At 51.5% G+C, this 240687-nt stretch overlaps 9 protein-coding genes, 1 long non-coding RNA gene and 2 other non-coding genes across 27 annotated transcripts; 7 read left to right on the plus strand and 5 right to left on the minus strand.

Moving 5' to 3' along the window:
- Window positions 1-7815: 7815 nt before the first annotated feature.
- On the minus strand, window positions 7816-48968 carry LOC122393051 (rootletin-like). The gene is made up of 41 exons (XM_043388634.1): window positions 48911-48968; window positions 46732-46842; window positions 43467-43589; window positions 42542-42664; window positions 36899-37071; window positions 34863-35028; window positions 32716-32976; window positions 31568-31693; window positions 31215-31289; window positions 30593-30780; window positions 29595-29715; window positions 23483-23719; window positions 23098-23234; window positions 22687-22847; window positions 22244-22374; window positions 21755-21922; window positions 21293-21487; window positions 20833-20916; window positions 19755-19902; window positions 19005-19132; window positions 18535-18727; window positions 18049-18232; window positions 17168-17343; window positions 16719-16904; window positions 16365-16609; window positions 15873-16088; window positions 15449-15659; window positions 14768-14863; window positions 14324-14466; window positions 13972-14148; window positions 13630-13737; window positions 13291-13470; window positions 12813-13025; window positions 11959-12156; window positions 11587-11688; window positions 11293-11391; window positions 10786-10989; window positions 10423-10533; window positions 10063-10204; window positions 9681-9837; window positions 7816-9116 (listed from the first exon to the last, which is right to left on the minus strand). The coding sequence occupies exons 1-41, from the start codon at window positions 48941-48943 to the stop codon at window positions 9026-9028; spliced, it is 6321 nt and encodes a 2106-aa protein (XP_043244569.1). The 5' UTR covers window positions 48944-48968; the 3' UTR covers window positions 7816-9025.
- On the minus strand, window positions 20088-20228 carry LOC122393060. The gene has a single exon (XR_006258617.1). It is a non-coding gene; the product is annotated as a U4 spliceosomal RNA (small nuclear RNA).
- LOC122393059 lies at window positions 29168-29308 on the plus strand. The gene has a single exon (XR_006258616.1). It is a non-coding gene; the product is annotated as a U4 spliceosomal RNA (small nuclear RNA).
- A 2122-nt stretch (window positions 48969-51090) lies between the features above and the next one.
- LOC122393050 lies at window positions 51091-79259 on the minus strand. The gene is made up of 3 exons (XR_006258615.1): window positions 79186-79259; window positions 70894-71045; window positions 51091-51286 (listed from the first exon to the last, which is right to left on the minus strand). It is a non-coding gene; the product is annotated as an uncharacterized LOC122393050 (long non-coding RNA).
- A 330-nt stretch (window positions 79260-79589) lies between these two features.
- LOC122393049 (mRNA (2'-O-methyladenosine-N(6)-)-methyltransferase-like) lies at window positions 79590-89252 on the minus strand. 2 transcript variants are annotated; one of them, XM_043388632.1, is made up of 13 exons: window positions 89185-89252; window positions 88333-88666; window positions 87539-87660; window positions 86616-86770; window positions 85993-86224; window positions 85626-85725; window positions 84466-84628; window positions 83915-84090; window positions 83378-83518; window positions 82905-83047; window positions 82218-82487; window positions 81674-81784; window positions 79590-81332 (listed from the first exon to the last, which is right to left on the minus strand). In XM_043388632.1, exons 2-13 carry the CDS (start codon window positions 88651-88653, stop codon window positions 80966-80968), a joined length of 2301 nt encoding a protein of 766 aa, XP_043244567.1. In that variant the 5' UTR covers window positions 88654-88666; window positions 89185-89252; the 3' UTR covers window positions 79590-80965. The 2 variants fall into 2 exon arrangements, with proteins under 2 accessions (XP_043244567.1, XP_043244568.1); XM_043388633.1 differs by lacking the exon at window positions 81674-81784 and having other exon boundaries at window positions 89185-89244.
- Window positions 89253-89667: 415 nt separating this feature from the next.
- On the plus strand, window positions 89668-97623 carry LOC122393053 (trifunctional enzyme subunit beta, mitochondrial-like). Of its 2 annotated transcripts, none has more exons than XM_043388637.1 (11): window positions 89668-89737; window positions 91111-91191; window positions 91764-91902; window positions 92247-92434; window positions 92713-92900; window positions 93167-93341; window positions 93655-93913; window positions 94287-94374; window positions 94608-94758; window positions 95103-95191; window positions 96098-97623. In XM_043388637.1, the coding sequence occupies exons 2-11, from the start codon at window positions 91140-91142 to the stop codon at window positions 96140-96142; spliced, it is 1374 nt and encodes a 457-aa protein (XP_043244572.1). In that variant the 5' UTR covers window positions 89668-89737; window positions 91111-91139; the 3' UTR covers window positions 96143-97623. The 2 variants fall into 2 exon arrangements, with proteins under 2 accessions (XP_043244572.1, XP_043244573.1); XM_043388638.1 differs by lacking the exon at window positions 89668-89737 and adding an exon at window positions 89827-89845.
- Window positions 97624-98495: 872 nt separating this feature from the next.
- LOC122393044 (nuclear receptor-binding protein-like) lies at window positions 98496-148575 on the plus strand. The gene is made up of 12 exons (XM_043388625.1): window positions 98496-98867; window positions 127182-127265; window positions 131268-131414; window positions 139915-140045; window positions 140399-140493; window positions 140671-140772; window positions 143345-143445; window positions 143914-144103; window positions 145001-145151; window positions 145537-145729; window positions 147036-147155; window positions 147527-148575. The coding sequence occupies exons 1-12, from the start codon at window positions 98745-98747 to the stop codon at window positions 147614-147616; spliced, it is 1527 nt and encodes a 508-aa protein (XP_043244560.1). The 5' UTR covers window positions 98496-98744; the 3' UTR covers window positions 147617-148575.
- A 1023-nt stretch (window positions 148576-149598) lies between these two features.
- Window positions 149599-151882, plus strand: LOC122393054 (NADH dehydrogenase [ubiquinone] 1 beta subcomplex subunit 3-like). 2 transcript variants are annotated; one of them, XM_043388639.1, is made up of 3 exons: window positions 149599-149727; window positions 150535-150665; window positions 151330-151882. In XM_043388639.1, the coding sequence occupies exons 2-3, from the start codon at window positions 150541-150543 to the stop codon at window positions 151496-151498; spliced, it is 294 nt and encodes a 97-aa protein (XP_043244574.1). In that variant the 5' UTR covers window positions 149599-149727; window positions 150535-150540; the 3' UTR covers window positions 151499-151882. The 2 variants fall into 2 exon arrangements, with proteins under 2 accessions (XP_043244574.1, XP_043244575.1); XM_043388640.1 differs by having other exon boundaries at window positions 149682-149727; window positions 150538-150665.
- Window positions 151883-153101: 1219 nt separating this feature from the next.
- Window positions 153102-155480, plus strand: LOC122393052. The gene is made up of 2 exons (XM_043388636.1): window positions 153102-154149; window positions 154462-155480. The coding sequence occupies exons 1-2, from the start codon at window positions 153102-153104 to the stop codon at window positions 155478-155480; spliced, it is 2067 nt and encodes a 688-aa protein (XP_043244571.1).
- A 28515-nt stretch (window positions 155481-183995) lies between these two features.
- On the plus strand, window positions 183996-212150 carry LOC122393055 (calpain-C-like). Its single transcript, XM_043388641.1, has 15 exons — window positions 183996-184248; window positions 187050-187191; window positions 189165-189234; window positions 194824-194938; window positions 202601-202741; window positions 203889-204069; window positions 205017-205097; window positions 206450-206619; window positions 207374-207546; window positions 208676-208881; window positions 209277-209441; window positions 210015-210141; window positions 210489-210669; window positions 211261-211462; window positions 211924-212150. The coding sequence occupies exons 2-15, from the start codon at window positions 187051-187053 to the stop codon at window positions 211948-211950; spliced, it is 1980 nt and encodes a 659-aa protein (XP_043244576.1). The 5' UTR covers window positions 183996-184248; window position 187050; the 3' UTR covers window positions 211951-212150.
- Window positions 212151-212332: 182 nt separating this feature from the next.
- On the minus strand, window positions 212333-218516 carry LOC122393056 (inositol hexakisphosphate kinase 1-like). Of its 8 annotated transcripts, none has more exons than XM_043388642.1 (8): window positions 218415-218495; window positions 218097-218229; window positions 217518-217576; window positions 216994-217152; window positions 216683-216792; window positions 214815-215047; window positions 213967-214142; window positions 212333-213638 (listed from the first exon to the last, which is right to left on the minus strand). In XM_043388642.1, the coding sequence occupies exons 3-8, from the start codon at window positions 217548-217550 to the stop codon at window positions 213216-213218; spliced, it is 1134 nt and encodes a 377-aa protein (XP_043244577.1). In that variant the 5' UTR covers window positions 217551-217576; window positions 218097-218229; window positions 218415-218495; the 3' UTR covers window positions 212333-213215. The 8 variants fall into 8 exon arrangements, with proteins under 8 accessions (XP_043244577.1, XP_043244580.1, XP_043244579.1 ...); XM_043388645.1 differs by having other exon boundaries at window positions 218447-218463; XM_043388644.1 differs by lacking the exon at window positions 218097-218229 and having other exon boundaries at window positions 218244-218516.
- A 92-nt stretch (window positions 218517-218608) lies between these two features.
- LOC122393058 (diphosphoinositol polyphosphate phosphohydrolase 1-like) lies at window positions 218609-240408 on the plus strand. Of its 6 annotated transcripts, none has more exons than XM_043388653.1 (6): window positions 218655-218698; window positions 219071-219236; window positions 220257-220418; window positions 223601-223685; window positions 236786-236867; window positions 239021-240408. In XM_043388653.1, exons 2-6 carry the CDS (start codon window positions 219141-219143, stop codon window positions 239052-239054), a joined length of 459 nt encoding a protein of 152 aa, XP_043244588.1. In that variant the 5' UTR covers window positions 218655-218698; window positions 219071-219140; the 3' UTR covers window positions 239055-240408. The 6 variants fall into 6 exon arrangements, with proteins under 6 accessions (XP_043244587.1, XP_043244586.1, XP_043244589.1 ...); XM_043388656.1 differs by having other exon boundaries at window positions 218664-218698; window positions 220257-220412; XM_043388652.1 differs by having other exon boundaries at window positions 218609-219236.
- The last annotated feature ends 279 nt before the right edge of the window (window positions 240409-240687 follow it).

A 240687-nucleotide genomic window follows, 5' to 3' on the forward strand; every position in this document is an offset into this window, starting at 1 on the left:
AACCACCCGAGCTATGCGTTATATTTTTGCGCGCAGTGTTCAACATTGCACATCGGAGATATCTGAGCGCTCAGCTTCTGATAGTGGCGTCGAACAACCAGCAGTCGGGGGAACACACTGATCGTGGCGATCGAAAAACGTCTCGGGTAGGTATTACAACCGGTACGAAGCCAGGTGGCGACGGTGAGAATGGCGACTATGTGGAAGAAGAATGATGGGAGTAGGTGGGAAAACCGAAAATGTGCCCGCATCCGTATATTGTATGTGTAGGTGAGCAGAGGTTATGAGTGTGAGCAAAGGTTATGAGTTCTGACGGTGTGAGTCGGGCTGAAGCTCGCACATTCGCATGGTGGGGAGACCAGCGTTTGTGACTGGAGTGCAGACGACTTCCGGGAACGAAGAATGAGACTGGTGACATTAGATGAGGGATAGCTGGCCGCGGTGTGACGCGGGGTAGGGGATGCGGTGCAAACTGGGGACGGGGGTAACCACGACGTCCGGCGGAAACCACCACGCACAGACACGTCGCCGCCTCCCTCCGCGTCCCCACCTGACGTTCTCAGCACTCGGGCCGATATAATACGGCGGACATACCGGGGGCGCCGGGCCGGGGGTCGCGGCACCTCTCATTGTGCGAACGGAGCCATTGAGCCGTGACCGGACCCGACCGGAGCTAATCCCCCGGGTCGTCGGGCGGTCTCGGGGGACCGGGACCGGTGACCAGGACCAGGGACCAGGACCGGCGGCGGAGGGACCGGCGCGGCGGGCGGACAGACTGCCGCGCGCCGGCCGTCACGGGCCAGTGATCTGAGCGTGGGCACGCAATCAGAGCGGCGCTCAGTGGGGACACATACCTGCCTGCGGAGGGCGACCGGTGTCACTGGGGATCTCACAGGTACCGGGGACAGCAGGTGGTCCCTGGGAGGGGAACGGCAGGACGGTCCCCGCCGGATGAGGGTACAGACACTTTGTCGCCCCGACCGGAGATTTTCTCAGGTCTCAGGAATGTTATACGGTACCAATGGTCATCAAGGGAGGGGTCGTGCTGTCAAGTATCGTAGGGGAAATTGGTAAGCGATCCGGCCGGGGTGTGTGTGGGTTTCGATGTGGATCATTTATATTGGAGGGAAACTCATTACCTGGACTTTTTCGACTTCATAGTGAATGCTACGTTCCATTTATTAGCTTTGCGAAGTGATAGGTAAGCGCTTTAAACCAACCCCAATTGAATGGGTACACGAGTGGATGGGATAGGATATTAATTCACATTTCACAGCCACACCACTTAGTGAGCGGTTCGAACTCTTGAACCTCTTAACTGTGCCCTGGGCCCATTAGGTAGGTGTACGAATGGACAATTAACATTCCGTAACTTTATTCACGGCGTTAGCTAATAGGTAGCCGTGACGTTAACATTACGATATTTGCAATGCAGACATCTTCACTGCTATGCAGCTCCTATAACAAATACCTAAACAAACGCTTCATTACAATCCCAGTCACATCAAGCGGGCTTGACCACAGACTATGAAGCATAAGTTATCCTCTCAGATGCTGGTAGCCTAAGGAGTACCTGGGATCGTGGGAGTCAGGCCGGGGCTGACCTTCAATAGGTCGCAGAACATAGTGTTGACTGTCCACCAGCGCCCACAATGATTGATGACCATTCATAGTGACATGTCTATGACATGGTGTTCATGTCACGCTCATCATTGATCCGTCACTACGTAGCCCGTCCCACAGTGTCTGTCCGTCCCACAGAATGACGTGGAACGGTGTGCAGTGTTCGCAGGACGTAAGCGGGATCTCTACAGCGTTCATTAGGGGAAGTTGGGGCAATGCCGGAGTTGGGGCAAAGCCGAAATTCGAGATATTTCGAAAACCGTAAGACATGGATGCCACCTGTCAGTGATGCTCTGAAGCTTAAGTGACTACAATTATCGCATGTTTGTTACGAGTCGTCATTCGGAATACTTCGGCTGTGAGGGCGCCAAGAGCGTTTTCAAGGTACGCGTTCCTTGTACTACATGCGCCTTTGAAGCTGCATTTCTTACTCATTATGCTACCGTTTGTCTGGCCAATTCGGTCAAGTAGTCTTCAGCATGTCTTTGCATAAGTGTGCTGCCTATTTGAAATTTATATGGCACGTTGAAAAGTTATGGGCCTGCAAATGAAAGTATGGCTGGCTGGGGTAGTGCCGAAAACGTGCAATTACGCACGTTAAAGCACGCTACGTGGACTTTACTGCTGTAGAATAGCAACGCGAATTTTTAGTCACACAAATTACACTTTCAGCCGACACAACGGCCTGTTACCTATAAGGAATTATTTACCTGGCATTTTCTTATTATATCACACAATTATAACTTCCAGTGTGCACCAAGCGTCCTCAAGCTCTTAAAACGCGTGTCAGCTTTGATAAATTCTGGATAAAGTTTGAGATAAAGTGGCAAAACATCAATGTCGGCATTCCCCGTAGATCATTTCTCCCATTTTCGGCTTTCCCCGCAGTCCGGGGCAACGCCGAAAAAGTCACTTCTTTGATATTTTTAGTTTGTGCGCTTAACGGTATGCGAATTCATCAAATGCGCCTGGTATGTTTGAGAGGCAAAAGACTGGCCTCTCGAATGACGCCAACAAGAATAGCTTATGTTGTCTACCTTGCGTGCTACGGGCGTCAGAAAAAAAGTATTCGGCGTTCCCCCAACTTCCCCTACTAACTCCATGACAGCTCTGCCCCCTCTCTCCCTCCCCCTCTTTCTCTCTCTCTCTCTCTCTCTCTCTCTCTCTCTCTCTCTCTCTCTCTCTCTCTCTCTCTCTCTCTCTCTCTCTCTCTCTCTCTCTCTCTCTCTCTCTCTCTCTCTCCCTCCCCCCTCTCGGGCGAACTCTCTCACCTCGCTGGCTGTCAACCAACCAGTTCATCCAGTCCCTTTCTGCACCATTGCAATGCAGTGCAAGTTATTTGGGCACGAACTTAGCTACGAACACCCGGAACCGGCACGGACCCAGGGTGTTACGACCAATGTATCACGTCATAATAGTGCCGTGACGTAACAATGACGTCATAAGCAACGTGATGATCAAGGGACATCGCTCAATGGCCAACACTCAGTAAATTGAGCGGTGCTTCCGGCAGCGCGTCGTCCCATGACCGCCACCCCGTCTCCCCTCCCCACCGATCCCAGGCTGGCTCGTCGCCTTAGTCCCAGACGGCACCATTTAAATGTGTGTATGTCATGTGCCGAGCCGGCTGAGTGCACATAATCCTAACGACGGCACGGCGGGTGCCATTTACGCTCGTGCCAGCGGGGAGGAGAGGGAAGGGGTGGGAGGAGAGGGTGCAGTTATAGACACGGGCTAATGACGGAGGCTCTTCACCGCGGAGAGAAGTACAGGTTTGAGACCAGGCTCGGCGGGGATGTTCGCTTATACAGGGGACGGTGTGAAATTGACATAACTGCCTAAATGCGCAGATGCCAGATGGATCACGGCGTGGTGTTTGGCTAGGGCTGTGTGTCTGTGGGTCCGTAAGCCCCACACATTAGACTCAGCTGTCGTTAGTGGCTATCGATTATGTTCAGAGTGCACCAGCTCTTTTACCGTATTTATCCGCGGTACCTAAATAGCGTGACGACCATTAATGATTATCATTTGTTTATTCCCTTCCCGGTTCCCACGTACCCGACCTTTCACTGCGTGGGACCTCTTTATCACAGTTCACACAGACCTGGCCATTCACCTACCACCATGCATCTTCCTCTGCTCTGACTCCCCTTTCATCATGCTTCTCCCTCCTTCGTATCTCCCCTCCTCCACCCCTCCTCCTCCGCTGGTGGACCTCCTGGCGGCCGGGTGGGCGGGCGGCGGCGCCGAATGGCCGTCAGTCGCCGATTACGGCCCCGCTGATGTCTTCATCGGGTGTCGGCCAGCGCCGGCGGCGGCGGCATCAACCGGCGAGCTGACGACCGGTGCCGCCATCAGCGGCAATAACCGTGACCGGGCGGCGCAGCGGCAACCGGCGCGGCTGCAGCCGACCCACCGGACTCTCTCTCTCTCTCTCTCTCTCTCTCTCTCTCTCTCTCTCTCTCTCTCTCTCTCTCTCTCTCTCTCTCTCTCTCTCTCTCTCTCTCTCTCTCTCTCTCTCTTTCTCTCTCTCTCTCTCTCTCTCTCTTCTCTCTCTCTCTCTCTCTCTCTCTCTCTCTCTCTCTCTCTCTCTCTCTCTCTCTCTCTCTCTCTCTCTCTCTCTCTCCCTCTCTCTCTCTCTCTCTTTCACTCACTCACTCACTCACTCACTCATTCTCCCTTTCTTTACCTACTCTCTCTCTCTCCTTCCCCCCTCTCTCTCCCTCTCTCTCTCTCTCTCTCTCTCTCTCTCTTTCTCTCTCTCTCTCTCTCTCTCTCTCTCTCTCTCTTTCTCTCTCTCTCTCTCTCTCTCTCTCTCCCTCTCTCTCTCTCTCTCTCTCTCTCTCTCTCTCTTTCACTCACTCACTCACTCACTCACTCATTCTCCCTTTCTTTACCTACTCTCTCTCTCTCCTTCCCCCCTCTCTCTCTCCCTCTCTCTCTCCTTTTTCTGCGTGGCCATCATCAAAATTCCTTGCGAAGCGGGTGCCTATTGTGCGTGTAGTTTTTACGCGAGGAATGCGGCGAACCGAACGATGACGCTATGTAGGTATGCGTCCTCATCTTGGAATGCCGACGGATGTTTCACAGTTGACGACGGAACGGAACCCGTTCCGACAGATTTGTGACGCGTTCAGTTCGTGTAACGGTTACATCAGTCCAGTTTTAGTCAGCCGGGGATGCTCAGCGACGGTACTTAGGTGGTTGCATAAGGGATGGTGGCCACTAATTAATCGGCCACTGCACATAAACCCGGGATTTCCATAGTATGTGCTGTACTGAGTGGCGAGTGCCACCGAGGCTAGGGTAGGTAAATGACCGCAACACGTAATGGGCACGGCCATTCCCGCAGTTTTTTTCAGTATCGTATTGAAAGATTCGCTAGTCGCTGAAGCTAACCACACAGGCTGGCAACCGCTGGTAGTCCGTTGACATATCAACCACATGTAAATGAGGCCCGGAGCCAACCGCGGTGGTGCTAGTCCCGATCACAACTTGCATACCTCAGCTCGGGAATATGTAGTATTTGGTGTTTTCCGCCGGCGGCCCGTGTCGCACGGAGGATCCTGCCGCGCTGACACGCTGGTCGGCGGGGGGGGGGGGGGGAGGGAGGGGGGCAGTGCCGGTCACTGGCTGAAGCCACTAGTGGCTGGCGTTGTAGCACAGATAGTGAATGTATGTGAGTGTTCAACTATGGTGCTCCGTCCGCATTGGCTTGTTTGGTGGGTCCAACACTGAGTTCGTAACACACAACTTATCAGCTCCCTGTGCTGGAGATTACTCGAGTCTGTTCGGCCACCTTTTTATTAACCCTCGCCCATGTAGGGGGGGGGGGGTTGGTGCAACCCCCCCTGAGGTTTTTCGGAAATAGTGCAAAAACGGCGGCGCGCAGCGCCGCCAAATTTTGGGTACCTTATGGGGCAAACCTTGCGCATCTTTTGATGAAAAAAATTTGACCGGGTCATGTCAGGTCACAGAGTTATGACGTCACAAAGGGAACAGCCTCCGGCCGGATTTTCACAAACTGAGTGCCAACGCCCGAGGTTTCCTGCCGGTGGTACGGACATCGGTTGACGGATCGTGATGAAACTTCCCATGCATGTTGGGGCAAGTATTGGCTATCATATGGTATAAGAAACTTGACCGGGTCAGGTCAGGTCACGGAGCTATGACGTCACAAGAGGAACAGCGTCCGGTACTATTTTTGAAAAGCGCCCGAACCACTATTTTGCTAATTCTTGTCACCTCAATGGGAATATGCAGCAATATTAGCTTCTATAGGGAGCAAATGGACATCCCAAATCCAAAAATACAATCAGATTTCAAAAATTTAAATTTTGATTTTTCGAATTTCTGCCGCCGACTGTGACCTTGCCGACTTCCGGCGCTCCCAACGCGCCATTTTTAGAGCTAGGGAAACGAAATACATACCAAACGATAGAGAATTGATCAAGGAACACGATAGTGAAGGTTTCAAGTCGATATCTCCCACCGTTTTGCCACAATCGCCGCGGAAAATTTGAAAAAGTCTATTTTTCCGAAAATTTGACCTTTGACCGGTCAAAAGTAGGTCAAATTTTGACCTAGGACCAAAAAATATACCACCAATCGCGAGATCTCGGCGAGAGCAATCCGTTGGTCTTTTCCGCTAAGCTCTACGACGCTCCGTTTTCAAACGCCAAGGGGGGGGGTCGCACCAACCCCCCCCCCCCCTGCATGGGCGAAGGTGGCAGATCGCCGTTTACGGGCGAGGGTTAATTTGTTTTTGTATGTGTAGTAAATGTGATTACTGTATGCCTGGCCTATTCAAATACATTAGCCAGAGGGGTGTGGTAATAACTGGTGTAAGCAAATTGACCACGGTCAAAAATGCATTACCAGAATGCACTAAAGCCAACATTTTGGGATGGTCTCGTTCCTAAGTCGGCTAAGAGCTTCGGTCCAGAAAATAAATTTATCATTGGCATACAGTAAAATACATACCAAACTCGGCCGGTGATAAATTTTCAAGACCTCAGTCCTTACTGATTTTTGAACTCGGCCTTCGGCCTCGTTCAAAAATCCAGTAAGGACCTCGGTCTTGAAAATTTATTTACACCGGCCTCGTTCAGTATTATATAACACTTGATTGGGTTAAAGTGTCAGGTAAATACTCTCTCATCAACTCCCGGACCAAAGTTCGTCAATTGTCCCCGTCACGAGGGTTTGTCGTGGTGCGACGCCCGTAAGTGCGTCCATTTTCGCACGTCACTATGGATGACATTAGCAGAGCTGGGCAAGTGCGTTCCTTTAGTGCGTTCCTGCGTTCTTCCGTACGTACGCACCGCCCTTTTTAGGAACGCAAGAACGCAGGAACGCAAAGTTTTTCAAAGGAACGCAAGTAAGAGGAACGCACCACCCGAAATTTTGAAGCGTTCCTGCGTTCTTGCGGAACCACCCGAAAAATTATATTGCTGCCAATGACCTCTGTGTCAAATCTTTGAATCTCGAGTACGTGTGTTTGCCGGTAGAGGCGCCACTTGTCAGTCGAATCGAGGAAGGCTTGCTTAGATTTAGTGGTGATGTTTACTATGCGATTCGGTTTCAGGCATTAAAGATTTTTAGTGGTGATGTTTACTATTCGATTCAGTTTCAGGCATTAAATGTGTAGAGTAAATATGATAACTTTTACTAAGATACATCTTTTAACTAAACTATTGTTTTTAAGCAGGTCGTATTTTTGTTGAAAACCCTACGGATGATATTGGTAAAACGTATTTCAGATATTCGATTCGGAAAAGAGATGTCGAGCTGCTTTTCGGCCCCACGTCGCCATTCTGGGTATTCTGTGATCGATTCGCCCCGTGTTTGGTTGGGCCCGCGCCGCGTGGTTCGGCGGTATTTTTGAGGGAGGAACGCAGGAACGCAGGAACGCTAACGCACCGAACGAAAAAAAATGAGGAACGGCCGGAGGAACGCAGGAACGCTAACGCACTACCGAAAATCGAGGAACGCGCCCAGCTCTGGACATTAGTAGTGATTATCAGCGACCATTGTAAATTCGGGTAATATCTCATCATATAAGTATAATCGTGACAGCGCTTTTTTGCAGGGTTCATGGTTAGGGCCTCCAGTCTTCTGCCATCTAGCGGCTGATATCAAAACGCAAGTTCTGGTTTCCATCACCAGATGTCAGGACAGTACACTACGGCAGGTAGAAAGGGGCTGTATTTCCCATTCGGCCTCGGGACGCGAAACCAAACACGCCACACGCCAAGGCGAACACATACAGACTGCTGAGAACACATGACTGGCGCGGAGGTCAAATGATGCAACGCGGAGATGCTGACATGCACAGTAACCGAACAATGACTCCTGTTCCCCGTAACCGCAAACATAACGGGAAAAGGTGGGCTTTACAGCTGACCCGTGCATGAAACAAAAGGCCATGGCAGTGCTGTGTTGTACAACGGTAAAACCTATTAAAACTACACATTGGTATCATTTTGAGGTCAATTCTCATGTTTCTTTGAACCCATGGCGTTCAGGTTTCACTCGAAGTAGCCGACTGACTAGTTCGGCGGACGGGAGTTGAACCGTTGGGTGTCCACTGTGATGCCACTATACTTCTGGACGGGTCGGTGGTCGGCTCTGGCGTGAGACTCTGTCGCAGCAGAGTCCCCGCAGTGCCGCACGACTCGGTACATCGATACAGAGCGCTTCGCGAAGCTAGGATGCGGGCTAGGTCTCCGTATGGCCATAGATACGGAGCGTGAGGCGGCAGCGGCGGGATGATGAGATTACAGGATATTGTCGCAGCCAGCAGTGAAGCGCTTGACTCGAGGGGTCGCGCACAATGAGATGAGGCAGTATGAGAAAATAAGCGGAAATGAACAATGTGTGGAATGAGTTGCATGGAACAAGAGTGACGCGAAACCAGCAAACGACATCGGAAGAAAAAAATCACAAGCGCCATTGTGCACTGTGCCGAAATTGCTGGAACGTACAAAACATCGCATGCAATGGTAAAACTCGGTAAACGACCGGCGTAAAGGCTAAAAGCTCGTCCATATGACATCAAAACCTCGCAGGCAGTTACACACTAAAGTAAGACTCCACGCTAAAAAAAAACATCGTCCCCAAAGCTGATAAAACCCCACCTATGAAAATTCCCGTGAATCCGAGAGGCACACTTGGGACGGGGGGACTGACAGTCCGCACGGCACGACCACATCTTGTGGCAACTGACCGCCCAACACATGAGAGCAGTCACGTTCGTTACAAACACTACGTCCTATAAGCTACGTCGCATTAGAAGAACTACGTATTGCACTCGACTGGCAGTGGCCGGCTGAAATTGGTCGCTTTGGTTGCAGGAGCGGTGGCGGCAGGAACTTTAGCTTCAAGGCGCGGTCGCCAGATGTCAGTGGAAGCCGAGGTTACGACGAGCTGGGGGTGTCTGCGTCGCGGCGCGCCGGCCAGGTGAGGGGGCGGGCACCCGCAGACGTGGGGACCTGGAAGAGGGGGCAGGTCGTTGTGAAAGACCGCGCCAGCAGCTGAATTGTAGCCGCAGCAGCAATCCAGACAGCAGCTGTTCAGACCATTAGATGAGGTTATAAATTCGTAGGACATGTCGAAGGCAAACATCTCAGTACATAATCCACATGTCATCCTCAGTCCTCGCTGCTCTCAGACCAGTGGCGGATCCAGGGGGGGGGGCTGCGGGGGCTGGCAGCCCCCACCCAAGGAAAACTGGCGCCACTGCGCCGAAGGCGCAGTGGCGCCAATTTTCAATTCGCAACTCATCGGAGTGCCGCATACTAGGACTAGGATGCAAAAATCAGTCGAATAACGTCGTTTCAGTACGCTCCGCACCGATATTTCCAATCGTGTGGTGTCACTGTGTACATACTGATCCTGGGCGCCTCTTGTCAGGGCCACTGGGCGCCAATATTTCAGCGCCAATACGATGCGACTATGGCGCCCATCCGGGGCGTGGCGCCCAATTATGACCTGCAGCCCCTCCCCAGTGAAAATCCTGGATCCGCCACTGTCTCAGACAACTCATCTCAACTCACCTCGGGCTGACGGTGCGTGACCTGCCGGGCGCGGTGACCACCAGTCTCGGGGACCGGCCCAGTCGGGACGGGGTCAGCAGGACGCTGGAGCCGCGCAGTCGGTCCACGGCAGAGTCCAGCCGGCGGGACTCAGAGTCCAGCGCCGCGCCGTCCAGACCTGGTGGGGAGGGGGGGGGGGGTCAGTTGTGGTGATGGTCAGACGGTACAGGTCGGAATGTCTCATGTGGTCGGAAAGGGGTTTACGTGCGGTAGGGGTTTCGATTCGCTGGACAGTCTTAAACTGAATACATTAGGCAGTGGATAGGCGCGCCACTGTCTGTCTCCACCCAGCAGCTCCCCTCCCCCTGGCTATCTCGGTCGGGTGTCTCCCACCCAAGCCCACCTTCGTTGGCGCTGACGTTCCTGAGGCTCTCGTCGAGCGAGGAGCGGATCTCCCGGATCTCCTCTCCAGCCCGCGTGCTGCGCAGGATATACTGCTGCCGGGTGCGGATCTCCTGCGACAGCTGCTCCTTCAGGGTACGGATCTGACAGAGCGAGGGTCAGAGTCACAGTGGGCGGCATGGTAGCTACCGATCGGGTTAGAAAGGAAAAATGTTACGTGGTAAGAACGCATGAGGTTTGCGTAATAACATGAATTGGAGACAAGCCGGAGACCGGATAACCAGACTGCGCAATCAGAAAAGTACCACAATCGCGGGACAATGTCTGTCGCAACACAGGCATACAGTGGAGTTCGGCCCACCTGCTGCTCCAGGCCGACTATCCGCTGTTTGTAGTTGCGCTCCTTGGCCTGCATCGTCTTCTCCAGCTGGACGTAGCGGGCCCTCAGCTGATCCAACTCCAACTGGGACTCCTAGTGTGGGAGTGGGGTCAGTCATTCGAATTCTAAAGCCAGATTCACGGTCATGCTCATCAGCAATGACGGTTTAATTAATTACAATTAACTTCAATTTCTTTCATACACTCGCTCTTCATTTCACACAACTTGAACTGTGCCAAATGGCCTTTGTCGCCAAGGCGCCCTAAACCCCATACCATAATCAAGTTGAAGTAAAATCTCCCAGGCATCCCCGATTCCCCATCCACCCACCCCCACCCGACTGACCCTGCCGAGCTGTCCGTGCGCCGCTTGGGTGCCGCGCTGGGCCAGCTGCAGCTGCAGCTGGTGCAGCTGCTGCTCGAGCGAGCTGCACTGGCGCTGCAGCTGCTGGTTCTCCTGTTCGACCACCGACAGGGAGCGGTCCAGCGCCGTCCGCTCCAGGGTCGTCTTGGTGGCCGTCTCGTCCGCGCGGAGACGCTCCCGCTCCACCTGTGGGGAGGGGGGGGGGGGAGGTGGGAGCTGATTGTTACTGGGGAGCGCTGGTAGACACTACGCCCTGTTTGGGACAGTCACTAAACACTGAGCAGTCGGTGGGCAATCATGGATAATCTTGCCACGGTATAAGTGTGCTAAGGAATGAGATAGAAATTCAAGACCCGTTTCACGTCCAGTGGATTGTTTGGTGATAGCCAATGAGATGTTTGGGCAAGCTGACGTCTGCGGTGGACTTGGTCAGGTCACTGTCCAGCAATCAGTAACGACGTGGACACGTCCTTGCCATCAGTGCGTTACCTTGTCGAGCGTTTTCATGAGGGCGGCTCGATCCTTCTCCAGCTGGATTTGGGAACGCTCCAGGTCCTTCTTTTCAACCTCAATCTGAGACAGTTTGCGCTGAAACACAGAGTCAGGGTGGTATTATAACCAAGACTGAGTCGGTCCTACGTGGGCACGTCTCAGTGAGAACACGTCCATTCGACATCTTATTAGCGCTGATTTGTAAACTGGCCTCCATGATCAGATACGAGAGGCGGAACCAGAGGATTGTCGGTCTCGCATTCCTCGTAAACGTCACGCGCCATTTCTTACCTGGAGTACGGCGAGTTTGTCGGTGAGCTCGGTTTTGTCAGTCTCCAGGCGCCTGATCCGCTCCAGAAGCTCCTGCTCCCGACCCGACCGCTGCTCCAGACCCTGGTCGAGCCGAGGACGCGACAAATCAGTCATCCAGAGCGGCAAAGAACCACGGACATTGACAGTTCGGTGTGGTGTGAGAAAATCGGAACCGTAGAGACAGGTTGAAGCATCTAATGCCAATGCTTAGAGCACAGGCAGTCGCATCGCTCACACAGTTCACAACCCGATCACCTCCGACCAGCAATATGTGCTGGCATCTTTCATCCTGCTACGCTCCTCTCTAATCCGCCTTACCCCTTCTTCCTTCCCCCTTCTCTCCCTCCTCACCTGCTGGCTGGTCTTGACCTGCAGCTCGAGCTGGGAGCGCGAGAGCCTCTCCTGCGCCAGCTCCCTCTGCGTGACGCCGTTCCGCTCCACCAGCTGCTCGTTGTGCCGCTTCAGCTCTGTGACGGTCTGCTGGACGGTCGAGAGACGCTCCTCGGCCGCCGCCCGCTCCTGCTCGGCCAGCTGCTGCTGCCGCTGGGTCTGTGGACGGACGGGTGAACACACTCATAGTTGATGGGAAGGTAACTGGAGACAGGATAGACCCATTAGGGACAGGAAACGAAAGGGAATTGGATGTCGGCCTTTTTTCTTTTCTTTTTGGGTTAGGCCCTTTCGGTCCAATGAGACCATTTCAGAGCCGGGAGGATGATAGGATATAGGGGGAGACATTGGTCTGGGCAGGCACCCCAGTGAGTCACCGGGGCTGAGCCCGTCCAGAGGACAGGCCACCCAGTCCCAAGGTACTCACTGCACCCGGCTACGGGGTGCGCTCCCTCGAGAGCAGCGGTGCCGCTCCAAGGGAGCAGCCCGCATGGGATAAAGTTGCCTGTCCAGCCCGGAGGGGGTTGCGGCGTGGAGGAGAAGGATTTCTGTATCCTGAGGATAGAAGCACGGAACGGTGCGGTCTCTTGGTGTCGCAAGATATTCCAACAAGGTCAATGACCAATCCATAGTCAGCGCGACATAACAGCCTGCAAGTTAATGCTATTTTTGGTATAAACAACATCGAACGTCTCCGTTCCGTCACTACCACAATAAGGATTAGCAAGTTATCCAGCTTGGTCCACACTATACTTTTCTCGCCATTCAATCCAGTGTTTTCCTCACCTGCTATAGCTGGTCCCTGTGTCCCTCACCTGCTGCAGCTGATCCTGCAGGTGGGCTGTCTGCGCGCCGGCCTCGGCCAGCTGAGTGGACAGCTGCGCCACACGGTCCTCGCTCTCCGCGTGGCCCGTGTCGGCGGCGGCCGCCCTCCGCTGCAGCCGGTCCACCGTCAGACGCAGGTGGGCGCAGCGCTCCTCGCACGAGGTGACAGACTTCTGCGCCTCCTCCAGGCGAGACTGCAGGCTCTGGAGGAATAGCAGGAGGGTCAACCGGTGTCTATCAGAGGTCTAACTGGTAACCTGTAGCCTCGTACAACTACATAAATAAATGCTAAGCGGTACTGGAGGAGCGGTGCCTAAAGAAATGAATGTATTGAGCTTGGATAGATATTTACCCTGCTGGTAAGTGGTAACCCGATGTTACTCTTCAGAAAACCTTCTCCAGCTCACCCAATCACTCGCCATCCTCATCGCCCCTCCCAAACCCCACACACTCCTCCCTCCCCCTCACCTCGATCTCGGCGTCTCTGTCATGCACCAGCTGTCTGGCCCTCATCAGGTCTCCCTCCAGTCCGCGACGGGCCGTTTCCAGCTGTGCAGCGCGCGCCTCCTGTTGCTCCAGGGAGTGGCGCAGCTGGCGGCGCTCCTCGTCCGTCGACGACTCCTGACGACGCAGAGTGCCCAGCTTCTCCTGGAACCGCGGCGGGGGGGGGGGGGGGTCGGTTGGACGAGCCGTGAGGTGACATATATACAGAGGTATCAGAGTATAATCATTGTGGATGGGGGGTGGAACATTGTGAGAGGTTGAGAGGTTCGTGGCCATCACGCCCGATGTCTTAGTTGTTCGTACCTCTAGCACCTCCTTTTCCATCTGGAGTTTGGTGTTGGTCGTCTCCAGCCGGCCGAGACGCTCCTGCAGCGTGCGCGTCTCGCGCTCCCGCTTCTTGTTCGCCTCCTCCTGGAGCAGAAAATGTGGAACAAATCATGGCGTGATACGACTTTGCAGCTATTGAAGTACTACCAAATTTCGGCGCCTCATCAAATTAATAGTGAGCCAATGACCCAGACCGCAGCGCTGCTGGACCTGCCTCCAGACCAAGTCCAGACCGATAACCTTCACTATGTTTCCCCTGCCCCGGCTGCTGTCTGATCTCGCCCCAACAGTTGAAATACGCCCTGACTGCTCCCTGACCTGCGCCCCCGCCTGGCTCCTGGTATCCGCCAGCTGCGCGTCCAGGAAGCGTTTCTCGGTCTGCAGGCCGGCCAGCTGCTGCTGACACGTCTCCAGCTTCTGCCGGGTCTCACGGTGGGTGGCTCTCAGCTCCTCCAGTTCCGACTCCACAGACTGAGCCTGGGACTGCGCCTCGTCCTGATGACACGGTGTGGCGGTTCGTGAGAGGCGAGTGGATAGAGCGCGGAAGGGATAAAATGAAAATTGTATGGAGGGTAGATGGGTAAAAACTCAGAGAGTATGTAGGGAAAAATTGAGAACAGCTGAGGTTAGCGAGTGAGAAAATGACACGGTGCGGTGCAGAGTAACTTACCCGCTGTCTCTCGATCCTGTTGACCTGCTGCATCAGGTCCTTGAGGCCCTGTCGGACAAACTCCGGGTCCACATCGACAGCGTTCGGCGGCCCGCCGGCTACCGATTCCAAGCCGGCGCTGCGCTCCGAGTCGAGCACGTCACCTGGAGCGTGACACACCGGTCAGAGCAGGTCATCGAGGATGGGAGAGGTTAATGACCGCACAATTTAGGGCCAAGAGGGTGAATATTTAATGGTTGGACAGTCCGGGTAATCCAGGGTGCCTTTTGTTACTATGGGAGCGGCTAACATTATGAGACAATTAGAACAAAGTACGTATACGAAACTTAGCGAATTATGTCAGTTGAGCTGCGTATTTATTATTGATCGTTTTCGGTAACAAACTCGCTGTCTCTCACGGGTACCTTGTCATGTAGGTAAGTTAAGTTCAGCGTCACGACTTACCCCGAGCTCGAGCTGTGGCCTGTCGGTTCGCCCGCTCTTCCATGCCAACAATGAGCGACTCCAGCTCCTCAAGGGTGCCGAATGAACCGGTGCTTTCTACGTCGTAACGAAATCAAAATGAAAGTAGATGAATACGAATTCTTAGTACAGGCGATCATCCAATGCGGTATAAATGACACTAAGCGAATGCCTGTTCATTGGGCATCGTATATAAATCAAGAGACTATCGAACGACTAAGAACAACCACAAGACGCATACCAGGACAAAAGCCATGCAACAACAAACAGCAGCTCCACTGCTAAATAACTGAAAAAAAAATCCGTCTCCTAATGTTAGCGATGACTTACGGGATAATTTCATGCTAGACTCAAAACCTCCGTCTAATGTTGCGCGATGTTTCGCAAAAAAAAATCTTCCTGACACAGACACATGCGCGGCCCCGATAACGCAAGTCCTCCCATCCTTTTGACCAGAGTCTGACCGAGGCCACCCGTTTCCACTCATCCGGGCCAGCCCTCTGACCTCTGACCCAGGTCAACCCCTCACACCGATCTCCTACCCAGCTGGTCACTTGGTTCACTGACCTCTGATTCATACTATCCCCTCTCCACTCATATCCGAACTACCGCACCCTCTCCACTGACCAGACCTTTAATTCAGGCCCCACCCCATCCACTGACCTCTGGCCGATGTGAGGCCCGTCCTCCTGCCGGCCGGACTGGGCGGTCGCCACTGGCCTCCCCCACCGCCGTCCAGCCGGATCCCAGCCACCCGGCGCAGAGAGGAGTACATCGAGGTCAGTTTGTGTTCCATATCGCTCCGTACCGACTCCAGACGGGAGACCTGACCCTCCAGAGCCTCCACTCGGCCCTCGGAGGAGAGCAGCTTCAGCTGGGGACGGAGAGAGGCAGTGTCAAATGGGGACAAACAACATTTGTTAGCTGGAGAGCAGGACGTGGAAAACGGTTATCGAGCATCAGATAAGGGTATATGGAAATGGTGATGAAGGGCAGCATCAACTTCTCCACTCATCTCCCCTCGATCATGTACCAACCGACTCCTGTCCCCGCCTGCAGCCTCTCCTTTTCGTTCACCGCGCCCTACCTTGAGGTCGGCGGCCTCCTGGCTCGCTGCGCTCAGCCGGATCTCCAGGTTCTTTTTGTCGTCCTCCAGCCGGTGGGTGGCGGCGCGCGTCTCCTCCAGGGCGCCGCTGAGGTCGCGCTCCCGCCACCGCCAGCGGTCCTGGTGCTCCGTCAGCCGCCGCTCGCAGTCCGCCAGCTCCCGCTGCAGGCCGTCCCGCGCCGACTCCGTCTCACGCAGCTGCGGGAAAGATAAAGAGGTAGAGAGATGGTTAAAGCAGGGCGCACTACGGTCGAGCTTGAGAGGATGGGTGCTTAATCCTTCATTATTTTTCGTGTACGTTGGCTTGAAGACGTTTCATAGAAATTCCGTTTGATGAAAATAATCATGCGTAAACCGGCGTTGATGTCATAGTTGTGTTCTATATCACATCGCTTTTTTCCTTTCTCCTTGCAATCGCGTCAGACTCAACTGAATCTTATATTGATCGTAATCCAGCCCGCCAAATCCCCTCACCTGATTTTTGGCGGTGTTGAGCTCGGTCTTCTGCGCCTCGCTGACGTCCTGCTGTCGCGCCAGCCGCTGCTGCAGCTCGGCCAGCTCCGTCTGACGGTCCTGCAGCTGCAGCTCCAGCTGCTTGCCCTGGCGGCGCAGCTCCTGCAGCTCCCGGCCCGCCTCCTGCCGCGTCCGCTCCAGGTCCCGCACCTGGATCCGCAGCTCCTGAGACTCCTGCGCGGACGACTCCTTGGCGGCGTCCAGGACTGGAGGCGGATAGCGTGTTGTCACATACCTAGTCAAATGGCTCATATTTAACAGAAAGGATACTCAGTTCAAGTCTCTCATTAAGCATCAGGCGATGTTTCCACTCACTGGCGATTTTCTGTCCGGCCTCGTCGAGTGACCGTTTCAGCTCTCCCTTGTCGGCCTCGAGGCGTTTGATTTTGTCGCGCAGGTCGGCGTTGCTGCTCTGTAGGGTGGTCACCTCATGTTCGGCCTCCTGGAGCGCGCGCTTCGTGTCCGAGAGCGACCGGGAGCACTCGTCATGGCGCGACTCGGCTGCGGGAGACGGCGGAGGAATGTGAAAGAGATTTCACTGAAAAAAAAAAAAATGATCCGAGCATCAGCTGGACATGGAAGGAAAACGTGTGAATTTCTATAGCTGTTGTTTCTAACTGTTAGAACCTGCACTGCTTGATGCTTTTATCAAAAACACTTTCCTCTGCTCGAGCAGCTTTTCTTAATCTAGACTGCATCAACAACAACGATCTTCAACCCCAGTCCCTTTCGCTCATACTCAGACTTCTCTCTGTGGCTCATACCATCCTTGAGTTTCCGGTTGAGTTCGCTGAGCTCCTTCTCGAGCCGGTCGCGGTGCTCCTCGGTGACCTTGAGTTTGACCTTGAGCTGACCGAGGGTCGAGTCGGTGACGTCGCGGAGCCGCTGGGCGTCCAGCACCTGGTTCGACAGCGACGTCACCTCCTTCTCGTGCGCGATCCTGGCGAGGAAGAAACGAAAATGGACATAACTGTCATAGACAGCGTAGATCAAACGGTTGCGATGCAAATTGACTTTGAAGTAACGATTCAGACAGTCGATTGGTATGCCTGGATTGTTTATAGTCTTTTCTTTATGCGGGATATTGTTTCACAGAGGGAGCTGGAATCAGGTTCCCGGGGTAACTGGAGGCTTTTATGCGTCACAGCATGTGTTCGAAAGTATTGAACGTAAAATACCGAATGCGACAATAAGATAAGATGGAATGAGAGACAGGGAGAAAAGCATTCAGTTCCAAAACAAGCATCTCGGGCGTAAACTCCGTTCCGTCGTTTTCATCCTCAGGATACTGAAATCCTTCTCTTCCACGCCGCAACCCCCACTCCGGGCTGGACAGGCACCTATATCTCGTGCGGGCTGCTCCCTTGGAGTCGCACCGTTGCTCCCAATGGAGCGCACCCCGTAGCCGGTTGCAGAGTGTTGGGGGGGGGGGGGGGGCTAGTCGGCCTGTCCATTCGGACGGGCTCAGCCCCGGTGACTTTCTAGAGCGTCTGCCCTGACCAATGTCTCCCCTAATTCCTATCAGCCTTACGGCTCTGAAATGGTCTTGTCAGACCGAAAGGGCCTAACCCCCCCCAAAAAAAAAAACAAATATCGGCCGTTAGTGTCGCCATTCATCGGTCCTCTCCGGGTATGAAGCACTCACTCCTTGTCCTCGATCTGCGAGCGCAGTCGGGCCACCTCCGAGTGCAGCGCACCCAGGTTGGAGCGGGACATCTCCCCGTGCGAGGAGGCCTCGCTCTTCAGCCGGTCCAGCTCGGTCCGACACTGGTCCAGCTCGCGCTGGGACTGCTGCAGACGGTCCAGCACCGCCTGCTGCTCCTGCTGGGCTGAGGAGAGGGCAGGGAAATAGATCATACCGACTGCCATTTATAAATTGAGCGAGGGAACTGTAATTGTATTTGTCAGTAACTCAGTGCACAATATTCATCTTGGCACTACAAACACACATGACCATTACCTGAGCAGACGTGCTCTCCTGGGCTCTTGCTGCCGCTTGCGGAATTCTTCCATCACCCAATCGTTACCTAACACTCGTTCCATCTCCGCTCATCGCCTATTGCCTCATGTATCGCCCGTCCAATCTCCGCCCGCTATCTATGTATCGCCCGTCCGATTCTCCGCTGGTTACCTAGTGTGAGCGCCTGCTGTTTGGCCTCCTCGGCGGCCAGCAGCTGCTGCTCTCCGGACCGGGTCTGCTTCTCCAGCTCCCGGTGCAGCGTCTGCAGCTGCTGCTCCTTCTGCGCCAGCAGGCCGTCCTGCTCCAGCGTCCAGCTCTGTACCGACTTCTGCAGACGCGTCTCCAGCTGGCGCACCGCCTCGTCCTGACGACAGTGACGCGGCGAATGACAGTTGTGGGAGGGGTGTGAGTAATGTGTATGACTATATGATATGGCTTCGGTATCATCAGCTATAAATACCAAGCTACTACCACATATTCACTCCTAGAGAGCATGCCACAGAAAGTTGGTATACCTTACCGACACTTCTGAGACAGGCCTGCCGTCCAAATCGTTTGCTATCCCCAAGCACTATCCAGATCGAAGTGTGTCCCTTCCTCCCGCTGTATCCGTAACTGCCGTTCAGTAACCAGGCCCGCACCTTTTCCCTGGCCAGCCGGGCCACCTCCTCGTCATGACCCTGCCGCAGGTCGGAGAGCACGCGCGCCTGCTCCGTCTTTGTCTCCTCCAGGCGCCGCTTGAAGTCGGCCACCGACTCACGCAGCCGCTCTGGAAACAAAGTGAGGAGTGTTACGAAAAACAAATCAGGCATATGAGTCCACAGCTGATCAAGACTTACCTGCGCATCCGGAGCGATGCCGTTGCGGCTCTGCAGAAGGCCAGCGAGACCTAATTGGCCGGCCTCTCCGAGGACACCAACCTGTGCGCTGTCCACGCCAAGCGTGTTACCGTCACGCCAAAAACTCAGATGGCGTATCGCTGATCAGATGGCGCCATCAGTACCGCCACTCAGATGGCGTAGGTATCGCTAATCACAGGAGGCCTAACCCAGAAGGACAGCACGGCCGAAATCGCCCCTGGCGGCAGGCCAGAAACACAAAGAAGAAGAAGAACTGGACATGGCGACAAGTCATGCTGCAGGATAGCATCGTGGAGCACTGGGCAGTAAATAAATTACGCACCGAGGGAACCTAGTCGGTGCTAGTATTCTTTTATTTATTTGTTGCACTGGTTGTTGTCTACTGGTCCGGTTACTATCTCGATAAAAAGGCATTGAAAATGGCGTCTTGTCATGTCTCGCCCATGAATGCAGGACGACCCGACCCCCGGCGTTTCAGACTCGTGTCCCTGTACTCCACTTCCCCAGGCTCGCCGGGCATAGCCATCTCACCTCCCTCCTGGTCCATGTCCTTGCGCGTCAGGTTCAGCTTGTTCTGCAGCTCCTCCCTCCGCACGGTCAACTGCCGGTTGTCCTTCTGCAGCTGCCGTTTGGCCGTCTCGGCTGCCTCCAGCGCCGTCCGACTCTCAAACAGCTGCATCTGGGGACGGCGGTCGAAACAAGCGAGCGGAGAGTTAAAATGCATTATACAATTATTAGCGTTAGGTAAGTGTTGGAACTAAGTAGAAATATCGGAAAATTATTCAAGGCTTTGGAAACAGTAGAGCCAACTGAATATTGTAAACCATATCCTGCGTCACACACGTACAGATCAAAGGTTAAAAGGCCCCGTAATGCCGTCCAAACATTGCCTTAGCCGTCGGTATTTCACGTCGTCCAGGCGGGGTATTGGGTAAAGTTTTCAACTAGCAATAACAGCACCTCGGATAAACCTCATTGGTTACTGTATCGCCACTGCGCAAAGATAACCAGATAACCAAAAATGGCCTGACTAGTATGTTGGAACTGGTGAAAACCATGTTAGTTTCATCGCAATATTCACTCTCTCACCCCATAAGTAAAATCCACACAACTACATTTTGTTTTGACTACATAACTTGACACATAACCCCCACTATAACGTTATCGGCATGGGGAGACTTCAACGCTACTGCACGGTAACTCGTAATAAGCTTTGCAATCTGACACCAATGTGATGCACGCCACCTAGCAGATGCAGAATGAACTAGAAATGTGCACCAATGAAAGCCATGACGTCACCATTACCATTGGTCGTAAACCTAGCGTGATGGTTGGAGAACAAGGCCGACCGTAACGGTAACTACCACCACTGAAGGCGGTGATCCTAATTGTTGCGAAAGTGTAGGTGGAAGATTTAGGCGCCAACACAGAACAATGGGAACATGCAACCTCAAGCAAGACACAGAACACACTGGGGACGACGAACGAGAGTTATAGAGTATAGACCAAGTATAGACCAGCAAATTTCTAGAGGCGATGAGGAACACATATTTGGCATGAGGGTGGGAACACTCTGCTGACCTCAGTGTGCTGTTTCTCGTCTGCTTACCTCAGCGTGTTGTTTCTCTGCTCGGAGGGCGGCCAGCACCTCGCGGAGACTGGCGTGCTCCTTCTGTAGCGCTGTGTGTCGCGCCTGGAACGGGAGCGGTCGGACTAGTGAATTGGTCACACTTCACAGTCACCGACTAATTGATCTAATGGTCACGGTAACGGTAACGGTAGCTCGCACCAATTTGATCATTAACCATAACCAATAACAATGGGTCTGTTTCAGTGGTTGCTCCAACCTCCTCTAAGCTCCTCTAACCTCCTCTCGTTTCAATAAATAATCCCAGTTGCACTTACCAGGTAAGGTAAGAGCAACTGGAATTATTTATTGAAATGAGAGGTTAGAGGAGCTTAGAGGAGGTTGGAGCAACCACTGAAACAGACCCAATGTAACCATCAACAAGCGTGATTCTTTTCCAGTATGTACTCTACACTCACCCTCTCCCTCCTCCCTGACTGACCTGCAGGTCTCCGGACGCTTTGGCCAGCGTCTCCCTCTCCGAGGCCGTCCGGTTCATCTCCGCCTTGGCGCGCTCGTAGTCCAGTCGCGTGCGGGACAGCTCCTCCTGGAGGGCGGCCCGCTGCCGCTCAGAGGTGGCCAGTCGCGACTCGAGCTCGGCCTGGTCAGCGACCAGTTCAGATACCTGGTCCTCCAGCTGAGGGATGGAGAAGGGGATAACAGTGTCAGAACTCAGAAACCTGAGGAAGGTGAAACGAACAAGATAGAGCTGAGAGTGTAAGTAGACTGGGTGGTATTTCAGACTATAGTAAATCGGAGACGAGCGCCGAGGGACTATTTGGTGGCTCTTCCGTCTCTCTCCCCATTCTCTGTCGCGGTCCCGTCCCTTCACCTCCCCTTCTATCTCTATGGATCGGAGTGTCTGCCGTCTCCCTCTGGGTTGTCTGTCCCGCCCTTTTCTCACCTTCTCCCTCTCCCTCTCGGTCTCAGTGAGCGTCTCCTGCAGCCCGAGCCTCTCGGTGGCCGACAGCTGACCCTCCTGCTCGAGCCGCAGCAGCTCGTCTTTGAGGGCGGTCAGTTCAGCCTCCAGCTCCGCCCGCTCCGACTGCAACACCGCCCGCTCGGCCGCCAGCTGAGGGTGGCAGAGGAGGGTGGATGATCACTATCAGACAATTAGAGTCGAAATTAAGAGAGGAATGATTGAAATGCATCACGGCGGAAGTTCTAAGCCATGACAAGTGTGTTAATGAGTTGATGGGTCGTTATCTTTCGCCATAGAATGCAATGGTGTAATTGTACGCATCGTATACCGAACTTCTGCCAGATGTCATTTTACATAATTGAACACTGACGGCAGGGCTCCAGACACTGGGTTGAAGACTAAACGGACCATATCAGCGCGCTCGGTCCCACAGCGAGCACTGCAGCTTTTTCGCCGGCCTCTCTCACTAACCTGTTGAACCATTTGGTTCAGGTCCATCTTGTCCACGCCGAGGCCCTCGTTGAGGTTCTGTATTTTCAGCAGGGCGTCCCGCAGCGCTGCCTCGTCAGTCTTCAGCCGGGCCACCTGAGTCTCCAGCTCGCCTGGGTGGCGGTGAAATGTCGCAGTGAGTCACAGCTCGGATAGCTAGCACTACCATGTGCCACGAGGAGGGGCGATTAAGACGATGGCTGGGGTTCAAGGTTGTAACAAACATGATCTGATAGTGAAATCAAACATTATCTTCAGTATCTGCAATAATTGTTCCATTTACGCAGGAATAAAAACAGACTTCCCTATTACATCCAAAGCCGCTTTGCATCCAAAATAAAAAGGGTGGATAGGCTGAGTCCTTTGCCACTGTTTACCAGTTCCTTCACTTATTCTGTCATTTCAGCCCACTCGTCGCCTCTCACCTTTCTCCAGCTCCGTCTTCCTGCGCGCGTCGTCCAGCTCTGCGTTACTCTGTGCCAGCACCTCCAGCTCGAGCCGAGCCGAGTGGAGCTCCTCCTTCAGGGAGACGACCGACTGGCGCAGCTGGCCAGCGCGGGTGTCCCGATCAGACAGCTGGCCCTGGCTGTCCGCGCACAGGGCAGGTTAGAGGTCAGATCAAAGGGTCAGAGGGTCAAGCTGCAAGCATCAATTAGCAGAGGCGTTTCGCGTCGGATGTCATGGACGCATAATGATCCTACTGTTGACGCATCTCGTGAACACTGAACACCAAGTCACACGCTCATACAAATCCCAACGAAGAGTCGTCTGACGGGGAATCATAAGGTCACGTGCCACAGGTCGCCACCAGCCGATCTAAACACGCCGAGTCTCACCATTCGTCCAGCTGGGCCTTGAGCCGCTCCATCTCGGCGCTGAGGTGGAGCTTATCGCCCTCCAGCGCGTCCTTCTGCTTCTGCAGCTCGGTGAAGCTGGCCTGCAGCGTGTCCGCCTCCCCGTTCAGAGCCTCCACCTGCCGGGACATAACCGGCGTCAGCTTCGGCACGACGAGTGAGATTCGACGCGGCTGATTATGGTGAGCGCTTCTAAGGTGTGTGTTCACTGTTTATACAGGAGGTACAGTTACCGCTGGTCCCTTAACTGTGTGTTTAGGGCTGCTGTCCTTGCCCGGCCCATCTCTCCCTCAACTGTGCGTTGCCTACGATCCTAACCCACACCCCTAACCAGTGCGTTTTGTCCTGCCCTGTCTGTACCAATCACCTGAGCGTTCAGCGCAGTCCTGGCCCGCTCCAGCTGCTCCCTCTCGGCAGTAGCCGTTTCCAGCTGCAGCCGGCGCCGCTCCAGCTCGCGGCGCGCCGCCTCCCGCTGCTGCTCCGTCTCCTGCAGCTGGTCGCGCGCCTCCTGCAGCTGCCGCTCCAGCTGCTGCAGCTGCTCGTCGGACGACTCGCAGCGCCGCCGCAGCTGCGACAGCTGCTCGCCGCTGGCCGTTAGCTTCACCTGCGGCGACGGGAGCGGTTACAGACGGACTCAGACGCATGGGTGTAGTTTTCCAAAAATCATTGGGGGTGCTCAATAGCCTTCAGAAAGGCATGCCATAGTTTTAGTAGTTTTTTTAGCTGTTCTTTTTTACTGTAGCCATCAGGCATCATGCAAGAAATGATGTTAAATCGGTTCGAGAGCTTGTTTTAATAGCGCCACTGTAAAACAATTTTGGCTCACCCAATGCATTAACCCGCGCGGGGCTGGGGTCTCCAGCCGAACGCGCGGGGCTGGGGGGATAAATTTTACCCCCCTGTTATCTCCCGAACTAATGGTCCGATTTGGAAAATTCAAACGCCAATCGAAAGATCTCATCACGAATAACTAAAAACATGTACTTAATTTAAAGTTGGAGGTCAAGGTCAAGGTCAGGTCAAGGGTACAAATTGCAAGTTTCTACAGTATCGGCCCTGCACCGTAGTTGCCGAAGAATGGAGTCATGGACTGAGACTGATTGCCCAAAACGTGTTTGGGCCTGACCTTGGCCATAAGTTTGGCGGGCCAGATTTTGTACTGGAGCATTTTTTTTTTAATTCAGGCCTCCCTCCAACGGGCACTTGTATCCCATTTACAGGAGGGTTCCTCCTCGGACCTCCTGGCCCTTGTTCCCCCACCCCCCAGGCTACGGCTGAAGTGGGAGCCTACCCCACACCTGGTGACACAGCCGGGGACGACGCCCGCGGAACGGGCGGAACCGGGAATCGAACCCGAACCCGGCACCGCCCGCACCGCGGGTCGACGCCTTAACCGACTGCGCCACCAGGGCCGCTTTTGAGCCAACTTTGAGAAATACATAACGTACAACGGTGGTAAAATCGTTGCTATAGGTATAACACAGTTTACCCGCTCCGGGTGTGAGGGAGGGGTGTGGGGCAATGAGTGCACTGACGTGGCGCCCTCGGAGGGCCGGTATGGGATTAAAGCTCAGCTACACTAAGGGCTTGTTTGGTGCCTTCAGTTATCGGTGGCACCCTCAGAATCACCGGCGTAGGGCCCTCAGAGCCGCCGGTAAGGGAGGCACCGGTGTGGGGCCGCCATGCAGGTGCCGGTGTGGGCGATCAGAGGTGCTAGTGTGATTCTCTCAGAGGCTCCGATGAGGGTCCTTACAGGCGTTGCTCCGGGCCCTCATAGACGCTGGTGTAGAGCCGTTACAGACGGGTGTGGGGCCTTTAGAGCTGCTGACGCGAACTCTCTACAAGCCGGTAGGGGGTCTCAGTGACCGGCAAGGGGTCCTTAGGGCTTAGGCCGGCAGAAGAAGTCTTGCGGGGTCCTAAGAGACCGGCATGGTACTGTCAGACGCCGGTGGGGCCCTCAGGGTCACCGTTGTGGGGCCCTCAAAAGTCACCAGTGGATGGCCTTTAGATGCGCAGGTGTTGGGTGGGTCCTCAGAGCCGCGGATATAGGGCTTTAATAGGCACTGGTGTAGGCACTCAGAGTTGGGGGTGTGAAACCCTTAGAGACACCGGTGTGGGCCCTCATAGGCACCGACGAGGGCCCCCACAGTTGCCGTTATGGGGCCCTCAGAAAATAAGTGTGGGACCATCACAGGTGGGAAATGCTCCTAGAACTGTCCCCTCATAGGCCGGTAACACCTCTCAGAGGCTAGTAAAGGCTGCAGCAGACTCTTTCCGCGTTCAGGAAATCGCATGCAAGAGCCTATTCAAATAGTTACATTGTAATTCCTCTCGCATCAATCGCTCGCGGGAGGTGCGTGCGATTGATGCCAGCGTGCTTCCATGTATTTGAATAGGCTCTCGCATGCGATTTCCTGACTGCGGAAAGAGTCTGTTTCAGGCTTAACGGGCCTTTGGAGACCACCGAGGTGTCCTTAAAAGCCGCAAGAGGCCCTCAGAAGTCGGCGTGGGGCCCTTATGGAGACCTTAGTGTGGCTATTTAGGACCCATGAGGTGCTCTAACGAGCCCCACGGGGCCCTTCTGAGTAGAAATATGGCCATCGTTAACCCTCAGCGGTCAAATGGCGCCGCAGGGCCTCTCGGACCCGAGGGTCCCTTTGAACCCGATGGGGGGGAGGGGGTACGTGTCCCCTTAGACCCCTAGCTATGCCACTGTTTCATATGCATCATGTCAGGTATTTTAGGCTCGCCCCCCCCCCCCAACTTGAAAATCGTTCCCGGGCCCCTGATAATATCAGATGTAACACAAATATCATGCATCTTAATTTGTGGTGATTTATTCAATGTATATTCTCTTAGTCACTGAATTGAGTAAGCATAGTATTTGCATGATTCACTGGGCTCATTACAGTACTAGGAGGTGGACATTCTGATTATTGAGGGCCTTGAGTCAGCTGGGAATGTTTTGAGAAGGCTGGGGGTGCTTTAAGAAGGCAGGGGGTGCTGAGCTCAGGATTGGGGGTGCTTGAGCACCCACAAAGAGATATAAAGTTACGCTTATGCTCAGACGGGACCATGGCGGGCTTCGTGTAACCCAGAACAACGCAAGGCGCCACAGGTCAATGAATGAATATGAAGCTCAGCAATGCGCTCCTGGCCTGGCAAGGCATGGATGGAATGGGCAAGCGCTGGGGATAAAATGAATGATACTGATCATTTATTGCTGTTTTCAAGCTCAAGGCAGCCCTCAGGATAACCAGACCCATTACGCCTCGCGGATACTCCGCCACTGCCGCCGGTCCTCTCATAGCGACTACATCTGTCGTATGCTTGTTTGTTTTGTTGGGTTAGGCCCTTTCGGTCCAGTAAGACCATTTCAGAGCCGGGAGGATGATAGGATATAGGGGGAGACATTGGTCTGGGCAGGCACCCTAGTGAGTCGCCGGGGCTGAGCCCGTCCAGAGGACAGGCCACCCAGCCCCAAGGCACTCACTGCACCCGGCTACGGGGTGCGCTCTAGAGATTGCAATCCCGGGATCGGGATCCCGGGATCCCGGCGGGATTTTAATCCCGATCCCGATCCCGAAATTCCGCCAATCCCGGGATCCCGAAAATATCAGTTTTTCACCATAAAAAATGCAGCCGCTGCACGAGTCTTGTTTACACTGTTACTATGGTGCTGAGTGACATAAAGCAGAGAAACTATTTAGCTGGCACCCCGTATCGGCCGTCCACAATTGACCGTGTTGGTAGCTCCCGGGTATCATCCACAGCGGATAAGCCGCTTAAATGTGTACGACAAACGGTCCCCAACGCCAAAAAATTGCAGCATCAGTGCAGCAACATCTCAATCAGGATCCCGGATCGTTCAGCGATTCTGACTTGTCCGTCCGTGGCCGGGACAAAAGAGGTCATCAAGACAGTATTTGAGCTCGTGTCGCAGAAAGATGTCACAGATGTCACGCAAGTGACGGCAGAGCTCACTGATTCAAACGTTGAAGACGGTAGAGTGGAGCTCTCCCAGTCAGTGACTCTGCCCTCAAAGCGACTTTGGAGCAAAGTCTGAGAGACATTAGGGATGAAAGCGGAACCGGAAGGAGGTGAAGTGACCAAGCGACGTCTTGAAAACATTGTGAAATAGGGAGCTGCAAAATTTGGCGTACGCTGGTCGCGAGTTTTAAAATAGACAGACCTACCAGCAATGGCTTTAAACTGTCGCGCTTACTACGAGTAGCGTAGACGAAGAGTGAGTGAGGCGTGGATGTGCTGGAATCCGTCTTAACCCTCGCCCGTAAACGGCGATCTGCCACCTTCGCCCATGCAGGGGGGGGGGGGGGGTTGGTGCGACCCCCCCCTGGCGTTTGAAAACGGAGCGTCGTAGAGCTTAGCGGAAAAGACCAACGGATTGCTCTCGCCGAGATCTCGCGATTGGTGGTATATTTTTTGGTCCTAGGTCAACATTTGACCTACTTTTGACCGGTCAAAGGTCAAATTTTCGGAAAAATAGACTTTTTCAAATTTTCCGCGGCGATTGCGGCAAAACGGTGGGAGATATCGACTTGAAACCTTCACTATCGTGTTCCTTGATCAATTCTCTATCGTTTGGTATGTATTTCGTTTCCCTAGCTCTAAAAATGGCGCGTTGGGAGCGCCGGAAGTCGGCAAGGTCACAGTCGGCGGCAGAAATTCGAAAAATCAAAATTTAAATTTTTGAAATCTGATTGTATTTTTGGATTTGGGATGTCCATTTGCTCCCTATAGAAGCTAATATTGCTGCATATTCCCATTGAGGTGACAAGAATTAGCAAGATAGTGGTTCGGGCGCTTTTCAAAAATAGTACCGGACGCTGTTCCTCTTGTGACGTCATAGCTCCGTGACCTGACCTGACCCGGTCAAGTTTCTTATACCATATGATAGCCAATACTTGCCCCAACATGCATGGGAAGTTTCATCACGATCCATCAACCGATGTCCGTACCACCGGCAGGAAACCTCGGGCGTTGGCACTCAGTTTGTGAAAATCCGGCCGGAGGCTGTTCCCTTTGTGACGTCATAACTCCGTGACCTGACATGACCCGGTCAAATTTTTTTCATCAAAAGATGCGCAAGGCTTGCCCCATAAGGTACCCAAAATTTGGCGGCGCCGTTTCTGCACTATTTCCGAAAAACCTCAGGGGGGGGGGGGTTGCACCAACCCCCCCCCCCCCCTACATGGGCGAGGGTTAATGACGAGATAGTAAACGCACAGGTCGGCGCACAGTTTTATTCAGGCCAATTGGCCTAATGCTAATCAAATCGAAACGTTTCTTTCGCAAATTCAATCGTGTTTATTGCAAATGACATGGTGTAAGGATGGCTTTTGGTTGCCTCTTTGTTTATTGTAAGCTAAAAGACGCAAAATATGTCTGTAGGAAATTATTCTTACGGCATTTAGTGACAAGACCGGGATTCCGGGATCCCGGGATCCCGAAATAAAAGCTTTCGGGATCCCGGGATTGGCAAAACGTTCCGGGATTGCAATCTCTAGTGCGCTCCCTCGGGAGCAGCGGTGCCGCTCCAAGGGAGCAGCCCGCATGAGATAAAGGTGCCTGTCCAGCCCGGAGGGGGGTGGCGGTGTGGAGGAGAAGGATTTCAGTATCCTGAGGATAGAAGCATGGAACGGTGATGTGAGTCGTATGCCCACAACCAGTGTGCTTGGCGTGCGGCACTAGGGAGAGTTTTGTGTTGTGGACTACGGAGTTTGGGCCAGGGCCAGGAGTGACGTCATGTCCGCCATTTGGGCGCAGTTGCAGTTCGCCCTGCATCCGCTAGGTGGCGCGCGTCGCATTGGTGTCAGATTGCAAAGCATATTACGAGTTACCGTGCGGTAGCGTTGAAGTCACCCCATACCGATAACGTTATAGTGGGGGTTATGTGTCAAGTTATGTAGTCAAAACAAAACGCAGTTGTGTGGATTCTACGCATGGGGTGAGAGAGTGAATGTTGCGATGAAACTAACATGGTTTTCACCAGTACCAACATACTAGTCAGGCCATTTTTGGTTATTTGGCTATCTTTGCGCAGTGGCGATACAGTAACCAATGAGGTTTATCCGAGGTGCTGTTATTGCTAGTTGAAAACTTTACCCAATACCCCGCCTGGACGACGTGAAATACCGTCGGCCAAGGCAATGTTTGGACGGCCTCACGGGGCCTATTTAGATTCAATTGAGTGGTGGAAGAAACTGAAGTGAAGCTCCGATGGTAGTATCCTAGAACATGACACTTTGTATTTGAATCGCTGGGAGTTCATCTAACAGATAGATATTGCGGGTTCCCACGGAGCTTTTCACAGATTTCCCACTCCCCCAACATGCCGTTTTTATCCTAGCACACTATTTATATTCTTCCAACTTCCAGATACGCCCTACACACGTGCAGCACACCAGACGTCGACTCCTTGGCGACACTCACTCAATCCCCCTCCATTCTCCACCCACCTGCAGTTCGTGGGTCTGCAACTGCCGCTTGTTGAGCACCGCCTGGACGGCAGCCACTGCACTGTCGGCCATCGTAACGGCAGGAGCCGGCGAGCCGGGCCGCGGCGGTCGGCCGGGAGTCCTGGGGACAGACAGTGAGAGGCCGTGAACAAACGCGTGTCGTTGGCCTTTGGGGATAGGAGGCGTGGTATTGAGACGGCGGGTTAAGCCGGGGTGGCAAGCGATGAGTTTTCACCAGATACCGCGGGTTTGTCGTGTTCGCTGAGAATATCGGTGAGACAGAAGTTTTGCAAAATAACGTCCTCTAGTCAAACAGTCGTCCTCATCATCATTAAGCAGAACGAAATTATAATCCATCCCACATGTAAATAACATCGTTCTATGAGTTACTCGAGCACCAGCCTCTGATGCTTCAAGATGGAATAAGCCCGGCGTCCGCAGTTGTGCAATTAATACGCATTACAGCCATGGAGTAACCGTGTCGAGGTCGGTCATTGGTCCCATCGTAAACACAGCGCGGGTTCAATGCCATGTGCGTGTCGCAATGGCCGGCCAGCCAATGTGTTATGTCAACAGACCATCGCACAAACACAAGTGATCGGCGCACACGGGTCAGACCGGGGAAGGTTTGTCTGGACAAATCCCGAGATCGCTCGTCCGAGATCGTTAGGCCACAGGGCGAGAAATGGGACCGGTGCAGTGATGGTGGGTCGATTCACTTCAATGTGTTTGGCTAGTGAGCTAAAATACATTAACAGGTGGAAACATTTCGTAAAACAGGTGATGTTTGATCATGTTTTTAAGTTTGATTGAAGAGCTTCGTCTGTGCAGTAGTTCGTTGGACGTTTCCCTTGCCCATATATCCTCTTTAACCTCTATATCTCTTCCTCCCCTCCCTCCCTCACCTGACCACGGCGGACGCCTGCACGGTGGCCGGCAGGGCGGCGTCCCTCTCTGCCTCCTCCTCCATCCCTCTCTCCCTCCCCTCTCTTCCTCACCTGACCACGGCGGACGCCTGCACTGTGACCGGCAGGGCGGCGTCCCTCTCTGCCTCCTCTGCGGGCCGCTCGGCGTCCTCCACCACTAGCTGGGCCACCTGACGGACGGCGGCGGAGAGCAGCTCGTGCTCCTCGACCAGCTGCTGACGGGAGGTGAGACGGCGAGCCTGCTCGGCGGCGTCCAGCTCCTGACGGTGAGGGATACGCAGAGGGTCAGGCACAGCAGAAAACCCTGTAAACCCCCAAACCCGTGACCGCATAGTCACAGGTCACATAAATCTCAGAAACACACAGCATAAGCACAGCAGCAGTGAATTCCTGCTGGTCAGATCACGTCGTATGGTGATGCCGTTTCGAATGCATCCAGGGACAATTGAACTGTTCCGTTATCATTCAGTCGACATATCTGCTAGGTTGTGAGGCAAATAAGTGAATGCAGATCGATGGGATGTTGTCGTTTGATAGCGGTCTCTCCCGACACAGACCAGCCTGGGCAGGCGAACAGCGGCCAAAACGACATCAAACACGCATGTTAACAGTGTCGGTGCCCTCTGATGAAGAAACAAGCCGCTTGTTATTTATGTAAAGAACCAGTTATACAGACATACAGAAAAAAACGTACCAGTGAGTTGATGGTCTTCTTTAGAGAAACGATCTCCTGTTCCTTTTCGGTGCTGTTTTCGCGGAAGGCCTCAACCTGTCGGCAGTGATTAACAAATTAAACCGCCTTTCGAAATTAATACCATCACAACAGCATTCGTGTGGAGCGCAGATGCATCAGGATTAGGTATGTATTTCCTGTTTATTACCAACTCATATATGGAAACGTCAAGAGCCGTACCTAACTGATGTTAAGAAATTTTGAATGCTTTATGAACCCAACGTTGGTAAAGGTCCCCGAATGAGCTGGACTACATGCACCTCATGACGACGGTGGCGAATCCGGCAGTGACCGAATTTCCTTCGACACCTTACCTGCATAGTCAGATCACTGATCTTGTTCTCGAGTTCTCGTTTCTTGTTCCTAAAGTCGGTCTGCTGTTTCTGCATCTCCTCCAGCCTCTCCAGCACGTTCACACTGGTCACAGAGACGGCCGCCGTCTGGGGAGTGGGCAAGTGGGTACATAGTTTAATCCGTGAGAGAAGAAGCCAATAGAGGCGAGGTCGGACCGGGGACCGAAGGGCCAGGAAGCTAGTGGCTGGCACACGGCCCCAAGGGTCAGACATGCTCACTGCGGCTCTAATTGCCCCCCTAAAAGCCCCTCAAATCAGTGACATTGTACATCTACACTCGTACCAGGAAATACACACTAGCAAGGAAGAACTGCAAAAGACGTTACCGGGATTGCTTCTGCTCAGTGCACCGCAGCTTGACAGGAGTATGCCTCCAGTCACTGACATATGTAAACGGTAGGTTCTGGGCAGTGAAACTCGTTAGTGCGTGATTGACAGACGGAACCTAGGCGATTCGACAAGCACTGAGTGCACAAGTACGATGATATGTAAAACAGCTTTTAATATAACTTCAATCCATCCGCAGGCACATGTACTTTTTCAGGCTGAAAAGGTGCAGCCCTAAACGGCAAGCTAGAATAGTCAGCTACACGATAGTCCCTAACACAATCACTGCCAACACCTTAGAGTTAGCCATTGTTAAAACCGCGTCTAACACACTGTAAACACGTTAATGGTTGTCACCTGATAGCGCACTTGAACAGAAAGGCATCACGGAATTGTCACGAGGTCGAGGACATTATCAAGGCTGACCAGAGATATTCGCAATAGCACTGAAGTGGCAAAAACGTTAAACGAACAGTGAAAAGGCGACATCACACAGTCTGATATCAAAGATTCAATATTACTTGCGTACATCGCGCAATATTTGCTCGTAGCAAGTGAGGAGAGATATGCTCTGTATGCCCAAGGAGAAAAAGAGGATACCGTTTCTGGTTGGTGAAAGCACTCTGTGCTATTTTAAGTAATTGTTATTACAGTGCGATGAGTTCTTAAAACATCGAGGTGACAGGGCATGTGAAGAATAACAGAAACTTTCCGGTATAACTGTCATTAGCCTGAAACTGATACGTCTCCAAACACATGCCAAGTTTTAAAGGGAAACTAACCTCTACAGCCGGAGTACCCACCGCTGCCGGCTCTCCGCCAGCCGCTGCCGTCGCTACCGCTACCGTAGGCAGGGCGGGCGGGGTGACCATGGCACAGGCGTCAGCAGCTCGGCGCGCGGTGCGGGTGACCTCGGCGCCGACCCGACCCAGGTCCCGCTCGGTACTGAGTCGGAGGTCGCCGAACTGCCGGCGCAGAGCCACCACCTCCTTCCAGAGCCGCAGCAGCCGGCCGTGCTCGGCGGTGTAGTACTCGGTGAACGTCTGAGGAGGAGAGAAAACGGCGAGATGAGGGGATGGAGAGAGGCGAGATGAGGGGAGGGAGAGGGGCGAGATGAGGGGATGGAGAGAGGCGAGATGAGGGGATGGCGAGAGGCGAGATGAGGGGATGACGAGAGACGGAGAGAGTGGTGTTACGGGAACAGCGGCTAGCAAGAAGAGTATGGAGCTCCGGCGGACTTGAATATTGAAACAATATAGTCTTGAATATGTTACAGAAATTACAGGATTTGCGCAATCTTATTTAATTGGATTGGTCGCTAAACAATGTCGGGACATCTGGCTTTCGTCGCATCAATAGTGAAAATTCGAACAGATGAAAACTGAGGGTTTACAAAAGAATAAGCAAAAATAAGCTCTGCAGGTCAACCAGTAGCCTAAAGGCCTGGCTACACTATGCGTTTTCTTCGTGCGTTTTTTGCGTGTTTGCGTGTTTTGCGTGATATCGTTCTAGAAAAAGGAACGATATTACGTTTTTGTGATGTTTTTCACCTTAAATTTTAGTTACATAAGAGTTATATTAGCTTTTGTATATAACCAAAGTAAAAATTATATTGTTTATAACTTTTTTCCTAGAACGATATTACGCAAAACACGCAAACCTGCAAAAACGCACGCAGAAAACGCATAGTGTAGCCAGGCCTTAACAGAACGACGTTCCTGCACCAGACTCTATCCACCGATTTCAATTATGTAAATACAGATATTACACCAGTTGGGAGCATAACCTGCAAAACTAAGCCGAGGCAAGGGACAAAAGAGGTGGCTAAGCCAGCAGAATCGCCGAACACACGACATCATACGAGGAATGAAAATAAAAATGTGTTACAAGTCACAGAAACCCTTCTCCAGGATGCCCTATTGATCTCTGACGCCCGGAAAACAGCCAAAGTTGACACATTTGCGGTGAAAATAGTGTCCATCGTCTCAGGTGGTCTTATCTTTATGTCAGTAACTCAGTCTCGAGAAGTCATCGTTGACACCAAATCACACACTTGAGTGTTTACAATGCCCCGGTGGCTGCGGCAAAAACCTGAGAGGAAACACCCACCACACGCCCCTACCCCCCGGCGCTATCCGAGCTCAGCGGCACACCCACCACGAAACAAAAACGGGCGAAATAACACGTGAAATTAGGACCATAGCCAGCGAAAATAGCTTGAACGGTTCCAATAATGATTTTAGTCCTTTCTTTAGTAGCCAGTTTATCACTCTCCAACAGAACCACCAGTTTTTCCGTTTCGCAAATTGTTCATCCTCTAATATCCTCTCCACCTTCTAACCAGTTTCCTTTTGCCCTTTGGTCCGTCTTCTCCATCATATCCTCCCCTCTGAACTGTTCCTCCTGCCTCCAGCCGGCCTCTTTGGTCTACCTCCCCTCCTCCCTCTCTCCCTCCTCTCTCCTTCTCTGACCTGTTCCTCCTGCCTCCAGCCGGCCTCCTTGGTCTCCAATCCCTCCCTCCCTCCTCTCTCTCTCCCTGACCTGCTCCTCCTGCCTCCAGCCGGCCTCCTTGGTCTCCCTCCCCTCCTCCCTCTCTCCTTCCTCTCTCCTTCTCTGACCTGCTCCTCCTGCCTCCAGCCGGCCTCCTTGGTCTCCAGCTCCCCTCCTCCCTCTCTCCTTCTCTGACCTGTTCCTCCTGTCTCCATCCCCCTCTCTCCCTCCCTTTCCCTCCTCTACTCCTCTGACCTGCTCCTCCTGCCTCCAGCCGACCTCGGTCTCCCTCCCCTCCTCCCTCCTCTCCCCCTCTGACCTGCTCCTCCTGCCTCCAGCCGACCTCCTTGGTCTCCCCTCCCCCCCCCTCTGACCTGCTCCTCCTGCCCCCAGTCGGCCCCATTGGTCTCCCCCTCTCTCCCTCCCCTCCTTCTCTGACCTGCTCCTCCTGCCTCCAGCCGGCCTCCTTGGTCTCCAGCTCCTCCCGGAGCCGCTGCCAGTCGGCCGTCAGCTGCTGGATCTCCGAGGTGAGCGCCTCGTTCCCCTCCTGGGCCGCGTCCAGCTGCTCTCGGAGCAGCGAGTTCACCTCCGACAGAGTAACGCACCTGTGACACAGGGTAGGGGTAAGGCGTCCAGCTGCTCCCGGAGCAGCGAGTTCACCTCCGACAGAGTAACGCACCTGTGAGACAGGGTAGGGAAGGGTCATAGAGGGGAGGAGAGGGGTAAGGTGTCCAGCTGCTCCCGGAGCAGCGAGTTCACCTCCGACAGAGTAACGCACCTGTGAGACAGGGTAGGGAAGGGTCATAGAGGGGAGGAGAGGGGTAAGGTGTCCAGCTGCTCCCGGAGCAGCGAGTTCACCTCCGACAGAGTAACGCACCTGTGAGACAGGGTAGGGAAGGGTCATAGAGGGGAGGAGAGGGGTAAGGCGTCCAGCTGCTCCCGGAGCAGCGAGTTCACCTCCGACAGAGTAACGCACCTGTGAGACAGGGTAGGGAAGGGTCATAGAGGGGAGGAGAGGGGTAAGGTGTCCAGCTGCTCCCGGAGCAGCGAGTTCACCTCCGACAGAGTAACGCACCTGTGAGACAGGGTAGGGAAGGGTCATAGAGGGGAGGAGAGGGGTAAGGTGTCCAGCTGCTCCCGGAGCAGCGAGTTCACCTCCGACAGAGTAACGCACCTGTGAGACAGGGTAGGGAAGGGTCATAGAGGGGAGGAGAGGGGTAAGGTGTCCAGCTGCTCCCGGAGCAGCGAGTTCACCTCCGACAGAGTAACGCACCTGTGAGAAAGGGTAGGGAAGGGTCATAGAGGGGAGGAGAGGGGTAAGGTGTCCAGCTGCTCCCGGAGCAGCGATTTGACCTCCGACAGCGTCACACACCTATGACGTAGGGAGTGGTCATAGGAATATATATTCCCGACCGGGGCTGGGAAAATGCGTTTTATTCACCGAGGTTTTTGTGCGGAGGACCGAGTGCCGGTAGGCACGAGGTCCGTAGCCAAAAACCGAGGTGAATAAAACTGCATTTTCACAGCCCAAGGTTGGGAAGAGATTTACCACTTGCCGTACCGGTGCAACAGTTAATATCATGTTCATTTGGTATTATATATTAAATTCTTAATTTGGTGTTAATATTCTATTAATAATATGTTCATATTTATAGTCACCGTGATTATTTTTTGTGTTTTTCATTATTGGGCGTCGTTGAGTATGAAAGATAAAATTCCCTTCTCCCCCTTATTTAGAGTTTGAAAAAGCTGAGGATGAAGATGGTGAAGCGCCAGAAGTTAGAATAAACTATAAAGATATGGAGTCCAGCAGGAATGAGGAAACCGTGAGGAAAACTGAAAATTGGGTGAAACCCTGAATCAAACGCGTCTTAGATCCCAGCTGGAACAATAGCAAATGTTTCATTGTGCTTCGCGCATTTAAAGTGACCTTTTTTGCGTGCATTATGTTGTAATAATGAGTACTCTGACCATGTTCTGCAGCAATAAATGCATTGGCATTGGAACGATACCAGTAGGTACCCTTGTTTAGTTGAATTACGTTGACAGCAAAAGTAAGTGAAAACGCCGTCACTTAATTTTGCTCACTTCTGTTGTTGCTGTTAGTGAGCACACAATCCGTAAATATCTTCTTTGGAATCGGTTCTTCCACTCAGAATATTCAGTAAAACTTTGTCTGGGAAAATCAAAAAGCCCTAGGGCCGAATCGTTTCCCAAATACCTTCAACATTAGCCGAGGCGGGCCGAAGCCATTTCCCAAATGCACGTGCTAATGTTAAAGGGATATCTCGGCATGTGGTAAAAGCTATAAAAAATCGAGACTGCAATATGTCGGGCAGCCGGTCAATACATCAAATATTGACGCATCATTAGCATATATCCTCGCCATACAAGCACTGCTTAGCGGAGCGCCTGTGCACACAGCCATCCACTAATTCATTTGGACTTAATTTCTTAGAAGTCACGCGAGCTGACCTGTTCTCCGCCTCCTCCAGTCGGATGAGCGCCGTCTCCATGTCGGTCGGCTCCCCCTCCTGTCCTGACCGCTCTGTCCGCTCCCGCTGCTCTGTCCTCTCCCCCGGTGACGTGGTCCGGTCCCCTGCCGAGCGGGACTCGAGCTCCAGACACCGCTGTCGGTACTGCTGCACCTGCGGATCGGGTCAGGGGTCAGGTCAGATGAGTCCAGCTCCAGACACCGCAGTCTGTACTGTTGCACCTGAGGGTCAGGTCCGATCAGAGTGCCAGCCATCGCTATCGGTACTGCTACACCTGCCGTCAGGTTAGGTCGTGTTAGGTCAGGCTAGAGGTCACGTGAGCTCCGGTCAGATACAGAAAACCCCGTTGAAACACCACTGCCACTATCATTGCACCAGTACCGTCAAGCAGCGCAATATCTGCTGCGTGACGGAGACAATATCACAATGTCTCCGTTCACTGTTCAGCATACCCATTGTTGCTTCTAGTTCTGTAGGATCGTCGTAACTTAAAACAGGACAACACCTCATGCTGGATATTTAGAGCACTTAAAAATAAACACACCGCTATGCGGAAGGTTGTTAGCAGTAACACTAAACTCGTCTGGTTGCAGCAAAGTAATGTAGTTACGTTGATTGCGTGACGATGATGAGGTTAAACGATCTCAAAACGGCGCCACTTCTCACTGTTATGGTCAACATGGTAGGCAGTTGCTGACTAAACAGGAGTAATTGAGGCGACGTATCACCGTAAAATGCGACACAAATCTCTCATATATGACTCATGCTCTTGAAACGGCACTTGGTAAAATGGAGTGTGTTAGTATTTTAGAGTGGCGGTTTAGGTGGATGGTGAATTTTGAAAGGAATGTTGACCAGATAGAAACACTGGCGATATTTGTCTGATCAAATCGAGCACAGCAGGAGAAAAAAAAACTATTAATCCAATAAAATGGAGTAAAAGGGCACAAGGTTCAGTTTTTTCCTCGGTTAAATGCTGATGGTAAACCATGTGTGGTCGAATTCCATGGAATAAGTCGAGCTCAGCTGGGTATCAATCATGAGGGCAGCACGGGCCGACCGTGTCATCGACAGGCGTCGAGAGGGGCGGAGCACGATCCCGCACGTGGCGACCACGTCCCGGTGGCGTGCTCGGGGACGTGCCCGGGCCGTGATCGGCACGGGCCGGTGGCTGAGTGAGATGGTGACGGACGGGAGATGGACCAAGGGAGTCCGGCTGATGGGGCCGAGCGTCACCTTTGACGTCTGCTAAATCGAAAAAATCGTAACACACGTTAAATGAGAAATTACGCCAACAATCCCAAAAAGGCGAATCATCCGCGCGAGTAAATTAACAAAAACCAAATTACATCGGTTACCATTACCTACTGATTTTGAAAATATTAAGAGCAAATGAAAATCACTAGCCAGATGAAATGAAAATCACTTTGGATTTAAAATTAAGGGATGAATTTATTGGTAATCATTCCCAGCCCGGACCACTACACTCAGCCTGGGACGGTGTTCGGCAATGCCACTCAGTTTCCCGGTAGGCAGTCAGACGTCCCATGTAGCCAAAGCCCGCGGTCCAAAGGACAGGCAGTGACGGCCAGCCATTGACGTCAAGGAAGGCCTTGCAGTGGGGAATGCGGGAAGACAACATATTCTGCAATGCCCGAACAAAGTCCGCTATTAAAAATGTCGGCAGCTGTGGTCAGGAGCTGACTTTTGACTGAGCTTCTTACACAATGTTTCGCTGCAACGGGATTCATAAAAACGTCGCATGCAACCATCTTAGAGAAAACTTTACAATATTTGAGGAAAAACCGTATTCGGCTTTTAAGAGAACGCTCAAAACTTCAAAAATTTCAACACTTCAAAAAAACTCCCGACGACCCCTGGTGCTAGTCAAGATATCAACATCGAAACCAATGACATTGTGAACCTAATTAAAATAAAAAAACATAAATTCGTCTAAATTCCGTTACCCCACGAAGAGGAACGTACCATCTAAATAAAAAACTGAATTCTTCTCTAACGCCCAGTCATCCACCGCAAAAAAAAAAACAACACCAGCAAAACAGCAGACGGTCTGAGTGAGCCATCAACATTCAACAGTAACAGCTAGCACCCCACCGCTGTTACTACCACACCGTGTCAGCCGTATTTGCATGCTTCCTGGAAGCGCCCTGCCGGGCAGCGGTAGCGCCGGGATGCGGCTGATGACATTCTGTGCACACCACCCGGAGTCCGACGTCATCAACGACGAGCAAACACAGAGCGGGGTTAGCACGTGGTGACAGGTCACGAGGTCAGCACGTGGTGACTTCGTGGTAGGGAGAGAGACGGACTGGGTAGCGGCAGCGGTATGAATGATTGGCTCGATGGTGACGATCGCTGGTGCAGGTGTGGTAGAGACATAACGGTGGAGGAAAGGAAAGGGTGGGAAAAAGAGTGAGAGAAAGATGGAGGGAGAAAGAAAGAGAGATGGGAGAGGGGGAAGAGAAGAAGGATGAGAGCAAGAGATATTGACAGAACATTTTCATGGCGCATTTAAGTGTAATTATTTCTGGCCTGTCACAAAAGACGCCACTTGATCGCAATAGAAAAATGACCTTTGGCAGACACTATCTCCACCGGGGGCGGGTACATCGGCCAGGAGTCTCCACTCTGGAAAGTTTCGTCAGCGCGATCTGCGTGTCTGAGCGGTGTTACGTCAGACGGCGCACGCGCTCCGACGCACGCACACACGGTCCCCCGGGGCCAGAGGGCGGCCGGAGACGGGACGCAGAGGGCTGGGATGAGTCACACCGCGCTCATGGCGCCGGGTCAGAGGTCAAAGGTCAAACGATCTCCATTGCGGTCGTCAGGCGGAATTGGGGCAGTGCGTGCCGATTGGGTAATCCGGGCAGATATGTTGATGGAGGAACCCAGAAATAATAACGAATGAAGACAGTTTAGTAGGAATTTGAATTTTGAAATCAGTTAGCACATATAAAAAAAGAAGGAAAATACATAGTCGCATGCACTTTTGGTATAGGGATACAAAACTGACGAATAGCCAAAATATAAAAAGATGCAGTCACGTCTTTTTTAGCCTGTTGATTTAATCATTCCGTATCACTACCAGACGTTTCATCAGCGATGAACCATGCTCTTGAACGTTTACTCAACATCTTACTCATGCTTCGCCTTTATCACCGCCACATCACCGTAAACATATTGTTAGTACGGACCACTGAACTCGAATATATACTGGAAGGAGCATTGGTGACTTGTTTTTGTCTATCGATTTCCGCCATGTTGTGTATACCAGAAATATAAATTGCATGTACGGTAGCAGAGGTGCAGTTTAGTGAGAGGTACACTACTCAAAAGTGCTGCTGCTTCATGCTTGCAGTTTGATTGCAGTGATCAACTTTTCAAGACTTTGGTATACACAACATGGCGGAAATCGTTAGACATTCTGGCCCATATACGGCCAAGGCGAGTGCCTCCCCCTGGTACGGACACAGTGACATCCGTACGCAATGAAATCATCGCCCTACCACGCGTGTTCTGTTGTGTCATCATGCCCTGCGTCGTCACCGTCCCGTGAATGAGATTATATCTCACGGTAAAAAACGACCCATCAACCATGAACAAAGTCTACGCACTACCCTCGGGGGCACGGCTTCCGCACAACGCCCACGAGAAGGAAATGAGTCAGATACCTGGCGAGAGACACAGCGGGCTACGTACCCCGCGGAGCTATCAGTAAGACTCAGACTCAGCCCCAGAAATGGGTCACGGACATGTTATCTGAGAATGGAATAGTCGGTGACATCTGAGTCAGGCAGACGTGCGCGGGGAGGTAATACGAGGAATATCGGTGAGCTGCGAGGCTTCTGTTGTTCATAGCCGAAGTGATCGCAGAAATAATACTGGTACTGGGATTGGTGGTCGCTAGACGTTCATATTCAGTCCTCCTTTGGAAATTTGGACTCAATGGTACGCTGAGCGACAGCCGAGTAAACTAAAAATTGAAACGAATCGACCCAAAATTCGTCCATAGGTCAGTCCACAGAGTGCTACCGGGTCACAGTCTGCGGTCTTCAGTCTGTGGTGAGTTCATTGGGTCCAGCACCCTTTGCGCAGTTTCTCGGTACTCTCTCCTTTCACAGGCCGCCAGGCAAGGGTCGGAGCGGCTTCACAGAAGGACCCTGAATTGGAAACACGCGGAACTGCGTCCCACAAAAACCCAAGGTTATCTGCTGCGCTTGGACTCGGATAAGGGATCAGAACAAGCAGGCCATAGTCGAGCTACTGGTGACAGCTGAAACTGGACCTAATTCTGGTGTGTTCTGCGCGCATTTTCAATTATATTTCTATTAATTCCATAACTAGGTTTGGGTATAATAAAACCCCATAAAACACGGAACTTCAAGAGCTGTAGCTGTCGTCTTGCTAACTGTTGACATAAACCAATAGAGCGCAAGACCTCACATCTAAGATAGAGACACAGCCTCCCTGGATTCCCATACGAATGAGCTAGCCACGAAAGAGCTAGTGTTGTTTGAACTACCTCATTTACTCATTCATTACTCACGCCGTACCCCTTCGGGATTTTATAAGCAAAGTTCCGTTCAGATCAGATCGGTCACTAAAAAGGTCGTAATATTGAAAAAGACAGAAACATACGACTCATATTTTTTTCTCAAGCGTTCATCGAAATGTCGTATCCAACTCCGCGAAGAAACTCCTGCCTGTCTATGATGTCTTCTGTGAGACGGCGAATGAGGACCTTAATTCGTTTATTTATATCGGCATAATTTTTCTCTTGTTTTTTTAACTTAGTTTCCTGCTTTGAATTTGCAAAGTTCGGCAGCTTGCAGCGCTTCTTCTTTCTGAATCACGGCCAGAAAACACCAAAGTGACGGGAGTGGCAAGTCCACCATTCCTTGGATTGCCCTGTGCTACCCTTCAATTTTGTTGTTGGTCCTCGACATTCCCTCGTCGGTGCGAAACCTGACATTCCACATGTCTTTTCCGAAATTTTTGTGCTCTCCTCTACCCCCTCCGTCCCTGCCTGCCAATGTAGGTATCTTCCAAGTAATTGTAATAGGTATCTTCAAAGTTCTTTGCACCACTAGCTCTCCTTTGGACTAGCTCTTGTAAGTTACTAGCTATTTTAACATTAGCTTTTACATCACCAGCTCTTTTGTAGCACTAGCTCAAACGTACTAGCTCAAATGATACTAGCTGTTTTGTCGCTAGCTATTCGGACACGAGGCCGCCTCCCTGGTATACCAAAATGATACCCCTTCTGTCGAACTGAGGACAGTCACACCGAGCCCCACTGTCGACATCAGATCCCACGCAGTGCGTATTCTTAGAGAGGGGAGTCTGGAGGCCATGACCTTTGTGTGCTGTCTGAGAATCGTCATCATTCTCTCGTCCAAGAACAGAACAATGTGAGATCGCTGTAGTGCAAGGTTGGGGAGCAACGTACGGACAGACAGAGACACCATACCACGAATCGGCATGCAGTTTGTGGTTATTTCCAGAACTTTCCGCACTGACTAGTGGCGACGCTGCCCTTGCCCACTGGCCCGGATGAGGGGCCACGCTGACCACTGAGCCCCTGTAAGAGGTCACCACTGACCTTGGCCTGCAGTTTGGTGACCATCTGCGCCTGCTGCCGCTGTGCCTCCTGGTAAGCGGCCAGTCGGCGACGGAAGGTGTAGCTCTCGTCCTGACGCCAGCCGCCGGACCGTAGACCGCCGCCCTAAGAGACATAGAGGGGTCAGGACTTGGTTCACCGACCAGCAATCACACACACGGTGGTGAGGGTGAATCAGGGGAGTGCTATACAACACCCACTCACCAGAAGAGCTGGACATTACCCAGCACGACACCCAGACAGCGAGACAATTAATTCAGGCCACTTCCGTTCATGTTTCTTGCACACTCGTTGAGTGTTTGCAAGTAAGATATAATTATAGCAAATCAAAGGCATGAGCTATTTTAGCGTGGCATGAAGAATGTGTTGTAACTATGTAGAAGCAAAATGGTACACCTACACGCGTTTCGTTGAAAGGTTTTATTTCGGTTATACGGATGTGGGCAATCTATGAACATCAGACAGTTCTTAGGTTTAGCGCTGGGCTCCTCTATTGACCCACTTCTTCACACGGTACACCGGGCGGTGACGATTACAAACAGCAGTCCCCGACACGCAGGGCCGCTTAGCGCTATAATTACAGTTTGCCAGACAGTCCAGACGGCGTAATGTACCGCGGCGTGGGGCCGGCGGACTAATATAAACGTAATCGCGGCCAACTATACCAGTGAATACCACCCAGCCGTCAGCGAGGCGTTAACACCGCCAAATTAGAACTAACTGACTGCACACATCTAAAATGGAGGCAACTATTCAGATAGTAGCAGCATGTAACGTCATTTACAAATAAGGCCCCAGAGAGTATCAGAGGTGTCTTGCTAGATTAGAGACCACACACGGGTCACCAAGGTGATACTGGGTTACTGTGGTCCTCCACTGGGCCACGGGGGTCACTAAGGTCACTCACCGTGTCAGGCAGCAGCGGCCGGCCGGGGTCACCACCCGGCGACCCCGGGTCACGAGCAGGGGCCAGCGGGTCAAACTCTGCCGACGGCTCGTCAGTGGCGGCCGGCGGCATCAGCTGATCCAGCTGCCGGTCAGGGCAGGTCAGGTCATTTCCATTGTTCCAACCAGTCAGATCAAGTGATCTTGGCAATCAGCGCGAGATGTTTTCATGTTGTTTACAGGCAATGTTAATACATAGTACGAAACAGTGACCGTTATAATTCCCCCGTTATGCATTCCCTGCATCATTTTTGCAGTATGCATCATGTCATAATAGCTGTGTTTTCCACTGGCTGCACAGAAGCAGATATGCGGACTAGTTACTTTGATGTGAAAATATGTATATGCGTAAGTGTCGCCACTTACTTATCACCACTCCAACTGCATAAACCAAACAAAAACAGAGTCGCCCATTCCAAGGATTCCAAGGACGAGCCACTACGCACCGTAGTTGCAAGTGGCGTAAATAGTCGGCGCGTAACATCAGGCGGCACTTTCAGCTCATCATTTCAAGGTCAGCCACTGACAGATTGCATCAATAGCCATCAAAAATTATCCGCAAACGATCCATCATATCGTTACACACAGCGATGGACCCGGACGAACTGAATATGCGGAGGGGCTCTAAACGGGTACCTCGGGCAAGAAATCAAGGCCAGAGGCCGGATTTAGCCTGATCGTCTGTCAGTTTTGCACAAGGTTCAGTGCTAATTGGCAAGGGAGTGATATTTATGAATATTTGTCGACCCCTGTCAGTTAGCAATACTGCACGCATAAAGTATAGATCCGGGGACGTCAGGCGGTACAATATGACGGGTTATGAGTTGGAGCCATGGTAAACGATGCTGTTGTGTGGAGCAGACGTAGTCCGTGCTGACGCCTGTTTCTAGGTCCACGGGACTAGGGAATGGGCCTCTGGTCCACTGCTGTCTGGTCAGTGACCAGACAGGATAAAGGCCTTTGTATCAATCAGCCTGGGTTTGTATCTATCAGGTTCTAGCGAACTAGGAGCAACACCAATGTATCAGGACAAGTTATTTTCAAATGTAGCTGGCACTACACCTGTCCCGTCTCAAGACGCTGAGTGCCGGCACACTGTGGTCCACGGAGGGGCCGCTATCGGTTCTTCACCAGTCTCAGGAAGTCGGCTTTATACTCCCCCACCTGTCCAGTAATGGCCAGTAATGTCACTAGCTGTTTTGAGGCACTAGCTGTTTTGTACTAGTTCAAAAGTCACTAGCTCAAATATCACTAGCTATTCTGACGTGCACCCGTCCGACCGCAGCCCGAGGCGGTAACGGCGGAAGTGACGGCGACACTTCAGAGGCTGACGGTGTGGGTGCTGCGTGTTCTAGGGAGTGTGTGAATGCGCACAGCGACAGGACAGGCAGTGGTGAGGGAGGAGTCCTCACAGGTGTCTGGTATAGAATAAGCCGGAGAAGGACATGGTTAATGCACCTTTATCAGGTACCGCTTTATGAATGACATAGTGTAACGAGAATTTATTGAGGTTCAAGGGCGTCCGTTTTCAAAAGAGCAAGAGATAAAACACTTAAAGACACCAAACCTGCCGGATATAAAACTAAGGAGGCCGTCTACAGCGCATTCATTCGTTTGAGCGCGTCAGTGTGTGCGTGTTTCCCAATGTGGACGCTCGCGGTGGTGGGGTGTGACACAAACAGTCCGTCCGCGGTTCCCAGGTGACCACGGACCCGCCACAGTGTCCCCAGGGATCGTTCAACGTCGCCGCAACGCTAACCAGCCAGCACGCCATAGACACAGCGACACAAAACATAACCCAGTCGGCCTACCGACGCATACTTGGAAGTTTGATTGATCCATCAGCTATTTCGGTGATTAACCCTCGCCCCGTTGGGGGGGGGCCATTTTGGCCCCCCCCCTGTGGTTTTTCCTAAATAGCAAGAAAACGGCGGCGCGCAGCGCCGCCAAATTTTCAGTACCTTCCCGGGCATCAATTTGACACCTTCACACCAAATTTCAAGTCTTAGGTCACCTTAGGTCAGGAGTTATTGAGGTCAAACTGAGGTCATGTTCGAGCAAAAATGAGCAAAAAACATGCAATCTTGAAACGCTCACCAAATCTACAGTTATCAAGCAATTTCAAAGTTCTTTATATGGTCTAGTAGACAAAAAGCGGCGCTACAAAACTGCTATCTCGGATTTTCAAAATTTTTGGTTTTTGACAAAAAAAAATTCAAAAAATTGATTTTTTTAGAAAAACTTTGAAAAAATCCAAAATGTTTCCGAATTTCGAAAAAAACCGGAATATATGTGATAGTCCCACCGCGCTTCTATATACATACCAAATTTCAGATCGATATCTCGTTTTTTGGCCAAGTTATAGCGAAAAAACTGTTCAAAAATGATGACGTCAAATTTTTGAACTCAATTTTTAGCAATTCTAGACCACGTACGGCAAAACAAAGACCACTATTGAACTCCCCGTGACGAGCTGCATCGATTCGATACCCACTTTATGCAAAAATATTAACTTTGAAATTTGACCTAATTTGACCTGACCTTGACCTGACCTTGACCTGACCTTGACCAAAACGTGATCTAAGCTGGCCCCAAAGGCTGCCTGACCCATATAATCACATTTGTCATGTAAAATGGACCATAAAACATGTATCACACGACACTTTCATATTGTGACCCCCCCGTGACCTGACCTCTGTGACCTGACCTGGTATCAGTGACCTCAAATAGCAAAATATGTGTTTGAAGAACATTTCCCCATCGATGATTTTCAATGAAATGCATTTTACTCGATTTTACAACGCATTTCTTGAAGTGCCTGTAAACGGTGAAAATTGGACCTTTGACCTGACCTGTGACGTCATCGGTTTGACCTAGGTCAACAAAATTGGGTCACAAGGTAGTTCCCCGTTGGGGCTATCCAACGCCGTTTACCGCTTGTCGCTATGTTGCGTGGTTCTCGAGATCTTAGGGGGGGCCAAAATGGCCCCCCCCCCCAACCGGGCGCGTTGCTCGGCAGAGCCCAACGGGGCGCGGGTTAATGAGTGTCACAACTCACGAGGATCCAGTTTGAAGAAGGCATTTTTCTTTGTCAAAATAGGTATACCTACAGAAATACTGGTACGTCGTGGGAAAATACTGATAGGAAAAAAATAATTACCCAAATAATAAAAACATGTTGAAATATTTCCACACATTACACGCTTTTATCGTCATCGACTACTGACCCGTTCGCTGAGTGCGTTGTATTTGATGCCCAGGTCATCTCTATCCGCCCGAGAGGCCGACAGCATGTCCTGCACAGAGGCTAGGTCACGCTGGAGCGCCGCGTTGGTCCGCTGGGAACAGAAGTCAAGGTCAGGTGGTGGTCCTGATAACACGGGTCAAAGTGAGATGATATGCCGCTGAGAATAGGGGTTCGGGTCGGATGGTGTGGTGATAGTAACAGAGCACAACAGATATCATCATGTGGGATGCAGTCTTTACTCAAAATAGACAGCTTGACAAGGTCTAAACCCGGCAACTAACGATGATGAGATGACCTATAGTTATCGTGAATTTAAGTCAAACATGTGTTTTTATTGTATTACATCAGATGCCGATAAAATGTATCTTACAGTTGTATCTATCTGTTATGTGTAAAAACTTAGTGAAAATAAATCGCTATCGGAGAGAGAATTTTCAGGGCACCAAACATCGGTCCCAAACCGGTACCAGCCGGCTAAAACCGGTAGCGCGCCGATACATTTTCCCCAAATACACATTGTCAGCAGAGCCGCGGCCGACTCGACTTTGGTTTCTGATAGTAAAAAGGCGGCCACAGCCGCGGCGGTTGCGGCAGCGTTCGGATAATTTCCATCGCAAACACGGTGCGGTGTGCAGAGTGCCGGCTGACGACAGAGGGGCCAACTTGGGGGCGGCAGGGGCCACCCAGGGGTGGAGGGGGCTGCACTGAGGGATGGAGAAACCACACTAGGGAGGGGGAGGGCGATATGGGACGGTGGAGAGTCGGTGGAGGACTATAGTGGGTCGGATAACAGGGAGTCAGTTGATCTGTGAGAGACAGAGGTCTATCGGGGGAATGACCCGTTCCTCCTGATCCGTTCGTCGAATCAGGAGGACGTTGGACCTGATAAAGGAGAGTACCTAGAGATTGCTATTGATGACTGGATAATGGATATTGAGATATGTCAACGACAAATGCATAGAAAAAAAAAATGGAATAAAACAGGTTGTATTTATCGGCCTGGATTTTTACCAGAAGTCACATGAGGGCTGCTGTCAACATCAGAGGTGTCCTCTAACCCGTACATGTTTATGTTCAGACAACAGCGCAGCGGCATTGGCAGGGTGGTGGTCGAAAACAACAGCAACATACTGTGGAATGTGGTGATAATACGAAGCTTTCATTTGCTCAGCTGCTCTCGAAAAAAAAAACATGGAAACCGTGGTACTTTTCAGACATATGCTTTATGGAAGTTTATGCCATAATTGAGAAAATGTTTTCCTTGGCGCTACGACTAGGCCTAGGGGATAAACCAGCCTTTACAGCAATGCGTACCGGTTCAGAAGCTCTCACCAGTGGCAGAAATTGATAGCGTCAGCGGTTAATTACGGAGCGAGCGAAGCGAGCGGAGTCTCATACTGAATTAAGGGAAAATCCTGAGTATGAGCGCCTGAGTATGAGCGTGGGGACGCTCTTCAAAAGCTAATATCTTAGGAACAGGACATCCGATTGACAAGCGGTCTTCTTTACTGAATGTCACTTGGACGTAAAAGTTCTGTGGTGTGATGGCCACCATGCGTTCTTGCCAACCACCGCACGTGGCGCGTGGTAAAGTTGGACATTTTTTAAGAACCCCCAAAATTGCAATAACGGCTCAATAACGGCACAACGGTTGGGCCGATTGAATTGAAACTTGGTACACAGTTAGGACTCCATCAGATAATTCATCTGCATGTGTTAAGGTTGGGGTGCTACAGCACGTGCGCACGTGCAGGGGGCGCTCCCAGATCTCGAGAACGGCTGGGCCGATTGCGCTCAAATTTGGTACACGGTTGGGGACCAGTTAGTAGGGTGCCGTGCAAAAGTCAGTTTGGACCCGCTTGCACGTGCGCACGTGCAGTGTGCCGCGTCCAGATCTCAAGAACGGCTAGGCCGATAGCGCTGAAATTTGGCACATCGCTAAAGACCGGTTAGTAGGGTGCAGTGCCCAAGTTAGTTGGAGGTACCCCCTCGCAATTTCGCACGTGCAAGGCCCATCCTCTCGCTCGCTCCGTTGGTCGCCCAGAAGGCGTTTTACTGGTTAATATGTCATATCACTTCAAAGGTCACAGGGAAAACTACCTTTGCATGAGGATCCTCGTCAAGGCTCGGCAATTTCACCAGACACACCCAGTCCTCACCTCCAGCCGGGCCACTCGGTCCGCCTCATCCATGTCTTCCTCGACGGGCGTCTCCCGGCGGCGGACTCCGTCCCGCGCCGCCCCCGCCCCCGCCGGCGGAGACTGGCCGCCCCCGCCCCCGCCCTGAGACAGGACAGCCTCGGCGCGGGCCAGCGGCGCCGGGCGGGCGGGCCGCGACTCGAGGGTGATTCGACCGGCGGCACCGCGCTCTGTGGGATCTGGGAGAGGTGAGGGGGGAGGTAGGTCAGCTGGAGGCACCGGAAAGAATGGGTGAAAAGACGAAAAAAGAGAATGAATAAGATAACTTTGGATGTAAAAAAATCTCACATCTTCTTAAACCAATAATTTTGACATGAAAATTAAATGCATTAGGCAAAATCCGGAAGGAATACAATAACGTTCTAAAGGTGACAATAAACGAAACAAGCATCCTAAGTCGAGCTGTAGGCACAGCTGTCATGAATCTCATCGATAAGTCAAGCACACTCCGAAATTACATCACGGGGTCGGCGGTATCGGAAAGAGCTACCTACACATTTGTTCCCAATTACACACAGGTTACGGTCATGAGGGTCAAGATGTGTTCATCCCAATGAAATGCGCAGTAGCTCTAAGAAAATTATCAATTATCTATTCCGACAGAACCCACCACCACCAGCGCAAGAGATGTCAGTGGATGTGTCGAGTGCACTGTTCATCCCATCCTTGCATCACTTTTCAACGTTTTTGGCAAACCGGCCGCTGACGAAGCTCTTTCAACAGCTGAGCGTGAAACACTTTACCGAGATGCGTGATCACTGACTGGACTGGCCACGTGATCGATACAAGGTCCAGAGAGCGTGGCAAAGGCTCAAGTGAACGGCGTAGTGGTTTTCTGTTCTTTTTTAGAAGTTGCGCTTGCGACGCATTAGAAAATTTATTGTTATTTGAACAACATATGCATTCATATGCATTATGGAGACAGCATTCGGAAAATGTGAGAAAATGTTATCCTTTAAATTAAAAGGATATCAGATCATGTTGTCGGTGAATGCTTATTTTTCGTTTTCTAGAAACACAGCACAATTACCTAACATAGCAATGCATAACTTCATTTTGCATTTTTACTCGTGCCTACCAACTAATGGCTGTAGCATTTCATTTCGGGAAGTTTGGCCAGTTTTCTCACAAAAAAAACACTATCAACTCAGTAATGCTAAAAGGCCCGTGCGTGTAGAACTCCTTCCAACTCCAAAACCGGAACGAACTAGCTTAGCGAAAGCTCTCCATCAAACGCATGACATTTATATTGCTCTGAATGGGTCCAGCAAGTACACTTGCGAATTAGGCCGCATGATGACGTCAGCCAGGTTGATAATGGTTATCATCATTTTGCAGAACGTGCGTAACGCGATACGGTGGTACACCTAGCTCAACAATCGATGCTGTGTTATCTCGGCGACTTGTTTCTCCAAAAGACTGAAGATACTGCGTCGATTCAGCTACGCAGCAGCAATAAATCGAAAACATCTCGTGACACGTGTCAATAAGGAACAGCCAGCCCCCGCCGAATTCTGCTGTCCTGTTGCTACAGATTCCGTTCAAACATCGAAGGTTAGCGTTAGCAACAACCAGACTCGCGTCGAAACAGCCACCCAGCAACTGACCCAATTCACCCCCCCCCCTCCCCGAACACTTTTGACCATCGATGTGTGATAAACACAACACCCTGTCGGCACTGTGACTCATGTGACCTGGCAGTCAGTAGCAGCCCGGAAACCACGAGCGACCTCCCAAAGTCACATTGACGGTGACATTGGAGAGTCTCCCAGCGATGTTTTCCATGTGGCGGCTCTCAGGCGCGGGGCCGAACCGGGTTGGTACGATATAATGTTTGCCAGCCACTGGGAGTTGCAGGAATGCGATTGATAAACAAAAACATCTGGAGAGGCTCTCGAAAGAAGCAAACAAGTTCAGAAGTCAAGATGATCGAAATAGAAACAAAATATCAATGTAAAACGGGCAGAGCAAAAGTATGTCATTTTGAACCGACCACTTTATGTACAAAAAGGTCGCTCGATTGTGATCCAGTGATAGCCTTGGTGATCTAGCATTGACCTCAGTGACCCATTGATGACCTCAGTGACCCAGTGATGACCTCAGTGGCTCAGCATTGACCTCGTTGACCCAGCACTGACCTCTGAAGGTGACCCGTCGGGACTCGTCCTGTTCTCCCAGTCTCCGGTAAGCAGAGTCCTCCTCCGCCGACCTTCCCGCCTTGGTTGGGTAACTGGGGTCGGCTCCCACCCGTACCGTGTGCTCCCTCTGCACAGGACAGCCGTCCGCGGCGGGGGGCGTGGCGTCTTCAGAGGCCTGCTCATGCAGCGGCCGCTTCACCTGCGGGCAGAGAGGCAGCTGTTATGGGAAACTGATCTCACAGAAAATATCTCATAAAAATAACCCGAGTGGAAATATTCGGCGATATTAAACTTCTCGGCCAGAGAACAGACACCCCAGGAATTTCAGACTATTCTGTCAGTTTTAGCCAGTCAGGGCGCCACCGAACACGTATTTCGTCACAGCATTGTGCGTGCGCCGTCCAGTGTCTACTTCGCGCGCTCTCGGGAAAGTCATCAAAAGGCAAACAGTCGATCACAACCAGCCCGCGTGTACGACTGCGTGATAGGGTGCCTCGGTGACTCATTTCCACACAGTGTGGAAAAATGGGAAAGTGAGTGTCCAAGTCCAGGGACCGGTCAGACAGACGGCCGGCGGTTACATCAGTCAGAGGTCACAGGTCGATCAGAGGTCGGCCGGGCGGCGCACAGGTCAGGGGGCAGCCGGGAAACTGACCCAGTCAGCAGTCGCAGATCAGATTCTGACAATTCGCTCGCCATACCGACCAGTCGCCAAGCGAGCGAAGATTGCCGTCGTCAGATCTAGCAACTGGATATAACTGGATATTTCCTGAGACTGATCAAAATTTTACATCGTCTAGCATGAGATTGATCGGCAATCAATGCGACTCACATCCGTGTTCTCTATCCTCAGGACGAACCTTAGCCAGGCGAAGTCAGTGAGGGGACCGGCCGTGCGCGGCTATGTGCGCACGTTAAACTTTGGACTCTAAAATTCTGCCATAGAACCGGAATTGCGCGATCGGAGGGTAGAGGGCAGGGTCAGCGCAACACGCTTCGCTTAGCGGGGGCTCTGTTCTTGTAAATCCTTCCAATCAAAAAGTTCGGACTAAATAAAAAAAAAAACTATCCTCATACTCGAGCATATTGCAATGTCCGGGATGATGGTCGCCTCATCAGACAACTGGTGAATGGTCCGCTACTTGGAGCATCGACCAACCCATCCGGGGTTACCGTTTGAGACTGGGCAGCCTGTCCTACCGGAGCACTTCCGTCACAATATGTGCCGGTTCAGCCACTGCGGCGAGGACGCCGGTGGTCGACAGTCCAATGTCTCACTAATTGTTTCATCCCACGGCCATGAAGTGGTCGTAATAAACGGAAATGGCATAACCTCCTCCCAAGGAAAACAAGATGCAACCAATAACAATAAAAGAGCTGTCAAAATGAAGTGGAAATTCATAATGTAGCGTAGCTCCTCGAACCTTCATCGGGTGGAAAAGGTGGGGAACATAAAGGCAAGCTAGGTTGCTTGATCACGTCAACAAAACCGTATGGTGGGAGGTCGAAGCTAACATGCAATAATAAGCCTCGTCTGTCTGATGTATGTAAGACTTAACGTAGGTATACCACGAGGGCGAGGGCAATAATAAACAACTAATATTAAAAGTTTCGGACGGCGATTGAAATCATCGAATCAAAATAGAAAACAGCTCGGCTGTGTCGTTTTCTCCGAGCTACTCCAAACAGAGACGACCCATCACGTCCTACATGACCACAGCATAGCAGCACAGTCGGCAGCCGGCAGTCTCCACGGCAACCGGCGTCCTCCGGAACGGAGGATCAGTGGTCCTTCGATAGCCAGCTGATCGACTGGCTGATGAAAACCAGCGTCCAATAAACACCAGAACCGGCAGCGACCGCCAGGACCGCCCCTGCCCCCGCCCCGGGCGACTGCCCCAGCGGTCACCGCGCCGCTCCTCGGGAGACTTCTCATGGCAGTGCGCAGTACGATGCATCTAAAGAACGACTGTCGGGACCCGAAAATGTCGGCTGGGAGAAGGCTACTGCATGCAACTTGAATGTTTTACGGTGTCCGTTTTTTTTTTCGTAAAGCGCAGGATGGATTGATATTACTGAAATTCATGCCTGATATCTGGCATCAATCTTCGTAGGATATGACTCACACCAATTGTGGTTGAAATAAGAGCGTCTAGCGTAGGTACGGTCAATATATTGACAAACTGTCTTACCAGAGATGCAAAAAAAAAGCTGACAATGTAGGCCTCAAAGCAGCACCTCAATGCTGAATACCGCCCTTATTTTTCTAATATAAGTAAATTTTCCCCAAATATCGGCCATCGGCGGCAGAACTTTGCCCTGGGGTAGACTCCTCCTTCTTGGATCAGTCAGTGTTCAGCTGATGTAAATAGGAGAGCACCGACCTTTGGACCTATGTTCAAACTGCGCAAGGCTTCGGACAGTCTGTACTGCATTACACGTCCATGACCCATCGTCCACTGTGCTACAAGCATAATTTTAGCACCACGTCCATGCAACCATTAACTTTTGCTCAACATTTTTAGCAACTCTTGCGTTGGAATTTCATACACCCGGAATTCTGGAGAAGTTATGACGTCGCAGTTCGGGGTAAACGGGTCACGTGAACTCAGCTCGACGGGGCGACTTTTGGACTCGGCGCGGTGGTCGGTCACTCGATAGGAGAGTGACGGTCACTCAGTAGGGGAGTGACGGTCACTCAATAGGGGAATGACGCGTCAATTTTGATAACGGACGGTCGGCCACTCGATTTAAAAGGCGCATGACGAGAGGAGAATGACGTACGAATACGACCGATCACTTCTGGATGACACGATCACACTGTTAGGGGATCGCTAACCAGTCGCGATGGAGGGATCAGGGGCGATTGGAACGGAGCATCAAGGATGTAGTCACATAAGACAGAATGGTCAAAGAATGACACCGCTCACGTAGGCATGAGGAGTACCCGCGACAGCGTGGCCGCAAATGACCAGTTGTATGCATCAGGTGGAAAATGTCAGTAGTCCATAATGCATAACAGAAAGTCCAGAAGATGACACACTTCAGGGTCGTATCTCTAGGAAGGTGACACATTCGGAGATGTAACAGATCGTTCAAAATTCACCAGAGCGGGGTACAGAAAACGAGAGCAGATGGAGCAGCTTCCCGGTAGCGGAACGGTTCCAAGTCTGACAGAAAACAGGACAAACTATTTCAGCCACCCAGTTACTAGCAAGCTTTGCGTCAACCGAAGGGATTTGAGCAGGAATTATGAGCCAAATCAACACTGATAAAACACTTAGAAACAGTAGCAGCTCACATATGTGTGTTCACATCAGCTTTGTAATACACTAATACAGACATGTGTTATCCACATTAAAACTGATTGTTTCAAAAGACTTTCATGTGATGTAAACACACATTTTGTCTACTGATGCCCCATAGAGGGTGATGTAACACGCTGTTTTGCGGTCATATTACCCTTTCTCTTTCCGGATGAGGTGTAAAATGTTACACCCATGCAAAGTTAAAGTTCCCTAAAGCCAGCGCCCAGTAGAGCATGCAAATGCAGGTCATAGAAAATGTTGCACTTTGCAGCTTGCGATTCAAAAAACAGGATTTCATTTAGACCATGGGTGACATTAAGTATAACAACATTACGCATAATCAAAAATGCGTAATCAGTCTGTGACAAGAGTGCTGAGACGAGCGTCTGGTCACCTGTCCTAGTTTTCAATCCAATAAATTGGTCTGATTAGGTCGCGACCAGCTGTTTGTCCCATTTCGTGCAAGTCGCCAGGGCACGTCCAGCCGTTGACCAGTTCAGCGCACCACCCCCGAGACCGCACTGGGACCACAACACCGGGCGTGCCTCCCTCTCCCTCCCGTCACTACCGAATCGATCGCTGGTGTCCACGTGCCGGTTCCACCCTCACCGCCGCCTAGCAACGGACGTCATGGATGCCTGAACAGATAAACACACGGCAACGCGGAGTGTGGCAACGGGGCCGGCGACATCAGCTGCACGTGGATAGGGTGCTGCAGAGGAGGTAGACCCATGGGTGATATCACCACCAGCAACACTGACAACATGTCGGGACAGAGTCGAAGCTGTACCTGGAGTTACTTTATTGGGGTTATTAATCAACGGATCGTACTGTTGATGAGTAAGGGTAGCGCTATCTAGAAAACGGTGTGCAATTACAAAAGATCCTGCCATACCGTATTGATTTCGACTTAGCACTAAACGCTTGATTAATTGCTAATTTGCTGACTGTGTTGGTATAGATGCAACCCTCCTATGTGAGCATTAACGAAAGTGCACTGCCTAGTATTTTGATCGGACAATGAGAAACAGGAAACTGGCATTTTTAACATGATAATAAAGCACATCACAGCCTCACTAAGCATTAGGAGTGGGGCACCACGGAGGCAGTTGATGAGACAAGTTTGATGCACCTGTATGTGGGATTATATAAAATGAAAGCAAGTGACTGCTAAGTACCTATACCCCGTTGAGCCCCTAGCTCGTGACCGAACCAAACGAAAAATAATGTTACACGTCGAAGTTTCGCTCACAAGTTGACAAATCACAGAGCAACTGAGAGGCCCAGACGGGAACGGCACCCCGATAAAAAGGCAAAGAAACGCCCCCGGCAATCGGTGTGGCCTCTTGTTTGTCAAAAATCTGTGGATGCATCTGCTGAGACAGAGGTCTGCGCAAAAACCGGCGAGTGGCGGTCGTGAGGCCCTCGGTTAGGGTGTCCGATAGGATATCGACAGCACAGCACTCCCACAGGGTCCTCTTGGCTGGCTGTGTTGACGGGTCACAAGTGAGATCTCAAGTATGGTGGGTGTGTCGCTTGAACAAATATTGCTTTGAAGGGTTGCTCAATGTCCAATGTTGTGGATGGTTTTATGTTGATAGCCGATCGTCAACAACTGATGCATTAGCAGATGGGTAAGTGATGCAGTTGCAGACAAAATGGATATACGTATTTTCTTTAACTGAGGCAGACCAAACATCACCGCCCGTTTCGTAGGTGAAAGGCTTCAAAGATAGCACATTATCGAAGAAAAAAGGCCGTCCAGTTAAAGTAAAAATGCTTTTAAGCAGTGAATCCCTAAGCCAACGTCTTCACCAGCAGTCCAATAAACGATTTATGTAAGCATGGGCCATGGAGCACACACTTTATATAACGTAGCGTCTAAGCTCCATTCAAAAGCCGTCTCCAAACGAAGGGTCACATGTTGTAAAACGGGTCCACGTCAAAACAGCTAGTGACTATTGAGCTAGTGACTTTTGAGCTAGTACAAAAGAGCTAGTGCTTCAAAACAGCTAGTGACAACACAGCTAGCGCCAAAATAGCTAGTAATGCAAAAAAGCTAGTGCATTAAATCAGCTAGTGTCTAAACAGCTAGCGTCACTATAGCTAGTAGAGCAAAATAGCTAGTGCTTCATTATAGCTAGTCATAAGCGTAGGAACCATGGGTGCAGTGGGTGCACTTGCACCCACAATAATTCTCCAGTGGGTGCAGACAATGTATTCTGCACCCACAATAATCTGGAACAAAAACCCCTTTTCTCATCAACACTACTTCCCATGCAGCACAACAAATTCAGGATATTTTGCCCACTTTCCACCTTTAGAAGCGTTTGCTACTGTGATGGTCTTCAAAACTTACATTTGCGCTCAAGTAAAAAAGGAAGCAACGGAACACATGTGATTGAACACATACCGATGACCCACTGTCAAAAGTTTTAGCCCGATACCTATCTTCGAAAATGGCTAAGTTAGCCGCATTTAGGTACTTTTTGCGGTAGTCAACATTGACATTATCAACGCTTCTAAATACACTTATCATCGGTAGGTACCTTTTCGACATGGTACACCCTCAAAGCTCACAAGGAGCCTCCGCTCGGGTGCCGCTCCCTACCCCCTCCCCCCCCCCGGCTTCACCGGCCATGGCTGGATTTCTGTACCCATGCACCCACAATGTTCCAGCCGTTCCTACGCCCATGTAGCTATAGAAATCGCTAGCGTCGACTAATAGCTAATAAGCAAAATAGCTTATTCGTAGAGCAGCTATTATAGATTCTTTCCCGACGAAGAGTCCCCACGGGTAGAAGGAGCAGAAGAGCACCGTAGTTTGACAAAATTATTTGGAATGCTAGGAGGGCAGAGGACGGGATCCCTAGGACAAGCAACAAATTAGAAGCGGGGCACCGGGGAATTAAAGAGATGGCATATCGCGGGAAATACATATTTACAGTCATAGATATCTTGCATTTTTGAAGCGAAGTGAATGGGAAGGGAACAGAGGTCCAACGAAATTGCTATTTTGACGACAGCTATTTCGTCACTAGCTGTCTTGAGGCACTAGCTCTTTATGCTTCACTAGCTACTTTGACGCTAGCTGTTTTGTCACTAGCTGTTTCTAAGCACTAGCTATTTTGCTTCACTAGCTATTTTGACGCTAGCTGTTTTGTCACTAGCTGTTTTGAGGCACTAGCTGTTTTGTACTAGTTCAAAAGTCACTAGCTCAAATATCACTAGCTATTCTGACGTGCACCCTTGTAAAACGTGACCGGATCGATGGATGAATGTAGGATGTGGTCACCGGCATGCCGTTACGTCATTTGAACCACGGGTCAACGTTCACTTGAACTTGGAGAACCTCTCTGATATCGGCGGTAATTTCAGGTGTGCCCACGAACTGGTCATGAGTAGGAACGGACTTTGCCCTCACCGATAGGAAGGTCGTACGTAGATCAAGTTTAGTTTGTTTGTTTGTTTCTGTCGCCACTCAGAGGGCTGTTCCGCTTCCCGGTGATTTAATCTACCGGATAGGACGTTACTATGGCTTCAACAAGTACTTGGAAGGTCCAACTCACACATTAGACGAAGTTATTCTGCCTCTGGTCTTTGGCTTGCCCCCTCTAAATGGTCCTATAATCCATAAAACAAACTTATCTCCAGTGTACCCTCTAGCAGCCCCACCTGTTTACTCACCCTCCCTCCGCGGTCAGTCACCCCGTCTCACCTGCAGCCCGATCCCCTCCTGCTCTGCCTGCTCCTCCTCTCGCTCTACCCGCTCGCTGCAGTCGGAGGACCGCGGTTGGTACGGCGGTGGTCGGTCCCGCTGCGGCGGCGGTACCGGCGGCGTACCGCCCAGCGGGTCGTGCTCGTGGTACGGTGGGGCCGGCCGGTACCTCAGCGCCGGTACCGGTACCCCTGGCGAAGGTACCGGTACCCCCGGCGGAGGCACAGGCGCCGCTGATATCCCCGGTACCGCTCCGGCCGCCTGCCAGACGCGCTGGCAGTGCCGCTGAGCCGCCCGCAGCTGGTCGGCGCCCACGGATAGACCGTCGTCGTTTTCGTCGTTGTCGTCGTCCGTCACCGCGTCGACGGTGTCGTCGGAGCTGGGGGAACTGTCGGCGCGGCCGTACATCCCTCCTCCTCCTCCCCCGCCGCCAACGACGGTTGTAGTTGCGAGGCGAGGAGTTCTCGGCAGGCTCGGCCGGCGGACCGGCGTCAGGTTTGTCTGAAGTTGAACCGCCGGACTTGTAGCGGGTTTCCGCTGGGAGACAGGCGAAGACACATCGCCGGTACGTTCCAGACAGACTGGATCGTCCGGGAGCATCAGACCCAGCACACTGCCGCGACTCCTCGGCTCGTTACCGCGAATTGCAGCCGCCGTGTCATGGTATCCACTCGTGATATCACGGTATCCGATCATGGTGTCACGGTATTCAGTCGTGGTGTCGCCTCCGACGGCTGGGAGACGGCCGAGGTTCGCTTCGTCCTGAGAACGCCCTCCGACGATTGCGCCGCCGTTATGCCTCTCGGCAGCTACAGACGGAGCACCTACAGGCTGGATCCATTCTTCCTCCATCTCTCTAGCCTCATGCGTCTCCACTTCGTGCCGGGTTTCATTTGTCGCTTCTCTCACATCCTCTTCCTCCACTCGTTCTCCGTGCCGCTCCGTGCCAGTCTGTACTGCCAGGTGGTGCAGTTCCTCCGTACTCCGGCCACTAGAGCGGTAGCCCTGGTCGGGCGACACGGGCGGATCGCGCTCCGCCTCCACCCTCTCTGCTCCCGCCGCCGACACACTCAGCACACTGCCCAGAAAGTCATCCAGAGAGGCGGCCGGAGGACCGGCACGGGCCGACGCTGGGCCCTCGGCGGCCGCGGAGCGATCGGAGCTGGACCCGCGCTTCCACCGCCAGCTCCAGCCGAGTCGGGTGCCAGACCCGGATCGGCGGCCTGACCGGAGCGTCTCCGTCGAGCCGGACCTCCTCCATGTCTCCTCTCGGTGAGACAGGTCCTCTGCCGAGCCGGCGGCGCCGCGCGCCAGACCTCCCCGTCGGTCCGAGCTCTCAGCGCCGGTCGGTGCGCGCGGACCCGGCGAGGAGGGTGCCTCGTAGAGCGTCTCACAGCTCTCCGCACGGCGCGGCGGGGTATCCCGAGTCTGCCGACGCCGGCGGAGGCTAAACCGATCACTGCGCCGCCGCGAGTCGTGTTTGATGTAGGAGAGACGCGGCTCCGGAGATGCCGCCCGCTGGATGTCCGTGAACGGGGCCGGAGCCTCGGCCCCGGCACTCTCCGAACGGTCCCTGTCCTTCCAGAATCGAGCGAATTTCTTCATGGCTGTGTGACTTCAGAAAATTCCGGTGATTCACATGCCTCTGATCAGCCCAGGCAGCTTTGCATGTCGTGATTTTTAATCCGTCTCAAACATTGGATTAACCCGAGCAACAGCGGTGTTGAATGAGGATCAGATGCTTGTTCCGACACTAATCCACCATTCCACGCTGCTCTGGTCAACAGGTGAATGGGTCACGAATTTTTTCACTCGCCGAAACCAAGCAAGTCAGTCGACCATTGAGCGACTGGCCGCCTCGGGCAGTCGAGCAAATGGGGGTCGACACGCCAGCTGGTCACTTTGGAGCTCCCCAGCGGCCCACTCCACCCAGCTCTATTGACCCTCAACCCACCATCGACCCCGGTCGTTGGTCGTTAACGTAGCTGTGAAACAGTCCACACAACGTTAACGCGGCGGAAACGACTCGCCAGGTTCGCTACGGCCAGAGGTGATGAAGTTATCCTGCAGCAGCGTTCAGTTCAGAGCTTCACGCCATGCGATGTTCCGTGTTTTATAATCACCAACCATCCGCTTTTCCACCGCTATTCACCAGCGTACACCACAATTCACTTATGCACCGTTCAACGTCATCACCAAAGAGTAATCGGAAGCCAGTCACCCAAATAAAATCCCTCTGGGCTCCAGCACTACTAGAATTCACCACTGTCCCTCAGTAACTGCCCCACAACACCAAACACCGTACAATCCTTCACTGGAGCACCTGTACCGTCCACCTCGCCGAGCCAGCACCGCGGCACCAACTGCACCCGGCTCCCCGGGGCCGCCCGACTGTCCCCGCAGACCGGCCGTCGGTGCCGACGAGGGGAGGGTGCCGCGTCGCAAGGGAGCGTACCAGTCACTGGCAGTGTCCCCTCGCGGCCGTCCGGCTGTATCGATACGGCAGGTGGGGAGAGACCGACTCGGCCGCGGTGCGGTAATTATTCGCTCAGACCGATCGGCGAGGTGGAATTCCAATGAGCGGAGACATGCGACAGGATCGGTCCCATACCGGAAGTCATCGAAGATGTATGAGTAAAATCGGAGGGGCGTGATTGAATAAGATTGACATCGACCGGGAAGGAAAACGACATAACGCGGCAAAGACGGGATCGGGAACAAATTTTCAGTTACCAAACATGATATTCATATCTGTCAAATATGCATAAAATCCGACTGACGATATATTATGTCGTCCAACATGGTATGTTTAAACACACCAAGAACGATAGGGAACATGGATAATACATAAGTACGTAGCAAGCTCCTTCAGTGGACTTTGGCGGGCAGAGTGAACAAAATACGTGCACGCCATGCCCACTGTTTATATCTGGTGCCCAGATCACTGACGCCAGTTCTGCAGCAGTGCAACATGGCATCGCTCTCCACGCTGAACTTTGAATCACGTGCGGCGGTGAACTGGACTTTGAACCGTTCTCCATCAGGGGAGCGACCTGTCACGGCCGATTGCAATCTCAAGACGGAGCCCGGCTTCGGCAGAAATTTGCAGATAGGTCGCGGTACGGAACCGCCCGTTTCAAAGAGCAGAGCGCAATGTGCAATGCGCATGTTCTGAAGGAGCGTTCGTAAGACGAACGCCTTAAACTGTCCATTATTGATCCGTTTCACCGTGTTCAATGTTCATTGTTCAATTCAAATCTACTACCACCTACTACTATTTCTTATGTAACGCAAGTCACGTTTTACGGTCTTTACGTCCATGTGAGAGTCCAAGAGGGTCGGTTCCTTCCGCTCCTCATTTTCCGCCCTCCCGCTAACATCTGCCCCTCCCCGCGTGGCTACCACCCGGCGCGTGCTTCACGAGCAGTGTGCGTACAATACCGACCTTTGGCCATTCCGCCAGTCCCCCCCCCTCCCCCCTATAGTCTGGCTCAGTCCGGTCCACACTCCACGGGCAGGGGTGCTGTGAGCTGTCCCCTCCCCTCCCCTCTCCACGACAGGACAGATTGCAGCAGTCGTGGAAGACAAGCGCCAGAGCCACGTCAGTTGACCCAGTAGTGAATGGCAACGGATAGAAGCATCGTTATGAGAATGCTACGCTGAGCACGTATTATAAATGCAGGGAGCAGCGCTCATGGATGCCGGGTTTTATAACAATTGCCACGACGAATAAGATAGTTGAAAAGAACTAATGTGGGGGATGCATTGCCGATGGATGCACATTGCACAAGTCGGCCCCGAGATAACCGACGTTAAATTATCAAATATAGTACATTTATCTACGCCTCAAGTTACCACCTCTCGGATCCGATAGCGTGGACGATGGAGCCGGGTCAAAACGGTCAAACTGGCGCTCACAGACGACCCTAGAGAGCGGAGACGTCTTTTTGCCACTCAGGAGACGTCTTTTTGTCACTCGTACTCGCATCTCCGACATTTCGTGAGAGCACTGCGTACCACATGGGTACATAGTGCGACACCTGTACCTGCTTCTCAGACCATGAAATTAGGCAATGATGTTCGGATAAATACCTATATGTATATATATAGGTCTCCAGGACTAAAATAAATGGAAATCAATCAAGAAAGCCCAACTTCAACACAAGTATCCAGATTCATCCATTGACATTGCAGATATTGATTCCCCCAGAACTCTGCACACTAGCCTTCTCAGTAACACTCTTCAACTCCTGCCGGGGAGGGAGAGGAGCGGTAATGTTCAGCGATTTGACCGCCTGGGAGGTCTCGGCTGAGAGCAGCATTACGTCACCCACCGCACCACTCACAGCCACAGCGACAATCTGTCACCGGGTGGTCAGCGCTGACCGCCGCCGTCTCAGCGCTGACCAGCTGACCTCTCAGCGCTGCTGGGGGTAGCGGGGCGGCGGCAGGGTGTTCCCAGTCCCGGTCACGTGCCGCTCGCACATGGCCCTCCCGAAAAACGTGGCCGACCGGGTGACGGTCAGAGGCCGTCCGTCATGACTCGAGAGACCACAAATATACCAACTCGCCGGCTGGACGGCGGTTATCGGCCGCGGTGGCACTGTCAGAGTCCCGGTGGCATGAGGTCATGATTCAGGGTCAGATGCCGGAGCGGGTATGGACACGGGTAAGAAACGGATATGGGCAACGTCTGGAGACGGAGGGGATGGAAAAAAAACGAAACATCCGATGGGACGAAAGTACCGACGGATGTTTCGGATGTACGACCGAGATAACATTTGGTTCTAATGCAGCGCAAGGTGTTTTCCGTAAAGACGATATAATCACCAGAATAAGTCGTTTTCTGTGCAGCCGTGACGATATATCATGTGTTGCTCAGTCGCTAGTGTGGTATCTGTACGAGCTGCAATACCGACCGTTATCAAACCATCATGAGATGCTATCCCGGTCACCGACTTGGTTAGGTCAGAGTTCCCGACGATAGTAGATTCCATATACGTCATCAGGCTCGATACCGCCGCTGTGACACTTCTCTCACAGAACACCCAAGCTGGTGATGATGATATGTATTTGGTCGCCTCCACTACAAGGTTACATGGCGAGCATACAACGCACTATGCACCAGCAGCCGTTCCGTGCTGCGTTTTATGAGCTAGTGACGAGTCACTACAGAGAGACACCGCCCACCCCACGCACGTCGTAGTAAAGCAGAATATATTAAAACATGGTAACAAGTCGAGTATCATAGAGCACATGGGGCCGCAGTCAACAATGTGCTGGCCAGTGGCCGCGAATCGCATTTTCGTGGAAATTAGCTCGCGCTCACTTGGCACAAGCAGAGTTTTGTTGGATGATCTGTCATCTTTCGCTCACAAACAGTCAGACACACGGTGAGATCTTTGGTAAATCGCCATCCACAGCGCAAGGTCGTCCTCACTTCATAGAATAAATGTGGCACACAACAGCGACATGGAAACACAAACACCCTCAGCGAGAACCTCACACACATGGCGAGTTAGAAAATAGCTCAAACATAACACAGCACCTGAACATAAGCTCAACTAAGCACCCGACACACCTATTATTGATATGACTTGCATCTTCAACCCCTTGCACAGCTCATGAGTTATGGAATTATGCCCCTCTGGGTGAAAAAAGAGAATGAGAGAAGCTCTTGAGCCCATCGAATGGCACGACGTGAAAGCGCGTTACTTTCAGCGCTATCGACAGAAGTATTCGGCGTCGCCCCAAACTGAAGACAAGGTCTGTTCAGAGCTGCGTTCGACCGTCACCCCGCAGCTCTCAGAGGCGTTGCTCCTCCTCGAGGCCAGCGAACCACTCCCCGGCGTCGCGGAACTGGCCCGACAGGAAGTCGAACTGGTCGACGGTGCGTCCGCCGCAGAGCAGGCCCCGCACCAGCCGCCACGGCAGCAGGACGTGGTTCCACAGCAGGAACGGCAGCGGGTCGCACAGCGAGAACACCGCCTCCCGGCCGCGCAGCAGCAGCTTGACGCTGCGCGCCAGCTCGGCGAGTAGCTGGCGCGGCTGCGGCAGCAGCTCGGCCAGCCGCATCAGCTGCGCGTAGCCGCTGTAGACGCAGAGCGGCCGGCGCGGCTCGGAGAAGACGTCCACAGCCGGCGGCTGCACGCCGTCCGCCAGCAGCGCCGACAGCACGCCCATCCGACCGTCCACGAACAACATGGACAGGTCGGCGCACGGCTTACAGAACACGGGCAGGTAGGTGGTGCGCCGGCCCTCCGGCACCGTCTTCAGGAAGCGGAAGGTGAACGCGCCGGACACCTCGCGCGGCAGCCGGCGGAAGAACTGCACCGCCCACTGCTCCATCTCCCGACTGCGCACCATGTGGAGGGTGCGTCCCTCGCGGCACGCCACGGAGGCCAGCACGCGGTTCTTGCGCACCACCACCGTCAGGAGGTACTGGTAGCCGGCGGTGAACTTAGCCACCACCCACGTGCTACCGGAGGCATCGCCAATGACGCCGTCGTACTTTTGCTGCGCCTCGGAGAGACTGCGCGGCATCGGCAGCCATTTGGACTCGTGCAGCCCGTTGGGTGCTGCCGTCTTCGCCATGAAGCGGCAGCCGTTGATGACGATCACGCCGCGCCGGTAGAGACCGGCCACGCGCGCCATGTCACGAACCTTGTAATACATCACCGTCTCCATGTTCATGCTCTCCACCAGCTCGTAGAACCGGTCCAGGCGCACAAAGTCGGCCACGTGCGGCAGCGGCACGCACAGACAGCTGACGCCAATCCGCGAGAGCTGGCTGGCCGCCGCCGACTCGGCCTCCACCTCCTTGGGCGCCGGCATCGGCAGGAAAAAGTCCACCCGGTAGTCGATGGCGATGCGGTGCAGTTCGCGCGCGTAGTGCTGCGGCGCTGTGCGCGGGCACGGCACCTGGATCACCCGGTCCACACAGGTGGAGTAGAACGCCAGCGTGGCCAGGCAGCTGCGCGGGCTCACCACCACCACCCGGAAGCCCTCCTTGCGGAGTGCGCGCGCCACGTGCAGTCCCTGCGGCCGGTGGCCGCCGCTGACCAGCACCGTACGCGTCATGTGGTACGGACCGGCCAGCGCGCTCCGTGAGCTCAGCCACAGCTCGTGCAGCCATTTGAGAGGCAGCGCGATGGACAGACAGGAGAGGCAGCCGACCAGCGCCGGCCACCAGGTGCAGGCGACCAGGCCGAGCAGTAGCGCGGTGCGGCCCAGCCGGCCGGCCGTCCGCCACAGCCACTCCCTGTGAGCGTCCTCCATCACCGGCAGATTGATGGCGCCGACGGGCTCAGCGATCGGGCATCGTACCCGCGCCCGCTCGGCAGACCCCGGCACACACGTGATGAGACCGGCACGACCCACTCGGAACACTCAGCCCGGCCTCCTCAGCTGACGGCGACGGCGGCGGACTGCCGAACGTCGCTGCCCGTCGGCGGTGTACCCGCGGACCAGCCAGCTGGCTGCCGGCGACCGCAGCGCCACCCCAACGGCGGCGGAGAAACAGCGAATTACTGAGGAGAGATCGAAGGAATGCATCCGGATCGCGAGATAGGAGGGTACGGGGAAAAACATGACCTAGTTGAACACGCTACTGAGAAAGCGACGAATGGAAGGCTGAGAAACATATTTGTCTCGAACAAACACCAGGGCAATGTCAACAGTCAAGTCAACAGTAAGTAGCGCAAACGCTCGCATTTGTTTTCAGCCAGCTCTATTTAATCAGACAGACCTCAGTCGTTTGCTTCAGGTGTTGTTTGAAAACATCAGCGTTCAAAACACAAGAAATCGGACCAAGTGAAACAGCTTGTCGAGTAAATACATCAATTTTCTTGATTGGCTATTGTGCACGATAAAACGAAAAGAATCGCGAGTAAAACACAGTAGAAGGATGAATAATAGCCTGTTGCTCATTTCTATCAGAAATAGAAATACCTGAAAACACAGTAGGTTTAACTTTGACGACGATTGACCCTCTCAAGTCAGCCCAATATTCTTCGGTAACGATTTCTAGTGGGCTACTGAACATTGCCCGCCGCTCCTCGGGGCTCGTTGCCACTTGGGAGCCAAGTTCATTATGACGGTTAATTTTCAGGGGCATGATTTTATTCGGACAGAAATGCTTGACATTCGCGATACACATCTTTCAACAGGCGCGGATACAAGGGGGGGGCCATGGGGGCCATGGCCCCCCCCTTGGCCGATTTTTTTCAAAAATAAAATAAAAAGTTAAAAAGTTAAAAAGCTGAAAAGGGGGCCTCCTGAAAATAAAGTGGCCGAAATCCGATGAGTTTTTTTTTTAACCTACCCACTTAGTTATTTCTTAGAAGACTAGCTGAGAAGACTTCTTTGTTAGAAGATTGGTAAAGCTTTTCATAACTTGGAGGTCTCTTATACTCACAGAGATGACCACTTTTACAGGGCCTCCTAACCTGCACAGAGGGCCTCCAAGCCTGCACAGATGTTGAGATGTTGCCTGAACAGCTAGATAAGCTCAATAGACGCAGTTTTTTTTGGGGGGGGCCCAACAAGTGGGAAGATGGGGCCTCCAACAGGTGGGATTATGGGGGGGGCCTCCTGGTTTCTAATGGCCCCTCCCTTGGATATTTTCTGGATCCGCCCCTGTCTTTCAACATAAGCAAAATTCAAGAAGTCCCGAAACTCAGCATGACAAATGCTCAGTAATCCCATCGCTAACAGCGGTAACCCATCGCAAAAACGGCTGCGTGATCTACGGCCTGGCACCTAACCCTTTGCCCCTGCCCTCCCCTCACCCTCCCCGCCGCGTCCTTCCATCTGACGGCCGCTGGACCAGCGGTGACATCAGAACGGGCACCGTCCACCGATCACCAATCACCGATCACCAGCGGGCGCGTCACGCCGCCGCCAGCAGCGAGCCGCGTGCAGCGCGCGTGCTCTAAACGGCCAAAGTCGCGCCGGCCGCCGTCACAGCCACCGGCCGTACCGGGGGTCTGTGTTTGGAACGATCGACTGCTGGGCTCAAAGGTCGAACGGCCGCCAACGTGCCGGCGAAGGCAGTGGGCAGCGGTGCAGCTTTGATGTGACGCGGGGACGAATCTGCTCGCGAGAGGACGGTGTATGATGGAAGCCTCGGGGCGGTTTCGGATCGTTTTTCAATAGGTGGATGTCAATCAACAGAAATCAGCAGCCGATAAGAAATTTTCAAATATAAATGGACCTTCAGTGGACTTTGGAAGACAATTTTAAAATAAATTAGTCGCTGCGTGTCCGAAGGGATCCCATTTGTTTCATACCCAGAAATAAGTGCTGGCATTTTATAAATCGTTATGCAAGGGATGTTTCAAAGTTAATCTTTCTCCAGAAGTAACTTGATTAAGTCTGCTCTCAAAAGGGGACGGAGCGCTAGAATAGGTATCATGTTCAGTTAAATCAGGGGTCGGCAAATGGTGGGGCATGCCCCCTTTGGGGGTAATGGCGCCCTTCGGCGGGGGGTAATGAGGGCCTCTGAGAAAGCCTCATCTTTTTTTAGAATTAATGGCTCCCTTGATGGGACAAACATCGCAACTGTTGTGCCCCAGGATTCAAAGATTAGTCGAGGTCAAACGCACAAAGCATGAACTGATTAGCTGGCGCATGCCAATTTTCATGTAGCTGCTCACCATTCCGTACAGTCGTGGAAAGTAACTGTCATGTACTAGCCGGCGCTCGTCTATTGGCGTCTTCACAGTCACTAACGCAAGGGAGAGGAGTCGTCCATTGCACCCTGACCTGAGCATCTCGGTCTCTGAGCTGGAGCTTTGCAGAAAAAATGAGCGTGTTGCCCGTGAAGATAAGCAGCCGCTGCTACCCAATTTAAAGGTCGTTGGTCATTGGGTGACCTTCCATAGGTCAATAACAACTGCCGAGTTAATTGTTATCGGGTCCTGCTGTAATTTCTTGAAGTGAGATTTTGTGGCCTGCCATGATCTCAAGAAAGATATCACAAATCAACGGTTATTCGGGTTAAGGTCATGCCATTTTCAGGACAGATAAAAATGATCGGCTCGATGGTACAGTTTTTTTCGTGATCCGACCCTTTTAACGTGGTCTATTCTCGAAAAATACCCGCTACCCCTATACGTATGGGGGTTAACCCGCGCCCCGCTGGGGCTCCTGGATTTCCACGCCCTGCTGGAGATGGAGGTTGAACACCCCCTATTAACCCGCGCACCGACGGGGGTCTGCGCCAACTTCGCACCGACGGGGGGGCGGATGACCGCCCCCCCCCCCCCCCTGAGATCTCGAGAACGAAGCAAGATAGCGACAAGCGGTAAACGGCATCGGATACGCACGGACAAGGTCTACAATTTTTACAAAGGTTATTTTCAGGTCAGGTCAAAGATGGCGTCACAGGGGTCGAAAAAGTCAAAATGGCGGCGCTAGATATGGAGAGTTTTTTTCTCGAATAAATTTCGAATTAGTCAAGATAGGAACAAACTAAGGGCGTCATCGTGATCCTCTTGTTAATCCGCATCGAATGATATATATGTTGACCTCGAAAGGTCAAGGTCAAAGGTTGACCTCAGGTCACGTGACATCGAGGTCATTATGTATATCATTCGATGCGTCTTGACCAGGTGAACACAATGAGACCATCCGCGCGGGCCCGCGGCTGTATCTTGTTCCTGTACGAGGTTATTGGCAAAAAAACCTTTGGTGACCTTTGATGACGTCACATGACCTTACAGCTGCCCAACAGCAAAACAGACCTCAAGGTAGTGAAGGTTGATCGTATATGAAGTCATGTATGGTATATGGGGCCATTCCGATCCGTTTTAGTGGTAAAAACAGGGAGTTGATTTTCCCCATTGACTTATAATGGGGAGGTCGCAAAGTTGACCTGACCTTAGGTCACCGACATCAAAATTCCGAGATATACAAATTGTAGCTACTAATGACCTAATAACATCCTGCGACTTTCAAAGGCCTCCGACATCTACTGTAGCTCTGGCACGGTGACAAAGTTGCAAAAAAGTGACTTGAGGTTGGGTCATTCAAAGTGACCTGGTGACCTGACCTTAAATGTTAGGAGGTTCAAACTTGCACACCATGTGTAAAACTGATGAGAAAATAGTCGTACCAAATTTCGTGGCGCCACGCGCCGCGGTTTTCCCGCTATCCGCGAAAAACCTCCCCCGCCCCCCCCCCCCCCCCCCCCCGTCAGTGCGCGTGTTAACTTGGCTCCTGGGTCACTAGCGAAACGCCGTAGTCGGCGATCGAAAGAGCGTAAGAAATGATGAAGAAAAACTATGGTCACCTTTTAGGTCAAATCAAAGGTCAGGTCAACCGAGGTCATCGAACGTAAAATTTCGCCAATTTCCAGGTCAACCTTTGACAATTTTCGACAAACTGGCCTATAGCTTAGGAAAGGATAGAGCTACAGCGCTGCGGAAAAACGCATTCGATAGCTCTCTTAACGTTCTTTCTGATGCCTGCCCTCAGATTCAACCGAAGATGGTTTAGCCTGCAGGAGACAAAAACTGTCAAAGTGTACGTTGCTTGCTGATAGTTTTTCTTAAATAACTTTTCACTCAAAACTTGCAAGAGCTCACTTTTATCAGCATCGTGATCCTCCCGTCGAGAAGCATCGAAGGTTTTGTTGCACATCAGTCGATCCGTATCGTCGAGCTGAACACATCTAAGGCATTTTCATCGCTCTGGGATGCCTTTATCAAAAGTTATAAGCGAATAGCTGTTAGATACCATTCATGACATGAAATCCGTCTTTACTGAGGTGAGGTCACTTGACGTGATCTGGTGACCTGACCTTGAGTGACTCTGGTCTGAAATATTCACAACATGTGCAGAAACGATGCATGACAAAATGTTCCAAAATGGTAGCGCTCCGTGCCAACGTTTTTGAGATATTTGCGAGAAACCGCAGGGGAGGGGGCCTGCGGTTTCTCGCAGATATGGTACCCAAAGAGTCACGGAAAAGTATGGAATTTCAGTAACCTTGGTTGTATCACCAATGGGGTCTGGTAGGTGGGGGTAATGGCCCTGCCTGGCGCCAAAAAAGGGGGCACGACCCCGGAGGACCTGCCGACCACTGAGTTAAATGAAAAACAATATCAAATCCTTAACCAAAAGCGTAAACAAGAGTGCTGAGTGGGATATGTGGAAGTCGCATATCATCCCTATAGGTTGTCTCGATCGATTCAAATCAATCGACTCGAATGTGTTGTTCGTGGATGAGTCGGTAAGGCCGTCCCTCGAATCCTGCCGGCTGCGGCACGAACTAAAGCTTTTGTAGATGACTGTCGAGGACGCCACAAGCGGGACATCGGGAACCGATGAGCATCATCGATGCAAACAAATTTGTAGGCGATGTGAGGCCCAAAAGGTATTGGGTTCCAAGAACCACTAGATGTTCCTTTTGATTTAACAATTTATACTTTGCAAGCGGCAGCCCTTTCCTCACCGCCGGGCATCGCGCCGGGCGCCGCACGGCACCGGGCGCTGCCTTACCGCAGACCATGTGTTGCGGTACAGCATAACTTCAGGCGCTACAACTAGTGTCATCTAGCGGCCAGAAGGAAAGCTCAGCCCCGGACGCGTTACGACTTACGAACCAGCCAGGCGTCATCAATGAAAAATACCACGGCCCATGGGGGCCATCATATGAAATTATTTGCACAGACGCTTGCACAGAATCATACATGACAATGCTTTGAACATTGGAGGATCGTTTCTAGCAACAAACCGGTGCATCACAGCACACACACTTATCGGTAAGGTACTCACCGAATGCGGATCTTTCCAGTCTGCAACAAAGGAGCGCCTTTTTGAATGGTTTGAAGAGAAGCAGAAAGTATATCAGCGTTAAAACCCTCAAGTAATACGTCTTACACCTTTATTTTATGTCTTCCGACCGTCCGTCTTGCGATTCTTAAAGCCTGCAACAGAAATCATTGGATAGGAAATTGAATCAAATTATGCATGCACTGTCGGAAATACTAAGCCACTAAAACCAAAACATAAATAAGTTTTCACTTCGAAAGACTACGCTGTTTCCAATAAGCCACGTTTCCTATACAACATACATTATGCAATGCAGACAATCTCCACCCACATGGTACCCGGCCCAAGACAATACTGCGACATATGTAGTGCTATCAAATTAATGGCTCTGGTTCTCACGCCAGAGGACAATAACTTGTCCCACTCATCCCTCAGCGTCCCTTTGGAAGAACAAAAGGACGTTTGCCGACCATTCATTTACTTAAATCGGTTTCCACTTAACGGTTTATATAATGGGCCATGGCACAATGGCGTAATTTTGGCCCTCGTGTCCACGCTATGACATATGGTGTTTTTGAAGGTCTACCGTCTAGGCAAATTGCCAGCTGCGTGGCATGGAACGATAAAAGACCCCTAGGCCCTATCCAAATCAATTAACCTCATATAAACCACATTGAGGTTTATAATCATACAAACTTCAAATCAACAATCAAGCCTCATATAAGCTCACACCTTTTGGCTCTTTCATAGAAGCAACCAACTCAACAGTATAATGTTCAACAGAACATTATACACTGCGTGAGATAATGTTCATAGCTCACAAGGCAGGACCGGCTTGGTGTTTTACGGCTGACAAAAAAAAATGTATTTTCACCTATTTCACGGCTGAGCAAAATGTATTTCCACCGGCCTGCATAAACGCATGCCCCGACTCTTACATATTAGCGCATCTAAGCACGATAGCAATAAAGCATGACTCGCAGACCGGGGAACATCCCCATGCTGCCGGTCCTGGTAAAATAAGCGTCTCGCGAAGCGTTCCGCCACTAGACGATCTCGGACATGACATCGAACGGTTTTGGTGTAGCTTTGAGATGGAAATAGCAGTTCTACGGGCGCTCAAATTACAAGTGTCAACTTCATCGTTTACATTCTGGAATCAGACATCACAGAAGGGCGTCTAATTTGTGAAACCATAATTCAGCGTGACAGGAAATTAGCGCTCAATCGGCACGGCAGCGGCCGATTTCCCCGCAAAGCACCGCTTGGCCGACAGCTTGGCGAGTTAGTTTGTCGCTCGTCAGTTCCCCCACTGCAAACTGGTGCGGAACGCGGGGAGGGGTGATGGCACTAGCTGAACAGGCTGGGTACGCTTCTAATCAGTCATGGAAAATGGAGCAAACATTTCCTACAAACTAACGCATCTTCGCACAGGGATTGTAAATTTTCGTCCCGTATCCTGTAGTAACGGAAGCTTTCCAAAAGCTAAAGACACATTCCCACCAGCCACTTTACCTTCCCATTAACCACTTGAGTGTTTTCCACTTATCGTCCGTTCCATCCCTCCCGAACCGCAGCGGCGTCGGAGAACGTCAAAAATCGTTACCGACCCTGTGAGCCGTCCGTCGGCAGCAGCGGCGACGATCGAAACACGGCTCCATCGCCCGTGCCGTCTTACGTGGCGTGGTCGTCAGACAACTCACCAGACTTCCCCCGGAGTCGAGTTCAATAGCTGGGGTCTTTAAAACACCACACCGAGTCGACGGCGGCGACACCCCTTCACAGACCACCCGCGGCCGACAGCTTCCATCAACTGCCGTTCCGGGCAGCGGTGGCGGCGGCACACGCCGCGCGATTGATCAGCCCCGCAGCTCGTCGGTACCGGCATCACGAAACCCCGTCCGCCCGGGCAGAATATTATTACTGGTTCACTTACCGAGCGGCGTATACACTTACCGGTAGATGTGGCGCAGAGCCGCTCGGAAAGGAGCCTGCTGATAAATGGTAATGACTAATGATATAACAATAATCACATCGATACTGAAAGGAATATTTTAGAAATGACATCACCACAATCAATTGACCGAAATTGGAAAATTATAAGTATTTAGGTCTTCAATACGGACAGCTAGTTAACCCTCGCCAGCCGAGGGGGGGCGGGTGCTGCCACCCCCCCCCCTTTGCAGCTGAAACTTGGCATACCTGACTTTTGATTCAAGCTGGATCTTAAGACACCAACCGCATTTCGGGTCAGGTCAGGTCACTGACCTATGACGTCATAAGTGCACCTCTGCACGGTCTTCAGATGTCGCAACTTCGCAACGCCCTCACTGCCAGAGGAGCTTTCACAGGGAGATGAAATCTGCAGGACCTCGTATCCATTAGGAGTCTCACAACTTGTATCTCGGATTTTTCCTAGGTCATATGAAGTCAGGCCATTTTCGTGACCTCACCATCATAAGTCAACGGGGAAAAATGAAAACTGCTATTCTGGCGCCGGGAACGATCTCCAACTATCTCAAGCACACAGAATGGTGATTTCATGCACTCCTTGCAAGGTTCCATGCGTCACTTTTGCAATGTTGACCTTGCGTGACGTCATTTATGACGTCATTAGGGTCATATTAGTTTTTCGTCAATAACTCCCAATCACATTGCGCTAGCGAGTCGGGAAAGCCACCAATGGACTCAAGAGACCTGCCGAATCGAATGATATGCAACACGCCCTCCTTCGACCAATTTCGTGACGTGGGGGCGTTGACCTGACCGTGACCCGAGGTCAACACCCAAGTTGACCTCGCCCAAACAAAAAGTATATCACCCGACGCGCCTGAGCGAGGCAAACACGATACTGCCAAAATCGCGGCTCTGCGGCCGTTTTTGGCGAAGTTATTCACCAAAAACGGAACCGTACCTTGGGGCACTTGACCTGACCTCACAGGTCATCGATTGACCTAGGACCTTAAAATCGGGTATCAATTTCTGCGTCTCGTAACGGTGCACGCGCTCGTTTTTCCCGCGACGCGCTAGCAGGGGCGAAACGGCGAGGGGGTCGTAACCCCCCCCCCCTCGGCCGGCGCGTACATATGTAGAAAACCAATAGGTCCGGCGAAGGTTAATTTGTGGCTCGGGGGCTATGCCTCATATTAACCCTAGCCAGACTTACCAGCTTCCTAGGTACACCGAGGGCGTTGGAGACCTCTAGCCGTTTCACCCCCATTGAGATAGAACTTTGCGGAAAAACAAACGTGTGCGCCGTTCCGAGGCGGAGCAACTGGTGCCCAGTTTTAAGGTCTCAGGTGTCCCACCTTTGCCAACTGGTGACAACCGGTGGTCTCTGAGGTCAGGTCACATGCCCAAAAGTGAGGATTCGGTTTTTGCTGAATAAAGTTGTCAAATATGGCTACAGAGCCATCATTTTGGCACCATCATGTCTGTCGAGCTCAGGCGTATGATGTATGATGGGTATGATGTATGTTCAAATGATGTACTTCTACTTTTTGTGGGGGGAAGTCAACTAAGGGTGTTAATCTCCTCAGGTTTAGGCCAGGTCAAAGCTGTTCAGGTCACAAAATTGGTCAACAAAGGTCATGTTGCAAAGTACTCAATGCAGGATGTTTCTTGGAGTCTAATTCTGGCTTTCTCAGCTCTCTAGCTCCATTTCATCGCGAGTTATCGATGTGAAGCTGATGACCTTAGTGATCTCATGCATGACGTCATGCAAGGTCAACAATGCAAAAGTTAACCTTGCCAGGTGTGTATGAAACACAATTTCATGTGCTTTGTCGTGTTGGCGCTGTGGGTAGCGCGTGGCTGGACGGACGGTCCGTGACAATCTATTGATCTGTGGCTGATCTATTAGAGTGTCCGTCCGAGAGCCGTACGACGGCTGACAGAGCCTGGGGGTCGCGAACTGGTGTGGTAACCGTTACGCCCACCTGGGACGCCCGAGTCGGTACGGCACTTGCGGTGTCGTAACCGGATCGGCGGGAACCAGCAGAACGCTGTTGGACCGGCGGTGAAAGTCGGAACCGAGCACTCGCCCACCAGTGGGGCGTCTGGTCGAGCAGGTCTACCCGCTAAGGCAGCCTGAGCACGAACCAGCGGCCGGGTCCGATCAATGACCGTGGTCCGACCAGGGTGTCAGCGCAATGGCCAGTCAGAGGCGTCTTTAAGGGCGCAGAAGCCCACCTCGGTCGACTGTGGCCGGTGCAACCTAGTCAGGTCGTTTGTGTGAATCTCCGTGTTCTTCCTTCGCCTCAGAGTAGCCGCTCTTCTCCAAATGCCCGAGCCGTTTTCTATGTGTATTTGTCTTGTAGCGAACAGCAGAGTCGAGAAACGAATTGACAATGTCGCCGAAAGCCGCGGTCACATGCTGGCCTTGCCTAGTACTACCAATATGCCCGCAGGCGCGGCGAGAGACAAGCTTAACGTATGAGTCACCGTCCGGCTGTCGGGAGAGCCCCTACCGCGACCTTTGCTCACAGTCATGACGTCACGACAATGGGCTCCTAAACGTACGGGCAGCGGCCGCCTCAGGGGTGCCGCCGTGACCTTTGCACACACGTTCTATAGCGTATGGCACAGCGGTTACTAGGAAGGTTGAGGCCAGCGGCAGGCCGGTTTACAAATAACAAACATGACGCGCAATTGACAACAGGTAACAGATTGATTAATAAAGCGGTGACAATACAAATGAAAATGACAACATGAAATGACAAATCGCATAGGTGACAAATCGCATAGATGACAAATCGCATAGATGATCCCTACAGTACCCCCTCGCCAGACATGTCGCGGACAAAAGTGACATGGCGATATCTTACCGGAGGTCGTATGACGCGGCCGGAGCGGGTCGTCCGTAGTATCGGCTGAGGCTGCAATGGTGCAGCGTCAGCCCGAGCGACGGCTGCAGGGCGATTTGGTGCGAACTCGCCGGGAAGCCGCAATGTGGTGTTGCCGGTATTGCTGCTGTTGCCTCTGCTGCTGCTGCTGCTGCTGTTGCTGCTGCTGTTGCTGCTGCTGCTGCTGCTGCTGCTGTTGTTGCCGCTGTTGCTGCTGCTGGACGGTCGAATGGTGCCTTGCTGGAGCATCTTGTTGAACTCGTGCGATTTGAAGGCGCTCCAGCGGGAGGCGTCGTGGCCGCTGGTACACCGGTGGACCCTTGGTGACGATGTGGTGCGTCACGTTGTGCTTCACCGGTGTCGGTCCAGGTTTTGGTGAGGTCACATCCGGGTACCGGGCGAGGACAGCTGCGAAGCGAGCAGCAGCCTGCTCCCGGACGAGACGCACTCCGATGGAGCACAGCCTTGACCGCTCGGCGCTGGCGCAGACGGTGCCGTCCCGCAGGAGACGCTGGTTGGCAACGTCCACGACGAGGTGATGTGCGGCCAGGAAGTCGGTGCCCAAGATGGGTGTGGTGACGTCAGTGACGAAGAATCGATGTTTCAGGCGGTGCTGCTGACTCAAGGTGACGTCCAGCAGGCAGGTGCCGTGCACCGCGATCGGTGAGCCGCTTGCCGCGACGAGCTGCTGGCCGACAGGAGCAGGGGTCAGCGTAGACCCGTTGGGCAGGCAGCGGCGAGGCAGCACGCTGACCTGCGCCCCCGTGTCGACTAGAAATTGCCGGTCCGTCTCCGTGTCCCTCACGAAGAGGAGTGGCGCGGCAGGAGGGGCGCCCGTGCTTTGCGCCATCAGCACGGGGCGCCTCAGTTTTCCGAGGCGATCCAGGAGCACGGCAACTTGCATCGGCGCGCTTGGGCGCCGAATCGCTGGTGGTACCAACACAGCGTGTCGTCGTGCGGCGGCGTTGAAGGACGAGCCGGTGACGGGCGGCGTGACTGGCGAGACGCTTGGCGCGGCCGGGAACGGCTGCGGTCGCGTCGCACGGCGTCCTCGAGTCGTCGGTTACTGGCCTCCAGGCGTTCCATCTTAGCGACCAGGGAGGCGATGACGGTGTCCAGCGCAGGGGCTGCAGCTGGCGCTGGGGCTGTCACTGCAGCAGCGATGGGCGGTGCCGGCTGTGTGTACGGCTGTGCCGCGATCGCTGATAGCCGTGGGTCCGGTCCGCTAGCTTCCAGGTACCGGTCGGCCGCTTCTGCCAGTGCGTCAAGCGTGCTGTCGGCTGGCAGGAGGGCGAGGGCAGCACGGACGGGCTGCGGTAGCCGTTGTTGAAAAAGGGTACGGAAGAGCTCCGTATCAACCGGGGCGTCCCCGGCTGCGGCTAGCTCGTTGCGCATTGAGCGCAACAGCGCCGTCGGCTTCTGATCGCCGAGCTGCTGGCGGCCGAGCAGGGCTTGTAGTCGGTCGGCGCGTGACTGTGCCAGGCGGGCTTGGAGCGCCGCACACAGCACGTCAAAAGACCGGGATGACCGAATGACGTCCTTGACCTGGACGGCGATGTTGGCGGGGAGGTTTGCAACGAGGAGCTTAAACCTCAGCTCGTCGGAGTCGACCCCGCTGACGTCGAAAGCGCACTGCACCTGCAGTAGCCACAGGTCGGGCTCTTCCGGAGAGTATGGTGGTAGCCGGAAGCTAGCCATGGGCCGATGAGTTGACTCGGAGGCTGAAGCTGGAACGCTGGCTGGGTCTTGAGCTGCGGCGCCGGACTGTGCGCTGTCCGCAGGCATGACGAGAGGCTAAGGTCGAACAACGGAGATCACGTCGGGGTCACCAATTGTCGTGTTGGCGCTGTGGGTAGCGCGTGGCTGGACGGACGGTCCGTGACAATCTATTGATCTGTGGCTGATCTATTAGAGTGTCCGTCCGAGAGCCGTACGACGGCTGACAGAGCCTGGGGGTCGCGAACTGGTGTGGTAACCGTTACGCCCACCTGGGACGCCCGAGTCGGTACGGCACTTGCGGTGTCGTAACCGGATCGGCGGGAACCAGCAGAACGCTGTTGGACCGGCGGTGAAAGTCGGAACCGAGCACTCGCCCACCAGTGGGGCGTCTGGTCGAGCAGGTCTACCCGCTAAGGCAGCCTGAGCACGAACCAGCGGCCGGGTCCGATCAATGACCGTGGTCCGACCAGGGTGTCAGCGCAATGGCCAGTCAGAGGCGTCTTTAAGGGCGCAGAAGCCCACCTCGGTCGACTGTGGCCGGTGCAACCTAGTCAGGTCGTTTGTGTGAATCTCCGTGTTCTTCCTTCGCCTCAGAGTAGCCGCTCTTCTCCAAATGCCCGAGCCGTTTTCTATGTGTATTTGTCTTGTAGCGAACAGCAGAGTCGAGAAACGAATTGACAATGTCGCCGAAAGCCGCGGTCACATGCTGGCCTTGCCTAGTACTACCAATATGCCCGCAGGCGCGGCGAGAGACAAGCTTAACGTATGAGTCACCGTCCGGCTGTCGGGAGAGCCCCTACCGCGACCTTTGCTCACAGTCATGACGTCACGACAATGGGCTCCTAAACGTACGGGCAGCGGCCGCCTCAGGGGTGCCGCCGTGACCTTTGCACACACGTTCTATAGCGTATGGCACAGCGGTTACTAGGAAGGTTGAGGCCAGCGGCAGGCCGGTTTACAAATAACAAACATGACGCGCAATTGACAACAGGTAACAGATTGATTAATAAAGCGGTGACAATACAAATGAAAATGACAACATGAAATGACAAATCGCATAGGTGACAAATCGCATAGATGACAAATCGCATAGATGATCCCTACAGCTTGACGAGGTCTACGATCATTGTCAGCGCCAAACTAGCGTATCCGTACTGCCCAAGCACATGAGTCCTCCGTGCAGCCTAGTGGATAAGGTCAAAGGTGTCCATCTTGTAACTCAGAGGCATCATGTTTGCGGAGGGGGGGGGCTCCACACAGTATAACTTAGACCCGTGTTTCTATCTTCATTCTTCCACCAATGTGGCAACTGGCGAGACTCGAGAGGGCCACGGAAAACCCCTGGTTTTAACCACAGTGTATATAAATAGTTTTAACTTTTGCTAGTGGACCAGGTGTAGGTAAGGTTGAGTGGTGGATCTGTGACTGTGTGATTGATCTTCGCGAAAAGCGCCACTTGGCATGGCACCCGATTCAGTCACCCATTTACTATGCTGTCTTACAATATTTAAAAATAATGGGTCATGATGTCCTAAATATTTAGAAGTGTGCTATTGTTCATATTCATTTTCGAATCAACCCAGCAGGCCACTAGGCCATCTATACCTAGAGGCGATCATCCACACATTGCAGGCCGAGAAACCCAAACATGATCACATTCTTTTGCCGCTTTGACAGCCAGATGCATTCGAACAAGGAGATGTTTGATCCTAAATAAAATGCTATTGCTTACCTTGAGGTGATAATCAAAATATTTCCGCAAATTTAATTTCAAACCCCGCATTCCCAAACCTCCCAAACCAATCGCCCGCCCGCGCAAACTGAAACGATATTTTGAAACGAGTGCGCCAGTTTCAGGGACAAAGTTCCAAGCCTATTTTGCAGCTAACTTATGTCGAGGGCAGCGCAGACCACAGATCCACCACCTCTTCGCATTATCCCACTTTGAGAAAGTGCTTCAATTTTTGATAAGCAAAAGCGAAATTCGCATTGGCGTAGCTGTTTGATTGCACACAAAGATATCAAGTTCAAAGCAGTTGCCAGTCGGATCTGTTTTCTTCAAAACTTGGAATACTGCGCATAAAAAATATTGACATGGGCCCAAATATCCAAAATTTTCCAAAAAGAAAAAGCAAATCACCTTATCACGCCATGAGACCCAGGTTATATTTCTTCTGTCATGCGCCGAAACAGTGTAACAGTGAACAGGAGGTGGCGGTGACCTGACGGTGGTGTTGCGCGGCCGCCGGTCAGAGTCCCACGCCGCGGTACGACTCTGGTGGATAGGGGAAACGGCACGTCAATTGCATCGGCGTGCGCGCCAGCTGCACAGACTGAGAGGAGAAGCCTTCTGTAGCCTTCGGGGCACCACAGAGCCACGCAATGCCAAACAAAACCGGGCGCTCGGAGCCACCCTGCGATAGTGATATGTTAAAACTATTCTAACGCGCACTAAAATAACTTCAAATGAAATGAATGTCACAAAAATATGCGAAACAAAGCACAGGCAGTCACTCGGCGTCGCAATGGAAAACAACGGTAATGCTGAACACGGTCGAAATAATGCATATTCCGACGACTCTCCAATCCAATGACAAATCCAACATCACGACGGGCGCTTCGCGGTGTGCCAACCAAGCAGACCGTATCAAAACAAACTCGCGCGCTCGCGAGCGGGCCCGAAGTACCATCCCTGACGCGAGACCCAGCTCCTACGCCCCTACCTCCCTAGTCTCACTATTTCCCACGCAGCCAACACATACCGCTCTTTCCGCTTCCGCTGCGAGCAGACGTATAAAACACAACAGGCTTCAGTGTAAAAATATAAAACAGGGCGAGAGGCGTGCTGGCGCGAGCAGCGATTGACGGCACGTACCGCGGCAGACTCGGAGCGCCGAGTGACCGGCGTCGACCGCACCCCACACGGTTCACTGTCGGGTTAACTGGACTGACAGAGGCCCTCACGGTCACGGGTGGGCCTCTGATCGCCGGGACTGGATCTCCGCTGCAGAAAACAGCCGACACCTTTCGGAAGCTCGGGTCCGGTCTCGGCCACAAAACACCGCCCCGTCCGCCGACAGGTTCACTTGGGACGCGCTACGCACCGCTCACCGCATCGGTATGTTTTAGTGGTTGACTGCGAGCTACTATGAGACATGTATGGACCTACAGCTGACCCCACAACCACACGGTGAAACAGCGAACAGGCTAGTGTCAGGTAAGGCCATGTTCGCGCAACCCAAGCGCGACAGACAGCGCCCGGTTCGAATCACTCATAGACGGTATATCTCGGACACACAGGCAATACGTCATCCACACTCGTAACCCTTCATCTTGCTAATACGTCACTAATTCGACACACTGCATGTGAAAATATACCCTCTTCCGCGAACACCGCACCCCCCAGCCCAAAACAGCGAGACCAAACCACTCCACTAAAACGCAGACGATAAAAGCCGCGGCCTGGCACGTGTGCTTTGTACATACGAGCTCCCTTTCCACCGATGCTGGTCCTAGGCGGACACCACGTCTGGCCTGGGCTGGCCGGTGGAGGGAGGCGCGGCAGACACCGCCGGCGGCACGGACGGCGTCTGGCCCGGCGCCGGGGGGCCGGGCGGGCTGACCGCGGCCGCCGGGGCCGGGCCCGGCGCGCCGGCCGCCGGCGCCGCCGCCGGGGGCGCGTGTTCCCCGGCGCTGCCGCTCTCCCTGCGGCCGGGGGAGAGCAGGTCCTGCCGGTCTCGCTGGCGCTCCTTGTTGGGTCGGAACGCGTCGGCGAGTGCGTCCACTCGCTCCTTGGTGGGCGCCCAGCGCGCGTGGCCGGCGTCGTTCTGCAGCCAGACCACCACCGTGCCGTTGCCCGAGCGCATGGTCGAGTCCGCTCTGAGGGAGGGGACGGGGCGAAGTCAGCAAACTGCAGACTCGGGTGGTAGGCTATAAATGGGCATTTTTATAGGACGTTCACAGATTAAGCACCTTCAGCATAAGGCGATACACTGGGACTGGGTCGGGTTGACAGACAGTAGTAACTAGCGTCTTGAGTGTAGCCTCAGTCATCCACTAGAGACCCCCACAGTCATCCCACCCTCACAGCAGCCATATCGCGGTGCGAGTCGTTACCTCTCGGGTGAGTCGGCCGGAGAGGGTCGGAGCGGGTCTAGATGCCCCTCTCCCCCCCCCCCCCTATTCACACACACACTGCAGTCATACCCTCCATTTGTTACCTCTCGGGTGAGTCGGCAGGAGAGGGTCGGAGCGGGTCTAGAGGATCGCTCGGCCGCAGGTAGGAGGGTGCCGCCAGCACGACAGCGGCCGGCACGTACAGACCGCACCCGCTGGTGGCACGGACCGGAGGACCAGAGGGTGATTAGGATGGGGAGGATCGGCTGGTTAGTGCGATAGGTGGGCTAGAGGTTCGTATGGAATTGTCAACGGCCAGCGGTTGGTAAGGAATTGGGTAGACAGTAGACACAGTGAGGGGTTAGAAGGGGACGTGGACAGAATTAGGAGGAAAAAAATTGACAGAAACTGGGCAAGCTGAGTCATACGATAACAAGATAATTAAGTATGCTATCAAAATGACTGAATGGTAGGTCGAGTGTATACTGCACATTCCACTCCAATCAATTACAAGGAGGCAGGCTCCATATAGGAAAAGTTCACCAGCGTGGATCCATGAGCACTCTCGCCCCATTCCGGTACGTTTGTTGAGACCCCACGGCCACGACAGTCTCCTTCGCCCGCCGCTCGGCTCCGAGCCAGTCTCACCTGCTGACCACGTGCTGGAAGCCGTGCCGGTAGTGGTGCTCGAAGGCGGGCAGCGCGATCTGGCGCCGGTTCCACCTGCTGCCCTCCAGCTGACTGAGCGCCGCCGGCGCCGGGTCGCGCCACTCCGGGAAGAACACGACAAACGAGAGCGGCTCGGCAGTCTGCGAGAGCAGCCGCTCAAAGTGGGTGACGCACGCCTCCATCAGCTCCTCGCAGAACGGCGGGTTCGCCTCGAACGAGCCGTGCGTCGGCTTGAAGTCGAGCACCATCCTGAGGCAGAGAGGGGAAGAGTGTAAGGGGGAGAGGGAGTTAGGGGAGGGGAGATGAGAATGGGACAGTGAGAGAAGACGACAAAGCTAACAGAGCTCAGACAACTGATGGATGGAACAGATAGCCTGCCATAAGGTGACTTGCCCTAAGCCGAAATTGGTCCACATAATCAAATCATAGCCCATCCGGTACTCATCATAAAATAATTCGTTATACAATTCTGAATAAATTAAAATCGTCAGCGAGCGTCTGGGGATTGGCCTCGTAACCTTGTTTCGCCAGTCAACGAAATCCTACGAAGTACGAACTAAGCTAAACCGATACCCGCCCTAACGACGCATGACCGAACTTATCCCGTCACGACAGACAGAGATCCTTGGCACGAGCCAATATGACTCGACCCGACCCGTCACTCACCCCCGTGACCCGAAGTAGCCGTCTGTGTCGGGGAACGCGGAGCAGTACTGTCTGAAGTAGCAGTTGAGCGGCGAGGCGAACAGCTCGAACGTCACCCCGAAGTTTTTGTGTAGACACTCGAGGACGGTGAGAGGCAGCGCCGCCTGGTGGGAGAACGGACAAACAGCGGTCAGCGTCGGTCACAGCCATGCAGCTATCAAGCAGCACGCGGGTCACGGACGGCATCTAAAAATAGGAAAGTTCGGCGGCAGTTGAAGATCTACCGCCACATCCACCAGTGCGACATGAGAGAGACTGTGACTTGCAGGCCAAGTGACGTGGGTGGCGGACAGATATAGGTAACTGACATGACCAAATCACCTGTCTGGGCAAAAGATCAGACTGACCTGGGTGACGTCTTGCATTAAGACACTGACCTGGGACCTCGCTTGTGTGCCGGGCTGGCCCGTAAATATAAGAAAGACTAGACTGACCTGCGTGGCCTGTGTGGCCGAAGTCTCCCCGCCGCCGGTCGCCGCCCAGAACGTGTTGTAGCGCTTCAGCATGCACCAGACGCGCGTCAGGAACGAGTCCAGCTTGCGGTCCTCGATGCAGCTGTACCGGTACAGCTGCTCCTGTGGACCGAACAGAACGTCAGCGACTGGCGAGACCGCGGAGGGAATGGTAATCGTGGGATGAGCGCTGCGGTATGCTTCGTGAAAAAAATGTCGAGTTTTATCGACGTTTATATAGTGAATCCACAAGGCAATAGGCATGGTAATTCAAGTCATTGGGAATGGTTTGACGGCGGGGAATCCCATGTCAAACATTTAGTGCCAAATGTCACGGGTTAATTAATACGGAGCAAAAGTCTTGCATTATATCGCGAATGACTGCAATTGATTGCCCTAATACTCTCAACTGAAGTAAATTTGAGTTTCCAACAGCAAACACTATCAGCTATCATATTATTGCCTCCTAAAAAAAAAAACATGACAGCCATACGCCACAGCTATTCCCCGCGTCCTCACCAGTTTCTGCAGGTAGAGCGTGTTGATTTTGAGCGCCTCTCCCTTGTAGCGCAGCATCATGGTCTCCTTGTCCTGCAGGTACTCGATCTGAGGCAGCCGCGGTGAGGGCAGCGCGTACTGGATCGGGAAACACCACACCTTGCGCGGGTTCTCCACCGTCAGAGACGTGTGAATCTCTGCCGGGAGGAGGACAAAAGGTGGGAGTGATCAGTGCTGGTACACACGGACCCGGATGGGGCAGATGTTTCGGGTCAAAATAATCTTATCATTATTGGACACGCAGTCAACGGACAGAAAACGTGCCTCGTTGGACCCATTTTTGTAAAGTGCATTCATTCATTCATTAATTCATTCATTCATTCACTGATCGATTCGCTCATCCATTCATTCATTCTCATCAATTCACTCATTCATTCATTTATTCATTAGCATTTACTCAGTGTAAGTAAGTATAAACATTACGATAAACGATGAATGCCTTTGCATGAAGCCAGCTGCTGCTGCAGCTGACCCATACCCCGCGCTACCCGCTCCACCTGCACCTCACCTACCTGTGATGTTGTGCTCTTTGAGTAGCTCCCAGTGTTTCTCGTGTATCTTTTTGGCGTAGTCGGCCGACAGGTTGTACACCTTCAAACAGATGGCCTCCACTGACTGTTTGGCCGCCTCCGTGATCTGCGGCTGGCACTGCCGCTTCAGGTGCTGCAGCCGCTCCTGTTGGAAACAGGGGGGGGGGGGGGGGTGGCGGTTAGCTGTCGGGGGGCTCTGTGATCTGCGGCTGGCACTGCCGCTTCAGGTGCTGCAGCCGCTCCTGTTGGACACAGGGGGAGGGGGGGGGGGGGGGGCTCCGTGATCTGCGGCTGGCACTGCCGCTTCAGGTGCTGCAGCCGCTCCTGTCGGGCACGGGGAGGGGGGTTAGCTGTGCGTGTCGGGAGGGGGGGGGGCTCTGTGATCTGCGGCTGGCACTGCCGCTTCAGGTGCTGCAGACGCTTCTGTCGGACACACACGGGGGGGGGGGGGGGTGGTCAGTTCAAGTTGAGCACGCAAACGGATCTCGGAATCATGGCTTGAGTTCGAGTCCATCACTTGTTCCTTGGAAAGAAGCGTTCGTTCAATTCGTTTTCATATTCAACTGAATTTTAATGATGATTTAAAGGGACCCTCCCACCTTCAAAAAAGTTAATGAATTGGCATAAAAGTGACATCCCTTGGTTCGGAAAGATCAAAAATGAATATCTATCCAATTTCACCGAAAAAAAAAATATTCACTGGTTTTTAAGATATTAGCCGTTTACTTTTGTTTACTTTCTGGGATCTCCGCTGTTCCTAGCGACTTATTTGGAAGCAATAATTTGGCAGCCTCGAAGTGCGGCAGACGTTGCGCGCAAAGCAGTGTATACCACCACGTGTTAACAATGGTTTTAGTCTAAGATTTAAAAATCGTTAGATCTCCACTGACATCACAAATTCTAAGGGGGCATTCCAATGCATATTTAGCTCCTTAGAATCCGAAAACTACAAGTTTGAAATTCCATATCTCCGAATTAAAGCATTTTTCGATGTTGTGAGTGCCCAAACCAGTATTTGCAGGCCATGGCCACCAATTTGGCTATCTCAACTCAAAACTTATGTTAAGGTGGGATGGTCACTTTAACAGTGACAGTCCCATAGCAATGTCGGCCGTTTGCGACCTGTACTATTCCATTCTTACCTGAAAGTCGTCGAACGAGGCTCCGACTGTGCGCCGCAGCCACTGGAACGTGTCCTCCACGTTCCACTTGACGATCTTACGGCTCTCCGGGCTGGCCGTCCTGATGGGCAGATGAAGGGGCGGTCAGAGTTGCTGAAACTTGAGGCACAGCAAGAGCAGAAAGGAACAACGAACGGGTCAAACGCAGCTGGGATTGGGAAAGAAACGGCTATACGGGAGCTGCTTGGGATATGCGGTACTACATGGAGCTATGGTATTGGAATGCGATGAACGGAGTCCAAGGCACTCCAGTCGAAGGCACTCAGCTGACCCAATAACCAACCAGCCATCCCTTTCATGCTCAACGCCAGTCATGTTCCCTACTCACCTCGACTCAATCATCTTTTTGGCTGCCTCGCAGTAGCGCGAGAGCTGCTTGCGCGCCTCGCCGGTAAACTTGGGCTTCACCAGCTTCATGGGCAGGTCGTTCATGATCTCTCGGTACATGGACATGGAGATTTCGGGGTAGCAGAGCGAGGGCAGCAGCCGGTCGGTGCCCGAGTCGATCACCTTGCGCTCCATCAGCCAGCGGCTGAACGAGCCCACCGGGGCGTCCACACCTGCCACACGGTACCGGGGGAGACGGTGTCAGGGTGCATAATCCTCTCCCATTCAAAACACATTCCGAGAAAAATTATTTTAAATGCTCAGTCGGCTAGATCAGTCGATAAAAGTAGTTTCAGCTACCTACTCATTACGCGTCGACAATATTGCGGGACAAGTTGCAGAGCCGGGGCTTACCGCAAAGTGGGGCAGAGCACCGTCCTATTTACGGAATGCGCCCGAATTGTACAAAACGTCTGCTTGGGCACCCGCAAATCGACGGAACTAGCACACGCTCTTTCTAACCGTACTGTAGCTATAACCGCGGTAGTGAAAACTGTCCGACAAGCCAGTATGATATAAATGGACTGGTGACATGGTATTCCAGCATCAATACGCATTACGCACCCTCTCTGGAGTGGCAGAGCTCCTGGTAGGTCTGCCGCAGCTTGTTGGTCAGCTGGGCGCGCATGATCTCGATGTCCGGGTGTGGGTGTGGAGTGGTGATGGGCGGACGCTCGAAGATGACTGCGTTGGTCGGAATCTCCAGGTCCCATGGACCACTGCCGGGACAGGTCACAGGTTAGAGATCACAGGTCACAAGTCACGTCAAAGGTTACACGTCACAGGTCAAGGGTCGTAGGTCATGGGTTACAGGTCATGGGTTACAGGCCACATGTCAAACGTCACATCCTGAACTGCCAAGAAGACCGGAGAGTGGCAACGAGCACACGTGCTCCAGTTATACTCGGACAGAATCGATGATCGTAAAGACCTTTCAAACTCCGTCTTTATGGTCGGATGCTTATATAATATCGGCCAAACATGCACTTGTTTCGTAACAGCTCTCGTAAATATGCGGCAGCCGAACGACACGGCAGCACCATTAGGCCGAAACTGACGACATCAGGCATGGAACGGTAGCCGTCGGCATTTCAAGCGGAATCGTGGCCCTGCCATTTACGGCTGGTGGAAATTGAGTCGGGAAGCACGTCCTATTACGCTATGTTAGAGATGAATGCAAATGTCATCGCATACACAATACAATTACAAACGATCTGCTTCGTAATAAATACGTTATGGAAGCACGATCCGAAACAATAGGCATCTACGATAGTGCATCTCAGTACCTAGGAGACGTAAAAATAAACTACCAGTAGCAATAAAATCAACCATGCTCAAGGTGTCGCAGCATATTTATATGTGACTTCCATAAATGCATTTGATCTTGTCGATGATTATATAAAGCCACAGCCCCGGCACATTGCAGCTACGGCTCTCGGGAAACGGTAGAGCTTTCCCGCCCATCTCCCGCACAGCCCCCGACTCACTGGACGATGGGGATGCGTTTGGTGACCGGTCCGCCGAACTCCTCCGAGGCGCGCCGCTTCAGGCCCTGACCCGGATGACCCGGCTGACCCATGATGCCCAGTGGGTCGGACACCGGGTCAAACTGCCGAGGGGAGAAGGTCAGATAAGACAAATGACAAACGGTCAGCTCAGCACGCAGCATGGCAATAAATAATTAGTAGATACGAGTAACATGTCAAATGTCAATCGATAGTTTAATCGAGATACTAAACAAGTCACAAATGATATCGCATCCACTCCCTATGCTTCGATTTTTTCACGCTGTCAGACTTGACAGGAAAGCCCTTCCCAAACACAAACAGCGCTTAGCATATTGTGGTAAGCGTAATATAGCCATAAATTTATGAATAACCATGCAGCTTGAACTGGCATCTTTTTTGAATGCATGAGTGCGAATTTCCGTTTCTGCCAATCGCACATATTTGGCGACTCATTTTCCGCACTACGAATACGAATATGATGCTGTCGACTCGAGTCTCGAGTCCCCGATGCTGTCGACTCGGCCATCTTGCAGAGTCCGAATATCTGCATCCAATGCATATGGTAAAACCACTCATAAGGTTTACCAATACATCGAGCGTCCTGCGTCGCTGCAGATAATTCAAAGCCATACCCATCGGGACTTGCATATCGAGCACACGTCACGACTCAAATCAAAGTTTTACCGGGGACGGTCACATGTTTGTCCCATTATTGCCATCTATAAGCTAGTTCTACTCCCCAGTCCCCACTCATGCTCAGTGTGGGTCCTCACCTGTTGCCGTCCACCATGCAGCGGCGGCAGGTCCCACAGTGACTGGTTGGTGAGGTGGTTCCAGAAGTAGTGTCTGTTCTCCCTGCGGGACCACAGCCGCCGCCAGCCCTGCGCCACCAGTTCCGGGGGCAGCTCCTGGGTGTCGCCCGGGATGGGCGGGGGAGCAGCTAGAACTGGGGTGCTCGGGCCGGCCACGGCCATCGGAGGTCCGCTGGGTGTGGAGAGTGGAGGCAGAGATGGAGCGGCACTTGTTCCAGGCTGTGACGGCACTGCACCTGCTTGGCCAGCCTCCCAGGTGGCTGGTGGCCTGCCTGAGTTCATGGTGGCTGAACTGCTGAAGAATGGATAAAAACAGTTTATTGACGAAGAAATAGATAATCATGTGGTAGAAAATAAGAAAGGTATTTACCATTGTTTAAAACTGAAGCAATAAATTAAGTATCCACTTCAAAAAGTAAACATAAGAGAAGTTACTTTTGAAAACAATGAAGGAATTAACTCTCAAAGTAATGCTAATACCATCAAACTTTTAACAAAAAATGCCTCAGCAATCAAAGCAAAATGAATGACAGAACCATATGGTAAGACCAAGGAAATATGTTGATCATAAAATTAGGACATTGAACATATAGAAAATGAATGATAATGGATATAAAACACGTTTTGAAACACATATTTAAATAATTACGCCATGCTTCCGGTGGGCGGGCCACAGAACGAATCTAAACTACACATAGGTTGGCAAACAGGACACAAAACGGGCCAAAACTAGCATAAAACTACATTAAATTAACTGTTTCGTAAAAATAACCATAAAAATTCCAGTTCTGATGGTAAGATTCCCGAGCACACCTTATTTAGCACGCGAAGCGCACGGACGCAGCCCACACGGAACGGACGCCATTTCCCTCTGACGCCGATGATCGTTATTTTGGTCACGTGACCAATACAATGTACGGTAGATGTGTTTCTCCGTCTTCTTGTAATTATTTCATGCATTTATGTGTCTTATTTTGGTGATGTTAGCTACTTTTCATTTGAAATATAACAAAATTAGGAGCTTAGATTACCATATTTTAGCATACACTCAAGGAACTTTGCAAACGATTTTCAAGGAGTTAAAAGTTAAAGTCATTTGAAAGTTCCTGTACTTATAACTCCATCGAAATATTTGATATACTTGTTCAAAATGTCATTGGCGTAAATATTTTCAAAAAAAAAGCCTCTTCTCGTTCAGAATATGTCATAGAAATTCTTTATAAATCACATATTCGTCAAAATGCACACAATTTATAAATAGTAGCTGCATCCTTCTATGAAAAACTGTCTTTGATGCGCCGTTTTGGGTGTTGTAATTTTTCCACTTTTTCTCTTTGAGGTCAAAGGCCGATCGCGGTGCATCTTCGTAAGAAAATATTGATTTTTTATTAGTTTTGGGTGTCCATAGCCTTTTGTTTGAATGAAATTTGTGTTAAATAACATCATCACGTTTTATTTGTCCCGAATCACTTGTGTACGATGCTATCACTCCGCTGTAGTCACCCTAACGGAATGCGATGCTGATGCACTGTTCTTTCCATTTCCCCAAGGCCGTTTCCTGTTTCTCCTGTTTCTCTGTTTCCTTGCTTAGTGCTTACCGACAACATATAAGGCTTTTTGTTCTGACTTTTGAGCTGCAAGCTTAAATTAAGTATTCAATGCAGGAAAGCTGATAAATATGTCTTCACTGGTCCTCCGTGTGGCAGCGGATGTGCATGGTGTTGGTGTCTGTCTTGTAAGTTGTAACCCTGTGTCAGTATCAGTGACTTTGTGACTGGGTCTCAGTTTATAGCTCCACTTTGTTAAGCCCATGTTTCTTGTCAGCTACCTATCTAACACCTGGAGAAAACGGATCCCGCTAGACCATGTGGGACTTGTCACTGTCGATATATAATAGACTTGTTGAAAAATTTCACCAGTGAATTGGGTGCAGGCAAGGTCAGGTGGTGGGTGCCTTCTGTTATTTACAGCAAGCACCAGTTAGTGTGACACCAGGGCTCAAAGCCATTCCTTCATCCACAGAGACACTAATTTTCTAAAGGAAAGAGAACAAAGTTATGATATTAATGCAATATTGGATTCAGTTTGCCTTCCCAGTCACAGGAAATTTGAAACACATACCATCCTGAGCTGTCACCTGTTGATAAGATATTGTGATGCCTAAGGGATTGTCTTGATGTCCTGATTGTGATGCTTTTTTAGGAGTAAGCTCATGGTGTCATTTCATAGCCCTGCCACTCCTCTGCAAGCTATCAATTTCAATTCAAATTATCAACAAATTGAAATAAACTAAGGATTGCTATAATTGCCTATGGCACTGGCCTATTCCCATTCCCTCTCCCTTACTCTCCAGACCCTCATGCGGATTCTGACTGTTCTAGTCATTTAGCAGTAGCAGACATCAAAGCAGCAGGATTTTATGATCAGCATTCTATTCAGAGGTGGATTCCTAGTGAATGGCACCCTACTGGTCTCAGTAATAACTTTGGCTCTTACCATACCAAAGGCTCCTGCCCCTCAGCACTCAGCAGCCTTTGACACCCATGTGGGCCATTGTTCAGTTAACTTCTTCATCAGGGCACCTTTTCCCACAGCATATGGTAATAATGAACCAAATTTATCAAATTTTCTTACTATTTATTGAATGAAAAGCAATGCTAGTGTTGGTACCTTAATGGGATTGGTAAATGGTATCTTAAAGGGATCATGACAACATGACATCCAAATCTTCTGTTTCAGCTTTATTTACTTGGCCCCTGTAGCAAGTCATGGCTGCCCTTCAGATCAAGCCAGCCCAGCTGAAAAAGCTGTTCACTTATGGTAAGTGGGCTGTGATTTCATTTTATGATATCTGCCTCGAAATATAATCCATTTTGTGTGACCAATTACCAGCTAATGCATCTATTCAAATGTTTTTACTTCATGCATTACATATATTCACAGATATTTGCTCACTCATTCTACTGGTACTCATTCATCACCCGGAAGACCATATAAAGTTATTGTTTGTATATCTAAAAGTCTATTTTGAAATGATAGGCAAACGCCTAAATCAATGCGGACACGTTGTCAGGCAGCGTCGGCCACGTCATACACCGTTGTGGCCTCACAACGGTGGAGTCGCGTCGAAGACTCGTACTCATCAGGCCGCGTCGGCCACGTCGTATATACACCGGGCCGTCGCGCACCGGCGAAGTCCCGTCCAAGACTGTCGCGCCCCCATCCCATCTTAGTGGTTTCTGGTTTCATATGCAATGCTTAGTGACTATTCACATAACAAAATATGGTAAATATCAGGCATGCTCCTATAGTAGCATGGCTACACTGGCCAGTCAGCTCCCTTACACACACTGTCACATGTCACATGCATTCCCACCATCTGTGTTGTCCAGGCGGCGTCCGCACGATGGCTGCTGCCGCGCAGGGCAAGAAGAACATTGTGCTGGTGGAGGGTGTCCGCACGCCTTTCCTCATGTCTGGCACCGATTACAACAAGATGATGCCCCACGATCTGGCCCGCGAGTCGCTGCTGTGAGTCGTACGGGAGGGGAGGGAATGGTCGGCGCCGGTGAGGGGATCGGGAGATAGATACCCACTGCCGTGGCTTTTCGTGGAGTTGGTTCGTCTTTGGTTAGAATCGCTAATGTACAATTTGATATTGATTAGGTTGTATTGGTATTGGATGGGGTGCGAATTCATTTAAGGGCTCCTTTTTAATGCCCTGCAGCATATTTACTCAGAAAGTTGTTGATTCTATCAGAATACGAGCAACATATGGCTGGGGAATACAAGTGGTTCTCAAATTCTCGTCCGGAAACATAGTCGTCTGCATCAAAATCCAAGTCACCCTGACTTCACTCACCGCCTGCCGTCAGTGGCCTGGTGCGTAAGGTGGGCTGCGAGCCGTCCGACATCGACTACGTCACCATCGGCACCGTCATCCAGGAGGTGAAGACGAGCAACATCGCGCGCGAGGCGATGCTGGGCGCCGGTTTCTCCGACCGCACCCCGGCGCACACTGTCACCATGGCCTGCATCAGCTCCAACGCCGCCATCGCTACCTGTGAGTGATAGAGTGGGAGAGGGAAGGGGAGGGGGAGGGAGGTTTGGTGGTACTGCTTGTAAAATATGTCCCTGAGGGATTAGTGGAGCTGGTGGTGCCGTTCTATTTTACCCTCAGCTTTTTCCGTATTTTGTTTTTATTTTTCAACACCACATTCAATAGTTTGGCGCTCGTGAGCTCGCAGTTCGCATTTCTTCCGCCCGTGACAGACTAACGATGTATCGTCTCCTCTGCACCCCTCCTGTGAGCATTAACTAACCCCCTACCCGCTCCGGCAGCGGTGGGTCTGATCCAGGCCGGCGTGTACGACACGTGCGTGGCTGGCGGCGTCGAGTTCATGTCCGACATCCCCATCCGCCACTCGCGCCAAATGCGCGCCCTGATGCTGCGCGCCAACCGCGCCAAGACCATGGGCCAGCGGCTGGGACTTCTGGCCTCCATCCGGCCCTCGTTCTTCACACCGGAGGTGAGAGTGGGACGGGGGTAGAGACTGAGTGGGGTGTGTTCAGGCGTGGTACAAGCCTGGTGTGCAGATTGATAATGTGACGTTTGTTATGCGACGTGACTGCATGTGCGAGATTGTGATGTCATTCCTTTTCTTGAGCAGAGACCGGGATAAGCCTTGAATCGAGTGCCGGGTATCGCCGAGTTCTCGACTGGTGAAGTGATGGGCCACTAACCTCTGTATGACCTCTAGGTGACTCCGTTTTGACCTATCTGTGACCTCCCCAGCTGCCCGGTATCGCCGAGTTCTCCACCGGCGAGGTGATGGGCCACTCGGCCGACCGTCTGGCGGCGGCGTTCTGCGTCAGTAAGGCCGAACAGGACGAGTTCGCCACGCGCTCCCACCGCTGCGCCATGGACGCGCGCGACAAGGGCTACCTCTGCGACGTGGTACCCGTGAAAGGTGAGAAACGGGTTGGCAGGAAGAGAAGGGAGCTGGTTAATCTGAAGTCAAAGCAGTTGGTGCCAGATGTTCCTCGAGGCTTGAAGTGTCCTTCCCTCTCAAGCGATGCCAACGTGCCAATATATGCTGCTGGTCAATTGATTTAGACGAAAGTTTGCTCTTAAACCGAAAAATATCAGTGACAAAGAGAGGTGTTTTATGATGACTGAACTCGACCTGTCAATAATATCCCACTGTCAAACTGAGTTGACAGTGATGCGTAGTTACGGCCTTTCGGATGACACGTTACACTTTCTTGCCGTTCCAAATCCAGTGCCTGGTAAGGAGGTGCTGGTGGAACAGGACAACGGCATCCGTATCACCCCGCCGGAGAAGATGGCGGCCATGAAGCCGGCCTTCATCAAGCCGCACGGCTCCGTCACCGCCGCCAACTCGTCCTTCCTCACCGACGGCGCGTCAGCGTGCCTCATCACCACCGAAGAGAAGGCCAAACAGATGGGCTGGAAGCCCAAGGCGTACCTCAGGGAGATGACGTTCGTATCGCAGGACCCCAAGGACCAGCTGCTGCTCGGGTGAGAGGAGTGGGAGTGGGAGGGAAAGGGGGAGGGTAGGGAAAATGTGTGGTGCTTTGGCTCTGTTGAGTTACGATGGTTTACATTGTAGGAGCTCGCACCATGTGTTATGCATGTTAGCTTTTGTTGTATGATTTTGGTAATGTTATTTATTTTGAAATACTAAGAGAAAAATGTTTTGGCTTCAGTACATTTGACATTTTCGTTTGTAATATCGGCAGTACCATTCGCTGTTGTTCTGTGGCCTGCGTTCCTTGTCGTGTTTCGTTTACACAAGATATCTCTGAGCCTAGTTTCCCTATGGTCTGTGCCCGTCTCCCACCGGTCGTGCCGTCTGTGTCTATCGCTAACCCGTTCGCCTGTGCCCCGACAGACCGACGTACGCCACGCCGCGCGTCCTGGAGAAGGCCGGCCTGAAGCCGAAGGACATTGACGTCTGGGAGTTCCACGAGGCGTTCGCCGTGAGTACTGCGTCTTTGCGGTGCTATTATGAAACACAATTCCATTTTGTTCATAACCGACGAAGTTCGTTCCGTAATAATGCTAGTAAACTCAAAGGCTGATCAGTTGCGATGTTTGTTTATTAAAACTCTACAAGTGTTTTGTTTTACCATTTTAAGTGTTTGGAAGAGAGCGTTAGTCGTCTATGGTCCATATTCCGTTGACCTTTGTACCCGTTTCCCTCCGGTTACAGGGTCAGATCCTGGCCAACTTCAAGGCCATGGACTCTGACTACTTTGCCAAGTCCCAGATGGGCCGCTCGGCCAAGGTGGGCGCTCCACCGATGGAGAAGTTCAACAACTGGGGCGGCTCGCTCAGCATCGGACACCCCTTCGGTGCTACCGGTACGTGTGGCCAGTGTCCTAATACAGCTCATGACGGTGAAATGTCCTCTGTGACTGCGACGGCCCTAAGCCCACATCCTCCATTTGACAAGTCGTCCAAGGTGTTATGCTCCAAATAGTTATATCGAAATATTCGGTTTATTCCTGTGATAATTAAGCGAGGATTTTATCAGACCGTTGTTTGGGATTTTGACTAGCACAGGATACATTAAAGTTCGATGCACAAAATATCCAATGCATATACAAGGACAGTGTAGATTATAACAAAGTTCTATGAATGTGGCTGTGCGCAAACTTCCCGTATATGTGTGATGGTAACAGTCGACGTCCTCTGCCGGTCGCAGGTGTTCGTCTGGCGATGCACGCGGCGCACCGTCTGATCCAGGAGGACGGCAAGCTGGCTCTGATCGCCGCCTGTGCCGCCGGAGGACAGGTGAGGACGCTGCGGGAGGAATGTGGGAGCTCGGACTACGGGTGTAGGTACTTTGAGAGGGAGATGTGGATGTACGGAGAGAATACTGCGTATGAGGAATGTAAAGCATGGGCTAGGAGGGGCTACTGTGAGAGGATGGGACGGGACAGAAGGAATGGGTTAGTGGGAGGATACTTTGCTCTTCTCTGGGAGGACGGGAGAAATATAATAGAAAGGAGGATATCATGGCTAGAGGTATTGGCCACCTAGCTCAACCACACAAGGACAGATGTCCAGAGATCAACTGGATAATGAAGTGGGAATTGAGTTTGATCGGGACTTACCCTAGCAACCTTGTTTATCAACTTCCTTATGTGACTGGCAGTTTTTTGGATGGTGGAGCGGATACGGATTTCCTGTCAGTTGTGTTCGTTACCGAGTTTCCTCGTGCGTCATTCTTTGATCTGGCACTGCAGTCTGCACTTGTAGATCCTGTTAATTCATTATTTTCATGTTGTTTGTGATGACAGGAAGAAGGTCCAGGATATATCGGGCGGAATAATCGGGGTCGTGTTGCTGAAGTGTAGTTGGAAGCCGATAGACTGATCCCTCGATCAGAATAATAGCCGAAGGTTCTTCGATGTGTTTGTTATTGGAAGTGTGGCTGCCGAAGCTCTGCCAAGTGGAATTGCGGTTTTTGTTTCTTACCATCATTTTCAGCGTGATTAACGTTTCTGGCATTGCCGTCTCATCAATATCGCAGCGTGCAGAAAAACACCGTCTATTTTTAGCCGGAAGCACGTGACGGTTCCTGTCGATTACCGTCGGCCCGGCAGTGCTGCCGCCTGCCGGCCCTGTCACCGGCCTGGCTGGGAGCCACACCCCACTGACCCCCCCCCCCTCCCCTCTCCCCCGCCTACGTCACAGGGAGTCGGCATGATTGTGGAGCGCTACCCGGGAGCCAAGCTGTGAGCCGACCACGTGACTGGACACCCACAGACGCCGCCAGTTGCCGGAGATACTCCGGCGCCTTAACCCGCGAGTTGCTGGGGGGGGGGGCGTTAAACGCCCCCACTTTTTTCGCCGGGCCATAGCATAAAAACGGCGCGCCGCAGGCGCGCCAAATTTTGGGTACCTGTAGGGAATTGGTTGAAGTTTATTGTGACAAAGTTTCAAAAAATTCGGTCGGGAAATTTTTGAGATATCGAGGTTTTAGTGACGTCATGATTTCTGAGTTTTCGACCAAAAACGGCATATGTTCAAAAAATCATATAAAATCACAGAATAGACATACAGACATGCTGTAAACGCCATTAGACTGCCAATACCATGTTCAATCAAATGGATATCTTCGATTATTGATTATTGTTCCGCATTTTCCATAATCTTGAACTGAATCTTGGCAATTTTTCGTGACTACTTCACGACCATGATACATGAATTTCTTAAATTGAACTTTTTGAGCCAAACACGTACACATATGATAAAATAAATGTCACCATCGTGTTCTACGCCCCAAATTACCTATAAAACATGTGTCACAGGCTGCGAATATCAGTTTTGATTTTCGGGGATATGTGCCTACCCGGTTGACCTGACCTTGACCCTGACCTATGCTTGACTGACCCCTACATGGAGCTGACACTCTTGTAGGCCTTATAAGATGGATTGTGCACCGTTTTGACAGAGTTTATGGCGAGAGGCGCCCATTGCGAAGTCCTGAAGTCCATGCTACTGAAAGCCCGATTTCAGGTGTTTGACCTGACCTTGACCCGACCTGTGACCTCAAAATTCAACTTTAAAGTACTCATCTGAAGCGTCTCGTCGCGTTCTTTCGTTTGCCGCCTCGTGCGTTTCGCTGCGCCTATTGGTTCTCGAGTTATCGGCTGGGGGCGTTTAACGCCCCCCCCCAGCAAACGGTGGGTGGCGAAATACCCCAGCAACTGCCGGGTTAACAATGCAAGTGGCCTCCCGTGGGGCGAGCGGGAGGCTGCCACGGTTACGGGCCGGGTCAGCCAGAGGGGCGACCGGCGCCAGACCCCGCGCCGTGGTGAAATGCGCGTATTTTATCGGTATGGGCACATACGCAGTGCTGACGATTTTGTATGAAAGGGGAGTGTGAAGAGTGGTGCAGTTATCGGAGTACGAACTGGAAACTTATCTAGCGCCTGTTTTGAGCACCGCGAGATGTGATGGTGGTTCGTTATCAGAAATATGGCTGATCTGGGAGATAAACATGTTGGAATGAATGGATTATAGGTGGCCGTTGTCGAAATCGATATCGGCCGTGAAACGAACATCGCTCGCCTATCGGCTGTATTTGGACTGTGGCGCCACCTGGATAGTGGTGGGCCGGTGTTGACAATATCAACACCGATAAACACGCGCTATCCTGTCCCAGACAAGTGTGATCCATGTAGCCTGCTGATTCCAATAAACGGAACTTATTGTGAGGTGTTGTGGTATTGGTAGTGCGGGCTGCGGATTGGCTGGAAGTGGCGTTATAAAGGCCTGGCTACACAATGCGTTTTCTGCGTGCGTTTTTGCAGGTTTGCGTGTTTTGCGTAATATCGTTCTAGGAAAAAAGTTATAAGCAATATGATATTTACTTTGGTTATATACAAAAGCTAATATAACTCTTATGTAACTAAAATTTAAGGTGAAAAACATCACAAAAACGTAATATCGTTCGTTTTTCTAAAACGATATCACGCAAAACACGTAAACACGCAAAAAACGCACGAAGAAAACGCATAGTGTAGCCAGGCCTTAAGACTGCTCTGGTGGGATGAACTGCCACCTAGACTCGCGTCATAGCCGCGAGATAATCAGATGATAAAACGAGATTGAGATACGTAGGTTCAAAACGACGTGGGTTGGATGTGCTGATTTGATCCAACTGCAAGCGTGCAATGTGCATTGCTCGATGCCATCGAGCAGCTATCAACTGATGTTGCCGTTGGACTTCGATCGGCTTCATTCCTATAATATTCTGAAATAAAATTGTATAATCATAAAGGCTAGCGGTAGCAACATACTTCAACGATCGGGATGTGCTCGCTCATCGCTGCCCCCTCATCGTTCGTACTGCAGCGAAAGCCCCGGCAGTTTTAGTAACCTTATCTTACAGACCTGACAACAGATGTCGCTAGTCTGACCTGCTTGCAGGAAATAGTGCTGAGAAATATTTCTATCTGATATTTTCATTATTCAACTCAATGAAATTTGCAGAAAAATCACTCCTTGTTATCTAATATTACTTTTCGTTTAATATTTTTACACACATTTTCCATCGGAAAACTGCTCTTGTCTTATCGATACATTTGTTTTATGTCGCCCATCTCTTGTCTGGGAATATCGACCAATCAGGAATGCGACCTTGCGTGGAGTGGTTATTCGGCAGAGGCGGCGCATTGGCGACGGTTACGTTTCGATGTCTGTCGCATTTCTGAGTTCGTGAGGGTGGTGTGAGGTCGTGCGTTCTTGCGCTATGGGAGCGAAAGTTGGCCAGTGAGACCCTCTGCTTTTCTGGTCTCAATTCCAGCCTTTGAGTCCCATTCCTCGCCGACCCACCATGGCAGTCACTGCCGAAAAAGAGGCCACCACGGCTCGAGAGAAGCTGAACGAAGATTCGGATGACGAGGACGAGTTCCTGGAATACAGCCCTTGCGGTACCATCACCAAACTTCGTCAACAAGTAAGTCACATCTTTTTCCATACTATTTCAACTCGGCGCCATGGTACCTTGCTCCTTTCATGGTGCTGTTTGCCTGCCCAATTCCATGATGCACCCTACTCCAAGACAAAAACAAAATTCTAATTCTGGCTGCATTCAATATATGTCAATATATTTTTGCATTTGTGCTTTTATCTTGTTTGTTTGTCACTGTTATTTCAACAAATCAAAGTACTGCCAAGCATTTCAACTGTGGGCATTGGTGATGAGTGCTGAGTCAGAAAGCTTCATATCTTCTGTCCGATATCTGGAAGAAATGTTGCTGAGTGAGAGTATAGTCTATGCCCTTGTATTCAGTTGTATTTAAATGTTGTTTTGTTCATGAGTTGTTCAATTTCAAAAGTTGTCATGCAGCTTGATATCTTTATCTACCAACATGCATTATGATTCTGCTCATCTCGCTGCTCATCGTGAACCATGGGACCAAAGACCTCCAGTTCAAGTGGACTGACTATTGACAATGACATTTATGTGATGTTTTAGTAGTTTTTTTATAATTTCTTTTACTATAGACCTAACCCTTGCAAAGCATCATTTTGTGTGTTTTATGTTAAATGGTTGGTGGAAAAAATGGTTATTTCAAGCATATGTTTCTTTTTCAACAGCCAAAACAAGCTGAATATCATCAATCTTGGAATCTGACACTGATAGAAAGGGGATAGGCTATGAAATTTTGATTGAAAATGGACACTTAGCTGCTTTTTTCTATGCATCCTCATGGTTTTCCATTGTTTGGTCAAGACTCCAGTCCAGTCCAGACAAGTCCAGAGTCATAGGCAGTGTTGACACTGCCTATGAGTTTCTGTCATTTTTTTCATCCATCCTGTCCTGAGCCGGCCGTTGCAGACGGCCGGCTGCTGACGTCACGCCCATGGCTGCCGGAAGCGGCGTGCCGGCCCGCTGTCGGCCGCGGAGCAAGGTCGCCTCTGCGCTGCTGACCGGCGCGTGACCGGCCGCGGGCAGAGGCGGTCCTCGGCGCGCGGATTCCGCCGCGGGCCGGCCAGTTCCGCGCGGACCCGGCACTGCCGGCTGCACGTAGCGGCCTTGGTTCATGCGGAATCTGAGCCGGGGGCAATGCCGGCGGATCATGCAGAATGCAGTCGATGAACAGGGCGGCCTCGGCCGGTGTGGGGGTTTCGGACATGGTAACCACTAACTAGCGCACCGATAGATGATATCGGAGTTTGAACGGCAACGGCACCTGCCAGAGGAGGGACTGTGTTCCCCGCTGTGGCTGGTCGGCCGAGCGTCAGCGATATGCCGTCACCAGTGGCAGTACCGGCGACTTTCGGAGACGTTTACGGAGTAATTGAGGCCAGACATGGCCGGCGCGCTGTGAGTGCCTCAGCAGAAAGGTGGTAAAACCGTTGGCCTGTGTCCGTCCGCTCATGCGGTCGGCTCTGCTCTGGCTGCCTGTGAATATTTGTGATTTGCGCAGCCCAGCGTGCCATGCTGTCTCCAGGGGTTATCTGAGCCGGCGAGGGACCGTGTGGGCCTGCTGGCTAAACGACTCTGCCATACCGTCCGGTGCTGCTGACCCGTGTTGTTGACCTGAGAGAAAGCTGAGCCTATCTGTGAACCCCGGCGGTTGTGACCGCGTCAGCAGGGTAGTGTTTGGTTAGCTCCCTGAGTCACCAAGACCCGCCCCGTGGCCGTCCACTCAGCTGACTGCCCGTCACGGCCGTCACAGACCGTCCGTCACGGCCGTCACGGTCCGTCTGAGTCGTGACGGCCGGCTGTGGTCCGTGACCTCGGCTCGTGCGGATTGACCAGACGTCTGGCGGCTGCCTTTGAAGCCCGGTCTGGTCTGACCAACATGGCTGTGGTCGGTTCGTATTAGTGGTGTCAATCGGAACTTGAATCTTCGGAATTCCGATTTTGTCCAATGTCCAATGCGGAATTCGGTTGGACAATGACAGCCGGCCTTGGACAACTTTGGACAATCGCTTGCTACACCTCAACATGTTTATAAAATAATCGTGTTTAACATTGATTGGCTATTAGAAAGCTCAGCTTTCGATATGATTACCACTTTTGAGCTGGTAACGATAGATTAAAACCAAATTAAATAACGGTGTTGAGTGTAAACTATTGTGTAGATATCGGACATCTTTGGACAAATGGCTGGCTTGGAATTTTTTGGACGGACAGTCGACGTAAGTATTTGACATTGGACGGACATTGGACATATGTTTTCTGAAATTGACATCACTAGTTCGTATGGCGCAGGCGAGTACTGGGAAGTGATTGAGCTTGTTATGTGGAGAACTGGAGTAGATGCACCGCTCAAGTGCAGGCAAGCTTCCTGGCTGGAAACTTATGGTGTTCTTTTGTTGATGAGGTTTCGGCGATTTCGGCGCATGAATTATGTCCCGAGGAAAGGATTAGCTCAGTAGTTTGGTCGAGTTGTGCTCGTCACTTGTCTCCGCGCAGTATGGCGTAGGCTGGAGCGGTGCTACTACTTAGTTGGTGGATCCTGATGGTGAGTGAAGGTAACTCATCTAACTGAGCTCGGGCTTACACCATCGAACTGACACGGGCGCCACCAAGTCCGGACTGATAGTCTATATATACGGATGAACTGAAACCCCGGTGCTGCTAAGCTCCGGCTGCTGTCCGGCCAAGACGGACGGTCCAGGGGAGCCGGTGGAAAGGGTGGAATGGAATGTCCGGCCGGAGCTCCCTTGGGCTGTCCACCTGCTGCTGCTGAGGTTTTCTGAGTGTCCCTGGCGTCGCCATATTGGGTATAACACTGACATAAATCGGAATGGCGCCACACAAAACATATTGAACAATCGTCGCTTTTCCTATTCGGAACGCGGAGTTGTTAAAAGCCATCGAGAACTTCTCTTGAACTACATAACACCGCCGGCCCGAGGTCGTCCTTTTTACACAGGGGATGTGAAAAGTTATCGCATTTACCTACTGGACAGGTTTTTGTGGCGGCGTTCCCAAACGGAGTTAATTGATGTAGCTCTACTGCTGAGATTGGAAAGGCGACGATCGTCTCTTGGCACAATTTGTGGTGGGATCGACCGGTGGACGCTGCCACACAATGAGCCTAACGACGGGCCGGAGGGGCCCGGCAGAGTGACCGGTGTGCCAATCAGTGCTCAGGGACGGTCGGGTGTCACCGCTTCCCCCTGGCGACCGACCGGGGTCGATAGCAACCGTAGGAAACCATGTATTTATAGCTTTGCGGACATAGCATTGATCCACTTTGCAAGCTTATTCTTGCCCATTGTGCAGAATATGAAATACATGATATAAATAATTAATATGCATACAACCTTGAAACGAAACATTCAAACGGGACTAATGCGATACAAACAGAGCTATGAGTTTCATGAAAATATAGCAAAATGCGCTGTCTTGTGCATCATGGTTTGTTGAGCAGGCTGCTGCATTAGTGATGGCCGAGCTGGCCTTCTGCACTGATAAGAACTGCACGGTATGGGTACGGTACAGCCCTGTCCGCAAACGCCAACGACTCATAACACAAGCGCACAACTGCCGTCAGCTCACATTATGTCAGATTTAATGGGAAACGTCGACCCAGCAACAGTCAGGATTCAGGCGCCGAGATCCCTGGGCTGTAGAACGGCGTCTGGGGTGGCCACAGACCGGTTCCAGTGACCTTTCCATAGCGTGCCTGTCGACCACAGGTCGTCCTTCTGTCTGTCTTCCGCCGCCGATCGGGCACCTAGCGGGCCTCTGTTCCCGTCGGAGGGTCTGTCTGGGGGCGGTCCGTCCTCTGGTTGGCCGGTGTCGCCGACCGGTTGTCGTGTGGTGGGCGAGGTCGGCCGTTTTTTTTTTTGTCCGGTCGCAGAGGCCCGTCTGTCGCGGGATGGTCGAACGCGACTGGTATTGGACAGGGGTCAGGGGTCACATATCACCGATCGGTGAGACAGGACCGGCGAGAGAGAGGTTTAGGCTCAGTCTCTGCTCTCTCTCGGGCTGTCCTGCCTCCGCCGTCCTCTCTGCGCTCTCTCCCTGTCTCCTCTCTCAGCTTTCTGTTTGTTCTGTTCCTTGTTGCTGTCTTATTTCGTTCAGTCCGATCTATCCGGTTTGGTTTGGCTTGGTTTCGTCCGCTCGAAACAGACGTGTGTCAACCTGTATACGCAGTTTGGCAGTCGTGTCGTGTTGTAGGTATGTTCGCCAGTCTCTGGACGAAATGTCGCCTCTCGTGCCTGACGGCCTCATAACTGCCACCTCTACTCCCTAGCTGTCAGAGCCGCTGAAATCCACACTCGCCAGTGAGACTATCGTGTCCAATGTCAACCGTCCTATCCTGCTATGCTCTTTAGTGCCCCGCCCAGCGCGCAGCCTTGCTCTTACGTCGCCTGCCTCGCCACGTTCCAACTTTGGGCGCAAAATGACCGTTTAAGTCGATGCGCCCTAAAGCCCCAATAAACAAACTCCCGATCTAACTTGTCCCGTCCCAATCTGTCTTGTCCCGTCCCGTCCCGTCCTTTCCTCCTTCTCGTCGACTCGCCGGCCCGCCGTCTGGCCATTGCGCGGACACCGGTGCCTGGTTAGGCTCAGTCGCCGGTAAGGGGCCTGTCGGGTGGACGGCCGCCAGCCCGTGTCCTGTGTGATGTCACACGTCCAATGACGTCACTGTCCCGTATGATGTCACTGAACTGTGACGTCATTGGACGCCTGACGTCACATGACCCTCCATCGGTTGGCGGGGCTCTACTCGATGGCGAGATCGACACCTTTTCTGGCCAGCCGCGTCGACATCTCCTTCTTGGGTGCTCTGAGGCCTTATCTGGGTGAATTTTGCTAGAAGCATGATATGCCGCGTGCCAGTTGTAGGAATGTTTGTGAATATTTAATTAGAAATTTCGTAGCCAGTTTTTTTTTTTTACTTTGTGTTATTGCATGGCTCATTCGTTTTACATGCTAGCAAGTTGTGAATGCTTTTATCAGATCAGATCCGCTGGTGGTCAAATGAGTTGTGTTTATGGAGATCATGACTTAAAAAAGGAGCTGAATAAATGGTAGAAATAGATTTTTTAGTATGACGTTGCCATGCAGACAGCAGCCCGCCCCGTCAGTACCGCCCCCCCCCCCCTTTAGCCGGTGTGCCCGTCACGCCCCGGACCAGACGTTATTGTCCCGCCACTTCCGCCCGCGACTTCCGGCCATTGACCTTTGACGGGGCGGCGTGTTCCCGACTTGCCGATCGCCGCCGATCACTCGCCTCGGAACTCGAAATGAAACAAAACAATGTTCAACTCGTTCCTGAGGGTCTGTAGTTTGGTCGGCTTTTGCGCAGTTTGTTCACTGTGGTCACCTCAACATTCTGTTTCCCAAAAATCCTGACACTTAGTATGTTTTGTGATTTTATTTTCTACCTAACCCATGCTCTTTTTCGTTTCCCGTCTGTGGAACTGCTCTCCTAACTCTCCTGGCCTTTCCCTTCTCCTGGCCCTTCTCTCCCCCAATCTTTCCCTCCCCAGTCCATTGATTGCCTTTCTCTCCCCACTTTCTCCCTCGCCTTTCCCTCAGCTGCTCCCCTGTTCCGCAGCCCTCTCCCTGGGCAGTTGGTACTCCCTCCCTCTAACGGTGAGAAGCCGGCCGGCTCCCGTTCCGTCTTCTGTCGGCGACGTGGATGGAGCAGACGCAGACTCGGTCCGCCGCGGCCGGCGCTGGCACGCACACCAGGAAGTGCGCGCTGCGGTTTGACGCACGCCTGCTCGCCGCTCTCCACACTCTCTCCAGTCTCCTCACTCGCCCTCTCTCCCCACCTGAGTCACCTGCTCCGTGGGGGACAGGAATGGTTCGCCGGTGTGCCCCTGGCTCCCTTTGGCGCCGGTGCCGATTAGGAACGGCCAGTGCCTTGTGCCGTGCCTGCCGCTACCGCGGCTGACGTGGCTACTGTCTAGTGTGGCTGTCGTATAGTACTTCGCCGAGACGGCTGGCAGCCGTTGACAGGGGTTGGCAGCGTTTATTTTTGGCAGCTGAGGTATAATGATGGCATATGTAATAGTACGGGCCATTGGATCCATGCAGCCATGGCCTGAATGACCGGGAATTATTCCTGGAGGTGACCCTGTGTTGTCGCGTCCAGCCGGCGCGCTGTGGTGGGGACGGGTGCGCCGTTGGCCGCCGGCGAGCGAACAGCGACAGATGGCCCTGGCTGCCGTCTCCAGCCCACGTGACCTGACCTTGACCTGAACGGCCGCCGGCCGGACACGGGATGACAATTTGGCCGCGGTGCCAGCCGCCGTTCGGTCGCGCCGACACCGCCCCGGCAAAGGCGGCGAGGAATGGTCGCGGCTGGGAGCGACCCGTCGAGCCGTGCACTCTGAGACCGCCGCGCCGCACCCGGCGCCGGCGATGCTACGGCATGTCCGGTACTTGTTCGTTTTTTGTGTGGCCGGGTCTGATAGAGTGTGGTCGCCCCTGAACGGTGGATGAGACATGTTCCACGGTGGTATGCAGCTTACGTCTGGTGTGCTGTATGAATGCTAACAGAGTGAACGTTGGTGGTCGGTCACATTACGTGCCGCGTCGCCGCCGTGCCGGTGGTGATATCGTGGAGCTGCTCAGATATTTATGGGCTGTCACTGCTCTGTGCGTGCCTGTCTGTCAAAATTGCAGCGCTGTCTGACCGAATCTGCCTTAACGCGGGTGCTGTTAGCTATCCAGCTTTCTAAACTTAAGTCTCCATGTCTTCGAGCTGTATTCTTTGTTGCTAACGCTGGTGAGCTGGCCCCTTGGCTTCTAGGCCGCCTTCCAGTTCGGTTACTCACAAAAGCGTTCGTCCTCCACGGTACCGGCTACTCAACATCAGGACGGGTGCTTTGGCGGCCATTATGGCGATGCAGATGACTCTAACAGATGGGTCATCCCAGGACGGCTGGCGCTAGTCAGTTACCGCTGATATAATCCGACACTAACCCCACACATTGAACGGCCGAGCCCGTTATCACCGCTCACAATGAACGGCTGAACGGGCTATCACCGACCGAGATAGGGCGCAGTGGGCCGGCCGCGCCGCCAGCCACGACGCTCAGCAGTTCGTTTTATTCATTGGGACAGCGGCCGCGGCCGCTCCCACTTGGCGTCCGGCCAGATGACGGGACGTAGCGACTCTGACGTCCGGGTGTCAGGGGTGTGCGCGCCTCAGATCAGCCCTGACGGCTGCCGGCGCACGGAACATGGTCCCCGCGGCCGCGCGAACAGAGCAGCGGTGTTCGAGGGTTGCAGAATGGAAATAGACAGACCGACGATCTGTGAGACTGTTTCACGATGTTGATCGTCGGTGTCTAATTTGTCTATGCTAGCCTATCGCCGTCTGTCCGCTTGTCCAACCGGTCGTCTGTTCGATTTTTCGTCTATCGCTCCACTATTCTATTATACCCGCATGCCAATCCATTCGCCCGTCTGTATGCTCCGTATGATCTAGCCTGTAGCCCTGTGGCCATCCGTCACAGACCGTGTGTGGGAGGCGTTGCGTTGGTGTCACATACCACCACAGGTGCGCTGTTAGTGCCGTCCGCAGCGTCGGTATCGTGTGCACTGCCGTGCCGGGCCCGCGGTGTGCGCTATTGATCGTCCGCCCCTGCCTGACCGCTACCGGTGCACACGCGTCACTGGGGCTCTGTCGATAGGGTTGACCACCCCCGTCGACCGGCGCCGTTCGTATCGCTGGGGAGGGGGAGGAAGCGCTGTAGTAAGCACCCGAAACCGCCCCCGGGGGACCCGGGACTGCGCAGTTGTGGCTCGGTAACCCCGCGTTGTGGTGGTGTAGTCATGGTTACGTCGAACAGACCGTCATCCGTGATGCGCAATGCGCTTTGAATCACATGTGTGACGCTCTCACTCCCGACCTAGAACAAAGGCCGGAATTGCACTCACTCACGGCCACGACTCGCCCCAAAGTGCGCGACTCGCCAGGGACTGACCTTGGCTGTAGGGTTATGGAATCTCGCATCGACGCCGCTTTTGTGTGCGGAAAATGCAGTCATAAAAACCAACTCACGCTCACAAGTCATAAAAAATTGTGCGCCTCGTAGTGACGGAGCTTGGCCTTGGGAGTGAGTGTATGGAATTTCGCGCCGCGCGCTGTTTGTATGTGTGGGTGTGTTGGGTGAGTTTGAGTTCCGTGAGACTGCTGACTCATCATCACAGTTCGTCACTCCCGGGCGGCTGGAGCATCACAACGTGTCATATAAAATACACACACCGCGCCGCCTGGCGTGACCGGTCAGTCAGCCCGCCGTGTGTTAGGCGATTGGATGGACTGGTTCCTGGGCGCGGCTCGAATCGATCCCACGAGTCCACTGACTCACCCACCGGGCAGACTAACCCGCCGCTAACTCACGCACCAAGCGGCGTGACTGAAACCATATGACCTCGGTGACAGTGCGACCCTGAGTATATCAGATCACGTGACCGGCTGAGGGGCGTCCAATCCGGCTCATCAGTGCGATGAGGCGCACATGGCGCCGGCACGTGACCGGAATAGCCCCGGGCGCTGATAAGGGAAATGATGACACATAATCTGGCCTGGTCACGGATCACGGTAGTTGAGCTGACGGGGCGTGGTGCGTCGGCGAGGAACAGACTCGGGCTGGTAAGGTTCGGGCTGTGGGGGCGTGGCACGTCTCAGGAGACGGGGGCTCAGACTGAGGGGCGTGGTACTCGCGGCATGTCAGAGGGGCAGGACGGTGACTGGTGTGGTGGAGGTGCTCTCTCGTCGGCCGGCTCCCAAACACACAGCAGCCCGCTACAAACAATCGCCGTTCCGGCGGCACCGGCCCCCACGCCGCCGCTGTGTGCTGAGCCGAGTCCCCCGCCGTGGTTACGGACTGCCCCGACCTTATAGAGTCCTGACCGGACCGCTGCGGCGCCGGTGGGCCCCCGGATGGTCCTGGCTGTATATCGTGGCGGTTACGTAAGAGATTCCGCGACGACGGCCCGTCCTTATGTCAGCCAAGTCAGGCGGATGGCTGTCATTTTTCACGGACCTCCTGGACGCGGGTCAGAGGTCTTTTAAAAACTTCGAAATTATTCCGCATAGCAAAGAATTCGCTCGCCCGCCAGAATGGGCTCATCGCGAGTCATTTTAAACGGTTGAGGATGCTCTCGGTATTAGGCCTGACCCGGGCTGGGCCAATAATGGAGTCCGTTTTTTTTGTGATGGAAGAGTGGTGGTCTCTAATGCGGAGTTCAGTGCACTGTGGCGAGGCGCGGCGCGGCGGCGGCAAACTACTGCGCAGTAGACGCCGTAACTTGGGGAAAGGGTCGAGCCGTGGCTGAGTTGGACTCCGGGGCTCGGTCTGGTTAGGACATATGCTGGAGCTGAAACTGGGTCTGAAAGTGGAACTGGGACTGGTGCTGGAGCTGGAGCTGGATCTGGCGGTAAAACGGTTCGATATTTTGTTCCTTTGAACTGCAGAGAGTTTCGCGGACGTTCGTGCTGAGGCCTGGGGCGGCTCTGTTTAGATATGCTGCATGCTGTGCATCATAAGCAGGACGTGCCTTCCCCGCTGCCGGCGCAGGAAATGCCAGTCTTATGTTATTATGGCTCCGCGCGCCCATGGCCCTGACTTTGGCAGCGCGGCTCTAACTTTTGGTAATGAGTAGCGTTCCTAGAATCGGCAGGAAGCGCCCCCACCCCTCACCCCACCTACCCCGTCCTTCGATTCCGGCCACTCCGCCTTGCTGATCTGAAAAGCTATTTCAGGATCGGGGTTTTTCGGTGTCAATCATCTTATCCATTAGTTACTGAATTCACCGACCCTGGTGCCAGCTAGATTACTTTATCCCGTTCAATTTATTTGATTTATCGGTTTTGTTCCTGGTTTCGGCGAAAAGCCTAGAATTACGGACCGTGTCGCGTGGCTTTATTTCGTCGAACCCTTCCGCCGGCGTGGCCTCGTCTGGCCACGTGTCGTGAACATGTGCCTGGCGGCGCTGCGCCAGTGTTGGGCACACCCGCGCCGGTAATCGCCGCCGGCGCTGCAGCACGCCGCCGTGGCCGGCGCGGCTGCCGTCCGTCGGTAGAGCCGTCCTTGGCAGGACCTCGGTGCTCGCCGACGGGCACGTGCAATGCGCCGTGCTGGCCAGGTGGAGAGCAGCTACTCAGTCGCGTTTGCCGGCTGACTCTCCCATGTTGCTCTATGTGGAAGGCTGATGCCGGATGAGACGGCGAGAGACCATCCGTGGCCTGACCAGCGTGTTGGAATCCAGCCGTTTAGTCGAGACTCGCCAGTACCTACCACGATCTTCGAGGCGGTTCATCGGGTCGGCTCTGTCCGCAAACCATCACGATACCCTTTTTCAGTGCCGTCTGGTGGTGGCAGACACCCTACGACTCCACAGCATGTATGCAGTGGAAAATCACTGCGCCCATCGTCCGCCCATTGTCCGCCAGGTGCAGACTCGTGATTTATTGAGCGACGTGCCCCCGGCAGCAGACGCCATGCATGCTATGCTGATGAGATGTGTTTAACTCAAACGACTTAAACGGCCGGGGGAGTGGCTCGTTAAACTGTTTCGGCTGCGTGCCTGACGTCTGGCTGCTCAGTCTTCGATGGCTGGGAGTGGCCAGTGCTGCCGAGCTGGGTCGGCATGTCCATTGTTCGGTTTGATTTCCGGCTCATGTTTTGCTCTCGGCGCCCCCGATCGCGATTCCTCGGAGTCTGATTACATCGGGGAGGTGTTGTGTTTGCAATGCGGAAATATCGGTCTGGCTCCGGTGCACCTGGCTACAGTTCGATCAGAGGGAAGACTTTGCAGGTGGCTGGTCCGGTGGTACACTCGGGGGCAGATTGATGTTCCACAACTCTTTATCCACCGGGTTCCTATGGCTCAGCATTGGCAGCAGCCGCCTGGTACCGGTAGACTGTGCCGCTTCACTTACTTGTCAAGCGGCACAGCCTACCCACACCGTATGACACCGGTCTGGGTCGGTGGCTGGAAGGCGATGTGGGCCGCCTGTGACGTCAGCGCAGCGGTGAGGGCCGAGCCCGGAGGCATGGCTCGGGTCGGTGCGGCGCGGCGGCTGGCTAGGGCTGGGGAGTGAGGTGGGGTGGGAGCACGGACCATATCGCGCGGCTGAGCGAGTGTAGTTAACTTTCGCGTCTCAGGGCGCCAATTTTTCTACCTAACAATTGTGCTAAAGCAGTTGTTAAAATGTCCTATCCCCAAGACAGCGCCTATCATCACACTTGCCATGCACATTACGACACACTTAAACGTGGCATTGGGACAGCCGATAGAATTTATATCACACGTGCATCGAGTTGCGGAGCTACATTGTTTATAACAGATAAGTATTAAGGCCTTGATTGAGCTCATTGGTGTCTATTATTTCGCACAGCAATCGTCCAGAGACGTGGGAACTGGTGTTTTTGGATGGCGCGGCGTCCCAACTTTAAGCAACTCTTACTGTTCCTCTAATGTGTGGTCGCAGCCACCAATAGCAAACCGTTCCATCTAGGAACAAATAAGTCGCGCACCTGGGACGGTTCGAACCGGGTTTCTCCAACCGGTCACCCCACGACGCTAGCGTGTATCCACAGAGCTGTCGAAACCAGCGACCACCCGCCGCGGTCAAACGCGATTAAATGTCACAATACTGTCATTGGCGGTCAGCGGGTGAATGTCATTTTGTTTTGTGCGGACTAGGACCATTCTCGGTAGCTCAGTGGATGAACGCTCGTGTCGTGAGTTGGCCGGTGGGAGAAGCCCGGTTCGAACCCCCCTGAGTGGCCGAGTTTTTGGCTCCTAGTTGGAACGGTTTGCTATTGGAGGCTGCGACCATATATTAGAGCAACAGTAATAATCGCTTTAAATTAGAGCGTTGGCTGCGGCACTACTCATAACCCCCAGTTCCCACGTCTCTGGACGATTGCCGTGCGAAACAATAGACACCAATCTGCTCAATCAAGGCCTTAATACTAATATGTTATACAAAATATAGCTCCGCACCTCGATGCACGAGTGACATAAGTTAACTATATCGGCTGTCCCATTGCCACGCTTAAGTGTGTCGTAATGTGCATGGCAAGTATGATGATAGGCGCTGTCTTGGGGATAGGACATTTTAACAACTGCTTTAGCACAATTGTTAGGTAGAATAATTGGCGCCTTGAGACGCGAAAGTTAACTACACTCGCTCAGCCGCGCGATGTCCGTGCTCCCATCCCACCTCACTCCCCAGCCCTCGCCAGCCGCCGCGCCGCGCCGACCCGAGCCATGCCTCCGGGCTCGGCCCTCACCGCTGCGCTGACGTCACAGGCGGCCCACATCGCCTTCCAGCCACCGACCCAGACCGGTGTCATACGGTGTGGGTAGGCTGTGCCGCTTGACAAGTAAGTGAAGCGGCACAGTCTACCGGTATCAGGCGGCTGCTGCCAATGCTGAGCCATAGGAACCCGGTGGATAAAGAGTTGTGGAACATCAATCTGCCCCCGAGTGTACGTACTTCATTGTCCGTCCACTCTGCCGTCCGTCCCTTCTCGTCTCAGCGCGGCGGTGTTCCTCGAACAGCCGTTTGGGCCGTGTGTCTGCCGTTAACCCGCGATCCACCCCTATAAACCCTGCTGCAGCGGCTGCGGCGGCGGCGCCGGGGCCGGAGGCGGTGCCGGGTGCGTGAGGCCGCGGCGGCACGGGGTCACCGTCCGAACTGCCCCCAGGCAAGGCCAGCCACCGGCGCACCTCCTGCTCCTCCGTCCGGCGCGGCCTTGTCTGGTCTGTCTCGCCGGCTCCCTCCCTCCTCGCCGCTGCTGACTGCCGGGCGGCCGACCGGCAGGACCGGTCTACGGGCTCTGCGCGGCGGGGCGCGGTCCGATGGGAGAGGATGAGTCACCCCGCCGGTGACTCAGACCAGTCGGAGCTCCACTCCCGGCCGCGTCGGATAGTCGCCGACGAGTCAGTGGCGCCGTCCACAGCTGCGGGTGCTATGAGCTGTGAGCTGCGGGCGGCAGGTGCGGCTGCGGTGGAGGTACCGGCTGCGGTCGGCGGCTGGCCCGTCACCGCCGGCTGCCTGAGGGCCGGCCCGGCGCGTCATCCGGCGCAGTTTCACAGAGTGGCGCCAGTCTGCCGCCGCTGCCTCGGGCTTGGGCGTTATCACCCGACGGTCATAGCTGCTGGCCGTGCAGAATAGTGGTTAGATGCCTGCGAACTATCCACAGTGACTTGCACTGTCAGAATGCACGCCACAGTCGTAACCGTTTGAATTTCGGAGCGATCGACAGGTCAGCCAGTCTGAGCAAGTTTCCCGACATCGCGGCACTTGTGACGCACTCGCAGTCTTTTCACCGCGCTCTCAAGGGTCTGATAACAGTTGAATGAGCTCTCGTCGACATTCCTTCGAGCTGGCTGGCGGCATTGCTTCGCTATTCGCTATCTGACCTCCCACGTGCGGCGGTTGGCGGGAGGCCGGCCTCTCGGTCGGTCTATCCTCTCGACTGCTGGGCCGGCCGGCCACGGGTCACTCGCGCGGTCCCTGTCACCAAGGGTCGCCGCTCAGTCCCTGTCGGCGCTGTGATAGCTATAGAGTAGCGACTCCTTTGATCTGATCTGTGGCGACGTGTGGCGTGTCGCGACTGGCGGGCGCCGCGTTAGTGCGGGCGACTCGGGTCTCACAAATCGCCGCCAGTGATGTCCAGTGTCCACTGTCTGGCTGCATGGTAGCCTCTGCTGTCTCCAGGCGGGTTAGGTGATCTGATCCGAGTGACGATGTCGGACTGCACGAGTGCCCCGCCGCCGCTGTCGTCACAGACTAGTCTGATAGACGTCCGATCTGGGCCACGGCGCCGAGTGGGACCGGTTCCGGCGACCTCAAGTGGGCCGCTGCTCCGACCGGCTGAGTCAGTGACTCAGAGGTCGGCCCGGTTCGCGGGGCTGCCGAGGGAATGTTGCAGGAATGGGACGGGAATTGGACTGGATTGGGTTAGAAATGGTCAGATTGTGAATGGGTGTAACGGCATGCATAGTACCGATGGCAATGGCAGATGAGTGGATTGCTATATTTGGCAGGGTTCGGAGGGGCGACGGACGGTGCAATTTACTGGAGCAATTTGAGAGAGATTGAGAGAAAAGTCGCGCTGAGCTGATTGCGGATGTAAAGAACTGGGTGATTTTGGGAGAGAAAGCGATTTCCTCGGGCCGCAAATTACAATAAACGTCACGAATGTTTCTGCTGAGTTCGACTACTGCTTACGTCCGTAAATCGACCAAATCGAGCTCACATTGGAGCCTGGATTCAACTTTAAACCGGTGCTGTGGCGGGAAGATCCCGGTACCCCGTCGGCCTGTAACACCGGTTCAGTCCTGTCCTTGGCACAGTTGTCACTAAACGGTGCAGCGGCGGCTGTCATCGGACTATTACGTCTTCCCCGCGTCTTGCAGCTTTGTGTGACAGGCTAATCAGATGTATCACAATCGTGGCACAGTGAATGGCTGACGCGGCTGGTCGGCCGATTTCCTCCGCTGTAGTCGGCACATTTTCTGTCGCCGGGGTATCTGAGGCGATATCTGAAGTCAGATATCTAGGTCTGCCGTTTTCGGTAACGGCGCTCGTAGAATGGATGTCCTTGGAGCTGACCGATAGGACCTGAAGTGGCTGATGGCTTCGTGAGAGCTGGGTAATCCTCAAATTGTCCCGGGGGCGGGTCTGAACACGTGATGCATTTTATGACGGATGTTCATTCATTCTAGCACTCAAATACTCCCTTGATATCGTCTATCAGTGGATGTCGTTGTGATAATGATCGCAGGGGGACCGTTGCAATCAGGAATCCATTCAACGTAGCCACACCTTCGTCCTATCACCCCCTTATACTCGTACCTCCAATTTCTGGCGTGTAGGGTGTGTGTCGTTCTGGGACGACCTTGTCGTGACCCTGTCTTTGTTTTTACCCGAGCGTGGCATTTCGGCTGGTCGATCCGGTCTAGCCGCTGCCAGTCATCGACGCAGGCCGATATGGTCGATTGGGTACCAGTCAGCACCTACCGACGAACGGACCGACCAACAATGTCAGCGAGCGGCCCAGCGAAGGGCTTAACGACCTGGCTGGCGTTTGGCTTGTGAGCGCGCTTTGCGTGCTGTTTCGACCGGTTGACCTTTGAATTGATGACTTCTGACCATGCCTTTAATTCGTCACTGTTTTTGCACCTCCCTCCTCTGTATTATTGACCTTTTCCATTGATTGATCAATTAAGTTACGTAACTGCCTTCTCTCTAACCCGCCCGTGTTCCATTTTCATTTTACCGAAGTGCTGTATTTCACCCATTTCCCTCTTTTCCTGTGACTCGGCTATTTTTCTTACTCTTTGTTTCACGGCTATTTTTCATACTTTCTCACTTTTTGAAGTTTTTCTTGTCTGTTTTCGTGACTGCTGGCCACCGTCATGTCTCGTGACTCATGCTGTTTCTATTCGGCCGTTTTTCCTCACTTCGTGATTCTCTGTCGCCGCCATGCTTTGTCGTCTACTTCGCCGTTGTCGGGTTCCCTGTTTGGTCGAATGTTGTCGAATGATCGTCGATGTCGAATGTCTAATGTCGAATGAATGAAGGCAGTCCGCCCTTCCGACCGCCCGTCTGTCCCTCCGGCGGTCCGTTCCTTAGTCCGTCACTCCGTCCGTTGGTCCGTCTATTGGCCGACCCGTTGGCCTGTCAGTCGGTTGGGTCTGTTCGTCCGCTGGTTGGTCTGTCGTTCGGTCGTTCCGGGCTCGGTCAATGTGGCTCCTCGACCGGTTTCCGTCGGTTCTTCTGTCCGTTGGTCTATCCGTTGGTCCGTCCGTCGGTCCGTTGGTCGTTCGGTCGGTCCGGGCTCGGTCGATGTGGCTGTTTGGTCGGTTGGTCCGTCCGCTGGTTGGTCTGTCGGCCAGTCTGTCGTTCGGTCGTTCCGGGCTCGGTCAATGTGGCTGCTCGGCCGGTTTCCGTCGGTTCTTCTGTCCGTTGGTCCATCCGTTGGTCGGCCCGTCGGTCCGTTGGTCGTTCGTTTGGTCGGTCCGGGCTCGGTCGATGTGGCTGCTCGGCAGGTGTCGGTCGGTTGGTCTGTCCTTTGGTCTGTTTGCTGGTCCGTCCGCTCGTCGTTCCGCCGGTCCGCTGGTCCGTCGGTCCGTCTGTTGGTCCCTCGGTCGGCCCGGGTTCGGTCGATGTGGCTGCTCGGCCGGTGTCGGCCGGTGCACGGCCCGTCATTGACCGCGAGAGGTGGTGACGTCGGCAGCCGGCGTTTGTTGGTGATTAGCGGACCGACGCTGCTCGAGGGGCCGGCTCGGTGGAGGGCTGGAGCCGGTGCCAGCGCTAGGGCCGAGGCCAGCTCGAAGCCGTCGGGGTCGGCTCAAGTGCCTAGCCCAAGTGATGTTGACCGGAGGATGAAAGCCGGTGGCGCCGTGTGGCTGACTGCGTCACATGTTAGCTGAGTTAACCGCTCGTTCTGGTGGTAGAAATCGACTGATGTCACGTCAGTCTCCTGGCGAGTAGCCGATAGATGTAAAGCGTCTAGTCAGCCGTTTGATTCGGACATTGTGCTCAGTGTCGATCTGTCTGAGCACGGGCGCAGATACCGGCTTATGAAACCCTATAGGCTCCGTTCGGAGCTCTGCTCGTCTGACGAAACCCCTCCGTGCCTCCGTGCCTCCGCCTTGTCTAGGTCGGCAGTGACAGACGGCCTGGCTGTCTGCCTCTGTCTCGCCCTGCACGCGCTCGCTGTGCGCCGCTTTCTCCCGTCTGCCGATCGGGGCCAGCGGCCGGTGCGTGCACGCAGCACGCGCCGCGGCCTTGGCTCGCAGACAGGGTGCCGATCGGCGGCGGTGGAGGACGGGGAAACGACTCCGTGTGCTGCATACAAACGGGTGCAGTCTTGGGAGAGGAGAACTTGAGACGAGGGGAGGGCGACAAAGGATTGGTGGACGCGTCCGTTCGATTTTCAACTGCTCGAGAGAGAGTCGTACAAGCTGCGTGCCTGTCGGCAGGTCGTTTTGTCCGTTTGATCCGTTGATGATTTGCTATGTGTGAACTGTCGCTGTTTTGGCAAAACATCCAACACATTTTTCCAGTTGTGCATGGTTTCTAGTAAATCCAGCGAAAACACATGTCACGCTGATAGTGTGCTGTTTTCCGACAAAAGATCCTATGCTAGAAACTGGCTAGTGGTCGCTTTCTACTTTAGGAATGCTCCTGAACCTTCTGACGCCCGTTGGGGTAATTCAGAGTGCATTGACCGCTTTCCTTTCCCCCTGGCCTTGCTCACTTCCCATTTCCACTCTGCACGCGTGTCCCTTTCACCCCTAAATTGCGGCCTCACGAGCCCACTCCCCCCATCATGAGCCCCTGCAAACCGTTCCCCCTGCAAAGGGCTGCTTGCTTTCCGTACTACGTATTGCACACGAGCACGAACCGCAACCGTCGCTGCAGTGCCCGTTGAGTCATTTTTCGCCCGCAGTCTGATCCACTGCGCTCATTTCGGTCACTGCATACGACTATGACTTTTCCGATGTCGATTATTTCACAGCGAAAATGCTGTTCAATATAGAAAGCGTTTGGCTCTAGCATCGTTCAGCCATGAAACAGCTTTTCCCTTTTCAAACACCTCACGACGGAGGTCCCCTCGACAGGGCTTCACTTCCGAGAAAGCTCGGCGCGGCCGGCTGGTGTCTGTCTGGCCCGGTAGCCGGAGGGCGCGTGCGCCGCCGCTGCGGCCGGGGGCGATAGCCGGCCATTGACTGTGCGTCACGCGCCGTGCGCCGCTGCGTGTGCGTGCGGCGCACCCACGTGACCAGCGGCGGTTGGCAGCAGCCGCCGCCGCCGCCGCCCGGGGCCGAGAGAGGGAGGACGACGGTGACGGCGCCCCTGAGGCCGCCCGCCCGACCCGCTCGATAGTTTCAGGGCGGGGTTCGAAGACGGCACCGGCGACACTGTGGGGGAAGGTGGAGGGGTGACGGAGGTGTCGTGGACGTCGTTAGGTCGATGGTGGTCCAATGTGGGGCCAGCGTCCAATCGCTTCCTGGTTCTGTGTCACTCATGAGGCACTGCGTCGTAGTTTGTTTGGTTGTCTGGCCGGCGGGCCTCTCGACACACAGGTGTTCGGTACGCTGCATGTCCCCGTTACAGGCAGATGTTTGTCAGACTATCGCCGTCTCACACTTGTCGGTCGTCGCCCCGGCCCGTCTGTCTGGCCGGCGGTGGTAGACGCTTCCGTATTGGGGACGGCAGACGCCCCTGCCAGCCGGCTAGTTCGCGGTAATGGGCCAGACTATCCTGCGGTGCAGCGGTGACAGCCAGGATCGTGGGCCGCATACCGTCGGACCGATAATCTCGGTCCGTGGTCCCCGTCCTGCCACTGCCCATGGTCCGTCTGGTGCCTACTCTCGCGGACCAGCCGACCTCCCGCCGTGCTGTCCGCTGACCGCCGCCGCTTCCGTCCGCCCTTCGCCGAACCCTCTATCGCCCCCCCCCCCCTCTTCCTGACCCGACCGCAGCCGGCGCCATCCCTTGAGCAGGGAGCGAGGATCAAGACCCGGGGGGTCGGGGCCACTGAATGGGATTAGCCGGCCAGTTCCGGCAGCGACCGCCCGCTGGGAGCGCGGCGGCTGACGGCGGCCGGCCGGGCGGTGGGCTCCTCCCGGCCCCCGCCCCTGCCCTCACCCGCCCCCCGGCAGTGCGTCCGTCTGATGCAATGATCGGCACAGAAACCAGCTGCCCGGGTACCACGTGCGACGGCTGGAGCTGCTCTGCCGGCTACCAGGCGGCTGCAGCTGCTGCCAGGCGGCTGTGGGGTGGCCGGGCGAATAGTACGGACAAGCACGCACGGTGGCTTCTGTGGAACCATTATCTGGCTACTCTATAATGCATAGGCTGGCCAGGATGTGGAGAATCTTGCGACGGTGGATCTGGAAATTCAGGGGGCTGCAATACGGAAGCATGAGATTAGATACCAGAAGTGAAGTCGGTTTGGCTGGTGTGAAACCGGCAGCTGGTTTCCGGGTGCACTGTGTTGGGGTGTTTCACGGGTCGATTTCAGAAACTGTCTGATCCGGGAAATCTGCCTGGTTCGCAGGACAACCGGTTTGAAAACCTCTTACGCCAGTTTGTTACGACTGCCGGTGTCAATTTCGCCGTTTTCACGTCGTCCTCTGATTTGAGTTTTACGATGATGGTGACGGTCATGGCGCCTGGTTTCCAGACCTTTTCCCTCCCCTCTGAAACCAGCGAAGTGCGGGGACGAGCTTGGTCCCGGGCCATGGGAATACTATTCTAGTCCTTACGCCAGTCCGTGGGCACTGAACAGCCGCAGTGTACGCAGTGTAGATCCACAGCGGCTGATGCATGAACTGAGCCCGTCGGTTCAGCCACGCTCAGCTGGGCTCAGCCAGGCCTGCTCGTCTCTGATACGTCTCTCAGCGCGGCCCATGGTGCGACACAGATCTGTCAGAGGTAGACCGGAGAGAGCTTCCTCAGAGCGTCATGACGCCCCTCGACGCGCCCGTGGCGCCCCTCGGACGCCCACGGTAACGGATCTCCGCTCGGGCGCCCGCGCACAGATCGCTTACACAACTGAACATGCGATCTGTCTTGTAATGAGCTTTGCTGTCGCATCTGCGATGGAGAAACATTATGCACAATGCGCAGTGACAGTTACTTTGGACCGGCGACACCGTCCTATTTGGGTTCTCTACGTTGCCGGGTTCATGTATCGTGGGCTGTAGGCATATCTGTGTCTATTGGCGCCCCCAAAACCAAATTAGGTATGTGCGTCCCTGGTGCCCACAGAACTCAGCCATTGTGCGTTGGGTGGACTGCAGTTGTGAAGGGTGGCGGCTGATGTAACCCCTGTCCTGAGGCGCGGGATTATCGGAGGGTGCGTGAGTGGGGACAGGGGTCGGCGCCGCCGCGGGCACGGTACGCCGTTATGGCGCAGACCGTGCCGTGTTTGTCTCGGCGGCTGCGCCATGTTTGTCTGGGCTGCGCCTCGTCTGGTGACAGCGGCAGCTGGACGGCCACCTGACGTAACTGTTTGTGAGCCCGGTCTCCGGCGCACTGCGTATCTTCCAACCAACGCGACGTGTTTTAGCGAGAGAGGAGAGAATAACTCAGGGAGAGAGGGACAGTCGCCCAGGGTGGTCCAGCCACCCCTGGCGCCCGTGTTGTCTCAAGCAACTTCAGAGCGGCTGTTTGCGATGTTTTAGAAAACACAGTAGCTAAACTCGCCCCGCCAGAGTCGGGAAATGATTAATGGTCTATGTCTGGCTGTGGTTCGGGTTATAAATGCACGTCACTGGTAGAGCGTCATGAGGTCTGAACTCTTGACCGTTTGATAGCTTCGTAGGTCACTTGTATCGGCTGTGTATGAACCCCGAACCCGTGTTCCGTTCAGTGGAATGCAGAGAGGACGGCCCACGGCCACCAGTCGGCGTAATTTCTGCGATCGGCTGTTATGACGCCGCCGCCGCCGCCGCCGCTGTCTGGTTACTATGGTAACGGTAATCAGCCGTGTCGGACTGTGGACGCCGAAGCCGGCTGCCGGGAGCCGGTCTGTCGGACTGTGGGCTCCCGGAGACCGCCAGGGCCCGGACGTCGGGGCTCCTCGAGTGAGACCCTCCGCCTGCCCTCCATGGTAGCCATGGTCTGTCCCTTCCGTGTGTAGGTGGCACCACCGACGGAACCGAGGGCTGCAGAAAGCCATGTGCTGGCAGAGTAGGAATTGGGCAAGATTCTTACAAAAAGTGTTGTATGCCATTGAGGGTTATTAATGGTGGGATATTGTTGCTTCGTTTTCTTTGGCCCTTTCACACGTAGCAACTTTTCCGGTCGCCGGCGACGGCAACTGTCGCCGGCGATCGCCAGCGACCGGGGTCAGTCGCCGGCGATCGCCAGCGACCGGGGTCAGTCGCCGGCAACTCCGCAGTTGTCGATATCAGCTGACCAGTCGCCGGGGTGTGACGTAGCAGTCGTGTCAGCCAATCATTGAAGAGTTGTCGGCGTTGCCGAGAAAGTTCAATTTTTCCAACATTTTGAAGTCGCCGGCGACTGTTCTAGCCAGCCGCCGCTCAACTGTCACGTGACCCGCTTGACCTTGAGTTGGCACCAGATATTGCGCTGCTGATACATGCAGCGGCGCAGCTTATTTTACTGCATTATTCAAGGTACTAAATATTTGGACATGTTTTGCAGGATGATAACTACCGTCTAGGTAATATTGGAATAATATTTATTAGATCTATTATTGAAACAATACATAATATCAATGAAAATACAATCAAACTGCGATTCTTCTACATTGGAATTCAATGCACTCAAGCATAAAACTGAAAAGTGATGTGTACTTGCAGTTCCTCCATTTTTCCTAACGCATCAGCCAAGACTACGAGTGCTGCAGATTTTGCTCACCTGTCTTGTTTATTATTATTATATATTCCACTCCGAAATATATCCTATCAAATTCGCCACTTTCTCCTGCACAAGTCAACGCCTAGTTTGGCTGCCGGAACTTGCCTGAACACGGAATATTCACATTAGAGTATCTTAACACCCCACTCTAGGAGCGCTAGGGCAAACAGCACGATATAGGTATGTTCCAGACAGAGGCGAATAATTTTACTTCGTGATTCACGTATTTTCTGAGACACATTCATTAGGAATATGATGACAAGTGTAAATAATACATACCGTAACCTTATTAACCCTCGCACGACCAGGCCATTTCTCATAACACGAACGACCAGGGGGGGGGGTTGTTACGACCCCCCCCCCTGGCGTTTCGAAACGGAAGGTCGTAGAGCTTAGCGGAAAAAACCAACGGATTGCCCTCAACGAGATCTCGCGATTGGTGGTATAGTTTTTGGTCCTAGGTCAACATTTGACCTACTTTTGACCGGTCAAAGGTCAAATTTTCCGAAAAAATCAAACTTTTTCAACTTCCCGTGGCGATTGCGGCAAAACGGTGGGAGATATCGACTTGAAACCTTCACTATCGTGTTCCTTGATCAATTCTCTATCGTTTGGTATGTACTTCGTTTCCCTAGCTCTAAAAATGGCGCGTTGGGAGCGCCGGAAGTCGGCAAGGTCACAGTCGGCGGCAGAAATTCGAAAAATCAAAATTTAAATTTTTGAAATCTGATTGTATTTTTGGATTTGGGAGGTCCATTTGCTCCCTATAGAAGCTAATATTGCTGCATATTCCCATTGAGGTGACAAGAATTAGCAAAATAGTGGTTCGGGCGCTTTTCAAAAATAGTACCGGACGCTGTTCCTCTTGTGACGTCATAGCTCCGTGACCTGACCTGACCCGGTCAAATTTCTTATACCATATGATAGCCAATACTTGCCCCAACATGCATGGGAAGTTTCATCACGATCCATCAACCGATGTCCGTACCACCGGCAGGAAACCTCGGGCGTTGGCACTCAGTTTGTGAAAATCCGGCCGGAGGCTGTACCTCTTATGACGTCATAACTCCGTGACCTGACATGACCCGATCAATTTTTTTTTTTCGGCAAAAGATGCGCAAAGGTTGCCCCAGAAGGTATTGAAAATTTCAGCCCGCTACGACAAGCCGTTTAGCGTGCACTTCGAAAAAACCTCAGGGGGGGTGATACAACCCCCCCCCCTAGGCGTTCTAGGGTTAACCCTTGCACTTGTGGGGAGGGGGAGGGGTCGGATAAAACCCCATGGTTTTCCGCAAATTACTCGCGCAAAAAGCGGCCGATCGCGACGAAACTTTCGTTGCCCTCGAAATCATCAATTTTACATCTAACCTAAAACTTTCATGACACTGACCCAACTGACCTTTGACCTGTGGCATATTTCTCGAGACCATGTTTGACCGGAATCGTGATTCGGCGTATGCCAGTTCACATTATCCGCGGTTACCAGTCTTTTTGTGGTTTTAAACGCTCAAATATGTGAAATGATGTTGGTGCCATGCATTATGGTGGGTGACAAGGTCACGTGAAGGTCAAGTCAAGGTCATTGACCTTTTTTATAAATTTAGTCCGAATGGTTGAATGGGTGGATTTGAGGAGTCAGAGCCCGCACTAAGCATAGCTTGTTGTGCTGACCCTGACCCCACCACCCGATCGCGCAATTCCAGTTGTATGGCAGAATTTTGTCCGAACGTTTAACGTGCCCTCACGACTGGACACGGTCCCCTCCGCTCACTCACGCTACCTGGCTTCTGTGCGGCCCCTGCCACAGACACGCACGCCATTACACGTAGGAGCTAAATGTGGCCGCCCGCACCGGGGCTTGAACCGGGCTCTCACCACCGGCTTAGCGTCGAATTCCGGCGCTTTTATCCACTCGGCCACGGAGAGGACCTTTGATGACCTTGGTTCACTTTTTCGGGTTTTACTTGTTTCTATGGTACTTTTTGGTGCTGATTTCGAATTTAGCAACCATTTAAATATTTACGAAGTAGTTCTGGTGCCTTCGTACCATGTTACGAAGCTATCAGTAGTAGGTGACACCTACTATGAATGGCCTGCAGGACGCCTAATGGTTGATCTAACCTGACCTGACCCGACCTGGCCTAAATGCATAAAGACATCGTCTGTGATCAAAATTAGCATGAAATTCGTGATCGGCACCCCAAAATACCCCGTAACACCCTAACTATGCGAAGTTTCAAGAGGTCTCGATTTCCCAACTTTAGTTGGGTCATTAAACTGACTTGGAAAGTGAACTAATGGCCTTGAACTTTGAAATTGGATATATTCGGCCTCATTTCGTCATAGGCAGCACGCTTGATTTTTCCGCGAAGCTCTAGCTTGATCAGGGGCCAAACGGCTGAGCCGGGGAACCCCCTATACTATGTTGACTATGCACATTTACAGGTAAAATTCTCACCAGAACACACCAGCCAACATCTGTGCACAATCTGGCTACAATATTACCTATGGTTTGCCCTCTACGAATAAAGACGTGCTAGATCGGAAAAATCCCCACTGTGCACTGGGCCGAAAATATGAGGAGAGTTTCTTCGAATGTCTTTGAATTCTCGTAGCATCTTCCGCTTTCGTTTCTGACACCCAGATGTGTAAGCTCTTTTGCTCGAACGACCACTCATGGTTTCGAAATTATACAATTCAAGGAAATCAACAGAAATTATAGGTTAAAAGGCACTCGCAGCACTCTGAACCCGCGCCAAGTCGGCCGAGTTGACTTACGTGGGCAACAGGGATCAACTCAGTTCTGCTTCCCTCTTTCCATAGCAAGAATAATATTTATGTGTTAACATATAATTTGGTTTTCTCAGTCATATATACTTACGTTATATTTGGCTTAATAAATATTTATTAAATGATATAACTAGGTTATATTATTCGAAGATGATTTTAATCATTGTCATTCAATACATGATCGTTTTGTTAATTTTTAAACCAATGTTGAAAATTACTCTTGTTTTTAAAGTCGACATTTTTTTTAAATACATTGTTTTAGAGTAGTGACACTATATGTTATCCTTTTCGGCACAGGGAATTATCTTGATACCGTCGACCAGGGGTGTAGGAACGTCACGAAAAGTGGGGAGGGGGCAGCCCCCGGCCAGGGAAGCTTTGATGTCACTTTGTGAGAAAACCAATACGTGGGCCGCAGCAGGGTCCTCGTGTGCCGCAGAAGGGCCCATAGGCCGCAGCAACCCCCCCCCCCTACAGCAGGGCCCCGGTGAGCCGTAGCAGGGGGCCCCTTGAGTTGCAGTTTTGTCTCGCGGGCCACAACAGGGTCCTTGCGGGTCGCAGTAGGGCCTCACGCGGTCTGCAGCAGGTTCCCCGCCAGCCACAGTAGGGCCCCGCGGTCTGCAAGACTAGGGGCCCCACGGGCCGCAGAAGGGCCCTGGCGAACCATGGGCCCAAACGTGGCGAGGCAGGGCCTCACGTGCCGAAGCAGGGCACCCTCAAGCTACAGAAGGGCCCCAAGGTCTGTAGAAGGGCCCCCGCGATCCGCAGCAGGGGCCCCCGTGGCCGCAGCAGGGGCTCCCGCGGCCGCAGCAGGGCCCCCGCGGGCTGCAGGGGCCCCGCGAGCCCCAGCAGGGCCCCCCGAGCCGCAGTAGGGCCCGCATTCTACAGCATGGGCCCCCCGAGCCGTAGCAGGGCCCCCCGAGAGCCGCAGCAGGGCCCTCTCAAGCTACAGAAGGGCCCCGCGAGCCGCAACAGGGCCCCGCGAGCCGCAGCGGGGGCCCCCCGTGGCCGCAGCAGGGGCCCCCGTGGCCGCAGCAGGGCCCCGAGAGCCCCAACAGGGGCCCCCGCAGCCGCAGCAGGGGCTCCCGCGGCCGCAGCAGGGCCCCGCGGTGTCTAGCAGGGCCCCAGAGGCGCAGCATGGGCCCCGCATTCTGTAGCAGGGGCCCCCCGAGCCGCAGCAGGGCCCCCGCGAGCCGCAGCGGGCCCCTCGTGGCCGCAGCAGGGGCCCCCGTGGCCGCAGCAGGGCCCCCGAGAGCCCAACAGGGGCCCCCACGGCCGCAGCAGGGCCCCGCGGGCTGCAGCAGGGCCCCCGCGGGCCGCAGCAGGCCCCCGCGGTGTTTAGCAGGGCCCCAGAGGCGCAGCAGGGCCCCCGAATTCTATAGCAGGGGCCCCCGTGGCCGCAGCAGGGACCCCCGTGGCCGCACCAGGGGCCCCGTAGTCGCAGCAGGGCACCCGCGGGTCGCAGCAGGGCCCCCGCGAGCCGCAGAAGGGGCCCCCGCGGGCCGCAGCAGGCCCCCCGCGGTGTCTAGCAGGGCCCCAGAGGCGCAGCAGGGCCCCCGCATTCTGTAGCAGGGGGGGGGGCTCGAGCCGCAGCAGGGCCCCGCGAGGCGCAGCGGGGCCCCCGTGGCAGCAGCAGGGCCCCCGAGAGCCCCAACGGGGGCCCCCGCGAGCCGCAGCAGAGGCCCCCGTGGCCGCAGCTGGGCCCCCGAGAGCCCCAACAGGGGCCCCCACGGCCACAGCAGGGGCTCCCGCGGTCGCAGCAGCAGGGCCCCCGCGAGCCACAGCAGGGCACCGCCTAGTCGAAAAAGTGGTCCGACTAGTCGGAAAAGTCGGACCGGTGTCGACGTCCCTGAGGCAAATTAAAATAGCTGACTGATGGGTAGGCACTTTGTCCTCAAGGGCACTGATACTGAATGTAAACAATGTTCTTGTGACACAACAAGCAAGTTTTCATTACCTTATGAAACTAGTGTCAATTTCAATGTCATTAAAATATTCAATTTTGATGAAAAATACATATTTATCACAAATAAATATCATGGGTGATCATGGGCAAGTGCGCCACAAATGACATAAACCCTCCAATATTGTCGAATCAAGCTTAAATTCAAGTCACAACAGCTTCACGACAGGCAAACTACAAGATAATAATCCCTTTGCTACTGTGCAACAAATTTAAGGTAGCCACACCAACCAAAAATGCATCACAAATCACCTAAACCACTCACCAAGGACAAAACTGTCATGGCGGCGTCCGCTGCTCGAGAAGAGTCGCCGGCGACTGGCCTGTGACGCGGATCTGACGTCACCAGTTGCTGGCGATTGCCCGGCCGTGGCCCGGCGATCGCCAGCGACTTGCTTACGTCATACCTACGTCACACACGATCGTTGGCTGGCGGTCGCTGGCGGTCGCCGGCGACTGCTGCTGTCGCCGGCGACTGAAAAGTTGCTACGTGTGAAAGGGCCATTAGATGACTGGCGCAGCCACGGTGCACCCGTTAGTTTGACAGTGTTTTCTCTCCATGTGTGCGATGCAAATGCTGATTGAACACAATGCGGTGCCGTTAGTTCTTGCCATTACACTTTCTGATTTGTTTCCATCAAATGCAGAGACCAGTCGCCACTCGCCTAATATGTACAGTGTCTTCTGCATGTATACATTGTGAACCGACGCTCGGTCGGCGGAATTTGCATGCTGGCTGTTTTACCGGGACGAGCCGATGTCCGTTCTCCGGCTCGGACCGCCGCTCGTGAATCATGCACGGGCCGATCGCAGGGGCCGGTTTGGCAGCGCCCGGCAGCCCGGCGCCACGTCGGCGGTGGCGAGACGAGGTCCACGCCTGTCGCCACCGATCTGAGGGTGATTTTCGCTTTTGTCGCCACCGCCGTGCAGGGGAGAGGCGGCCGTAGTCTGGCGAGGGTCCACGTGCCGGGCCGGGTCGCTGGTCGCTGCCCGCCGAGCACCGTTCTGAACTCAGTTGGCGGTGACGCCACGGCTTCCGTGGTCAGCTATTTGTCTACCGGTCGGGACGGACAGGGCTTGGGGAGATGTAGATGGACCCGGCCGGACAGCACCTGAGTCGGTGAGCCTGTCCGTTATGGTCACTGTGGCGCCGATGGTGCCGACTTTGGGCAGCGGACCGAACACCGTTATGGCACCGGCCCGAGCTAGGCAGTACCGGTGTTGCCGATCCGAGTCGAGAGATCTCGTCTGTTAGGGTATTTGTTATACCTCAGCGGAGGCGATTATACGGTCGCGCGGACCGCTGCCGCTGCGTCCCGCTGAATTACAAACAGCGACTGGGGAAATGTCGGGTGACGGTGCGGTGCACGTTTTCCCCAGACATGCACGACGACCGTGAGTCAGAGAGCGGTAACATGACTCGTGATCTCGGGATGTTTCCTAGGTGAGGTAAGGTTGGGCGCCGCTGCTGCCACCTAGTACAGACCCTGCCAACTACCCAGAGCTGTCTGTTCCCGCCCCGTCTGGCTGCCTGTGTTTGTAAGGGGCGGGCAGGTCCGTCGCCGATCTGATGCAACGAACGCCGTGGCCTTGTGGACCGCTGGCCGGCCCCAGACGGCCGAGTTGCAATGCAAACTGTCCTCGTTCTGAGCCGGCGGGCTGATCGTCGCCCCGTCTGCTCATGTCTGTCGGTCTGTCTGAGTATCTCGACTCAAGATTGAGCTGATCCAGAAGCTGACCAAACAACGAATTGTCGGTCATGTCGCCTTAGCTTAGCTCTGAGCCTGGAGGAGGCGATACGCTGCTGATATTGCTGCGCTTACATGACCGGCCGTCACCTTGAACCGATTGGCCCTCTTCTTTGGCCTGTGGGCGTGACAGACGGCAAATAACGGCCGTACGACAGCGGCGCCCGTGTGTGTACCGTGCCTGACGCCGGCGTGAGTTTTTGTCACTGTTTACACCCACAGATCTCAGATACTGCTGAGAAGCTGTAGAGTATGCGACACATGTCTAGTTTTCTCCGTAATGTATCGGCGTCTGTGTTTGTAGCTGCTGAGATCTGTTTTATGTGAATCTCTCAACTCGCCCGTCTCTGTAGGATGCCTTCTTCCTGTGATCGCGGAACGATACTGACGGCATGCTCTTCTTCTTTCCCTAGGTGAAGCAGCAGGCTGTGCCGGGAATCGACAACTCGTTCCTCGCCATGGACACCGAGAACGGCGTCGAGGTGGTGTGGAATGAGGTCAGTGCGCGCCGGGTCAGGTCAGGTCACGCGGTGGCATCCAGCTATTGATCTGCTCAAGTCTCTGGGAAGCTCCAGGGAGCAGTTTTTCTATTAGCGCTGTCTGAGTCATTGTGGAAAGGAGTAGGTAATTTTCTGAATTAAACTCAGGATTTGGTAGTTCCCGGCTGGCTGATCTCGATGCCTGCCGTCGACGGAAAGGTCCGGCTTTAGATATGAAAGCGCATTAATCAAATTGAAGCAACGTCTTTATCGAAATGAAGCGGGACGCCCTGGATTAGTGGGAAAATACCCCTTGGCGGAATCATGATTTCATCAACTGTAATAAATGAGTAGCTTGGGAACGTGCAGTCCCGATAAACATCACGGCTGTGTTATCGGAGACAGACTGTTATGCACACCATCCGTTGTGAGTCGTCTGACGCCGCGGCTGGTGTGAACGATGTCCTTCGACGGCAGAGGTGAATAGGGGACGGGGTGCGTGACTATGCACGTTGGTGTGAGCGCTGCTGCAGCGGCTGACGCAGGATGAAGGACACGGCGCAGTACACGAGCTGTGGCGGTGGTGGAGAGCCGAACTGGCCTCGACGAGATGGGGCTGAGGGCTGCACGGTCGGGGAGGGGGAAGCACGCGATACGAGGATGATGAAATGGGAAAGAGTGCGTTGCTGATGTAGTTCAGGATCAGCGTTTTATTGCGCGTATTGAGGTCGTGATACACCTTGTGTCGCTCGCTGACAACTATAAAGATATTTGTAATGCAAAATAGAATGAGATTTAAATGGGCAATAAAATGGGTACCCGTACCCGCGCTTATGAAGATTTATGCAATGTTTTTAATGTCAAGTCTGAAAGCCGAGAACGAAAGTTGTTCCTTTGAAGCGCGAAGCCGCTATCTATGATATCCATCACGTTGATGGCTATCTCATCCATCAGCATCACGTCATGGTCGCTACTCCGCGGTGGTTTCGCGCTCGACTGCAGTGATACATCGCTGACCGCTTGCCGCTCATCTGACGGAGACCGGCCAACGTCACCCCGTAAATCCCTGGGCGACCGCATGGCGCCGCGCCGCCGTCACCCCGCCATCGAGACTCACATCTCTGGCATTTCCCACTGGGTTTGTGGTTCTGCACAGTCGCGAGCTGGCATGGCGCTCGTCATACCCCGCTGGAGAGATGTTTGGCCTCGTGTTTGGTCCAGAGGTCGTCTGAGAGATTGTGGCTGTGTCCGACAACACGAGATTTGAGTCGGGTGGCGCCAGGCTGTCCGGCAAACCAACAACCCTACCAGGCGGCCAAACGCGCGAGCGCAGAAAGATGGGATCTGCGAGGGCCGCCCGACCGGCGCCGCCGTTAATTTGCCGCAGAATGGCGCCCGCTGAGAACTAAGACGTGCTGACAATCGATTGGAAGCTGTGTAAAGCCCCACGTTCGCAGACGGGACCGGCTGGCAACGGTCTTGATTCGGCGAACGGCTTTGCTGTGGCCAGATTAAGGTCGGAGCGCCTGGTCGGCCCCTGGGAACACGGCTGAGGTCAAGAAACCCTTCCCAGAGTGCCTGTGGCAGTGGTGGCTCGGTACGGGGATCTGGATGATCCGGGTCTGCCGCGGCTCGGTGGAAGTCAGCTTTTTAGGATGATAGTCCAGCTAGTTAGGTCTAACTAAGCCGGTAAGAAGGATGTTCGGACTTTGGCCATCATCCTATTAGGTGAGGATGTTTGAGTGAAGTGCCAATGGTTTTAGGTTATTTTTTTTATAGGTGGTTATCATAAACTATATAGACCTGCTGAATAGTTCGTTCATGTTGAGCATATTTGTAGGATTCATCATTACATTTGTCGGCCTGATTACGGCGTTAGCTGTGCCGGCTGTGTTTTATCAATGCCACAAGAATGAATGTCCCATAATGTCAAATCAATGTCACTTTTGACTGCAGCGACCTGCTAAATTCATCCTGAGGCCTCTTGCACCAAAATCCTCTTGCACCAATGCTTGGATTATTTTGCATCGTATACCCAGTCCAAGTCTCAAATGTAACAATTAATGTGCAAAATTTAGCAAGCACAGGTAGGATTATGTATTGGGCTATTGCAAACAAATTTACCAGCGTTAGATTAGCTTATTCTGAAACCGGTTTTTCGATTTTACCGAGCTAGGTAGTTTGGTGCAAGAGGCCTCTGGTCCGCTCCGAGTTTGGACCGTAGGCCAGTGAACGCTATGGCGCTGGCGTGCCTCCCAACCTGACCGTTGAGCTTGGCCGCCGTGGCGACGCCAGTTTTCACATTGAAAAACGATGGTCCGTTGCGTAAGCCGTCCGGCCGAAAATTCCGCGGTGCCACGCGACATGGCCCGCTGGCGACCTCTGCGACAGCACAGCCCAAAGGAGTGACAGGAGTGGCGACCCGCCTAGGCGACAGGGGCTCGACAGGGGCGCGACACTCAGTGACCCGCTCAGGCGATCGACAGAGGGTCAGGTGCGGCCGCGTCCCGTCCTGCGGCGCACCGGTCCCGGATCTGTCACGTTAGCCTCGAGCCGCGCTCCGAGAAACGGACCATTGTTCCCTGAGCGGTCCGTTAGCGGCGCCGTACTGTACCGGGGCGCGGCGCAGTACAGTTTTGGTGCATCTGGCCCAAAAATACAGTACGACACAGTGTTACAATACGGCACAGTATCACAGCACTGCACGCTATCACAGTGCGTCCGGCCACGCCATGCCGTCAATGAACTCTTCGTGGAGCTGGGGCGGTCTGAGGTGTTTGAGGGCCGTCATGTTCGTTGAGGCTGGGATGGATGTCAGGATTTGGTAGCTGAAAGCCATGTGGGAGGACAGTTGGATAATGGGGTGCATCCGGAATCGGCGTGAGTTACCGGGGGGCTGGCTGACTGGAGTTGATTGACAAGCTGTACGATGAGCTAACATTGGATCCAAGTGAACCAAATGCGTCTCGGATCTGTTGGTTTCCGAGCCGGAGGCTGGGGACTTGGGAGTCGTATCGCCGCGTTTCCTGTCGGCTCGGGCCGTTATTGGGAGCAGCTCTGGGCGATATTGCCGGTTCTGATATCGTTTCGATGGCCTTTTACGTCCCCCGGCCATCGGGCGCATCCATATTTCATGTCCTTGGGGCTGAGCCATCTCCTTTATTGGCGGCGGTGGTGAACACGGCGCGCGGAGCTCGGGGGGGGGGGGCACTCCTGTCTGATCGGCGGGGGGGGGGGGGCGCCGCGGCGCCCGTCAGGTCTGTGACGTCACCAAAGACTGATACGGTGCAGAGTTCCGAGAACCGTGCCGTGTCGGCCGACCGCCTCGTGCATCGCGCAAGTCACCGCCTGCCACTCCTACATCCCGCGATGTCTGGGGCACCGTAATGGGGTAACACGCCGACAACGGTCAAGCAAAATTCAAAAGGATGAGTGGAACTTTGCCTGTGTAAGTGTGGACTGACCTAGTGGAGTCTCCTGATCATTTCCCCGAGGAATTTAAATTAACCTAATGGCCTCATCCCTTAGGAACAGCTCCCAGGATCTGCCGGCCTCGAGCTGCGCCGTTCTGGAGAAGACGGGCACCCCCTAGGAGTGGCCACTGATCTCATTATGCCGAGTTGTTGCGCCGGCTCACCGGCCTTCTCAGAACGTCTGTGGATACGTGCGATGAATGATAACGCGATCCTGTGAAGGTCGTTATGCTGGCCTTTTGGGCTGCGGAGTGTAGTGCAAATGGGATGTGAAGGGCATGGGAAAAGGTTGTGTGGCATCTCATATTGCGCTCATTTGTATTCTGTTTGCCGATGCAGGGAACTATTAGTTTAGGGGCTGTTGAACAACAGGCTTACTGTTTTATCACTACCATACATATTCTCTACTTGCTTCTGGGGTTTCTGGTGCACCAGTAGCACGTAGCGAATACCACGTCTTGTTTTCTTGGTGCAGTCGCTACTCCTGCCGTTTCATCCAGTTTCATCTGTAGACGTTGGATATTAACACATCTCTCTATGTCAACAGGTTCGGTTCTCGGAGAACAAGAACCGCAAGAAGTACATGGCGCGCATCTCGGCCATCTTCGACAGCCTTCAGTCCATCGACCACCCCAACATCGTCGGCTTCCACAAGTACTGGTTCGACCAGCCAGACAAGAGCGACAAGCCTCGGGTAAGTCAGGGACGAGTTCGGGGATGTGGACGTGAATAGAGATGCAACAAGAGCAACAAGCCTCCTGTAAGTGTTATGGACACTGGGAGGCTGATGGATTAGAGAGAGGTTTGATAACTAGCGACATGCTTTTAAAGAGTGAGGAACGAGCTCTGGGACGAGGAGAAGGGAGGTGCCTGACCCATTCGACGTCGTGCAGGGAGAGTTGGTTCTCCCCGGGATAGGGTGGCTGAGATTCCATGGAAGATACGCCCGGTTAGCTACGTGACGGTTGATGATGTGATCCTCCGCGAAAGGCTGCGGCATGGTTCGATTTCTGGGTAGGCGGCCCGACTGGACGGTGGAGCCGGCTCGTCGATATGCGGCGGGCTTGCGTGATGCAAGATCGTGCGCCTGCATTTTGTGGAAGTGGTAAGCATATGGGCGTTTAGTGGCGGGCGGATGGCCTTCCTGCGGTCAGATGTGGCGCCGGCCAGTCGTCTGCCCGAGGCTGGCCAATCTACCCGCGACGGCCGCGGTGGTTCAGAGGCTTTGTAACGCCGGGCTGGTTCGAGCTTTGACGTCGCCTTCACTTTGCGACGCACGTGTCTCGGGGCGTGCTGCTAGGCTCACGCGCTCTGGAGCGTTACGCCATTGCTAAGTGGTGGAGGCGGCGGCGAAAGCACAGCAATGGTTCCGCAGCCCGTGGCATTCATGGGTCTGTTTGCAGACGACACGGGCCGACGATCTCCTGCGCGACTGCCACAAATGTAGGGTTTTCGTGAATGTGACCTCGCGGTACCGTGTCGGACACTGTGTAGTCAGGGAACGTCGCTGAACTTTTCACCAAGCACGCTGGTTATGTTGTTTTCCCAAGCGAAGCGCAGCAAACTTGTGGCAAGAAATGGGACGAGCGGCAGCCCTTGGACTTTCTTCATAATGTGGCGTGTGTTTGCCGCACGCTGCTGTTACCTGTCTGACGGTATCTACGCCACCCCACGAAGCCTCCATCGTCCTCCCCTGGCGACAGTGGGGCCCATCCCAGGAAATGGTCCCACACACTGCTACCGAGAACGTGTCACGTGCTAGCGCGTGACCCGGCATCCGGAGAGGTTCGCGGAGTCTGCGAACACACCCCTGTATGGGACCTCGGGAACCTGGCCGCTGAAGTTGCTGTATTCATCTTCGGGACTTGATAATACCCTGGGGCGGTTGCTGTTTGAGATAGTGCGCTGGGCTATCTCTGGCTCCTGGCGGTGCCCCCGGCTGGTGCCCGGGTTAGATTAAACCGTCCGCCGGGGCGCGGGGAGCGGCATCCTGTTATTGATCGGCAGGGTCGGGTGGACGGGTTCTGTCCGGTTCGACCGCGATCACCGATCACCACGGTGCGTTCTGCGTGTGACAGAGCCGGGCCGCTGCGTTGGAGGGATGTTTGCCGACGCGGCGGGCTCATGTGTTCCCCGGCGGCCCTGTTGGTACGGTCGGTGACCTGGATTGGACGGCCGTATCTCTGGGGCGCACCGCCGGCCGCCGACAGCGGAGTCGGCACGCGAGGCCCGTTTGTCTCCGCCTCCGCTGAGCGAAGGGACAGCTCTGCGACAGGCTCTGGTTAGGGAGGTTCGTTAAACCGGTCCAGGCTGGGTGGACCGGTTCAACGAACCTCCAGGCTGGGTGGCACCGGTCCAGGCTGGGTGGTGGCACAAGTCGCACAAACTCCTTTCACTCTCATGCCGAGGAGGACGTCTGCCTGTGACGAGGAAACCGGGACCTAAAAGTGCATTCAGGTGTGATATTACATAACATTATAAATGAGCGGCTAAAAGTTGGCGGGCTAATGTAGGTTTATGTAACTAACAGCGTAGTTGCTGTTCAGATATGCCGGTTTCTCGTTCGGTGTATCTCGGACGACAAGTTCGCACTACCACTGGTCTGCATATGGTCCCGTATCGGTGCCAGTCCCGCTCCCTGCAAGCCGAGCCGTCTGTATACTCTCAATGCACTGCGACATATGGTCTGGGCGTTTCTGTTTATTGTGTGTCTGTCTGCCGGTGGAGTGCAGGGTATATTGGTGGAGTGGACAGAGGTGTTATAAGATGGCTTCTGATCGGTGACCTCTCGCCGCCCCCGGCCCCGCCCTAGCCTCTCTGCCGCCTATCCTCTGCCGACCCCTCCTCCGACCCCGTCCCGCCGGCTGTCTAGACTGACGATCACGCCCGCTGGCGCCCACGGCTGGCCTGCAGACCGTGTGGTCGATTGGCTGCGATGGTGTTTGTCGATGCTCGGGGCACTGAGTAAATGAGCACACCGCGTCTAGTTACACAGACCGGGTGACGTGTGATGAGCTGCCTCATGGGACGGGACGGGTACTTGATCGGCACTTCAACTTTGATCCTGTCCGATGGGGCTTGATTCGGGAGCGTCCACGGTGATTACCACTGATAACGTAAACCACTGTCTGTCAACTAGTTAGACTGCACCCCAGTCATCTACTGACCTATTATAGATAGGATCGACCGGTGACCCCTGCACATAAAGACGGCTTTGAATGTCTACCTACCTCACGCGAGTCAGCGCGTTGCTACCGAACATTCCCTGACAGATAGCGGCTGGCAGAGAGGTGGCACGGTGACCTTTCACGAACCGCGTCCGTGTCTCGGCTAACCTCTGACCCCTTGTGCCCGCCGGCGTTTGACCTGTGACGTCACCTCAGAGGGGTGACTGGGTGACGTCTGTTCCACCTACAGCGATACCGAAGTTAGCTCTCAGTGCTGTGCAGTGTGCATATCACCCTAACTAGTGACGTCATCATTTGTAGGACGAAACGCTTGAAACGGGAGTGATTTGTTGATTAGCAGTGGCTGTTTCGAACATATCGTGGCTCATGTCTTGTTTAGTCAACCTGAACTGAATTGGTTGAATCAGCAGCTTTCTCGAGAAGATGTCTACAAACGACACGCTAAATGTGATTACAGTATTCGTGTTAAGTGTCACCAATGTTGTTATAGCCACTGCTACTGCGATGGCACAATTCCAGGGGCAACATTGTGAAAATGAGATGTGGGCCGCTTCGAATTGTCGCGCCGAGCTGGTGTATAAACAGGGCTATAAATAGTTCTCCCCAAATTGCGCCGTGCATTATGCTAACCGTATAATGGGCCTTACCCACTTGAGATGTTCGTCCCAAGTGCCGAACAACTTGCGACAGATCTCTTGACGTCACAAAATGCAAATACGAACGTGACGTCACATTTTACCGGGTCAGATTTGCGTTGGAGTGGGTACATGTAACGTCAAAAAAGTTTCAAAAAGAATGGATATAACGTCACTGAGTGCGTTGTTGACGCGATAGAACGGAGTCGTATCCTGCAACGTCAGCGAGATGTCAGTTTTCCCGCCACAGGTGTTTTCGCAGCCGGAGACGACCGGTCTGTGACGTCAACGGGATGCCACGCCCTGTCTCGCAGTCGCGTGACGTGACGCTGTTGTGTGACGTGGTATGATGTGGTTTGACGTTCGGCGCTGACAGTGACACCGACAGGGAGGGACCGGCCGGGTTATGGGAGATTTGATGGGTGGTGGATGGGGTGTCCGGGAGCGTTTGACCCGGAACAGTGGCACGACACGACGGCACTCTGAAATGAACGATGGTCGTTCTTGTGGCCTGGATGTGGGACTATTCCGCGCCGCGATCCGACAGTCGGACTCGGCTAGCGGCCCATTGGGGTCAGCCAGCTCGGGCCCAATGCCTTCCTCAATTCGTGAATGTCAGTCGCAGCGAGCGGGGATAGTCCAGCGCCGTGGTCTGGGTTTTATTCCGGAGATTTAACCTTCGTCCTAGGCCGCTGGTAATTTATCAGCGAGAGAGAGCGTTCAATGGTGCACGGCCAGTCTGTGATTGCTGCGGGGAAAGAAATGACTGGACCCGATTCCGAAGGCAGTCTTTCTGGTGCGACCAAACCCAATCCAGGGGCGTGGAAGTGACCCTGAAGTGGGCGCCTGAGCATGTCGAGAAATTCTATATTTATTGTCTTTTGTTTTGGGTGTCTGTGACAGGCATTACACGGAAACTATAACGTCAGGCTGTTTTTTCGTTGGTACGATCATCTGTAAGAGTCGGGTAATCTCCACATAATATGTCCGTTCCTGTTCCATTCACTGCGTTCAGACCATTCATTTCACTGTTCATTCGAGTGTTGCCAGTGCGTATTTCATTCATTCGTTCATTCATTGATATCTGCGCCATGTTCTATCGTGTCAGCGCCGGCAGTATGTGGATTTTAAGTGACAGCGCCTGAGCCGCCAATATCTGTTCCTTCGCTTCCAATATCTGTTCCTCCGTAGTCTCCCCTCCCCAGCTGGCCGGCTATAAATCCTTCCTGGTATCACTACGTCGCGCGGTGACCTGGCAGGCGCTGTCCCCGGATATTGTTCGACTGAAACGGCCGCTCGGATATTTCGGGTCGGTCTCCCGCAGACGACAGACCCCTCGCCGTCCGTCGGATGACCCGTCTGACCCTAGCGCGGGGGTCGGTCGGCCCGGCGGCTACTGGCCTGGTTGGACCTCTCGCTCGAACAGCGTCGCCCCGGGCGGAAGAAAGCCTCGACTGGTCGTGTGTGACCCACCCCCTCAGTCTCTCTCTCCAGTGCCCCCTGTTGCCGCTGCTGCTCTTTGGGTGACCGGGCCCTGCGGTCAGCGGGGTCAGTGAATTAGGAGCGGTCGCCAGTTGGTCTGATGAGGTCCCCAGAAGGCGATTTAGTTGTCCGTCGGGCTGAATTTGTGCCGGTGGTGACCGGTCGTCGGACGGAGGACGGTTCAATTCACGGCCTCGGTGGACTGGGTGTGGCTCGTACGGCATTGATCTAGGCATGGCTGTTAGGTTGGAACTGTTTGTTGTTGTTTTACAGAGTATGACGAACGTCTAACCGAAGACTCTGCTTCTGAAAGTTAGCACTTTGAAGCTCGCCTGATGAGGTTTTTACGGCTTTGCTGACGTCACTAAGCTGTTGTTTATTTCCGATGCATCGATCACTCGCTCTCAAACTTTTACAAGCTTCCTCGTCATTATTCTTCCACACCACGCGACTATCCACAAACCTCCAATTCCATCCTCAGAGGGAGTCTGAAAGCCTCCTGACCTGGCCCCATCGAGCTCTCTGCAAATCATCCCCGTCTGCCCCGCGTGACCCTGGGGGCCGCCCTGTTCTCTACGACCTGTCTGGGCCCCATTGGTGACTGATGGCGCCACAGAGCCTTGATGAGACTGCTAAGTGACGAACACGGTCTAAGGCGTGTCGGGTCGTTACTGAGGCCCTCACAGAGGGACCTCTCTCCACGCTAGGGACAGGGAGGGACGGACTCGGTCACCCCTTGTTGGTAGCTCATCAGCCTTTGCAATGTATCACTGCGCGCCGGCATGGTTTATATGTATCAACATTCTCAGTCGAAAAGGGTCGTGTGACGTACTTAATGCGACCATTTGATGACGATTGAACCGTAATCGATAACAGATAATCCGCCGGCTCGGTCCCAATGTCGGAATTAGTAGAACGCGTGCCTGTCGCGTCTGAGGAGATGGAGCGTCCACATCGTGTCATCTCTGTATGTGTACGATAGACTGAGGATTTGATGAGGCTCGCCGGCCACCAGAGGCGTTTTTCGTGGACCGTCTAATATCTGTGCGTCGCGCCTCGTTCGTGCTCCATCGACCGGGCCGATATGGGCCGGCGCGCAGTTGACACGACCTCTGACCTATCCCCCGGGGCAAACAGTATACAGAGCGGCACGCGGTGCGGTCGTGCGACGCAGGTGCCCGATGAGGCCGTGCTAGTTCATCGAACTCGGCATGAGAACGCCGAGCGTCTGGTTGGGTCTATTATAGCCTTACGTCGGCTCCATGATAAGGCTGAGGTCGGCGGAGCGATTCCGGGTGTGATGTGACATCGGGCGATTTGTGTGTCCAGCGGCGGTGGGCGCGTCTGTTGGTGTTGGCCCGACCCGGCCCGGCCGGCCAGTGACACGTGCCGCCCCAACACGCCGCGCCGCAGGTAGCGATTGATGGCCAGACGGGTGCCCTGTGACACACCGAGGCGCAGGTCGGTCCGGCCAGCGACCAGTGGAAGGGAGTGCCGCCCGTCCAGCCGCGCCCTTAACTGCTCTGCAGGAGAAGGAGGGGAGGATGGACCGCCGGACTGGCCACCTAAGCGGTTCCGCATTGCAGAGCCGACGGCGCGCCGCCCACCCAGTTCGCTGACAGTGGGAAAGGGCGGGGGAGTATGTTGAACGGAGGAGCTGAACGCAAAGGGAAGAGAATGGGGTGGCGCTTAATGACTGAAATGTTATTGTATAGATAACAGTAGAACAGTTCTACTTAGATAGATAACAGTTCTACTGTTATCTATGATTATTATAAATGTTATTGTTATGTGGTATGTTGTTGCTGTTATCCGTGTGGTCGGCCATTTCTCAGGGATGTGGCTCGTCTGTTATTTGTTTTTAATAATTTTTCTGGAATGCTTCTTATTTTAAAATTTAATTCAGCAACGTGTTTGGCTTACGGTAGAATTACATCATGCAGCTTCATGGATGAGTTTATACCAAACTGTCTGGTCGCTATCTGTGTCTCTTTTGCCCGCACTGTCAGACATTGTCTTCTACTGGCCCGCGGGTTTTCGATAGGGGGGGACGGGGACCGAAAATCGAAAATCCCAAAAGTAGATACTGATCGTGTATGCAAAAAAAAAAAAAAAACGCGGCACGTAACGCCGCGAAACTTGGCAAGGCCCAAAACACATCGAATGGTGCATCCCGTTTCCAAACTTATCCTAGGACACCTAATATCGATCACCTTTTCAAGCATCCTTGCCTCTAAATCAAAATTTGCAGTCTTGCCAACTCAAAGCTGGTTTCCTTCAAGCTGCGAATTGCTTAGGTATGAGTAGCAGTGCCAGCTATTCTTACGTTTCGTACTTTCAAATTTTCGATCTTATGTCTGGTCAGCTTCAGGGCTTCACCATCATATAGTCATGGAGGAAAAGTTGGAATGTCTTCTGCTCTGACAAGTGCGCCAAAACTGCAATATAATTTCAGAATCATGACATCACCACCTGATCCATATGCAACGGGCAGGGTGCAGCTAATGGCTAGCCGTCAGTGGTCATGTCATCGGTGGTCACTCAAAAGGCCATGCTAGGTCATGGAAGGTCACCAGCCGTTATTTGATCACACTTTCTGATGGATTTTACTTGCCAAGAGCTTCGCGGGAAAAACGAGCGCATGCACCGTTGAAAAAATTGAGTGAAAGGGTCTCAGGTCCGGCGACCTCTGCGGTGAAATGCCCCAGGGTAGGATTCCGGTCCTTGTTGATTAACTTCGTCAAAAATGGCAGTAGAGCTGTGATGTCGGCACCATTGTGTTCGTCATGATCGAGCTGGCACGACCTGCATCGTTCTCATATTCACCCTCCAATCGTAACAACTACAGCAGGGATTGGCAAATGGCGGGGCACCCCCTTTGGGAGGTAATGGTCTCTGGAAACCTCATCCCACATCTCTTTAGCATTAGTGGCTCTCCTTATGGAACAGGTTTCTTGACTGGTCTGTTTCACCCCAGAATTCAAAGACTAGTCAAGGTAAAACCGAGCGCACCACAGTGAGCACAATTTGATAAGCTGGTGTACCTATCTCAATTTTCATGTAGAACCTTTCACGTATCACGGACCTTAAACCCTTTCGTGCACTCATGCAAAAGCAACTGCCATGTTTCAACAGCTGGTAATGGCATTTTCACAGCCGCTGACGTAAGAAGGGGAGGGATGGGGGCTCGATTAGACCCCCAGCCGTTCGGCCGCCGACCGAACTTAGTTTTGCAGAAAAAAAAAAACGAGTGCTATCGAACCCCTTGACGAGAGGGAGCCGATGCTATATCCAATTATAAGGTCTTGGGCTACTGCGTGCTTTTTTGGTCCTGCCTGTGATCTATCCGAACACTTCTCCCCACAAGTGCTGGGGTTAAATGGCATATATTTCAAATGGTTCCTGTGGTAGAACTGCCATGCTTGAATTTGACTAATTAGGAATGGAAAATTTTCATATAGTAACGGAAATCTATGGAATTTCAGTGAACTTGGTTTTATCGGCAATGGGGTCTGGCAGTGGGGTGGGGAGGTAATAAGTAATAACCCTGCCTGGCGCCCCAAAAAGGGGGCACGATCCCCGAGGCCCTGCCGATCACCTTATAACTACAGGCATCACAGCTCCACACCTTTTGCAGATGGCCAGGACCCCCTGCGATGCATCCCAACAGCAATCTTTATTCAGAACCTGCCTTGATTAACCAACGATGCATTAAATGCCCCGGATAGCTCTATAATGCATTATTATCAACTATTGAACGGGCCTCGCCGATAGGGGGGTACTGTACCCCCCTAACTTTCGATAGCGGGGGACCTGTCCCCCCCGTCCCCCCCGGTGGCGCCGCCCATGCTACTGGGCCTTTAGCTAACCGTCCTCTCCCCGTTTTCAGGTCAACTTCATCACCGAGTACATGTCGTCCGGCTCGATGAAACACTTCCTGAAGCGGACGCGCGTCTCCAAGAAGAAGATGGCGATCGACTCTTGGCGTCGCTGGTGTCGCCAGGTGTTGTGGGCGCTCAGGTAAGAAGGACGCCGCGAGGCAGGCGCCCGGCGTGGCCGGGGCGCCCCTAGGGGCGTCGGGGGGGGGGGGTGTTCGCCGCGTGCGCCCTCTGATCTCCTGTTCAGGCAGGTGGGGTGTTCGTGTCCCAACCGCCGCTCGGGAAGCCGAGAGAAGACGAGCAAGAGCTGAGGATGTGGCCGGCCAAGCGGCGGGAGAAGCGCTGACCGCTCGCCGGCACCGCGAACAGGACGAAGGTCGGGCGAAGACGAGCCGAAGAGACGGAGCTGCTCGCTGCGCGGCGCGCCGCCGCGGCCCGGCCGAGCCGGCGTCGCGGGTCGCGCGCCCCTGTGACACCACCTGGCCTCTGTTTCAGTTACTTCCATTCGAGCTCGCCGCCCATCATTCACGGCAACCTTACCTGTGATTCAATGTTCATTCAACACAACGGCCTGCTGAAGATCGCTTCAGGTACAGTGCCCGTTCGGGGGTGCGCGGGCGCCGGCGCACGCGCGCGGCCGGCCACCGGCGCCGCGCCCGTGCGCCGCGTGTCCCGCCGGGGAGCCTAGTGATAAGGTGTCTCTGGCCGGAGGCCCGCGGGCCCGGCGCGCGCCACGCGCAGACGCTGACCGGCCGTCTGTGTTACAGCGGCTCCCGATGTCATCCACCAGCACGTGAAGACCGTGCAGCCCGGCCAGCTGCTCAAGAACGCCCACTTCGTGGCGCCCGAGGAGGTGACGCGGACGGCCGGTGAGTCGGGGAGGGGGTCTAGACAACCAGTCCAATCGGCAATCGGTATGGATGGCAGGTAAGGTGGGCGGTGGCTGAGAAAAATGGGCAAATTGGTACAGAAGAGATTATTTTGGGCTCTGGAGACTGGTTTCAGTAGAAAAGAACAGCACACTGGCTGTCGCGAGAAGTTTGTTATGCATTACCGCCTGAGGGAACTCAGAACTGGCATCCCTCTGGTGTCTCATTTCCGACGGTTCAACTAATTAAAGAGAGTGAGCTCTGATCTTCGGCACCGAAATGGCCTCGAGCTTAGTCGGCTTGTGGAGACACGATCGAACAACGCGGAAGCGGTATTGTAGAACATGGGTCAGGAATGACCGCCATGCGTCGAGGCTGCCCTACTGGGCGTGACGGGTGTGCGGCTGGGAGAGGTCGAATATCGCGGGTTTCGCCGGAAATGACTCACTGATTCAGGAAGTCTATTCATGACGATCTAGTCTTTTGGTACGTGGGAAATTTAGATATCGCTCTGGAAAAAAGTGCTGGAAGTGGATGTGTTTTATCGCGCTCAAATAGACCTTCTGATGGGCAATCAAACGGTGCATGGTTTAATGGCGTCTGGTCCGAAATGGAGCACTAAGCTGGAGACAGCTTCCCTGACCTTAGCTAATGGGGCGGAATATCGAACCAACACCGTGCATATTTAATAGTTCGTGGAGCTGGGCTCTGATTAAGAGGTCTAGACAGAAGAAAGTTAGAGCTGCTATCAGTCACGCATCAGTTAATGCCTCCATGTAACAGCGAAGCGGCCCTACCCAAATCGGTCCAGCACTATTCGTTGCCGTTTTCTATTTATGCCGCAAGAAAAAAAAACTTAAGCCGAAAATATGCGCAAAATGTTATCAGAAGACCAGTGCAAAGCTCATGTTTGACATATTTTCCCGATGAGCTCCGATTCGGTACTATTACATCATACATTCAAAGATGCAAAAAATTATCAGTTCCTGCCCGTCCTGGAGCTTAAAGCCTCAATCAGGAACCCGTCACCGCCGTTGGAATGGAGCGACTTTCCTGGAACGGAGCACGTGGTGCGAGTCTCGACAGTGGCCGTCCGGGTTCAGGACCTACCTTTTTTGCCGGCGCCGACAGCCAGTGTCACGAACAGGGCTCTATTTAGCCGGCACGGAATCGGCGGGTCGATCCGAAGACGGCCGTAAAAACTGCTGTCCCGCATACCAGCCGCAGTCACGAATGTCACAGGCTCAGGGGGGACGGGGGGGGGGCACTCCCGGATGTTTGGTGCGCGCGTCCCCGTCTGTCGACCGGGTGACGATGGAGTCCCACACAGGTCGGGCTGTGGTCAGAGTGACCCCCTGGCCACTGAGGGGCACCGTGGGGCAGTGGGCGGCACCCCAAACAAAGCCTTCCAGCAGTCTCCCCTCCTCCTCCCCCCCCCCCCAACAACAACAACAGCGCCCCTGGGTGGGATGTTTGAGAAGTGCGCAGGAGTGCAGGGGGTAACGGGCGGCGATGCGGCCAACTGGCGTGGACGATTTTCGAGAACACACGCTACCGAGAAATGACGTGATAGATTTGTGATGCATCAATCATGTAATCGGCTGGTATGTGTCGTTGAATGTTGTTTGGCTTGTCGTGAGCTGCATGCCTGCGACTGGTCAGAGTTCGAAGACTTCTGAAAGTCACGTCATCCAAGCCATACCCAAGCATTCGTAGTACCCGTCTTGCGAGCTTTGTAATTTCCCAGCGACATTTTGCCGTGCGTGAATCGTGATTCTTACGCCTAATCACATACTATGTTCGGTTTAACGAGCACGGTATTTTATCATCGCTGGATTTTCCGCCGCCAATGCGAACCGACTTACCATAGCACCTTGCTTTTTCAGCGAGATTTGGCCAGTGACCTCTGCATCGAGACCAGTGTCGCTGCTGGCAGGGAACCCGTGACCCCTGCCCTGGGACCCATGACCTCGCTGACCGAGGACCCGCGAACCCTGACCCTTGACATAATAGCTATGTGGCACTGGCCACCGAGCATCTGCCGCGTTCTCTGGCGATCAGGGGCGCCGGAGATTACCCTGCTGTTTCCGATAACAGTTACATATGTGGCGCAGTTGTGACCATCAGCTATTGCGGGAAGCGTATGCCGGTTGTCGAGCACGTGGGCGAACACGCGGGCGTGGTGGAATGCTAGATTACAGGGGCTGATAAGAGCGTCGGCGGCTTTTACTTGTTTTTCTAGATGAAATACTGATAAAAATAGTCCGTTCTCAAGTGTTGGAACGCTTTTTCTTCACCGCGTGAAGTAAACGTATTGTGGTGTGTAAAAAAGCCGGTTCAAACCGCTACATTGGTACTCTCAGTAAAACATGGCATCAGACTTTGATGATAAACACAAGTTCATAATGTATTTCATGGTTTTTAGATGTCAAAACAAGCTTGTAACAGGAAGTTCTCTGTGATCGTGTTTATGTGTCGACAGTCGAACTCGACACCCTTTCCTCTACAGATCCACTCCCCGCCGAACTAATCTGCGACCTATCTAACTGTCCCCCCGCGTGTCCATTCGCAGTTGACGAGCGGAGAAGCAAGTCGGACATCTACTCGTTCGGCATGTGCGCGCTGGAGATCGCAGCGCTTGAGATCCAGGGCAACGGGGACTCAGGCACCCCGGTGAGGAGCGACGCGCCGCGGAGAGAGGAGAGGAGGGAGAGACAGAGGGGCGGAGTGGCGCAGTTTGGGGCCCCTCTAGGCCCCCGTGCCGAGACGCTGATGAGACGTGTGGAGCGGGCTGTCACTATGTTACTTGGCCTCGGGGCGGGCTGCTGTATCCGGTAGAAACTAGACTGAACTGGTCTGAGCTGGCAGAGCCGAGGGGCAGAGGTCCACCGAGGTGGCGGGTTCACATTCAATTGGCCAGCACGGAAGTAGTTCACTTGCCCTGAGAATCATCGAAGGTTTCATGCTTTTACCCTCACTGTGCAAGTCCAGCTTCATCTAGGTTCAAGATGCATTCCTTGCGGGACTTGTGAAATCGTTTCTGGATAGTACGATACACAATGATAAATAAGAATGAAGACCGGTAAACCAAAGGTTGTCTATGCCAGGATTTGAACCCACAACATCGCGTTGATATTCCAGGTGACCAAGGAGAACATCGAGAACACGATCGAGAGTCTGGAGAACGAGGAGCAGAAGGACTTTATCCGGGCGTGCCTGCGTCCCGACCCTGAGCAGCGGCCGACGGCGCGCCAGCTGCTCTTCCACCCAGTCATGTTCGAGGTGCCCTCGCTCAAACTGCTCGCCGCACACGCCGTCGTCAATGACCCCAGTGAGTGGGGAGAGGGAAGGAGAGGGGCTGGACGATCAACTTCGGGAGGTGGGTGAGTTTTTTAGAAGCCGGATGGTGTCACTGATACTCCAGTGAAGATATGGAGAATTTTGGAATCTTCCCCTACGTGTCGAGTGGCGTCTTGGCCAAGAGTGGCTGGTTGAGGGTGCTGGGGCTAGACGCAGCAGTATGTAGGTCCCGCCCCTTCTCCTGAATAACCCGGTCGGTGGATTGGTCCTCCAGCCTGTCCCGTGTTCGTGATGGGCTGTTTTTTTACGGTTGACGCACCCGGCTCCGGCGGCAGACATCGATCGATTATTGGTGACCCGGTCACCCGGCGCCGGCCACCAGCGGTCGATTTGACCGCGGCATGGTGGTGAACTAGTGATGTCCGTCCCGACGGACAGATGGCAGTAGCATCGTCAGAATGGATTCCGCCTCTGGTGGCCGCTCCGCAGGATCGACAAGTTTTTGCCAGTCCATTGATTAATGGCGGTCAGAGTGAGCGCCGTCTATATCTGTGTCCCCATCTGATCATACGAGTAGATTCCCAAAAGTACTGATTTACAGCAGAGTGCCGAGCCGGTAATAATAGAGCCGCTCGCTGCTGTCTGCAGCCCGCGCTCTTTGCGTGATCGGCTGCCCATAACTATTTCACTCGCCAATTTGCTGGCCACACTGCATCCATTCCAAGATAATGACCCACGCTGGCTGCTATATCTGTACCCGTCGTGAGCAGACTGCCACCAATGCCGGTGTTATTTCTGGCCTGACCTCGCGTGGGGAAACGACCCGTGACGCCGTTCCCCGTGTCGTTATAACTCGGAACGTCACGCAGTGTCATCATGACATTATTGTTGGCTCCATTTCGTGACGATTTATTTCTCTCCCCTGCAGACATCAGTCCCGAGGATGCTGAGGTGTACTGTAACCTCAGTCCTGACCTGGTCATTGCCGAGATGCGGCACGAGGGTCAGGAGCCGACCCAGCTGCGGGTGCAGGACGTCACCTCCGCCGAGAACATCGGCAAATTCGTCGAGGACGTCCGGTGAGTGGTGGAGAGAGCAGTGAGGGACGGGGAGAGCGGTGGGAGGTTGGGTTGGACGAGGACGGAGCGGGATGGAAGCGGTTGGCTAAAGAGATTCGGCGAGTTTGGTGATCCCACAAATGCAGGAATCCAAGAATGGGGGCCTGAAGCGAGGAAGGAACGGTCGCCTGTGTATTATTGATATTCTTGTGATCAGTCATTGAGGAACCCTGTGTGAGGAATGTACAGAAAGGAATGTGGTGCCTAGTGCCTAGTTACCGTTGGTTCTGAGCTGTTGCCCGTGTATTGACCTTACCGCTACCTCCCCCTGCCGGACGTGTCACCCAGACCGGGTGTCTCTCCCGGTCCGTACCTTACCTCGCTGACTTCCCTCTCCCCTCTCTAGGGTCGGTATCTACCCGCTGACGGCGTACGCGCCGCCGGCGCCGCCGCCCATCAGTCAGGTGCGGGCCGCCAGTCCGGACACCATCGAGTCCGTGCACTCGGACACGCCCGAGCCGTGCGAACGAGAGGGACGCAAGGTAGTCACCATGATGTGCGAGGTCAAGTCGGACCCGGCGTTGGACGCCAGTCTCACGGTGAGAGACGGGCGGAGAGAGAGAGGGGAGGGGGCGGCTGACGAGAGCTGTTTTCAGGTGACATTCTGCAGGAGGAATGGAGGGAGGGGGCGGGGGATACCGGGGAAGGTTGTGGATACGGTGGTCGGTGCATGGCTCAAAGATACCGTAGCAGCTTCTTTGATCTGATTTTGTTGTGCGCCGGCTCACGCCAAAATATTTTCCTTCTTTGCTTTGAACTACCAGACACTTTTGCAACTTATTTTCATCGTGTCTCTGTGGACTGTGCTGCGCCCTTTCTTGTTGAACGTGATGATTTCAGTTGGCGCTGGCTCGCCGATGGCTTGTCTTTCTCTTTCTGTTGCGTATACACGGTTCGCGCTGTGTCCGGTTCTCACTCAGTTTGATGCGCTTTTGTTGCATACATGTCGCGCCTAATCAATGTTAGAGTATCAACTCGTCGGATTACGATACTGCTAGGAGCGGGACATGAAAGTCTGATCGATATTGAGTGTCTCCGAACGGTTCGGCAGTGTGCCGGTCACTGGTTTCACTCGGCGGCCTTTCGAGCCGGCCCCTCAGCCTCCCTCAGAGCGATTGTGTCATTAAGGCGGCCGCTGCCGAACCGTCGAGCTAATCTTGATATTGCTGATGATGTATTTCATTTCCAGCTTCATTTCGAATTTCCCCTGTGAATTCGATCCCACATTCAGTTCTAGTTGTTTCTTTCCAGTTCTTATTTTTGGTTCAGTTTCATTTGGAACGGCAGAATGGTTTTACCTTTGGTAATTTGCCCGCCATTTGAAGCTATCATCCATAGGTTTTCGAGTTAAAGGCTTCAATAGTGTCTGGTCACCAAGATTCCTGCATTCGTAAAACATTTCAAATCCAGACTGCCAGTTTGCCAACGCCGCTTCATTGGTGTCCTACTTGCTGTGAATCTGCATACCATGAGCTGCTGCCCAGCCCCAGTGTCTCGAGTCTGCTGCCTTTTCTACCTCACAGAAAACGCCAAGCGTGACTTGCGGGCGCATAATACAGCTGTTCGCAAACCGATCATCTACTCAACCCGTGTGTTTGCCCACCTGATGTCCCCTTTGCCGTTCTGTCTTCCCTTTTGCTAGCCCCCCCCCCCTGCAGTTCGCCCCTCTCCGCTCCATATTCTAACCCCCCACCCCCTCCCTACAGTTCGCCTCTCTCCGTCCCATATTCTACCCCCCCCCCCTACAGTTCGCCCCTCTCTGTCCCATATTCTAATCCTCCCCCCCCCCCCTGCAGTTCGCCCCTCTCCGCACCATATTCTGACCGCGCCTCACTACCCCCGCAGCTGGTACTGTTCCTGCGGCTGGACGACAAGACCAACCGGCAGTTGTCGTGCCGACTGGCCCCGGACGACTCGGGCTCCCTGCTGACTGAGGAGCTGGTCCGGCACGGGCTCGTCAACGAGGTGAGACACGGAGCGCCAGGATCATCACTGGGGAGAGGAGGGGTAGCTGGGGGTGATTGCATTCCTAATAAGGTGATTGAAGGCGCCAGGGTTTAGGTTTTATGTTGAAATGAAAGTCGTGATTTTTATTTTTAGTTGGTTTTGTGCGGCCTCCTCCTTACTTTTCATGCAGTAGCTGTGAAGTTGTTTAGAATTTGCTATGACATCGCACATGCATCCCCGTTCCGTCCCCAATCTCCTTCCTGTCGTGATGTGTTGGGACAGTCGGTTCCCTCATTTACGTCGGCCAGCTGCTATTGTAAGATGACGTTCCGCCCTGTGTTGGTCTGAGTTCTATATGTAGCTGACGGTCTTCCCCCTTCCGTCCGCAGATGAACCGCGATGAGCTGACCAAGCTGATCGACGGCCGCCTGCGCGCGCTGCGCACCTCCCAGCCGCCGACACCGGTGGGCGTGAGCTAACGGCCGGCCGGCCGGCGCGCGCCCGCGCCGCTCCGCTCACCCGCCTAGCCTAGAATCTCCCCGCCTGCCGCGCCCGCCCGCCTGTCCGCCCGCTGCGCCGTCTTCCGTGATCCGGCCGCCTGCGCGCGCGCCGCGCGCCGGGTCCAAGCGCGCTGAATTAGCGCGTGTGTGCGTGCGCCGCCGCGGCGGCCGGTTGGCCGGTGCCGACCCCAGGACGGTCGGTGGCCGGCGCCAGGGCGCGTGTATCTCAGGACTGATCATGATGAGCTTAGTGCTACGCTTGGAGCGTATCGGGCGGCAGGCGATGCGCGCTGAATCAAAAGGCTGCGCGGCGCGCGCGTGCGCGCCTCTCCCGCGCCGGGAGCCCAGTGTCTGAGCGCGCCGCGCCTGGTGTGTTTGTACGACGAGAGCGCGCGCGGCGCGGCACCGACCGGCGCCGGCGCGCTCCCCTGCTGTCCGCCCTCTGAGAGGGCCGTGCTACTGCTGTGAGTGCGCGAGCTGTCGCAGCGGCTGGCGGTCAGCGGCCGGCACCGGGCCGTTTTCTACAGTCCTGCCGCGCGGGCCGTACCCCGCGGGCTCCGCCGCCGACCGCCGCCGCCAGCTCGCTCTGAATATTACCATCCGACTGTGCGGCCGCCGAGTCCGAACGGCGCGTCAACTCGTGTGTCATTGAGGGGCCGCTGTCCAATTCTTGTTTCCGCCTCTTGTTTGTGTTCGGGCGCGCCCGCCGAGGCGCCCCCTGCCCCGCTCCAGCGACCAGGCCAGGGTCCCGCCCGCCGGCGACTGGAAGAACGCCCGCCACAACCGAGAGTCAGTACACTTACCGAGTTTTATGTCTGCGAATTTGGTTTGGTATTTCTTTGCATTAAATACTGATCTGGCAAGTGAAAATGATTCCCGGTGGATTTGTCCGTTTTAATCTTTATTTAATGAATACAGAATACAGTTCGGTTCGCGTTGTTGGTATTTTAGTGATGGTTGCAATGTTTACCTACCCTGTTTCCTCATTACAAGGGAGTCAGTGGTTGTGATTGCAGCAGGCAGGATCAAACTGAACTATAAAATTTATTCGGAAGTAAAATTCAATTACAAGCGTAGCGTGGAGATTCTAATTTGACGTGCAGTTTTGTATATTCTTTCCGTTTGTACCAAAATTGTTTACGCTGCTGAGAGTTGTAACTTGGTAACAGAACCGATAGATTCTTCTCATCGTCGTCCATCATCTAAAAAAAAAAGATTAAAAGATTTCGCTAGATGCTTTGGCCTATGATGCATCCCTGAATCCTGATCTCAGGCGTTCAAGCTAGCCAATTTAGTGACAGCGTTTGATCTAGTTGTCTTAATTATTACCGGCTTCCGCGGTGTGGATGTCGACCGACGACCGTTTGAGTTTAGCTGGCATTGAAAAAGTTCATTACTGGTGTCCCAGCTTTCGTTGAGGTGTGCTTTTGTATTTCTTCTTCCTCGGGCAAGCCGCCCTGCAATATTATACTCATCATAATGTAGAGATAGGTTAGGCTTCCATGATCGCACTACAGCAAAAGTCGAAATGTCTAAGAACGGGGGACGCCGCACAAACCTTTTATCCGCGGTGCTGAATGCTAAATGATTTTGGTATTTGGTATTAAGGAGGGTTAAAGGTTACATCAATGTGCCCTTCTTATCTTGAATGTGCTCGTGCTTCACGTGCAAAAATAACCAATTTTTGAATAATAGAAATAACCAGAGGGATTCCCTAGGATCACTAGCGCAATGCAGTGCGACTACACACCCACCCAATATTAATGACCATTATTATGGATGCATCAAAGTATTTATTGTAAGGGCCTCAAAGAACCCCGGTTTAAAACGCAGGCTAGTAGAACCAAATAAATAACAAACTTGAGGCACATGCTCAAATAAAAGCACCAGTCAAAACCAACTCCTGCGTGCAATTATTTAGTAGTTGATAGCCCAATCAGCTGATTTTTCGGAGAAAACCTCTCAAAGCTGCGCAATAGTTACATTCGTGGTGGAAAAGTTTTCCGTGGTTGTTTATCAATTACTTTTGATTTTTATCTCTGGGGTTGAGTGAATAGTCTGATCCTGAGCTTAATTTTTAATCATTGAAGGTAGGTTTCATTGCATTCAATATTTTTCTTCCGATATGTGATGTCATTTCACTCGTTAGTCGTTAGTCATTTGCAATGCAATAAGCTAGGCACATAACGAAGCTGCATTCTTGATTCAGATTAAGCAAGTTGGTTTCTAACCTGGTAGGTAATATTTGTTAATAATAATATTAACAAATATTAATAATAATATTTGTTTTCACCATTCAATATCAAATTAAGTTCCCTACCTGTAAAATTTGACAGTTAAAACTTCCAATATTTTTTTTTTATAAATTTAGTCCGAACCTTTTGATGGGAAGGATTCACAAGGACAGAGCCACCGCTAAGCGAAGCTTGTTGCGATGACCCTGCCCTCTACCCTCCGATCGCGCAATTCCGATTCTATGGCAGAATTTAGAGTCCAAAGTTTAACGTGCGCACAAAGCCGCGCACGGCCGGTCCCCTCGCTGACTTCGCCTGGCTACGGTCTGCCACCAACCGCAACCATACCTGTCAGGAGGCCCATAAATGTCGAGCGCCCGTCGCGCTTCGAACCCGGACTGTCATAAACGGGAACGCGCGCTCTCACCACGCGGCGCGGAGTCCAACGCTCTAACCAGTTGAGCTACGGGACCGGCCAACTGTCCTCTAGTTTTATTACAATTTGTTGTATTTCGAAGCTGAAGTGGTATGGGCATGAAGTTGTTACTTTTAACAATTCCTCCTGTGATATTAAGGTAAATTTTTTTTAGAAGCAGTCACTTATTGAGTCTTCTCTGTAGCTTCATCCATAAACCCAGTTGCCAATACTGTGTTGCGTTCCAGCTGAAAATGGGAGGGGGCGGCCGGCCTTACGAGATTCCTGACTGGAGAAAGTACAAGGTGGAAGACGCCCCAGAGCTGGTCAATGTGCGAAATGCCTTGGCTCAAAAGGGGTTGAAGGATCCATGGCTGAGGTAGGTTGAGGTGGCTAGTAGCTAGGTACCTAATTAGTTATCATATGTTTATCATAGTAAACATATTATCATATGTTTGGAGTTATATAAAACATAACTATCATATGCTTTATATAACTCCAAACAATGTGCAAAGATAGATTAGAGGTACACTATCCAGTTCACTTGCTGCCTGTGGCTGTGCCTATCTATGCTTAACAAAATCTCACTGATGAGCTGGACAGTGCCTCATTTTAGCAGGTATCTTGATTTGAGTTTAAAGCCACCTATTCAATGACATAGGTAACTGCTTAACTTGTAAACAATTGTGAATCAGTTGCTGTGATGTTTCTACTTTAATAGAAAAAATCAACTTTCAAATAATTTTGATCCATTGGTAGATTGCTAAACATGAGTATCCAGATATGCATGGTAGATAAACTAACTACAACTATGTATCTGTATTTTGAAGCCATATTTGTGGGTACTTATGGTTAGTAAGTAGTTGCTTCATCACATTCCTTTTTTGTCATGCTCTCTAAGGTAGCTTGACTATTTGTTTACTCATCTGCATAGATCTTCCAGCTGCTTCCAGCCAGTCTTTCTTTCTGCTGAGCATTTATCAGCACTTATGTGAAGCATCCTCTCATGCTTTTTTTCATTCATTTTCACTATGCATCCTCAGGAACGAGGTGTGGAAGTACGACCAGAAGATGTTCCTCAAGCCCAACGAGCGGATGACGCGGTTCTTTTTCCGCGGCTTCAAGTACGCGGCGGCAGCGATGGTGGTGACCATTGCGGCCGACAAGCTGGGTCTGCTCGGCTCCAGCGATCACGGTCACGGTCACCACTGAGGGACGGGGAGGTACGGCCGCCGGGGAGGGAACGCAGCTGAGCGTCAGGACAGATGGAAACTGGAAACTTGAGGACAGCAGGCTCTCGGTCAAAGGAGGTCTACAACCATAACCGGAGGTCCTGAGGTGTGGAACAACCAGGATGAAAGAGAAAGATCTTCGTAGGGGGACTGCTTGGTTCAGAATGTTGGTTCGGCTCCAGGCAAATAACGATCATGTGTGTCTTCTCCTCTGATATTTCTCGACGCCCGGTTGAAGTATGATAATGTAAAGCGCCTACTCCAGTGTGGACAGCCGCTGGCACAGTGTGGCTGAGACGCTGTGGACCGTCACTGATGTACGTAGTCATACATTGACCATGTGTAAATATAGCGAGAGACTGTGCGACAAATGCCTGTGCGAGATGACCCTGGTACGGAATATCATGGGGAACAGAGACCTGAGAGTTACGGGAAGTGTCGATAACACCGGCTGAAAGATATCGCAGCTAGGAGATCGTGGGGTGAGCCGCAGGAGAAGGCACTACTTGTGTTCCGTAGCCAATTTCTTTCCCGCAATTTTAACTAACGGCACTGGTCTCCACTCTCCTACCCAAGGCCACCGTAGTAAAGTAATCTTGAGGCCACCTACCTATGTTTTGAACTGATCATGGCTCGTTGTGCAATATTCAGACGCCTTGGCTCGGTATCTTGTGACGTCACAAACACACCGGTAGCTGTGACAGCGTGACCGATAACTTTAAAGGTGAAACACGACTCATTGATCCTTTGTAGTTCCTATCCGGGCACGGTTATCTTTTTCAGGAATCGAAGATTGGACTCGGTACCTTCTACAATCTTACCTCATGCTTTGTACATGGCGTAAATAATCAAGTAAGTTCCATTGCATTGTCGGCTCGTTCCACCTTTACAAGTAAGCTCGTTCCTATTTCTTCGTCACCCTATGATACTGAATTATTCGAGCCTGACAGCGGACTATGTTTTTCCATGAGTTAGATCAGATCACAGATGTGAACCAGCTGTCTGTTCCACGCTTTACCGCTGACCTTTACTCTGCGGCCCAGCGCGGCGGTCTTGGGACGAGTCACTCATTTCTGCCAGCCAGTACCTTGTCCCAACTCGACGGTACCCCGCGCCGGTAGGTGGCGAGTCACTGTTTCCGTCAGTTGGCTAATTGGTGACTGGGTGTCTTGGGCTGAGTTGTTCTATTTCTCAGTCAAAAACGGATCGACGAAATTTCTGGTACATTTTAGCGAGAAATGGGGTAACGGTTAACCGGAAGTTGCGTTTTGAAGGAGCGGAAAAGCGGTTAACGAAGCTACAATTTAAAACAACGATGCCCACCACCCACAACTGTGTTGCCGAGTCACCGTGAGGCGATCGATGACTATTCATTGTTCAGTCCACGCTCGTCCTTGCCGACCCCACAATCTACGTTGTCTCTCCGATAATGAGTCAGCTGTGTGGACAGCGATATGGACGGCGGCCACCCTGCTGCCGACAGCCAGCGGTCACTCTCGGTCGGAGCTCAGCGCTGAGCGGACCTGACGCCGCAAGTGTCGGTGAGGGGTGACCACCGCGCAGTGTTCTGAGCCGGATCCGCGATGGTCGCGCGGTGGATCGTCCTGTTGGCGGTGGCGCTGGCCTCGGTCTCTGCCGAGCAGGGACCGCGTCAGCAGCTACTGCAGCGGCTGCCCGACCTGTCGTGGTCGCGTCTGTCGGCGCTGGAGCGCCTGGTGGAGACGAGCGGACACCTGTCCACCGAGGAGCTGCTGCGGCGCACCGGTACCCTGGAGCTGTACCAGGCCCTGCCGGAGGCCGACGGACAGCTGGACCGGCTGAACCTGCTGATCGGCCTGCTGATCGGACCGTACATCACCCCGCTGGCCGCCTTCAGAGAGATCTCTCCGCTCTGCCGCCAGCACAGCTGGCAGTACGTCACCAACATCCTCGGCATCAACAACACCTGGGCGCTGATGATGTTCGACTCTGTCGGCAAACTGCCCGACGGCATCTTTGCTGGCAACACAAACCCGGTTGGCATCTGGGACGAGTGTCTCAACGTGGAGGCAGTCATTGACGGTATCTGTGAGGAGGATCACATGTTCAAGGGCAAGTACTGCAGGCCTGAGTTCGGTTTGCTGACCAACGCGTCCGAAGATGGCCAAGTCCAGCACTCACTGGCTGAGCTACACAACTGGTCTCCGGATCCCAGCGGTCTCGGCATTGAGCCGATTTTGCCGCCGCTGATCCACGTGTCGGGTCACACGGTGCTCAGCCAGCTGATAGTCTCTGTGGGGCTCTGCATCCCCTCCTCGTGCTCCGCCGACGAGCTCAGACTGGGCCTGGAGAAGAAGATGCCCGGGGTGGCGGTGACGCTGCCCGACGGCAACTGCCATGTTCTGGACCAGGAGACCACCTTCACCGGCGGCGACATCGCCGTCATGACGATCCTCTGCGTCGTCGGACTTCTGATGATCGTGGGAACGTTCATCGACGTTGTGAAGGAGAGCGCCGCCGAGGATGGCGCCACCGTCAGCGTCGTTGTCGATTCCAAGTTCAGGGCGCGAATGCCGTCGACACTTCAAAAGGTTTTTCTGGCGTTTTCTGTGTGGACCAACGGCAGGAAGCTGCTCGACACATCCAGTTCAAGTGACACACTTGGCTGTCTCCATGGCATCCGTTTTCTTTCAATGACGTGGGTTATTCTTGGTCACCAATATGTCTTTGGCCTTACAGTGCCGTGGGCGAATTTGTTCTATATTTTTGATGTGTTTAACTCCCTGGCTTTCGCAGCTGTTGATAATGCCACTGTGTCTGTTGATTCCTTCTTCTTCCTCAGTGGGCTTTTGGTAGCTTACATTTTCATGAGGAACATGGAGCGGTCCAAAGGCAAGTTCAACATCATCATGTACTACGTACACCGGTATATACGTCTCACTCCTGTTCTTGCAATGGTTATAGCCTTCGTCTCTACACTATACAGACACATTGGAAACGGTCCGTTCTGGAGCAACATCGCTGAGAACGGCACGCCGGAGGTTTGCAGCGAATACTGGTGGAGGAATTTGCTCTACGTCAATAACCTGTTCGATCCTCAGGAGCTGTGCTTGGGCCAAACGTGGTACCTGGCCAACGACATGCAGATGTTCATCGCCTCGCCAATCGTCCTGCTGCCGCTCTTCTTCTACCCGATACTGGGCCAGATCTGGCTGATGTTCCTCATCGCGCTCAACGTGTTCGTCACCGGCTACGTGACTGCCTACAACGACCTGGGTCCTCAAGATAACGGCAACAACGCGACTCAGCTGCGCTACTTCATGCCGTACTGTCGTTACGGCGCCTATCTTGTGGGCGTTTATACGGGCTATTTCTTGCACGTCCGCCGCCGCTGGCCGCTGGAGCTCAGCCTGCCGGCCGTGCTGGCCGGGTGGACCGTCTCTGCGCTCACTGCCTGCTGCATCGTCTACGGCATGTACGAGTACTCCACGGTCCCGGCTCTCGCAGTACCGTCGCGTTCGGTGGCGATCATATACGGCTCGATGAACCGGCCCGTGTGGGCTATGTGCCTGGCCTGGGTCGTCATCGCCTGCGTCCACGGCTACGGCGGGTTCATCAACACATTGCTTTCGTGGAAGTTCTGGATTCCGCTCAGCCGGGTAACCTACTGCTGTTACCTGGTCTCCATTGATACGCAAGTCTTCTTTTACGCCACGCTCAAGTCGGTACTCTACTTTGACCAGACGAATGCCGTTTACCAGTTTCTGGCGACGCTGTGCATAGCTGTAGCTGTTGCAACCGTCTTCTCTCTGGCATTTGAGTCGCCGATGCTGGCGCTGGAGAAGATCATCTTTGCCAACGTTGGCACAGGCGCGCCTAAAAAGAAACCAGTGGAGCCGGAGCCGGTGGCGTCCAAGCCAGAACTGGAGACAGAACTTGCGGATGGGTCGCCACAAGAGGAAGTGGAAAATAACTCCAGCTAGTTCCTCACTGATTCTTGCCATGTTATCGAGTGTTATATAAGTATAGTGAATTTGTGTTTGTTGAATTATTCATGAATGGTGAAGTTTTAAAGGTGTTAACATTATTTAGGTTTGATTTATAATCATGGATCACAAATTTGAAAGAAGTTTTGTTTGTAAATATGTTATAGGTATATCGCTGTCACGATGTTGTCACGGGTCATCTCATGCAAATAAATATCGTTTGGAAGGTTATGAATACCTAAACAGGTTCTGTCATAATCTGGTTTTGAATTTATTTATTTATTATTTAATTATTTTTCGGTTCACCTGATAACCACAAACAAGTGGGCATTACGACGGGAACTGGGAAAAGCACACTGCGCAGATAAATCATAAAAACACTGCCTCGCATTGTTTGCACATTTCATATAACAACATATTTGAGGTTAATTGCAGAAATGTGACTAGCGGATTAGCAACAACTTACATGTAACGCTCGCCCTTAGACCATCAAAACTACACACAGTAGGAACTAGGGATCTTGACAAGGACGAAGTTATTCAAATAACCTTACCCAGTAGGTACCTACCTGTATCTGAACACTTAACGACTAAATCGCTTACTCAAATCGCTAACCTGATCAGTCAAGACTCCAGCAACGAGTGGGTATGACAAATGACGATCCCTGCGTTCCACAACATAGGTTATTCACAATCAAATTTTCACCTTCGGCAACTTATCACAGATTCACCAGCCACTCAACGTCCTCCGATCCATAAAGCCTTCCGCCCTTGGACTTCCATCACGATTCTTCCCTGAACGTCGTGTATGTAGGTACCTACTGGCTACTACCTACTATGTCTACACTGCGCGCAAGGCCGTATAAAGACACTGCACGCACACGCCGGCTGTTGGCCGCCAAAACAACTATCGCCATATCGGCCAATGGTAACGACTGATTATGCTAAAGGTCACGACCACTGTACGTGTTGAGGTGCATTTAGAATTTGTATTAAAATAAAACATCAAAAGTATATTATGTCCAGCTTAAACAGCTCAGGGTGATTAATTCAGTTTTTGTTCTTGGCTGATTTTTAGTTATTCGTATAATGCAATGCCGGTGCGGACTGTGGCTTCCAGTGCCTCAGCCACGCTTTCCACCTGAGGCAGGGAATCTTGGGTGGTATCTTGCGGTGGCCACCCAGCCATGCAGAAGCACGGAAAAGGATGGAGCTACGTGCCGGCTTTCTCAGATCCAAAATATAAGCAATCGTCTTCTGCCCTGAGTTAGGTAGATACATTCAGGAATGGAATGGAGAGCACAGTTCTCATCCCCGTCTTCGCACCACACAGTCTACGGTAAACGGACGTGATTTTAATTTTGGTGTTGGTCAGAAGAAAACAATTTGTATTTTTGGACTACCCATTGAATTATCAGTAGGTAAACAATACGTTTAATAGTAGCAATCTCCGAATGCTGACTATTGGGTTTGAACTTTGAAGTTGAACGAATTATGTTCTAACATAAAATATGTATGTGACCTTAAAGGGACCCTCCCACCTTCAAAAAAGTTAATGAATTGGCATGAAAGTGATGTCGTTCGGTTCAGAAAGAGCAAAAACGAATATCTACCAAATTTCATCGAAAAATATTCACCGGTTTTCAAGATATTAGACTTTTACTTTTGTTTACTTTTTGGGATCTCCGCTGTTCCTAGCGACTTTATTTGAAAGTGCGGCATTTGTTGCGCGCAAAGCAGCATATACCACCGCGTGCTACAAAACGTTTTAGTCAAACATTTAAAAATCGTTAGATATCTGCGATGACGTCACACATTCAGAGGGGTATTCCTATGCATTAGCCCCTCTGAATCAAAATGCTGCAATTTTGAAATTCAATATTTCCGATTTAAGGCATTTCTCGATGTTGTGAGTGCCGAAAACGGTAATTGTGAGCCAGGGACCCCATTTTGGCTATCTCAACTCAAATCTAATGTTAAGGTGGGAGGGTCCCTTTAAGCCGGCGACTGACGCCACTGCCAGCCTCTCAAATGTATACTTACGGATCTACTCATATCAACACATCATGCTTGTAGGTATATAAATGTAGGTGAAATGCTCTTGAAAGCAAAACCTTTATCTAAACGTATCACGAAGCTGAAGCTATGGGACTCTGTATATCACGGCAGCGTGCTGAGTCAACACGGGGTCGGAGGGGGGAGGGGGGCACGGGAGACGCACAGAGGACCACGCGCGCCGGTCAAAGGTCGCGATAAATGGCCACCTATCTCCGGCCCACGGTCACTACAGTTGTCGACAAGTATCATCACACGTTGCGTAATTGTGTATGTACCTGTTTCATAGTGAGGTAGGCAGTATTGAATTGGTGAACGAATGAATCGACTTGTGTGTGCATAAAACATAGCTGCGTAGGTACAGTTTCCACGGGCTTTAGGGGTAGGGGAAAGTGGGTGTATTGCGCCCTCCTAACCAATTGCGCCCACCAACATTCCCACGAATTCAATGGCATGTTTATAATTTTGTGTTCGAAAACAATATTTTCACCACTTGATAGTTCATTTTATGGCCCAAGCTCTCCGACGAAGCCAATCAGCAGGGCTCAGTTACGCCATCAAAGATATTACGGCGTTTTCTTAGCTTTTTTGCAGTATTTTGAACCGTTGGCTATAAAAATCTGTGATACGTGTGTGATTTTCAGAGTGATATTTAGAAAGAAAGCCCATTTTTTAATTATATTTCACTTAAACAGTAAACTTCCTTCAGCATATTTATGATAACTTCTACGCTTTTATTAAAAAGTACCTCAATTCTAATTGCGCCCATGGCAATTGCGCCATGGAGGCGCAAATAGAATAATGGTGTAGCTTTTGTATCACGACAGTATGAATGCACCATTAACTGATTGCAATAAAGAAGGAGTTTAATGCCAGGCAGGGGAGCAGCCCGCTGTCGCCAGTCCGCAAATTATTTCTCTCGTCAAACTTATAATGCAGCTGCCATTTAGGCTGACAACTTGTGGTGTAATTGACAAAATACGGCATTTTCAACATGGACTCCGGCGTGAGAGGTGACAGCTATGATCAAAAAGTAAAAACTGATGTCAACAAGTTGTCGAAACGATAAAAATTAATAATTTTGAGAGAAACGATTGAAAATTTAACCATACTTTCACATATATCTAGTCGGTTACATAAAACGTTTTCGTTGCACTTTTACAAACATACGGACACATGTAAAGTTATTTACCTGGGCAAAAAACATCGCTATTTATATCTACATTTATTATTTATCCAGCCTGATTAACATTATAAATGTTTAAGTAAGCCGCAATGACATTACACTGCCGGGGTGTATGCATTCCGTCGCATTCGCTTAGCCATGTTTAAGTATAGGGCGCAATTTGATTCTAATTGTGCCATCCCCCTGGCGCAATTTACAGCAGCTGTCGGTAAATGCGCCCTTTTGCATGTTTCTGAAAAGCAGCTGTCGGAAGCAAACGAAACATTCTTAATTGATCGGGAGGCTCTTAAATCGTAGCTAATGAGTTCCTCTTTGAAGTGGTTACCATTGCATGCTTATATCTCCAGCGGTTTTCTTACAATTAGCGTTTTTCCTTAAGGTGGCGCAATTCACCCTCCTTCCCCTACCTAGGTTTGCCGTTATTAGATTTATTAAATTTCCGGCAATGTCTTCTTCGTATTAAGCGTTTTAGGGTTGAAGATGCGATTAATTTATTGGTAGGGTAGCCTGGGGCAAGACGCCCCAGATAATTTATTTTGCTACATAAATGTTGTCCCACATCACCTGGAAGGCCAAATTTGTGCTCAATGCGTTCTTTGGACATTTTACTTTAAATTGCACCCCTCAAATTCATTCACTTATGATCGGACTCCAAGCTAGGAAGTGATTTGTGAAGCAACTGCAAATGGGGCATTTTGCCCCAACCCCAGGGCAAAACGCCCCACGGCCTGGGGCAAGTAGCCCCATACTTTAGATTACAAATTTAGCATGGTAGTTGGCTTAATCTTATGTGAGAGGTCCGTTAGACCTCTGGAGGCACGGCTCTGAAGTTAGCACATTCCATCCTGTCAGGTGTTCAGCTATGACACTATTGTATGAGCAGGTTTTTCACCTGCCTCATAAGACCAAATAATAAATTATTGCAATGCAAATGTTTACAGAATACTTCCTTTGCCATCCAGTTGATGAGAAAAATACACATAAAGGCATAGAAACTTACTGTTCGCCAGCTACCGAACATTAGAAAGTGGGTAGCCCGAACAACACATGAGGTAAAACGCCCCATGGGGCTTTTTGCCCCGCGACCTACTGGGGCGTTTTACCCCATCACGTAGTTCGGTCAGAGAACAACGCTTTGCACTCCAGCAAGACATGATTTAACACGAACCAACCCGGCATGATAAGCGTTAGACAATAGTTGTTCAAAATACATAAAAGTCGTTAACCTGATGTGGACCATAAAAGAACGCCATGATGCATAATCTGACAACAAAACATAAAAATCACTCAAAAAACACATTTTTGGCTATATCTCCCGAAAGAGTCATCAAAATTTCTTTCCAGTCTGCTCATATAATGTTTATATAGTGCACGTTTTGTAGAAGAGAGGATGTTTCCCCAGAACTCTGCCAGTTCCGAGAAACATCGGTGAGGCGTTTTACCTCGGCGGGACGACTTGCCCCGGTCTACCCTACACATGTCTGCCATGATCATTTAAAATGGCTTCATCGTTTACCGATTAGTTTCTGTCTGAGATATAGCCGGAAAAGTGAAAAAAATTAAAAAAGACAAAACATACCGCTAAACCATCGCGAGACCTGTACCAACATAGGCACGTATCTTTTTATATCTTCCTGTTTTTTTTTTTTTTTGAATTTGTGACCGACTTCGCCGTATCCTACCTATTGTTTCTTGAAGCTTCACTCGGGCCACTAAAGAATCACTTATCACTATATGCCACCATGGGGCCGTATTCACGTCGATCTTTTTCGTAAGAATTTTCTTAAGTTTGACCTAATACTTCTTAAGTAAATTTTTTTAATCACGTGAACTCCATCGATAAAAACTTACGAAGTGTCGACGTGAATACCAAATTATACTTACGAAAGAAAATCGACTTACGAAGTCGACGTGAATACGGCCCCATATAGGTGCTACGTACCTACTTATAACCCGTTTAAAGTTCGACTGTCACTGTAAACGTCTCTTTGAACACAGCACGAGAATTGGTGGCTGAATTACTGAGAAAACTGGTTGGAACACATTTACTTCATAAACTATCAACAAATATTTCGACCCAGGGCCCAGTTTCACCAAGTGCGGTAAACGGTTATATGGCCTTGGGTAAACTCAATTTGGGGTAAAATACCAAACTACCCCACTCCGTAACTAGGTACTAAAATACTACCCCAAATTAAATTAACCTAACTTGGTGAGGTTGGGCACTTGGCTCAATCTCACCAAGTTATGTAAACTTAATTTCAGGGTAGTATATTTGTAGCTATGTAGTGGGGTAGTTTGGTACTTTACCCCAAATTGAATTTACCGCACCTGGTGAAACTGGGCCCTGGAGAGTCATTTCTACCCAAGGCCATTTCTACCTGGCTCCTATAGCCCAGACACGGAGCCCGTATTCTCTCATATTTACAACCCCATGCAGGGATAGACGATTTGTCAGGAATTATAATGGAACTAATTAATAAATCGCACGGCGTTCGATTAACGGTATATATTCGGTGTTCACAATGTATTTTGAAAATATTGATAGGTAGGTATAAGTCGGCTTTCTCGGACAGCTTCGTGGTTGAAAATATTAAAAAAATATTAGGCATTCATATCTCCAACAAAATGTGCGCTAACCACTTTTCGCAGTAATAATTCAGCTAAAGTAGGATTTTTTCTAGTCTGTCCGATCTCTTAAAGTGCACAGAAGAATACGGCTCGAGAGGAGCAACATATGAGTGAACAGAAATAAAAAAGTAAAAACAATAATTAAAAAGAAACAAGATGATATTTCCGGCTAAAACATATATATATATATATATATATATATATATATATATATATATATATATATATATATATATATTTCAATGATATTTATGTTTAGGGCCTTGTTTTCGTCTGGTCATTTCGAGACTTCATATGCACTCTTCACTAAAGCGCTTAAGCGATAAGACAGGCTTTAAAAATCCGACTATAGTAATTCTCGTGCTGTGTTCAAAAAGATCGGACAGTGACTATAATAGTGAAGGCCGAACTTAGAAAAAAAGAACTTTATGTAGCAATGGCCATCAGGACTTTGCCCATGATGGGCCACATGGATCCGCCACCGGTCTCCGTAATCTCACAATCTAGAACGTAGAGCTGATAACATTTTAAACAGGAAACTGACAAGTCGGTGAACGTTGATAGTTCGGAGCTCGAGAGCTGACCAAACATGACATGTGATAAAAGCGATGACGACACGGGGCATCGAGTCAGCCACCAAGTCAGAAGTACACTGCACTTATTCTCCACCGCCCGTAAGTAGGTATATCATATTCCGGATAAACGTATATAGCCAGAATTATGTAATAGCCGTAGGTATATGTGATTGCCCATATATTGACCTAAATAAGTAGTAAGTATGATAGGTATTAGGGTGTGTCACTAGAAACAGATCAAGCGCTTCCGCTGATTTTCCTTGTCCCTGTGTCTATGGAAGCCAATTGGTGCAGTTCTTTTTCCCATGCATCGAAAATTCGATCGGTGCCGGCTGAAAGAAGTTCGGGATTTACCGTGGCGCCCGGCGTTGCAGTCTCCATGTTTGGCGTAATGCGTTTGATGACACTAACACCAGCCGCGCGCGTCTTCGCCTGTTAGCGTCGACAGACGCTGTCAATACGGATGTAAGCAATGCAAACGAGGCAGTATCCTCTATTTAGACAACGGTTACACAGAAAAGATGCATCTTTGCCATTCAATAGCAAACTGAATTCAACTCAATTAGCATTTGCCTACCTTGCATGGTTCAGGGGACCGATTTTCTTGCAGGCCTCCTTTGCGGAGATGTTGCCCGTCCGCACGGCTCTGGTGAGCTGATACAGCAGGAGTTTGCCGCTGCTGAGGTCGGCGATGATGTTGTCCGGCAGATCCAGCTCTGGGCCACTCACCGGTCGGAACTTCACGGGAGAAAGACGGTGCACGGAGGCGCCGGCTGCCTTGCCCAACGGCCCCGTGAATGATCCGGGTCCACTGGTTTTGGCGTCCAAGTTCTGGAAAACTTCCCTGAGTACAAACTCATTCGAATGCAGCTGGCAGCTTGTCTCATCCGGCATCTTTCTCTCCATACTTTTTTCGGGTCGACCAGCAATTCTGTTTTGCCGCTCGCTACGCGACCGAAATCCATCTAAAAACCATTGATGACGGCCGCTACAGCACGGTTGGATAAACCATACCTGTCAGTCAGCTGCCATTGCAGAGTTTGTCATATCATCAGCGTTTGAGTCTTTGATGCATTCCTTCATCTCAAATTCACTTGTGACGTCTTAATTACTGTCGTTGGTGTCGGTCGTTGCCGACGAGTCTACTGGCCTGTCTCGTCGATATTGACGCCGTTGGAATAGGTACGGAGGTGGGAAGGTCCAGCTTGACCCACGTCGCCCCTCCCCTCGTTCCGCTCCCGTCTCATTCTAAGGCTCGCAGTCTTACGTCGTTTCCTCGTCTCCTCGTAGTCCACACCAACCAGTCTCATCTTCCAAACTCCTCTCTGGTCTCGAAGGAATGCTATTTCCGCTGGCGGTAACCGGTTTGAAAGCGGACAGGTACAGCTTCGCCGATCTTTACAGCGGCAGCGGGCGATGTCAAAAAGCTTACGAAACAGACTCGCTTCAGAGACACTTTGTTTCGTTTGTCCCTCCCACATTCTTTCGGACAACTTGTTCGATCGGCGAAATCTTTCGTAGACTTGCTTTAACTTCCGAACCACATTGTGCATTTGTATCGATGGTATGCCCTCACTCGACCACATTGCAACCACCGCTTCCGCTGCTTCACGTAAACATGCAGTGACTGTCCGCTCACTTTTTCTATCCTCTGCCAAGAGCCTCACATAGTTCAATACATCTCTGTTGGTAGGCAGCTGATTTACCCGCAGCACACTGGGAGACCCGATGACAAAATGTTTCGCCTTGCTTCACCACGGCATAAATATATTCATATCATACCTATTAGGTATGATATGAATATATTTATTCATATTCATATACCCATCCATGCTGGATATATGATGGGTATCCACTGGGATTAGTGCCAAAATGTCTGGCATTTAAATATTTTTTGATTGTTGTCATCCTCGAGCAAGTCGCGCAGCTGTCCCGTAGGCCGTAGCTCAGTTGGTAGAGCATTGGACTCCCGGTAGTGAGAGCCTGGGTTCGAGACGCTCCGGCACTCGATATTTGAGACTCCTCTACCCCTGACGGGGACGGTCTGCACTCTGCGGTTGGTGGGAGCAGCCGCGGCCAGTTGAATAGGTACATACAGTTGAGTGGGACAGGCCATGTCCGGCTTTGAAGGGCACGTTAAACTTTGGCATCTAAATTTTTCCGTTACTCGGCATTGCGCGATCGGACGGTAGGGGTCGGGGTCTACGCAACAAGCTCTGCTTAGCGTGGGCTCCGGCTCTGTCAATCCGTCCATTGAAACATTTGAGCTAAATTAAAAAAAAATATATCGGCGGAATATATCAAATCATGTCCAATTCGAACGCATGTTTTGATAATCTTGGCTGTTTGCTCCATGTTAAAGCGTTGGGGATAGCGCCGAATTGATAATTATGTGTGGTGACTGGTGTTGACTATTATATTAATAAATCATACAAATATGCTTCAGGAGTAAGACGTGTACCTTATTGTAAAACGATATGCAGTAAGAACTAAGACGTATTGTACATCGCCATTTGAGCGACAAACAACTGAGCGCAATATTAACTCTCGCCAGACCTCGAAATGGGGTTGGTACGATCCCCTTCGCCGTTTCACCCCTAACTGAGCTAGAACCTCGCAGAAAAAATGAGCGTGTGCGCTGTTACGAGAAACAGCGATTGGTAGCCGATTTTAAGGTCTCAGGTTAAAGGGACTATCCCACCTTCAAAAAAGTACCGTTTAGGATTCGGAAACGTTACTCATGATATTTTGACGAATTCTGCAAGTTTTTACGCGTTTTCATCGTATACTTTTTGAGATATTGCGACTTTCATATTTCATCGTGACGTCATTTATATCGAATCTGTGACGCAATGAAGGATTTACTTCATGTCAATGTGAGGGGAAATTTGGCAGCAAATACATATATTTGCTCTCAAATATGACGCGGCTCATACAATAACAAGAGTGTCTCTGATTGGCTTATTCGTAAATCAAGTGATACTTCACTTGAATGTGTGACAGGCGTTCAAAAGGCAAATGAGTAATGACGTCATCAAATGGCCGTTAATAGGTATTAGGTAGTTAAGAGATAGGGCCTTAGCTAAGGCCCACTTTTCGAATGAAGGGAACGAATTTCTTTAACACAACACCACGAAACTGAGGATATTGCCGATTGCGACCAGGATATATAGTGGTTTCTGAACCTGGCCGCCAACTTGGCTATCTCAACTCAGAACTAATGCAAAGGTGGGACAGTGACAGTCCCTTTAACTGGTGACCTCTGAGGTGCGGAAGATACGAGTTCGGTTTTCGGTAAATAACCGCAAAAAAATGATCGAAGAGCCGCGATTTTGGCACCATCGTGTTTGTCTTGCTCAGACGCGTCGAATACTATACTCTTTGTTCGGGTGAAGTCAACTTAAAGGGACCCTCCCACCTTCAAAAAGTTAATGAATTGGCACGAAAGTGATGTCGCTCGGTTCAGAAAGAGCGAAAACGAATATCTACCAAATTTCATCGAAAAATATTCACCGGTTTTCAAGATATTAGACTTTTACTTTTGTTTACTTTTTGGGATCTCCGCTGTTCCTAGCGACTTTATTTGAAAGTGCGGCATTTGTTGCGCGCAAAGCAGCATATACCACCGCGTGCTACCAAACGTTTTAGTAAAAGATTTAAAAATCGTTAGATCTCCGCTGACGTCACAAATTCTAAGGGGGCATACCAATGCACTAGCCCCTTAGAATCCGAAAACTGCAAGTTTGAAATTCCATATCTCCGAATTTAAGCATTTGTCGATGTTGTGAGTGCCCAAACCGGTATTTGCAGGCCATGGCCACCAATTTGGCTATCTCAACTCAAAACTAATGTTAAGGTGGGAGCGACCCCCACCGGACACGATTTGGTAGCCGAGGTCTGTGACGTCAGCCGGGCGTGAAGTTTTCCCTTCACCATAGGCTTTACACACAAACTTGCCGAAGTTCATGCCAGGATAGCCCGGCCTGAAAGTGCAAAAATGATTAAATTTTGCCCTCATTAGATTCAGTGCTTCATTTTATAACTAAAAACATCCGTTATTAGGCCTCAATGAAGGTAAAAAGTACTCAAAATCGAAATTCAAGAAGATGCTGTCCGAGCACAATCTGGTAACATCACGTGACTTCTTTTCAGCAGATTATTGATAATTTCAGGATATATTCACACGATTGCTGCCTAAAACATCATAAATAATACATTTGCAGCATTTATTACTTCCGTTTAAGTCATAACCTTGTAAAATGCAAAGTGTATCATGATAGTCACGTGATCAAAGGTATAACAGGGAGTTGGGGCAAACACTCAAAGGATTTCGAGTTTATTAATTAAATTATATAATTTTCATGGTGGAATTGGAAGATTGTATTTTTTCCTTATAGCATACAAATTTTTGTATGTAAAATATTTTCCTTACGGGTGAAATTCTCCATATAAGAAATATCAGTGACGTCACCCGGGCTTTACTCAAAACATGCTCAAAACATCGGATCTACCTGTTTATTATAGGTATCTTGGGTGGGAGTGTCCCTTTAAGGTGCTGACCTCGGGTCAAGGTTAGTTCAGAGCCACTCAGGTCACGAAGCTGGTCGAAGGATGTCACATTGCATATCATTCGATTCGACAAGTCTTTTCAAGTCCATCGGTGGCCTGTCCGACTCGCTAGCTCAATCATTTATTGAAAAACTTATGACCTTAGTGACGTCGTCACTCAAGGTCAACAATGCAAAAGTGAAACATCAGAACTTGCAAGGTGTGCATGAAATTACGATTCCGTGTGCTTGAGATAGTTTTAGATCATTCTCGACGCCAAAATGACGATTTCCATATTTCCTCCATTGACTTATAATTAATGGTGAGGTCACGTGATCGACCTGACTTCAGGTGACCCTTAGGATAAATCCTTGACATACAAACGGTGAGACATCTGTAGGATAGGTGCATACTTCGTCCCGTTAGTTAAATCTCCCATGTGAAAGCTCACCTGGCAGTGACGGCGTTGTTAAGTTGCGACATTTTAGGACCGTGCAGAGGTTCACTTATGACGCCATAGGTCAGTGACCTGACCTTACCTGAAAATGCAGCTAGTGCCACAAGATTCGGCTCAAATCAAAGGCCAGTTTTGCAAAGTTTCAGCTCTCTATAGCCGTCGTGACACCCGTCCTCCCTCGGCCTGCCTGGGTTAAAACCCGCACCCTGTAGGGGGGGGGGGGGGACGAACGGCCCCATCCTGTCCTTTTCTGTGATATCTCCCTAACTGCAGATATTGTCACCCAACCGTAATGACCCCTCCGGGTGTCAATTTTACATATTGTGACCAAACATTTTTCCAAAGACTATGATAGGTTGGCCACAAATGACGTTAGAATTACGTCATGTTCTGCCACTTATTAGGTCAAATTTTGAAAATGACCTTTCAATATCAACTTTTATTTCATTTGACGCGTCTCGACGAATGTCCGTGAAGTTAGCGTCAGCAACAGCAACGAATACAGGCACAACGTCGGATTCAGAATCGCTACAAAAGGCTCTCAGAGGTCAATTGGGGGGCGGGGAACACGAATATGACCCTCATTTTGCCCTATCTCTCCTCCTTCATCCCTTAATTGTCCCTTAAAGGACGATTAAGCCCAAAATTTGACGATTAAGCCCAGAGCCCAAAATTTGAACAAGCCAAAATGCTAATAATCTTTACTTTGACCTGACCTGTGAGGCTGTGACGTCATCGGTGACCTCGAGGTCACTGAAATTAGGTTTCGTTCGACAGTTTTTCCGGGGCTATCAGACGCCGTTTGAATTTTGACGATCGGTCCAGTAGTTTCGGAGTACCTAAGGAGGGGGCTATGAAGAGCTCCCCCCCCCCGCCCCCAGTAGGGCGCGTTATGCGCAGACCCCAGTGTGGCGCGGGTTAAGAAGCCGCAAGCAAAATTGTATTAAAATCCGTTCATAACTTTTCCGAATTATGGACTGAAAACAAACAGGTAAATCTTTATGGCCCACCATGTACAGTAGGTACCTCATTGGTGGATGTACAGCCCTCTGCGGACTGCGTGGTAGGTATTCTTTTTTTCGACAAAACCGATAATAGCTCAAAGGCTAAGTTATCGGTCGGTCGGATCTCATTGCATAAAGATGCGCCATGCTCCACTCCATCGATTGGTTCTATCGCTGAACAAAGTATATGACTATAATAGCAACAAAATGCAAAAGTTTGTTTTGGGGGCAGATATAAACTTTTGTGTGTTGTTGCCAAATTAGCTGGAAAATGTATACCAAAATAAGCCCAATCTAAGGTGCGGAGTCTCGCGCGTCTTGCTGTTACGATTTCCGAATGACCGTTAGCATAGTATTCGCGTTATTCTCCGTTTTGTCGAAAAAGAATACCTACCACGCAGTTTGCAGAGGGCTGTACAGGTCTCGCGAGATTAAGCGGTAGGTTTTGCACCTTTACATTTCCGGTTATATCTCAGAAACTAATCGATCTACGATGAAGCCATTTTACACGATCATGGCCGGCTTGTTACCCAACAAGTCGATCGCATCTTCAACACTTAAAAGCTTAAGACGACGAAGATATAGCCTGAAGTACACTAAATTTTCTAGGTGCAAAACCTACCGCTAAAACCCGCGAGACCTGTACGTATCTACTAACATATTTATTCCGTTTTTTTTCTTCGAAAAGACCAAAAGTTTTTGAAAAAGTCAAAATATTTTTTTTGTAAATGTATCTGTATATTTTCGTAAATTTTCAAAATATTGAAAATCCGAGATAGCAGTTTGATAGCCACGCTCATTATAAGTCCATTCATGCAAAGAAATCGGATCTAGCATAAAAACTGAGCTGTTGAGAGCGATTACCGTAGTTCAATGTATTGCATCAAAATCGGCCGACATGACGTCACTCTGACGTTATTTCCGGTCGACCTATGGTAGCTAGAAAGTTTTTGTTTACAGACAAGATGTCAAATTAATGCCGCTGAAGGTACTGCAAGTTTCGTGTTGATACGTCAAGCAGTTTAGAAGATATTGCAGAAAAACGGGATGGGGCTCTGTAGACCCCCCCCCCCCCCCCACCCAGTCATGCGCGACTTATGGGATTGGAAAGGGCTCTGTAGAGCCCTATCTTATTTCATCGGCCATAGCTCAATGGATTTTCTTAATCATCGGGCAAGGGTAGGTACAAAGGGCCGTACCTACATTAGCCGAAAACGTCAGCCGTCAAACACCAAACCGATTTGAGCGTGAAACTTTGCATGTCGTATTTTGTCGATTTCTCTATGTCACCGATAACACTAAGCAACAAAAAATGAAACATTTTCTGTTCCTGGAAAGCGACCGAATTTTTCTTATTCATTGGGTCCTATTATAACCGAAATGGGCATTAGTTTTGATCTGAAAATGCTTTTCCGGTTTTCAGAGACGATTTTCGATTTTTGGCCCCGAAATTCGGTTTTTGGCCCACCGTGTCCGATGTAATTGAGTAATCGACTCGCGGTAACTTTCATCGCCTTTCCTATGCCACAAGCTTTCGAATGATATCTGGTTTTGCATATTTGCGTGCAAAAATAACGTCATAAATCTATGTTAAAGTAAGAAAATGTTGAAATTTTGTAAAAATTTGACATTTTTTTCGATTTCATTTCAAAATAGAGGAAAAACTAAAGGCCCTATCCAAATTCTGAGCCCAGTTCCTTGAAGAGCATTCAATTTCCGTTCGGAAGGTACAGCCCTCAGCAGACTGCGTGGTAGGTATTCTTTTTTCGAAAAAAACGATAATAACTCAAAGGCTATGCTATCAGTCGGTCGGAACTCACTACAAATAGATGCGCCATGCTCTATTCCTTCGAATAGGTCTATTACTAAACAAAGTATACGCCTTGTGTGGCAACAAAATGCAAAAGTTTGTTTTGGGGGCAAATATAAGCTTTTGGGTTTTGTTGCCGAACTAGATGGAAAATGAATACGATGATGATGCCAACCTAAGGTGCGGAGTCTCCCGCGTCTTGCTGTTACGATTTCCGAGTGACCGATAGCATAGTATTCGCGTTATTCTTGTTTTTGTCGAAAAAAGAATACCTACCACGCAGTTTGCAGAGGGCTGTACCTTTTTAGTGCATTTTATCGGATTCCTGTGGCGTCCAGATTGAGTTAAAGGTAGTGTGCCACCTTTAAAAGATTTCCCATTTTATTTTTCCTAGGATAAGAAGCTTCTGTTTTTACCTAATATCGCAAAAAAATCAAAAATGGGCCTGGAATAGTGCCTTTTTCGCCTAAAAGTTTATCGGTTTTTCGATATGTATAACAACTGTAGTGGGCTGACCTGTAAACAGGCGTCGGCAACAATCGCGAATGCGGCGCACATGTGACAATAAGCAAAGGTCATTATAGAGTTACGACGTACGGGAATGAGTTATCAGCTGTCTAATCGTAGACAACACAATGTCGAGCCTTAACCCTCGCCCGCACATGCTATTTTCCCATCCTAGAACGCACATGGGGGGGTGGTTGCCACCCCCCCCGCGCCATTTCGTTCCTGTTGGAGATAGAGCTTAGCAGTAAAGACCAAAAAGATTCTTTGGGAAGAGACAAATCCAATGATACCCAGTTTTACCTTCTCAGGTCAGTCATTGACCTTCCAGGTCAGGTCAAACTAAAAAATATTGCTGTTTTGGGTCACCGTTGGATATCAAGTGCGCTGCTTATCAAATACCGATGACGATGCTGTTTTCTGGTGCCAAGCCAGCTAGAACCTCTTTGTCACACTACCCGACCAGAATTTTGCTGCTGAGGTCATTTCAGGTCAAGTTAGGTCAAGGTCAATTATATGTGTTTGTATGTCTGTGTGTGTCTGTGTGTATACTGATGTGTGCACCGATTGTTTTTGGGTCCATATTACATGAAATCATGATCTGAGAAGCTTTTACCAAAAATGCAGTCAAAAAACTTCACAAAAAGTAAATTCAGCTTGCCTAAAACGCAATTATCTTAGATGACCTAGGTTGACCTTGACCCTGACCTTGACCCCTGTACATCGTCGAACAACATGTTCCATGATAGGTGGGAGGTAAGACTGGCAAAAAAGACCGAAATCAGGGTGTCAAAAGCTCACAAGGCCCATGGCAAGTGAAAGATGTTGAGAATTGGCCATTTGGGTCATGACGTGACCTGAAAAACAAGGTCATATCTCCGAAACCAAAAATCACAGAAACTTGAAATTTTCAGTGGACATCAAGAAAGGATAGAGGAGCAGCTATACGAAAAATCAGCCTTCTAGCTCTAAAAATGTTGAGTGCAGAGCAGAAAGACTACCTGGGGGGGGTGGCAACCACCCCCCCCCCCCCCATGTGCGGGCGAGGGTTAAACTGTAAGCCTGTATTGGTATTGTTTCTTTTATTTGGCTGTCGAACATTATTTATGGTTTGAAATATGATTTTATGTAAAATAATTGATATGAAAAAGCCGTCTCTTAAGTTATGACCCCATTTCACCACACGCAAGTGGCAGAAATGACAATGATCAGCTGACGCATTTTTCTTGGCCGAAGTCAGAGCGCGCGGCCCGACGCACCACCACCGCACCACAAAGTATGAGCAGAAGCCGCGCCCAAAGCCAGGGCCCCGGTAACGTAAGGTAGCCGAGTCGGGGCAGCGTGCGCTGACCCAAGCCGGGGCCGCAGCTTTGGGCGCGGTCTACCGCATCCCCGCGGGCAGCCCCGGGCTATCACATGACACCGGGAGGACGCGCGGCCCCGGCTTGGGTCAGCGCACGCTGCCCCGACTCGGCTACCTCACGTTACCGGGGCCCTGGCTTTGGGCGCGGTCTACCGCACCACCTAACAGGCGTGTTCGAAACCGCAGGAGATGATGATGAACGGGTTTATCGAAACTTGATTGTACAGGGTGACATGGGCGTAGGAACGGCTGGAACATTGTGGGTGCATGGGTGCAGAAATCCAGCCATGGCCGGTGAAGCGGGGGGGGGGGGGGGGGGGGGGTAGGGAGCGACACCCGAGCGAAGGCTCGTTACGAGCTTTGAAGGGGTGTGGTGGTAAAATGTGGACCCGAGGACCCGGTCCAAAGAACCAGTCTGGGCCCGGGTCCAGACCGGTTCCTGGAAATTTTCTGACGGGCCCAACCGGGTCCTACCATAAACTATACATCTTGCACACTACACATTATTACAAAATATGAAGTGAATGTTTCTTTGCACACAGTAGCTCATGAGTATTCCCAGTGGGAAATAGGCTGTTTTGCATGATGCAACTATGATTCCTACAAGTAGTTTGTATTAATTGACTTTTGGGAAACGGGTCCAACTGGTTCCGTTTCCAACTAAGACTGGTTCCGACTGGTTCCAGAAATGTCCAGCCGCGGGTCTGGTTCGAGTCTAGTTCCCAAAATTTTCATCTTTTACCACCTCTAGTGTATACCATGTCGAAAAGGTACCGACCGATAAGTGCATTTGGAAGCATTAATTCCCTCGCATGTGTGGGTGGCTAGGATGAGCCCCCATGGTTTTTCGCAAATAACTCGCGCAAAAAGCGGCCGATCGCGACGAAAATTTAAGCAACCTCGATTTGATTAGTTTTACACCTACTCTGAAAATTTCATGACCCTGACCCAAAAGACCTTTGACTTGTGACCTGATTCTCGAGACCATGTTCGGCCGGAATCGCGATTTGGCCTATGTCAGCTCACATTATCCGCGCGTTTCCAGTCTTTTTGTGATTGTAGACGTCCAAACATGTGAAATGATGTTCCTCCCATGCATCACGGTGGGTGTGAAGGTCACCTGAAGGTCAGGTCAGGTCACTGACCTTTGATGACCTCGGTTCACTTTTTCGAGTATTACATGTTTCTAGGGTAGTTTTTTTCGGGCTGATTTCGAATTTAGCATCCATTTGAACGTTAACGAAGTAGTTTAGTGCCTTCGTAACATGCTACGACGCCGGCAGTGGTAGTTGACACCTACTATGGATAGCCGGTAAGACGCCTAATGGTTGACCTGACCTGACCCGATCTGGCCTAAATGCATGAAGAAATCATCTGTGATCAAAACTAACAAGAAATTCGTGATCAGCACCCCGAAAAAAAACGATACAGCTTCACTTTACGCAGTTCTAGCAGGTCCCGATTTTCCCGACTTTTGGGTCATTGACCTGACCTGGAAGGTCAACCAATGACATAGGACCTGAAAATTGGGTATCATCGGCTTTCTCTCGTCGCGGGCAACACCCTCGTTTTTTCCGCGAACCTCTAGCTCGATCAGCCCCCCCCCCCTCCCCCTACACATTAGAAGCTGGAAAACGCCGCACACATGCGAGGGTTAAAATTGTCAATATTGATAACCGCAAAAAGTAAAAGCGGCCGACTTAGCCATTTTCGAAGATATCGGGCTAAAAATTTTGACAGTGGGTCATCGGCTCGGTATGTGTTCAATCACATGCTCCATTTCCTTTTTTTTTTCTTCAGCACAAATGTAAGTTTTGAAGACCATCACAAAAGCAAATGCTTCGAAAGATGGATAGTGGGCAACATATCCTGAATTTGCCGTGCTGCATGGAAAGTAGTGTTGATGAGAAAAGGGGTTTTTGGTTCAGATTATTGTGGGTGCAGAATACATTGTCTGCACCCACTGGAGAAATATTGTGGGTGCAGCTGCACCCTTGCACCCATGGTTCCTACGCTTATGCAGGGTGACACCAAAAAAAACGGTCATCACCAAATTTCAAATAACTTCGGAAGTGTTATTCAGATCATCACCAAACTTCGGCCACTTAAGGTCACACCTATGTAGCATACATCCACCAAGTTTCAAGTCTTCACTACGAATACATTTAGTACAGTGTGTGTTTTACTGACGCTCCACAATGTGCTCCAGGTGAGCGCCACGGCGCTGCAGGGCGTAGGCACACTTGCATCCGGCGGGCAAAGTTGTCGATAACCCGATGGCTGTGCACTTTACAGAGTGCAATGGCCTCTGGAGACAGTGCTCAGGGGGGGTGCTACCCCTGAAACGTTATTCTTATCGGGTTATCGACAACTTTGCCCGCCGGATGGCGGATGCAGGTGTGCCTACGCCCTGCAGCGCCGGGGCGCTCACCTGGAGCACATTGTGGAGCGTCCGTAAAACACACACTGTACTAAAAGTATTCGTAGTGAAGACTTGAAACTTGGTGGATGTCTGCTACATACAGGGTGTAACGAAATTATCCGGACATCTATTTTTTCGCCATATCTGCTCGCACAGTTTCTCTTTTAATGTCAGGAGCTGGAAAATTGGATGAATGCATACCTCTGGTATCTGCTCTCAACTCAGCAGTGACCTGACTTTGCGAAATGACTCTTGCTCTGAGTCAGAGTCGAGTCGCCGACGGGTTCATTTGATAGTTTTCGTTTAAGGCAGTGGAGAGAAAGGAGTACAGTCTCTCGTTTCGTAGTAAGGCTACGTGTTGGTGGCATGGTGGCATGAGCCAGAAGCTGGTCTGTCAGCAGCTGGACATCAGCAGCAGCCAGTAGCACATCTGCCTGAGGCGTAATAAGCTGGGACTTGGTGGCAGACTCAGCCTGGCCTCGATCGCAAAAGGCGCCCTTTGCCAAGTGGTGAGGAGAGTTGTCAAGATAGCGACAAGGAAACGGCACCAATTAATCCGCATACTGACTCGAATTCTTACCAAGGCAGATAATAAGAGATCCCACATCATGACTCACCGTTACCCGCCCTTTAGCTTGGTTTTACTGCCCTTCAAACTGGAGAAGACAATGAAATTGACGGAAAAACAACCAGTACTCCACCTTTGGCTTCAGGCCAGGGCGTGTCCACTGGTCGAAGGAAGACACGAATGAGGTGACCTGGTCGGATGGGAAGCTGTTCGAGCTGCGATACCCGTTGAACCGTCAAATCGGCCATGTGTGGGCTGCCAGCAGCTCGAATGTGCCGGCCGTCGCCGGCGTCAAACATCCGGCCAAAATCCAGACCTGGAGCATGTTCAGCTGCTGTGTAATATTCAAGCTGTTCATGACGACACAGAAAACCACTATCAGTGACGAGTATTACCGGCGCAACATCCTGGCTAGCGATTGGTTGGAGCCACTCAACCAGACGGTACAGGATGGCTCGGTTTCTGAACGTGTACCGATGCCTGATTCAAGCCGCGCAGTCTTCATACGGGGCGGCGCACCACCTTCAAGTCCCTAGCAGAATGAGAAGTGATGCCGAGAGGACCTTTTTGTTCTTCTGGGCTAAAGGGCTATGGCTTGGAAATAGTTCCCATGCAATTCCATCGATATATTATGGACTATTGTCCATCAGGAGATGAATGAGGGGACACCCGCCACCAGCGCCGCCCAACTGCGGGCACAGGTTAGTAAGGCGCTAATCTATATGAAACCCACTGTGCTGGAAAATCCAGTGGCTGGAATGCTCCAAAAATGTGTACCTGCGCTCTTATGAAAGGTGGCTATATAATAATTCAAAAGGGAAAATATCTGAATGTCTTGCTTCTTAATTACAGCGCGAAGAAAGATGTCCGGATAATTTCGTTACACCCTGTAGGTGTGACCTAAAGTGGCCGAAGTTTGGTGATGATTTGAATAAAACTTCCGAAGTTATTCGAATTTTGGTGATGACCGTTTTTTTTTTGTGTCACCCTGTATGAGCATATCGGTAATAGCGATTTCAGTGTGTGCATTTATTGTTCATAGTGGTGTGAAATGTGGTTGGGGTACGACCGACAACCCGTCGGGGCGAATTTCGCACTGGGGTACTCAAAATTTGAAGAATTTAAGACTTTTCCATGAGTTTTGAAAGTATGGATAAGTTCTAAAAATCCGGTTCTCTTTATCTGGGCCATTAACTCCATACGGTCCAGGAAAGCTGGCACACTACCTTTAACCTAAACACATATCCTAAGTCACATCACATAGCATTAACCTGATAACGTATGTTAACGCCATAGGATCAACGAGGGGTCAACTGAGGTCATGTTGTTGACCCCTTGTGACCTCGGGTCACACGCAGGAACTTACTTTTGAGCAGTCCTGTCGCTCAGAATCTTGATCTGTACCTCCATTTGTTAGAATGATTCTTCATGCACTGAACACATATTTACCGGGGTTACATGAGCGATCCGTTCCAAATACGCACTACGCTAATGCGCATCAGCTCCCCACAAACGGATCTACGGCACCGGTTACATGAGACCATATGAGACTAATTCGTTTTATCTACGTCAAACGGATCTTGTTTGGCTCACCCGGGCTGACTCCTCGACGGCCGGTAATTCGCATCACAAACGGAATAGGATTAGCGTACAGTCATGGCGCAGTTGCGGCATTTACCGGGACGACTGAGCTAAATTTTAAATACTTATATCATTTGATAGGCTCAAAAACATTCAAAATTAACATGAAATCAAAAAATGAAAATACAGTTTTCTTGCTTTAAGTCAGTGGGCACTGATTCGCCATGCAGCGACAGCAGGGTGGTCAGAAAAAATTATCTATCAAAATATTTCATTCATTTTATTTCACATGCAAAGACTAAACCAAAATACCAACATTTTTTTGCTATTTTCTACGAGGCAGCTAATAAAAAAAAAATGCTTAGTATTTTGCATTTTGACGCTTCCAGTCAGCAAAGAATAGTTCTTGTGAAATACGGCCCGAATCGTGTGCCTAGGACGTTTCGGTTACATGAGCGATCCGTTCCAAATACGCACTACGCTAATTCGCATCAGCTCCCCAAGAACGCATTCAGTGCACCGACTACATGAGCAAATTCGTATCAGTGACGTCAAACGGATCTAGTTTGGCTCTCGGCCCGATGCGCATTACAAACGGAATAGCATACAAATGTGGCGCACTTCCGTAGCAATAGAGGTGACTAAATTAAAAATTTATTATCTTATGTCTTTTTTGCATTTAATCTGCTCAAAACATTCTCAATTAACTTAACAAAAAAAAGTTGAACATAAAGTTGTCTTGCTTTGACTCATTGGGCAATTGCCTCTCTTGATTCGTCTGTAGTGCTGTCGGAAAAAATGTTTCAACTGAAATTATGTGGATATTTACTATTTGGTTTTCACTATATTTATTGTTGAAAACTTGACAAAATACCGACATATTTTTTTTTGAATATTATTTCAAAAGAAGAAAATGAAAAAATATCTATTATTTTGCATTTTAATGTTTCTTTTTGCGAAGAAATAGTTCCTGTAATACGTATCTTGGTCCTATTCGCTTCTAAGCCTCTTTCCCAGCGGATTTTGTTCGGACCGCCGATTCGTATTAGCAGGTGGATGTATCGCATATTTACGTCTGGACAACGAGTTGCGGGGAAAAGTGCTGATTTTGTTGCAGTTTTAGGAGCCGGTGATTAGGCTGGATTTTTGGGTTACTTTTTCGTTCCGATTCATGTAGGGGAAGTTGGGGGAACGCCGAAGACTTTTTTTCTGACGCCCGTAGCACGCAAGGTAGACAACATAAGCTATTCTTGTTGGCGTCATTCGAGAGGCCAGTCTTTTGCCTTTCAAACATACCAGGCGCATTTGATGAATTCGCATACCGTTAAGCGCAAAAACTAAAGATATCAAAGAAGTGACTTTTTCGGCGTTGCCCCGGACTGCGGGGAAAGCCGAAAATGGGAGAAATAATCTACGGGGAATGCCGACATTGATATTTTGCCATTTTATCTCAAACTTTATCCAGAATTCATCAAAGCTGACACGCGTTTTAAGAGCTTGAGGACGCGGTGCACACTGGAAGTTATAATTGTGTGATATAATAAGAAAATGCCAGGTAAATCATTCCTTATAGGTAACAGGCCGTTGTGTCGGTTGAAAGTGTAATTTGTGTGACTAAAAATACGCGTTGCTATTCTACAGCAGAAAAGTCCACGTAGCGTGCTTTTAACACGTGCGTAATCGCACGTTTTCGGCATTACCCCAGCCAGCCATACTTTCATTTGCAGGCCCATAACTTTTCAACGTGCTGTGTAAATTTCAAATAGGCAGCACACTTATGCAAAGACATGCTAAAGATTACTTGACCGAATTGGCTAGACAAACGGTAGCATAATGAGTAAGAAATGCAGCTTCAAAGGCGCATGTAGTACAAGGGAAACGTACCTTGAAAACGCTCTTGGCGCCCTCACAGTCGAAGTATTCCGAATGACGACTCGTAACAAACATGCGATAATTGTAGTCACTTAAGCTTCAGAGCATCACTGACAGGTGGCATCCATGTGTTACGGTTTTCGAAATATCTCGAATTTCGGCTTTGCCCCAACTCCGGCATTGCCCCAACTTCCCCTATTTCATAGTGTTTGGCTTTTGAATATTTTATTTCTTTCAGATAAACATTACTTGCCTTACAACTTTTGTGAAAACGTTTCGTTTTTTATAAGCCGACGTTCAGAGTCCTAAAAATACATCAGCACTACAATCATTGTTAACAAACAAATGGAGGCACCACTTGGCTCTGTTCCAAGGCCATTTTTTTAGTTTATCTGGTGGTTTTCTTACTCTTGTACGTCGTTTTGTTTGATGAATTGAATCCCTTAAGATTGACTTATACATATTTAAGAAGTATGTTGACCGAAAACAATCTGAAGTATCCAGGAGGCTGACAGAGGTCCTGACTCCTGAGCAATATCAATATTGATATCAAGTTGAACAAGTTATGAAATTTGGTTGATAAACGCAAGTTGATCGGGCTCATATATCAGCAAGAAAAAGTAAAATTAAAAGAGCTTTTTGGCCAAAAACAAGCTATAATATTGCAGACCTTGGAGCAATACTGAAGAGCACGCTGAGCAGGATCATGCCAGAAAATGTTGACTGATGAGCGCATATTGATGTATTGGTATGAACATTGAATGATAACTTACAACAGCAAGATGAATTAGTGCTAACTATTGAGTTAAAAATCTAGAATGAATGGACTTGGGCAGTTTTACTATACCTACTTAGATGCTATGCAGATTGTAATGTGCATCAGGTACTCAGTGTCTGGCAAATGAAACATGCGATCATTCCATTGCTACTGGAGGAGAAAGCTTGAATCACTAAATCCACTTTATGTTGATTTTGATGTTAATCATCACTGTATTTCTTGAAAAAAGGATTGTAGTAAAATTGTCAATGTGACAATCCATGCGATGATGTGATCATACAATGTGTTCATAGTCATTCGTAATAGTGATTATTGGTCCAATATACAATGGCAAAGCTCTCAGTCTCAGCGTTTCTTCCTGTGGGTGGCCAGTAGTGACTCAGAGCTTAGAGTTAGAACTAGAAGTATTAGTTTTCTTCACAGGGCTGGGATAAAAAGTACTGAGGGTAATCTTCCACCAAGGAACTCTACTTTGACATGGTATGAGATGTAGACACAAGTAGGTAGGTGCTTAGTTCCTATAGTCAGTAGTTGTGTATGTTTAGTCAGGTTAGCTTAGATTAGATTGTTAGTTTTTTAATTTGCCAAGTGCCCATAAAAATGTGACCTGAGCAATGAGCATACCTGACTAACCTGACATCTGACCTAACCCCAATCATCACACATATTTGCAGCCCACCCAAGACCTGCATTGGCATAGCAGTAGCACCCAGTTATAGGTAGGTACTCACCCTAACTCAATCTTACCTGCTAACCTTCAACTTGCCAAAAGTTAGCTCACATTGCCAAGCTGCATCCAGGGAAACAGTCAACTGAGGAACTGGCTCATTGGGTGGCTGGTGGGAGTCTGTGCATTTAAAGTGTTTCTTCTCTGAAGCTGCTCTGCACTGCTGTATGTCATGTTAGATGCTCAGAAAATGTGGGAAATGATAACTAAGCTACTTCAGTGCTTTGTTTATGCTCGATACATGAACAAGTACAGATCCTCCTGCAGGGTACAGCTATGAGTTAGGTGCTAGGTGAGTATGTTATGTGAATGTGCTGTTTCCTGTTTAACCATAGTAAGTATACAAACAAGCACAGGGTCACAGTTATATTCAATCTCCACATAAACATACAACAAAAACGGCCATATAGCCTAACTCCGAAGTCCGAACACACCACAGATGACTTAAGCCTTTGCAGGCACAAAAATGTTTTGATTAACAGGACAGGTGCTTATTCGCTTCATATTTTGTAACAAACGCGCTAAAACTGCAATATAACACCACTATATGCTTCTTGACAAAATGCAATAGTAGTAAAATTTAGCCCTGATGACATTCATTCTTGGTGGAAACGTAATTACAAAATATTTTGTAGTAACTATTAAATTCCGGCCGAAAACAGTGCGCGGTTTAAAAAAGAATCATTCCAATGACGGTCCATTCTTGCGGTCCTGAAATCGCCACTATTTCCGGCCTCTCCAACGCAACTCGTTGTCCAGACGTAAATATGCAGAACGCATTCAGTGCACCGACTACATGAGCAAATTCGTATCAGTGACGTCAAACGGATCTAGTTTGGCTCTCGGCCCGATGCGCATTACAAACGGAATAGCATACAAATGTGGCGCACTTCCGTAGCAATAGAGGTGACTAAATTAAAAATTTATTATCTTATGTCTTTTTTGCATTTAATCTGCTCAAAACATTCTCAATTAACTTAACAAAAAAAAGTTGAACATAAAATTGTCTTGCTTTGACTCATTGGGCAATTGCCTCTCTTGATTCGTCTGTAGTGCTGTCGGAAAAAATGTTTCAGCTGAAATTATGTGGATATTTACTATTTGGTTTTCACTATATTTATTGTTGAAAACTTGACAAAATACCGACATATTTTTTTGAATATTATTTCAAAAGAAGAAAATGAAAAAAATATCTATTATTTTGCATTTTAATGTTTCTTTTTGCGAAGAAATAGTTCCTGTAATACGTACCTATCTTGGTCCTATTCGCTTCTAAGCCTCTTTCCCAGCGGATTTTGTTCGGAGTCGGACCGCCGATTCGTATTAGCAGGTGGATACATGAGTCGGTAGTACGCTCCTGATTCGCATTAGCGGTGAATCCGATCGTGATACGTATTTGCTTTGCTCATGTAACCGCGGATCGGATCGCCGATTCGTACTAGCAGGTGGCTACATGAGTCGGTAATGCGTTCCTAATTCGAATTAGCGGCTAAATACGTATTTACTGTGCTCATGTAACCCCGATAATTGTCATGGAAATGGCTGGGGCCCGTTTTTCAAGTGACTCAATCTGGACGCCACAGTAAACCGATAAAATGCACTAAAATAGTACCTTCCGAACGGAAATTGAATGCTCTTCAAGGAACTGGGCTCAGAATTTGGATAGGGCCTTTAGTTTTTTCTCTATTTTGAAATGAAATCGAAAAAAATGTCAAATTTTTACAAAATTTCAATATTTTATTTATTTATTTATTTATTTATTCAAATAAATCGCCAACAGGCTCATGGCCCATTAACAGGCGAAGTCATACCACAACATAAAATACACACACAAGGTAGACACTAACCCGAAGACACGCACTCATTCGCAATTAGATGACACTTAAAAATACAGAGATCCATGAAAGAGATCCATTAAATAATAGGATATAATATAAAAGTACACAGTAAAAATAAAATTAAATTAAAAGAAAAAACAATAAGAATAGGAAAAGTACAAATAAACTTTAAAATCTCTAAGACACGGTCCTCAAAGGCATGTTCCTGCAGTGGACCACGACGAATGATTTAAAAGAGATAAAGGTACCCGACGTGAAATCCACCTGAGGATTCCTGGCGATAAAATCATTTGCCTGGGCCGCCAGCCTTGTAAAAGTTCCTGTCTTTACCGTCGAGACTCGAGCAAACGGCACATTAAACAACTGGACGTTCCGTGTTGAACGACTTGGTACATGTAGTGCGTACGAGGCTAATAAAAAAGACGAGTCGATGCGTCCAGAGTAAATGCTTTTCAGGAATAAAAGATCGAACTGAGTGCGCCGCGCCTCGAGTGACGAAACATGGAAGAAGTGTAAAAGATGACAGTATTCCAGGCAAATTGATCTGTCCGTGCCACCGGCCCGAGCTGCTAACCAAATTAGGAATTTGTGCTGGACTCGTTCTAACCGTTTTAAATGAACTTTGGCTGCGCCAGACCACACAACACTACCGTATTCAAGAATAGATCGGACGTTTGCGTAATATGTTGCTATCAGAGCCCTCTGATCAAGTTTTTGTCTGGGCAAGCCGGTCTGGAAAGATCTGAATAGCTGTCCGAGGGCTCTGTTTGCTTTTGCTATTGAACTGGTAATATGAGCCGAAAACGTTAGTTTAGAGTCCAGCACAATTCCAAGATCGCGAACTTCTGCGACACGCTGAAGGGGGAAACTGTTGACAAGGTAGGTGTGTAAGATGGGTGCTCTTTTGAGAGTGACCGTGAACGAAAGGCACTTCTGAGCGTTGAGAGAAAGACACCAATCGGTGGACCATTTGCAAATGTTGATGAGGTCGGTTTGAAGGAGGCCGCAATCAGCAGGAGTTGAAATTTGCCGGTAGATTTTGACGTCGTCCGCATACATGACGCATTTGGACGACGACACAACCGTCGGCAAATCATTGATGAAGAGAGAAAAAAGCAAAGGGGCCAGAAGGGCCCCTTCCGGAGCTCCGGATTTTACTTTAGCCCACTCAGAAGTTCTTCCATTCACGATCACTCTCTGCTCTCTCTCCGACAGGTACGAGACGAACCAATCCAAAATTTTGCCGCTAATACAGTAAGACTCGGATAGTTTGAACAGGAGTAATTTATGATTAACACTTTGGAAAGCCGCAGAGAAATCCGTGTATATTGTGTCCGTCTGGCACCCGTCGGAGATCGAGCCCCAGGCAGTGTGAAGGTAGGTGGTAAGGTTGGTGATACAGGATCGGCCAGGCAGGGCAGGAAACCGTGTTGTGCTGGGGATAGCACTGGGGCAGCGTGTCGCAGAAGCTCGTCAACAACAATTTTTTCAATAACCTTGCCAAAAAGTGGAAGAAGAGACACAGATCGATAATTTCGGGGATCTTTTTTGTCACCCTTTTTGTGTATCGGCACAATGTTTGCCTGTTTCCATTTGGATGGAAAAATGCCTTGTCGCAGTGACATGTCGCAGAGTTTGGCCAGTGGCACGGACAGCTCTGAGGCACACTCATGAACAATACGAGCACTGATCCCGTCGGGCCCGCATGCCTTGGTTGCTGGTATAGATTTCAGAATCGCACACACTCTGTCCGCGGATACAGCGATACGGTTCAGGGCCGGCAGGTCGTGTCGCGTTACAGCGGGGTAGGTCGACACGTTGGGATCAGTGAACTTAGATGCGAATACCCTGTTCAGTAGGGAGGCTCTGCCAATATCGTCTGAGATGAGCGTTTCACCGTCTCTTAAAATTGGGTGTAAAGATCCCGTTTTACTAAAACATTTCAGAAACAAATTTTCTTACTTTAACATAGATTTATAACGTTATTTTTACACGCAAATATGCAAAACCGGATATCATTCGAAAGCTTGTGGCATAGGAAGGGCGATGAAAGTTACCGCGAGTCGATTACTCAATTACACCGGACACAGTGGGCCAAAAACCGGATTTCGGGGCCAAAAATCGAAAATCGTCTCTGAAAACCGGAAAAGCATTTTCAGATCAAAACAAATGCCCATTTCGGTTATAATGGGACCCAATGAGTCCAAAAAAATCGGTCGTTACTCAGGAACAAAATGACTGTTGCATAGTGTAATGCGAACAGGATTGCAACGTCGTTGACGAGAACATAATGGATGTCTTAGGAGAGTTACAGATACCTACTCTAACCTTATGCCTACGGACATCTTAGCTTACGAAAGGTCACCAGCACTTCTCAGGAGAGCAGCCCCTCCACCACAGTGTAAGTCAGTTCACCAATGCTACCGGGCGGCCTTGCTTTGCCGCCCTCCCACCCCGATCGAAAGGTGCACTGGCGGCTGCTTTCGATCAGTCTTCACCCAATGCCTTACCTGCACGACCCGCTCCACTGCGCGCAGCGCCGCCCCTCCTGTGACGTCACACACACGGGCCGTGACGTCACCGACCACGGCCGCGCCCGCGGCGGCGGCGGCGGTGACGGTGGTGGTGGTGCAGTGGCGAGCGAGGCAGCGAAGGGGAGTGGTGGTGCGAGGCCTCTGTGTCCGTGTAAAGGCGTCAGATCGCTGTCTGACAGCGCCCGGTGGCTCTGTGTATCTCGTGTGACAGCTGCGCGGTGTGTGTGAGTGCGGTGCCCCGACTGTTCGCGATGCTGGGGTAGGAGCGGTACCCGTGCGCTGCTGGCTGCCGCCGTCACCGGACAGTGATCAGGTATGGCCGCCGCGCGCCGGTAATGGTCGGGCGGTGGGAACCAGCGCCGGCCGACGGCTGGACCCGCCGATCGTCCGGCGGGGTCTTTGTCCTCCGTCGAAACACGGACAGAGCCCGGCGCCCTCATGAGTGCATTGGTCAATATTCAGTTCGGTATCCGCCCGGTCGGGAGCGTAAGAACAATGCCGTCCGTCCCCACCGACCCCACAGACTCAGGTCGTATTGTCCTTTTTGTATTCGCCTGCACTTTTACGTTAGCAGGAGTCCGCTCAATCGGGTATCAGCTACGCACTGAGCGCTGAGCAGGGGTATGCAATTCAATCATTGTGATGCTTTATTGCCGCTCCCAGTTTGCTGCGGGAGGTCAGTGCACGGAGATAAATAATCGCTCAGAAACTGGACTTCGGTGCCATTTATTCGGCCATCTAGATTCACTGCGTGATGCTGACTGGGGAAATATTAACGTTTTACGGCTGTTTTATCTGCCCATACTCTGGCATAAAAGGTGGACAGTCCAATTACGCTATGAAGTTCAATTAATCAATTCCATAAAAATCTGTCTTTTTAATAAATCTCCTGACCTTGTAATGTTTCCGTGCGATTTGCCAAATGCCAAAGTATCCCTTCCAGGAATGGCCTAATGCGTACCACTTCGTTCAAACTCATTTTCGGTGAAATCGCGCCCGCTATTTCCTTGTTTAGTCCGTGAGCACCCGGCAAAGCGGAGTTGCAGGCGGGCCGACTGCAGCCAGTGCTGTTCCGGCTGGCCCGGCTGGTGACAAGGCCAGCTCGCTCGGCCAAGGAAAGTCGCCATCGAAAGGAACTCGCCGTCGCGGTGTCAGCAGCGTTTGGGCCGAGCCGGTCGGCTCAGTGGCGGTGGCGAGGAATGTATCGTGCTCAGTGCGCGGGCCTGCCGTGGACCCGGTCGTGGCGGACTCAAGGTCGCGCCCGCCGCCTCTGCCGCCGCCCTCGGTTCACTCGCTCGTCACCTGCCCGGCTCGAGGTTCGACCTAGCCGCAGAGGCTTCGTGGGCCGTGGGTCGTGAGTTGCAGGCCGTGAGCCTTGAGTCACAAGCCGTGAGTCGCGGAACAATAATGGTGGATCAAGAGTCGAGAGCGTGAGGCTTGGGCTTAGTCTGATGAATTATCGGCCCTAGAAAGGCGGCAGTGCACCAGCTGATGTCATATCAGGGCGTTCCTGTCTTTAGCAGCCATGTGTGGAAGCCTGCCATGGCTGCACATTAGGTAATGCCGGCGGTCGCACAATGCAAAGTTTTGATAACGTTTATCCAACCAGTGCTGACATGCCGTGACCCGTGACCCCGTGGAACGTTTGATGGTTATATCTGGGTCAGGCTAGGTCATGCGGCACTCCCTCAAGTAGAGGTGGGAGTCGAGGCTGGCGAGAATCTCTAGCTCTCTCTCTCCCTCTTTCTCTCTCTCTCTCCCTCTCTCTCTCTCTCTCTCTCTCTCTCTCTCTCTCTCTCTCTCTCTCTCTCTCTCTCTCTCTCTCTCTCTCTCTCTCTCCATCTCACTCCCGTCTTTCTTCTCCCCTCGGAACTGTGTAAAGAACACGAAGTCGAGGTCCTCACCAACACTCGAGGACAGCCGCGCCATCCGCTGTCACCGACACCGCTAAGAAAACAGGCGACCGTCTCCTCTCCCACCAGTGACCTCCTCAGCCGTCTCCAATGTATGCGACCTCCCGCCCCACCCCGCCCTCACCCCTCACCCCACCACCAGCCAGTTTCTCCTCAATGGGCGGCGAAGGTCGCTCGTGAGTCCGGCGATCCTGTTCGCGACTGATACGCATCTCTCCAACACGACCGCGCGTGGCGCCGGGTCTCTGGAGGTCTCCAGTCCCCACCCCTCCCCTAGCCGCGCGTGGCGAGGGACCCTCGCCGTTTCTCAAAGGCTCCCGTACCGGTTGCGCGGGCCGAGCTCACCACTCGGCGGCGCGCACGTTTCACCAGCCGGAGGTGCGGCGCCGGCGCAGTGACGAGAAATGGGCACGCGGCACACATCGGAGCGACGGACGGCGCCGCATTCCGCCGCCGCCGGCCGCGGGCAGGGCGAGAGAGACAGCGTATACCGCCCCCGGGCGCGGACGGGCCGGCCGCACATCCGGGCCGGCCGGCTCGATGGCCTGTCAGCGGCGGATTTAATGACGCCAGATGATGGGCCGCGCAGAGGATGGATTTACAGTGGAATGCTAAATTAGGGGAAGGGATAAATGGAGATAATTTTGATGCGGTTTTTAAATGCATTTAATTGCTGTTTGTTGGAATTTTCAACGTTTGTTGTAAGCAGTATTGCGTGACCTTTTACATTGCTCTATAAATTATAATATGCGGGATAGAAAATAGGGCTGCCCAAAATTCGTCAGAACTGTCAAAGAGCCGTGATCCTCGCTTCTTTTCGGAATGTCGTCTGACCGCAAATGCGTTTTAACCATGCTCATTGCTCAGTGAGACATTTCCGGGCTTCCGGGCTAGTTCCTTCCGTATCGGCTCTTCCTTCTCTGGGGTAAAACTTCAACCGCTCAACCAACCCTAAAGAGAGCTCGCAACTCATATGTCCGTGATCACTCTATGATCATACCAGCGATAATACTGATGATCAGCGATCATTCATCCCAATGTTCGCTCTACTGTATGATAGACTCCAACAGCGGGACTGAACTCTTACGAGCGTTTGCAGCTGACCGACGATCTGTTTTCGGGATCACTCTATGATCACAATGATGACGCTCGAGAGTGAGTCGATGATATCACTCACCTCAATCTATATCTCCCCTTTCAGGATGGACTCGGAGTACGAGCGGATCCGGCGCTCGTGTCTGCGTGTGGGAGAGCTGTGGCAGGACCCTGACTTTCCAGCGGTGCAGGCCTCCGTCTTCTACCACCAGACGCCGCCGTTCCAGTTCGTGTGGAAACGGCCAGCGGTGAGTGGAAACTGCATCTCCCCTTCGAAGATTGAAAGCCCTGTATCTTATTATATGGACTTTCATGCATATTGTTTTGCTTGTGATTGGAGATAGTTTATATGTGTTAGCTTTCTGCTCGGGCACGCAGTCTCTGATAGGTTCATACTCCGCGTTAAAGTCTCCTGCTTTCTTCTTTCAAAACCGAACTTAACGTGGCTTTTGAGCGTCTATTTAGAAGTGAAGCAAGACCGACTAAGGGAGTGTAACCGTGTTAGCTTTCTAAGCGGACATGCAGTTACTGATATGCCCATACTGCGCCGCGTTAAAGTCTCTTGCTCTTTTGCTTCGAAATGGAACCTGTAGTCGTTTTGAGCGCCTGTTGAGTAGTGTTAGCGATGACTTCACCCATTTCGTGTTGAGGCGCTATGGAATCATGAAAAACGTCTGCTTGCATGCGGCATACCGGACAATCGCAGCCACATGAATGCAGCGAGCGAGCAGTTCTTATTTTGTTATTTTGTAAGGGAGCGAAATGCGTACCTACCCGAGTTATTTCGAAATGAATGCTGCTGTTTTCCTCCATTTTCATGAACTGCAGTATTGGTCCCATTTTGTAGACCGATGGCTACCTCCATACATACCGATGACCGATGGTGGCCCCATAATGGGCCGATGCCGGCCCTTCCATGTATACTTCGGAGCAGCGGTAGTCTCTTTTTACGGACTAGTAATTCCCAGCTCTATAGATCGGTCACGGGGCTACGGCTGCTCTACATATACCAGACTGGGACACCAAGATTACTTTTGGGACACCACCTCCACCTATAGACAAATATTTCAACTCCCGTTGATCGGTGGCAAACCTTCGGTGGCTCCTTTGATCGCCATCTCACGAAAGCTGCGCCTCATATGCGTCTACTCGTATATTGGTATTTGCCTACAGAGGGAGGTCGCCCAGCCGACCGACCGACCGCCCCTAAGATCTATCTTTTGCCATTTGCTGTTGCACCTAGAACGGTGCATTATAAAGGGAGTTTGTCTTCACCTCCGATGCATCTGTCATCACAACTCAGCACAGCACGCCGACTAAACCCGTTGGTACAAGTGGGCACCGATGAACAAGGCAGTCCACCCCTAAAAATCTGAACCTGTCATATCGACTGACTCTTGCACCATCCGATCCTCAGTCTCATCGATCTGCGGCGGCTCAACCAAGCTCAGCCGCCGCTCCGTTAGTGAGGACGAGTTTCCGTCCGTTTTGCGTGGGAATGGAACGGTGGGCAGGGCCGGCGGCACCGTCCGGCGTGTGAGTCACCGGACGGAGCGAGTGCGGAGCGTGGGAGGGCACCGTGCCGACCGGGGGCAGCCGGCACGGCGCGGCACCCTTGACGGGCAACTGGAGCCGTCGGTGGGGGCGGGGATTTTGGTCCGTGAATATGGTGCGAATGGCATCTCGAGGTGCAGCATGATGCAGACTAGACGGCACTTGCTTACCGATAAAACATTATTTTCATGCCAATCATTAGGTGTTTTGTGGCGCATCTTGCGAAATTCCCAAACGTTAATTTATCCCCGCTGGCTATTCGTGATTATCATGCTCTACGTGTGCTGTTTAACGTGCGCTTCCATGTTCTTCCATGCACACTGCACTTCTATGTGCCCACATAGGAAATGCACCCAGCCCGAACAGTGCTCTAAGCGTTTGAATGATATCCCGATTGTACCAAACCATAATTCAGACAATTAGCCAATAATGACATATGATCACCATTCTTTAGCCTGATTTGGAATAATTGATTACCCATGCTGATACCGGTATAAATGGAGACGAAACTCCGATCATATCGGAACCCTCGCTCGTAGGTACCTACACCATTTCGAGACGACCGCTTGAGGTCTGATATTTGTCAACTAAATTGAAATGATGAGCATGACTATCCTACCTTTATGCAGACAGCCAATCATTAACCAGCGTCTTTCTTCCTTCACAGGAGCTGTTTCCCGACCCGTTGTTTATTCGAGACTCAGTGCTGGACTTCGATGCCTACCCGGGCAAACTCGGTAAGTGCCTGTCCACTTATCTACGCGATTTCTCGGTCCTCTCGCTGTCATTTTGTTTGTTCTCTCACCGTCCTCTCTCCCGTCCTCTCACCATCTTCTCACCTACCCTCTTACCGCCCTCTTCTGTCCTCTCACTGTTGTCCACCTACCCTCCCATCATCTTACTCTATCCTATCACCCTCTCACTGGACCAGGAGCACGGGCTAGAACCGCATTGGTAGCACCAGCACCGGAACTGTCGCCGGAACTTCCCCTCCCCACCCCTCCCTCCCCTCCCTTCCTCTCTCCCTCCCTCCCTCCGCTTATATACCGGTCGAGAACCGGCCGCGCCGAGAGAGGGAGAAAGTGGTCCCAGACGGCCTACACGGAGGTGGCTCAGGGTGAGGTCCGCGCGCCCGACGGATGAAATCGGCGTCAGATCGGCTTGTCGGAAGTGCAGTTTCTGCAGGCTGCAATGGCAAGCTCTCTCTTGGGTGTGCTTGGTGGCGTCTGTTAACTAGTCAGAGGCACAGTGGAGGCTGTGTTATGCAGCACTTCCTACATAGATATGCACCTGATACCGCATCTGTTACCAGTAGGGTAAGGGCGGGTAAGAGTACGCGGGCGATAAGAGTACGCATCAGCTGTTTTGGTTGCTTAGCAACGCGGGCTTGTCGAGTTCATGAAGTGACATGAAGCCGCCAGTGCGTGCTTGTCACCAACGGAACGTGGGCGTTGAGCGGCGACGCTGTTGAGTTTAAGGCGATGAATATTATTTTCGAGCGTTATGATATTATTATGGCATGGTAGGGTAACTGTGGGGAAAACGCACCCCTGGGTTAAACGCCTCCCCTAAAAAAATCGTAGATCTTATCGGCGGATAGGTGTTTTATCCTGTCTTTCAGAACAGTCAGCTGCTTGTTTACGTAGTTCTCTATTTCCGGTTCTGCGTCTTGGGGAGCAGCGTGGGTAGGTGCTGATGTTGGTTTTGGGTGTTGTTTTTGTTGTTTTTACAGAAGATTCCTAAGCTTTTGATGCCCTCTTTATTTCACAAAACTTGCTATTGTGCACATCACTCAAAACTGCGTTTTATTGTCATTCTGTTGAATTTATTATGCTGTGGCGTTAGTGGCGCGTTTTTTGTTAATATTTTGTTGACCGGAAATGGAGTGGATGGGGAAAGACGCCTACTCGATGCATGGGGCAAGACGCCCCCAGTTTTCTGAAAGGGGGGCGTTTTGCACGGTGGTGAGAGTGCAGGGTAGCGCCCTGTAGGTCGGGGCCGAAAAGGCCTCTCCCTGTCCTTTTTTGCTGATACATCCTAAACGACTGCAGATATCGTCACCAAACTTTCAGGACTCCTCCGGGCATCCATTTTACACATTGCAACAACATTTTATTCCAAAGGCTATGATAGGTTGACCACAAATGACGTCAGAATGACGTCAAGTTGTGCCATGTTCATCATTTTCTCTGTTGATGGATGGGGTGGGGGCGCTTTGCACATGGGTGTGGGCGTATTACCCAGGGTGTGGGGCAAAACGCCCTTTTGTAAGGGTATGCAGAAACCTTTTTTGGGGGTTAAATACCACACGCAAGTGTCTTTTCTTGGTCTCAAAGCGTAGTAAAAAGAATGAGCTACATGATGGTGCCCAAAGGTTTGAGTAATCTGGGTTGGGTTGAGTGTCAGAAGGTTTCGCGCTTACTGGGGGCGTTTTTGACCTATTCACCCTACAATAATTTTGATACTTGGCAGTTGAGATAAGGTACATTTCCGTGATTGTTGTGGGAAACTTGTGAGGTTATCTGGGGAAATACTGTGCAGTGCAATATTATGTTTCCGGAGTTTTGCACAACGTTTCGGGGTTGTTTTGTGCGCGAATTGCATGTACGGTAAGAGGACGCACTGTTCAGGAGGGTAAGAGTACGCAGAATTATACATTAAATCGAATATACAGAAATATAAAATTATTAATATATCGCTCAATGACGTTTGTCTTGTAGGTATATCATCAATGGAGCATTGTGATGCAGATGCGTACCCGAAATTCTTCCAAATACGAATTATTCTCCCTTTTGATTGTGCATTTTTTAAAGAAACACACGACATGATTATTTCCTGATTTATAGACTTGAAATATTTATTTTAAGCTTTTCTTTTTGGATACTAGAATTAACTTAAATGCCTTCTGAGTTTGAAGTTAAGCATTTGGACAGTACAAGCTGCATAGGGGTGTGTTCATATGCTTGCGTACTCCACCCGCCTGGCGTGCGTACTCTTACACACCCCATATGGTAAGAGTACGCAACTGCAGCGGTTCAGAAAATGTCAGTTTTAGACCAATTCCATTTACGCTGAAGGATCGTTGCCCCATGGGTTGATGGCTAATTTAATGAACTTTAATATTCCCTATTTGCGATTTCTTTCTTTCAAATATTAAACAAATGAGAGCAAGAAATCCACTAAGTGCGTACTCTTATACGACTTCACCCTACCTTTGGATCAGCTCATAGTGACAAGCTATTGTTCAAACATTAAATCCTCTCCGAATATGTGCCTTGTGTCAAATCTGATCACTAGCATGGGACGGATCACGCAACATTTCCACCGTCTTGATTTTTGTTCCTGGCATCGCCTCTTACGGGCAGTGGCGCTGTGCAGTGTGCAGTGCAGTGCAGTGCAGTGCAGCAGACGTGAGACGGCTATGGGGGTGCGGCATTCTGCTGCGGCGTGCAGCAACATTGAGCTACGCCTGTCTGTGTATGCCTTTGTTTGTCCCTTCCCACTGGTGTCTGAGTCTGTCTACGGTACGGTGAGCTGGGTTGAGCTGGTACGGTGTTGACCCCGGGTGGTTCGCGAGTTACCTCGGTGGCCGGCGGCAGGTGGTGAGAGGCGGCTCCCTATCCCTTCCTATGTCCCATGGCGTTCCGCAGGGCTCCCTGGTCGGCCCAATCCTCTTCAGCATCTTCACAAATGACCTACCTTCCTACCTTCCTCATGGACGGCTCATTTCCTATGCAGACGATACCCAACTCCTCGATTCCGCTCTTCCCACTGACTTACCTGTCCTTAAAAAACAACAGGAAGACACCTTGCTCGCTGTCCAGTCCTATTACACATCCAATTCCTTGAAAATGAATCCTAGTAAGACCACCCTGCTTCTTGTGGGTACTGGCCAGAACCTCAAGAAAACCTCATCCTTTTCCCTTACCATATCCGGTCACACACTACAACCATCCCCTTTTGTGAAGATGCTGGGAGTGACGGTCGACTCAACCCTATCCTGGGAAAAGCACATTTCAAATGTTGTCAAAAAGTGCAATTCCATCCTTCTATGTTTGTATAAAATTCGTCATCATCTTACCCCCGAGACCCGTAAGCTCCTTATCCAGTGCCATGTTATCCCCCACATCCTTTACTGCCTCTCCGTCTGGGGCGGGGCCGCTCGCTGTCATTTACATAAGGTGCAGAAGATCCTGAATTTTGGTGCTAGGGTCGTCTCCGGAGCGCGGGTTTCTGAACATATTTCACCGGTGTTGAGAGCCCTCGGCTGGCATGACATTGCTGATCTTGTCGTTCACCGTGACTGCTCCACTGTGTTCAGGGCGCTGAGTGACCCTTGCGCTCCGGAGGCGATCCGCTCCCTATTCACTCGGCGAGCCGCTGTGTCGCAGCGCTCAACGCGGGCAACGTGTGCCGGTGTACTGGAGCTGCCGGCTTACCGGCTGTCTATGTCGCGCCGGGCCTTGTCGTACCGAGCGGCCTCGTCCTGGAATCGCCTGCCGCCTGCCACCACCGGCTCTCGAACTAGAGCGGAGTTTTTACGACTTTTAAACTCGACATGTGACTAGCGTTTTGGTATTTTAGTACAATGTGTATGCGTGTGTGTGCTTGTGTTTTATATGTTTTTACCAATTGTCATTGACTAGAAGCTGACACTAATCCATCATTGGAATGCTTCGCTAATACAATATACATACTGTCCCGTGCCTATCGAGCTGGTCCAATATTGCGGCACACCGTGCATTGGATCGTGGGAAATTGACAACAATGCAATAACTGCTCAACCAACCACCCACTCGACCCTCACAGTCTGAGATGCCGCCGACTAGACCCACCCTTCTGCGGGATGAATCTGCGAGGGGCGGACTCCTCTCGTCTGTCGGCACGGCCCTCCCCCCTGTCGCTCGCACCATCCTAGGGTCTGCCCACACAGCCCACCTGCTGTCCTCCAGTTCCTGAGACCCGTCAGCTGTTCGTCCGCGCACCTGTTAGACTGATCGTTTGTCAACATATAACGGAAACTTTTGTCAAGTGATGTGATTTAAATGCGGCTGAGAAGCACTTTGAACGACAGATGAAGGAGTTCGAACGGCTGATGAATGGAAATCCATACCAGTAGCAGTTAAATAAGTGGCGCTTGCCTGACAGAAAGACTGTGCTCACATCACCCAACAGAAATCGCCTCTCTGCAACGAGACGTGGTAGCGCTGCAATTGCACTGCAGCGAAGTCGTGCTCGCTTTGTGCAATCTTGCAAAGTCCCGTTAAACATCTGGGTCGTGACAATTTTCAACATATCGTATATATCAGGAAGTTGATCGCATTGTTAAGCAAAGATAGGTAAAGCCTTTTGTTTAGACTTCCGGACTTTCTCATTATTCAGCCTAAAGTCGTATCTAATAGAAGTTTCAAGAATAATTTAATCCATGTTGATTTATCATGAAGCTTAGTGTCTTTCTTCTGATGTCAGTGTTTACTTCTAATGTTTGCCGCTGCTCGCCCGCCGAGTCAGCAGCTCACTGCCGTAAAAACAGGCACGCTCTGACCGTCACGGACCACGGGCATGTCTCACGACTCGCCCACCGTGACTCCGTCGCCGGGCCGTTTGGAGCGGCTGCACGGGGCCATGTCACGGGCGTCACTCTGTCCGCACTTACCCGGCACCGTGACGGCGGAACGCATAGACCGAGACAACGCGAAGGAGGGGGGAAGGAGCAGTGAACTGTCCCAGAGAGATGGGGGAACACATGGACCGAAATAACGCGAAGGAGGGGAGTGAAATGTAGAGTATAGACGGTAGAGGGGACTGCTATATGACCGAACCAATAACAGCAGGCGGGACTCATAAAGGAAGGGATCAGGAAGGAAGGGCAATGAGTGAACCTGGGAACTTGTGAGCGTATCGACCGAAACTCAACGGAGGGAATGGAGAGTAAGCCATTCTGTGACTCAGTCAGACCAAAATAAGGCGAATGACCGTCAGATTACTGCGTGGCCTGATCACACTGGAGAACTTTGCGTAAGATCATGACCTTTGTGAAACAATGCATGTTCTTAAATGCTTATCCAATACCCACGGTCTTCCTACGCCTACTTCGCGTCGCGAAACCGTGGCCGTCATTAAATTCCCCTGCGGCCTTCAGTCTATAAACGTCCGTTGGGCGACGGCCCTGTAGCGGCGAAACCCCGCCCTCCCTCATTGTTTTCTCCGGCGCTCCACCTTCACTTCGCCGGAAGTTCTATGAAAGAAGCACCGAGCTCTGGTGGCTCTCAGATGAGGGGTGTGTGTTTAGCCCGCGTTTCTAACACCTCTCCGCTCGTTTTCAGGTGACCGGTGGTTCATCTCGTGTATCGGCTGTCTGCAGATGACCCGTGGTCTGTTCTACCGCGTGGTGCCCGCCGATCAGTCGTTCGCAGGCGACGGCTATGCCGGCATCTTCCGGTGAGTACGAAATGCGTGATATGATGTCACCGGTGCTGACGTGACTACTGACTGATGTAATTGTGATGTCATACATTATGGCGCTGCTAGAATATTACGCTGACTGGTTGATCCCGAGAAGGACACGTCCCGCGAAAAGACAAATTTGAAATGCCTTTATCGCCTAATGGTATTGAATTTGAAGAAATGAACAAGCTTTGCAATGCCATTGACCCACTATAAATTTTCAAATAGAATCCTCCTATGAAAGAGCTGGTGATGGTTACTGTCGTCACCAAAGCCGTTGCTGACAAGTGGCAAATGACATCACAGCGACCAAAGCCACGACCACCACAGACTTCGCCAACGGAGCATAAGGCTGACAGATGGCCGTATTCGCAATGTGAACTGGTTTCTCAAGGTAACGCTGTCGCTGAGGCACACGACATGAATAGGCAAAACATCTGGAAGTGGTCTGATTTTCTCCAGCAGCGTGGTACGCATAAGACATCTGCGGCATTTCCAAACGCTGCCTGCGCCGTCCCGTCGCCAGCAGCGTCCTCAACTATCGTAAAATAAACTACCGTCTTCCATCAGCATTCAGCACGTGACTGGCACCTGAGGCACCACTGTCCGCCATTCCAGCGCGTGCACGCGTTTCACCTGCTCTCTGCCGAGCTGACTGGCTCGATCAGCGCAAAGAATTCGGCCGGCGAAAGTGTTTGGGCCAGTTCAGTCACGCATGATAAGCGGCCTTCGCGCTCGGCTCTGTGGCCTCACTCCTGCTGAGATTGGCCCGGTGGCTCGCGCGTCGCCTAAAAACGCCCTCGAGCTGGCCGCGGTGGGCATGGCGTGTGCACGCCCCCGGTGCCAACTGTGCAGCGGACGCTTTTTGTAGCGTGCTCGCCGGTTCTGTCAGGCGTATATGGACGCTACGAGTTTCAATTTTGCGAATTGGGCGGATTTCGACTTTTGAAATGTGTACGGCTTTTCGGTTGTGGCGTGCACATTTACGTTAACATGCACGGTAACGTAGCTCATATCGCCGCTTTGTATTTAAAGGGAGATAATGACCTTTTTCCACAAAATCTGAGTTAGGATCATTTTCTGACAAAACACAACAAGTTATAATGTAAATTAAAACCATTTTGCTCAATGCGGTACCTTGCCGCAAATATCTCAACTTGAAGTCACGTTAGCGGGGAGCGCTGAAAATGACCGTTGAATAAGTACTTACATCACTTTTTGGTACTTGCATGTAATTTTGTAAAATGAGCGTATTCCTTACATTTGATCTTCATCACATCTAGTTAGTTAATGGTCGTCTATAGAGCCTTCAAAAGATATTCATGGTTTGGGGGTGGTTTATGTCTAAATTTACGCAACTATTTTTCCTGTTCATCATCTGAGGCCATATGCTGCTATTTTAGTAGCAACGACTCAATTTTGAATCGGTCCCGCCGACTGCACAATAAAAGAAGATAGATACAACACTTTTGCGGCATCACTGAAAAACTTATGCAGTACTGTTATCAAAATTCTCATAACACCGTTCGACAAACCTGAAGTCTTTTTGAAATAAATATGCTTGTATTTTTCGCTTCAGGCTCTGACGCCAAAATAATGAATTTCGTAGTCGCAATCGCAAGATTTGGCTGCGTTTCTGGCGCATGCCGTTCATTTGTGGCGCAAAATAATACTTGGAAACAAAGAAGAGTAGGCACTATGTACGAATCTAATTAATTCTAAACCGAATTAACTCTAATTCAAATTAGAATCCTTACAACCAAGCAACGACAAGGCGATAACATAAACAAAAACCCAAGCGTCGCTGTTTGAAACAAAAGCGCCATATACTGCGACTTTTTTTTATAGAGAAGGACAAGAAGGACAACGCATTTCGGTGGGTGTTACAAGTACTGCAAGTACTGCTTCTTTTTTGCAAAAATAAAAACCTTTTTCACATACGAAAATGTGCTAGGAAATTTTCATATTTTATAGAAACTACAGTAGAAATAGTATAGATGTCGAGTAATTTTTATTAAAGAAAAAAGAAAGCTCATTATCTCCCTTTAATGTGGGCACATTTTTATGAATTCCGGCTGCATACATTGTCACTGAATCTATCCTTAACCAAATCCGCTTCCTTGTAGCAGTTGGTAGTGATACTGAAACACGAAGTTTGCACCAAGGGTAAATTTGCCCTGCACGCTTCAGCTTTACTGGCATATATGCAGCAACATTTCTGTATAGCCCTAACGATGTAATAGTTGGTTACTGTATTTCTCAACATTCATTCTGCATTGATGGCGAAATAATTTTTCAGAACTAGTGAAGCCGAGGCTGCCAATCAATGCTTCACGCAGCACCCAATACTTCGCTGTCTATAAAAATAACAATACTGAACTTCGCTGTCTGCGCAAACAGCTACGGAATATTCTGTCCTCTGTCCGTCCGCCCGTTCTGTCCGTCCGTCTGTCCGTCTGTCCACCTTTCCGCCTGCCCGTCTGTCTGTCCATCGGTATGTCTGTCTGTCGTATGTCTGTCCACCCGTCCGTCTGTCCTTCCGTCTGTCCATCCGTCTGTCTGCTCGTTTGCGGTGCCTGCTAAACGGGTTCGAGGCCGTCGGGGCCTCTCGGGTGTCAGTACCGTATACCTGACCGGGACTGACCCCGCCGGCACCCGAGGTGACCCTGTCGGTGTGTCCAAGGTGTGCTCTTTGCACGCTGCACCATGGCCTCCTGTGCACTGGTGCGTGGACACTGTTAGCACCTGCGGCGGACGCGGCGGACGCGCGAGGTTGCTAGCGGGCGCTTTTCAAATAGGACTGGATTGACATGATGTAAAACGAGTGTTTGATGAAGAATTAAGCCAGCCAGGATTGACATATCAGTAACGGATGGATAGTTTTGAGCTCACCATGGCGTGCAGTAGGCCGGAGTCAGAATTTCGCATTTATATTAGAACGTCGTTGATGCCTTCGATATATAAAAATGGGATGCTTTTACTTTTTAGCAAGCAAGCTTATGTGCAACGTCAGATGGTTGTTCAAAAAAGTCCTATAAAATGCGTTTAGAGCTCTACCATTGTCTGCAAGCTATTGCATTCGTACTTTTAAATTCTGCATCAATTGCAAGCTAGTAAACGTCAGTGTGGACAATAAATGACTGGTATTGATAGCGAAGCTGAGCAATTATTGGCAACGACCAGCAGTTATTTATGGAGGAAAAATAGGTAGCATTGCATGTAGTACATACCTATCTGTCCGCTTTGTCAGGGCCTCAACGGTTCAATAAATTGCGACGTGTCATTACGAGGGCCCACTCATCAGTCATCATGGCTCACCTCGGCATAATTTTCTACTGCGCCCGGAAATAGTGACCTATTTTGTACTGAAACATTGAACTGTGTGTGGGAAGATCATGCCACTTCATTTGGTCTGGTGGCAGGGAGAGAAGGGTGGACAATGTGCCGTGCCTCCGTCGAGGGGTTCCCCAGCCCCTCAGCCCCTCAGCCCACCTCCCGAGCCAGAGGAGCTAGGTGTTTGTTTTGACACGCCACCTCCACCGGGGCGGGGGATCCGTTATGTTCCGACACCCTGGGTGGGCACGGGCGGCGCCGGAGGCCGGGAGGGCAGATACGGTCTGCACATACCTGTCACCTATCACCTGACACCTGACGGTCCTCTCAGCTGGCATGTCTGTCACCTGACAGACTGTCAGCTGCTGTCACAGAGCCGCGACAGTCGGACGGACGCCGGTGAAAGGCGTCAGACGGCGGCCCTCGACAGCCCAGGAGGCCAGTTTGGCAACGCCAGGGAGTGGTCAGCCAGTCACGCCGAGTGGATTGGTGCGCTGTAATGACTGCTGGGTGACCGGCGGGGAGGGGCCTGACTGCTGGGTGACCGGCCGGGAGGGGTCTGACCGCTGGGTGACCAGCCGGGAGGGACCACGGCAACGGGCACGGGACTGGTTAGGTCTTCTGAATCGGGGCGAGCGTGAAACGAGCGAGCAGGATATATGTATACCCACCAACGTAACAGTGTAAGCCACATCCGTGAAATGACCAAACTTGAGCTCATCGAACGATATTGGGTGGTATGTTAGTTTCCATCTAAATCGGACAGCATTTGAAAGCCTTAACCCGCGCCCCGCTGGGCTATTCAGCCATACGCGCCCTGCTGGGGGGGGGGGGGGGCAGATTCTGCCCCCCCCCTGTCTAACTTCCGAACCAATGGTCGTAGAAAGACGGGGAAAACGGCAATCGAAAGCTCTCAACAAGGCGGATCTTAAGAGCCCAATTTTTTTTTGCTTAAGTAGGTCAGAGGTCAGGTCAAGGTCAGGTCAAGGGTACAAAATGCAAGTTTCTACAGTATCGGCCTTGCACCGTAGTTGCCGAAGAATGGACTGAGACTGATTGCCCAAAACGTGTTCTTAGACTACCAAGACAATATTCGTTGCACACAATGTCATTCAAAGGTCAAGGCCAAGGTCAGGTCAGGTCAGGTCAGGTCACCAAAAACAAAATATAGAAAAGGGCATGTGCGACACATGTTTTATGGGTCATTTTACTCATGGAATTCAATAGGCACACTCAATAAGTGATATGGACCACCTCTGGATGAGTTTCAGGTCGAGGTCAGGTCAAGGTCAGGTCAAGTGAGGTCAAATTTTGAAGTTGGTTGTTAAGGCCTAAAAAGGTGTCTATCCGATGCAGTTTTTCACGGCGAATCGAATGGTACTATTTTTGTTTCCGTACGAGGTCTAAAACTTCCAAAAAAATCATTTTTCAAAAAAATTGTGTGTCGTGACGTCATACAATTTTGAATAACTCCCACATTTTTGAACCGATTCTTCTAAAAATTGGTATGTAGGTGCACATAGACCACTTCTTTGACATATATTCCGGTTTTTTCGATAAACTCAAAATTTTGGATTTTATAAATATTTTCCCAAAAAAGTCAGTTTTTTGGAAAAATTTTGGCCAAAACCCAAAATTTTCAAAAAACCGAGATAGCCATTTGATAGACAAGGTAGAATCACGTATAACCTTTTTTGTTACGTCTTGATTCCTTTAAAAATGAAGATGTTAGCGGCGTTTGAAATTTTGCCGTTTTTGAGGCGAAAATGGCGAACATGACGTCACTAAAACGTCAATTTCTCAAAAATTTTCCGACGGATTTCGCTCAAATTTTCAGGGAACGTGTCAAATTGATGTATGATAAGGTACTGAAAGTTTGACGCCGCTGGCGTAACGCGTTTAGAAGTTATTGGCGAAAAACGGGAGGGGGGGGCAGATTCTGCCCCCCCCCAGCGGGGCGCGGGTTAAAATGGTTCTTGATCGAGAAAACTATCCGTGAATAGCACTAGCTGGTATGTAGCTATTAGCTTTCCAGTCGTATGGTGAACACTTTAATATTCAGGACCACTCAGCCACGCCGCATAACGCACGGCGTATCCTGAATATTTATGACCGAGATCATTCACATGAGGTGCGTGCTGTGAAAGCCCAGACGCGTGTCTGTCCAGCTACATCCGTCAGATTCAGACCCAGCCGACTCTTCCCAGCTATGACGTCCCCAATGAGCGCCCCGCTGGTTCAGCGGCAGACCTGCTGTGTAGGTTAAATGCTCCGAAAATAAGACGCTTCACTTTGCCAGTAATAGCAGTACAAAATGTTTATCATTTCTTATAAAATCTCATGAGTTTGAAACCGAGTCTTATTTGAAACAATTTAGTCGATCAAATAATCAATACACTAAAGCATGTGAACTCTGTAGTTGGTAATAAGTGTTTTACGTTGACATGCAATTACTTAGAAATATCTGATCAGTAGTAACAGCCCTGTTTGATGTCTGTTAAGCTTCTGTATTTAACTCATTAATAGCTTAATTAAACATGCTGTTTAATGATAAGTCTAGCTAATGAGTACAGACTGTACACACGTGTTCATTGTGCAACTATCTCGGCTGCAGTCTTCGCCTGAAACCCAGCCCGGAGCCGGTTTTCGTCCTTGCCACTGCCTCTGATAACACTTTACCGGCCGGCCGACCGGTCGGCCTTTCTGGTATCGCACCGTTACCCATCGGACACCATCCAATGCCTTCCACTCTGTGGATGGGGTAATACATATAGCCGTGGTGCGCAGCGGCGTTCGATTCTCCAATTCATAAGACATATAGAACATATGTGACACTCACTCCACAGCACAGTACACAGCGACAGCCCTTCGTCACTGCTTAGAGACTGCATTCTAAAACAAGACTGTAACACGGCCTCTGGAAGACGGGAGACTGCATTCTGGCACAATAAAGCAGCACTAGTTATAGCTCTGGAAGACTGCATTCTAGAATAAGATAGTAACACGGCATCTCGGCCTCTGGAGTCTGTGGAAGCCGGGAGACTGCATTCTGACACAACAGAGTAGCACTAGCTCTGGAAGACGGGAGACTGCATTCTGACACAGCGGAGAAGCACTAGCTCTGGAAGACGGGAGACTGCATTCTGACACAAGAGAGTAGCACTAGCTCTGGAAGACGGGAGACTGCATTCTGACACAAGAGAGTAGCACTAGCTCTGGAAGACGGGAGACTGCATTCTGACACAACGGAGTAGCACTGCCTCTGGAAGACGGGAGACTGCATTCTGACACAACGGAGTAGCACTGCCTCTGGAAGACGGGAGACTGCATTCTGACACAGCTGAGTAGCACTAGCTCTGGAAGACGGGGGACTGCATTCTGACACAGCTGAGTAGCACTAGCTCTGGAAGACGGAAGACTGCAGCAGGCAATAGAAAGGTATCCCGTTTCCAAACAGTGGGTGCTACGCTGTTGTGTACTAACGCAGTCTCCATATGCTTATAAGGCATACCTACGTTTTACTTGTGTCTGACTTGCGAGACACGCCGGCTGATGTCATGCACTTATCCGCATAGCATCTTATCAGTAGGGGAGTCACAACATACACTGAAAACAATTTAACCCAAGGCCGGCGAGTAAACCAGTGTTTCACGGGTACCCCTATCCGCAACCATTTTTAACCACCCTCCCAGGAGTTGTGCTAGGTCCCATTGCGGTGTAGTCGTACTTGCTCTGAGCGGATATAACCGCTGTCAGCGAACATGTCCGCTGAGAGCAAGGGACGACTACACTGCAATGGGGCCTTACTGTACTCCTGGGAGGGTGGTTAAAAATGGTTGCGGATAGGGGTACCCGTGAAACACTGGTTTACTCGCCGGCCTTGGGTTCAATTGTTTTCAGTGTGGCCTGCCAATGCACATCTGATGCATTTCTACACACACAACTCTCAAAGCAAGGCATTGTTTGCTGGTAATAAAACATATCCCAGTACCCAAACAGTGCATGGATTACATATGTGAAAGCATCAAAGCTCGTTACAATTATTCGGGTCCTACGACCTACAATTTGATCTACCGGATTATTTTCCTGTGTTTCAAGTGTGTATTGTATATTCTACCATACTTAAGACGATCTTGATAGTCGATTTAAACTCCGATACTATATTGATGAATATCTTCAGAGAACAAGATACGGTAACAGCCCAAACACTAGCTTGCCCCGACCCTGGAACTGCACTCTGACCCTTTTCACTTCCACCTAACCCCTGACCGCCCTGTTTCACCCTACCCCCCCTGACCGTCTCTGTTCCCTCGTCCGTTCCAGGTTTCGTATCTTCTGGAATGGCGAGTGGGTGGAGGTGCTGGTGGACGACCGGCTGCCCACGGTGAACGGAAAGCTGGCCTTCACCACGTCACAGAGCCAGCAGGTCTTCTGGATGTCGCTACTCGAGAAGGCCTGCGCCAAGTAAGTCGAATGGAGGGAGGGAGGGAGGGAGGGATGGATGGATGGATGGATGGATGGATGGATGGATGGATGGATGGATGGATGGATGGATGGATGGATGGATGGATGGATGGATGGATGGATGGATGGATGGATGGATGGATGGATGGATGGATGGAGGGATGGAGGAGGGGATGATAGAGATAATGGTAGTGGCCGGCGGGTGTGTTGAGGGTAGTTTTTTTACGGTGGAAATCATGGAGCGAATTTAAGAATCGAACCAAGGTGAACGTATTTTTGTCACATACTGAATGCTCATAACTATATTCACAAAGTCGAAAACGTTTGTTGTGGGGCGGGATCAACGGGACATTGAGTGACGCAACATGATACGCTTCTTTCATGTACGTACAATGTACATGCCTATAGTATGCTTATCTATACCATACCTTGTCACCCTATTGCAACTCCGTTTTATTATACTTCGCTATTACGTTTACCATTTTTTAGCAGCGGACAGTCTATAGTATTACTATGCTCGGTACAAGCTCAAATCACAATACCGATACTATACCGCATGGCATCCACGTGCAACGCGAAGTTTTATAGCAGTGCCTATGCACCTTATTTTCATCCTGCACTCTGTGACTGGTGCTGGTTCATTGTCATTCCGACAACAACTTTGTCGTGTATATGTGTAAGGTCATGCGCCCACCTGGTGCCTACCTAATGCACTATGAACTACACCGCAGCCCGATGTTGTACACTGTGATCTGAAGCCACTGAGTTGTTTGTCCGCTCATTTCCAGACTGCACCTCTGTGTTTCGATATACTGCAGTGTTTTATAACCCTTGCTTGTCCGTTCATTCGCGACGCTCGCAGTTTGGCAGTGTCTCTCTTTAGCGCAGTGTGCCACGAGCCAGCGTTTGACCGTTCCCCGCTGACTATATGATAGCATACTCTATACTGTCTGATGTCTATACCACAGGTATTTTTATGTTTTAACTCGTGTTTGTACGGTCATTCGTGACGCTCGCAGTTCGGCGGTGTTTCTTTTTACCGCAGTGTACATATTTTAAACCCGTGTCTGTTTGTCCGCTGCCTGCTCGGTAACGCACAGTTAGCGTTACTGCAGTGTATTTTAACCCTCTGTCCGTGTGTTTACAGATTGCACGGCTCATACGAGGCGCTCAAGTACGGCACGACGCTGGACGGCCTGGCGGACATGACGGGCGGTATCACGGAGACTCTGAGTATCCGGGAGGACGCCACCGGGGCAGGTCACACCATCGGTCGGCTGCTGGAGCAGACCTCCATCATCACCGCTACTGTACAGACCGGGTCACAGGTAAACAGTCTTAGAAGAAACAACACAGTGTACATAAAGCGAATCGCTGGTAAACAAATCTCAGCAAAACACAACACAGTTTAGACCGCGTTGCGGGCGAACAACTGGAACAGCACATCACCGTTATTGATACTGACCGAATCACAGATGAAGGTCGATCGCAGACGATGGCGGGACACAGACTACCAATCTAAGCATGAGCTGCGTCAATATCATAGGTATGTAGGGCCTTGGCCTTGGGCCTTGAATGTCATCCTATCACGATCATCGTATATTCAACGTAGTATGTTAGTAATGTACGGCGCGGTGGCGACGTTTAGGTTGCGTACCTACACTATACGCGATCTCTACATTCATTTGGCTACGTGGGGTTCCACGATATTATTCGGCCCCGTTGACCTTCAGGCTGCCTTGCCACACTGATGTCGTCAGCTGTGACATCGGATACACCCACCGCGTCGCATATCAGCGCTGAATACATTTCACGGCACTCACCGGCGTATGTTGGCCGGGAGCCGGTGAATTGAACAACTACCACGTGACAAGGCCACCGGCTGCCGCTGTTTGGCAATTCACAGTCACGTGACATCGACCGTGGCCTCCTCCGTAAAACGGAACCCCCATTCAGCAGCGCCTACATTCACCGCAAACAAAATGCCGCTTTCACATTCAGTCATTCAGCAGTCGCTTTCATGTGGCGATCGTGTTCCGCTCAGCGCTTTTCAATATGCGAATGTTTGCTACGTTTGTTAGTTCCGGACCACAGTGATGCGCTGTGTTTTGGATATCGCTGAATGTGAGATCTCACCACATTTCGCTAGCGTAGGATAGGATATGCGATAGGATAGGATATGCGATAGGATAGGATATGCGATAATTTGTCGTTTGTTTTATTTCCTTCGTACGATGCAGATGCATTCGCTAACCCGTTATTTTTATCTTTTCAGACACCAAAGAATGGCAGTCCAGAGAAGTTGGCAAACGGTGTTCTATTAGGGACCAACTACAGGGTTCTCGACATTGAACGGGTACGTCTTTATTCACTCTTCAGATTGTGCTCCCGACTATGTTTGACAATTACTTGTTCTTACCTACATCCCACTTTTACTTATATGTTTGTCTTTTGCGGCTACGTATTATATTTAAGTCTTACGTCTATATCTTTAGTCTACGTCTTACGTCTACGTCTTAAATGTACGTTTTCAGGTCTACGTTTATAAGTCTACGTCTTAAGGCTATGTCGTACGTCTAAATCTTAAGTCTATGTCTTACGTCTACGTCTCACGTCTATATCTACGTCTTTAGTCTAACGTCTTATCTTCACACGCATTCCTCCACTCCTGAAACACTCACGATTTCCTTTCGTGATACCGGAGCTGTTTTTGCCTCGTTCGTGTTGATAATCGTGCGCTGCGTCCTGTCGGCTTGTCTCGGCCCCGCTGCAGGCCTCTGTTGAATGGCGAGTTTCCGCTGTTACATGTCCCACCTACGGTATAGGTACCGCGGCGGTGAGGCGGTGGGGTGAAATCGTTCCAGTGACTAGCTCGTGGTATTAGGGCCGAGTGATGTGTCTGATGGTGTACATTTCCTACGTTTCCTGACTGTTTGTAGGACGATTATCATGGTTGAATTTCATGGGGTGTTATCTAGTTGACCGTGGTCTCTGAAAGCCTTGAGACCAGAGTTTAACCTTTTGACGTCTTCTCTAATACGACCCCCGAATAAGAAGTTAATGCTAGAATCTGGAACCACATGTCTATTGCCCCGTGAATGATTCTCACATTTTCAGCGGGCCAAACCAACTCGTGAAGCGCGCAGGTCCGTTCCCGTGTGCCACTGTTACCGTGTGATCCGCGGCGAGCGTTTGAAGTCAAACGTCCGAACTTACGAGCGGAGTCGACTCGGTCTGCCGCCGTTATCTGGCTACCCGCTCCCACACTGGTACCGAGCTGGCCTGACTTGAATCTGGGCTGTGGTTCTTGTTGGCTCTGCGTCCTTATGAATGCAATACTGACAATTTATTATGTAGTGTTGTCTGACCGATAGACATGCATCAGAGCGTTGCAAGAGGCTTTACTGTGGTTGTCTACTTTACGGACCTTAATTGTTCTGAGCAAATTGTTGTTCATCTTTTCGTTTCACCTGACTGTGCTCCTTGAGATACACATGATGTTGAATATGACGTTTACGTCTTTTTGTTTCTATCTGTTTCGGCTCCCAGGTTTTCTTTCTTCCCCTGTTCTAACAGTGTCTCCCCTACCGTTCCCCCGGGCAACCCCTCCCCCAATGCTCTCCTCAGATAACCTTCCCCTGCCGTTCCTGAGGTGACCCCTCCCCTTTTATTTCCCTCAGGTCACACCCCTTCCCCACTGTTCCCCAGGTCACACAGTTCAGCGGGGAGCCGACCCAGCTCGTCCGGCTGCGCTCCTCTCTAGGTCACACCGGCGAGTACGTGGGACGGTGGGCGCGCGGCTCGCTCGAGTGGGACGAAGTCAGCGCGCTGGAGAGGGAACGGCTCGGGCCGCACACGCTGGCGGACGGAGAGTTCTGGTGAGAAGAGAGAGGGAGGAGAGAGGGAGAGGGGTGGTCGGGAGGCGGGGAGGAAATGGAGGGTGAGGGGGTGAGAGAAGGGTTTCACAGGGAGCAGCAGTTGTGTTATGAGACGTGGAGTTGCGGGAGGTAAAATATTCTACAGTTGTGTCGTCTTATTCACAGCATTGCATTGTTTTAATGTTATAGACGTTCGTACTTACTACCTAGAGCCGTCCGCGGTAAACGAGTCGAAAAAGTGCTAGCATATGTGTTGCAATATATTTCGCTCTCGTGAATGAATGGGAGATATTCGTTATGCTTCAGTAGGTAACAAACAGCAGAGCGAAACGTAGTGCCATGCCATGAGAGCAAGTAATGTTGAGCAGACTGGTAACCCTACATATGTACGGCCCTCCAGCAAAAGAGTGGTTGGGTAGCCTATATGCTTTTGGTGTAATAACTTTGAATGACAGAGACACTCCTGTAAAATGACTCAATAAAAATGAGAAGAGGGTTCGTGCACACACTTCGGCAATGGTTTTCAACAGCTATTAGACGTATTCATCAATGCAGATCGCTTATTGTGATGTTGGCAACCAACCACTAAATACCTGGAGGGCCGTACGTTATCGATTATCCCAGCAGCAAGTAGATATCTCATAAAACTACTCTATTGAATCGCCCAAGGGCCGTGTTCTTTCCTTCCGCTTCCAGACCGTACCACTACCCCACTGCATTTTCACCAACCAATAACCACCGTTCACCGTTACAGGATGCCCTACTCAGACTTTGTGAAGACGTTCACTCACCTGGAGGTGGTACATCTAGACGAGGACACGGCACGGGACGAGCCCTCGCTGCGCTCGCGGATGCCCTGGCAGGTCAAAGTGTACCAGGGGTCGTGGCGGAGAGGGGTCACCGCCGGCGGCTGCCGGAACAACACAGGTGAGACGCACGCAGAGGGAACGGGGTTACGAACTGTGACTGACGGGTTGACGGATGGAGCGACGTACGGGTGGAGGGAAGGATGGATGGATAACGTATTACGGCTAATTTTGTCAAGACATCCTGCATGTGTTTTTGCATGTCCATTGATACTATTTTAGGAGTTGCTTATTCACCTTTAGCTATGCTAAGATGTCTTTACTTCCGTGAGCTCCACGAAGTCATTGACGTTTGATGGATGCTTGCGGTCGAAGCAGAGTGGTAATGGTGAAGTAGCCACACTCAAGTGACCATTCTGAGCTGGGTGCGACTCCAAGTAGCCATCATGTTGGCCCAAACGACCCCGAATTGCATAAGCTTCTGGGGCTGGCAGGTTTTTAAACGTTGACCTGGTGACCAAGATAACAGTAGTCATTCAATGAACGGACTCATGAACCATTATTACAGCTGGGAACCCTTTCTCAGAGTGCTAATGAAGGTTATCAAGGTGCTATTTGTGTGTATTATTGCGGCGCTTCGTTTGCTCGCAATGACCGCGAGAGACCTTTGCCTGACCAGCCTGTCACCTCATGACGATTTATTACTATTTACTAGTGTTTTGCACTGACGATTTATGTGTGACCTAGAACTTTCACAGATCGACCTATGGTTCACCACTGTTCTCTCGCGGTTAGTCTCGCTGATGTCACTTTCACCAAAACGTACTCACATTTACACTGTCGACTGGCTTATCAGCATGGCAGTCAACCATTTCTGGCCGTCTGATATCATATTGGATATCTGAACTTGTGTTCGTTTTCCTTCCTGTGATAACCAACGCTCCGTGACAGGTAACATTCTTTCCGTTGTTTTTTTTCATGTTTTCTCTTTCCACCAATTTCTTACGACTCGTCCATGCTACATCTCCCAACTGCATCCATCGCCGTCTCCCCGTTCCTGACGTCCCTCCCCAAGATTCTCCCTCCTCTTGTGCGAACGTTAAAATCACGCCGCGACTGCTCTGGTCTCTATCATCCCACTCTCCCCTTTCAGACACGTTCCACATCAACCCTCGGCTGCACCTATTGCTGCCCGCGTGCGTCTCCCATTACTAACAGTAACATCTCAGACCCTCACTCTCCCCTTTCAGACACGTTCCACATCAACCCAAGGCTACACCTGGTGCTCTCGGTACCGGAGGAGGTGGTCATCTCATTGACCCAGCACACCGTCACCGAGCCCCGGGTGGTCGGGTTTACTGTCTATCCAGTCTCCAACGGAGCCGTGGATGCGATAGATAACAGCTTCTTCAAGAAGAAGAGTCTGGTGAACTCGCAGTATACCAACGGGCGGCAGGTGAGGGCGTAGGGAAAGGGGTTAGGGGAGGGCGGTTAGGCGCAGGGGTGGAGGGTTGGGAGTTCAACTTAAACCATGGTGAATAGGAGATGTGCTTATGCTGTTCGACAAAGTAGGTATTAATCGTCTTTGCCTGCCGCTTTTTTCAGTTGATTTGCTACGTTAGTTAATGTGATTGATTTTAGATGACAAATATGAGATCACTATACACTTTTAAAACATGGTTATAAATAAAACGGTCTTTTTAAGAGTAGTGTTATCCCAGATCGTGTAAACCGCATTATTCGATAGAAAATAATACCACATGTCAAAAGAAAAAATGCTGCCACATCACATGAACCCGTCGTTCAACCTGCCCCGATGATCTCTGACCTCTGACCCTGCTCCGTCTCCAGGTATCCCACAGATGCGCGTTAGAGCCGGGCGGATACATCATCGTACCCACAACCTTCGAGCCCTCTCAGGAGGCACAGTTCACTCTGCGAGTGTTTTCGATGAACGCCGTAAAGCTGCGCTACGTGGACACGACACCCGCCGTGCTGCGGAATCCTATATTGAAGGTAACGGGAGCGAGGGGCGGTGGGAGGAGGGGGGAGAGGGTCGAAATGGGATAGGGGTGCACGGCTGCGGGTGAGCTCAGTGTTGATGTGGGTTGTCAAATGGCTATGTTTGGGTCTGCAACGAAGAATAGGTATGTATATAGAAGTAAGCTATTGTCTTCGCTATTGTTAATTGTGCCCCGCAGAACGTGATGTCAACGTCTCAATACACAAAGCTATAATCAGCATTTAACCCGGATGTAGCAGTATTTTACAGCACAACTATTCGTGATGAGCCATTTATATGTGATGTCACACGGTATCTTCACCGACACCTATTTTTGTCTGAGCTGCATCGTTCCAACTTCGGAAGCCATAACTCACTCACTGACCGTTACTTCCACCTATCATTGTGACTGTATCGATCCATCCAATGCCCTTCCCTGGAGCGAGGATGATGTTTGCTTCAAATTCCGACACGAAACCCACATCGGTCACGGATATGAGGACCTGTTTGGTCCAATCAGCACCTATCAAATGTCAGGACATCGCTGACAATGCCTCCCCTAACTCGACTGGGCTATACTCTTTCAGGCGCCATCCAGCGTAGACGGCAAGGGCTTCAACCAGTACGAGGCTGTCTTCCTGCAGTTGGCGGATGAACACAAAACGGTTAACGCGTTCGAGCTACAAGAGTTACTAGAGGCCTGTTTACCGAATGGTAAGAGAATATCATTTGGAAGAATACGGAATTTTTAACACAGGTCTGTTGCTTCCATTACCTGCGTAATTGATACACTAAGATCCACCTGACTGTAGCTCCTCTTATTGTTTTCGTTCGGTGTGCTACCTTTAGTACACTGTTGCGTGTTAACCCTCAGTGCTACTTAGATACATTAGACCAAGTCTACTTAGTTATGTAAGATTTTGCACTTCGACCGGGTGCGACCCTTACGACTTATCTTGTTTTGTTCGGGACCCGTTTCACAACGCGATCGGTTAACCCCGAATCGATAACAGCACTCGACTCCTTCCGGTTCTGTGACGCCATTCCCGCCCCGTTTTCAGACTACATCAAGAGTTGCGCCACGATCGGCGTGTGTCGTCAGATCATATTCGCCATGGACACCACCATGTTCGGCAGGCTCAGCTTCAACGACTTCAAGGACCTGATGTGCAGCCTCAAACTGTGGCAGGGCGTTTTCAAGAACCACACCAAGGAGAAGACCGGAGTTCTGAAGGCGGAAAGGTGCGAAGCCGGTCCCCGCGAGCGCCCGTATAGTTGGGCGCCGGTGTTTGAGCCCGTTTGAGTGAACATGAGTCATGTGTTGTTTTTGTTAGGTTCCTGGGCCGGTCATATATCACTGATGGAATAGCTGATAGCAGTTCGTGCCGATTTAGACTAAATGCGCACCAGTCATGCAGATAATAAGATATCCGTTGCAAAACAAACAGGAAAACGAGCCTGTTGTTTTTGACAGGCAGACTCCACATTCCCACAGTAATGGATGATTGCGCAATGGTTTCATGATTTGTGGTTCCGGTCATGACAGGCCAATTACAGAAAAGACGACTTGACGCGATTGATGAATTCCTCAGGACGATAAATTCCGATTCTCTGAGAGAAAGTGTGCTTTTTTACACTTTGTACTTGTGCACGACCTTCAGATGGCTTGAAATAACTTATTCGAATCAAGTCTCAGCGCCATGCAGCTGGCAAACATTTGCTCGGCCATGTCAACCTGCCCTATCCCCTGATGTCCTCATTGTATCTCGGGGTCTGACTGCCTGGATTTGTTTTTGCCCTCCATAACACCCCACCTCTACACTCCTTCCTCAGGTTCCGTGACGCGCTCGCCGAGGTCGGTTTCCAGCTGAACACAGACGTGATGACGGTGCTCACACAGCGCTACCGACGCAAGGACGGAACCCTACGCTTCGGCGACTTCGTGGCGGCCGTCCTTCAGCTCTGCGTGGCCTTCGAGGTGTTTGACAAGAAGGACCCCCTGCAGACCGGGATCGTCAAATTCAACATCTCAGAGGTGAGGGGGTAGTTCAGGATGGATGGGCAGACGGACGGGCAAGAAGGGATGAATGAATGAATGAATGAATGAATGAATGAATGAATGAATGAATGAATGAATGAATGAATGAATGAATGAATGAATGCATGAATGAATGAATGAATGAATGAATGAATGAATGAATGAATGAATGAATGAATGAATGAATGAATTAATGACGAAGCACTGGTGTTAATCAGGTTTGGTAAGATCGCTTAGTGAGCCAAAAGGAATGAACGAACGGGGCTTGTGTCATACTCAGAAGGGTCTGCTTTTGGAAAAGGAACTAATGCTTCTATTTCTCATACCTCCGACGTAATCGTTTAGACTTAAGTTGAATGTGGCCGGCAAGTTACAGGTCTGCCATCGTTCTGTCTGTATGCTCGCTCCCCAGCACTGTCACCTGTGACTGATCTGTACGCCCCCTGTGCTGTCCGCAGTGGCTGAAGGGCTCCCTCTCGTGTTGACGCTGCCGCCGCGGACTCACAGAGGTCGGTCGGCCGGTCCCGCGCCGTCCTCCGTCGTGACCCGTCTGTCCGACCGTCTCCGCCGCCGGCGACGGACCGCGCTGTACATAGTCCACCGTGTAGGATAGCTGCGTTACGCGACATCGCTGTTGTACTGCTGACATATTTTAATAAAGTTGAACGCCGCGACTGCCTCCGCACCACTGTGTGTTCGGTCATTGTCGACATGGGTCAAATGTTGTGTGTGAAGTGGAATGATAAATGATAATCTTATGACAGTCCATACGCCTTCCGATACTCTTGGTTTTCTTAAGATCGGGCCTTTACCATCGATACTCTGTTCAACGTTCGCACGCATCCGAACCCGTCCAAAACGACTGGCGAATTCGACGGACAATTTATTTGGGACGTGTCCGCACGTCTCACCTGTGGTCTCAGCGCGTCTGCCATAGTATCGGGGCGCGCCCGGCAGGACAGCACGCTCCCATCACCGACAACTCTGCCGCCCTGCACGAATAACTTAGAGCGCCGGCCGTCGGGCCGTCGCGGCTCAGTACAATGCGCCGTCTGACGCACCGCCCGCTGGTCACGAATTGCCTCCGCGCGCGCCTGTCGCGGCAGGGCCCGCGCCGGTCACTCTCACATCGCTCACTGACTCGCTCCGATACAAGAGACTGCACGCGCGCACGGCGCCGCACTGCGACGGGAACATAACACCATCACAGCTACGATCGGTAATTGCACTTGCGGAGGCGACCGGCGCCGCCGGGCCGCGCACCCACTGACTAGAGCCTCCTCTGTCTCTCGCGCGCGATCGCGGACGCTCGGCTGCCTGCGCGGCCCACGGCGCCGCGTCCACACCCTGGCAGTGTGGTTCCGATCCCCGCCCCCGCACGGCGGTCACTATAGGCAGATTGCCGCCGTCTCGTTCACTGACTGTACGCGGCCCGGCCGCCGCCGGTGGGCGTCCAAAACTCGAGCTGGCGCCCGCGCCGCCGCGAGACGGTCGCCCGCGTCCGCTGTCTGCCTACGTCCGTCCGTCGCCCGCCACCAGTGTCAGTCAGTTCCTACAGGACCGTCGCCGGTCTCTACGGCTCGCTCGGTGCGTTCGATTCGCCTTTCCCGATGTGTGGTGCGCGCCGCCGGTCACTTTCGTCTCCCACCAGCCGTCCGTTCGCCGCCGAACAGCAGTCACTGAGAATTTGTCGCGGGCCGCGCTGCCGCCGTCCCAGCTTTGTACTGCCTTCGAGCCGCACCGCTCGCCACTACCCGTACTCCTGCAACACAGTTTTCAGCATCGAGATCAGACTCTCCACGCCGAATATGAAGCCCTGGTCGGGCCCGCTGTGCTGCACCGGGTCGTCAAAGTTTTGGTGCGTCGCGTGCGCGAAGTCGATCATTCGCACGTCGACGTCTCCTCGTGCGGAGCGCTCCGGCTGGTCGTGCATCGCTTCTTGGCCGTCATAGATGACCAACAACGAGGAGGTGAAGAAACGGAACGAGTGCTGGCGCTGCAGCACGCTCCGGAGTTCCGAGAGGCGCGCGATCATGGCTGGGAGGAGGTCCGTGCGGAGCGTGGTGCCGTTGTGGATAAACTGACACAGTGCTTGTTTGAAGCCGTCCACCGTCAGCTTACGGCCGTAGTACTTGTTTCGGCAGATGAAGCGAGATAGGTTTACCTGGTACACCTGGAGGGGGTAGAGAGGGACAGTGCCAACGTCTGGAGCATAGCTACACTACAGCCACTGTTTACCACCCACCAGAATATTTCAACGGTTAATAAAAAGCACACAAATTTTACTCGAAATAGTCATAAACCTACTGAACTGATAAACGCTCGCCGAAAGCTTTCCACTGAGTCATTCCAATCTACAAGCAACGATCTTTCTTCACGGCCACGCTGAAAACTCCTAGCCTAACAAACACCTAACATATTTCAGTTTCTACAAACAGAGTGTGAACAGAATCTCCCTTCTTTACGCCGTTCTCTCTGAGCCCCACCACTATGGCCCTTACCTGCATGCCGTTGATGCGGACACCGAGGGTGGACGAGGTAGTGGTGGCCACCTTGGCCTTCTTCCGCTGCTGTTTGGCGGCCGAGTCGTCGTCGGCGTACTGCCGGGTGCCCATCTTCAGGTCCAGTACACACGGATACTGGTACTTGTGCGTCAGGTTCTCCAGAAGGATGTACTCTGGGGCGACGGTGGAGCGGTTAGGGGCATGTTTCTATGGGGCCGAGACAGTGCCGGACGGGGCTGAGCGGGTCAACACAGTCCACCGCGTGTCGACCGGCACACGAGAACAAAGCGCAAGAGAACTACCATAAAACACAGGCCATTATCTACCCTGAGCTGACAATGGGAAACAAAATTGAAATAATGAAACCATAAGATCCCACAATAGTCGTCAGACACCGATCAACACTCCCGCGGCCGCCCCTGAGCTTATCCAACCCTTTACCCCTGAACTCTGTGCCAAGACGACTTGCCTTTATCAATGGTCGCGCCGGCCCGCGACACCCGCCGGCGTCTTGCACCAGCCCCCTAGCGGGCTGCGTCGAGCGCGCGTGCCTCGCGTGTGTCCGCCTGTCCTCACCTCACCTTAGCCAGCCCTGCGGGGGGCACCGCGTCAGCCGAGACCCACCCGCCGCCCGCCCGCCGCAGCCAAACCGAGGGCACGCGCCAAGACCGGGCAATTTAGATCGGTAAGCCAGTCAGTTTAGATTGACTGAGTCTCTACGAGTGACTATCGGTTCCTTTTGCCGACCGCTCCGCCGTGGCCGGCGGCTCGGTTTGACTGCGGCGGGGTCACTCCCTGCCCTGCCCTCCCGTCCCTCTCTCCCCTCCCTCCGCCGCTCTGCTCACTCTGTGGCGGCGCTGCGCAGTGGCCGGAGCTGCCGCCGCCGCTGGAGCCCGAGCCCAGCGCGCCCGCCGCCAGCTGGGTGAGCTGGTTCCGGTCGCAGCGCAGCAGCCACGGGTTATGCGGCACGTGGCCGGCGGCGGCCTCGTCACCGCGCGGCTCGGCCTCCTCGAACACCTGCGGCTGTTTCTGCTCACCCTCGATCTCCAGACTGCCCGACGGACGCATCCGGATACGACTGAGGAGGCACGGTGCACAGGCAGGTCAGGTCACGGCGAGAGATGGAGAAGGCACGGCCACAGCACAGGTCCAGGTTACGGTCACATATAGAGTCGGTGTCGGGTATAGACAGGTCAGCCTAGGACTGATAGGCCAAGTCATGCGCGTAGATAGGCCACGCCAAAGCTATATCACGGCTCGAGACTAATCGGATCCTGGTCACAGACAGGTCAGGTCAAAGTCACACACAGGACAGGGACACAATACATCGGGGTCACGTCAACGCGCATTGATCTCACTGGATCAAGGCAGGCCGCATTCATCTAGCCTGCTTGGATTAAGACCGAGTTGATCAAAAGACGGAGCGGATGTCACATCGGGAAAGATCGATCAGTGACGTTAGTTCACAAAACTTTATCCGACACTAATACCGCCTAGATCAGTGACGCCAGTGACATGGAATAAAGGGGCTGAGGTGGTAAACCCGCCTCGAGTTACTAGACTTAAATGATGCATTATGACGGCTACGATATGCAAATGCCTAATCAAACTGAACATTTTCAAACAATATCAGATGGTCTTTTGTTTGGGGTTATCGCAGACGCCACCGATCCCGACTGCTGGGACTCACACTGGGCTTATAGCACAAGAGTGGAACAGTCTAGTGTGCTGAGAGTCAGATGTAAGAGACTCAAAGCTCATCCGAGGAGAAGGGGACGATGGAGGCGGACCACGTCAGAAGGTTCACAGAGCTCGAATTAACAACGCTAGAAAACAACGTTATGTCGTACTGATACTGGTACAGGTTTATCAAACAAACACAAAAGCCCTGCAACATATTATACAATAGCGTGCTGCGATGCATGAATTTCAATTACATTGTATAAGCAACCAGAAATAACACATTTATGTAAATGGTAAATTTGAAACGGCAAAAAAAAAAAAAACGGTAAAAGACACCACGAAGGTTACATTGGATCCTGAAAATAGTACAAGAAAAAAGTCTAGAAATGATACCGTTTATTCCTAGCTGCTACTAGCTTGGCAAGCAAAGCGCATTTCGATAAAACGAAAGCTCACGCTCGGTAGCCGGCCATATCCAAACAGCAGATTCATGGCCAGAGTACTTGAGAGGCATTTGTCGAGTACCGAACCGGTCGTCTTTGACCTACTTTCCCCAGGAAACGAGAGGCCCTCGAGCTATGTCCGGGACATTCTACAAACCAGTTTTCTACGACGCAAGGAGCGATACTGGGAACGGTCTCCGTGCCAGGACGCTCTAAATGCGTTCTAGATGAGCGGCAGTACTCCGGAAACATAAAATAAAAAACGTGATAGTTGTTCTATGGCTAGACGCTAAATAGATAGAAACATCTGTATATGCACCATAAGCCAGCCCGTGCGGCTGTTCCGTCGAAAACTACCAACTGTTGAACGTACGATAATCGTGGTAGCAAAAGGCAACGTAAAAAGCGATGCCGTGCATTCAGAAAGCATCTCATGTTGCAAAATCTTCTAAACTACGCACATCCACACTGGCAAGAAAAGATGACGGCCTAAATTCGCTACCATAAACGAAGTAAGCAAATGTCAACACAAAAAATAAATCAATAGGAACACTTTCGATACGAGACAAGCGTCTCAGGAATCTTACCTTCGTTTCGATTTGGATTCGCTGCGTTGTACGGACAATTTGCGTTCATAGCTTTTGGGTGGATAAGCTACGAGGGTAACATAGCCATCTGCGTCTTCCACAAAGTTCACCTGCAACAGGATGGATAATAAGTCAGAGGGGAACATTGGAAAACCTCTCACAGAATGTGGCAGTGGGACCCAGACAAAGTTATTCATGGCACCAGGCTGTGAGTAATACCCAGCTGCAAAACATGAACACTGAATACTGAGCAGTAGGAACAGATTGTACTCTATCCTCAACCTTTTCCCTCCTTTACCATAATCACTAACCTCAATGACCCCCTTGTACTCTGGTGCAAATTGTTTCATTTGGTCAGGCATACTCTCATAGAAGTGGAGTTCTCTGGTGATGAGCGGCTTGCACACAGTGATCTCGTCAAGAGAGAACATGTGACTGTGCCCGCCCACCTGGTGAATGAAGGGCTCCAGCTGAAACCACAGATGGTGTTATGGCCAGTCACTATTTTTCAAAGCAGGTCAGATCTCCAGCTCACTATTGATGATCAACTCAAAAACAATAGACAACAGCACAATAAGTATGGATTAACAAATTCACATCACTGGTACTAGTGAGTGTAAAGTTGATGTAAAGGTGAAATAAAAATCACAGATAGGTAAATTTACTGTTAATTTATTTTAACCCTTTAAACAACTAATGGTCATGTCAAAATGGCTAAGTGCTATTCACCAGTTCAAGCAAGTAATAGGTACTGCAGATTGGTCATCCCATCTGCAGCACTTGGTGCTGATAGTATGCACTGAAGAAAAACAAAAAGAAACAACCAATATCTCACATGGACTGGCTCTGATGACCGTTCCTCCGCCATGCCTTCTCAGGTACATCGGATGCTGTCTGGAAAAGAATATCCAAGGTAGGTAAAAAGGCACAAAAGACCTATCAGTTAGCACCTTAAATGCAGCAATTACAACCTGCCATGATGAAGGTGATGCTTCTGAAGTGAATGGCATTTCAATTTGCTGGTAGGTAACTTTTGAACAATGAGAATATAGGTACCTACCTAAGTCAAAGCATCATAGAAATGGAAACAATGATCAGTTCGACTTTATTCAACATGAACCTGCTACAAAAAATGGTGTAGATGAAATGACAAGCAATTTGACAGATAATCTTCTATCAAATACAAAAAAGTTGTGGCACAAATTATTTGCTTGAATATTAAAATCAGATGTCCGCATGACAATGACAAATACAAAACAAACAAATCTAAAATCTTACATAACAATGGGTCGCAGCCTGACCAAAACTTTAGGAAAATAAAAATACAACGATGGACAGAAAACAATGAATGCATATGTAAAAAGGTCTGCAAATAAATTTTCTCACATCTGACAGCAAACGCACTACTACTTACTTGTACTTGTACAGCAAACGCACTAGGATAAGGAAGTCTAGTTTTCCCCATTACTCCCACATCTGAAGCTATATGATTCAAACTTGAAACCCCTTAAATGTATTTTTTTCTTGGTTATATGCCAGGAAAACGCCTTAATTAACTTACAGTCGATCATATAATCCAGCAACACAGCCCCAGAGTTTCCCCGTGAGACTACAGTGGGCTGCGGAGGTGGATCAGTGACGACACAACTCAGGCGTCAATAGTTCCATGCGCAAAGACGATGCGCACACAAAACAGCTGCGAACGAAAACGTAGTTTGAAGTGATATTTCACCTATATTACAAAATCCTTTAAAAAATCCAAAACTTCGATTAACGCCGGATTGCAATGCAATGTTATTTTTGTGAATCGAGGCATTCGTCCTTGGAAAAAATCAGCTGATTGACGATAAGCCCCGTAAAAAATCAGCTGATCACTAAGCCCCGCCTTCCCCACCTCGACGTCGACCAATCACAGGACGCGAAGCGACAGGGAGCAGCAGCTCCCTCTTTCGGCGAGTCAGGCAACTCGAATGTGTCCCGTGGAGGCTCCGCTGAGCGGTGCGGGTCATTTCCGAGGTCCTGTGGGTGGTTGAGGGGGCCACATCTGGCGTTGATCTGGCGTTTCATGCGAGAGGCTTGTGCAAATTGTGTGTGCTTTCTAGTTTGATCTGAAAATAATTCTCTCAAGAGTTTTCAAGGTGTAAATATCTTGCTTCGGCTCAATTTCCACCTAACATTTACCAGTGCAAGTTGAAGGGCGGTGTTTTGTCGCTGTTATGCCGATATAGGCGTAATTGAAAAAATACGTTTTAAATTTATTATCCCCTCCTGCCAAAGCTTTGCTGAGGCTGCAGCTATTCATATTTGATTACACTCTGGAGTGAGGAAGGTCTAGCTAAATCAAGATGGTTTGAAAGTGCTTGACAAAACTTACTCCAACATTGGAAGGAAAATTAAAGTTGCCTTGAAGGTCAAGAGCTGTGCACTTTAAGGACCAAGAAGTAAAGATTGCTTAAGCATGAAAGACAAACCTAATTCAACAAGAACCTATGATGCTGATGGCTATCGCCTTCGTGCAGCTGGCGTCTGCGTCAAGGATGAGATGGAGAGGGAGGTGAGTAGATTCAATATACCTCTGAGTTTACATTTACAACTTGAGTGTTAGGAGCTAAGATAACAATAACTTAATTCTCAAGCTAAAAAGTGAAAGACTAGCATCATTTTTTGAAGACTTTATTACTTATTAGCCTACTTACTTCTTTATTTTCATTTTCATTCAACTAATTTCAATACAAGGTCCTCTTGCTTTCAGCCCATATCATACCCTCAGAAATTCTGAACATTTGTTCAGAATGGTGGCATAATTATTAATCTGTATTTTAGTTATTCTTACCAGGCCCTCCTCAGTGCTCCAGCCTTGTACCCCACCAGCCCTGACCCTTTCATTCCCTGTGAGGTGCTGGTGCTATTTCAGATTCAGTGGACAGGAAGCCTGGGAAGCCTCAGCCATGCCCCTTCCCCCCAGCTGTCAGTATTTGTCTCCTCAGCTCAGCTGATCCCACTGCTCTCTGTATGTGCTGCTGGTCTCATCAGCCTCTTACCCAGTCCTCCACCCTCCACTTCCCACTGATAGTGCCTCTATCCTGTCACAGGTGCTGCTGTGACAGGATGGCTCATTGCTCTCTACCCAACACATCATTAGGTTTCTCCCCTCAATCCAAACCTAGCCCTGCTCCTCCCTGCCTCAGTGACACTGGTCTCTGATCAAACCCTCGGCCTCCTCTAGCTGTCAATTCTGGCATTTCCACTTACCATTCTGACAGTTGTATTCTGATGCTGCATTCCCCTGATGCAGATTCTGCTAGTCCTGTCAGTTGGCTCCTCTAATTCCCCACTATGCCATAAAATGCCTCCCAAGACCTGACCATGGTCTTGATAGTTCCTTGATAGGGGATTCTGCTAGCATTGCCCAGCCCTTCCTCCACTCCCCCACTTGCTATCACACACTTTTGGGACCTGGCCCCATTCATCATATCTCTCCTAACCACAGGCTCTGATGACCTCCTCACCCTCCTCAAACCCTCGCACACCCCACCAGACCTGACCCCAGCCCTGATATTTCCCCCTGCCGCAGGTCCTGCTGGTCTCCTCCTCCAAGGAGCCGGACAAGTGGGTGGTGCCCGGTGGCGGGATCGAGCCCAACGAGCAGGCGCACCTGGCGGCGCTGCGCGAGGTCCGTGAGGAAGCCGGCGTCGAGGGCCACCTGGGCAGGTGCCTCGGGGTCTTCGAGGTGAGCGTGAGTACCTCAACGTTTCTACCTCTCTGCCGGGAGCTTTTGGCGAAGGAGCGGCTTGGTGAGGTGCGGTGGTATATTGCTTAGTAGTGCGTTTGAATAGCGTGCTCGTGCATCGTGCTTGAGGTGGGCACTGAATGCATAGTTGGATTGAGTTTGCTGCTTCGAGCTGATTGCTTGGCTGGCTTTTGATGGGGTGTTAACGGAGCTGGTTTTGTTGCGGGATCTAGGCGTTTTTATGCGTTGTTGTGCTTGTTTGTAGTAGCTGGTCCTCGTTTCAGATTTAAGCGCCTTTCGAAAGATTGGTATCGTTATTTCGGTATTCAAGAGCCACTCTAAAGACGGGTGTGTTCCACTTCACGTCAATCATCAGTCTAATCAGCTGTCGGGCTCAGCGATCCAGATTTGTCCGGTAAATGATGAGCAAGTAACCGAACCAATCGGCTGAGCGAGATACAGCTAAGCGCCTTTCTGTGTAGCCTTGTTGTTTATTGGGGCTTTAGGGCGCGTCGACTGCAAAGGCGTACCCGTGACTGATACCGTTTATGGCGAGACTGAATGGGCGAAAGGATAAAACAATGCACAATGGACCCATTTTTAACGTCTGACCTTTATCACGACTCAGATACCCAACGGTCGTTTAGTTAACGGTTGCATTTCGTAATTCGCTTATGCATTAATGCTAAAGTTGACGCTACAAGCCTTATTTAGTAAAAAAAGGAGAGAATATGTCAGCGTTGTGCCTTCAGTCAGGAAATCGTAGACCATGTGGCCATACCATACATATTGCTGATGCCTTCCAATCGCAGAAACTAGATTTTAAGGCCCTTATCGTAAAGGCTATCAAACTGACTCCTGCCCCGGTGCATTAAGTGCTTCCCCGCCCGCCACCCCGCCCGTCCAGACACTAATGAATGTTGTCGGTGTGCCGGCCCGTCGTCGGCATCCGACCCCAATTGACCAAACCCGTGTGGCGCCGCACAAGCGGTCGATGGCTTCGTGCCCGGGAAATTGACCTCGCCCTGACGGGAAGACTGAACGAGGATGGTGAGTGGGTGGTGTTTAGGATGAAAGGCCGATTAGAGGCCAGCTTGTTTGTTGGATAGGGACTGGAATATTGGACGGAGCTGATTGGTTTGTAAAACCGCACAAATTGGTATTCATATTTCCTACTATTTATTGCCGGAGATGTTGGAATAGCAGGCGAGAAGAAACAGGCGAGGAATGAATGACACCACTTTCAATATTTACACTTGCGCCACTTGCGTGCATTATCTAAACAAAGCTGACCAGTTACATTGCATTGCGGTGCTGCGTTAAACATCTCGCTGCTCTATAAATAATGATGGATTGAGTTACATCACCACATGACACATTGTATCGCCGTGGTAAGCTTACACGAGCTGTGCGCATGATCAGAGCAAACTCTGCTTTGATAAGTCTCGGTTAAAGTCCCACTAGAGCACCATTATTCGATAGCGAGACTATGCTTTGGGACTAGTTTGGAGTGGGCCACTCGGACGCAACCACTTGCAGCCATGAGTGTTTGCTTACAGCACTCATGATTGTTCACATGATGCATGCAACTATTTTCCGGGTGCCCTTTTTGACTACAGACACCGACGATATGTTTATATACATGTGGCAGTGGGTACGGACACAACGTACCGGGACTTATATGGCCCATATTTATCCAAAGTTCACATCGCATGCGGACTGGTTTTAGTCACTAGGTAAGTGACTGCAGCTTTGCATAGCTGACAAGCCTAGCATAATCATCCACAATGTAATGTGAGGATCAGTATTAAATTAGAACATAAGCGTCAATTGCGTCTCACTTGTTCGATGAATACAGTCTCGTCGGTTGAACGTCGGGGGAACAACGTCCAGACCATGAGGCGCCGCACCCACTTTCATACATCTCGTTTTTAGTGCCATCGATTTGCATAACCGGCGTACGTTGTGTCAGCGGTTACGATTTGAGTGCCGTTTTCCTCATGCAAAACGTTAGATAAGCGCCCGGTTTGAATTGCACGAACCTCATGGTGTAAACGGAGGCGCCGGCGAGGAGTTTTTGGGAATTCGTGTCCCTGAGCGGCGGGCGAATGGGCTCGTCTAGACGGAAATCATGTTGAGAAGTTCAGTCTGGGGTACCATTGGCGTCCAGACGTGCCGGTGGAGTCGGTAACGGCACCCCAGTCACCGGCCCCATTTCGACTGCAAAGGTCAGCCCGTCTCGGCTGAGCGGGGCCGAGAACCGCCGGACTGTGGTACTCAGACGACTGAGGCTCCAGTGTCCCCGCAACTGGGCTCCTGTGACTGAAAGATGCCGCCCACGCCTTCGGCGCCGGCGCCGGCGCCGCCCCTGTCACCCCAATGACGTCATACGGTGCACGGCCCGCCACGGACCCCTCGCGTGCCCCTGCGTACCCCTCTAGCCGCCCCGTCTGGCTGAGTGCCAACGGACCGTTATTTGTTGACGACACCTTCAATCCCCCCTCATCCCCTCCCCGCCGGGTACCTGCCCCGAGGCCTGAGACGGAGCGAGAGCCGCCGACCCCGGCCCGCCAGTGGGGTTACGTACACACAAGACGACATGTTTGTCGTCATGTTCAGGCCGACTGGCCGCTGGCCGGGCCCGGCCAGTGCTGCCAAACCGCTCAATGGTGCGCACCAGCGATAACAGGCAGGCTAAATATACGGCGCAGGTTTGAATGGGTGTGTGGGCTGCTTTGGAGCGCACTGGAGGCAGTTGTGTGTCATGGTGTTTGCGCCGGCTTGGAGGTTATAGGTCAGCGCTGTCACGTATTCGATATCATGTGTGTTTTTATGAATAGAGCTGCGGCATAATCAATGTAACATTATTCCTTAGCATGATATTGTGCTGCGTTACTTTTCCTTAGCATGATGTGTGGAACATTACTTATGCCGTCCTTATGTGCGATGTGCATGTTCTGGTGTTGTCGGCCTACGCCTCACGCTGCCCAGTGCCCATGTGTGTTTGTCTGATGCTGCCAGTTGTTGTCAACCTCACCGGCTCACCGGTCTGTTATAACCGCCAGTGACACGAGCTGCCCACATGCTCTCTGCGCTCTGTACCGCCATCTGTGAGCCGTGTGTCAGACACTGTAACCGTGCGTGTGTGTTACAGTAGTGTTGACATTTTCCCGTACTTTGCTCAGCAGAATACGGAGAGGAAGCACCGCACTGCCGTCTACATTCTGCTGGTCACTGCCGAGCTGCCCGAGTGGGAGGATTCGGTCAATATCGGTAAGGATACCGGCGTGGGGCAGATGATCGGCCGGGTGGAATTGATGGGGTCTGAATGCTCAACTGTGTCCTAGGCGTGTCCGATACAGCAGTTAGTGTGTGTGTGGGGGGAGGGGGGAGGGTACCTTATAGACGCACTAAGAGCCTGGATTGATCCGTTTTGACGTTTGCTGCTCATTTTTTGGAACACCTGCGACCATTGTCAGTCACCTCACATAGCTGCTGCTTTAAAGGTAGTGTGCCACCTTTGAAAGATTTCCCATTTTATTTTTCCTAGGATAAGAAGCTTCTGTTTTTACCTAATATCGCAAAAAAATCAAAAATGGGCCTGGAATAGTGCCTTTTTCGCCTAAAAGTTTATCGGTTTTTCGATATGTATAACAACTGTAGTGGGCTGAGCTGCAAACAGGCGTCGGCAACAATCGCGAATGCGGCGCACATGTGACAATAAGCAAAGGTCATTATAGAGTTACGACGTACGGGAATGAGTTATCAGCTGTCTAATCGTAGACAACACAATGTCGAGCCTTAAATTGTAAGCCTGTATTGGTGTTGTTTCTTTTATTTGGCTGTCGAACATTATTTATGGTTTGAAATATGATTTTATGTAAAATAATTGATATGAAAAAGCCGTCTCTTAAGTTATGACCCCATTTCACCACACGCAAGTGGCAGAAATGACAATGATCAGCTGACGCATTTTTCTTGGCCGAAGTCAGAGCGCGCGGCCCGACGCACCACCACCGCACCACAAAGTATGAGCAGAAGCCGCGCCCAAAGCCAGGGCCCCGGTAACGTGAGGTAGCCGAGTCGGGGCAGCGTGCGCTGACCCAAGCCGGGGCCGCAGCTTTGGGCGCGGTCTACCGCATCCCCGCGGGCAGCCCCGGGCTATCACATGACACCGGGAGGACGCGCGGCCCCGGCTTGGGTCAGCGCACGCTGCTCCGACTCGGCTACCTCACGTTACCGGGGCCCTGGCTTTGGGCGCGGTCTGCCGCACCACCTAACAGGCGTGTTCGAAACCGCAGGAGATGATGATGAACAGGTTTATCGAAACTTGATTGGATGAGCATATCGGTAATAGCGATTTCAGTGTGTGCATTTATTGTTCATAGTGGTGTGAAATGTGGTTGGGGTACGACCGACAACCCGTCGGGGCGAATTTCGCACTGGGGTACTCAAAATTTGAAGAATTTAAGACGTTTCAATGAGTTTTGAAGGTATGGATAAGTTCTAAAAATCCGGTTCTCCTTATCTGGGCCATTAACTCCATACGGTCCAGGAAAGCTGGCACACTACCTTTAAAATATTTGAAATCCATTTATTACGGAATGCGCTCACACCCATGACTCGATAATGAGTCACTTGTTTATGACTTATGCCATCTCATCATGACTCTTGTTTTCCGGTTGCGTGCGTGTTTCCCAATGTTGACATTTGCCAGCGAAGTTTACGTTCCGCTGTGAATTAGCATGAAAGCCGTTATTTTCTCTGGAATAGCCTGGCGACATTTTGCGTCGTCTGTCACTCACAACTGTCGACGATGGCATTAACTGGCTTTAATGCGACAGAGCTGAGAAGGGAACGCAGATCTAAATGTCCATACATTCGGGCTGTCGCCTGTCGCTGCCCCTATCCCCTTATGTTACCACGTTTATGAATCACACGAAGGTTCTTAACATACCAGAAAGATGTTTGCGTGTTAAATGAGCGAAAATGTAACGCTCAACAGTCCCAAATGACCCTTCCAGTGTTTAGTTTAGACAAAACACTTCGCGGAAGAATCCGAAATATGCTCTGCAAAGTAGTATGTGTCTTATGTGTATGGTATGATCGTTAATTTATTGGACGACCCTAAGGAATGGCTAATGGTCTCGTTAAATGTCAGACGACTGTCGCAGCTAGTGTAAGTGGACCAACGAAGTTTTGTCACTAATGGTCAGGTGTTAGTAAAGTGTCACTTTCATTTGTGACTGAAGTTGATAATGGTGCCCTGTGCTTTGTTTATAGTTGTCATGTGTTACTTTCTCATTTCCTTTCATAAGTCACTTCTAGTGAAAATGATGCGAGTCTGCCTGCCTCTCCATCAGGGCAGTGTGATTTAAAGGTAGTGTGCCAGCTTTCTTGGACCGTATGGAGTTAATGGCCCAGATAAGGAGAACCGGATTTTTAGAACTTATCCATACCTTCAAAACTCATGGAAACGTCTTAAATTCTTCAAATTTTGAGTACCCCAGTGCGAAATTCGCCCCGACGGGTTGTCGGTCGTACCCCAACCACATTTCACACCACTATGAACAATAAATGCACACACTGAAATCGCTATTACCGATATGCTCATCCAATCAAGCTTCGATAAACCCGTTCATCATCATCTCCTGCGGTTTCGAACACGCCTGTTAGGTGGCTTCTGATGCTCGTCGAGGTCGGAATTTCCAAATACGCGTGGTGCGTCGGGCCGCGCGCTCTGACTTCGGCCAAGAAAAATGCGTCAGCTGATCATTGTCATTTCTGCCACTTGCGTGTGGTGAAATGGGGTCATAACTTATAAGACGGCTTTTTCATATCAATTATTTTACATAAAATCATGTTTCAAACCATAAATAATGTTCGACAGCCAAATAAAAGAAACAATACCAATACGGGCTTACAGTTTAAGGCTCGACATTGTGTTGTCTACGATTAGACAGCTGATAACTCGTTCCCGTACGTCGTATGGTCGTAACACTATAATGACCTTTGCTTATTGTCACAAGTGCGCCGCATTCGCGATTGTTGCCCGACGCCTGTTTGCAGGTGAGCCCACTACAGTTGTTATACATATCTAAAAACCGAAAAACTTTTAGGCGAAAAAGGCACTATTCCAGGCCCATTTTTGATTTTTTTTGCGATATTAGGTAAAAACAGAAGCTTCTTATCCTAGGAAAAATAAAATGGGAAATCTTTCAAAGGTGGCACACTACCTTTAACTTGCCTGCCCTATGGCGCCTTCGGTGTCGTATATAGTGGCTGCCCGTTAATATGCTCGCTGTTCGCTGTCACTACCGCCCGGTTAAGCCGTGCCCCCGCAGCGTGGCGCGTGGCGATAGGCCCTAAACCGCCCCCTGTATAACGCCCCCCGCCCACCGCCCTGTCCCCGGGCCCGGTGACAGCCGCCGCTGAGTTGTGTGCCATCCGCGGCCCTCGGCCGGCTGAAAGCTGCTAGATAAAGGAATGCCAGTTGGGCTGAGTTAGGGAGCGTTCGCTGTCAGACCGTTGTCGCCCTGTGATTTCTGACGTGTCCGCTGATGTGAGACGAATGCGGATGGTGATGTTGGCTGATCAGGTGGAAGCCGAACGGTGATTTGTTTCTCCTTTCGCCGCTCCTGCCTGGTTCGACTGATCGAGATCTATTCGTGGCCGTCCTTGGGCCAAATGAGCGGCTTCTTGATGCATCATGCGGCGGATTTTGGAGCTCGCCCGTCCGCCGACCAGAGCATACATCAGCGGGTGAGCCGTGTCGGATCAGCCAACCCTGACTTCGAGATGGCCTCATCTCATCTCTGAGGCTCCGCTCTCCTCCGAGCTTTGCGCTCCTCTCCGAGCCACGAGTCCGTCTGTGAGCTGTAGGCCACGTCTCCCTTCGGTCCTGTCTCGGCCCGAAGGCGTGTCAGGCGCCCGGTGGGACGTCCTGAGTCCCTCCCTCTGACGGGAAGTGGGCCCGCTGAGCGGCGTGAGCCCGGATCGGGTGACGGCCGGCGCTGCCAGCCCGGCGGGGCGACTCCGACTGCAGCCGGCCGGCCCAGGGTATATAGAACATCGGCCGGCCTGCCAGCGCCGCCCCGCGCCCCGGGCCGGTCGGTCGAGCCGCCCTCCGTTCCGTCCGATGTCTTGTCAGTCGGCTGCAGCTGCACGGTCTGGCAGCCAGTCCTTCAGTCCGCCAGTCCGGATAACTGACAGCTAGTCCATCAGTCCATCAGCCTGGACAGTCTGCCCGCCAGTCCGGATAGTCACTCCACCAGTCCGGAGTGACAGCCCATCAGTCCGAACAGCCAGCCAGTCCGTCAGTCTCCGGACAGCCAGCCCATCAGTCCGGAATGGCAGCTCTACGGTTGGCTTCTACAGCTGTCTATTTAATTTGTTTGTTTCTTTTACAGCTGCATAGCTAAAATCGGACCTGAAAGCCACGCATCGCACACGTACAGATGTGGCAGCAATGTGTCGCTCACGTCAGGTTGGCTTTCGCAGGCTACAATCTAAGCAAGCACCATACTGCGTAGATCTGACAGGCATAGTGTATGCTTCGTTCATAATATGACAGTCACACAGTAGACAACACCCAACTAGCGAAATTACATTCCTGACAGCTACAACTTGGCAGCTTCGCATCGCTTTCCGTTCCGCGTGTTCCCGCCTCGTTCTCGCCCACTTTTCGCCGACGGCCGACTACGTTCGGCCGTCAGTTCCGCCTCGAAGCCGGCGCCAGTCTCGGCAATCGATTCGGCTCCGCGTTCCAAGGCGGCTGGGCCCGGCGTGGTCACCGCTCGCCAGCTGTCTGCGTCTTGTCGAGCTGGTCGAGACTCGCCTTGCGTGGATGTTGTGGTATCTGGCTGGTGGACGTGACCAGGGAGGTGTTTCTAAGGCGATCTCACCGGGTGTTTAATGACTGGTCAGTTGACTGACTGCTGATTGATTTGAGTGGTAGATGGATGGTGGCCGTCTGCGTTTGCTGGCAACCAGTGGAGGTTATGGAGGGTGGTGATTTTTTGTGCATTAGCGGGCCTGCAGGAGCAGCAGTCCGAGCCTTGGCTGATTTGCAGACCGATTCAGTCAGTCCATGTTTCCATGAAGGGCCGGTGATCGCCTGGCATGCATTAGCCAAATCAACACACGCTTCATACCAGTCAGCTATTTGTTAATTAATATTGTCACTACTCTGCCTAATCCCTCCGTCATTGGTTTCCCGTTATCCATTGGTTCCCGTTGACCCTGAACTCTGTACTTCTGTCGGACGCCGCTGCCTCTGACGTCATACGAGCTCACGTAGTTACTGATATGTCTGACTGCGCTGATTCGTCTCACGAACGCAGCCGCCTTTGCGTGAGCCATCAATGAGATCGGGTTCGTCACTCGGCCGACTTTCTCGCGTGCCAACCCTTGTCGGTCTGACCCGTCACGTGCGGTTCAGTGATCGGTCAGTAATGTCTGTCGGTCGACTGCAGCCTCCCGCGCCGCCGAGGGAGTGTTACCGCCTGCAGACTGATCCCGTCTGTGTCTCCGCCCGTATCTGAGCCGCACGTGCGCTCGTCAAGGGCACCGCCGCCCAGCGACACGCGTTTCTGGGCTGCCACTGACGTGTCGGGACCAGGCAGAGCTGTCTCCTGTCTCCCGCTGTCTCTGTCTGTCTATGCGACCGTAGGGGGTCACTGGCCCGCCCCGCCAACGGGTCCGATTGTTATCTTTTCGGCGAATTCCTGTCCACTGACACGGCTCTCGAGTTAGCACGTCAGTGGCAGGGCACGGTCAGCCGCTGGTGAACACTGTACTCCGGTCAGCAGTTGGCTGGGCGGTTTGAAGCGAGACTGCTGAAAGGTTCAGGGTCAGACTACTGAAGAGTAAGAAATTGTCTCCGCCGAGCAATTCACTCAGCAGACTTGTAAACGACTCAAAATTTTTTTGAGTCGATTCTTTGTTTGAGTCTGGAAATTTGAATCGATTCATCAAACGACTCATGATGTTAAATTTAATTGATTCGAATCAACTCATGACTCATCAAGTTCCTCGATAAAATGATTCGAATCAACTCATGACTCGAGCAACTAGCCAACGGAATGATTCGAATCAACTCATGACTCACATTTTGATGAATCGATTCAAATCAACTCATGACTCACACGACATTTTTATTGAACTTATTTCATTCAACCCATGACTCACTATAGGCATTTGTTGATTATTTGACTCAAAGCTATGATAAAATGAATATGCCGCATACCACAATTGTATTAAGCAGCATAGTAGCCTTGACCAAAGATTCAAGCAGCTACCTAGTAGGACTAGGTACATAGGTACCTACCTTACACCTACCTATCTTCAACACTCAACAGTCAACAGTGCAATATCAGATAAATTTGTAAGTAACTCTGAGAGAGGGCCTGTTCCAGCGCCTCCAGTAGAAATTCTTGACTGGAGGCTCTACCAGAGGTTTCACTGGAGGCGCTGGAACGCAATCTGGAGATTTTTGGAGATTGGCATCACATATACCAAAAGAATGACGATTGTTCTCTCTTGAAACGAAAAATTTATTTTCAATTTTATTAAGAAAGATTTACAAAATTATAGCAATGTTATTTTCCTTACATTCAAGTTGTAAAATAATCAGTCAAACGTCCTTTGTTTACATTCGTGATTGTCACATGTGCGCCATAATTGTAGACCAGAGCCTCCAGAGAAATTTGGACCTCTCAACTCTCTGGAGGCTACTGGAGGTTTCTGGAGCTTTGGCGAGAGCTTTCTGGAGCTTTCTGGAGGCGCTGGAACGCTCTCTGGAGGATTCTAGAGCTTTCTGGAGCTTTCTGGAGGTTTCTGGAGGCGCTGGAACAGGCCCAATTATAATATAAGTGAGGACTAAGGAGTAGCATAGTAACCTATCTCTTATTATTACCTAGAAAGTCTTTTTTGAAAATTCAAAAGCACAAGTTCCGAGAGGCATTCATGTTTTTTTTAATCAAACTTTTCTACATGATAATGAAACAAATGTTACTACTTCTTACTTATCACATAAAATTATTCAAACAGTACAACCACAAAAATAGGATTAATCCCACCTGTGACATATTCAGCATCAGCAGGGACTCCATGGGCCACGAGGAGCAAACGAGGAGGCCATGACCTTGCATGGGTGGCTCAGGCCTCAGAATCAGATATGATCTTGAGTTGAGACTCATTGAAAGTAGTTAAGGTATCGGTAAAGCTGGCGTCACCGTCGCCTTCCCGCCAAGGTAGGCCATAATGACCAAGGTCACGTATGTCAAACTAGTGGCAGCTTCAGATCGCAGTTACCGTGCGATCGTACTAACTTACTGCAAATTTGTGCTAACCTGCTGCAGTGGAAAACAAGTAAGTATTATGTCCGTGAAGTTAGCGTCAGCAACAACAACGAATACAGCGTCGGATTCAGAATCGCTCAAAAAACTCATATTCGGTAAATTGGGGGACGGGGAGCAAGAATATGACCTTTATTTGGCCCTAGCTTTTACCCCTTACCCCTTAATCGGCCCTTAAAGGAAGGGGCGCGTCAAAAGTGCCTCAAGGGTTCGTCTGATCGCCAAAATAAGTGTCGCAATCGATTCCCCGGGTTAATATCTAGCCGCAGCCTTGGGTTCCAGATGTGTGCAACTTACCCCTTACCCCTTAATCGGCCCTTAAAGGAAGGGGCGCGTCAAAAGTGCCTTAAGGGTTCGTCTGATCGCCAAAATAAGGGTCGCAATCGATTCTTCGGGTCAATATCTAGCCGCAGCCTCGGGTTCCAGATGTGTGCAACTTACCCCTTACCCCTTAATCGGCCATTAAAGGAAGGGGCGCGTCAAAAGTGCCTCAAGGGTTCGTCTGATCGCAAAAATAAGGGTCGCAATCGATTCCTCGGGTCAATATCTAGCCGCAGCCTCGGGTTCCAGATGTGTGCAACTTACCCCTTACCCCTTAATCGGCCCTTAAAGGAAGGGGCGCGTCAAAAGGGCCTCAAGGGTTCGTCTGATCGCATAAATAAGGGTCGCAATCGATTCCTTGGGTTAATATCTAGCCGCAGCCTCGGGTTCCAGATGTGAGCAACTTACCCCTTACCCCTTAATGGGCCCTTAAAGGAAGGGGCGCGTCAAAAGTGCCTCAAGGGTTCGTCTGATCGCCAAAATAAGGGTCGCAATCGATTCTTCGGGTCAATACCTAGCCGCAGTCTCGGGTTCCAGATGTGTGCAACTTACCCCTTACCCCTTAATCGGCCCTTAAAGGAAGGGGCGCGTCAAAAGTGCCTCAAGGGTTCCTCTGATCGCAAAAATAAGGGTCGCAATCGATTCCTCGGGTCAATATCTAGCCGCAGCCACGGGTTCCAGATGTGTGCAACTTACCCCTAACCCCTTGAGGCACTTTTGACGCGCCCCTTCCTTTAAGGGCCGATTAAGGGGTAAGGGGTAAGTTGCACACATCTGGAACCCGAGGCTGCGGCTAGATATTGACCCGAAGAATCGATTGCGACCCTTATTTTGGCGATCAGACGAACCCTTGAGGCACTTTTGACGCGCCCCTTCCTTTAAGGGCCGATTAAGGGGTAAGGGGTAAGTTGCACACATCTGGAACCCAAGGCTGCGGCTAGATATTAATCCGGGGAATCGATTGCGACCCTTATTTTGGCGATCAGACGAACCCTTGAGGCACTTTTGACGCGCCCCTTCCTTTAAGGGCCGATTAAGGGGTAAGGGATAAAAGCTAGGGCCAAATAAAGGTCATATTCTTGCTCCCCGTCCCCCAATTGACCGAATATGAGTTTTTTGAGCGATTCTGAATCCGACGCTGTATTCGTTGTTGTTGCTGACGCTAACTTCACGGACATAATACTTACTTGTTTTCCACTGCAGCAGGTTAGCACAAATTTGCAGTAAGTTAGTACGATCGCACGGTAACTGCGATCTGAAGCTGTCACTAGTTTGACATACGTGACCTTGGTCATTACGGCCTACCTTGGCGGGAAGGCGACGGTGACGCCAGCTTTACCGACCTAGGTGAGTTTATTTATATTATAGCATAGCCTATAGGTAGTTTATAGGCTATAGGTAGTTTGGGCGTATTTGACTCTATAGACGCCCAAATTCTTATGCTGTTGATTGATTATTGGGACCAAATTGGGACTGGGAGAAGGGGAGGCAGCCGCAGGCAGTGTTGCCAGGTCTAGAGGTAAACCTCCAGATCTAGAGGTTTTAGGGGAGCGTTTCGGGGCTCCTGGAGGTTTTTGAAAAATGCCGGATTCTAGAGGGTTTTCTAGAGGTAATCTGAAAATGCGAGAAAGGACATCAAGGTCGAGAACTATTTAGGTACTTAATTTCATGTTATTGCAGTATTGCATGCTTAAACACACTTTTTTACAGATTGATGGAAACGAAAAACCTACTTTTGGCTTGTTTAGGTACTATTGAGGCTCCGGCCACCGTCTGCAGCTAAAAGTTCTCGATATACCGTGGGCACCAAGGCTATGTAAACGTGGGCACCAAGGCTATGTTAACCTGGTGCCCACCGTGGGCGGACACCAAGTTATGTGGACAAATATGCGAAGGCATGCGAAGGATGAGTGAATTATCTTGATTGGGGATACAACCGGGCTTTTCAAAGCCCGCCGCCAGCTGCTGCCAGCGCGCTGACGTCACACTTTGGGTCTGTTCCAGTCGCACTTCCTAACACCTCTTAACTCCTCCAAGAGCAAGATAGAGGAGGTTGGAGCAGGGCTCCTTTGATTTGTATGGGCTAGAACTGACACTGGAACAGGGAAGCAATCTTGGAGGAGTTTAGAGGTGTTAGGAAGTGCGACTGGAACAGACCCAATTTGGTAGTGTTGGAGCAATGGACTTGATGATGTCATCACGCGCTGGCAGCGGATGGCAGCGTGCTCTGAAACAGCGCCACGGTTTATCGTGATACGGAGGTAGGTATGGAGGTATATATACCTCATAATCAGCGGCAATGGAACAGAGGTTTCTAGAGGTTTTTACAACATTTTCTGGAGGTATTGGCATCACTCGACCTGGCAACACTGGGCCCGCAGGTGTCAATTCTGACTTCTGACATGTAAAATGTAGGTACCTAGGTAGTGTAGCAGGCACTTGGCTTGGTAAGACTAAGTACCTACCAACTGCCAAATGCTTTTGGCTCATTAGGCGCCTGTGTCTGAGCCTCTGAGGCTCTTGTAAGTCTGAAATATGGAGTTAAGTGATGGCTAAAGCTGAGGGAGTGATCTAGCATTGATTATTAGGGTGTTGATGGTGACTTGTAAACGACTCAAATTTTTTTTGAGTCGATTCTTTGTTTGAGTCGGAAATTTTGAATCGATTCATCAAATGACTCATGATGCTAAATTTAATCGATTCGAATCAACTCATGACTCATCAAGTTCCTCGATGAAGTGATTCGAATCAACTCACGACTCATCGAAAAATGGTTTGATTCTGAGTCGATTCACGAATCAACTCAGAGTCGTTTACAAGTCTGTCACTCAGACGTGCCAGTTGCGTGAATGTCAATCTCCCATTGGAAAGCCAGGCTCAGAAACCTCCCGTCAGACTATAACCATCACCCCGCCTACCCATTACCCAATCTCCCGCCGGCGGAACAACATACAACAAACATCAAAGCGGGCAGTTTCATCTGTCAAAACGGCGCGGCCCACGCTGCAAATGGCCGCGGGCAGCTGGGTCACGGCGGCCCCATGGCAGCCAACGTGACAGCCGACATTTTTATGACTGCGGAACATTTGTGCAGTGGCGGCCCCAGTGAGGATGTTAGGGGTCGGAGGTGTTCCGAACACAAGAATGTGTATAGTCCAAAATGACTCAGAAGTCTGTGCGGTGATCTTCGACCACAGTAAATAAAAATAATGCATCCGGCTACATTCCACTTTTTTACGTCGTCCTGCAACCCTTTGTCTGCTAGAACACGACTGTAGGCAATTGAAGGTGGACATTGACAGAAGCTGACGTGGCCACTGGACAGTGGACAGGGCGCAGCGGAAGGACGAGGCTCGGCTCGGGTGAGGTAACCCGGCTGGAGCGGGATGGGGACTGGGTTGTTGTTGGGAGGTTCGGTCCGAGTTATGATGACGGTAGGGACGGAGACGGCAGTGAAGGCTGGAGGGGCCGGCGTCGACTGGATGGACAGCGACATCCAAGCGCATCGGCAGCAGAACGAGGTGACATCAGCGCGCGTGCGAGGCGTTGGCTCCGCCGCCCCGGGCGGGGGAGGGGAGGGGGGACGGGTCATGTGAGCTCCGCCGCGGGGAGAGGGGTGTGTGCTGAGTCACCGTCCGGGCAGAGGGGCGGAGGACGGGGCTGTTTGGGCGGCCGGCGGGCGGGCCGAGCCGTCACCACCGACAGCCGCCGCCGGCCCGAGCTCCCCCGGCGCTCGGTCTCGCTTCTCCGGTACTCTGTCTCCGCCCGGGGTGATTTGGTACTCTGCCTTCGTCCGGGACACGCTACAGCCCCCAGGGCGCACTACGGTGCGGAACTGCGACTGCTTCCGGCAGTGTACTCCAACACTCTTCTTCCACCGACACACTGTAAACCTCTCTCTCCTGGGGCTCCGCCTATCTCGTGTTTGTATCCTTTTTCTCGAGCGGCTTTACTGGTCACGCTCCTGTGCTCAAAGCCTCCCACAGGGCTCTTCCACCGCGGCCAGGATGTTTTATCGCCCTACCCGCTCACCCATCTCTACCTGAGCACCTGAGCCCTTGCTCCGTAATCTGCCGTACTGTCCTCCATTCCCCGTGATCCTCACTCGTACTTTACGGCTCGCATTCTTAGTACTCAGCTCTCGTCTCATACATCTCATACATACTCTTCACGGTAGTACTGTCCTGATATAGCCTGCTTTACGGTCTCCCCGCTCGACTGCCGCCGTGTCGTTCCAACGTGTCCAACGTGTCCAGTTTGTCCTTCGGGCCCGACCGTATGAACCGCGTCTATATCACGCGACAGACGAGTGATCCGACGCCGCTGCACCGTGTTCAGCTATGCACGGAATGCCGAATTGGTGATGGCAACCGACACCCCGGCCCGGGTCCGGCCTCGACAGTGCTTTGGGTGACAGGCCGGACTGTGCTTTTGGCGTACGCCAGAGCTCATTCGGAAAGAATAGCAACAAGGACGTCAATTTTATCGATGAGCTTCGATATACGAGTACGCGTTTCTATGACCCCAAGGCCCAACAATCCTCATTATCCCCAATCATTATTGGCGATCAGTGTAGTGATCACATTGGAATAAGCTGCAAGGCCCTATGCGATGATTACAATACATTCGCAGTGCTGTTACATTTTCTCTCGGGCTAGTCCAAGCGCCTACTCCTACTGCATATTCTAACTTGTTCATGTTTGCATCTCTACTATAATGTAGACACTAGGCAGCGGCTGGCCACAAGCGGGAGATATGTTCAGCGCTGTGTTGTGTCACTCCAATGACTGCGCCGGCTTCAACGGGAACGTTTTGAGTGTCGTAAGATGATGGTATTCCAGAGAGGGTCATGTGTATCGCTATCTGTCTCGTTTATATCGAATTAAACGTGTATTTTTATCATTTTAATGTGGACTGCAAAGCCCTGCAAGTGCACTCTTCATTTTCGTCGACCATTCTACTCAGACATTTGACTTGCACGGTTAGTTGCACTATTGCCATCACTGTTCGTTGCTCAGTTGTATTTTCAGAAGGAATGTCTGGTATGTCGGTGACTTATGCTCTGGCATTTCGTGAACGTGATGCATTCCGATGACAGCTCCAACCGAGGACATTGAACGGGGTACATGTCTCAGCACAAACCTCAAGATGACGAAACCAACGCCTTTTTTCTGGCAACCGTGTGCACTTTGACTTCGAAGTGTGTCTGATTCGTGCTGAGAAGTTTATTGCGTTCGTTCGGCTAGGTCGCTATGTTGCGTGCTGGCGATGCCAGTTTTAGTTACTATAATTTAATTAGTTTCTCGCCACCGCAGCAGCTGTGCGCCTGGCGATGTTGTGTGTTTGGTGAGGGCTATTTTGGTTGGTCTGTTTTGGCTGTCGGTTCTGTCCACATCCGATGTGCGTCGCGGTTCGGTGTTGTGGGCGTCGGCGGTGACGCCGTGTTGCCTGTGTGTACCGCCGTGTCGTGGTCGGATGTTTTGTCTGGGGCGCCGTGAGAGTATGTTCCGTGTCTTGGGTCGGTGTTGTCAGTGTGTGTTATTGTGTCTCTGGCCTGATGGTCTGTCGATATCGCTATGATTTGATTTAATGTCTATATCGCTATGGTTTATCTCCATTGCATGTCCGGCACACCTCTGTCCTGCTCGGTGTGCTCTTATACCGGTGACTGATGTTAGTGTCTCACTCACTCAGGTCGGCGGCGGAAATGGTTTGACCTGGAGGATGCCGTGCGGGAGCTGAACGAAAATAAGCCCGTCCAGTCCGGGTACCTCAGGTGAGAGCCACCACGAGTCTGATCGCAAGGGGAGCTTTGTTGTACAGGTGAGGTATCCATCTCGGGTACCTTATACATGAGAGTTATGCGCTCCTAAAAAAAAACGAGACGTGCCTTTGCCTCAGAAGTGCCTGTATACTTTCTTTAAAAAAAAAAAACGATATCCTGATAGAAAGTATTTTTGTGGCATATTTCACATTCCTTGTGGTCATATCTTATGTTTATCTGTTATCCACCCCCTAGCTGAAACTGAAGATTATCGAGTTTCCACTTTTGGTGTGTTTTATCCGGGCATATCCGATGTGAACCAGTTTTATTTATCATTCCTGTCATCTGGCGACAAGGATATGACCACGGACATTGTCCTCCCGTCGCGTGTTTGTTCTGTTCTGTCTCCGAAGCTCGCACCACTCCTCGTTCCTCCCAGCTACTACATACAAGCAGCTCCGAGAATAAATTTAAATAAATCCACTACAGACCGAAAGTGAGCGAAAACAAACTTCACGTCGCGGCCGGTGGTAGAAATATGGCTGGGAATGGGTGCGGCCGTGCCGAACTCAGCGGTGCGGCGTGGCGGCGGCAGTTGTGGCGCGTGGAGGCGGATGTGACGCAGCTGCGCCGGTCGTGGCGCTCTGATACTGCCTGTGATGAATGGGTCGTCTGTCGGACGCCGTTTGAGCGTGCTGTTACGCTCACCGAGCCGGGCTCAGCGCGATGCCGGTCGCCATCATTAATCCTCTGGGCAGCAGTTTGATTATTTACTGTGTTGTCTGGAGCGCAGACAACCTGCATTCCTGCAGCTGTTTCGGCGATCGACCGTTACAGGCGATTGTAATTGCTAATTGCACTCGAGCTATTTCATTAGGGTTACTTTATTCATTTGCGATTATATCAACCATAAAACCAGGGATGATACGGTGTTACCGTGAGCTCGCATATAATACCGTCGTTAGTTTGCGGTCGCTGCCGGAATACGTTGACTCGGAGCGCTATGCCATATCGATCAGTCATACGACGGCAATTCTTCAGCACGTCGCCGACCGACCGATCGTCGGTGGTCTGTTCGTTAGTGGCCAATCGATCCTGACGACAGACTATCGGGGAGGAGGGGGGGGGGGGGTCCCACGGGACACTCCGACCTCCCCTGCCTGGGGCGTCCCGCGCACAGTCCATCTCTGCACCCGCCGAGCCGAGCCGAGAGGACCGATCAAGGCCGACGCGGCTGCCCCGGTAGCGTCCCGTGACAGTGTCGCCCGCTGCCAAGCTCGCGCTGGACTGCGGCCAGAGGCATTGTAATGGGTCGCTCGGTATCCGACCGAACACTGGCGGCATGCACCGCAATGGCCGGCCGGGTAAACAGTGGACAGCGGGGACATCGACGGCGGTCGAGCGGTGGCAATGACAATCCTGAGTTTGACGGAGACAGTGGTAGCGGAACGAGAGCGGTGGCGTCGGCGAGGCGATGGCGGAGCGATGGCAGCAGAGGTGGTGTGGTGGGGGGAAGAGGGGGGCGCCGGGGATGAGGTGACGTTGGTAGCGACAGAATACCGCGTCGGCGGTGAGGGACAGCGAAGCGCCGAGCGAAGGCGCACGACGGGATGTGTCGCTCGCACCAGCAAATTGCTAATCTGCCGAGCGATATTGTGTTGGGATGACGGCGCTCGGCGCGGCCCGCCGGACCGCGAGTTATTAGAGACGGCGGCTCAGAACGCTTCATTGAACCGAGCTCGTGTATCGTTAATGAGATCTGATTAGATTTCGGCGGAGAGCCGAGTTGCCACGATGTGGTGTGTTATTGAGAGCCGGCAAAGCTGCAAAGACAGGGAGCGACTGCAAATACGTAAAGCGTAAAGCATGATTTTATCCTACCAGCCTGTGGTTGACTTTATTTTGGGATGTTATGTCGTGTGTATGAATCTTTTCAGCATGCAAGTATGAAATTAGCATCCTTAATTCCGTCTCGGAATGATTTATATCCCTCATATACCACCAGCGCTATCGCGTCTAATGCATTTCAAGAGTCCCAACTCACAAGGTTTCTCATAACCAGCTCTTGAAAGTTGTTGTGGTTGACTTTCCGGTCCTTTTCAGCCCTGTCTCGCTTTTGTGTCTCGATACCTTGCCGCACATCTGACCAGTCTCTCATTTCACAGGTTACTCCTCAAGAGCAAAGAGAAGGACTCCTGACCCGACTCGTAGGCTGACGGCGGATGGCCCTCCCGGTGGGCCGCGGAGGGGGCGGCGGGTGACCTCTGATCGGGGTACGGACTGTGACCTCTGACCTCGCAGAGAGGAGCGGACAGCCCGCGGCGGCCGGCTCGACAGTCGACGCCCGGGGCCGACTCGAGTGAAGCCTCATTCGGTCAAGTGGCTGAGCCGACGGCCGGTCTGCCGGGGCAGGTCCGGTTTCAATCGGTCGGTCCGTTCAGAAACCTCTCCCCGCCCCGCTCTGCCAGCCGGGAGCGCCGTGACCAGAGCCGGGCTAGTTTTGTATCCAGCCAGCGCGTGGGTGAAGTCGAGCCAGCTTCATCGAAAGGACGCTTTTTGAATTGTTTATCTCCGTGTCTGTGAGCGGGGGCGGCCGCTCGGCGCGCTGCCTCCTCCGTTCGTGTCGAGCGCGGACGTCGCTGGCCCTCTCTCCGGCCGTCGTCGCCGGACGGACATGTGTCCGGGGAGGGTGCAGCGGTGTCCCTGCCGCGGTGCCGCCGGTCCCTCGCCGACCGCCTCTTGGATATGTGCAATATTTGTGACGCGCGCGCGCCGGGCCACTGTTCGAGGTCAGTTGTGCTCGCGCGAGCCGCCGCCACCTCTGCTGCTATGGCCGTCTCTCCGAAATCTCAGTGGAGCGTCCCACCAGGCGGCGCTGTCGTCGCTGCGTGCCTCGACCAGAGGTCGGCGCGTGTGGGCACTCCGTGTGACCGGGTGGGATGGATAGAGCGAGAGATCGGAGCGGCACGAAGGAAGTCCGAATTATTTTCGATATACCCGGACTGGGCTGTCTTGTTTGCGTGGAGCTGCGCCGGCTGGTGGCGCTGCAGCGATGGCTCCTGCGCGAGCCGCGGATTGTCACGTCTTTTGTCGTGGGTAAAGATGATGCCGCCGTCTATTTTGTCATGTATGTTTCTGTGGTCGCCGCCGCCGCCGCCGGTGTGGCACCTGTCTTTCGTCGGTCACGCGAATTCATTCGAATTAAATCACCGGCCCGCGTCAGCCCTGCGGTGGCGCCGTCTGTCCTGGTGCCGCGAGGGAGCCGCCTATACCGCCACCTCTCGGCCGAAGAGTGTACCACAGTTTGCGCAGTCTCCCGCTACGTAATCGCTGCTCCCATCATCGACCGCCTCGCAGCCGTGCAACTGACGAACCAACATCTAAATTCAAACTAGTCGACCCCGCATCGCTCCCTCGCGGACCAGTGACCCGTGGAACGGCGGCTGGCCTTGGGCTGGGGCGAGGCGCCAGGCGCTCTTCTGTTCACCTCGTATCGTGGCTTGCTCTTGTTTCGGCGCCGCGTCCGTCAATAAAAGGAGTGTGGTGCCCAAAAGGCCACGTTTTGTTCTACTGTTTGCCGGCTTGCGGCTGAGCGAAGGATGGTGAGCTTGAGTTGACGCGTGGTGCGTGCGGGATATATGCACTGCAATCGTCTGTGTGGAAAATTTAAACTTATGACTATTGTGGAGTCTTTTCCTGCAAGGTAGGATGTCTTTGGTTTGTACGGTCATCGCGGACATTCACCGAATTGATCTTATAGGCTATCGTGTGACATGTCGATTGTCATTTTGTTTGAGCGGTGGGTTGCTAGCTTGTTGGAGTGACACGACTG

This window comes from Amphibalanus amphitrite, unplaced genomic scaffold, assembly GCF_019059575.1.
Source record: "Amphibalanus amphitrite isolate SeventyFive unplaced genomic scaffold, NRLGWU_Aamphi_draft 000513F_arrow, whole genome shotgun sequence".
NCBI lineage: Eukaryota > Metazoa > Arthropoda > Thecostraca > Balanomorpha > Balanidae > Amphibalanus > Amphibalanus amphitrite.

Bases quoted from the DNA above. Each gene is read 5' to 3' on its own strand.
- LOC122393051 (XM_043388634.1), bottom strand. From the start codon at position 48,943: ATGGATGAGGCGGACCGAGTGGCCCGGCTGGAG. The intron at 19,133-19,754 runs GTGAGATGGCTA...CTTTGTTTCCAG, and splicing joins GGACATGGACCAGGAGGGAG to AGCGGCTGCGTGAGTCGGTG. The intron at 17,344-18,048 runs GTGAGTGCTTCA...CTTCCTCGCCAG, and splicing joins TCGCAGATCGAGGACAAGGA to GATCGCGCACGAGAAGGAGG.
- LOC122393049 (XM_043388632.1), bottom strand. From the start codon at position 88,653: ATGAACTCAGGCAGGCCACCAGCCACCTGGGAGGCTGGCCAAGCAGGT. The intron at 84,091-84,465 runs GTAGGTGAGGTG...TCCTCCCGGCAG, and splicing joins CAAAGAGCACAACATCACAG to AGATTCACACGTCTCTGACG. The intron at 83,048-83,377 runs GTCAGTCTAGTC...TTCTCCCACCAG, and splicing joins CGGCCACACAGGCCACGCAG to GCGGCGCTGCCTCTCACCGT.
- LOC122393053 (XM_043388637.1), top strand. From the start codon at position 91,140: ATGGCTGCCCTTCAGATCAAGCCAGCCCAGCTGAAAAAGCTGTTCACT. The intron at 91,903-92,246 runs GTGAGTCGTACG...GCCTGCCGTCAG, and splicing joins CTGGCCCGCGAGTCGCTGCT to TGGCCTGGTGCGTAAGGTGG. The intron at 94,759-95,102 runs GTACGTGTGGCC...TGCCGGTCGCAG, and splicing joins ACACCCCTTCGGTGCTACCG to GTGTTCGTCTGGCGATGCAC.
- LOC122393044 (XM_043388625.1), top strand. From the start codon at position 98,745: ATGGCAGTCACTGCCGAAAAAGAGGCCACCACGGCTCGAGAGAAGCTG. The intron at 131,415-139,914 runs GTAAGTCAGGGA...CCCCGTTTTCAG, and splicing joins ACAAGAGCGACAAGCCTCGG to GTCAACTTCATCACCGAGTA. The intron at 145,730-147,035 runs GTGAGAGACGGG...CTACCCCCGCAG, and splicing joins CGTTGGACGCCAGTCTCACG to CTGGTACTGTTCCTGCGGCT.
- LOC122393054 (XM_043388639.1), top strand. From the start codon at position 150,541: ATGGGAGGGGGCGGCCGGCCTTACGAGATTCCTGACTGGAGAAAGTAC. The intron at 150,666-151,329 runs GTAGGTTGAGGT...ATGCATCCTCAG, and splicing joins TTGAAGGATCCATGGCTGAG to GAACGAGGTGTGGAAGTACG.
- LOC122393052 (XM_043388636.1), top strand. From the start codon at position 153,102: ATGGTCGCGCGGTGGATCGTCCTGTTGGCGGTGGCGCTGGCCTCGGTC. The intron at 154,150-154,461 runs GTGACACACTTG...CAATGGTTATAG, and splicing joins GCTCGACACATCCAGTTCAA to CCTTCGTCTCTACACTATAC.
- LOC122393055 (XM_043388641.1), top strand. From the start codon at position 187,051: ATGGACTCGGAGTACGAGCGGATCCGGCGCTCGTGTCTGCGTGTGGGA. The intron at 206,620-207,373 runs GTGAGAAGAGAG...TCACCGTTACAG, and splicing joins CTGGCGGACGGAGAGTTCTG to GATGCCCTACTCAGACTTTG. The intron at 209,442-210,014 runs GTAACGGGAGCG...ATACTCTTTCAG, and splicing joins TGCGGAATCCTATATTGAAG to GCGCCATCCAGCGTAGACGG.
- LOC122393056 (XM_043388644.1), bottom strand. From the start codon at position 217,550: ATGGCGGAGGAACGGTCATCAGAGCCAGTCCAT. The intron at 214,143-214,814 runs GTGAGCAGAGCG...CCGTCGCCCCAG, and splicing joins CTGCGCAGCGCCGCCACAGA to AGTACATCCTTCTGGAGAAC. The intron at 213,639-213,966 runs GTAAGGGCCATA...TACCCCCTCCAG, and splicing joins TCCGCATCAACGGCATGCAG to GTGTACCAGGTAAACCTATC.
- LOC122393058 (XM_043388651.1), top strand. From the start codon at position 219,141: ATGAAAGACAAACCTAATTCAACAAGAACCTATGATGCTGATGGCTAT. The intron at 220,419-223,597 runs GTGAGTACCTCA...TACTTTGCTCAG, and splicing joins TCGGGGTCTTCGAGGTGAGC to CAGAATACGGAGAGGAAGCA. The intron at 223,686-236,785 runs GTAAGGATACCG...TCACTCACTCAG, and splicing joins GGAGGATTCGGTCAATATCG to GTCGGCGGCGGAAATGGTTT.